The sequence below is a fragment of the Lissotriton helveticus genome, chromosome 10 (assembly GCF_964261635.1).
Source record: "Lissotriton helveticus chromosome 10, aLisHel1.1, whole genome shotgun sequence".
Classification (NCBI taxonomy): domain Eukaryota; kingdom Metazoa; phylum Chordata; class Amphibia; order Caudata; family Salamandridae; genus Lissotriton; species Lissotriton helveticus.
Genome location: NC_136071.1, coordinates 232,988,439 through 233,276,796, shown reverse-complemented (window position 1 = coordinate 233,276,796; position 288,358 = coordinate 232,988,439). Strand labels below are relative to the sequence as shown.

The window sequence follows — 288,358 nt, the reverse complement described above, 5'->3', positions numbered from 1 at the left end:
TGGTATATGAGGTAATCGAGTTACAGGACTACCATATAACTCCAGGTCAACATGTTTCAGCTCTTATTGGCCCAAAGGGTCTATAGAGCTTTCGTCAGGACAATATAAAAACAGGCTGTCAGAGGTGTCAGAGTCGCTTGTTACATGGCATACACCTCGTGTGCGCTGCAATTGCTGCTAGTGCTGACTCTTCCCCCCGGAAAAAAGGGGGAAGAGACACCTCTGATGAGGAGAGACTTCCTATAATTTAAGGAAACAGAGTGTGATACTTTCATACCTCCACACGAATAGTGTAAGTATTCAGCCTGTTTTTATATTGTCCTGACGAAAGCTCTATAGACCCTTTGGGCCAATAAGAGCTGAAACATGTTGACCTGGAGTTATATGGTAGTCCTGTAACTCGATTACCTCATATACCACTAATTTTTAACCACTATTTACACCACTTTTTTCAATAAATTGTGTGTTCGGGTGCTAAATAGTTTTTAGAATTTTTTGGCTCACTAGCACTACACTAAAATCCTCTGGACGAGTGCATTCTTTCATTTCTGGACACTTCTACTCTTTCCAGAGGTTGCCTCGGGTGAGGCAGGCATATAGCACGTCATTTGTCAACCCGATGAATATGCCTTGACGCAAGAGAAGGGGCGGACACAAGATATACCGCACTCACAACATCTCTACGTCTATGAGGGTTTTCAAAGGATAACCAAAGGTTATTGTAGATACAAGTGTCCATTCCTGCGCATGATGATTGAGGTACCTATTCAGGGGAACTGAATGGACGCATAATTCCTCTTCCCTCTTTTGATCATAAGTTGTTTTTTTTCCCCATAAAAGGTGTCTGTGGGCACACCAGTCTCCTTGGTAAGTGGCACCACTTGCTTCTTCTGCTCCTTCTTACTGGCAGTGGCAACTTTCTTTGTAGAGGAGCTACGCCCACCTTTCTTTGGGCCCATCTTCTGCAGAGGTCAGAACAGCAGGCCGCAGTTGCACGAGTTGCAGAGTTGTCTGTGGCCACAAAGGTTATTGTAGATACAAGTGTCCATTCCTGCGCATGATGATTGAAAAAAAACAACGCCTGCAGCAGCGGGGTCCGCCGGGGACCAAGCTGGGAGCATCACCTCCACTTCATTGGGCTCAGTGCCACCACACCAAGTTAGGTCCAAGGCCAAGAGTGCTGGAGAGGCAGCCACTTTAATTATTCAATCACCATCGACCAGTGATGTTGGCTCATCGCAAGAAAGTAGCATACAATCAACGCAGGGTGTAACTCAGCTGACGAGTGTTCATCAACCACAGCCGCAATGACAACCACAGGTGCAACTAGTACAAGCGCAAGTACATGGGCAATGAGAGGCGCAAGTACATGCGGAAAGGAGAGGCGCAAGGAGAGGCGCAAGGAGAGGCGCAAGGAGAGGTGCAAGGAGAGGAGCAAATAGAGGTGCCCACAATGCTTGTTCCTCCAGAAGTAGGGGCACATCAGGAAATCGAGATTCAAGCGGAGGTATCATCCGAGGAAGCCACTCCTCCTGAGGATGATCCATTGTCTTCCAGATCCCCAGCAAGAAAAAGGTCAAGGAGGGCTACTACAAGTTCTTCTTCAAGCCCCCTTCCTTCTGATGATCTTGATGTTGATTGGAACCCACCAATGCAGTCTAAGAGGGAGGCACGCCATGAGCCGACAAAGGTAGCTAAGCCTAAAAGGAAGGTTCCCGCAAGGCTTTCAGTTATGGGTGATGACGACGAACAAGAAGTGATGTATTCTGCTGCTGATGAACAGTCTGACGATGACCCAGTTATCACTGACGTCACTCCAGCCCTAGCGGGCATGCAGCAGACAGACCTTTTGACCCTATCCCGAATGGCTGCTGAGCGGGATGTGGGCGGCGTGGCACTGGTACCACTACCAACGCAGTTAACTACAACACCAACACGACCTGCAGCTTCCATATTTTCTCGTCAGAAGGGCCGGCAGTAACCTCCATCCAGCTCGACCTCCATTTCCTCAAGTAGTGGTGCTGTAAGTGAACAACAGAAACAAATTCAGTCACGCCCATCCTCCACTTCATCTGGCAATGAAACTGAAAGTAGCACCTCCACCACCAGCAGACATCTCCAGTCCCCAGTTTGGGACTTCTTTACTGTTAGCCAAAAGGCGGAAAACATGGTCATTTGTTTGATTTGTAGACAAGTAGTTAGTCGAGGTAAGCTTGGTACCAACTATGGCACCGGAGGCCAGAGAGGTTATCTCAAAAAACACCACATTATCAAGTGGGAGGCGCACCTAAGTAACATCCGGAAAGCCAAAAGTACAAATCCAAATGTAGACATTGATATTGCATCTGATGATGATGATGAGGGGCTTATCGTGCAGGGGGGGAAGTGAAGAAGCGACAGACATTTTTTTTGGTACACCCAGTACCCCTGGCAGCAGCACTGCAGTGGTAGTGCCCACACCCTCTACCCCTGCAACATGCATGAGGCACACTAAGAGTCTGGGAGAGACACCAATGCAAAAAAGTACATCAATGAGTCTAACTGGTTTGAAGAAGTCTGCATCATCAACATCACGTAAAACGGTCCAGACCACCATTACCAGAATGTTTTGGTCGGATGCGCCATTTGAGCGCAAGCACCCAATGGCCCGTCTGTATAACGCAATGCTGGCTAAAATGCTAGCGCTGGACCTTCTCCCTTTTTCTTTCGTGGAAGGGGTGGGTTTTCTAGAATTTGTGGCAACAGTCTGCTCTAAAGAAAAGGTTCCTAGCCGGTCCTATTTTGCCAGAGTTGCTGTTCCAGCACTACATCAAGATGTGCTGGAGGTGATTGGCGCATCTATTCAGAAGAGTGCTGTTCACACTATCCACCTGACAACAGACATGTGGACCAGTTGCCAAGCCCTTGATTACATGTGCATCACTGCACACTGGGTCTCTTTTGCAGGGTTAAAGACAAGTTAAAAGTAGGTGTTGACACGGACACAGTTTTTCAAGCTACTCGGAAACATGCAACAGTAGCCATGTTTGCCATGGAGAAAACTCATACTGCACCTAACCTTTTGGAGGGGTTTGATAGGAAGGTCTATGAATGGCTGCATCCAAGAAATCGCATGATTGGTTATGTTTCCACGGATAATGGCAGTAATATAGTTAACGCCATGCAACTAGGTGACTATTTCAGAGTGCCGTGTTTGGCGCACAGTATTAACATTGTTGTGCAAGATTTCTTGAAAAAAGAAACCACAGTCAACAAGTTACTGACCACCTGCCGAAGAATCTGCACACATTTCAGCAATTCTTTTAAGACCCGGAAGAAGCTAAGGAGCATGCAACATGAACATGGACTGCCAGTCAAAGGACTAATCCAGGAGGTGGCAACACATTGGAACTCAACCTTTGACATGCTTGAGCGTCTGTCTGAGCAGTGGGAGGTAATCAATGAGTATGTCTATAAACTGGGTTCTACTATGAAAGACATGAGGCTGGAGTTGGAGGATGGAAGCTAGTTGCAAGCCTGACATACATGCTTCGTCCTTTTGAGGTCTTCACGCGTGAATTCAGCAGGGAGGACTGTTCTTTGGGCAAAGCTATCCCATTGCTGCACATGCTAGAGCACCAACTGAAGGCGGTGTCTTCAACGTTCCGAGATGATGCTGAAAAGCAAGACGCAAATTAGTTGGCGGAGAGGTTATTAAGCCACCTAGTTGACAATGAAAGGCTTAAAAAAATACATACAGAACAACATTGCATTTGTGCCACTATTCTGGATCCACGGTAGAAAAAGGCCGTGGCCAGCAAAGCATTCATTCCTTTTGACGAAGCAGATGTTACAAAGTACAAACATTGGCTAGCTCTATCAGCCACTCGGTTAGAAAAAAGCAGCAGGAAATTGAATTAACAGGCAGAAGTACAACTGAATCAGCAGGCCATCCGGCGTTAAGTTCCACTTCTGAATCTGTGGCCGAAGGGAGTCACTTTCCCTCACAGCCGTTAACGACACCAGCAACCGTATCATCATCCTCACCTGGACCGGTCCCAGCCATAATATTGTCGGAAGCGGATTGGCTAACTCATCAAGGGTTTGCTCGTTCCAGTGATGCAAAGGCCACAGATGGTACGCAAAGTGGAGCAACCCTGGAGAACCTTGAGTCGATGGTGCAGGCCTATCTGGATGACACAACAGAGGTCTTTGTTAATCAGAACCCATTGCTGTATTGGTATAGGAAAAGGCCTCAATGGCCACTGGTCACCAACCTGCCTCTAAATTATTTGTCTTGCCCACTCGCAAGTGTGTCTTCTGAACGTGTGTTCAGTGCTGCTGGTGCCTTTTTAACTTCAAAAAGGACCCGCCTCTCGCCCAAAAATGTGGAGAGGTTAACATTAATCAAGATGAATCAGCACTTCATACCACCAGATTACAAAATACATGAATGCACGCAGGAAGAAGAGGACACCGACTTAGGTGACAGAAGTTCTTCTCTGTTACCTGACCTACTCCCGTCTCAATTCATAGAGTTTGAGGTTGAGCTATAATTCCCTGACACCGAGGCCTAAAAATGACTTCCTTTTTTTCCGTTCTTATTCACTTTTATTCCTGTGTGTCTTTCTTTGTTTTGCAACTTTTACCACAACAAAACTCTAATCACCTAATCACAACAAGTCCATCAGCAGCACTGTCTTCATCTTATTTGTTTATTGATTTGAAGGTGATTCAGTCTGCATTCCTGAGGTTCACAAGTTCACAACTCAATCATGCTCCTCTATCCTCCTACTTCAGACTCCCCCAATCCATTTCCCTAAAGGCAGATGGCTGGATTACGCAGAATAATGAAACTTTGTCTTCGTAGATGAGTCCCCTCAAGTGGGACTGCAATTACTGACTACATGCTTGCTGATTGCTGACAGTTACTTCTGAAATTGACAGGAGAGGCTGCCCTGTTGTCCCTCACTTCCAGAAGAAGATGCGCACAAAAAGTGGAATAGGTAATGAAGAATGAGAAGAAGATGGCATGCAGTGGACAGCAATGGCTGTCTGTCTCTGATGAAAGCAATTGCTGTTTGTTTGTTGCGCATGAAATGAATCATATGTCTTCTGTGTAGGAAGGTGGATACCTGACTATGGTTAGCCCAGATTTTTTGCCTAGTGTTTAGCTGGTTTTCGACTTAGTTGGCCTGGGATCCTGTTAATTAGGGCCCCAGGCTATCTGCTCTCTCTTAAAAATGGACTCCATGTACCCTAGGTGCATAACTAAATTGGATTGGATCACCTTATCAGCCCCTGTACAGTGTACTATAGGTACCCAGGGCATAGGTGCACCCAAGGCCTACCAGGGGCTGCAGCATATCTTTTGCCACCCCTGGCTGGCCATCCAAACAGACACAACTGGCTGATCACTCAGCTGGGGCAAGGTGGTGTAATCACCCCTTGCTTAGATATAGTATACCTATATCTAAACCTATCTGGACACATATATACCTATACGTCACTCCTATGGCAGGCCTTAACAATCCTGGAGGCAGAGTGCTTGGTTTTATGTGAGATGATGCTCTGGCATGAGCTGAGCCTGTCTGCAGCTTTCGAAACCATTTCCTTATAGCTGTTCCAGGATATTGCCATACCATATACTCTTAAGTGCATTATAATCCTTGCGGTTATTGCTAACTTTGGTTTGGCTTTATCAAAACATGTTGTGTAAGGTGTCATACACTTTGGAATACTACCCCCTCGCCAGTTCTGGCGACAGGGGTAGCATTCCACCCTTCTAGAGGGAGAAGACATGTTACTTTACTTAAAACGCGGTTAATCCTAACCAGAGCCTCAGCATCACAAAATGGATGCTGCTGCCCCGACACAAGTCTGACCTCCTGCTGCTGACCGAAACTTGGCTGGGGAGGCCTGGACAAAGGATTTCCTGTCACAGGGAGGTTCTACACCACCCCAGACAGGAGATAGTGGATTGGAGCAGGGAGGGCTGAATGAAAGTAGACACTGCCTGGGGCACACAAGGTGTCCCAGACTAATTCCAGTCAAACCAGTTCTTGGGCACTCCAGACCCAGTCCTGGCGCGAAACTGGGCAAAGGGAAAGGGGTGTAACCACCCCCTTCCTGGGTCCCACCCATAGGAGGGACCTAGCAGTTAATCCAGCCCCTTGATTTGGAATAAAGGTAGGAGCTGTGCTGATGCACCTCAGATTATCCTGACTGAAACTTTGATACATAACTCTGGACCCTTCGACATCCCACTCGATGTGGAAGACTGAAGAATCTCCCTTGTGGTCAAGGAGTGACCACCCTGTGCAAACAGGCACCATCCAGCGCATCACCATTGGCTTTGTTGCAGTTCCCGCCAGAACTCGAGCAACAAAGATCAACAAGACCCAGCGTTCCTGCTTTCCAACAGCTTGATCCACAGTCCCAGCGAATCTGAGACCCGTGGAGGGGACCTGAAGCGTGGGGCCGGCCATCTTGGAAAAACTAAAACGTGCTGACTGTGCAGCTCTCCAGGCTCCCTCGAAGCTGTGCATTGGGGTTTGAGAAGCCCAAGCCCTGAGCAGCTTTTGCACCGAAGCTCACCCCTCCACACTCATCGAGTGCTGCGTGGGGCCCTTTTGCATTTTCCTGCTCGACGTGTTGGTACGGTTGCTTGCCCGTTGGCTAGTGGCCCCAGTACCAACGAACCTTTGAATTTGCTCTGCTAGTCTGGTTGCTCCGGACTGGCCCTCGTTTCCCGGAAAAGGAGCACCCACTCTGACCTTACTGGTCCGAGTAAGAAGTGATCTTTGAATCCTGCAAGGGTTGCACTTGCTAAGGCCTGTTAACTCCGATCCGGAAGCCGACACCGCCTACAGTGAGAGCCTTTGTGGGACAGCTTGTGATCCACTCCTGGACATCCTCGATGCCCCAGAGTCCACATGGCAGCGGAGACAAGCTTCACAACAACCACCTGATTGCGCCCGACATTGCCTGGTTCCTTCCTGGTCACTACTGAGTGACCCAGACTCTGTCCCCTCTGCTTTCAGGTACTCTACATCTTCTATCCACCCTTGGATCCAACCGGACTCTTCTCTCCTGGCCGCCTGCAGCATCTTCATCTCCAGGCTTCATAGATCTACACGACAAAACCCGACACACTTTGGCACCTATGCACCCGCTTCCTGTGGTGGTTTACACCTCTAGTGTCTAAGTTTAAAGTGTGGTAATTCTATTCCAGTCGGAAGTCTCCTAAAACTGTAACTCGATAACTTTTACGCACCATTGACTTTGCATTGGTGCATGCGTGTGCTTTTAGCGCTGCACCCGAATCCCGCGGGCTACTCCCATCCAAACTGCTGTTAGTCCAGTGTAGTCCCAGCGATTCCCAAGGCCCCAGGCCTTACCACTGTTCGAAAGGTGATACTTTTTTTTTTTTAACTTTATTTATCAAGTTTTACAGGTTACATCTTCACACAGTAAATCCAACCAGGTACAATCTTACATTGTAAGTGTTCTTCGTCATAAGGAGAGAAAGAAAACTAAAGAAAGCAGGGAGACATCACAACAATATTATCAAGCAGTCAGTTGCATAATAGGTATGAGGGTAGTGTGGTCCCCAGCTGTCCCTGGTGTAGTCACCGTGTCGTTGCCTGTCGCATAGGCTGTATTGAATTCTAGTTAAACTCCCTGAACTCCCCCTCCCAACCCCTCGCCCAACCCCTCAACATCACCCCGTCCCCATACCCCCCTGCCAAGACTTAAAACCCTCCCCCTGCATTCCTTACTTTTGATTCAACAGGGATAATTAAAAACAGGTTTGTCCAAAAAAAAACCTGAACCTCGGGTTGCTGTAACTAGGTCTTCATCGTGGATCACCTGGTGTCGCAATGCCTTGAGGTCGAATCTCTTCGCAGCTCGAATCTACCAGTTCTGGGCTATTTTGCATCAGAGGGGTATCTAGTCCCACCAGCTCTTGGATCATGACCCCCCCAAGCTTGGAGAACCTCAGGCAGCTTCCCATCCCTCCTTGTGCGTCTTATATGGTCTTCCTCTGCTAGCGCCCATTCCCTCAAGTCAGTCTTCCACTTCTGCAGCATCGGACCCTGTGGGGACAACCAGTGTATTGCAATGCGGCGCCGGGCCGTAACCAGGCCCAAAACCAAAAACCGTCTGCTCACCTTCCGTTTGGGGTCTCGGGGGATTAAGCCCAGGAGGCAGGGGCGGGGGTCCAACTCTATCACCCATCCCGACACCCTCACCAAAACCTCCAGGACGGACACCCAGTATGTTTGGAGAACCGGACACACCCATACCATATGCACAAAGTCTGCCATTGGGCTGGGGCATCTCGGGCAGTGCGCATCCCTGGCGCTGTCTATGGCCTGGAGGCGCCTAGGAGAAAGGTAGGTCATGTGTACAATATTGTACTGGATTAATTTGAATCGGTTGCTAACTGACACCTTCCGCACACTTTCATGAATTTTTTCCCAATCACGGGAGGTGATCTCTTGTGAACACGCCTGCTGCCACCTATCCTCTATGGTCAGGGGCCACAATGTTTTATCCTCCCTTAAGGCCCTATAGAGGTGAGTTACCAACTTCCGACCCCCGGCCATCGCCAACATTGTGACCAGCACACGAGTGTGCGCCGGGGCCTCCGGGAATGTTGGCCAGAGGTGCCGCGCGGTCGCTGCTATTTTTGCGTATTGGAGGAATTGTCCCGGGCCAAGTGCAAAGGAGGTAACCGCCTCCTGATAGGTTATAAATTGGTTATTCGGATACAGGTCCGCCAGCATCAGGCACCCTCCCCCTGTCCATTTATCTATGGACATGACCCACGCAATCCGAGCAAAGGGTGGCAATAACCACAGATCTAAGTCCGGGCGAAGGGTTTGCTGTGAAGGAGGCGTCGAGTCACCCGATCCCAGATTGCAGCCATCAACCGCGCCAATGGGGGGGCATGATCCCACTGTCCCCCCAACCGCCAAAGCATCGTCCCCAGTTGCTCATTGCCATACGTCCCCTCCAGTAAGGAGCGTTCCCACGAGGGGTCCGCATCCAGCCATGCGATCGCGTGTTGTATTTGCGAGGCAAAATAGTACATCTCCAGGTCGGGAACTTCCAAACCACCAGCTCCCCATCTGTGTTTCAGGACCTCTAAACTCACCCTGCATCTCTTCCCATTCCATAATAGTAGGATGAGGAGAGAGTCCAGCTCTCAAAAACCCGATGCGGTATCTCATAAAAGGACCCCTGCATAGTGTAGAGACAACGTGGGAGGATCACCATTTTAATTAGGGCTATCTTTCCCATCAGGGAGAGCTTAAGGGTGTTCCAGAAGGCGATGCTTCCCTTTAGACCTCGGATTATCCGACCCATGTTATGGTGGAAAAAAGTGGCTGGGTTTCGGCCTATCCATATCCCCAGGTAGCGCAGTGTGCCGTCCACCCAGGGGAGTCCCATTTCTGGGCGTTGAACCCCCTCCAACTCTGCCTGCTCCCCAATCGCAAACAACTGGGATATTGCTTTGTTGACTGCTAAGCCAGAGGCAGCTGTAAACTGCGTTAGTGCAGCCATCAGGATCGGCAGTGAGTGTGTTGGCCGACGTAGGTAGATCAATGCGTCATCCACGTATAGGGACACCACGTGTTCCGTCGCCCCCACTCGTATGCCTCGGTCTCTAAGTACCGAGCGGAGGTGACATGCCAGCGGCTCCATTGCCAGGGCAAAGAGCAGGGGAGAGAGAGGGCACCCCTGACAAGTACCCCTGGATATGGGTATCTCATCTGAGACATATCTGCCCGTGCGGACTCTGGCCACCGGTCTGGTATATAACAGTTGGACCCACCGTACGAATCCTTCTCCCAAACCTAGTTTTAAAAGCACCTTCCATAAATAGGGCCAAAGAACCGAATCGAAGGCTTGTTCGATGTCCAGGAAAACTAGTGTATTCTGCCCAGCCTGACCCTCCAAGGTCTGCATAACATGGGCCAAGCGGCGGATGTTCCGCAAGGTGTTGTGGCCCGGAATGAACCCAGATTGGTCATCATTGACCAGGCGGCGAAGATATGGAAGGAGTCTAGAGGCGAGGACCTGACTGACAATTTTTAAATCCACATTTAACATGGATATTGGCCTATAGGATCCTGGGAGGAGGGGATCTTTCCCTGGTTTGGGTATCATAACTATCGTTGCCGCTCTCATGGAGTCAGGGAGCAAGCCCCGATCGTACGCCTCCGATGCCACCTCGAGGAGCTTCGGGACCAAAACGTCATTGAAATCTTTATAGAGCTCAGCCGCTAGGCCATCCAACCCTGGGGATTTAGCCGTCTGCTGATGGGCTATCGCTGCACGTATTTCCTCCACTCGGAGTGGCCCACCTAAGTCCTCTTGACTCTCAGCCTTGATACTTGGTAGTTGTAACCCCCCCAAATATGTTCCTATGTCCTCTATGCCCGCCAGGGGCTGCAAGTCTGAGTAAGTTCGAGATAGATGGGATCGGAACACCTCATTGATCGCGTGTTGAGTGTACACTAGCTGACCCCGGTCATCCCTCAATGCCAAGATCGGGTGAGGTTGAGTTTCTGCTCGGATCAGATGTGCCAACAACCTCCCAGCCTTATCGCCTTCTGTGTACCAACGCTTCCTACTGGCAGTCCTGTTAAATTTGCCAAGGGAGGCCCAAGTGTCTCCCAGGTGCTGTCGCGTGGCTGTCCATTCCGGCCTGTGCTCCTTATCCGCGGGGAAGTTCCTCTCTAGTTCTGCCAAACAATCCTCATCTCGCCTCAGCTCCTTTTCCAATACCTGCTTGACCCCTACTTCTGTGGAGAGGCAAATACCCCGGACAACCACCTTCATGGCGTCCCATTCAATCGCCCTGGTACTGGCCGACCCCCAGTTCACATCTAGATACGCCTCGGTCCCCTGCAAGATAGCCTCCCTGTATACAGGATCAGCTAAAGCCTCAACGTTAAGCCTCCAGAGCAGGACCTTGGGCCGGGGTCCACCCACCAGGTATGTAAGCAAAAGCGGAGAGTGGGCCGATAGGTAGCGTGCCAGATAGTGAACGTCCTCCACCCGCCCGGTGACTGTGCCGTGGAGGAAGAAATAGTCTAGTCTACTGTGGGTGTTGGCCGCAGGCGTGTAGCAAGAGTATACCCGACTAACCGGGTTACGATGCCTCCAAACATCCAACAGGTCATAGCTACGGATCATCTGGGTCATTGCTTCTCTCATTTTAGGCTTTGCGTCTAATTTGGGGGGGCACCTATCTAAATCACCATCCAGTGCACAATTAAAATCTCCAGCTATAAGGAGCTCCATGTCAGGGTCGATATCCAACTGTCCCAACACTGGACCTAGGAACTCACCATCATCCACATTCGGAGCGTACACATTCACCAGGCATACATCTCGGCCATCCAGAGTGCCCACCACTATAACAAATCTGCCCTCTGGATCCATCTGTGAGCGAACAGCTTTAAACGGGACCCCCGGAGCCACCCATATAAGGGCCCCCCTGGCAAACCCTGAGTAAGAAGTAGCAAAGAACTGGCCCCTCCACCTACGCTGGACATGTTTAAGGCAGTCCCCCCAGAGGTGTGTTTCCTGGAGGAAAGCAATACTGACACTATAACGGCGAAGATAGGTGGCCACCCTGATTCGCTTGACCGTGTTATTGAGCCCTCTGACATTCCACGTGATGAGCTTATATTTACAAGTGTCACCTGTCATGATAGCTGCGCGTTTGACAGAACGGCCCCCAGCGGGGGGCCGCTGCGGCCCCTACCTCAGTGCGACACAACACCATAGTAGTTGGACCTGTGAGGCATTCCAGAGCAGACGGTCCTTCGTTAAGTAAACATCCCTGACATTGGAACACAGGGTCAGAAGAAGTCTCGGCAGCATCCCTCCCTAACCCACAACATGAAACTTCAGCAGCACCCACCCTCAGGCGGTAGCATCGCATCTCCCAATCCGGAACTGGTCAGGAGACCTCGAACCCCGCACCAAAGCAAAACCCCCCCTCAGATCCCCCCCTTCAACTCGAAATTATTGAATTAAACAAGTTTGTGACAACAATTAAGTACTTAGTAGTCCGAAGTGTCCCTTCCCCTCACAGTTGAATCTTCAGCCGACTGCCTGGTACCACGCAGCCCTGCCCGGCCGAGGCCTAGCTGGTCATTGTGGCACACTACAGTTGGCCACGTAAGTGGAAGTTGGCACATTAGTAAAGCCATTGTACAGGAACAGGTTTATCACCCCGTCCCTCGCCTTCCCCTCCCATCATTTTGCAGGAGCGCCTCCTCGCCGTTCTGTCAAACTGCCGCGTCCCCTCCAGAATAAGATAGGAAAGTACTTACAGTGACCAAGACCCCTCGTCATACAGTTAGATCACCTGATGCATCAGTCAATCGTCCTGCGAATGTGCAACTGCTGGACTCGTTGCTCCCCCTGAGTCCGACTGGGTTTCCCGAACCAGGCATAATGGGGAAAATTGATTCTGGGTCGGGACCGCCGGTAGTTCCGTCTGAAGGGTGCCATCCGGTCCCACTGTGATGCGTCCACTTTCCACGATGGCTTGCTCCCTCGGGGGCAGATTGCTCTCACCGCGTCGCCGGTTCCGCCGCCGTGCACCTCGCCGCCGCTGCTCCTGCCACCCCTGTGTGTGGTCGTGGCCCGTCAGTCCCAGTGCGTCCATCCACCTCTCCCCGAGGGGTGGTCGAAGAAGTGCGTCCTATCGTCGTGTTGCACTCTGAGCCGGGCTGGGAACAGCAGACTGTATTTGACGTCGTGGGCTCGCATTCGCCTTTTGACCAGCAAGAAGTCATTTCGGAGGTCCTGTACCTTTCTAGTATAGTCTGGAAAGATGTGAATGTCCTGGTTTTCGAACCTAGGTGGGCCGGTCCTGCGGATGTGTTGGAGAATCAGATCGCGGTCCCTGAAATTAAAGAAGCGGGCTATTATGGCCCTAGGCGGAGAGCCCGGTTTCGGGGGCGGCCCCGGGGTTCTATGGGCCCTCTCAATCGCGAATAGCTTGGATAAGCGCAGGTTCGGAAAGACTTTGCCTATCCAGTCCTCAAGAAACAGGTCTGCCACCGGGTGTTCCGCCCGCTCCGGGAAACCCAGAAAACGGAGGTTGTTCCTTCGGGACCGCCCTTCTGCATCCTCCGCGCGTTCCTCCAACCGGGCCGTATGGTCCTGGAGGGCTGCGATCGTGACCTTCATCTGTTGGACCTCGGTTTGGAGTACCGTTAGGTCTCCCTCTGTGGTGGTGACCCTGTCCGCCACCTTTCTAAGGTCCAGGCGCAGGTGGTTGATGTCCATAGCCATTCCGTCCATCTTAGTCTCTAGCGCTACCCTGGAGTCGCGGATCGCCGCCAGGATATCTGCTTTGTCTTGTGCCGCCGCCGCTGTGTGGGCCTCCATCACTCGATCCATTCCAGGGCGTTCCGCCGCAGTGGGCCCCGGGACTGTATACTGGACTATCTTGTTGGCTTGCGCACCCCTCGTAGTCGGTCGGTCCTTCCCCATAATACTGCGTACTCGTAGGGTAGTCCGTCGGGCCTCTCCCTGGGGGGTGCCGCCCAGTCGATTCCACCACCGGAACGTGAGCAGCACTCCCAGACCCCCGATCAGGACAGGGGCGTGGGCGGAAAAATCAAGGTCTCCTCGAGGTGGCTCGACCTCAGCAGTCCCCTCCTCCGGCGGCCGGCTCCTCAGTGGCGCAGGGCCTCACCGTCGCAGCCACCCTTTCCTCGCGGTCCTTCGCCGGCGTCACTGTGCGGAGACCACCCTCCGTTTAGTCCGATTTTACTGGAGGTGCACCAACCAAGTTCATGGGCCTCAACCAGGATGTGGGGGGGGGCGGGGCTGGAAGCGCCCCCGGGGAGCCCAGACTCCACACACACCCAAATACGGCAGACAGCAGGGCCCTCCGGCTGGTATGGGGGGCCTCCTCGCCCCAGCCGCTCTTACTGGTAGGTCCCTCGCCGCACGTCCCCTGCTGCCCTTTTTGCTCGGCAGTCGTTGGTTCTTGCTTTGTGTGGTGTCCCTCTGGGGGGGTCCGGGAGATCGCGGCAGGCCACTCAGCACCCCTCCTGGTAGACCGGCTCACCTCCCCAGTGTCCCCGTCCAGATTCGGCGCCGGACCGGGCGGGGGGGGGAGAGGGGGGAAGAGAAACACCTCCAAGGATCTGTAGGGCCCTCCCCAGCCCCCTCCGATGTCACCTGGGGGCCGAGGAGTGCTCCGCACGCGAGGAACGATGCTGCTGGGTCCACGGCGGCACCACACACCGCCGCTCCACTGGCCTCTGGGGCGCTCCAGTGATCGTGCTGTCCACTGGGGCCACGCGCCCCACCACAAGCCCCAGCAAGGGGCGCCCCACCGCACCGGCAGATCACCACCGTCAGCGCCGGCAGGTCCGCGGCGGGCTGTCGGGTCTCCCGCCTTCTCCGGCGCAGCAAGCAGCCCCCGTTCGTATCGGCCTGGGCCAGGGGGGGAGGGGGATCCTCACCTCGGGATCACCGCGACGCCCCGACCACCTCAGGCTTCGTTTGGGCAACCTCACCGCACTACCAGCCGTCGCGGGGGATGCCGAGCTGCATCAGTACATCTCCCGGCTCCAATGACCCCAGGACGGGGCGGCCGCCATTTGTCGTCCGCTCAGGCAGGTCCGCGGCAGGCCGTCGGGTCTCCCGGCTCTCCCAGTGAAGCGGCGAGCCTCAAATTGCGGCGTTGCAGGTCCGGGGGGGCTCCTTACCTCGGGAGCACCGTGTTTGTCACTAGATGTGCCAGGATTGTTAAGGATGTATTCTGTTAGGGCAGGAGCTGGACCGAAATAAGTCTAGCCGGCCATTTTGGTTAAGCCACGCCCCTCGAAAGGTGATACTTATACCACTTTTTTGATATATGGTTTGAGTGGCCACCGGCCTCATCCATAATTGTGCAACTTTCATATGTTTAACTGTGCTTTTGTTTAAACGCTTGTGCTTCTATACTCATAAAGAGTACAGGGGATTATTCTGAGAATAAATACATATATTTTTATAATATATAACTTGTGTGGTGTCCTTTCATTTGATATTACAGGATTGCATATGGTAAAACAGCTGTCTTCACATGCCCTCTTCAGTTAAGCCTTTAGGCTGCTTAGTCCATGCTACCATTAGAAGAGCTTGTCTTTTTAAGGTTGACTTACAACCACCACCATAAGGGATTGTTTGGACTGATACAAGGTGCCCACAGAATTGTGGACATCATACATCAGGCCAACTTCTCACATTCTGTTAATATTTAATCTTTTACACACTAAATGTAACTCAAGTCTACTCTGCTTTTTTACCTTGTTTAATTCAAATTTTACTTCAACTGCAGGGGCCACTAGGCTGCATTTTCCAATATGCAAAATGTCCTTGGACTTACTGTTTGCCAATATAACATGATGATTGATTAAGTATTATATCTTTTTTCTTTACAGTCACTCACTGGGATGGATGGATCATCAGCGTCGGTTTACAGAAGAATTATGGCCAATTTGTGAGTGGCAAACAGGTAAACCAGTCTACAACAAGTACTACAGCAGAACTACATATCTGTCTAGTCGTGGTATGGAGTGGTCAGTGTAGTGTTGTTATGCCAGGCAGAGTACAGAGGACAGCAGTTCATGTAAAATTGGGGCTATGTGGCTTGCTGCATAGTAATTAGAAATGCTTTGTCTGTCTGTGTCAAAGAGCCTAGGTATGCTACATCAGGTTGCTTCACTCAGTGGTGCCTGCCTTGACCGTCTGCATGGGCAAGCATGGGCCAAAAATATGTACGCTCAAGAATTTGCGAATTTTTGCGAGATTCTCGGCTTGCGCATTTGCCGTCGAAAAACAGCAAATTTCGCAAGCGGAACGGAATTTTGCCCATGCTTGCAGCAGGGCCATGCAGACGGTCAAGGCAGGCACCATTGAGTGAAGCAACCTGGTGTAGCATACCTAGGCTCTTTGACACAGACAGAAAATCATATCTAGGGTTTAGGGTTCAGTGCTGTTTACTAGGGTTTTTGGGTTTAATTAATAATTTGATAGGGTTCCCGGAGTCTAGGGCTCAGGGCCCGATGCAGGCTCGTTCATAATGATGTTGGCAAGGGTTTAGGGGGGTTTGGCCTTTTTTTTTTCAGAATTGGCCGAATTGTGGCCTTTTTTGGTGTTTCGCGGGCACGTGTGTTTGGGTGAACTAGTCGTACACCTTCCAGTGGATCGATTTTGTTCTGCCTTGCTGAGGTTCTTGGGAATCACTGGAACAAGTGTCCTGGTACGTTTCAAGAGGATCGAAGTACTGGAAGTGCTGAACACAGCACTTTTTGGTCAAGGCGCGACCGATTTGCCATGTTTTGGGGATAGCAGTATTGCATGTTTTTCGGGGCTGCTTGGGGGTGTTCTAGATTTTTGGGGGTGGGTTGAGGGGTCAGGGAGCACTGCTGGGAAGGCCTAATTTTGATTGCAAGTGGTTTGAAGAAAATCCATGGTGGAAAAGTTAGGTTTTTTAGCAGTATCGCGTGTTTTTGGGAGGCTGCTTGGGGGGGTTCTAGGTGTTTGGGGGTGGGTTAAGGGGTCTGGGAACACTGCTGGGAAGGTTGTCTAATTTTGATTGCAAGTGGTTTGAAGAAAATCCATGATGGAAAAGGGTGGTTTGGGCCTAGTTGCAGACAGCGTTTTGGCACGATTTAAACTGAGGCCTAGCAGTATTGCATGTTTTTGGGGGGCTGCTTGGGGGTGCTCTAGATTTTTGGGGGTGGGTTGAGGGGTCTGGGGGCACTGCTGGGAAGGTCTAATTTTGATTGCAAGTGGTTTGAAGAAAATCCATGGTAAAAAAGGGTGGTTTGGGCCTAGTTGCAGACAGCGTTTTGGCACGATTTAAACTGAGGCCTAGCAGTATTGCATGATTTTGGGGGGCTGCTTGGGGGGGGGTTCTAGATCTTTGGGGGTGGGTTGAGGGGTCTGTCTGGGAGCACTCCTGGGAAGGTCTAATTTTGATTGCAAGTGGTTTGAAGAAAATCCATGGTGGGAAAGGGGGGTTTGGGCCTAGTTGCAGAGAGCATTTTTGCACGATCCGCAAAAATCGCCCATAGTTACTAGTAATTAATACTATCCGTGAAAAGGAGACTCAGAGTACGCACTTTCGAAATGATGATTATATGTAATACTGTCACCTCTGAAACTGAAAGTGTTACTTTTGCACTACACAGCGTACCTTATATTTTTTGCACTGTGGTGTTTTAATATCACTTCCTGTTTTTCCATCAACAATTACAGGGCGGCTTTTACCCTGTGCCATGGAACAAACGATTAACTCAGGCTTACCATTAGCGATCCGCAATTCCACATCAGGCAGGCAGTGGACACTGTGTCTGGTCACCAAGATTGATCGACGGAGCGTCAGATGGAATGGAGGAGTCCCGCGAATAAGAGAAAGGGCTGGATGCATGCAACTTCACAAATTCAACAGGACAAATACAACATACAGTTACAGTATCCAACTTCTCCTTATCTTTTAAATGTTATTGTTGTGAAATTGAACTTCTACGAGTGTGACTCTGTGCATTTGTTTGCTCTCTGCTTCAAATTCAACACTACAGCTATTTGATAAGTTTCTTTGCTATTTTCAAAACTAACTTAATGTACTAATAACTATAAGTGTTTATTCTCTGTGAGGGCAGAGAGGCAAGTGAAATTGCATAATTATAATTATTACTGCAGCCTTGTACTGTCAAATTGTTTCTTCATAGTTACTAGTAAGTTGTAGTAAGTACTACTTTTCAGTAACCTAACCATCCATTTAGCAAAAAACTTCATGCATGCAATAATGCACTTCCTTTTTGTCCCTTAAAAGATTTATGGATATCTTCGAATCCAAAGATTTTTTTTCTTCATTTGTTGTTTGTCCATGATGTGGTTTTCTTTCCTCTCTCCACAAAACTTTCCCAAAAACCCCATTCCCATCCAATTTTCAATCCCTACCCCTCTTCCCCCGGGCTGTGTGGTTTTTCATTGAGGTGTGACTAAATGACAACAATAAATTCCACACACTTGCTGGGGAGGATAAGGTCAAAGCAACAGAAAAATCAATCTAATCAGAATTTCATGTGCGCCATCGTGGATTGATCATCAACAACATCCTCCTCCTACACGTGACGAATCGAATGCTTAATGCTTACGTTGCTATGTACTTTGCCTTAATACTATTTCTTATAGTAGCCACACTCCACGCAACTAGTACTTAGTTATCTTTTGAATACTTTAGCACTGGTTAGGCTACATTTATGGCACTGTTCTCTACCGTACTATCTATCGTACTGTTTCTAATGCTACGCTCAGGCCACTCAATGTTTCATTTCCTTTTTTATCATATGCTGCTACTGCCAGTGTGTACCACTACTACTACCAGCACAACAATGATATTTCAACAATCCAGGATTCAAGTCAACACCCAACCTTAATCGCCATTTGCCATGCAGCCAACCCTGTGCCTAGCCCTATTCTCAAACACGAATCACAGGTAAGATAAGCATTTTGGGGAGGTAGAATAATGGGCTAGGACTCGGAGGAGAGGAGAGACTGACAGTGTCACAGTAGTACTAGTAAAGTACTAGTGGGGCAATTGAATTCACTAACCCTGTTAGTGGCACTTTTGTACATGTTTGGACGTTTAGATAATTCATGCTGGTAAGTTTGAAGAGAGGAAACGTACAGTAACCCCCTCCCACCACCACACAAAATAATATGAACGCGTATACTATGTTTAAGTATGTACAATAAATAAATATATATTTGCCCTAACAAAAATAAACTAACCCAACCCACCCCCCTACCTAACCCCAACCAAAGTCCAAATGTCCTTCAAGTCCCTTTCCCAAATGCCCAATTCCCACCCCCCAACAGTCTTTAAAAAAGGGGCAAGGGAAAGTCACTTCCTCCGGCGGTGACCTCTGAGTCCTGTGGGCAGGTCTCGCACCTCTTTGCGGAAGTCCCGGAGCTGGCGCTGTTGCTTCTCTGCCAATCGCTCCAGGTAGTCCACTCCCTTTCGGAGGCGGCGCAGACGTGCCATCCAGGCTCTGGGGGGGCAGCTGATGTTTTTGCTGCTGTGCAGCGGCGGCGGGAGGCTGTCGGGCCACGACGACGTTTAGCTGGAGGCTGCTGGCTGGTGGACCCGGGGGCATTGGAGGATGATGCAGTAGTTGTCGTCTCCTCCTGCTCCCGAGACCACAGCCGCCAATATGAAGCGCAAATGGCCTCCAGCTTACGTGGCCTGGCCCGGACAGTCCTCTCCTTGCGGGTGAGCTTTTTTGAAGCATCTATGAAGTAACACTGGTGGTGGGCAGTGCCGCATCCGATGTTGTACTGAACAGAACAAGTAGCAAGACAGATTTACTTTCAACACTTTGAATCACACCCAGCCTATCAGTTCTGGGGGATCAACTATTTTACTTTAGTATTTTTGTCTATTTTCTAAAAATATTTTTCATTTGATATATATATGTCATCAAAAGATACAGTCATCAAACAATAAAAAATACATACATACAGAAATGTGCAATAAATGTACAAGTGTTCAAAAATATACACCATCAATACAGTAAATTTGAGAAAAACCCCAACGACAATTTAGTCAGATGACTAACAATTATTTAACGCTAGGAACCAGTCCTTTATATTAGGTACAAGAAGCCAGGCGGACAACACAGTTCATAGGTACTGCCTGCCTGTCTTACTAAGCAACAGTTATTACTACAGGCTCCCACTCCTATCACTGTTTGGTTACAGAATTTGTACACTTGCAAGGCGAATCACTAACTGAAGTGACACATGAGTGACTCACAAGTGCCGAGTTCAGGTATCTAATTCATTTTTCACCACCTATTGAGTGCTCAGAGTCTGAGATTTTATCAATATGTTTATAAAACCACTTACACCAACTCCCATTATTATTATTTACAGTAATGGCTTCCTCCAGTCCGTGTCCTGAGGAGAACCCATAACTACATTGTGGTTCGAAACGCGTTGACCCCGTGCCGGGATAAAGAAGAAGGGCGCGACTAGGGTCATCAAAAAACGATTCCACTCTCCACCCCTAGTTTCGCAACCCTAGAATTTATCATCTAATCCTTGGCTTAGTAAGACAGGCAGGCAGTACCTATGAACTGTGTTGTCCGCCTGGCTTCTTGTACCTAATATGAAGGACTGGTTCCTAGCGGTAAATAACTGTTAGTCATCTGACTAAATTGTCGTTGGTGTTTTTCTCAAATTCACTGTATTGTTTGTGTATATTTTTGAACACTTGTACATTTATTGCACATTTCTGTATGTATGTATTCTTTATTGTTTGATGACTATCTTTTGATGACATATATATATCAAATGAAAAATCTTTTTAGAAAATAGACAAAAATACTAAATTAAAATAGTTGATCCCCCAGAACTGATAGGCTGGGTGTGATTCAAAGTGTTGAAAGTAAATCTGTCTGGCTACTTGTTCTGTTCAGTATATTTCAGTGGTCCAAGCCAGTTCAGAGATAGGACCCAAACCTTTTCCTTCGCCCTGCATCCGATGTTGTGACGCCTAGAAAAAAACGTCATAATTTTAGATGCCAAACACCGCTCCCTATTTCGTCTCGTAATGGAAGTGAAAATGTTAAGTTATAACACTTAAACAATTTTTAATTATTGGGACTGAAAAAAAGTCACGGTTTTGATAGGGTGTTAGCTTATATGCTTAGCCATAACATGCAACACTTTTTGGCACAACTGATGAATGCTTGCTTTTTAACGTGCAACATCTTTCTAATTACAGACAGAACCAACTACTCCTCATCACCACCAGGAGGACTTGAAGTTCCAACAAGGTGAGGGCTCCCGAGTCCCGCACAGTTACTTCTGACTGAGGTATGTGGAAAGTCGAACTGCACCTATCATCAACAATGTCCTATTTCTCTTGTTCATACTTCTGTATGTGCAGAATAGTCCCTGAAACAGTAGCGGTATGGTATGTGGTACTATCAAATCAAAAAGCAAACTACTAGGTTATTCTTGGTTGACATTGACATTTTGCTGTTGGAAATTGTCAAAGCACTAACATTAAGAAGACTGGAATACACAGCAAGGGCAACCCAGAGGACTGCACTCAGTGCCTCTAGAGCTATTGCTGGATCAGAGTTTTGTTTAACACCGTTTGCCGACTGGGCAAGCTTAGCTACCTACACAGACCGACTCATAATAATAGTAAATAGTAGTAGCACAGAGAGTGATGGTAGAGAGGCAGGATAAGAATGTAGAAACAGTCTACAAGAAGATCAAAGGCTATTTTGTAAAATATAGAATTAGGAAACAGTTTGGAAGGAATAGGAGCTGTAAAAGTTAGGGAAGTATAATTATATTAACAACAGAACAACTTACTGGGGCCAGCACAAGAGGCTGCAGAGGACCGTTCCTGCCCATTTTCTTCCGCTGGAGTCTGGGGTGTACTCTTCCTGCCCCTGGGAGGTGCTGAATGTGAACATGAAATAAACACAAACATGGAAGATTGTTTTTTTGAATTTTTTGATTTCTTTGACCACAATCTAAAATTATCTCGGGGAAACAAATTACTCACAATTGCACTACATGTATTGACCTATCTGATCTGGTCAACTAGGAGGATAGTACAGTATTGCTGGATTCGCAGACCGTCTACTTGGAAAGTTATGTAAATCACTAACTAAACCAACAACAAAAAGGTTCTACTACGACTGCCAGCACTCAGCAGCACGCGACGTGACAGACACAGTCCGTCATCATGATTGCAGACCACTAAAAATGTCCTACTACTAATAACAAGTCATAATATACTCAACCTATCAATCCACCACTATCTCTAATTCTTAGTGGCAGCAGGATTACAAAGGAAGGACTAGACTTGAGTCTCTAGTCCCTCTAGCATTACGCAGTTCTGTAAAGTACTACACTCATACATATTCAGGCCAAATGAGCACAAATTTGCAAACAAGTAAGCATAGTAGCAACGCCACTGAGGAGGCGAGCACCTGCAATCGCAGAAGCTATTTAAACATTATTTTACCTGCAATGTAATCGAATCGGCAGCATTCCTGCTCTTAGGGAAAAACATATATTAGCAATATAACACAGAGCAGAAGAAAACAAAGTAGTTATTAAATAGCTACTCATCAAGGCCAGGGATCTCCACGCCTAGCAGATCGAGCAGGTCCTGCTCCCGGTCGAGGAGGTCAGCCCACCGGTGTGTCGATTGGTCATAGGTGCGCCGGACCCCTGACTCCCTACGCATGGCCCGGCACACCTTATCCCACAGCTGGCGACGCTCATCGAGGCCATACCCTTGACCGGGCCTGCCCCCTCTGCCATGGTCTTCGGGAGGTGGCGTTGAACATAAAATATAAGTGCGGCCACCTCCACTGCGTTGAAAACCTCCCTGGCCACCACATCCTCCCCCCTCAATCGCCCGCAAGGGAGTGGGGTACGGAGTGTGGGACACTTCCCCTTGCTCTTCCCGACTCCCTTTGCCATGGTCCTGGACAGCTGAAAAAAAAGGAAAGAATAGGGAAAAAGTAAAGAAAAGAAAAGAGTTAAAAAAAGTAGCTTTAAAGTAACCAAAAGTAGAAAAAAAACATAAAATATAGATGTAGAAAAAGAGAGGAATAGATAATGAGTAAAAAAGATCCCAAAAAAGTTCAAAGAAACAAAGGATTGCAAAGATTAGGGGAGGATTGCAAAAGCATGCCCAAAACCATAGCAATGAATGAAAAACAAGATCGCCGCGCCCATTGAGGACCACATGAGTAAATTCGCGCGATATTTCCCTCACGAGCAAGCAAAAACGCACGCGAACACGTAATAGCGCCCCGCGCACAACGCGAGATTGCAAATAGCGCCTGGAAATGGAAATATGCAACGCGCACAAGATGGCCACGCCCATGTACGACCGCATGGGTAACTTCGCAATCGGTGCGCTGCAAGCGGCCCGCAAATACGCAAAAAACCCTGCGAACATGCAAACAAAAAGCCGCAAATTCGCGGATTATGCGTACGGCAAGTTCACTTTTGCGCGAATTTGCGTACCGCGAATTCACGCATTTCACCCATACTTAGTAGAAATGTGTGGAGCCGCTCAGATTCCAAAACTTTCCACCACAGAAACGTGGAGAAAATGTGGCTTTTTTTACATTTTTTTTGGTTTGCAAAGGATTCTGGGTAACAAAACATGGTGGCAGGCAGTCAAATCACCCCATCCTGGATTTCCTTGGGTGTCTATTTTTCAAAAATGTATGGGTTTGCTAGGTTTCCCTAGGTGCCGGCAGAGCTAGGGTTCAAAAACGACAGCTACACACTTCGCAAAAAAAGGGTAAATTTTCATTGTGAAAATGTGGTGTGTTCACGTTCGGTTTTGAGCCATTTCTGGTTGTCGACACTATGCCTACCCACACAAGTGAGGTACCATTTTGATCGGGAGACTTAGGGTAATTCAGATTTGTAAATCAACTGTTATTACCTATTGAGTTGTCATGCATTTCTGCCTTCCAAATGAAAGACATTGTGTAAAAAGAAGTCATTTTGCTAGTATGAGTATTCCCAATTTTGAAAATGTGCAAATATGTTCTGTTTCTAAATTCTATAATTTGTACCCATTTCAGAAAGACATAGGTGTCTTTCATACCGATTTTTCCATGTATACATTTTCCCAGAATAATTGCAAGTTGCTGCTCAGTTTTTGGCTCTGGGTTCATCGGGTTCTTGGTGAACCTACAAGTCCTATATATCCCCAAAACCAGGAAGGTCCAGCGGATGTAACAGTTTATTGCTTTCAAAGAGCTGTCATAATTACAAGAAGTTACAGGTGAAAACGTTGACACAAAAGGCTGGTTTTTTCAACTAATTTTCAATTTTTCCAATATTTAACTGTTAGTTTCTATAAAGAAACCTTGATGCATCTACACAAATGACCCCTTTCTAAATTCAGAATTTTGTCTACATTTCTAAAACGTATAGCTTTCCAGGATCTATTATTGCTTTCATACTAATTTTTAGCATTAACTGGAAGGAGGTTGAAAGCACTAAAAATAGCAAAAATAGGCTATGTCCCAGAAAATGGCAAAACTGTGTGAAAAATTTTGGTTCTCTGACAAAAGACTGTAATTCCTTAAAAGCTGGGAAAATGGTGATTTCAGCCCCACAAACCCATTTTTGATAAAATTTGCAGGAAAAACCCAGAGGCTTTCATTTGCAGCCCGTTTTTCCCATTTTTCTGAAAAACACAAACATTTTACTGTATTTTGCTTAATTTTTGGGACCCCTCCAAGGGAATCCACAAACCCTGGGTAATTTTACAATCCCCATGATGTTGGAAGAAAAGGACGCAAAATTGGCGTGGATACCTTATGTGGTCAAAAAGTTACAGGGGCCTAAGCGCGCACTACCCCAAATAGCCAAAAAAAGGCTTAGCACAGGAGGGGAAAAGGCCTAGCAGCGAAGGGGTTAAAGAACAGTAGATGTTTCAGCACATGCTAATGTGCTGCATAGCTAAATACATATAAGGTCCCAAAGGCCAGATTGATCGCTTTACAAATGCTTGTTTACGTAGCAAGTCATTTACATGTGGTCAGATTTACAACGCATTTTAAAAACATATATATTTTTTTTTTAGCCCTGGCCCTCTCGAAACAAGCTCCAAGCCAGCTTATAGTGAGTATATTGTAATTATTGCTAGGGCCTTGAAAGTGACACGTAAACTGTGGGCCACTGTGACAAATACGCCTTTTGGGTAACAAGACCGAAGTTGTAGGCAGCAAACTGAAGGAGGAATGGGCGATATAAACAAAGGGCAGGAAATTGGCCAATGGCAGAAAAGGATGGGGTGCGTCACTCTACCCTGAAAGCAAATTCGTATATCTCCCCGGTAGTTGGAGGCACTTACTGACCCAAAATGTTAGCAAGGCTCGGGAGGAGACATTCTTCAATTTTTAAGTGGGTTGATTTGGAGCATAAGCCATTAGGTCAGGGTTTAATAAATCTTATTTAAATATGCAAAAACGCATGTGCATTGTATGATAATATCGAATGCCTATACTGCCACCTCTTGTCCCTACAATAAAATGCCTTTCCAAACTTCTGACAGCCAGATTATTAAACAATGCTGCATTGTTACTGTAAGTGGGCCTTACTTTATATTGCATTAAAATGGATGTAACTGTTTGCATTGTAAAAAAAAAACGCACTGTCGTTGAACGCGTTGTTTGTTTTCATTGTAATGACTGATACCCATAAAAACCGCACATAAAAACATAGGACAGTCTTATCCATAACCAGCTCAGAACTTGGTATTTAATGAGTGTCGCGCCCCCCCTTGTACATACCACAGGAGCCGGGAGTTATCATTCAGATGTCTTTATTCTTGCGTCTCTTACCCCATACTAACTTCCCTTTCTCCTCCCACTTACTTCCTCCCCACGCCCCTTCCTGCTCTGCCTGTCCTGTCGCAGACAGGGGCCAGGCAGTTGCGATACGACATCTCCCCCTTTTGTACAAAGTCTTACTGCTTCTTATATCACTTCAATGAGGCGCACCGGCCGTCTGGTCTGTCGCCTGGGGCGGTCAGCTTGTTCTGGTGTCCTGGTTCGGCGGCGCACGCTGTCGTCTTGTCTTGCCGGGCTGAGATGACTTTGATCACTGCTTCTGCTTTCTGAGTCAGTGGTGGACTCCCAGTATTGATTTTCATGGCGTCCATGGGGATTGCGTTTCTTGAAATGTGAAATGTTTCGAGTGATCCGTTTGTGATCACCTTCTGCTGTGATCATGGTTCCTTTCCGGCGGCTAACCTTCAAGGGGTGATCGAGATAGCGGCTGTCCGCTTTGGTTTTTCGGTCACGTCGGACAATCACCCAGTCGCCTTCTTGGATGTCGGTGTCTTTTGCATGTCTGCGTTGATCGGCATATGTCTTCATTTGTAGTTTCTTATCATAATCTATTTTGACTAGTGTCTCGTGATCAATGTTTGTGACTTTTGGTCGTAGTGCATTGTCCAGGGTGGGCAGCCGAGTGCGTGGTACTCTTCCCAGCATCAAAGTGGCTGGACATCGGTTGGTTGTGTTATGAGGCGTGGTGCGGTATGCTCTTAACACTTCATTCAGATCTTTTTGGATGTCCCGGTGATTCAGTTCCGCTTGTTGCACAGCTTTCTTCAGTGTCCCCATGAAGCGTTCTACCATGCCATTGGCTTGGGGCCATAGGGGTGTGATCTTTTGATTTTTGAAGTTAAGGTGTTTTGCGAATTCTGCGAATTCGTGTCCATTGAATGGTGGTCCGTTGCCCGATTTGACTCGCAATGGTATGCCCCATGCTGCGAATGTTTCATCGAGAACTGGAATTACTGCAGTTGCTTTGGTAGATGATATCAGGTGCGCGAAGGGAAACCGGGAGTGTTCGTCCATGATGACGATAATGTATTGGCTAGATTTTAGAGGGCCGAAGAAGTCGACTGCGACCTGCTGCCATACTCCTTCTGGTAGTTCGGACATTTGTAGGGTGGCGGGTGGTTCCTCACGGCTTACTAGTAGGCATGAAACACAGTCTTTGAGCGTGGCTTCTACCATCTGGTCGAGTGTTGGAAACCAGACACGTTCTCGTAAAGCCTTTTTCGTGGCGCTTATCCCTCTGTGGCCCTCGTGAGCGAGGTTAATTACTCCTTGCCTTGGTCTTTGGGGAATGACAATCCTCCCCGCTCTCAAGATCAAACCGTCTTCACTGATGGAAAGTTCCTCATGAATGTGTTTGAATGCGGACAGTTCCTGGGCTTTGTGGCCAGAGTCCTGACACGTGTCTTTCACATGTCGCCATGAGTTGTTACGTATGCGATCTGTGACATCTTGAAGGATGGGATCCTGGGCGGATGCTTCCTGGATTGCCGCTAGGGGAACTGTGGGTGGACATGCCGTGTCAATAACGAAGTGGATATAGTCCTCAGCTAATGAGTGCTCCCCACTTGTGGTTGTCCCAGGGTGTCGGGACATGTAGTCCGCTGAGTTTTCCGACTTCCCCGGCTTGTGGACAATGGTGTATATGTAGTCTTGGAATCGCAATCCCCATCTTTCAATGCGCGGAGGCATCTTGGCTGTTGGATTACCAAAGATGGTGACGAGAGCTTGGTGATCGGTGATGATGGTAAAGTGTTTGCCGTAGACGAAAAGGTGGAAGTGTTCACAGGCCCATACCACCGCCAGACTCTCTTTCTCCGGTTGAGAGTATTGTTTCTCAGTGTTGGTGAGACTGCGACGGGCATAGGCAATGATGTGGCGTTGTTCTGAGTCCTGATACTGCGCCAGGATGGCGCCAAGGCCCACCGGGCTGGCGTCGACAGTGACTTCAGTTCGTTTCTTTGCATCAAAGTAAGCCAGGTTGATGGCGGAACCAACAGCATGTTTGATTTTGTGAAAGGAGTGGTCGCAAGCACCTGTCCATGTAAAAGGTTGACCCTGACGAGTGAGCTCCCTAAGGGGGTGGCTGATGGTGGCGAAGTCCTGAATATATCTCGCACAGTAGCTTGCCATTCCAAGGAAAGAACGGAGGTCACTGACATCACGCGGTGTTGGTGTATCCTCAAGGGCAGATACTTTGTCTGGATCCGGCTTCATGCCATCTTTAGAAAAGATATGTCCGTAGAATTTCAAAGTTGACCTGTGAAACTCGCATTTTGCTGCATTTAAAGTCAGGTTTGCCTTCAATAGTGCGTGGCATACTGTCTAGAGCTGTGTCGTGTTCGGTCTGGTCTTTTCCGAATACCAGCAGATCGTCACTGTAATTAAATGCATTGGGGATTCCTTGGATCACACGCCTGATAGCCTCTTGAAATATTTTGGCCGCTGACGAGATGCCAAAGTTCAGACGCTTGTAGCGGAAGAGCCCTTGATGTGTTGTAAAGGTGGTAATGTAGCGTGACTTGTCGTGCAGCTCTAGCTGATGATACCCCTTGTTGAGGTCGAGTTTAGAGAATACAGTGGCTCCGTTGAGGCAAGCGATCATATCGCTGATGTGTGGCCCAGGGTGGCGTTCTCTCTCAATGGCTACGTTGGGTGCCCGCATTTCTATGCACAGGCGCACTTTGTTATCCTGCCCCTTCTTCGGAACAACCACTACGGGTGACACCCATGGAGTTGGTCCCGAGGTGCGCTCAATGATGTCTGTCTGTAGCAGGTCCTGGAGTTCATCATCGACAGCCTGCTGTAGGTGGAATGGTACCTTCCTGTGGTGTTGCGCCACCGGAGTTACTCGCTCATCAATGTGTAGTTTCACCTTGAATTGATTTAGTTTTCCTAGCCCTTTAAAGAGATTTGGGAATTTTGCAACAATGTCCGGGGCATCTTCTGTCATGTAAAGAAGTTCCACGAGCCTCAATCTTTCAGCTGTCGGCAAGCTGAGCAGACAATCAGCTACATCTGGGCCTTCGACAACGTGGATATAAGCTGGGATCTGACGGTCCTTGTATGACAACGTCGTGTGGATACGGCCTAGGCACGGTAGTGGCTTCCTGGACATCCACGTGAGTATCCTGACAGCCGCAGGTTCTAGTTTGGGTCGTGGTTTCATGCTCTGATATTCCAGTGCGCAGATGTAGTTTAGTGAGGCTCCTAAGTCTAGAACAAACTTGGCTGGGTGTTCTCCTATCCGGATGTCTAGCTTCGGATATTTTTTTAATCGATCCGGGTCAGATACCATACAGATATATTCGTCACTGTCTTGCGACACAGGCGTGCGGGATGATTCACTGGATGTTGATCTCTGTGATCGGTGTGAGCTCACAGATCGGACACTCGATCGGGAGGAGCTGGAGGAATGTTCTTCCCTCCCTTTCACTGCACGTGCGTGATGCCGGGTGGTTGGTCGAGTTTTTGAGGATCTTCGCCTTGAGCGTTGGGTCTGACAGACATTTTCAAAATGATTTTCCCTGCCACAGCGGTGGCATCTTTGACCAATGGCTGGGCATTTTCCTGAATGAGGATAGTCCTGGCCACATCTGTAACACGCAGGAGCAGATCTGTTAGATTTGGTGTGTCGTGATTCTTGTCGTGACGACGGTCTCCGTGAAGACTTGAAATGTGTTGGCTTGTTGGTTTTGTGGCGGTCAGTCCGATGTTTCTTTTCCTGGTGTGCTTGCAATCTGAATGCTTGCTCTTTCCTATCTGTTTTATTCGTTTCCATCTTCTTTACGTGATCTTCCGCCTGGTCGTTGATTCGTGTCCCTCACCACCCCTTGTTGTAAATATGGTCGTTGATTCGTGTCATTTCTTCAATTTCTTCGAGATCATAGTGCTTCTTCAGTAATCGCGGACGTAGTGACTCAGAGTGGCAGCCTTCAATTATGCGGAGCCGCAATGCATCCTCGGTATTGAAGTTGTCGAAGTCGCAATGGCGAGCTAGCCGTCTGATGCGCACGATGAAGTCGCACATGCGCTCGTCTCTCTCTTGAGTGGCTAGGTTGAATGTGTAACGTTCGTAATCTAGATTGCGCTTGTGTAGGAATCTTCGGTCGAGGGCTCCTTTGACATCGTCATAAGAGGCGGTGGCGCGTTCGGCAGTTCTTTGATGATCTGTGCAATGTCCTTCCCCACCAAGTTTCGCACGGCTATTAACTTCTGCTTGGGGTTTTGTACCTGAGACCCTGTCATGTAGTCTTCAAAATCCTCGGCCCAGCTCTTCCACTTGGGTCCCATGCTGTTGCCGGACGTCAGTTCCAGGGGGTCCAAAGGCCGCAAGTATGGCACTCCCATGAATGCCTGAGGTGTTGGTGCAGGCAATGGTGGGTTACCCGGGGCTGGGTTGCCTGGGGCTGCCGGTGCTCCTCCTGTGGCACCTGTTGAGCTAACAACCGACATTTTGTTTGTAGGTTAATTCAATTAGCTGCTGTAGTTTGAATCTGTGTTTCAGATTCTCCAGTCCGCAGGGAAACTTATGCAAAGTTCTTATTCTTTGGCGATGCCTGACTTTAAAATGGCCGACACCAAAATTCTAATGGGTGTCTATGGACAGTGCCTGACTTCAAGATGGCCGCCGCTCGGGACACATGGCCTCATGCGATTTGCACATACAATGTCTCTGCATTCACTGTTTTTGTTTAGTACATCTTTCTAGCAGGTCCACAGCTCTTTGGGACTCACCATCTGTCTGTCGATCTTGGCGGGCTGCTCCCAGGCACTCTTGGGTCTGTGTGCTGGTTTCGCGCCGTTTCACGCCGTTTTTCGCTTCCGGCTGTGGCCTCTCGACTTGGGGTGCTTCACTTGGCCCTCTGGCCGTGCAGGCAGCTTCTTGTGCCTTTTCTGGGTGGTGGTGCAGCCAGCACTCGAACGCGGCATGCAGAGCGTTCCGTTTTCGCACTCCTCTGCGTTATGCTCACACGGGCTGCAGGCTCTCTGGGTTCGGGCCGTATATGTACGGCAGGGGTCTGGACAGTGTGGGCTTCGATAGTTATCTCATCCTCGTCGCCAGTGTCGCGCCCCCCCTTGTGCATACCACAGGAGCCGGGAGTTATCATTCAGACGTCTTTATTCTTGCGTCTCTTACCCCCTACTAACTTCCCTTTCTCCTCCCACTTACTTCCTCCCCACGCCCCTTCCTGCTCTGCCTGTCCTGTCGCAGACAGGGGTCAGGCAGTTGCGATACAACATTCATGTCATGCAGACTTCCGAACTGAAAGTAAACTTTGGCAATAGTGTGAAAAGCAACTGCAAGGTCTAGGACGCCTAGACACCACTCCAAACGAGGATGGAGAGAATGTCATAGAAAATGTACCCAATAGGGTCCCTGCTAAACCCCTAATGCAATAATCACAGCATACATTACTTCAAACATAAATGTCCCACAGAGAGAAGTATACATTCTTTTTCAAAATGTACATTTTTTTTAATCAGAAATGATGAACATATATTATATATTTTTTGTGTATTTTCTGATAGCGTTATACTGTACATCACATCTATTTTATTGCATTTCATACATACACTGTTTACCTTAAAATATTAGTCCCAGATTCTGGAGCCCCAAAAAAGGAATAGGGGGAGAGAAAGTCACTCAATTATGGTACATGTCTCCACATAAAACAGTCAATACACATAAAAGGAAAAAACATATATTCAAATCTCACAAAGACTTACAAAATTAACAATACATCACAACTTAGAACATTACTAACAACTCAGACAACAAAATTGCACCAACGCACGTTTCGGAAATCCCATGTACAGTCTTCATCAGGGCGCTGATGTAATCGAGTATTTCACAATGCAAAAGATAAAGTATCTGAAAATTCATACAAGAAAATCCTTTGTGTAAGTAGAGGCTCCGTATAAAATATACAACCAAATCTGTGGGAACAGATATAACAACGTTACTAGTTCATATTAATGATTTAATCATATCACTGTAGTTAAAATCACTTATGAGCAAAATCAGAATGCTAGAATCGTTAAAGTGAATGTTTTGATACTACAGTATGTGCAAAAGTCAGACTGACTGTCTGCTATAAGGTTTCCCGGTTGATGGGGGAAAATAAAAACTGATTGGAGACTATTTCACCCCTGTGCCTAGCCATGGTAAGTTTGAGGTGGGTTGTTTTGTTCAGTTTGTTTTCTTAGATTTGCCTGGGATATCAGTCATAGAGGTTTCTGGGCGTCCAAGGCCTTGCAGTTGCATTTAACTCAATCACAGATGACTAGTATCGGTACTGAAGCCTGCTTCGGCATTCCAGACCAAGTTCTGAGATGGTTTACATCCTTCCAATCAACTGTCACCAATTGGTCAAGTTCTAAACGCTTCCCCCTGACAGTGCTTTGTTGCCTTTCAGTGTGCTTCAAGGATCGACCATCATCACTTTATTCCAGGAGCTCTTCTCTTCTGTTTAAGCTCGAGGGGGATGATATCTCCATACATGAACATATTAGCATACAATTCTGCTTAAAAATGTATTTAGTCAGTGTCCCACTAATCCTACACTGATACGTGACAATAACAAACGTGAAAATCCTAGCTCTTGATACATGGAATCCTGAGTTCTTACTTAACACACCTCGATACAATAATAAAATTATTTGATTTTACTCCTGTCTCTGTCGCTCTTGGACCACACAATTCCAGTGCAGCCAAGGATGTCGACTATCACTGTTGTTAACCTAAAAGGTCCACATTCTTTGCTTCCCCTCAGAGGAGAACTACAGCAAACTCCTTTGCCACCTCCAGCCTTCCCGGCGGCAATGTCTTATTAGCAGCTGGACCTCTATGCTCTTGTCCCCCTGAGAGCAGCCCTACACTTCAAAGTTAGACTCTTAACAGTATCTCAAGAGTCCTGACGTTCAGATGGGCCCAAGCACAAAATAAAGCTTTCTATTGGAAAGCAGTGCCATTTTCAAACTCTACATACAGACATTGTAATTTAACTGCCTTTCCTTCAGATAGTAAATGCAAATCATTTTCCAAGTAATTCCTGATCTTGTCAGATCACCTAACTGAAGCGTGAACAGTTGTTACTTTTTCTGTTATCCCCTGCTGTCTTTCTTTCTTAGATGTTTGATATGTAACTGCATGTGCTTTGCTGTACTTGCTCAATCTGATGGAGACATCTAGCAGCAGATTCCTTACCTTTGAATTCCCAGGCCCTAGGTTTGATCTGGAAGATTTTAGTTAGCAGTTTCCATGCGCGCCGGTAGATGGTGTCGGCTGACTCCGCGTGACGTCATCGGTGTCATGTTCGTCATCAACATAACTGCCACTCTGGTGCACTGATGTCAGATGTCAATTCTTTTCATCTGCGCTGATTCGTTGGAGAGCTACTCCCCTCATTTTTTGACAGACTTTTTTTGAGTTCGTCAGTGTGTTAGGAAATCATGTCAAGGGGATCAAGCAGTGCGGCACCTGTCACCACGCCATGTCGGTCATGGACCCTCATTTGGTTCGTCTTTGATGCCTGTAGCGCGACCACAACTCCAATTTGTGCTCTGACTGCCGGGCCATGGCGACAAAGGCTTTGAGGGAGCGGTCCCTAAAGCTTCTCGTGGCCTGATGTCCACTGCGGAGGTCGCCTTGTCGGTCTTGATCCTAGGTTCAGATCTCGGTTGACAGGAAGGTCCGAGCACCACTCCAGAGAATCAAAATCAGGTAAGAGGCACCACAAGAAGTCGAAGCGTGTTTAGATTTCACCCCGCCCGTCTTGCAACCCCCGCCCAGTTGAAGGAATTTTATGACACCATGTGTACCATATTTGGCCAGACCGACCCTGCTAGCGCGCTTTTGGGCCCGTGGGCTCAGAGGATGGAGGGGGCCCCCTGGTTCCCATGCCAGTGGCTCTCGCCAAGGTCTCCGAGTGGACCCATTTCCAGGTCCGGACCGACGCTGGTTGTACTTTCACAGCAATCTTCTCTGGCGTTGCGTCCAGCGACTAGGTCCTCGGTGTCGCCACCGCCCACCGTTGGTGCCTTCCCAATCCTCATTCAGTCATGTCTTTTAGGATAGCCCCATCGATGAATAACCCATTTTTACATACATTGGCCCTTCCACACGCCAATAACTATTCTAAACAGGTGATCTTTTACCAAGTAGCTTGCTCCTGTCTTCTCAATACCAGGCTTTAAGTATTCTATCATTATTCTCGTACCTGACATACATAAACATGTCCCCAGGCACGGCAGATTTATTCTGTATAAGGGTCAACACTTTTTCTCATCCTTGACCAACAGCCAGTTGTACATGATCACACTTGTTTAGAAAAGCATCGGTGATTATTTTCAAAACAATTATGATTGTTTTTGAAACATCCATGGTGGTTTTTAAAAATATCAATTCTACAAAAACCCTGGAGTGACCACTTTAGTATAAAAGACCCTCACTCCCCCCTACAAATTAGAGGAGAATTCCTTCTAAGCTGAGACGGGGGTCCTGCATGCCGAATCTCCGACAAGCAGTGGTCTGACATCCCTTGCGGGTTGTCATCCTCAACGCAGAGACGGAGTCCTTCATTCTCAACCATCAGGTGAGGGGGCTGATTCTTCCCTAGGGGTTTATTGGCTACAGATACACATGTCCATACACACCTACACATCCAGGTTAGGCTAGGTACATTTTAGCAAAATTACTTACGGCGCGCACTTTAGGAATATGCAAGTGCTACTGTTGTTATCTGAACTGCTTCTGTTCATCTTATTAGCACTATGGTAGCAATGTTTCTACTGTTTACTATATTGGTACTAGCAATCTCTTTCATATGCTTCTGTCGCCTAACTGTTGAAGCACAAATGTTTTACACAAGATTGTGCCTTGACCAATAAATTCTCATTGAAACGTCCTAATTGCCATCAAAAGTACAACGGAGGGTCCCTGAAAACTTATACTTGGAGAGAGAGGCAGGGAAATAGGCAACAACAAGAACAAAAACCTCTCACTACACAAACACAAACACAAAATAGAGCTTAAATACCGGGAACCAGGGAGAGAATATCAACAGAGATAAACCCCTGATATTAATCACGGCAACAGCTCGGGAGGCCCATAGTCCATGCTAAACATGAATGTCAAACATATGTGTGGCACCGATACATCAGGTTAAATATGAACTCAACATCATAAGTACAGACCATAAAACATAATATTACAAATGGAGAGAGGCTGACATGGCTGTCAGAGATATATATCATTCTAAAAAACATTCAGGTAAATTAAATATGTCGCACCCACCACCAAATGCAGGGCATAAAGATGGTCCGATGAAGTAACAGAGAAATAGGAACAAGCCATTAGATTATAGCATTGATCCATGGGATACATTCATTCAATCCTGATACAGCTGTATATTATTCAATTCTATAAAACCCTATATTCATTAAATTCCAAACCTTTGATGGTACTAATTAGATGTCCTGTATCTTTAATATACGCTGGAAGGGCCTCCACCATAGGTCGTAAAAATTTGTCTACATACTTCGAAAGTGGTTCTGTGATAGAACCAATGGTGGAGACTATCGGCCTGTAGGGGAGTTGGACTACATTCTTGTGTGTTTTAGGTAGTCCATAGAGTATGGGAATGTCGGATTAAGGTAATCAAATTCTTGCTGGCATATCGTGCCCCTTTCGAGGGCATTATGAGTAAAACTTAGGATCTCATTTCTGATCCTTTTAACAGGGTAGGTGTTCACCCTTTGATAGTGCTCAGGTATATTAAGCATCTTCTCTATCTGCTGTACATAGTCAGCACTATCAAGTGCCACAACTCCTCCTCCTTTGTCACATGTTTTAAACATTATCTCTTTGTTATTAGATAGAGATTTCAGAGCCATATATTCATCATACTTCAGGTTATAGATCGGTTTAGGTACATATTTAGTAAGATTCTGTACTTTGGAAATCACCATTTTTTCAAAGATCCCAACCTCGGGGCCTCCCTCCTCAAGTGTAGGAGTAAAATTAGAGGGAGGGCGTAATCCAGAGCCATTATTATTTTGGGTGGGATCATGCTGGTCAAAAAACTTTCTAAGTCTAATTTTCCTGAAAAATGCTTGTAAGTCTTTATTAAGTTCAAACCTGTTGAGACCAATACTCGTGACAAAAGATAAACCTCTTGCTAAGAGACTATGAATGTTAGAATCTAAAGTAATTTTCAAAAGGTTGAAAATAGGAATAAGATCCATATGGCCCGAGTCACTCATTGTCTCCAATACTGTTGTCTTCTCGCTTGGGGTATTGTTGATAATTCTCTGGATATTGGTATTGGTCCTCTGTCTGCAGGCACTGCCCCCTTCCCTGTGCTCTGAATCTCACTCGCGGGGTAAGTTGTCGGTTCCCTAAAAAACGGTTCCCTCTGTAGTTCTGTTGAAAATTTGGTCTCCTATAGCAACCACCCCTAAAAGAGCTGGGTCCTGCTTCACCTTCTGAGTCAGAAGAATCAGAAAACGTGTGGATCTTTTTATTTGACCAATGTTGGTAATCTCCCTGATAACCTTGATCATTGGGAGTATTATAATATTGTGATCCAAGATAGGGATATATTTTCTCTTCAGAGAAATACAGGATGTCCTTTTTGAGTTTTTCTGTCTTTTTCTTAATCAAATAATCATTGAACGAGCCCAGTTCCACATTAACTTTGTTCAATTTTTTTATAGCCTCATCTACTGCATTGTTTTTTCTAAGGGTGTCCTCTAATTCAGCTATTTCTTTGAGGAGTGTCTCTACCACCTCGCGTGCTGTCTCTATAATAAGGATCATAAGGTCCCTCGAGCAGCGGTTAGCAATTGGGGACCACTTCTCCAAAGATTTCCTAATTTCTACGAAGAGCCCTGGTATAATCCTTATTCGGAGTCCATTGGGTATGACATCGGCCTTGAGATAGGCTAACATAAAGTCTGCATGCGACTCTGTTCTTCTGGCTTTCTATTTAAGGTTCAAAAGTCTGAACCAATCATCCTTATCCGTTTTATTCAGAGCAAACGATCTATCTGAGGGGGTACTTTGTCCTATAAGTTTACAAAAATCCTCATCGGTAAAGCCAAAAGTTTTAATTCTCTCCATACAGTCTACTACTATGCTCAAACAAGAGACAAGTGAGACAGAAATTTCCAGGAAACCACTTGGTAGTGAACAAAACAAAAACCTGCGTGGATTTATATCAAAGAAGATCTAAGATACAACCAAGCAAGAAAAACAGGAAGAAAGAAAAATACATAGAATGAATCAAAACAGATAACCCACAGCAACCTAGAACTGACTAGCAACCCTCACACCAACAGTGCTGGGGAAACATCAAAAGTACAACGGAGGGTCCCTGAAAATGTATACTTGAAGAGGGAGGCAGGGAAATAGGCAACAAGAACAAAAATCTCTCACTGGTACATACTTTAATATAGGTAATATATCCTTCTTAAATTCATATAATAACATTGTCCCAAAACAGAAATTATTGAAAAAACATTCTTTTTATTTACTCAGTTTTCTAATAGTTTAGAACATAAAAATAGCACCATATCATAGTCATGGTACAATTTCTTTACAAATATTTTATGTGCACATATTTATAATATATACAGTACCCCCAGAAGGAAAAAAAACGCACATAAAGGCCCAATTAACTCAAACACACAACTCAATCAAACACACAGTCTTACCAATCACACAGACTCAAAACAATAAATTAAGTAACAAGAAGAATAATTTCATATAATGAAAAGCTATAATATATATACAGTATAACAAGAACAGAGGAACAGTGCCGAAGCGCGTTTCGGAAAGGGATTATAGTCCTAGCTTCCTACGTCAGGGCGCATTAAATCATTATTCTCATATTAGCCAATCCTTTCCTTGATTCTATTTTCCACTGTCATCCATCCAACCATATAATCACAAGGGGGCAAATCAATGGACTCAGTATAAATATCTGACAGAATTATCTGTAGGGGACAATGAAAAATATTACATATCCATAGTCACATAATACATTGCTTCATAATGTTGCTGTGGGAATCAAAACCCAAGTACGAAAAGAAAAATCAAAGAGAATTACAGGAAATGCTCAGTCACCCATAAGTGCTCATCAGATAAGAATAAGTGCCAAATCCAGAGCGTGATAGAGTAGACCTCATGAACCTATATCACATGAAAAAAGCTGGATGAACAAGCCAATCCTAAGGGATGCTCAGAGGTATAGAAACCACAACCAACATGCAGAAAAGCAGAAAAGAAACATATCTCAATATCCACACCAAGTACACTATCGAAGAGACTTCAACCTACCCTAAGGTCTCTGTGAATACATAGAGCCCAGTACGGGGGGGAAAGAGATATATCCAGTCTGTAACTCGGCAGAATGTTTAAGGCGATCCCACATTAATCTCAGGATAAGGACCTATGCAAATAAAGATGTAAACCATGTGATTCCAGTGGGGAAATATCACGGGCGAGCTCTTCAATCTAAACAAACACAAGTACCTACGGGCGAAGAATACTGCTGTTAAGGGTAACCTTACCGCCCACTGTACCCAGTCGCTACAGGTCTATGTGAATACACTTACCTCAGGTACATTAGGGTTTTGTTGAAAAATGGACGCCAATCCCTATTTAATTTTCCTCCCGGGTGCACCGTCACAAAACCACTTTGGCCCACAGAATAGGGAGTCTATTTAGGGAGCTTCTCCAAATGATGACACTGACGTTAAAATCGTAGACCAGAAGTATCTACACTTCTCGCAGAAAGTGACCTCTCCACATCCCGCCACACTATGAGAAAGATAAAAAACGGCAGGACCATTAGTACGACCAGTTTCATACGGCCAGTGATCTAATAGTAGCCTATACAGAAAAAGGGCTAACTAATTACTAGCACAAGATCCGAGGAACCAGCCACTCGGTAAATGAGTATCAAATACACCCAAGAGTAGAGCGGTCCCAGTTCACTCATACCTGAAATAAATACGGCGGTCAGTCCGTAACTCGTCCGGGTAAAATCTGCCAGGACAACGGTAGATTGCTGGAGAAAAGGGGAGTTCTAATATACTGTCAGGCTACATGCAGAATTACACCTGATCACCCGGTTCGAGAGTCAACAAAGCAGAGATAGGATTTGAACTTCAAAGACACGTGCGCCTTATTAGAAAGGTAAGAGCTAACAAAAGTGCCATAGACGTATATACCACCCGGGGCCCGATACAGGAAATAAAAATAGCGGGGCCTGGGAGAAGAACGAGAGTGCCCATATTGGATGGAAGCAAAACACAAAATAGAGCTTAAAAACCAATGCACATGCGCGGCCGCCTGCGCATGCGCATTGGTTAGCAGGCGGCGGCGTGAACGAGCAGAGGGAGCCCCGGGACGCCGCGGACAAGGTAAGTGTCTTTTATTTATTTTTATGTGCCCATTTCATTAAATTAGGTATGTAGGGGAGGGGGGCATGCGGCGCGTAGTGGGGCTACACGAAGCACGCAGGTGGGCGTAGTTTCTCGCCCACTATGTGTAGCTTCGCGTAGCCCCACTACGCACACTACGCCCAGGGTTAGTCATCTCCCGGAATATGAATTTTCTCTTACCCCAAGTAAGTCCTGAGGAGGTGATTGCTGAATTACATGCATTGCAGTTGCCACATTTATGTGTTTCTGTAATGGGAGTGCCTCCTGTAATAGATCTTTGAACCAAACTTTCATTCGCTGTATACTTAGAATGTACCAAATAGTTGCGCAGATTCTTTTTTCTGCGGAAGGCAAATACAGGTCTAGGTAACACAGATTCACTGCTCCCCACATTAAGAATGTGCCAATTGGAGCAAATGATCCTGCGTAGTTCGTTATTCATATTGGAATGCCGAGTTACGCATACCAATTTTTTGAGTCACTGACTGTCTTGTTATTTTGTTAATAGCGCAGTCCTGTCATAGTATTTGGCCCTTTTGAAGGAATCCCGAATAAGCCTAGTCGGGTATCCACGTGTGAGCAATTTAGTTCTTAGTTGTTCAGCATGTATTTCAAAGTCTCTCATGTTCGTACAATTCCGTCGTAGACGTAAGAACTGGCTAAAGGGAATCCCGTCCTTTTGACTGCGCGGATGGAAACTTTGGTATTGGAGGAGTGTGTTGCGCGCCGTCGGTTTGGTATATAATGAGACCTCAATCCGGCCTTCATTTTCCTGAATCCAAATATCAAGGAATTCTGTTCGTTGTTTACTCATATTGGTGCTGAATTTAAGATGAGAATCACATAGATTAAGCCAAAGAATAAGCTCGGCGAGCTGTTCCTCGGGTTCCCTCCAAATAAAGAAAATATCATCGATGAATCGATGCCATATATAGATGTTTTCAAAAAAGGGGGCAATTTCATTAAAAATAAATCGGTCTTCAAACTCGCCCATATAAATATTTGCAACACTCATGGTGCAAGCCGCGCCCATACTTACACCAAGTATTTGCTTGAAAATCGAATTATTAAAATCAAAGTAATTCTCCTGAAGAATAGTACTCAAACACTCAAGGATGAATAGATTATCATCAAAGTTGTTATTACGTTCCAAAGCCCTCTTAATCGCTTCCAGTGCTCCTCGTTGGGGTATGTTTGTATACAATGCCTCTATATCCATAGAGACTAGGATATCTGTATATTCATTAAATTCCAAACCTTCGATGGTACTAATTAGATGTCCTGTATCTTTAATATACGCTGGAAGGGCCTCCACCGTAGGTCGTAAAAATGTGTCCACCTACTTCGAAAGTGGTTCTGTGATAGAACCAATGGTGGAGACTATTGACCTGTAGAGGGGTTGGACTACATTCTTGTCTGTTTTAGGTAGTCCATAGAGTATGGGAATGTTGGTGTATGTCGGATTAAGGTAATCAAATTCTTGCTGGCATATCGTGCCTCTTTCGAGGGCATTATGAGTAAAATTTAGGATCTCATTTCTGATTCTTTTTACAGGGTAGGTGTTCATCCTTTGATAGTGCTCAGGTATATTAAGCAACTTCTCTATCTGCTGTACATAGTCAGCACTATCAAGTGCCACAACTCCTCCTCCTTTGTCACATGGTGTAGGAGAGTAGGGTCTGCTATCCTATGGTCACCCCATTTTTTTTGCTTTTTGCTTCACTGGTTTTCGACTTAATGTGGCTGTGGGCCTGCTAATCAGACCCACAGCCCTGCTGTTCTCTCTCTAAATTCACAACCATGTACTTTAGGTACATCACCAATTGGGATTGGGTCACCTTATGAGCCCCTGTACAGTGTACTATAGGTACCCAGGGCATAGGTGCATCCAAGGCCTACCAGGGGCTGCAGCATATTTTTTGCCACCCCTGGCTGGCCGTCCAAACTGACACAACTGGCTGATCACTCAGCTGGGGCAAGGTCATGTAATCACCCCTTACTTAGATATAGTATACCTATATCTAACCTTATAATCTGGACACATATACACCTATAAGTCACTCCTATGGCAGGCCTTAACAATCCTGGAGGCAGAGTGCTTGGTTTTATGTGAAATGGTGCTCTAGCATGAGCTGAGCATGTCTGCAGCTTTCGGAACCATGTCCTTATAGCTGTTCCAGGATATTGCCATATCATATACTCTTAAATGCATTATAATCCTTATGGTTAGATGCTATCTTTGGTTTGGCTTTATCAAAACATGTCGTGTAAGGTGTCATACGCTTTGGAATACTACCCCCTCACCAGTTCTGGCGACGGGGGTAGCATTCCACCCTTCTAGAGGGAGAAGACATGTTGCTAACATTAAACCTGGTTAAAGTTAACCAGAGCCTCAGCAGCACAAAATGGATGCTGCTGCCACAGACACAAGTCTGGCCTCCTGCTGCTGGACGAAACTCTGGCAGGGGAAGCCTGTAAAATAGGTTTCCTGCCACAGGGAGGTGCTAGCACCACCCCAGACAGGAGATAGTGGATTGGGGCAGGGAGGGCTTAATGAAACTACACACGGCCTGGGGCACACAAGGTGTCCCATGCATAGCCCGGTTCAAACCGGTGCTGGGGCACTCCAGCCCCATCTCTGGTGCGAAAATGGACAAAGGGAAAGGGGTGTAACCACCCCCTTCCTGGGTCCCACCCATAGGAGGGACCTGGCAGGTAATCCAGCCCCTTGATTTGGAATGAAGGTAGGAGCTGTGTCCATAGACTTTAGATAATCCTGACTGAAACTCTGATACCAATCTCTGGACCCTTCGACATCCTACTTGACGTAGAAGCTTGAAGAATCTCCCTTGTGGTCAAGGAGTGACCACCCTGTGCAAGCAGGCACCATCAAGCGCTCAACGGTTTGCTTTGTTGTTGCTCCCGCTGGGGCTCGAACAACAGAGACCAACAAGAACCAGACTTCCAGACATCCAACAGCCCAATCCACAGCTACAGCAAAGCTGAGACCCGTGGAGGGGACGTGAGACGTGGGACCAGCCATCTTGGAAAACCAGCGATGTGCTTTCTGTGCAGCTCCTGAGGCACCCTCGAAGCTGTGCATTGGGGATTGAGAAGTCTTAGCCCAGAGCAGCTTTTGCACCAAAGATCACCTCTCCACACTCACTGAGTGCTGCGTGGGGCCCTTTAGCATTTTCCTGCTTGTCGCGTCTGTCCGGTCACTTGCCCGTTGGCTAGTTGCCTCTGTGACGACAAACCTTTGAATTTTCAACACTGTTCTGGTTGCTCCAGACTGGTCCTTGCTTCCCTGAAAGGGAGCAGACATCAGACCTTGCTGGTCTGATCCAGAAGCCATCTTTGATTCCTGTGTGGGTTGCATTAGCCAAGGCCTGTTGACTCCGAATCGAGAGCCGACACTGCCGACAGCGAGAGCCTTTGTAGAACAATCTGTGTCCAGCACCTGGTTGTCATTGACACCTCCTGGTCCACGTGGCAGTGGAGACAAGCTTCTCAACATCACCTGATCGCAACCCGACATCGCCTGGTTCCTTCCTGGTCACTGGCTAGGTCCAAAAACCGGTCCTCGGAAGCTTGTTTCCGGTCCAGGGAAGACATGGCTTGGCAGTTCGGGCTGGACTTTTCCCATGAGGCACAGGGTCAGACTGATTTGCATATAGCCATGTCTGAACTGGGGTGGCAGAGTGGGCTAAAGAACGGTGATGGATTAAACCCAGATCTTTTGACTGGGTGTGAGTGTTTGATTGATTCAGATGCTCCGTCCATCACCACCCCCTTTTGTACCGCTTTTGGCCGCCATAAGTGTGGCAGGGTATGCTCAGACGTGAGTCCCTTGCTCACTTTGCCACTGGATTCAAGCAAGCCGGGCTGAAGACGGCTGGAATGCCAGAAACCGGTTCCCGGAAGCTTGTTTCCGGTCCAGGGAAGATATGGCTTGGCAGTTCGGGCTGGACTGTTCCCATGAGGCACAGGGTCAGACTGATTTGCATATAGCCATGTCTGAACTAGGGTGGCAGAGTGGGCTAAAGAACGGTGATGGAGTAAACCCAGATCTTTTGACTGGGTGTGAGTGTTTGATTGATTCAGATGCTCCGTCCATCACCACCCCCTTTTGTACCGCTTTTGGCCGCCATAAGTGTGGCAGGGTATGCTCAGACGTGAGTCCCTTGCTCACTTTGCCACTGGATTCAAGCAAGCCGGGCTGAAGACGGCTGGAATGCCAGAAACCGGTCCTCGGAAGCTTTTTTCCGGTCCAGGGAAGACATGGCTTGGCAGTTCGGGCTGGACTGTTCCCATGAGGCACAGGGTCAGACTGATTTGCATATAGCCATGTCTGAACTGGGGTGGCAGAGTGGGCTAAAGAACGGTGATGGATTAAACCCAGATCTTTTGACTGGGTGTGAGTGTTTAATTGATTCAGATGCTCCGTCCATCACCACCCCCTTTTGTACCTCTTTTGGCCGCCATAAGTGTGGCAGGGTATGCTCAGACGTGAGTCCCTTGCTCACTTTGCCACTGGATTCAAGCAAGCCGGGCTGAAGACGGCTGGAATGCAAGAAACCGGTCCCCGGAAGCTTGTTTCCGGTCCAGGGAAGACATGGCTTGGCAGTTCGGGCTGGACGGTTCCCATGAGGCACAGGGTCAGACTGATTTGCATATAGCCATGTCTGAACTGGGGTGGCAGAGTGGGCTAAAGAACGGTGATGGATTAAACCCAGATCTTTTGACTGGGTGTGAGTGTTTGATTGATTCAGATGCTCCGTCCATCACCACCCCCTTTTGTACCGTCAACCAGGAGCTGGGCACAGACTGTCCCACGAAGGCTCTCGCTGATGGCGGTGTCGGTTCTCTATTCGGAATCAACAGGCCTTGGCAAATGCAACCCACGCAGGATCAAAGATGGGTTCTGGATCAGACCAGCAAGGTCTGATGAGCTGCTCCTTTTCAGGGGAGCAAGGGCCAGTCTGGAGCAATCAGACCAGCATTGGAAATTCAAAGATTTGTCGTCGCAGAGGTCACTAGCCAACGGGCAAGTGACTGGAACGACGCGTCGAGCAGGAAAATGCAGCAGGGCCCCATGCAGCACTCGGTGAGTGTGGAGAGGTGATCTTCGGTGCAATGGATGCTCGGGGCTGGGGCTTCTCAATACCCAATGCACAACTTCAATGGTGCCTCAGAAGCTGTACGGAAAGCGATTCTCTGGCTTTCCAAGATGTCCAAGATAGACGGTCCCACGTCTCTCGTCGCATCCACGGTCTCAGCTTTGCTGTGGCTGTGGATCGGGCTGTTGGATGTCTGGAAGTCTGATTCTTGTCAGGCTCTGTGTTAAAGCTCCGGCAGGAGCAACGACAAAGCAAACCGTTGAGTGCTTGATGGCGCCTGCTTGCACAGGGTGGTCACTCCTTGATCACAAGGGAGATTCTTCAGTCTTCTACGTCGAGTAGTATGTCCAAGGGTCCAGAGTTTCGTATCAGAGTTTCAGTCAGGATTATCTAAAGTCTTGGGACTCAGCTCCTACCTATATACCAAATCTAGGGGCTGGATTACCTGCTAGGTCCCTCCTATGGGTGGGACCCAGGAAAGGGGTGGTTACACCCCTTTCCCTTTGTCCAGGTTCGCGCCAGAGCTGGGGCTGGAGTGCCCCAGCACCGGTTTGAACTGGCCTATGCATGGGACACCTTGTGTGTCCCAGGCAGTGTCTCGTTTCATTTAGCCCTCACTGCCCCAATCCACTATCTCCTGTCTGGGCTGGTGCTAGCACCTCCCTGTGACAGGAAACCTATTGTCCAAGCCTCCCTCACTGGAAGGACTCCCAGCAGCAGCAGGTCATGCTTGTGTCTGTGGCAGCAGCATCCATTTTGTGATGCTGAGGCTCTGGTTAACTTTAACCGGGATTAATGGAAGTAACATGTCTTCTCCCTCTAGAAGGGTGGAATGCTACCCCCGTCACCAGAATTGGCGAGGGGGTAGTATTCCAAAGCATATGACATCTTACACAACATGTTTTGATAAAGCCAAACCAGAGTTAGCATCTGACCACGAGGTACATAATGCACTTAAGAGTATATGGTATGGCAATATCCTGGAACAGCTATAAGGACATGGTTCCGAAAGCTGTAGACAGGCTCAGCTCATGCTAGAGCACCATCTCACATAAAACCAAGCACTCTGCCTTCAGGATTGTTAAGGCCTGCCATGGGAGTGACTTATAGGTGTATATATGTCTAGATATAAGGTTAGACATAGGTATACTATATCTAAGCAAGGGGTGATTACATGACCTTGCCCCAGCTGAGTTATCAGCCAGTTGTGTCAGTTTGGATGACCAGCCAGGGGTGGCAAAAGATATGCGGCAGCCCCTGGTAGGCCTTGGATGCACCTATGCCCTGGGTACCTATAGTACACTGTACAGGGGCTCATAAGGTGACCCAATCCCAATTGGTGATGTACCTAAAGTACATGGTGTGAATTTAGAGAGAGAACAGCAGGGCTGTGGGTCTGATTAGCAGGCCCACAGCCACATTAAGTCGAAAACCAGTGAAGCAAAAAGCAAAAAATAGGGTGACCATAGGAAAGCAGACCCTACTCTCCTACACCCAGTACGGGGGGGGGAGAGATATATCCAGTCTGTAACTCAGCGGAATGTTAAATGTCCCCTACAGATAATTCTGTCAGATATTTATACTGACTCCATTGATTTGCGCTCTTGTGATTATATGGTTGGATGGACCTGCAAATATTTTCGGCAGCCCATGCAGCAACCCCGTGCACACGCCTAATCCCTGCTGATGAGCGTTAATGAACGCGAAACACGTGTCCAGGGATGGCAAGCACATCAGTGAACACCCTCAAGATTCAAGACTCAGGTAAAAGCGCACCCGCTGATACCTACTACATCGACCATCATGCTCCGGGGTCACACGCTGATGGGACGAGCAGTGTGCAACCTCATTTGGAAATACTATTTATACAGGCTCCCTTGAGCCGGTGGAGGTGACGACCTCGAGATTCCGCACCTGCGCGCCATAAGAGGTACCTGGACCTGCGAATATTTTCGGCAGCCTTGCAGCAACCCCGTGCACACGCCTAATCCCTGCTGACGAGCGTTAATGAACGCGAAACACGTGTCCAGGGATGGCAAGCACATCAGTGAACACCCTCAAGATTCAAGACTCAGGTAAAAGCGCACCCGCTGATACCTACTACATCGACCATCATGCTCCGGGGTCACACGCTGATGGGACGAGCAGTGTGCGACCTCATTTGGAAATACTATTTATACAGGCTCCCTTGAGCCGGTGGAGGTGACGACCTCGAGATTCCGCACCTGCGCGCCATAAGAGGTACCTGGACCTGCGAATATTTTCGGCAGCCCATGCAGCAACCCCGTGCACGCGCCTAATCCCTGCTGACGAGCGTTAATGAACGCGAAACACATGTCCAGGGATGGCAAGCACATCAGTGAGCACCCTCAAGATTCAAGACTCAGGTAAAAGCGCACCCGCTGATACCTACTACATCGACCATCATGCTCCGGGGTCACACGCTGATGGGACGAGCAGTGTGCGACCTCATTTGGAAATAAAAATGAATTTAGAGAGAGAACAGCAGGGCTGTGGGTCTGATTAGCAGGCCCACAGCCACATTAAGTCGAAAACCAGTGAAGCAAAAAGCAAAAAATGGGGTGACCATAGGAAAGCAGACCCTACTCTCCTACATAACCCCCCCCTCCAACGCAGGGACATTAGACAAACCTTGACCAGTTGTGTCTTCATGTTCAAAGTGGAAATACCTGGAGAGGCCATCTGCATTGTCATGGTCAGTCCCTGGTCTGTGCTCCACTGTAAAGTCCATCCCCTGTAGGGAAATGGACCACCTGAGCAGTTTGGGATTCCCACCCTTCATCTGATTTAGCCACAAGAGGGGCTTATGGTCTGTCTGAATTTTGAAGTGAGTGCCAAACAAGTATGGTCTCAACTTCTCCAGGGCCCAAACCACAGCAAAGGCCTCCCTCTCAATAGCTGACCAACATTTCTCTCTAGGGGTCAGCCTTCTGCTAATAAAAGCAATGGGCTGGTCTTGACCATCTACATTAAGTTGTGAAAGCACAGCTCCCACCCCCAACTCAGAAGCATCTGTTTGGACAATAAACTCTTTGGAGTAGTCAGGACTCTTTAAGATAGGTGCAGAGCACATGGCCTTCTTCAGGTCATCAAATGCCTTTTGACAGCTAACTGTCCACTGAACCTTTTTTGGCATCTTCTTAGAAGTCAAATCATTGAGTGGTGTCACAATGGACCCGTAAGTCTTGACAAATGTTCTGTAGTACCCAGACAGGCCCAAGAAAGCTCTGACCTGTGTCTGGGTGGATGGAGGAGCCCAGTCCTGTATGGTCTGGATCTTACTCTCCAGTGGTTTAACCTGACCCCCACCTACAAGATGGCCCAGGTACACAGCCTTACTCTGCCCTATCTGGCACTTTGTGGCCTTGATAGTTAGGCCTGCCTTTTGCAGGGCCTCTAAAACCTTCTTCAGGTGGATCAGGTGATCCTCCCAGGTGGAGCTGAAGACAGCAATATCATCAAGATAAGCTGCACAAAAGTCATCTAACCCAGTAAGGACTTGGTTCACCAACCTTTGGAAAGTGGCAGGTGCATTTTTCAAGCCAAAGGGCATTACCACAAATTGATAATGACCTCCTGGGGTTGAGAAAGCAGTTTTGGCTTTGGCATCCTCAGTTAACCTGATTTGCCAATAGCCAGCTGTCAAATCAAATGTGCTCAGAAACTTGGCAGAAGCCAATCTATCAATGAGCTCACCTGCTCTTGGAATTGGGTGAGCATCTGTCCTAGTGACAGCATTGAGACCTCTATAGTCCATACAGAACCTCATCTCTCTCTTACCATCTTGGGTGTGAGGCTTTGGTACAAGGACTACTGGGCTGGCCCAGGGGCTCTCTGGTGGCTCAATTACTCCCAACTCAAGCATTTTCTGCACCTCAGTCTTTATACAATCCCTTACATGGTCAGGTTACCTGTAGATCTTACTTTTCACATGCAGACTGTCACCAGAGTCCACCTCATGGGTGCACCAGTTAGTCTGACTAGGTGTTAAGGAAAACATATGTCTAAAGGCCTGCAGAACTTATCTGCAGTCCTGTTGCTGCTGGTCAGTGAGGCTGCCTGCCAAGGCCACTCCATCAACTGAACCATCATCAGGGTTCTGAGTCAACAGGTCTGGGAGAGGGTCACTCTCTTCCTCCTGTCCCTCATCTGTAGCCATGAGCAAGCCCATGTCTGCCCTGTCAACATATGCTTTGAGTCTGTTGACACTGAGGACCCTGTGGGGGCTCCTAGGGGTGCCAAGGTCCACCAAGTAGGTGACCTCTCCCTTTTTCTCAACAATGGTATGGGGTCCAGACCACTTGTCCTGGAGTGCTGCTGGGGCCACTGGCTCCAACACCAACACCTTCTGTCCTGGCTGGTACTCAGTCAGCACAGCCTTTTGGTCATGCCAAGCTTTTTGAAGTTCTTGGCTAGCCTCAAGGTTTTTAGAAGCCTTCTCCATGTATTCAGCCATCCTGGAGCGGAGACCAAGTACATAGTCCACGATGTCAAGTGTAGGCTTTTTGAGAGGTAACTCCCATCCTTCCTTCAGAAGACATAGGGGTCCTCTTACAGGATGCCCAAACAAAAGTTCAAAAGGGCTGCAGCCAACCCCCTTTTGTGGGACTTCTCTGTAAGCAAACAGAAGGCAGGGTAAAAGGATGTCCCATCTTCGCCTAAGCTTTTCAGGTAAACCTTTTATCATCCCTTTTAGGGTCTTGTTGAATCTTTCAACAAGCCCATTGCACTGTGGATGGAGGGTGTAGTGAATTTGTAATTAACACCACACTCCTTCCACATAGCAGTCAAATATCCTGACATGAAGTTTGCACTTCTGTCAGAGACAACCTCCTTTGGAAAGCCCACTCTGGAGAAAACTCCAAGTAGGGCCCTTGCCACAACAGGAGCTGTTGTGGTCCTCAGGGGAATAGCTTCTGGATACCTGGTGGCATGATCCACTACCACCAGTATAAATCTCTGCCCAGATGCTGTTTGGGGGTCCATTGGTCTAACAATGTCTATCCCCACTCTTTCTAAGGGTACCCCCACCACAGGTAGTGGTATGAGGGGGGCCTTTGTTGTGCCACCTGATTTGCCACTGGGTTGGCAGGTAACACAGGAGCGACAAAACTCCTTGGTATCTTCTGACGTATGGGGCCAGTGAAAGTGAGGGAAAAGCCTATCCCAAGTCTTGTTCTGGCCCAAGTGTCCTGCTAAGGGAATATCATGGGCCAAGTTAAGAAGGAAGCCCCTAAATTGCAGAGGTATAACCAACCTCCTGGAAGCACCAGGCTTGGGGTTTCTAGCCTCTGAATAAAGGAGCCCATCATCCCAATACACTTTATGGGTACCTTGAGCATTGTCAGCAGCCTCAGCAGCAGCCTGCTGTCTGAGGGGTTCAAGTGAGGAACAATCTAATTGAGCCTGCCTCAGATCTGCCCTGGAGGGTCCCCCTGTCCCAAGAAACGCAACCTGATCAGGCTCAAGCTCTTCTGGGACAGTTCCCTTTGGGATCACAGAATCATCCTCCTGAGAGGGCTGATCCTCAACCTGAGGCAGGGGGGAAGGCACTGCCTTAACCCTCTTGCTCTCTCTCTTGGGTTGTGTCTGGTCTATTGTTTCAAGATCCAGCACTGGTTCAGGTAAGCACTTTTTGGCCTGTGACCTGGTCACTGCAAGGACATGTGCTGAAATACCTAGCATCTCTGCATGAGTCCTATACTCCACTTCTGACCATACTGAGTTTTTTTTTTGTAGAGTTTTATATAGCGTGAACAAGACCCGAACCGAATCAGGTATCAGAGCGCTTTACATAGCACCAGTTACGTTACATGAGGACGGACACACATTCATTTTAGGCACGGGGAGATTAAGTGATTTGCCCAGATTCACAGGAGGTTTTTGGCGTCGTTACCGAGACTCGAAACCAGATCCCCAGGTCCGAGGTCGAGCGCCTTAGCCGTTAGGCCAACTCCTCTCCCCTCTTTCTAGATCATTGCCCAAAAGACATTCAACTGGGAGATCTGCACTTACCACAACTATTTTGAGGCCAGTTACCCTGATGGAGCAAGGATTTGCATGTTACGCGACTTGCTTAAATTCATGAACCTCGAATAACCTTAACAAAGTAACTCAATATGTTTCGTCTTACTAATTTCCTTTTATTTTAACATTGGGAATGCCTTAGAGACGCTTGCCTATGTGTTTACTAAAACAATAACGCTTGTCCCTAAAATGGCCGCTGCTTGGCGGGTTTTCTTCTGCGCATGCGTTAGTCACACTCACGTGACGTGACGTATTTGCAGTTCTGGGGGGAATTCTTGCGCTTGCGCAACTGCATTAAGATGGCCGCTTGATGTCCTCACATGATGAAGCTTGCGCTGATGTTTTCGTGTTGTAGTTATTTGCACTAAACCTTAATGCCAATAGTTTATATAAAATAAGGGGTATAGAGTAGCAATTCATGGTATACAGTGTAATCATTTATTTCTGTGTTTTAATTTGTTTTCGCTTACTTTTCATGTACCGCGTTCTTGAGGGTCTGAGAGACACTCGTGAATCCATCTTGAGCCAGCTTACTGCGCATGACAGTCTTCTGCCGGTGGCATTGAAACCCAGCCAACCAGAGGTCTCAGCCAAGATGTGCCTGGGAAGATGCACCCTCACCTAGCAGAAGAAGTTAAACTGTTCTGCAAATGCTACATTGTATTCGGTTTCATTGTATTCCGTAGAGTATGTCATGGGAACCCCAAAACCAATAGGCGGTCCCAGAATATGTTAATATAGGCTTGTAGAATTGAAATATGATTGGTGTGTTGACCTATCCTACTTGGGGACCAATCGAAATTGGAGATTCTTACACTTGCAACATTTGGGGGGTGGTACACTGACCCGAAAAATGTATAACTAGCCTAGGTTTAGCTAGAGAAATTGTCCGACTTGTCCGAATAGCTGACCTGTCACTGACCCAACGCACTCAATAGGTGACTCGATACAGAGGGCTGCGGAGCACTCTGTCTGAAATTTCCATAGACTCAAGGGTTTGTAGAGAACCCCTAAGTGCTGGCGAAGCACTTTGCTGGGGAAGTCGATAACCCAATCGGGGTTCTGACTGATAGCTGCAGAGAGGGTGGAGCGCAGGCGTTGCTTCCGAACTGCGGGTGCTGGTCGTGCCTTGGTGGTCCTGTCCTGATCCTAATCTGGGTTTCCTGTCCTGTCCTGGGGTGTCCATTCTGCACCTGCTGTCCTACTGATGACGGGTTTCCTTTGGGGTCCTTCCTGTTCTTAACTGACCTGTGGCCAGGGTTGGTCTTCACACCATTCTAGGTAAATATAGTGCTGAAAACTCTATACTGCACCTTTCTATTTTTCTGTCTTTTGCTTTAATAAAGACATACCTTTGCATATATTGATTTTCCATGCTTTTCGCAAAACTACTGAATGAAAGGCTCATACGTTATTGTTGTTATCTAGCATGTTTCCTATTTTTCCCCTTTTCCTTAAGTACATTTTTCTCGATACCATTTATGAAAATAGATGTGTTTGATCTTTACCTCTAAGCTGACTCATTGATGGTTCTGAAATTCTAGTATGCTCCACTTCTTCCCCTCCCATAGGTATATGTTCTTTTAGAGTCCTAGTAATTCAGAATCCAAAGTTTCCTCCATTCTATTTTTCCCAGGTATACGTTTTTTCACATATGACCTTATAATATGAACAAAATCTTTCCCGTATTTAGTATTCCCGGATAAAGACTAATTCTGAGATTTTCGATTAAGACTCATAAATGATTAGCTTGATCTATTTCCTTTATGGATGTGTACTCTTTATTATCTTGGTTATTGATTGTTTACTTGTAATAAATCTCATGCTTTCTGAATTTGAAATCTAGATAAAATCCTTAAAACTTTCCCAGAGTTTGTGTTTTTTTAATGAAATACAGAGGTATATAAAGTTGGTATTGTGTTGTTTGCCCTTTTCTTCACAGCTAGCTCCCTGATTCATCGTGGTCATTAGGTACCCGTAACGGTGGATTGGTAAGCCGGGTACAAGAGAAATATATAGGAAGAAACTGGGGTACTGGTAGTAGAGCGTAAGGTTACCTGATTAATGAATATGGTAAATTGAAATATATGGGCCCGATACGTATATGGTAAAATTTGTTGGTCGGGTGACCTGCGCGTTCTATCAGTATTTTCTTGTAGCCAGAGGATGGTTAGGGACTAGTTGAAGAAAATGGTTAAGGACTAGTTAAAGTTAGGTAGGATTAGTCAAGATAGGTAGGTAAGGTCGGATGCTGCTATAAAGATTTGCTGCTAAACTGTGAACATTTTATTACTGTTGAAATTGAAATCACGTGAAATGTTTTTGCTTTGAAAATTATGAAATGTTTTAAACTGGTTTTCTTGCTGCTATATTAATAAATGTACTAACCCACTCGTTAAGTAAAATTGTTATATGTTGTCTGGAATCCCCGGGGAATTGAATAGCGAGTGGTGAAGAGAATCCACTTCGCTTTTGAGGTCACTGGCTCAAGGAAAATTGGTGTGGTTAGGCAGAACTGGAAGCACTGATTAGGGTTTTCTGAATGTATGCTTGAATAAATGATAGCAAAGAGTTCGCTGGCAAAACTTCTATTGTGATATAACCTAGTAAGGGTCATACGGGAGGAGTAGCAGGTTCATCTAAGCTTGAGGGATAGCAAAAGAGTTCACTAGTGAAACTTTAGACTTAGTATATATCCCGGAAAAGCAGTGGATGAGTCAAAGAAGTAACAGGTTCTCAAATGCTTGAGTGAAGGGTAGGCAGAAGAGATCTGCTCGTAGTATTTTAAAAGTAGACAGAAGAGGTCTACTTGCAGTGAAACAAATCTTTCTTTCTAGACACTTGAGTACTGTGGCGAATGTTTCTACGTTGTTAAATAACTAAAGCACTTGCACTTTAGGAAAAGAAATACAAAGTTTCCGTTACCTTGTGAAGGAGGGAGTCAGTTGCGGAGCTGCGCTGACGTCACTCTGTGCCGCGCTGGGATTGGTAGAGACAGCGGGTGTGTAGCGGAGCTGAAATTGTAAAGGAGGGGTGAGTGCCGAAGTGTGAGAACCTGTCTCGCGAAAAGGCCGCGCACCCATTGGTCGAAATTATTTGAAATCGTGCAGTTCATTGGTTGCACGAAAATAAAAGACGCAGTTGGATTGGGGGTGATTTTGTAAACAAAGTCGCTTGCAGGAAATCGTATGTGGCATACGTATAGGCCAGTGACTAGACCTGATCCAAGATATTTAGGGTTTGAAAACGATCAGTGGAAAGGTCATAACACCAGCATAATGTACGGAAATAAGAGAAAACTGTCCCTTGTAAACAAGGTGAAAAACTATTTCAAAAAGGACAAACCTATCAAAACCAGAGAAGGTGTTGTCATACCGCCACCTAATACTCCCGCATCTTTCATGATGTTTGATAAGGGGTATCATTCATGTGTATGGTTGGAAAACTGGGTGGAGTACACAAAAGATGACGGAATTTTGGCTTTCCCACTGGAAGGTATATTTAATGGCAGAATCCTTTTTAATTTGAGAACGCGAATGAATGATTTACATCCCAGACCTAGATTGACACAATACGAAGCATTAGAGGAGTGGGAGATAGAGGCTTTTGAAAGAGATAAGCCCCGACTGGATAAAGGGTTAACCAAATGGTACCCGAAATTGAAGCAAGAGACCCGAGATAAAAAGATGAAACAGTGGAGGCAGAATATGATAGTAGAAGGACTGTATCCAATGATGGCAATGGGTGGCCCTGTGGGAGAGAAAAAGACAGAAAAGACCAAGCACTGGGTGTCCAGTGGGGATTCAGATGACGATTTATTGGATGACATGTTTATGAAAAATCCGCCTCCTTATAATGAAGGACCCAGATCTTCTAGTGTAGGGGATGCTTCCCAACGACCCCCATGTCAGGAAGGGAATAGATCTGTAAACGCAAGAGACAGCTGTCAAATACCTTCCTATAATGAGAGCCTAGGACCCATAGGTGCCAGGGACATATGTCTAAGACCACCATTTAGTGGAGAAACAAGATATTCAGGTGACAGAGACTTTTGTCCCAGACCTCCTTATGAGGAAGAACCGAGATCCTTAAACACAGGAAGCCTGTTCCCGAAACCTAATTATGGTGAAGGACCAACTGCCCCAACATTGACTCCGCAAATAGTACCCGAAACAAGCCTGAAAAAAATGCTGCAGGAAAAAGAGCGAGAGGCTCTAGCCAGACAAAGAACCGAAATAATTCAGAAAATCTCCCAGTTAAATACAAGCTCCGAAGCCTTGACAATACCAGTAACTATTGGACCAGTTGTTCCTTTGTATGGGGATAGACAAGGGAGTCCAAAGACTCCGATCATTACCCCAACTGTAGTGCAGCCAAGAAAAGAGCCCTTAATTGTAGATGATCAGACCAGCGAATGTGAATCTGAAGTTTCCTTAATGGATTTGCCGATTAGGGACCCAGGAAGGAGTTTGCAGAAGAGACATAATCCTTTCAATACGAGAGAGATTCAAATGGAATCGACTTCAGGTACCAAGAGTGTCACATTGGTGACTCCTGAGGAGATTGAGAGATGGAGTCGAGAACTAGAGAGACAAACTCCTCAAACAAAACCATTAGATATTTACAAATTGAGAATAGAAATGGAAGAACTGAGGGCTGGAAATGTGGGGTTAGACCGATTAAATACTTTTTCTGAAGAAGAGCTGCTGTTTATTGGTAAGAGTCTTACCCGTAATACCAGAGTGTTTCATGAGAAATTAACAGACACTGCGGCTAGTATGGGAATAGATATTTCGAAATCAAAGCCCTTGCAGAAACCCTATAGAGCAGATTTTTCAGACAAAGATCTGGAAAATATGAATGTGTCAGGAAAGAAGGTGCAGATCAAAGAATTGTTGACCGTGTTACAAAAATAGGGAGACTTGGAAAAGTGGAAAGCCAGGTGGGCAAAGAAAAAGGAGGAAGTTAGATCCAATCAGACGACTTCTGAGTTTGTTTTAAAGGAAGCAAACAAGCCAGAACAGTTATACCCCATGCGAGAAGTGCCAGGTGGGAAGTATGTGCACGTTCCATGGTCCAGACAGGATATTGTGTCCTTTACTAATGACTTTCCAAAATTAAGAGAGAAACCCGTGGAATGGTACAGACAGGTAGAAAGGTTTGTGAAAGTACAAAAATGCCTGTGGAAAGATCTGGATGGGTTTTTCGATATTGTAGTCCCCGTAGATCTGTGGACAGAATGTAAAATTGCGGTTGATTGGCCTAGTAAGGAATACCCGAGGGACCCTACCACAGGGGCTCCTTCTGATGATGTAATGAACAAATACCAGCAAGTAATGTTACACCTGAAAGGAAAGGTGCCTGCAAAAGAAACTGATTGGACCAGAATAGATAGAACTACACAGGAAAGAGATGAGACTGTGCATTCCTTTTATGAAAGACTGTTACAGGTGTTTAAAACATACAGCGGTATAGATAACATCGAAATGAAGGATATGACCCACTTCATTTACAGGTTTGTAAATGGTTTAAGACCTGAAATTTGCCAGTGGATCAAAGACAATAAAATCTGTTGGCATTCTAAAAAGATAGATGAAGTCTTGCGATACGCAAAGTATTGCGAAGACGAGATAGCTGATAAGAAAAAGGCTTTGAAAGAAAAGGTTATGTGGGCACAAGTCAAACTAGCTGAACAACAAGAAAAACAATTAAATAAAATGATTACTAATACCCAAAACCAAGGTTCTGGGGGTGGAGGGAAGCCAAAAGTGAAAATGAGTCGAGAAGAAGCCAAAAAGAAGTTCCCTTGTCACGGGTGCGGACAGATAGGGCACTGGAGAGACGAGTGTCCATATGCGCAGAATAATAACCCCCAAACCCCTGATTTAAATCCACAGACGCAGAATGAAAAACCAAGAAAAAACCAGCAACAGGTAAAAGCGAGTCAGTTGCCTCGTGCACCTAGACCGAATTTTAAGGGAAAGACACCGCAGGGTGAAGACATAGAAATTTGGGGAGGACAGGAGGATAGAAATGCAGCAACTTCGCAATTTCTGTTGAATGACACTTTCCTCTGTGATGAACCTTACTGACGGTGCCTGAGGGGGGAGGACAAGGAGTGCGTACTTGGCGCCTCCTTGCCGGTAGACCAGTCAGGGCCATACATTGAAGGAAAGGTTGAAGGTAATGATGTCACCTTTCTATTGGACACTGGTGCTACCCGGTCTACTGTAAGAACAGCAGACGTTCCAAACCTACCCCTCTCGGGAGAAGCAATCCAAGTAGTGGGCGTATCTAATCAATTGATTAGTACCCCAGTTACTGAGCCCATGGAGATTACAATAGGGGATTTCAAAGAAATGCACAGATTTGTAGTCTGTGATACCAGTCCTGTAAACTTGTTAGGACGTGATTTGTTGTGTAAAATGAACTGCACCATCTTTTGCACACCAAAGGGCGTCGAAATCCAAACCCCAGACGAAGATGGAATATACAAATTAATGTTAATAAGACCTGACTCAGAAATTAAACGACTGACTATACAAGACTTACCTGAACAACTCCAACAGACAGTGAAACCAGAAGTATGGGATTTTACTGGAAAGGATGTAGGACTAATGGCAAATGTAGACCCGATTAAAATAGCCATAAAAGAAGATGCAGTTTACCCCAATACTAAGCCATACAAAATGAGTGCAGAAGTGAGAGCAGGAGTGGCCATTGAAATAAAGAGATTGCTAGAGGCCAACATCATACAAGAAGTGATGAGTAGCCCATGTAACTCACCCATAATCGTAATCAAGAAACCTAGTGGCAAATACAGGGTAGTGCAGGACCTGAGAAAGGTAAACAAAATTGTTGTTCCTTGCTGTCCTATTGTCCCGAACCCTGCAGTGATTCTGTATCAAATTCCCTGGGATGCTGAATGGTTCACCGTGATTGACCTATGTCACGCATTCTTTTCGATCCCATTGCATCCAGACAGCAAATTTCTTTTCTCATTTGCATTCGACAGTCACGTGTTCGTTTGGAATCGCGTCCCCCAGTGGGAACACAGAAAGCCCCTCAATCTTTAATCAGATTCGGAAAAAGTGCCTTGAATCCCTAGTCTTACCTGGAAATTCAGTTTTGGTACAGTATATAGACGACCTCTTGGTGGCGTCTAAGAGTCAGAAAGACTGTGTTGTTGACACCATTGCCTTACTGAATCACCTAGGTGAAGGAGGACATAAAGTATCACCTACATTTCTGTACCAATTCAGTGAAATATCTGGGGCACCAGATAGAGAAAGGTATTAGGAAAGTTACTTCAGAAAGAATTAGGATAATTGGAAACATGCAGTTACCTAATACTCAGAAAGAAATCAGAATGTTCCTTGGAGTTGTAGGATACTGCAGGCAATGGATTGTGGGATTTGCAGTCCTAGCAAAATCATTGATAAAAATGACAAAGAAAGGAGCAAAAGACCCAGTGGAATGGGACGAGGAAAGCCTGACAGCATTTACTAAATTACGAGAATGTCTGTGTACAGCCCCCGCGTTAGGAATGCCTGATTATTCAAAGGATTTTTCACTGTTTTGTGACACACGGGTTAATTGTGCATTGTCAGTCCTAACTCAAGAGCATGGTTTGACTAGACGTCTAGTAGCATATTTCTCTGCTACTTTGGATCCAGTGGCTGCTGGATTACCTGGATGTCTGAAAGCTGTAGCTGCAACTTGCATGAGTCTTGAGCAGAGTGAATCCATCGTTATGGGACATCATGTAACTGTGTATGTTCCACATGCAGTTGTAATCCTACTGACCAGAACTAAGACCCAGTATCTCACACCTAGTCGGCTGACTAAGTATGAGAGGATTCTAGTAGGTGCTGCAAATGTAGTTATTACTCGGTGTAACATTTTGAATCCAGCAACATTGTTACCCGAGTCACTGATTGCAGAAGCAAAGGGAGAGGTCGAGCATGACTGCATTGACCTGACTGAGTTTAGTACCAAACCACGTCCGGATATCAAGGAAATGCCCCTGCCTGTAGAAGATTATGAGCTGTTTGTTGATGGCTCATGTCTGAGACATGAATTTGCAGGCCTAAGTGCTGCTTATGCTGTAGTCACGGTATCACGCACTATAGAAGCATCTTGTCTATTTGGAGTAAAGTCTGCACAAGTAGCCAAATTGGTTTCATTAACAAGAGCCTGTAAAATTGGGAAAAATAAAAGAGTAACAGTCTATACTGACAGTCAATATGGGTACGGGGTTGTGCTTGACTTCGGCCAATTGTGGCTACAAAGAGAGTTTCTGACTTCTTCAGGTACTCCTATCAGAAATGGAAAAGTGGTACAGGAATTACTGGACGCCATCCAGTTACCAAAAGAATTGGCAGTGGTCAAGTGTGCTGCTCACAAATCTGGCAATGACAATGTGACAGTAGGTAATAACTATGCTGACCAAGTAGCCCAACATTGTTCCAGACATCGAATGTCTGTCAATATCAAATTGGGGAGATATGGAAACAGCTGCCAACTTATGGTGTTTGAGGATGTGCCTACATGGGAAGAATTGAAAGATTTACAGAATGCAGTGACACCAAAGGAAAGGGAGCGATGGAGAAAATGTGGTTGTCGCCAGAGAGGCGAGGATGGTGTCATTGTTGGCCCTGATGGTATGCCTGTTTTGCCTGACAGCCTGCTTGCTTCTGTGGCCAGACTGATACATGGAAATACACACATTGGTAGGGATGCCATGGTTCGTGTTTTCCAACAGACATGGTACAGCTCGAAGTTCAGGAAAGTAGCAGAGTCGCTCTGCCAGAGGTGCTTAACATGTCATCAGTTCAACGCTGGGAAGAGAACAGAAGTTGAAATAGGGAAAATTGGAAAGTCAGGAGGTCCTTTTGTAAGATTACAAATTGACTTCATCCAGTTACCCATGTGCAAAGGAATGAGATACGTTCTTGTCATTGTCTGCCTATTTTCAAAATGGGTAGAAGCTTACCCAGCCAAAAAGAATGATGCCATCACTGTAGCAAAATTGTTACTACGAGAACTAATACCTAGGTACGGGGTTCCGGTCACAATTGAATCAGATAGAGGTGGGCATTTCCAGAATGAAATAATTGAGCAGCTCTGTAAAGCCTTCAAGATTACACAAAAACTGCACTGTGCATATCGTCCAGAGGCTTCTGGAGTGGTGGAACAAGTAAATGGCACTATCAAGCCGAGATTAGGGAAAATGTGTGAATCTACTGGCATGAACTGGATAGAGGCTTTACCTCTTGTTCTGATGGGAATCCGAAGTATTCCAGACCTAAATACAGGCCTGAGTCCCCATGAGATCCTAATGGGAAGAGTGATGAGACAAGCATGGGTACCAGGACACAAACTGATAAGCATTTCTGATGATTTGGTACTTGAGTACTGCAAGCAACTGGGTGACCAAGTGCGTTCTATCTCTCGCCAGATTGGGGAAGACGCCGTCGCCAGTCCAGCAACTCCAGTCCATAAATTGGTTCCAGGTGATTGGGTGGTACTCAAGAAACACACTCGTTCGAATTGCCTTGCATCGAAGTCGGGAAAGCCAAGACAGGTGATCCTGGTGACCACGACAGCGGTGAAGTGTGCAGGAGTACCAACGTGGATCCATGCCAGCCACACCAAGAGAGTGACAGAGGACGAAAAGAAGACTGACGCTGAAGGTTGCCCAGCTGAGGAGTCTCCAGACGTGGGTTCCGAAGTAGCTGATGAAGAACAACCGAGCACCAGTCAAGATGAGTGGATACCCATAATCGACCTGACTGATGATCCAATAAGAACCAGAAGCCAGACATATGCAGACAGAGAGTGGAATAGTGAGGAAGAGACAGGAATAGGAGAAGACGATCAGATTATCGAAATCCATGTAAAATCTGAAGACGAAGAAAATCAGATAGGGACAGAAAAAGTTATCGACACACCCCCAAGAACTCCTGAGATTGAAAAGGGACAGACAGAGACTAGGGCGAAAGTTCAAGCGGAAGAAAATCAAAGGTTCGAAGTGCTTGAACAGGATCAGATAGAAATAGACGAATGTGTTCAGGACTCTGAAGCTGAAATACAAAAAAGTCAAATTCAGTATTCTCCTGAACAAGGCCAGCTTAGCAACCAGGCAGAAGAAACTGAAATAAGACCTGGGACTAGTCAGACAGAAAAGGAAACAGGAGCAGAAGTGCCAAAACAGAACGAAAAATAAAAGAACATTAGACGAAAGCCCAACAACAGTGCCAGTTTAAAGACTCAAGAAGAAAAAGACAGAACCAAGGTACATTAAAAGACTGAGACTGAGACTGAAAACAGTGGAAGAGAAACTTGAGCAAAGGAAACAAGCTTCCAGTAAACCAGAGCTACCTGGAGAAAGCAGTAAGCGAAAAAGTGCCTGAATAAAAAGACAGAACGAAAAGTACCAAGATCCTGAATGGACGTACTTGGTGTTGGAGGAGTTTGAGGATCTTGATATAACTGACGAAAGTGACAAAGAACAGAATACTGACCAGTCTGCCGAAGAAGACGAGCCAACCTGAAGTTGCTCAGTGTAAGCTACCTGTGCAAAGTTACAAAGAGGGGTTGAAAGGCTTCTTTTAAGCAGAAATGTCTGATTCAAATGTGAATGGAAGACCTAGACGAAATTGTTGTAAAACATGCTGCCAAGTATGTTTATGTAGTGTAGCTATAGTATTGATCCTTTGGATAGGACTAACAATAACGCTTCCTTCTATGATAAGCAAGAACCCAAGTCTATACCCAAATAATAACTTACCTGACGACACTGTAGAATCACACACTAGAACGACACCACGGAGAGTAGACTCATTGGACAAACCACTTAGTTTGAAACGAAGACAATTAAACTTAGAAGCACCAGATGAGGAATAATTACACTTTAACAAAATTAAGAACAAGACGCATTTGAACGTGTTCGCAAACCTGTTATTGCATTATGTAGAAACTATGGAAATAGACGATTGTTATGTCTGTATGAAGCTACCTACTTCTGTAGCTGAAGGTGTGACTTATCATCACCTGCCCTTAACCTATGGAATTTCCTGTAGTATATTAGCTAGCTTATTTTATAAAAGAGGACCTTTACAGTATTACTATTCAAACTCTGACGTGACATTTTCTGAACTCCCTGTTCGACGAAACCTGAACCCTGTACAGACGACTAGAGATGTAGCTAAATACATGAGTGATTATTTTCTAACAGTAGGAAAAATTAATATAGATGATGCACATAAGAATAACTTGACCTGTTCTTTACATGAGAAAGAAAAGGAGTTTCTGGACATGGTAGAGAAAAGAAGAGAGAGTTTCCAAAAGAAAGCCAAAGACAGGAACCATAAAGTTCCTAAATGGGCGGAAAATATAGGGAGCACCTCAAATGGTGGAGCTACTGCTGCTATGCTCCTTGATTTCGAGAAGAAGGGGAAGCTCTGTCTAAAAAGGGAAATGACTAGTTATTATAACAATGTTTTCATTGGTTCCAGTGAATGCGAACATAATTACAAGGTAATTGGAGGCTGGGGATTCAAAGATGGGACAGAGCCAGTGTTTCCTGGAATTTATTTTATTTGTGGGAACAAGGCTTACTTCAAATTACCCGACCATTGGTACGGGAGTTGCTATTTTGGTATTGTGTTCCCGAAGATATACCATGTGGGAAAAATCACTGGAAGCAATGAAGGAACTAACAAAGTAGTACGCACTAGAAGAGAAACTGCTGGTGAGATTGTAGGAGATATTTTTAGTGCAATAATACCTGCAGTGGGAGTGGTTCTGAACTCAAACAAAATTTGCAAACTGTCAACAGTAGTAGACCGGTTATCTACCGACACTGCTGGAGGTTTCCTGATGGTCAATACCGAAATGGTTGCGATCAGATCCATGGTTTTACAAAACCGACTTGCCCTTGACACTCTATTGGCAAAGGAGGGCGGAGTCTGCCGAATGTTGAAAGCGCAACATTGTTGCACCTACATACCTGATAAAAGTGTGGGAATCCAAAGGTATGTAAGGAACATTACAAATTTGAGAAAGGAACTCAAACCACTGGAGGTTGACAGTGCATGGAAGAGACTTACTGATGGTCTATCTGCTGTAGGTCATTGGTTTGCACAATTAGGTAGAGGTTTATTGTTTAAGGTACTGATGCCAATTGCAGGAATAGGTTCTGTCCTATTTCTCATATTTGTCTGTTGCAAATGTCGCAAACACCAAAAGAAATATACTGTGAACAAAAGAGGCGTGAAACGGAGTGTGGATGTGGATGTGGACTCGTTGGACAAACCACTTAGTTTGAAACGAAGACAATTAAACTTAGAAGCACCAGATGAGGAATAATTACACTTTAACAAAATTAAGAACAAGACGCATTTGAACGTGTTCGCAAACCTGTTATTGCATTATGTAGAAACTATGGAAATAGACGATTGTTATGTCTGTATGAAGCTACCTACTTCTGTAGCTGAAGGTGTGACTTATCATCACCTGCCCTTAACCTATGGAATTTCCTGTAGTATATTAGCTAGCTTATTTTATAAAAGAGGACCTTTACAGTATTACTATTCAAACTCTGACGTGACATTTTCTGAACTCCCTGTTCGACGAAACCTGAACCCTGTACAGAAATAGAGGAAATGAACAATCAAATTTATAAAAGGGTGAAAAATTCTCACCCTAACAAAGAAACAAAAGAAAAGCTGAATAGAATGTTGGAAGAGATTGAATTGGGCAAGGTGTGAAAGTTGGCATCTGATTCCATTGATTTTGTGATGATAGTAAATATCATCAAAGAGGGGATTGATGGAGCAAGGATTCGCATGTTGCGCGACTTGCTTAAATTCATGAACCTCGAATAACCTTAACAAAGTAACTCAATATGTTTCGTCTTACTAATTTCCTTTTATTTTTACATTGGGAATGCCTTAGAGACGCTTGCCTATGTGTTTACTAAAACAATAACGCTTGTCCCTAAAATGGCCGCTGCTTGGCGGGTTTTCTTCTGCGCATGCGTTAGTCACACTCACGTGACGTGACGTATTTGCAGTTCTGGGGGGAATTCTTGCGCTTGCGCAACTGCATTAAGATGGCCGCTTGATGTCCTCACATGATGAAGCTTGCGCTGATGTTTTCGTGTTGTAGTTATTTGCACTAAACCTTAATGCCAATAGTTTATATAAAATAAGGGGTATAGAGTAGCAATTCATGGTATACAGTGTAATCATTTATTTCTGTGTTTTAATTTGTTTTCGCTTACTTTTCATGTACCGCGTTCTTGAGGGTCTGAGAGACACTCGTGAATCCATCTTGAGCCAGCTTACTGCGCATGACAGTCTTCTGCCGGTGGCATTGAAACCCAGCCAACCAGAGGTCTCAGCCAAGATGTGCCTGGGAAGATGCACCCTCACCTAGCAGAAGAAGTTAAACTGTTCTGCAAATGCTACATTGTATTCGGTTTCATTGTTTTCCGTAGAGTATGTCATGGGAACCCCAAAACCAATAGGCGGTCCCAGAATATGTTAATATAGGCTTGTAGAATTGAAATATGATTGGTGTGTTGACCTATCCTACTTGGGGACCAATCGAAATTGGGGATTCTTACACTTGCAACATTTGGGGGGTGGTACACTGACCCGAAAACAGTATAACTAGCCTAGGTTTAGCTAGAGAAATTGTCCGACTTGTCCGAATAGCTGACCTGTCACTGACCCAACGCACTCAATAGGTGACTCGATACAGAGGGCTGCGGAGCACTCTGTCCGAAATTTCCATCGACTCGAGGGTTTGTAGAGAAACCCTAAGTGCTGGCGAAGCACTTTGCTGGGGAAGTCGATAACCCAATCGGGGTTTTGACTGATAGCTGCAGAGAGGGTGGAGCGCAGGCGTTGCTTCCGAACTGCGGGCGCTGGTCGTGCCTTGGTGGTCCTGTCCTGATCCTAATCTGGGTTTCCTGTCCTGTCCTGGGGTGTCCATTCTGCACCTGCTGTCCTACTGATGACGGGTTTCCTTTGGGGTCCTTCCTGTTCTTAACTGACCTGTGGCCAGGGTTGGTCTTCACACCATTCTATGTAAATATAGTGCTGAAAACTCTATACTGCACCTTTCTATTTTTCTGTCTTTTGCTTTAATAAAGACATACCGTTGCATATATTGATTTTCCATGCTTTTCGCAAAACTACTGAATGAAAGGCTCATACGTGATTGTTGTTATCTAGCATGTTTCCTATTTTTCCCCTTTTCCTTAAGTACATTTTTCTCGATACCATTTATGAAAATAGATGTGTTTGATCTTCACCTCTAAACTGACTCATTAATGGTTCTGAAATTCTAGTATGCTCCACTTCTTCCCCTCCCATAGGTATATGTTATTTTAGAGTCCTAGTAATTCAGAATCCAAAGTTTCCTCCATTCTATTTTTCCCAGGTATACGTTTTTTCACATATGACCTTATAGTATGTTCAAAATCTTTCCCGTATTTAGTATTCCCGTATAAAGACTAATTCTGAGATTTTCGATTAAGACTCATAAATGATTAGCTTGATCTATTTCCTTTATGGATATGTACTCTTTATTATCTTGGTTATTGATTGTTTACTTGTAATAAATCTCATGCTTTCTGAATTTGAAATCTAGATAAAATCCTTAAAACTTCGACAGAGTTTGTGTTTTTTTTATGAAATACAGAGGAATATAAAGTTGGTATTATGTTGTTTGCCCTTTTCTTCACAGCTAGCTCCCTGATTCATCGTGGTCATTAGGTACCCGTAACGGTGGATTGGTAAGTCGGGTACAAGAGAAATATATAGGAAGAAACTGGGGTACTGGTAGTAGAGCGTAAGGTTACCTGATTAATGAATATGGTAAATTGAAATATATGGGCCCGATACGTATATGGTAAAATTTGTTGGTCGGGTGACCTGCGCGCTCTATCAACCCCTCCCCAGGAGAAATAAACAACTGCCACACTATGTGTAGTAGTGACATTGCTAACATTGGTCACCAGGTAATTATCACCCAGTACAATCTGTCCAGGGTCCACAAAGTTAGGTGTCGCCATAGTGACACTGGCACATGTGTCCCTGCAGGCCTGAGCCACTTTTTCATTAATCAAAGGTGTCTGTCTGTACTTGCCCAAAGTATTGGGACTCACAGTAGTGGACATAGCCATGTCCACATCACAGATCAGGACAGCCTGAGTTGAAATCCTGACTAGGCCAGGATCCACCTCAGTACCCATGGTTAACCCCACTATAGCTTTGGGCTGGGGACTACCACTACTGACTGTACTAGGGGGTGCAGTTGCCTTAGGGGCTGCAGTGGTAGTGGCTGTACCTTTCTTGGTGCACTCACTAAACCAGTGAGAGGCAGTTTTACAGTAATTACACCAAGGTTACTTTGGACTTCTTTCTTTTTCTTGGAATTTTGGGACCCCCCTCCTTAGAAGTATTTTGGGGGCCTGAAGAAGACTTCTGGTCTTTTTGTTTTTGATCTCCACCCTTTTGGTCTGCCTTATTCTGATCACCACCTTGGTTCTGGGGCTTCTGCTTAACCCTGGTTCTGACCCATTTGTCTGCCTTCTTTCCCAATTCTTGGGGAGAGGTCAGTTCTGAGTCAATCAGGTGTTGATGCAACAACTGGTTCTGACAATTATTAAGGATTTGTTCTCTCATGATCAACTTATACAATCCTGTATAGTCCTTAACTTTACTTCCCAGCAAGAGGCCCACGGGATGCGGGTGCAGTGTCTAAATGCACACGCGTGCACACATAGAAGTCAATGGGTGCGTAAAGATAGAAAGTTAGAGTTTTAGGAGTCTTCCGACTGGACTAGAAACTAACCACTTACTAGGACACTAGGAGTGTAAATCTCTACAGGAGCACCGTAGTACTCGCGTTACCTCACCCACAGGAAGCGGGTGCATAGGTGTCAAAGTGTGTCGGGTTTCGTCAAGGAGTTCTATGGAGCCTTGGAGAAAAGATGCTGCAGGCGACCAGGAGAGAAGAGTCCGGTTGGATCCAAGGGCGGATCGAGGATGAAGAGTACCTGAAAGCAGAGGGGACAGAGTCTGGGTCACTAGCCAGTGACCAGGATGGAACCAGAAAGGAACCAGGAGATGTCGGGATGCAATCAGGTGCTATCGTGAAGTTTGTCTCCACTGCCACGTGGACCAGGAGGTGTCGATGACAACCAGGAGCTGGGCAGGGACTGTCCCACGAAGGCTCACGCTGTTGGCGGCATCGGTTCTCGATTCAGAATCAATAGGCCTTGGCAAATGCAACCCACGCAGGAATCGAAGATGGCTTGTGGATCAGACCAGCAAGGTCTGATGGGCTGCTCCTTTTCAGGGGAGCAAGGGCCAGTCTGGAGCAACCAGACCAGCATTGGAAATTCAAAGATTCGTCGTCGCAGAGGCCACTAGCCAACGGGCAAATGACTGGAAAGACGTGTCAAGCAGGAAAATGCAGAAGGGCCCCACGCAGCACTGAGTGAGTGTGGAGAGATGATCTTCGGTGCAATGGATGCTCAGGGCTGGGGCTTCTCAATCCCCAATGCACAACTTCGAGGGTGCCTCGGAAGCTGTACGGAAAGTGATTCACTGGCTTTCCAAGATGGCCGGTCCCACGTCTCTCGTTGCCTCCACGGGTCTCAGCTTTGCTGTGGCTATGAATCAGGCTGTTGGATGTCTGGAAGTCTGGTTCTTGTCAGGCTCTGTGTTACAGCTCCGGTGGGAGCAACAACAAAGCAAACCATTGAGCGCTTGATGGTGCCTGCTTGCACAGGGTGGTCACTCCTTGACCACAAGGGAGATTCTTCAGTCTTCTACGTCGAGTAGGATGTCGAAGGGTCCAGAGTTTTGTATCAGAGTTTCAGTCAGGATTATCTAAAGTCTTGGGACTCAGCTCCTACCTATATACCAAATCTAGGGACTGGATTACCTGCTAGGTCCCTCCTATGGGTGGGACCCAGGAAGGGGGTGGTTACACCCCTTTCCCTTTGTCCAGTTTCGCGCCAGAGCTGGGGCTGGAGTGCCCCAGCACCGGTTTGAACTGGCCTATGCATGGGACGCCTTGTGTGCCCCAGGCAGTTTCTCGTTTCATTCTGCCCTCCCTGCCCCAATTCACTATCTCCTGTCTGGGGTGGTGCTAGCACCTCCCTGTGACAGGAAACCTATTGTCCAAGCCTCCCTCACTGGAAGGACTCCCAGCAGCAGGAGGTCAGACTTGTGTCTGTGGCAGCAGCATCCATTTTGTGATGCTGAGGCTCTGGTTAACTTTAACCGGGATTAATGGAAGTAACATGTCTTCTCCCTCTAGAAGGGTGGAATGCTACCCCCATCGCCAGAATTGGCGAGGGGGTAGTATTCCAAAGCGTATGACACCTTACACGACATGTTTTGATGAAGCCAAACCAGATTTAGCATCTGACCACGAGGTACATAATGCACTTAAGAGTATATGGTATGGCAATATCCTGGAACAGCTATAAGGACATGGTTCTGAAAGCTGTAGACAGGCTCAGCTCATGCTAGAGCACCATCTCACATAAAACCAAGCACTCTGCCTTCAGGATTGTTAAGGCCTGCCATAGGAGTGACTTATAGGTGTATATGTGTCCAGATATAAGGTTAGACATAGGTATACTATATCTAAGAAAGGGGTGATTACACAACCTTGCCCCAGCTGAGTGATCAGTCAGTTGTGTCAGTTTTGGATGGCCAGCCAGGGTGGCAAAATATATGCTGCAGCCCCTGGTAGGCCTTGGATGCACCAATGCCCTGGGTACCTATAGTACACTGTACAGGGGCTCATAAGGTGACCCAATCCCAATTGGTGATGTACCTAAAGTACATGATGTGAATTTAGAGAGAGAACAGCAGGGCTGTGGGTCTGATTAGCAGGCCCACAGCCACATTAAGTCGAAAACCAGTGAAGCAAAAAGCAAAAAATAGGGCGTGGCTACGAGCGCGGCAATGGCGGTCGCAGCTTCCTAGAGCTCCCGCTTGCCCGAGCCTTATCCGTCCATCTATCCTGTCCCCGAGCCTCTGCCACACTCCCTAAGCGAGGCGATTACTGCGGGGAGCTCTAGTCATCCTCCGGTGCGGTCCCTGGGGACGTCGGCGCCTTGACTGCTGCGGGGCGCTTGAAGACGGAGAGCGGCCTGGTGCGGCGCTGAAGCCGGGTCCTCAATTTTGGCGCCCCCCGCCCGGGAGACACCTGAGTGGCGCGGCGGCCTTGCCGCAGTCCTGGACTGCTGACGACCCTGCCAGACGAGCGGGGGCAGGTTCGTTCCCCCCCCGTGATCCGCCTGCGGCGCCACTGCCTTGAAGGGGCGAGGGTCGCCCACAGCCTACAAGGGGCCTAGCGGACCCGGCGGAGCCGGGGCCTCAATTTTCGTGAATCCAGCCCGGGGTTGGCTGGGTGCAGCTCCTGACCGGGGAGGACACCTGGCTGCTGCCTCTCTGCGTTGGAGGCTCACTTCACGGCGGGGTGTCGGTCGACGGACCCTGTGGCGGGCGGAGAGTTGTGGACGCCCCCCCCTGGACCCCCAGACACCGCTGGCAGTGACAACTGGCCCGGGTGGGCAGCAAGTGGACGGGCCCCATCGATCGCCCTGGGGCCACGAGTGGTGAGGGGGTGTTTCCCGGTGCCTGCTATACCTTGCCTGGACTAGGACGTGAAGGGGGACGCCGACTGCCCGCTCCTGGTGAAGGGTCGTGCCTGGTGGACGGAGTCCCTGCTGGAGTGGAAGAAGAGCGTGGGGATCCCCATTGCCACGGCTGTGTCGATTGTTGGTGGCCCGTGGACAGGCGGCGATCATGACCCGAGGTGGGGGCGGCAGCCAATCTAAACAACCGACCATCGACAAATACACGGGGCCAACTGGGGGACCGGGCCCGTCGGGGGGGGTCAGCATCCGCCGCCCCCCCCCCGGATAATGCCGCGCTCATGGCCGCCATCACCCAATCCCGGGACACGCTGGACGCTAAAATTGGCGCGGTGGGCGCAGATGTTACCCTGATCCGCCAAGACCTGCGGAATGCGGTGCCGCGGATTACTGAGGCGGAGTCCAGAATCTCTGTCGTGGAGGACGATGTTGGGTCCCTGAAGAAACGGCTGGCGGTGGTGGAATCGGTGCAGAAGAATCTGGCGCTGCGAGCTGAGGATGCTGAAGGTCGCGCCCGCCGCAACAACCTCCGATTTGTTGGTTTTCCGGAACGGTGCGAGACGGGGGACATGGCGCAATTCCTTACCCAGTGGCTGCTGAGCTGGATGCCTCCGGAGGGCCTGTCCTCGTGCTTCATCATTGAGCGCGCCCATCGCGCCTTGACCCAACGGCCGCCGGAGGGTGAGCGGCCCAGGGCAGTGATCGCTCGGATACTGAACTACCACGATCGCGACGCTATCCTGAGGGAGGCGAGGTCCAAAGATGCCATCCTCTATGAAAATCACAAGATCATGGTGTTCCCCGACTATACCAGAATCGTACAGCAGAAACGACAATCCTTCATGAATGCCAAGGCGAAGCTCCGCGGTCTGGGTCTCCAATACTCCCTGCTGTACCCGGCCCGTCTGAGAGTGATTTTCCAGTCCAAGACATTGTTTTTTGATACTCCGGAGGAGCTGTTTCGTTGGACGGATGAAACTGTGGCGCTGCGGCCGCATGACCAGCCGGGATTGAATCCTGGGTCCTCGAGGGGTTCCTCACCGGAACGCAGAGATCACCCTTCCAGGGGCAAGAGAAACCGGAGATCTAGATCGCGGAAGCGTTCGGCCTCTGCCGCTGGTGCGCAGGGAGGCCACGGACCCGAGGACTCTGACGTATCCGGGAAGTGACACTGCTGCCTTCAGGTACTCTGTGCTCCTGGCTGGGTAGCGTGGCTACTGAGACTAAGTGGAATGGGGGCAGTGGACCGGCGCCTTGGACGCTTTCCTGATGCCTCGATGTCTTCTTGTTCCTAAGTTCGTGAGATTGAGTGGGGTGGTGGGTACTGGCTCGGGTACAGCCGATTGGGGGCTGTCCCACTCCTACCTTGTAGGAGTTTGTTTTTGGGGGGGGGTAGTGTAGATGGGCCTGAGGGAGTTGGGATCCATTGGCATGGTGGGTCCTGTGCCCTCTGTTTTGGGCTCGGGATCGCCCATGCCGCGACAGATGCTTCATGGTTCTGTGAGGTGTAGGGGAGGGGGGTTGGGGGTGTGGGGAGTTGGGAGGGGACTGGCTTTAGCAGCCCCTACAGTTTTTGGGTGTTTGGGTGGCAAGGGGGGGATGCACATGCTTTTTATGAATATGCGACTGCTGTTGAGTGGTGGGTGGTGTGGACACGAGGGGCCCTCCTGGCGGACTCCATCAGACTATGGTTGATACAATGCACAGACTCCCTGTGGAGTCCCTAAGAGTTGTCACGTGGAATGTCAGGGGATTGTTAGACAAGGTGAAACGGGGGGCGGTCTTGCGCTGGGGGAAGAGGGCCTCTGCCGATGTGCTTCTGCTTCAAGAGACTCATATGATGGGGTCGAAGGCACTCAGTTTGCAGCGATTGGGCTATCACCAGGTGTACCATGCCGGCTTTACCCGGGGGTCCAGAGGGGTGGCTGTGCTGATCCACCGCAGGGTGCACTTCGTACATGTGAAGACGTGGGCGGACCCGCAGGGTCGCTATTTGTTTGTCAGGGGCACGGTGGGTACAGAGCCCGTAATTCTTGGGAGTGTATATGCCCCCCCCCCCCTGCAATGGGCCCTGGCTGAGAGGATTTTCCAAGTATGGGGGGATATCCAAGAGTCCCTGGCGGTGGTTGGGGGTGACTGGAACGAGGTGATGGATGCTTGCATGGACCGCAGGGGTCGCCGAGGACCGGGGGGGCTAGACCCCCCTCTTCCCGTCTCCCCTCCCTCTATGAAGCTGCGAGCGATGTGTGATGCCCTGGGCTGGATGGATGCTTGGCGACATATGCACCCTACTGCACGTGAATATACGTTTGTGTCAGCAGTGCATGGTTCCTTTTCTCGCCTAGATTACTTGTTTGTTCCTCGAGTGTGCATGAGCAGAGTGCGGACGGTGGAGATCTTGCCTAGGGGGCTGTCTGATCATTCCCCGGTTTCGCTCGACGTAGAACTTTTCAAGCCACGACAGCCCTTTCGATGGAGGATGTCCTCTTGGCATCTCCAGCAACCTAGCTATGTTAAGCACCTCCGGGAAGCTATTGATCACTACTGGCGGGAGAACCTGGTTGATGATATCGACGCGGTCATAGTGTGGGAGGCCTTGAAGCCCACGATGAGGGGGGTTGATATCGCTTGGGCCTCGGCGGCTCGTCGGGATCGCCGCGAGGCGATCGTGGCAGCTGCGGCACAAGTGGAGTCCTTGGAACGGCGGAGTCGTGGGGGGGGTGACGATACCGGGGTGCGACTGCTACTCCAAGCGCAACAATCCTACGCGTCAGTCCTGCTGGACGAGGCCAGACAGGCGTGGCTGGCCACACGGAGCAGGATTTGCCAGTGGGGTGACAAGTCGAGTTCTATGCTTTATAGACTCTGCCAATATAACGTCAACCCTGTCACCCTGCCCGGTCTTCTGGCGGAAGATGGCACAGCCATTACTGACCCTGTCCGCCTGGCGGCGAGCTTTGCCGCCTACTTCGGAGCACAGTATGCCCCATGTGATAAGTTGACGGGTGAGGATGTTGCCAAGTTCATCGATGACCTACCTCCTAAAATGGTGTCGGATGATGTCAGGGAATCTCTGGATGCTCCTCTCACGGCGGAGGAACTTGGGGAGGCCCTGGGACAGCTCAATGCGGGTAAAGCCCCCGGGCCGAGCGGTTATCCCTGTGAATTTTATAAGAAATTCTACACGCAATTGGGACCCCATTTTCGGTGTGCCCTGGAAGCGGCGCGTACTCGAGGCAGGCTACCGCCTGATTGGCGCCATGCTGAAATCGTGGTTTTTCCGAAGCCAGGTGAGCCCCCTGATAGTCACGACTCGTATCGCCCCATCTCGCTGCTCAATATAGAAGCCAAGATACTGGCTAAAGCCCTAGCGAATCGGCTGCTTCCTTACATAGTGGACCTGGTACACCCCGACCAATCGGGCTTCATGCCCGGCAGGGCTACACGCCATAATATTCGGCGAGCGTGGGCTGCGATCGGGGCCATGGGAGCCATGGGTGAGCAGGCTGCTCTGTTGCTTGCAGACATTAATAAGGCGTTCGACTCGGTGAGCTGGACTTACCTGTTTGCGCTCCTACCCCGTCTCAACCTCGGCCCTGTTTTTCTATCCTATATTAAACTACTGTACACAGACATCACGGCCACTGTGCGTGTTGCAGGGGCCGTCTCGGAGACATTCCGTATTGGCCGGGGTACCCGCCAGGGATGCCCTCTCTCCCCCTATCTTTTCGCCCTGGCTATGGAGCCGTTGGCCGCCTGGGTGCGTATAGATGCGCAACTCCGAGGATTTGTGTGGCCCCAGGGCCTCTCCGATAGGATCGCGTTGTACGCGGATGACGTCCTTTTCTTCCTGACCGACCTGCGTCGCTCTGGGCCGCGGGTATTGGAAATAATGCGGGTTTTTGGTGACGTATCCGGCTTATACCTCAACCTCAGCAAATCCACCTTGTGGGTCCTGGGTGGTGGTGCAGTATCGGACCCCTGGACGCTGGACCTGCAAGTGGCCACTGGAGGCCTGCAGTACCTAGGGGTGTTCCTGTCTGAATCCGCGACCCTCGCGTGGGAACGCTCGGTGCTGCCGGTATGGGAGCGGGTGCAGACCGACGTTAAAACATGGTCCCGGATGCCTCTTAACATCTTTGGCCGGTCCGCCATCTTTAAGATGGTGGCGCTTCCACGCCTTTTATACCAACTGCAAAATTATCCCCACTCGGTGCCGGCTTCCTGGTTTCGGCGAGTGAACTCGGTCCTGGGGCAATTCCTGTGGGCCGGGGGTTCGGCCAGGGTGGCGTTACGCACGTGCTTCCTTTCTACATACTGTGGGGGACTCGCCACCTCGGACCTTCTGTCCTACTACCAGGCAGCTCATCTCCTCGTCCTTAATGACTGGTGGTATGGTGATAGAGGCGACCCGGCATATGCATTAGAGCGTGCGCTTATGGGCGATAATACCCTCCATATGCTTCTCTACTCCGCCCGGCTGCGTCGGGGCTTGCCTAGTGTTACGAAGACAGTCTTCCTTGTTTGGCGTCAGGCATTGCGACGCATGGGCTGGTGGGGTAGGCTGACGGCGGAAACGCCGCTGTGGCGTAATGGCAGGTTGCCTGCCCTGGCCTCCTTGCCGGGTTTTGGTGGCTGGGATGCAATCGGGATATCGTCGCTGGGTGATGTGCTGTCTGGTGCTGCCCTTAAGTCGTTCCAGGTCCTAAGTGAGGAGTTCCACTTGCCGCGGACTCAGTTCTTCCGTTACCTACAGCTGCGGCATGCACTCACACCGTACATTGCCGACCTGGAGTCGCTCCCCGACTTTAGCCCCATTGAAGCGAAGCTGTTCATGGGGGAGCTTGGGGAAAAAAAGGTGTCCCGCATTTACCAGACTATGGTCACCCACTGCGCCTCCGACCTTCTTCCCCTGCGGACGGCATGGGAAGCTGATGTCGGGTCACTAGACGAAGATGACTGGCGAGAGGCCCTGGAATCCCCGCGTGGGACGGCGATCGCGATGAGGCTCAGGTTCATCCAATTTAAGGTCCTCCACAGGGCCTATTTTACGCGTGAACGCCTCTGGAAGGCTGGACTGATTGCATCGCCGGAATGCTTGCGATGTGGTGCGGAGGTTGGCTCGCTGCTTCATACCCTGTGGCTGTGTCCTAGGCTTGCTGGCTTTTGGAGAGGTGTGTGGAGCTGTTTGTCTGAAGTGTTAGGATGGGACTTGCCCCGAACGCATCGCTTAGGTTTGCTTCATATTCTCGAGGGGGTGGGAGGGAATCGCTATAAGCGCCACCTACTGCTGTTGGGGTTGGTACTGGCCAAGAGAGACCTAGCGCGGGCGTGGAAGGATGAACGGGCTCCCCCCCTGTGTGTTTGGAGGGCGGGTCTGGACTTTTGCATGGGCCTGGAGCGCCCTATCTTTGAAGCGCGTGGGTGCCCCCGCAAACACTTTCGGATTTGGAAAAGATGGGCTGAGTATAGAGACTTGCCGCTTGACCCCCCCGTTGACCCTGAGGAAGAACTCTGAGCTTCCCCCTTAATGTAGGCCTGTGTCTGGTGCCAGACCGACCACTCCGTACGTCTTTATAGCTGTTTCTTCTTCGCATGTGCATGGGGTTAGGGAGGGATTGTGGGGTGGGATTGGTTGAGGGTGGTTGGGTGTTGGGGATGGGAATGGGTGGGAGTGGGTTGCTTCAAAGCGATGGAAATATGTTTGACTCAGATTCCAATCCTGTGTTATGTGATGTCTTCATCTGCGTGGTGGTTTCTCCTGACTGTGGGGTACCACATTCATTGCCTTGCCTGATTATTCAATAAAATCTGTTGTGAAAAAAAAAAGCAAAAAATAGGGTGACCATAGGAAAGCAGACCCTACTCTCCTACACCCAGTACGGGGGGGGGGGGGTGGGAAGAGATATATCCAGTCTGTAACTCAGCAGAATGTTAAATGTCCCCTACAGATAATTCTGTCAGATATTTATACTGACTCCATTGATTTGCGCCCTTGTGATTATATGGTTGGATGGATAACAGTGGAAAATAGAATCAAGGAAAGGATTGGCTAATATGGTAATAATTATTTAATGCACCCTGACGAAGGAAGCTAGGACTATAATCCCTTTCCGAAACGCGCGTCAGCGCTGTTCCTCTGTTCTTGTTATACTGTATATATATTATAACTTTTCATTATATGAAATTGTTCTTCTTGTTTTGAGTCTGTGTGATTGGTAAGACTGTGTTTGATTGAGTTGTGTGTTTGAGTTGATTGGGCCTTTATTTGCGTTTTTTTTCCTTCTGGGGGTACTGTATATATTATATATATGTGTACATGAAATATGTGTAAAAAAATGGTACCATGACTATGATATGGTGCTATTGTTATGTTCTAAATTATTAGAAAACTGAGTAAATAAAAAGAATATGTTTTTTCAATAATTTCTGTTTTGGTACAATGTTATTATTTGAATTTATGTAGGATATATTACCTATATTAAAGTATAAACTAGTGAGAGGTTTACGTCCTAATTGCCATCCTATGTGTTTTCTGAGAGAAAGCAAGCATGCATGTGAGCAAAATGTACTGACTGTTTTCCATAATCCCTTAGGAATCAGGGTTGTCATGTTCAGTCGTTGCCAGAGACTACATACACCGCTATAGAATACAGGGAGGAGGGGGGGTTGGGTATATGGTAGTGGCACTGGCACTGTGAAGCTAGCCGGTCTAACAGCTGACATCCTGTGGGGGTATCGAGAAGCAGTTGGGACACCAAGCCCTCTGTTTAAGTCATCCAAAACACGCAGGTCCTGGGGGACTCCTAGGAAATGGACTCCTAAAACCGGCGCCAACTGAACCGTACGGCTACAGGCCGTTTACCCTGCCCTATTCTGAAGGGTCAGAGCTGGAGGAAGAGGATTGGGAAGGGGAGCAGGATCCCTTAGAAATCCTGCACCACCAAGACCTGGACTGGTACGAGAAACTTGGAGACGCCAGTGGCCTGGACACCTCCCCAGGTTCTGGCATGCTGTCTCCACCAAACCTGGTTACGGAGGAGGGGGCATCATTTTCTATGGTGGTGCGTAGGGCTACAGAGGTCCTCGACCTGCAGCTTCCTACAATGGTGGACCAAACTAAGGTCCTGCAGCCTGGGGTCTCTAGTTTGGAACCTCTACTGCCCTTCAATGAGGCCTTAACTGACGTTCTTCTGGGGACCTGGTCCAAACCCAGCACAGGGACTCCTGTGAATATGACGATCACCCACCAGCATCGCCCTGCACTGGGCGGCCCACTTTTCCTCACCACCCACCCCACCCCTCAAAGCTTGGTGGTCGAAGCTTCCACTTCCTGTGGTGCATTCCCTTCCGCACCCCCAGACAGGGAATCCAAAAGACTGGAGAACTTTGGCAAGAAAATGTTTTGTTTTATCAGTCTAGCATTGCGGTTGGTGAACACTGCATGCCTTTTGGGCCGTTATTCCCATTCCATATGGGATATGATAGCGCAGTCACGGAGGAGGACGGGCTCTACTCTCCCAAGCTATCTTAGAGGGGTGGGACACAGCTATGTTAGCCATCAGATGTGGCTTGGACTCGCTAGGTAGAGCGATTTCTACGACGGTGGCCGTTCATCGCCACGCCTGGTTGGGTTGAGAACATCTGGTTTTTCAGGGGATGTCCATTCTAACCTATTGGACATGCCCTTTGATGGCTCCTGTCTCTTTGGAGACAAGGTAGATGCTCCCCTTAAGCACTTTAAAGACTTGCGGGCCACGGCCAAGTCTTTGGGCCTCACCACCGTCCCCAGGGCTTCATCCACTTTTCACTCCTTTTGTGGCTATCAGCTGCGGCAACCCTATTCCGGCCAGAGGGCTGCAAATGCAGCAACCTCAGCGGGGCCGTGAACGTGGTTCACCCTGGCCTCGTGGGTCAGGAAACCAGAAGGTGAACCAAGCCACCATCCCCTCCTCCACCGCAAAACCGTCCTAGTCCAATTCCCCCAGAATCACTCTCGGCCAGTTGGTGGCAGAATACGCCATCATCACCACCACTGGTAAATCATTACATCAGAAAGGTGGTTGTTTCAAATGGTTCAAAGGGGCTGCTCCCTCCGCTTTGATACTGCCCTTCCATCTATGCCTCCAGTGTACAATCAGCTGGCAGAGGATCACCTTACTCTGCTCTGCGAAGAAGTCTCAACTCTCTTTGCCAAGGGAGCTATAGAGAGGGTTCCCGGGCCCGAACAAGGAAGTTGTTGCTATTCCCAAAACTTTCTGGTCCCAAAGAAGGAAGCAGGCCTTCGTCCTATCCTAGACCTCGAAGCCCTCAACTGCTTCCTCAAAAAGGAGAAATTAATGATGCTCACCCTTGCTCAGCTCATGTCTGCCTTGGATCCAGGCAACTGGATGGTAGTACTGGACTTGCAGGATGGCTATTTTCATATTCCCATCATGCCTGCCCATCGTCGCTACCTGTGGTTCATGAGCACTTTAAATTTGCGGTGCTCCCCTTTGGGCTCACCAGCGCCTCTCGGGTGTTTACAAAGGTGATGGTGGTGGTCGCAGCCCATCTGCGGAAATCAGGGGTTCCAGTCCTCCGCTATCTTGATGACTGTTGTCTACAGGCTACAGCGAACCTACTGCAATTGCTGGGGTTCACTATCAACGTGCAGAAGTCACACCTGATTACCTCTCAGACGCTCCTTTTCATTGGGGTGGTTCTGGATATAGTGCAATTTCGGGCCTATCCTCCCGAACGGCGAGTCCAAGATATTCAGGCTATGATACCGATGTTTCCGCCTGTATCTCGAATTATGGTCAGAATGACTCTGAAGCTGTTGGACCTCATGGCCTCCTGCATCGTACTAGTGACCCATACACAGTGACGCATGCAGACACTACAGTGGGACCTGAAGTTCCAATGGGCACAGCATCAAGGAAATCTCACTGACCTGGTTCAGATTTCAGAGGGCACTATGAATGACCTGCAGTGGTGGCTAACGGACTGCGATTGGTTCAAGGGCAGACCCTTCTCCCTTCCCCATCCGGATATCACAGTAGTTACGGATGAATCCCTTTTGGGATGTGGTGGCCATCTGGGGGAGGTGGCGATTAGAGGACTCTGGTCTCCAGCAGAAGCCAAGCTCCTTATCAATCTGTTGGAGCTTCGGGCAATCCGTCTGGCACTGAAAGCATTTTTACCGTCAATAAAGGGAAGGCTCATACAGGTTTTCATGGACAACACTACCGCAATGTGGTACTGCAACAAACAGGGCGGAGTGAGGTCGTAGACTCTTTGTCAAGAAGCCCTGCATGGACTTGGCTGGAACATAAGGGCATTTCCCTGGTGGTATGACACCTGGCCGGTTCTCTGAACGCCAGAGCGGACGGGCTCAACCGATGGTGCCTTACTGATCACGAATGGCGTCTCCATCCGGAGGTAGCACAAGGTCTCTTTTAGTGGTGGGGAGAGCCTTGGTTAGAACTGTTCACCTCCAAAGAGAACGTGCAATGTCAGCTGTGCTGTGGCTTTTGCTCGGCAATGCTTTTTGTAGCGAGTGGAGCTCAGGCCTCCTATACGCCTTTCCACCCATACCACTCCTGCCCAGAGGGCTTAAGAAGATCAGAAGCGACAGGGCACAAGTAATTCTTGTGGCCCCGGACTGGGCACTGAGAGTTTGGTATCCCAAGCTTCTAAACATGAGCATTGATCCTCCGGTCAGGCTGCCTCTTTGGGAGGATCTTCTGTCGCAGCAGCAGGGGGGGGTTCTCCACCCGAACCTGTCCACTCCTGCCTCTTTGCGTTAAGATTGAGCAGCGGCAGTGGACAGCTTTTGGCCTCCCTCCTGAAGTCTGTGAGGTTATCTTGGCAGCCCTCTACAAAATCAGTATATGCCTGCCAATGGAACAATTTTAAAATATTTTACAGACCGGTCTATCGACCCCCTCCCCCCCCCCCACCTGCTCACTTATCTGAAGTCCTCTTGTTCATACTTTCTTTGGCCCAGCAAGGCTCTGCTCTGGGCACATTGAAGGGCTACCTTCCGGCCCGTCCTTCTTTTCTTTGGCTACCTGATCAGCCCTCTTCGTTCAAGTCTCCTCTGGTGCAGAGATTTGTGAAGGGGTTAACCCATTTGTTTCCTCCTTCACTTTTCATCCTGCCACAGTGGGACGTTAATTTGGTTCACACTTTTCTGATTTGTGCACCATTTAAGCCACTGCATAATTGTCCTCTGCGGTTGCTCACCATCAAGACAGCTTTTTTGGTGACAATATAGTGAACTGCAGGCACTATCTTCACAGCCTCCTTACCGGATGATCTTTCTGTACAAAGTAGTACTCCGGACTAGGGCATCCTTTTTGTCTAAGGTGGTAACACCCTTCAATCTGGGATCATCCGTTACCCTGCCCACCTCCTATGCACACCCACATCCTTCCAAGGAAGAGGAGTGTCTCCATTGTCTGGCCCAAAAAGAGCATTGTCATTCTACCTTGATCTAACCAAAGAGTTCCGAGAGGATCACCAACTCTTTATTGGATACTGGGGTGCAAAGAAAGGGATTGCTGTCCAGAAGAGCACTGTATCCTGATGGGTCATCCTCTGTATTAAAATTTGTTACACCCTAGCGAAGAAGGATCCCCCTGAAGGGCTTAGGGCCCGTTCTAGCAGGGCAAAAGCAGTCACCACCGCTTTCCAGTGTGGTGTTCCCGTCTCGGATATCTGCCTAGCTGCCACGTGGGCATCTCTGCACATGTTCGCCAGACACTACTGCCTGGATTCTAAGGTTCGCAGAGAAGGCTTGTTTGATCACTCTGTCTTATAGGATTTTCTGCAGTCCCTCCTCCGGGGATGGTATTGCTTGGGTATTCGTTCAAAGGTAAGGAATCTGTGGCTAATTGTCTCTATCAAATGGACAAGTTACTTACCTTCGGTAACGCCTTATCTGGTAGAGACCTAATCTAGCCGCAGATTCCTTACTGACCCACCCATCCTCCCCGCACTGTGGAATTGGTTTTAAGTGTCAGGGATGTTCCCCTTCAGGGCCTTGCTGTTCCTTTTTTCACACACCATGGTCAGTCACTTCATGGCTTTGTGCTTCTAGCGTGGAAAGTCATGAAATGTACTGACGTCAGCACGCCAGTTCGGTGGTTATATTGCAGACACGTACGTCACGATGATAACTAACACAACGCTGACAACGTCACAAGGAGTCGAGTGACGCCATATACTGGTGTGCAGGAGTACTGCTAAAAAACAATCTTCCAGATACAGCCTGACACCAGGAAGTTCAAAGGTAAGGAATCTGAGGCTAGATCATGTCTCTACCAGATAAGGCGTTACCGAAGGTAAGTAACTTATCCTTAATGCACTTATCTCATACTGTATATAGCCATCTAGCGTAGTGCAGCTTCACTCCAGTCCAATAGGGGTGCAAAAATACAACCAGGTGCACCTAGAGCTGGTTTGAGGTACTGTATAGCTCCTCTCCTTCCTGTTCACACTTCTAGCCTGCTAGAAGAGGCAGTTGTTCTAGGATCAGGATTCAAGGCAGTCAGGACCATTATACCCGTCTCCTCATCCGTGACCTTACAAGTCTAGAGAGAAATGCAGTCTAGTCCATGAAACTAGCTTGGTGAACAGTTCGAGATTATTAGGGCAATCTGCGGGGCACTCCCGTCCGGTTTTGTAACGCAGCGCTCAGTAACTCTTATCTCTTCACCTCTGGGAAAGAGTGGAATGGCAGGTATCCGCCTGTTGTCTGTATAGAAGGCTCCCTATCTTCGACGCAGGCTGTCTCTGCCCTACACCATTGCTCTGTTTGTGTCACCTGTGCATTATCATCTGTCCACTCAATTTCCTCTGCCGAGGATTGAACACCAGATATGGCTGCCATTTGCTTAGTCAGTGCAAAGATTTTGCTTTGATTTGTGAATTTATAAAGCGAGCGATTGCCCATGGATGTCTTGGCGCTGGGTAGATGAAGAAAGACCAGGATTCTGCTGAGACTCCTGAATGAAAGCAGAGATGGGCTATTTTTTAATGCAATAGGGAGAAGATTCCAAGTCTTAGCTGCAAGCAGCAGAAAGCTTCTCCCCCCCACCTGACTTGCTTGTATTTTGGCACCTGAATCAGTTTTGCTTGGCTAGATCTCAGATTCCTAGATGGCTCATAAAGTTTCAAATGTGTTTTTAAAAACTGAGATCCCATCCCATGGAGGGCTTTATAGGCCAGACACACAGACTTAAATGTTATTCTTTTTTCCGTTGGAAGCCAGTGGGGGGTTCTTAATCTGTGTGCAATAAACTCAAATCTGGGAATGTCCAGCACCAGCCTAGCCGCTGCGTTTTGCAAATGCTGCCGTTTTGCTAGGTGCTGGATCTGTAGCCCAGCATATAAAGCATTCCCATAATCTAGCCTGGATAAGGCCAGAGATGTTACTATCGTTTTTTACGAGGCATCAGCGCGCTTTTTTCGCGTGTAGCATGCTACCCCAGAACCCATAAAGGATTAGTGTGGAATTAGTATAGTGAAATATGAAAGTAATTTTATGGTGGATAGGTTAGTCAGTTATTTGGATTGAGAATAAAGCGGAAGGATAGAAGAGGGAAAAAGGGTTGCATTTATATAGTGCTTGCTACCCCTGATGGGGTGTTGAAGTGCTTTTTTGGGGTAGTACATTCCGCTGCTGCTCTGGTTCCCTGTGGTCTCTGAGAGCAGCAGTGTTATACAAGAGAGCTGGCTCCTGACACAGGCTTCTGTCTCCTCCAGCAGGTCAACTACAAAGGTGCTGTCCACCCAGCTTGAGGGAAATGGCTCATTTACAAATTCCCGAGCACGAACCTTTGAGTCTCCTATAATTTCGAGCAAAATATCAATGCAGAATTGCTTTCTCTTCCTGTTTCTTGCAGGTAGAAGTCAGATTGTACAGTATTCAGTTAAATGGAGGGTTTAGTGTATGTTTCTGAATGTAACTGTAATTCATTATGGATATTACTGTTGCTGTATTGATCAGAAGTTTACAACAGGCTTCCAAGTTTTGATTTGGCATGTAATGATAGACATGTTCTTTTGTATGTGTGTTTACTGTCTAAAAGGAATGGGTTAGTGCCATGTATCTACTGATTTGTTTTTAAGTTGTGATTGCAATGATTTTTGTTCTGGAAACATCGGTTACATCGTGGTGTTTACACTGCAATACCTTTACAACGTGGGTATTACAACGAAAGTCATTACAATGACTTGCGCTGGATGGCGCTCTAACTTAAGGAACAGTATGATTTACTATTTCAACACCTTCCCTACTGTATGTAGACTGGAGTTGGAATAGTAAATCATACTATTCCTAAGTCCAGCGCTCTCCAGCGCAAGTCGTTGTAACGACTTGCGTTGTAATGCCTGCGTTGTAAATGTATTGCGGTGTAAACAATGCGATGTAACATCGTATATTCTTTTTGTTCATCAAGCAATAAAGAATCAAGTCAGTCATTTTAAATGTCCTATTTTACATTTATTTATTACAATTTACTCTGCTAGGCTGGTTTGTTTTACAGGGAGCAGAACGAGTTGAAGCCTAACTGAAAGGCATAGGCTTTCTTGATGGTGTCGTTGCTGCTACACGGGGCTCAAAACCAGCGTCTGGCCGCCGAGAGCTGCAGTGCCCGTCATCGCAAAGTTTCCAGAGTCCGGATCACATAGCGGGTGGTCATTCGATAGGCCAGTGAGTGACTGGTCAGTTGGAAGCTGTTGATAAGATGTGCAAGCAGGGTGGGACTGGGACACAAAATATGCCTAGGGACCAAAATAAACAAGCATTTGCAATTCAATAGGTCTTGCATTTGCGACTGTTTAAGCATTTGGCATTTTAAATGACAATGCCTTTTAATTAGGTATTTTGAAAACTAGCACATGTTATGTTATGTTATTATATGACTTTTATAGCGCGCGGCTACTCAAAAGAGTGTCCCGGCGTTTTATTGACATCCTAAAGAACAAACACAACACAGTAAAAAGAAGCAGGGTTCGGGGAACATAAAATCTAAGAGGCAAAGAGCCAAGTTTTCAGGCCCTTCCTAAAAGACAGCAGGTTTGAGTTGCTGCGTAACGTGAGGGGCAAAGAATTCCAAAGCTGAGGGGCCCGGAGCATAAAAGAGCGACCTCCCATGCGGGCCCTCCTCACACGAGGGACAATAGCAAGAAACTTCGCCTCTGATCTCAGAGATCGAGAAGGACGGTAAGGCATAAGCCTCTTCTGCAGGTATTTGGCCCCTGTGGAATAGAAGGCCTTATGCGCAAGGGTCAAAGCTTTGAAAGCTATCCGCTGTCGGATAGGCAGCCAATGAAGCTACTGCAACAGGCCGGAAACATTGACTCGCCTGTGCAGACCAAAAATGGCGCGTGCCGCCGCATTCTGGACCACCTGAATCCGTTGCAGGAGATATTCGGGTAGGCCAAGATATAGGATGTTAGAATAGTCCAGTCTTGAACCGATCAGGGCCTGCACCGTAATCCTCCTGTGATCCTCGGAAAGCAAAGGAAAAAACTTCCGAAGCATACGGAGAAGACCAAAGCAGGTGCCAGTGAGGGCAAGGATCTGAGATCTTAGAGTCAGACCATTGTCAATTTTCACCCCCAAATTCTTAGCTGACTGAGACGACTGCCTCGGAGGGGACATATCCGCAGGCCACCACACCTGCCAGTCCGGATCGGATTGACAGCCGAAGAAGAGTACCTCCGATTTATCTGAGTTGCACTTGAGGCTGTTCAGTTGGAGCCATTTAAAAACAGTCCCAAGGCACTCGCGGATACTCTCTCCGTCAAAATCCTCTCCTTCCCGGCAGGTGAAGAGCAACTGGGTGTCATCCGCATAGGATACGATTTGGGCCCCGAAAGACTCAGCCAGAGCCGCCACAGGGGTCATAAAGATGTTGAAAAGAGTCGGGCTCAATACAGAGCCCTGCGGGACTCCGACTCCCAATGGCGGCATCTCAGCAGAGGTCGATGAGGCCCAGACCGTCTGACGGCGACCAGCTAAGAAAGATGTAAACCAGCTGAACACCGTCCCCCTCAGACCGATCTCATGAAGTCTGGTGAGCAAGCCCTCATGGGGGACGGTGTCGAAGGCCGCCGACAGATCGAGCATGATCAACATGGCTCTCCCACCCAAGTCTAGCATCTCCTTGATGGCCTCAGACACCTCCAGCAACGCCGTCTCCGTGCTAAGATTGGGGCGGAAGCCCGATTGAGTGGAATGAAGCAGAGAGTTGGATTCCAGAAAATTGGAGAGCACGTTGTGAACGTGCTTCTCCAAGGTCTTAACCAAGACCTCGGGGGCCAGACTAGGCTTCTTAATAAGAGGAATGACCATGGCTTGCTTCCACGCCAAAGGGACCTCACCTTGGCTCAAAGAAAGATTCAGGAGAGGGTTGACCAGCGGGTTTACCACCTCCGCCATCTTCACCAGAAATTTGGCCGGGCATGGATCGAGCGGCGATCCAGATTTAAGATTGGCCAAAAGTGTCAAAGACGAAGCAGTTGAGATGGGCGGAAAGTCTGACAGGACTGGCCCTGGGGGGACCGATGGAACAGGACCAGCCTCGAAGCCAAGCAGGGCAGCCGCCGGCCGCGGTGAAAAAGAATCCTGTATCAGCTTAATCTTAGCAGTGAAGAAGCATGCCAGATCCGAAGCCCACTTCTGAGTGGGAACAGACTGGGCCGCATTCGACCGCGGGGCAATATATTCCCTAACGATCGTGAAGATCTCTTTACAGGAGTTCGATGCATCCTCTATCCTCCTGGCAAAATAGCTTTTCTTCTCAAGGAGAATAGCTCGATGGTAGGCTTTGACCCTGGTTCTGTATTCGAGTCTGGCAGCTGGGTCGTACTGGGCTCGCCAGGTCCTCTCCGCCACCTTGCACTGCCTGCAGGAAGCAAGCAGCGCACCAGTAAACCACGGAGCCGAAACCCGTTTAGGTAATGATCGAGGAGGCCTCAAAGGGGCCAGATCATTTAACCTATCCCCAAACCAAGCCTGCAAGGACTCCAGGTCCCTATCCAACACCCCCGTGAGAGGGCAGGGATGTTCACACAGTGCTTGTGACAGCAATTCTGGAGTCACCCGGTGCAGTGCCCTTGACGCTGATCCAGACTGCCTAGGGGCACTACTCCGGGGTTTCTCAATGCCCAGTATATAAAACTGAACCAGGCAATGGTCAGTCCAAAGAACCGGCATAAGTGCCATCACCTCGATGGGGGAGGTGGAGAAGACCTGATCCAAAGTATGGCCTTTGTCATGCGTTGGTTCAAAAAGAAAGGGGGCTAGACCCCAGGGAACCGTGATATCGGATAGTTTAATCACGTCTGGGTCCAACGCGTCGTTCATGTGAAAGTTGAAGTCACCGGCCAGAATGCAATGGTCAGCTCTCATGGCCAGCACTGACATAACAGACTGTAGTTCTTCAAAAAAAGTGCCTGCTGGACCCGGAGGTCTATACACTAACAGTCCTTTCACTGACTGATGCGGCGCCAAAGATAAAGAAAAGGCAAGGGACTCAGACCCTTTAATAGCCTCAGTGTGAATAATAGAACATACAACAGAGTTCTTCACCACGAGAGCTACACCGCCACCCCTTCCTTCCGGTCTATCCTGCCTATACATGCTATATTCTGGCGGGATCGCAGAAGCGATATCCGGGTTGGAAGAAACTCCCAACCAGGTCTCTGTAAGCATCAGACACACCGGTTTTTCCATAGTCAAGAGGTCAAAGAGCTCCTGAGCGTGACTGCGCACTGACCTGGTGTTTAATAGCATACAAAGATGCTTCACCGGGACCACCTCCCGGTAAGGGGGTGGCCGTAAAACAGCGCCTTTCGACCAGCCACAGCCAGGGCATGTGCTCTTGCCCCTATAGCGACCAGGGAAAACCTTGAAGCAGCCACACGATACCCTTTGTAGGGACCGAAGTTGCGCAGATGTGTAACAGACCATGGTAGCTCCAAATGGGCACGGTCGGCCCGAGCCCGGGTCTCCCGCCACTCCGCCCGCCTCCGGGACGCTGACGGGCGCAGACGGGCAGGACTCTGGCACGACTCCGGCCACGCGAAGGCACGCCCGCTGCGCGATACCGCTGCGCTAGGCAGCGAGCATTAAGTAGGCGTCCCACAATAGCGTCTGCGCACTAAAGCGCTGCTAATGATGGCGCCTGGAAGAATCACCCCACTCCAAGATGGCGACTAAAGGCTGAACCCACCCCAAGAACCGGACCCGCTCAAGCAGCGGTGCGCTCCGATTACAGTGCAGGTGAGGGGGTAGTTAAAAAACAAAACCAGCAAAGAAAGCGAAGCTTAAACAAATTAATATTTAAAACAATTAGGCAGAATGGGCGCGAAGCGCTAGGCAGCAGTAGGATGTCTTGTCTTGTCAGGACGATCCCTGAAGCAACTCGCCTTAAGTAGGCGTCCCACAATAGCGTCTGCGCACTAAAGCGCTGCTAATGATGGCGCCTGCAAGAATCACCCCACTCCAAGATGGCGACTAAAGGCTGAACCCACCCCAAGAACCGGACCCGCTCAAGCAGCGGTGCGCTCCGATTACAGTGCAGGTGAGGGGGTAGTTAAAAAACAAAACCAGCAAAGAAAGCGAAGCTTAAACAAATTAATATTTAAAACAATTAGGCAGAATGGGCGCGAAGCGCTAAGCAGCAGTAGGATGTCTTGTCTTGTCAGGACGATCCCTGAAGCAACTCGCCTTAAGTAGGCGTCCCACAATAGCGTCTGCGCACTAAAGCGCTGCTAATGATGGCGCCTGGAAGAATCACCCCACTCCAAGATGGCGACTAAAGGCTGAACCCACCCCAAGAACCGGACCCGCTCAAACAGCGGTGCGCTCCGATTACAGTGCAGGTGAGGGGGTAGTTAAAAACCAAAACCAGCAAAGAAAGCGAAGCTTAAACAAATTAATATTTAAAACAATTAGGCAGAATGGGCGCGAAGCGCTAAGCAGCAGTAGGATGTCTTGTCTTGTCAGGACGATCCCTGAAGCAACTCGCCTTAAGTAGGCGTCCCACAATAGCGTCTGCGCACTAAAGCGCTGCTAATGATGGCGCCTGGAAGAATCACCCCACTCCAAGATGGCGACTAAAGGCTGAACCCACCCCAAGAACCGGACCCGCTCAAGCAGCGGTGCGCTCCGATTACAGTGCAGGTGAGGGGGTAGTTAAAAACCAAAACCAGCAAAGAAAGCGAAGCTTAAACAAATTAATATTTAAAACAATTAGGCAGAATGGGCGCGAAGCGCTAAGCAGCAGTAGGATGTCTTGTCTTGTCAGGACGATCCCTGAAGCAACTCGCCTTAAGTAGGCGTCCCACAATAGCGTCTGCGCACTAAAGCGCTGCTAATGATGGCGCCTGGAAGAATCACCCCACTCCAAGATGGCGACTAAAGGCTGAACCCACCCCAAGAACCGGACCCGCTCAAGCAGCGGTGCGCTCCGATTACAGTGCAGGTGAGGGGGTAGTTAAAAACCAAAACCAGCAAAGAAAGCGAAGCTTAAACAAATTAATATTTAAAACAATTAGGCAGAATGGGCGCGAAGCGCTAAGCAGCAGTAGGATGTCTTGTCTTGTCAGGACGATCCCTGAAGCAACTCGCCTTAAGTAGGCGTCCCACAATAGCGTCTGCGCACTAAAGCGCTGCTAATGATGGCGCCTGGAAGAATCACCCCACTCCAAGATGGCGACTAAAGGCTGAACCCACCCCAAGAACCGGACCCGCTCAAGCAGCGGTGCGCTCCGATTACAGTGCAGGTGAGGGGGTAGTTAAAAACCAAAACCAGCAAAGAAAGCGAAGCTTAAACAAATTAATATTTAAAACAATTAGGCAGAATGGGCGAGAAGCGCTAAGCAGCAGTAGGATGTCTTGTCTTGTCAGACATAAATAAAAGGCATTGTCATTTATAATCGTAATAGTTGAAACTCACGCAAATGTGAGACCTCACATGAAGCACATTGAAAGGGAGCGGCTGAAGAGGGAAATGCTGCAGTTGGGGAGGCAGTGGGTCAAAGAGTGATGCTCAGCTCTGCAAGCTGTGCCGAAAAGTGAATACGACAAGCAGCGTGTAAAGAAAGGGGTGCGGTCGCCATGAAAATGAAAGCGCGGCATAGGTCGCTTTTACAAAAAAAAACATTTGTTTGTGAAGTTCACAAACAGATTTTTTTTATGTAAAAGCGTCCCATGCTGTGCTTTTACTTTAATGGCTCCAGCACAGTAATGGTGAGATATCCAAATTCTTTAATCTACTCCTTATAAAGGCAGGACTAAAGGCTTTCCCAAGGTATAAAGTAGAAGAGCACATTTCTAGAATTCATGATAGTGTATTGTAAGGGTTTAAAATATTTTCCAGCTGTCTTCCTGATGAATAGCAGGTGAGAGGGAATTCATGAGGAATTTCTGGAAGTTGAACTGGAAACTTGTGACTAATGCGGTGTACTAGGAATACAGCGGCATATTAGCAGAGGAATAGCGATATTTATCGCTAAACGTGGTTAGCGAATTTTTTTTATCGCTGCCTATCGCTGGATATTTTAGCAGAGAAAACATGCTATTAGCAACATTTTTCTCCATTGTGCTAAAATATCCAGCGATAGCGGCGAAATGCGAGAATATCACTGGAAATCCAGCGAGATTCTCGCATTAACGCCAATGGGGGCTTAATCTGATAATCCACCCCACATTGACTATACAGGTAAGTCAACTTTTTAGCAGGCGTTAGATTGTAGCGATAATCACGCTTAGCGTGATTTTTTGTATCGCTTCGCCTATCTTGCTAATAGGCAACAGCTGTGTTGGTGACTGTTTTCAGTCGCTAACAGTTTGGGTACGCCCACTTTGCATGTCCTTAGCGATAAATATCGCTGACATGCAAAGCGGGCCCCAAACCTGTAGCTATCGCCTAAAAGCTGTCGCTAACTGCTGTTAGCGACAGCTTGCTGATAGGGTGATCAAAATATCGCCGCTTTTGCGGCAAAAAGTGCCGCTAAAGCGGCGATATGGCCCTTGCTAATATGCCCCACATAGTTTAGTGAATAATCAAAAGTAGTAAATCACCACCCAGGTGAAGGTAAAAGTCTGCCTTTGCAGATTTAGGAATTGTTTTTAATAATTTAGCACTAGCAATTTGATGGTGCTGCTCAATGTGTTACTTCACCTGCTGCATAGATGTGCCCTAATTACCAGGTCACAGGTGAAAATTCCACCAAGGCGATCTGCATGTTAATGTTGCAGCATCAAAATAATCAAATGGGCAGAAGCAACTTTTCTTCCTTCATAAACCAACAACAAACATCAGTGCAAATAAGTTGAGAAAGAATGTGAGAGAGTAAAAAAGTGTTATGGTAGTATGAATGTTAAATTACAAACAATGTATAAAGCGTGTTAACATCCTGGGGTTTCTTGGCGCTCGTACATAGGTATTGTATGGATGTTTATGTAGCAAGAGCATAAAATGAGGTGCTATAGAGGGCCTTGTACCGAGTGAGTTGAGAAACAAATTTAGACTAGGGGCCGGGGGGGCTTATTTACAAGCACTTTGCGCCACACTTATGTCATTTTTCCCAAGTTAAAATGACGCAAAAGTGGCACAAGGGGCTTGTAAATATGCCCCCGTATATTCAGTTGAGTGCCCATCAGAAACTTGTATTTCCTGGGTGGGGCTGGAAAAACATTTTCTGTGTTAGATTAGGTGAGGCCTGAAAATGGATGTAGACAACTAGATTTGAATCTCGGAGTCGGCTCAACATCCTTTGAAACTTCACCACGTGAACATGACATAAATTTCTACTGCCATGTCTGTGTGAAAGTTTTGAGAACTGCAACAAACTGTGGGGTGGACAATGTATGGGTTTGGGCATGCAGGCAACCCTTGACTGCTTTCTTTCTGCTTTCTACATCAGCAATGTAGAAGGCAGCCCTACACAACGTTTGCTAACGTTCTTCACGCCAGAAAAACACAGAGCCTGCATAGTCAGGCGCATAACTGCAGTGCATAGGCAGCCAATCTACCTTGCCCACGTGACTGCTCCCACGTCTACGGTGGGGTAAGAGAGTCACTTACCTAATGTTAGGTCAGACATTTGCCCACCCACTCCGCCTAGGCCACATTTATAATAATAAATATATATAATAATAACAGGCGGAGAGGAGGATGGGATAAGAGGAGCAAAAGAAGGCGAGGAGGAAAAGCAAGAGGCACTTAAGAAAGTTTCAGTAAGTAATTGATTCAGCGCATGTGTTGGCTCCTATAAAATTGTTACTGAAATTGACTCATGGGTTTTCGGATTAAGTTTGTTTTACTCACATACAAGCACAATGCCTTTGAATCTTTGCAGCAGGAGCAAGAGTCCCCTGAGCTAGCCTGTTGTTTACCGACTCTTACCATGGCCGGGTTGTGGTTTTAAGTGGGTATTTGTACACACCAACATAGTACTAAAGGGCAGGACATAAGTCCTAAGAAAACAAGCTGCTTGGCACTCGCCTTCATGCGCAGGTAGGAAATCCTACAACAAAGGCTTCTAAACACAACACAGCACTCCCACCACGGAGCACCAACTGCAGTATAATTCACTGCTAGTCCAAGCAACACATGCATTGACAATTATCAAGACGGAAGCCAAAGGAAAATAAACAAGACCAGCCCGGCTTCAAAAGTGGTGTGCGCGCGAGAGAAAGTGAAAGCAGCGCGACGCGGTTTGGGAGGGGCAGAGGAGCGTTGAGAAAGCAATCAAGTGAAAGGAAAGCCAGATGGCGCCTGATCGGGCGTTGAAAGCTGGCGGTTGCGCGTGTGCCCACGAGCGCTAGGCCAGCCAAAGCTTGTGGAAGCACTTATTAAAGCCCCTTCTAAATGTCTCGCTGAGCAGCGCATGCGCTAGCTCAGGCGAGATCTAAAAACTAGCTAATTAAAATGAATGCTTCCGGAGCACGTCCGCTTTAGTTAAAGTAGACCGTGCTGGCAAATAGAAGAAAGAAAGGAGCGTGGCCGCTATAGATAAAGCAGACCATGCTAACCAAAAAAAAGCAAAAGAAAGTACCATGGCCGCTATAGTTAAACCGGACCGCACTGACAACAAAAAAAATGTTGATGAAAAAGTGCAAGTTGGGTGAGCTGTGCAATTTGTAAATATGATGCTGCCACCATTACTAATAAGAATAGCATAGCGGGCAGCATGCTGCAGTAGGAAAGTATGTTGTGTGTGGAATAGGAAAAATCATTCAAGAAAACAATGCTCACAGACTAAATAAAACCTACGGAGTGGCAACACAAGTAAAAGGGCCAGTCCTCATGAGAGGTTACTAATGCACACAAGATGGTAATAAGGAGGGACTACTAAGACTATTCATGAATCAAAAGCAAACATTTAGAAAGGACAGTAACAGGAGCCAATTGAAAAGATGGGTGGAAAGTGGGTGGAGCTTCAAGTCCATACGTGAATATAGCATGCTTCGAATGGCAGCGCATGCGCTGCCGAGGTTCGACCTAAAAACTACCCGTTCCCTGGCCTGCCAGATCAGCCCTTTTGGGCCTTGCCTTATTGACCTGTAGGCCTGTCCGATCCTGGGTGCAAGAACCTCTTGCACTTAGCCATGGATTTGTTCTCTGATGCCAAGGTGGGTGAGAGATTTTTGTTCAAAGACACTGAGGACTAAAGCTGAATCTGATGCTGTGTATCAGCAACATATTATGAGTTCTCAGGGACAAACTTAAAACTCTTGGGTTGGGGAGGTGTGGGGTCCTCCAGGAAAAAACCTCCAGTGTAAGGTAATGATCATAAAGTATCCAAGACCAGATGAAGAGTTCTAAAGTAAGAAGTTCAGAGGAAGACCAGTCTAGAGGGAGCAAGCGGAGTACCATTAGCTAGTAGGCAGAGCGGGAGAGTATCCACTAAATTTGAGAGCAGGTTCACAAAAAGGGACACAAGTGAGAACAAGTGACCGAAGAACACCCAAAAAACTATCAGTGTTGTGACATAGCTAGTTCATAATCTGACGGCCTTGTATCTGAACAAGCAGGAAGTACAATAAGTCACATAAAAGGTGCACCCATCTTGGACTGGTGATTTTCAGTAAGCTACTGGAGATACATGGTTATCTTGGAATGGCGTCAATATTAGGCAGAGTTTCATGGAATGTAATACAGCGGATGATGGAGCATGGAGATGGACCAATGTCTGCTGCACCTGCTGACTGTGACTCCCTAGCTGGCCACCACAATGGGGTACTGCCCTGCACTGCCTGCGTTCTTCTGGGGTGGGAGGCACACAAGAAACTGCACCCACCACCTGACCTGAGAGATACATGGCCTAAAACAGAGGGCATCACTATAAGAGCAAAGTAGCTTTTGAATGTGCAAGGATTGCTCCCCTTGTTCCCAGCAGTTAACTGAGAAAGGTAGGGAACCTTTGACAGCGAGTGGGCGTAATCTTTGGTTAACTTGGTCAAATGTATCCCATGTCTTACGGTACTCTGCATTTATACACAAGGCAGAGAGTTAGTAGGTAGGATATTAAAAGGAAAATAGTTGTTTGCTAAGGGCAATGTGAGGAAGAGGAGGCATCCAACCAGACTTTCTGAATGTGGGTTGTCTACGTAAACGGGGCTTTGTGCGTTCTGTAGTGCATAAAATGCCACTCTTTGGGAATTTTTTTAATTAACCCAAATATGTAGGAAATACAGAGACTTGGTTTAGTAAATGGAATGGTGCTTGTTGATAGGATCTGCCCCCATCCATAGATCCTTCAGGGCCAATAGGGATAACAAATGGGGAATGATTGGGTGGAAGTTCTCCTTTGTGTAGACACCACTATTGTACAATCGTAACTACGGGGGAGAAGCATATCTCAAGCAAGAGTATGGTGTCACTGAGGTCCTTAGGGCTGCAGCTATCCATCATTGAGTTAACTTATAGACATGCAATATTCATGTTCTCATGAAGGTCGATGATTTCTAGGAAACACTCATACTTCTCCCTGGAAAAGGGATTGTGCCTGGTTCTTTGAATGCACATGGAGGCTTCATCTCAGATCACCCTGGTTAGTAGCATTCATGATCTCAATTTGACTGAAAACCTCAAGGCATCATGTGTCATGTGTATCGCCAGCTGGACTTGTTCCAAGCAGGCTCTATATCCCGTTCTGCTTAGTTGTTTGTCTTAGAGGCTGGGAGTTCACTTTATTGCCTGGTCTGGGTAGGTCAATTTTCAATCAATTCAAATATTTATAAAAATTTGGAACTCATATGAGGTCCACATAAAAGTGCATACAGATTGATACAAGAAGGAATTAAACATAACAAACTCATTCCACAAACAGCAAACGGGATAAAGTTGCAAGGCGTATCCTAAGAGGTACAAAACTGTACGAGGAGTAGTAAGTAGCAACAAGTTTAAGTACAGAATAAAATCCCGAATTCATCTTCAGCAGAATGTTCGGTTTTAGCAGCAAAAAAAGGAATTACAAAGCATATCCTAATCTGGGCCAAAAACAATTCGATAGCAACAGTACATGTGCAAAAACGCAATCCAGAGTCTCACTTTGGCTGAGTTTTTAACTTCGCAGCAGAACAAAAAAATGGGAAGTGAACACAGCATCTCCCTCTTGTGCAAACAGCAGCAAAAAACAGCAATTAAAATAAATACATAAACTCCTTAAAATAATTTAAAAGTTTTATACACACTGCTTCATTATTTGGACAAAATAGAAAATCGCTAGCTGAAGCTACATTTTTAACACTATTTAGTAAGAACATTGGCCGAAGCCAACGACGGCGGCTTGAGGCCAATGCTGGACATGCAAATAGGACATGATCCATGGTCTGAGCACTCAGGTTGCAAGTTTTTCCATTTCTCAAATTTGGGGACTAGTTTGCTGTTAGATCGTTTAAAGGTAGAAGATTCATGCGACAAAGTGCGAGAAGTCGTCTGGGTTCATGCTGTAAATTCCAGTATACATATTTTTGTAAAGTTTTTGGTGTGTTTGCCCTTGCGATTAACTCTAGTCTCTTTTTGGAATTACAGAATTCAATGTCTCTATTAAAGCTAATCTTACCACTAGAGGTTTTTAAGAAAGATTAAAATACTGATGGTAGAAGAGTAATCACTAAATCTTCTTGTACGGAGAATTTTTTTAGTGCAAATAAAAATATCGTGTTAGAAGGAATAATTATTTGCCTGAACACCGAAAATTTCTTGACACATGATCCCTCTTAATGAGTCTTGCTCGCTATTTTTCAGCTGGTATCCCCAGCGTAAACCCCTAGCTAGACCTTGAATGTAGGAACTTATTAAGCCACATTCCAGCCTAATAGCAGCCTTTGGAACTAACGTATTAAAATTACTCAATTTACGTAATATCCGACCTTCAATGCTATCTAAAACATTCCAATCCCTGACAGGGATGGATTCAATGGCATAGAGCAGCGTTGGTGGAATTTTTACTTTAAAAACCATTAATACATGTAAAAAATGCCTTCTACCCATAGCATAATGAAAGATATACAAACAATTGGAGTGAGATACTACTTTACATGAGCTGTGTTAAATATGGAGTTTGTTCTTTGTACTACCTGCCATTAGTTTCCATAAATAAAGATATGAATCTACCACCTCCAGTTTTTACGAACCTATGTGAAAGGTTGATGGAATTTTTACTTTAAAAACCATTAATACATGTAAAAAATGCCTTCTACCCATAGCATTATAAAAGATATACAAACGATCGGCGTGAGATACTACTTTACATGAGCTGTGTTCAATATGGGGTTTGTTCTTTTTACCACCTGCCATTAGTTTCCATAAATAAAGATATGACTCTACCACCTCCAGTTTTTCAGAACCTATGTGCCAATTGAAATTACATAATTTTCTATTTTTCCTACATTTCATCACTAAAATTTGACTTTTAGAAACATTTATTTTCAAGAAATGATCGACTGTATAGTTCTGCAAGGATATCAATTTTCTATTCAACCCAATAGGGGTTAGGTCCATTACTACTATATCAGCTGCATATAGGAGACATGCAAAAGGCTGGTTACTTATCTTTGTGGCGTCTCCCTCAGCATGATCAAAACAATCGGGTAGATCAGCTTTATATAAAGAAAACAGCAACGGTGCTAACAAGCAACCTTGTTTCAAGCCAATTTCAGTAGGGATAGCTTCTGATAAGCCTTGATTTCCACCCATTAGTACCTTGCACCAAGCTTGTGAATGTAGTGCGATAATTATTGATAGCAGTGGAGAGGGCAGGCCCATTTTTTGCAATTTTCTCCATAATAAAGGTCGATCTATCTTATCAAATGCCGTTGAGAAATCTATAAACGCCATGTATACATTTGAACAAATAGTTGTATATTTCTCTTCTATTAGTTTCAGCATGGAGATGTTATCTAAGGTGGAGTGATTTTTCTTGAAACCTGCTTGTTCTAAAGGAAGAACCTTCTTCTCTACCACCCATTCCTTAAGATGATCAAGGATACTACGGGCAAAAGATTTTCCCGCAGCATCCAATAGGGCTATTTGCTGAAAGTTACCAGGATGTGTTGTAGGACCCTTTTTATATAAGGGAATTAGAATACTTCCGGACCAAGATGGAGGAGTCTTCCCCTGAGAGTAGCACAAATTAAACAGAGGAGCTAGGTAAGTAGCCCACAGAAGTGACAACTTTTAAATTACTGTCATGGGAATTACATCAGAACCCATTGCTCCAGATGATCTCATTTTTTTTTATTGCTCCAACTACATCATTAATTCAGTGTACATGATTAGATTCAGGAGTTTTAAGCTGGTCGGTTGTCACAATAATTGAACTGATGGAATAAAAATTCGCCGAATACAGTTCTAGTAAATGAAGTTTCCAATCCTCTTCTTTAATGGGAATAGGGAGAGAATTCACTCTTGTGCCACAGCAGTCGGCAATTATTTCCCAATATCTTTTGGAATTACTTTTAGCTGCACCCATACTCCATCTTCCTTTATTCGTCTTAAGGAGCGATTTTTCCTATGTCTTTTCCTCTTTAGCAAATGTATTAAATTTCTTCGTTTCTGAGAAAAATTCAAGAACTGGGCCCTCACTAGTTTATTTCCCTGTTTAACATTAATAATGGATTAAAATATGTTCTTCATTTAACTGAAACTTGCAGAGATTTACTAGATTTGGCCACGGAACCTCTATTGTGGGATTAGGCTTCAAATAAATCCAATTGAAAAGAATCACACTCGCCCATCATTAATAGCTGCCGGTCACTTATTAGAACCCTTAAGTCTGCTTTTAATGTAGTGGTCGCTTGAGTGTTCCAGTGAATTCTACCATTAGACGTATTTAACCCTACTGTACTACCTTTGAAGTTCCAGGGATCTACCTTAGCGCAACTAAATTCAAATTTAAAACAAATCAACATATGATCACTAAAAACATTTCCCATGACCTCCATATTTCTAAATTGACAGAAAAAGTAAACTTAAGTAATTAGATAATCTATAACAGATCTCCCAGTTGGCACCTTATGAGTATAATTTGCTGGAATATCCTTTTCTAGCCTCCCATTAACAATTATGAGATCTAAACTTCTCAAACCTTCTTCCTCTTTTGTCCGTCCTACTCTGGTTTGGAAATTGAGCCTTGAGGACATTTAGGGCCTAATTTCTTTTCAGAATTAGCGAATACCTTTATACTATAAGATGAGACTCTAGCATTCAAATCTCCCACTAATATTAAGAACCTACAGTCTTCACTTTCCAAAGTAGAGGAGATAAAAACAAATAAACCATTCAGTAGATAAGAGTAAGATACATCAGGCGGCAAATATGCATTTACGATCAGCAGGGGATCCAAATTGTCTTGGTCTTCTTTGTGGTTTAGCTTATTCGCCTGAATTAAGTTGGAGACATGAAGAATTTTTTTTATATGACCAACTAAGGCTTGTACCTAACAGAATAGCAATAACTCCTTTAGCGTGACCTCTGTTCACTGGGACCGCAGGCCGGCTTAGCACAATATAGTCTTAGGTGGACCAGTTTTTGTGATCCAAGTCTCTTGAAGGCATATAATATCGGCCTTCTGCTCCTTTAACCCCTCCCATGCTCATGACGAGCTGAGCTCGTCATGAGCCACGGCGCTCTGGTGCTCATGACGAGCTCAGCTTGTTATGGCCCGTGGAACGCTCAGGTGCGGGGAGAATTTCCCTACTGTGCTGAGCGTTCCACGGGAGCCAGTGCACCTGTGACGAGCTCAGCTCGTCATGAGCACAGGAGCACCGTGCCTCATAACGAGCTGAGCTCGTTATGAGCATGCGGGCGCTGTGCGGGCCCCCACCCCCCCAGTACAGCGGGGGAATTACCCCCGCAGCGAAGGGGTTAAAAACAAGAGTTTGTTTTTATTAGTGCTTAAGCCGGCAGCGTTCCAAGATAACACACTAATGTCCTTGCTAGGAAGAATTCCTACCTTTAAGGCCTAGGGATCTATTTGTGTTAAGTGCACCTGCAAGCCAGCTCCATTTCTTATCTTTCTCCTCTATGGGGGGCATATGCTGAATATTTTCCTCTATGTGTAGAGAGACTCTGCTACCTTCTTTACCAAGAAAGACCTGTAATGTACTTTCTCTCTCTAACAAAGGTTTGACCTGCGTGGAGGTTTCTAAATCGAAATTAGACAGCTTATCTTGGGCCACTTTTATTTAAAGCTTGCTCCACATCTGGAATTAAAATATCAATGCCACAGCAACGTAATTTATCACTATGTACCATAATCAAGTGTGAAACAGCTTTGGATATGAATGTTACTCTTGCACCCCTGAAATTATTATATTTTTTAACCTCAACCGAGGCGATGTCATTGCTTTCAATCAATTGAAGGCCTGGAATTTCGGCAAAGCAGCCCAACAGAAAGGACCTATTCATATACGATTCAAGGTCAAAAATAAATGAAAAATCCAGAATGTTGGGGGGTAGCTGTGAAGTATCAACAAAACTAGTCACCTCGGAAATATTTTCATGCGGGTTATAAATAACATTATTACCACAGGAAGAGACAAATAGGGAAGGATCAGGATTCAAAGTATTCTGGACAGTAGGGGAAACATTTAAGTCTGTTATCACTGCTTCTTGTGGGGGTTCATTTGGTACCCTTAAGATTGAAAGAGAGGAACAGTGGCCCGATAGATTGCCTTCTAATTGTCCATCTTCCTTCTTCTAAACATTTGAATCCAGTTTTGTGGGCTTTTTGTAATAGAGTTGGGGTCAAAGCGTAACTGTTTTGTCCTTTTTTTGCTAATCCTTTGGCATTTTCTCCTTTTTTCCTTCTTTTTCTTACAGACGGTATTACTTGTATTCATAATGGCCTTTTCTCGAACAGAAGAACATCCAACTTTCAAATCTTACTCTGTAGGTTGCTTGGAAGATTTTATGTCTGTTTTGAGAAAAATGAGGAACACCTTTCGAGATATATGAAAAAGAAAAAAGGTCAGGAAAGCACAATCCTACGATACGACCGTATGTACAACTGATATAGTATACAGTTAGAGTAGCATATAACTTCCAATAATATCAATAGCTTCTCCTCTGTTATAGGACAAAAGAATAAATAATGTTCATATTTCGTGTCATCATTTTCTTTATTTATTCTTGAAATAGCTTCCGATTCATAGAACAACAGCCGACACGTGTTTCGTCTGTACTATGGATAAGTACAAAGACTTTTTCAAGGCTGTAGAGACACAGTAAAAAAACATCAGGTGTGGCAATGGGGGCAAAATTCTCTCCATCATTTGCAAACCTGTATATGGTTTTTTTTTAACAACAGCACATCTGGAAAGACGGCCCCCATCATTTAACAAATAACATCATTTATTGGGGGCGCTTTATAGATGACGTTCTATTGATTTGGAGTGGAGACACAGACTCTCTTGTCCAATTTGTAGAACATCTCACTAATAACAACTATAATCTAACATTCACTTTCTGCCATGATAAGGAGAAAAATGACTTCCTTGACGTAACATTATATGTTGCAGATGGTATCTTACAAACGAAACTGTTTCGTAAAACAACGGCGTGCAATTCTGTTCTGCACGCCAGCAGTGCTCACCCTTCAAGCCAGATTAATGCGATCCCCTTTGGCGAGATGACTCGTATTAAAAGAAATTGCAGTGTTGATAATGACTTTAACATTGAATTGGACCAACTGACTAGGCGCTTCGAACAAAGGGGTTATGGTCCTGACATTCTGAAGAAAGCTACTAACAGAATCAAACGATGTAAACGTAGCGATCTGTTGAAAAACAAAAGAAAAAATTGTACTAAAAATCAGGGTCGAGTGGCTTTTATCACTCAATATCATTGCCACAGTAACGAAATATTTAAAATATTACGTAAACATTGGCACTTACTTAAACTGGACCATGATATGGATCAGTTTATCAAAAATAAACCAACTATGACATACAGAAGGGGAAAAACCTTACGCAATCTGTTGGGATCAACAGATTGTAATACCAAAACTTTGACCTAAAGAAATTGGCTCCCTTCCAAACAGAGGGGGTTTTACAGCTGCACTATGTGCAATGTATGTCAATTTGCATGCAACAAAACAGTGGCGTTCTGTTATAACACGAATAGAACCCACCAAATTCATGAGTTCATTAACTGTAATTCAAAATTTGTTGTATATTGTATCATATGCCAGTGTAAACAGATTTATGTAGGGAGTACCATCCGTCCTCTCAAGGAACGAATACAGGAACATATCAGGGCCATTCGTAACAACACTTCCAACTACCCAGTGGCAGTACATTATAATTCAGAACACAGATCATCTGAATTGATCAACATAAAATTCCATGGAATTGCCATCCTCAAACCAGATCCCCGTGGGGGTGACAGGGTAGCTGCCCTTAGGAAATTGGAAACTCAATGGCTCATCAGATTGAGAGCGGTAGATCAGGGACTAAATGTAGATAGGGAAATGCATGTCTTTATCTAGATTTCTGAATTATAGACCTATCCAAGTTATGATGTTATGATAACTGTTTTGACCTTTATGTTATCTATTGTTAACTCAGCATGATTTGTGTTACATCTTATAAATGCGTCATGTAAATGAATTTCACCAAATGATTAGGGGGCATACACATAGTTATAAGTGCCGCCTTAATATACAACGCATTTATTAATGTTGTCACTAATAATTGACACATTCCGCTTTAAGTTCTGGTGTTGTCAATAATAATGTATGACGCGGCAATTATATCTAGGACTAAGGTAGGGCTGCAGAGAGCAGTAACTGCATTCTCGTCTTATATGGGGAAACGAAATCTGAAAGTGAACATCTCCAAAACCTTCTCCATGGCATGCACCCAAAAATACAAAAGGCCACAATGTTCGATATATCTTGACGAGCAGAGAATTGAGTGCACAGACACCTTTTGTTATCTAGGTGTCGTTTTTGAAAGGAAAGGAGGTTGGAAACACGCAGTATCCGCGAGGAAACTTGCCTTTAGTCGCGCCATTGGGGCCCTGCGAACTTTCGCAGCAAATATAGGGGGCAAACCGACTGCAGAGATGTTACAGATCTATCAAGCTAAGTGTATAGCGACAGTCACTTATGGAGCAGGCTTATGGGGCTTCGAAACCGTGTCCTCACTACAAACTTGTGAAAACCTTTTTATTCGCTACTTATTAGGTGTGAGCAAATCCACTTCGACTTTTACCACCCACATTGAGACTGGCCTCAAATACCTTAGCGACACCATAAAGTTATCACCGTGTTTGCTGTGGCACAAAATCTGGACAACTTTGGAATGCCAATTTAATAGAGAACTCATCATGGACTGTAAAAATTTGGATGGCGCATCCAAAATCAAGTGGTTACGATACGTCCAGATGATGTTCGCTGAAATTGGACACTCCGAATTTTATGATACGCCAGAGTCCTTAGAAAACTTGTCCAGGCCAGCTCTCAAAAAACTTTTAATGACACAACTGGAATGTGCCAGATGGAACACTGAGAAACATAAGAGTTCTACCCTGTGTTATCAAGAAATTACTCCTATGGAGGGTTTACAAATGTATCTCAGGATTGAAACTGTACCATATCCCCGTATGCTTCTTACTAGGCTGCGTTTAGGTACCTTCTTCCGAATGGTCACTTTTCCCAAACACAATGATTGGACCTCGGCGAATATACTTTGCCCATGTGACGACCATTCTTCGCAAAGTAACATTCATATTATGTTCTTTTGTAACTTTTACTCTGCCCCGAGGAAATTATTCCTCTTATCCCTTCTTAAATCCTGGGGCATAAGAACATGTAAAACTGCTTATTTGAAGTTACTTCTGCTAGATGAGGTGCATGTAATTTTTGTTGTTTCTCGCTTTTTAATGTCAGTGGTAAAATACAGAAACTCGATGGTGTAAGTCTAACATGTTTAAATCCGCCAGAATTACTAAACTAGAGACTTTTTCGATTACATGTTTATTGCTGACTTCTTATACATGCAAAATGTTTTACAGATTCTTTACAAATTTTTTCAAATTTTTTAACGTGGAAATCTTTTAAAAATGTATGATATAAACTGTTCCTGTATGCTTTTATGATTTCTTATGTAAATCGAATAAAGCCAATTTTGATTTGATTTGATTTGTATATATTCACACTCTCTGCTTCATGAAGAATTATTTAATACCATTGAATTATTTAATATCATTGGTGTACAATTTTACAAAGAATCATCATCTAAACGATAACATGTATTGACATAATGGAATATGATGATTATGTTTTTGTTATTCTTTGTGATTGACTTATATATTTTTTTGTTCATAATATACAAGAGGATCGAATATGGGTATAATATCTTACCACTTACTCGATTCTTTTTGGGAACTTGGCCAATTTTACACTTAATTTTATTACTTATCTATTCCTCTTGATTCCTTTTTTCCTGAGTTGTTTCTCTTATGTACAATATTCTTTTGCTTGGACGTCAAACTATAGAATTGCATCACTATTCTTGCTTATTTATGCCGGGCAACGCGATGCACCCACATGTCTCCAACGGTAGTTTGATTTTGCACACCTAATATGTTAGGGTGCTTTGTCATTTTATGTCTTAACTCAGCTTAATTGAATGTTTTGTACACATTTTATTCATATTATTGGATAACGCTGATAGAACTATATCCAATTTGTACACTCCAAAATGGCAGACACATTTCTCCAAATGACTTGTGTGTTTCCTTTTCGATGTGTAAGTGCGCTTAGTCCTACCCCCATTTCCATTACTCCGTGTAAGAACGCCAGTTGCCACGATGGCGTCCCACTTAGGTTTGGTATATATTTGGGTGTTTGGTGCGACTCATTCGCTTATAGAACGCCATTACCAAGTGGTCCCCGACTATTCAATACGGTAAGCGGAGCCCTGGATTTATATGACTAGCTCAGGGGTTTTATCAGACATTTTGTACTGAGATACTGTTTTTTTGAATACAGTATTTACACGGTTTTTCTTTTCTTCTTTTCTGTTTATTTTTACAGTGTATGGCAACTCACAAGTGACCGTATAGGTAAGGTAGTGGTGCACATTGTTAGTACACACTACTTATGTTTGGAACATTATGTTCACCCTCAAACGATATTTTTTCTGTTTCACCCTAGCACGCCGGTGATTCAAAAACACCGCTGGGACACACTATTACCCCGGTGTTTGGTGCAACTTCCTTCAGCTCGGTTTGTTGCTCTTCGCAGCATTTGTGCGGTATGCAGACTCTACTTGTTGTTTCCCGATAAGACCGCATATATTGTAAATCGCTGATTGTGCAATAACTGAGAGATTTTAATACACTGTTTATGTAGACTGGCCCCTCGACAGGAAGCATGTTATTGGTCAACTTACTAGGCTTATTCATTGACAGTTTTTAGTAGTTTTTTTGTGAGTTTTATGTAGAGTGCACAATATTAGTTTATTTGAGACCATCTTCTATTTGGATTCTGCTTCTCTTGTGATTATGATTCTTTTTTCTACACAGGCAAATTTCCATTGACTTGTATATCATTATATCGACCATCTGCGATATATAATTTGACGTAGTACTGGCGAGTGTGTCTGCTTTAGATGACTCCTCGTAATTTAGATTTTTACATTAGGTTCTCATTCCCAATATTGCTCTGCATAGTCATTTGTATGCTTTGTTACAGATTTTATTATTCTGGATTCATTCTTTTAACTATGGTGATATTGTAGAGGCTGACCTCATATGGATAAACTCATGGTTTACATGCCCTAGGTAAGGCTCGTTGACCACATTCAGGTTCCTGACTGGAACGTACGTTTATGACTTAGGCCATATGGAATCATAGATTTGTGCAGATTATTGTGCAAATCACATATTATATGAATTTCCATACTCTTTGTTTTTTTGCTACAGATGCCCACGGTGACCATATCCTCACTGTTATCCATTTGCCGTACAACCTACATTCCTCCCAAACCGAACGTCTCATTTGGGGTTTTTGATCACTGCTGGTGAGAATTTCAAATAGTACAGCTTTTCTCGGTTCCTTGGTCTACTTGTATGAGGTCAACAGAACCCTTGAGACTTTTGGATTAATTTATAATCTATATACAGGAATCTGAGGATTTATGTTATTGGTATCACTATGGTGAATTACCTTTTGTTACCTCAACTTAGAATTTATCAAATTTTGACTAATGACCAAATTCCCAATCCTCAGATCACCTAGTCATACAATTTGTTTTTTCCCCTTAGGAGGTTTCAATCTACTACACATTACAGATGAATTTACATCATATGTGTTTGAGTACTTTCGTTATCGAGGTTAGTCCCTCTTCAGTCATATTATCTAACTTGGTTGGTATGGCTTTTCTATACACTCACACTTTGATCTTTTTACTTTGGGTGTTTGACATGGTAATATATATTTTTTCATTTTTTTCATTTTTTTCCTTTCCAGCTATACATTCAAGCTCTTTTCTCTCTTTTTCCCCCCTTTTTTTGAGTCACGTATAGATGTGGGTGTCTCTTTTTTCCTTTTCCTTTGTAATATATTATACTTTGATATTTGTTCCAAATCATAATGTTTTTTCTTTCTGGTTCCTCGTGTGTTTTGTACATTTAAGTTTTGGCATACCATTACATACTTGATATGTAATGATTGTTTACTCATGTTTGTTTAGGCCCTCTTTTCAATTTTGTCGCCGCTATATATCGAACTAATTTTAAGTCGTGTAAATTTATGTATGTTTTTTTACTGTGTCTCTACAGCCTTGAAAAAGTCTTTGTACTTATCCATAGTACAGACGAAACACGTGTCGGCTGTTGTTCTATGAATCGGAAGCTATTTCAAGAATAAATAAAGAAAATGATGACACGAAATATGAACTTTATTTATTCTTTTGTCCTATAACAGAGGAGAAGCTATTGATATTATTGGAAGTTATATGCTACTCTAACTGTATACTATATCAGTTGTACATACGGTCGTATCGTAGGATTGTGCTTTCCTGACCTTTTTTCTTTTTCATGTATATACTCGGGAATCCTTGATTCAACGGGTATTGTTCCTCTTGGTAGTGGGGGACATTGGTCAATGTAGCACTCTGTCTCTAACGTATGTAGAGACTCTATTTTACTGTCCAGTACTGAATCTATCTTACTAATAATAGTGCATGTGCGGTCTTTTCTAAAATTTGTTTTGGAAACACCACTACTGTTTTTGTATATACCTTTCGAGATATACTTGTATTTATTTTTCTTCGACTTAACTTAACTTAACTTCGACTTTAAGATGGGATGGTATTAAAACTCTTCAGAATATTTATTTGCAATGAATTGTTCCTTAGAAAATTAGCTTTGTTTTTTTACATGCCCTAGTATACACCAATCTACCAGAGCACAATTTTTTTGCCATCATAACTTATTTCTTGTAGTAGTAGACCCTTGGCCAAGCCGACCAGCTAGAGAGGAACAATTCCAATGTGCCAGTCCACCGATGCGCCGGTCATGCAACACCAAGGACCGGATGCGGGAATTCCACTCTCCAACTCACAGGTACACTTGGTGGGAAGGCACTACTCCAATAGACAGAACTCTTGTCTCCAATAAACATAGATCAAAACAGGCACTTATGACAGATACCACCAACAACCTCCGACAAGGATTTTCTTCCAAAATAAATGCAGCCCCCCTCCGCCTCTCCTCCCCACCACTTCGCTTCTGCTCGATCTCCACATCCCTCATCACAAGGTATGTATAAAGTTCCGCTGTCACGACTGCTCCGATCGGGCCAGTTGATTTATAGTTGATTTATAGTAATCAGAGTGACGACTTTTCTGGCCACACGACACCGCTCTGGGCTGTGAGGGCTGGGACACTGTTGGGAGCTGAAAGGCGCTGAAAGGAGTGGGACTGCCTCTCTGCCTCCCCTCATGCAGGTACCGTCTCCACACTCACTCTCCCGCTCCACTCCGCTCTGAACTCTGTGTCCTCAGTACCCCAAACTGTGCCCACTCTCCTGTATCTGCGGAGACAAGGAAGAGGCACAGGCACCGCTAGGTGGAGAGAAACGTTGCTACACGGGTGGGCAGTGAAGGTAGATTGGAAAATTAGAAGCCGTGGGGGCACGACAGTAGCAGCCTCTCTGGAGACAGCCATTACCACGCGATTTTTACACCGCGGTACCATTACAACTCGTCAATCACAACGCAAGTCGTTACAACAACTTGCGCTGGATGGTGCTATGTACTAAGTAATTGCAAGATTTACAAATCCAACACCTTCCCTACTGTAACGTGGGCTGGAGTTGGAATAGTAAATCATACTATTCCAAAATCCAGCGCCTCCAGCGCAAGTCGTTGTAACGACTTGTGTTGTGATTGACGCGTTGTAATGGTACTGCGGTGTAGAAACCGCGTTGTAATATCATACATCCAAGCTCATGGGCTGACCCGGAAATCCATCTGGCTGGACACTGGAAAACACAGGCTACTGGAAAACGGAGTTATTCACCACCCCAGTACCAGCCCCCAAACCAGTGCACTGTATTCCTCCTCGCCTGCAGGTTTTTATTGATCCGGTAGGCTCGGGTACAGCCTGCCTGCTGCGGTCCTTGGACCCTGTCAAGCACAAGGTTTTCTTACAGGGAGGATCAAGAGGGCTGGAGCGGGAACCACCGGCAACACAGAGGCACAACCAGGGCACAAGTCCTAAAAAAAGAAGTGGGGGGACACTGACGTCATGACAGGAAGTGAAGTCATGAAAGGTGGCTTGCCCCATCAGACTCATTGCCTCCCCTCGTTCACTCTTAGATGCGATTGCATCAGAGAAGCCAGCTCGTGAGTAGCGTTCTGAATGAGCTCCGATCTCGCCGCAGAGAGGCCAAAGAGTGAATGTGTGGCTCTATTTGTTCCAGTTATCGAGCTCCCGGTAAAATAAGTGGGGGGACGCTGTCCACCCAAGTGGTACCCCGACTCGAGCCCTGGGTGCCCAACAGCGATCTTGGCGGCCTCAGCAACTCCGCTCTGCTCTGCCCTTACGCACTACTCCGCTCTACTCCGCTCCCACACTCCTCAAACAGCGGGGGGACTAGAACGGGCGCCACCGAGGGCACCCGCAACTCTCACACTCCACAATCCACACACGCGGCTCGCGGAGAACACGGAATGGATCTGCTCCCGTTAGGCTGGGGGGGGGGCAGCTCTCCTCCTGTATACGTCTGCACAGACTCTCTACCTCAGATCACACAAATTCCCTCAACGTTACTTCTCACCTGTCGGGTGGTAACTCCCCGTGCTGCACTGGACGGCATGGGGTTAATAAGTAAGATGACTGGGGGCAAGGTGTGATGCGGGCACTGTCAGTATGAGGCGGGGGCACCGGCAGAGTGAGGCTAAGTGGTCAAACTGGAAGCTGCCCACACCACAGCGACCCGCAATCTGCACCAGTCTGATGCCGTCTCCGCGGCCGTCTCCGCAGGGTCAAGGTGGTGACGCGGCTGTAGTCTCTGGCACACTAGTCCGCCACTGCCGCGTCTCACCGTCACCCAGGCTGGTGATAGTGCGGTCAGGGCCGGACTGGCCATAGCGGCACCAGGAAATACCCCAGTGTGCCGCAAGGGTAGGGGCCAGTGGTGGGCCCCTGGGGGCCGTTTTTTGTTACAGGGCCGTTTTTGCAGCTTAGCTGCAATATCGTCCCTCTACCAAAATCGGCCGAAAACCGGCCCTGGTAAAAATCTTTTGACTGGGGTGAATGTGTGACATTGATCCACATTCTGTCCATCATTGTTGTGTTTGCAGTTACCGCTCTAAGTGTACTGGGGATGCTCAGACGTGAGTCCCAGACACTCCACACCACTGGAATCAAGCTAGCCGGGCTGATGAGAGGTGTTACCTCGAAACCGGGCCGGTCCTCGGATGCTTGTTTCCGTTCTGGGAAGGACATGGTTTTTGTAGTTCGGACTGGACTGTTCCCATGGGGCAACAGGCTCAGCGCTGATTTGCATATCGCCATTGTCTAACCCAGGGTGGTGTGGAGTGGAAAAACGATGGATTTGGGCCCAGATCTTTTGACTGGGGTGAATGTGTGACATTGATCCACATTCTGTCCATCATTGTTGTGTTTGCAGTTACCGCTCTAAGTGTACTTGGGATGCTCAGACGTGAGTCCCAGACACTCCACACCACTGGAATCAAGCTAGCCGGGCTGATGAGAGGTGTTACCTCGAAACCGGGCCGGTCCTCGGATGCTTGTTTCCGTTCTGGGAAGGACATGGTTTTTGTAGTTCGGACTGGACTGTTCCCATGGGGCAACAGGGCCAGCGCTGATTTGCATATCGCCATTGTCTAACCCAGGGTGGTGTGGAGTGGAAAAACGATGGAATTGGGCCCAGATCTTTTGACTGGGGTGAATGTGTGACATTGATCCACATTCTGTCCATCATTGTTGTGTTTGCAGTTACCGCTCTAAGTGTACTGGGGATGCTCAGACGTGAGTCCCAGACACTCCACACCACTGGAATCAAGCTAGCCGGGCTGATGAGAGGTGTTACCTCGAAACCGGGCCGGTCCTCGGATGCTTGTTTCCGTTCTGGGAAGGACATGGTTTTTGTAGTTCGGACTGGACTGTTCCCATGGGGCAACAGGGTCAGCGCTGATTTGCATATCGCCATTGTCTAACCCAGGGTGGTGTGGAGTGGAAAAACGATGGATTTGGGCCCAGATCTTTTGACTGGGGTGAATGTGTGACATTGATCCACATTCTGTCCATCATTGTTGTGTTTGCAGTTACCGCTCTAAGTGTACTGGGGATGCTCAGACGTGAGTCCCAGACACTCCACACCACTGGAATCAAGCTAGCCGGGCTGATGAGAGGTGTTACCTCGAAACCGGGTCGGTCCTCGGATGCTTGTTTCCGTTCTGGGAAGGACATGGTTTTTGTAGTTCGGACTGGACTGTTCCCATGGGGCAACAGGGTCAGCGCTGATTTGCATATCGCCATTGTCTAACCCAGGGTGGTGTGGAGTGGAAAAACGATGGATTTGGGCCCAGATCTTTTGACTGGGGTGAATGTGTGACATTGATCCACATTCTGTCCATCATTGTTGTGTTTGCTGGTAAAAATCTAGGCGGCACCTCCAACCACCCCCCCCCCCCCCCCCCAAGTGGGGAGGGGGGGGAGGAAGGGGCTGGCCAAGCACTTTGCCAGGGCCGTTTGTGGTCCCTAGTCTGGCCCTGAGTGCGGTAGATGCAGGGCGGAATCCCTGCACTCGCACTCTGTGGCAGCAGCCGCGGCTGTGGTTACGGCTTGCAGTTTTCGACTTCGGCAATTGGGGTAGGCCTTTCCATTAAGACAGAAACCTATTTGGTTATGACTTTCAATACGATCTAAAAATCACCCAAGTTGTGCGATTTCTCCTGAAGAGATCGCAAATTACCACCAACTTCAAGTTGGTGGTAATTTGCAATTTCTTTGCAAAAATTCACTTTTTTGCATTTTTCACACTGCCATGTGGCGTGCGCCACATGTGCACACATACATATTTCAGGGGTGAAACAGGGTGTCCTTTTGGCACCCTGCCACCCTTGAAAATGCATTCCAATCGCAAATTGAGAATGTCTTCCCATTCATTCCTATGGGCCTCCATCCCATAGGAATGAATGGGAAGGAATTCTTTATTTGCGAATCTCAATTTGCGAATCGCAAATAAGGAATATGTAGGATTCGCTAAATTTTTTGCAAATCCTACATACATTGCATTTTGCGATTCTCAAATAGCGATTCTCTAAAAATCGCTATTTGAGAATCGCAAATACAGTATTTGATACATATGCCCCATAGATTCCTCGGACGTCTTCGACTCCCATCAATCTGGGACCAACTACGCTCTTAGGATTAAGTCAGCTCACAAATGCTAAGAAAGACATTCTTTGGGCATTAAGCACATGGCTGCTGGTTGTTCTGATCTCATGGAACCTGTCTGCTTGAGACCATAACCTGTTAATGGAATTGCAGGCTTGACTAAGAAGTGGGTACTGGCGACTCCTTCTTAGTAGTGCATTTGGAAAAGATCACAGCAAGGCTTCAGTGACATCTCTCCTCTATTTAGAGCTGGTTATGCTGGAGCTGACTCGCACTGAAAGAGTAAACTGTAGATGTTACTCATGGGGATTGCTCTGATAGTCTGACTCTCTGGGCACTGTTCTGTAACCTCCTAAACCATAATAAATCGATTTGTGGCTGGGCGAGGATTTACCAATGGATAGGCAAAAGGAAGGGTTCCCCCATCTTGGATTTTAAGAGTAAGGTCCACTGTGGGGTTGTTTCTTCTAAGGCAAACAGGAACTACTTAACAAATGGTTAGCATAACCCCTGGAAACGCTTGCCCCATTGGTTAGGGAAGGGCATGGAGTCACCCCATCAATGTGGCACCTCCAGGAACTCTGCTCCGAAAACCTACTGGACCTGTGAAAGATCGATCAGATAACTGGAACCTGCAGTGGCTCAAAAGTTCCCAGGCTTGCCCGACTGGAGGATTATGAGCTCCATAAAAAGACTAAACCAGAATGTAAAATCTTTTATTAGTGTATCCTACCCACACTCTGTCCTAGTCAACCTTAAGTCTCGCTGAGTTACAGGTCTACCTTTGACTAACATTAGCACTTGGTGCTATTTTCACTTTTAAGTTTTGAAAATGCATATCTCTGGTTCCCATTACTGGTTATATGTAATTTTGATATTTCAATTTTTATTAAAATTTACTCTGTTTTTCTAATTTGGTTTGAGATTTTGAATGTTTCATGTTTTGACTTCATTGCTGCTTTGGCACTACATAAATACTTTATGCATTGCCCTCAGTTAAGCCCGTCTGCTCTGTGCAAGCTACCTGTTTAGTGAATTGTGGGGTTCACCTTCATAATTTTGTGTTATTATTCCTTCAGGGGGTGACCCCTACCCAAATAACCAACTTTGAAAGAAGCCCCATTTGTTTTTAAGGGGGAATCCCTGCTTTCAAGATGGCTGAGATGTCAACAAAAGGCATTCCAGTTATCTGAAGTAAGGCGAATGCCATCACAATCTATGTTTGCCAGGTGGACTGAGAGAATTCCTGGGCCCCTGTACGTCATCTGCTCCCTCTTCCATGTTTCCTGTTTCTGTTAAACCTATAAACACTTTTCAGAATTTGCCTTTTCGTTTGAAATAATTGTTCACAATCATGCTTCATTCATGTTTGCACAAGAAAACATATTTCTTTGATTGTATAGGTTTCAAAGTCTAGTGTAATAAGGATTTTTGTCTGGAGCATTTTTTGTGTCCGGAATGAAACCTTTCACTCTCCTGGCTTGAGAGAAATAGACTTTTTAGAAATAACACTCATTTAACACCTTCAATGCTACAGCAATTCTCCCTGGATGCTGAACTCCCTTGAATCCCTTTATTCATGACGAGCTCAGCTCGTCATGAACACACAAGCAGTGTACTGCATGACGAGCTGAGCTCGTCATGAGCATGGAAGGGGTTAAACATCAAATACTCCTCTTTGCATTCCACTTTTTATATTACAGATCTCATTGAAAATCAATGCAGCTGTGCTATTCTGTGGTGCCCGGATAATTTGTCTTATTTGGACTGATGGTGACTGTTGTCCACCGCCATCTCAGTATATATTCATGAATCCTTTATTTCAGCCCTATGTGTGCCTATTTGTAGGGTTTACCTATTGGCTTTGGCATGATTCTCTGCCTTCTTTGCCTCTTTTCGGGCCTGGAGGCCTAAACTAGAGAGAAGCCATCTTTGTTCTTTGCCTCAGCTTCCTGCGATGCTTGTAGGGTAAAGGTAATGTTTAGAGTTCAGCCTGTTATGTGCTAGAGAGGAACCAGTGAAGACTGGTTCTTATCGAAGGAATGTGTTTGTCTCTTGGGCCTAGACGCAATACGCAAGTGGCCACTGCGGTTACGCAGAGAGCCTTGGAGCTGGCACAGGAATTTGGTGGGAGGCAGCTTTCTGTTGGAAATTTCCATGAGTAGAGAGCATTCTATATTACTGAAGTGCAGAGAAGTCAGTTTGTCAGTTGGTCTTCGAAGTTGGAGCAGTCAGTTGGTCTTCGGAGTTGAAGCAGTCAGAGATGATCTTTGGAGTTGGAACTGTCAGTTGGAGCTGCCAGTTTGTCAGAATGTGTTGAAGCAGTTGCCAGTCAGATGGAAGAGTTGGAGCTGCCAGTGGGAGCTTTTGGAGCAGTTGAACCAGTGGAGTGAAGTTAGCATGTTGGTGATGGTGCAGGAGAGAGAGAGTCCTGATTCCACCAGAGAGAGAGGAACAGACAGTTGGACCCTTCTTAACAGGGTGAGGTATTCTTAGTTAGTTTGCAACATATAATTAATCATTCACCCCCCTTTTTACTTTCTAGGTGAAGTCTGTCCTGCTATTATAGTGCACACATACATTAACTCTTTTCTTTACTTTCCAAGCTATGTTTGGGTTGCTAGGTGTTCATATGATTTCATAATGCAATGTTTTCTTTGTCTTGTCATTCTATCATTGTGTCATAAAGAGCATTAGTTGTTTAGTTTCTTGTCATTTTATCATTGTTTAATAAAAAGACCCCTTTTGCATCTGAGTATTGTTTCCATGATGGAGCTAACCTTCCTTTTTAGCCAGATACTGTCGTATGGAAGGATGGGCTATTCCCTTCCTACAGGTAACTGATGACGGAGAGTAATGTAAGTTCCACACCAGGAAAGAATTCTTGGATGTGATGATTTGGATAATAACAACAATTCATATGAGATAGATACTTCCAGTAGATATTAGGTACTTAGGAGATTCCCCAAGAGAGAGAGAGAGGTATCAATAGGACAGTGTAAAGATGTATATTAGAGCTGCTCCCCGAAAAGCGAGGGGGTAGAGTAGTCCAGGCAGGATAGTAGTGGGGCTACAAGTGGGAACACTATAAATAGTGCAGCTCCCCGAGAAGCGAGGGGGTAGAGTAGTCCAGGCAGGATAGTCGTGGGGCTACAAGTGGGAACACTATAAATAGTGCTGCTCCCCGAGAAGCGAGGGGGTAGAGTAGTCCAGGCAGGATAGTCGTGGGGCTACAAGTGGGAACACTATAAATAGTGCTGCTCCCCGAGAAGCGAGGGGGTAGAGTAGTCCAGGCAGGATAGTCGTGGGGCTACAAGTGGGAACACTATGAATAGTGCTGCTCCCCGACACGAGAGAGAGTAGAGTAGCCGGAGCCAGATTGCTGTGGGGTTACAAGGTGAGATAATAGAATGTAGGATGGAATTCCGTAGTTTCTCTAGGATTTAGTAGTATATTAGCTGTATTGGCTTGTATATATTGTGGGTTCCCCATTCCCAGGTAAGTACCCCAGGTACTGTTGTAAATAGGGACTGGGAAGGGATGAAGTTACGTGATGCTGGGTTTGTGGTGTTTGGGTGAGCTGATAACTTGGTCAGAAAATCCGGTCATTACATATTCTCATCTGATTCCTATAATTGTACCTACCTGCAATTTAGAAAGAGTAGCAGGTAGATTCATCAAGCATTTTTGCGAGCGCAAATGGTGCGAATCGCAAAATTCGGCATTTGGAATTCATCAATGGTTCATGAACTCGCAATTTGAAAAATCGCAAATAATTGCGAATTCTCAAATTGCGATTGCATTTAAGGTATCTCAATTAGAGATTGCTTAAATGCTATTCATGAACCTTGTAAAAATTGCGAATTCGCATTTTTGGGCCGCTATTTACCGCGAAGTCAAACCTCGTGGTAAATAGCGGAAACTTAGAAAAATGCACTTAAGTGCATTTTTCTAAGTTGTATGTTACACACACATGTCCTTGGGACATGTGTGTGCGTAACACCAGCATCCAGTATCATTTCAGGGGTGCATCATGGTGTCCTTTGGACACCCCTGCACCCTTGAAATCGCAAACTCAATATGCGAATCGCTAATAGCGATTCGCACATTGATATGTCTTCCAATTCATTCCTATGGGCCTTTAGGCCCATAGGAATGAATGGGGAGTTATTCCTTATTTGCGATTAGCAATTAGCTAATCGCAAATAAGGAAGCTGTAGGAATCGCAATAAATATTGCGATTTTTACATGAATCCCGTTTTGCGAGTCTGTAATAGCGATTCCTTAATAATCGCTATTACAGACTCGCAAAACATGCCGATGATGAATCTACCTGTAGGATCTCAGTGTTTGTACCTGTGACCAGATCATACGTGTTCTATAAAATGGTCAGAATGCATATGTAAGCACCTTCTGGTGGATACATCTAACTACTGATTCTTCATTTTAGAACATCCTCAGGTGTCAGACTGGATCTGTTTTTTTTTCCATGGCATTGCTCCAGTGCGCACTGAGCTGGTGCTGTGTGGCTCTGCGTTTCTCTATACTGCCCGGAAAGTGATGGAGTCAAAGATCTTCCTGCCATCCATCAAGAGAAGGCTGGTGTAGGTTCTCACGGATAACAATACAGCCAAATGGTACTGCAATAAGCAGGGTTTGGTAGGGGGCCCCGGGTGGTGATGAGAACTCGAACAGCCTTCTTACCTAACGTCGTGACTCCCATCCATGTTGGGCAACTATCACTCTACCTGCAGTCATTGCTTCCCCTCACCCCTCGAAAGAGCAGGAGAAGCTCCATCGGTTGGACTTCAAACGGGCTCTCAGGCTTTACATAGGTCATACTGCGGGTCATCGAGTGGACGATAAGCTTTGTGAGATTCTCCAGAGTAAAGAATGGGAAGGCCGTGGAGAAGATCCTGTGGATGTGGGAAGTACTCTGCATTAAGAACGGCTACGCACTGGCCAAGAAGCTGCCCCAGAAGATCTGAAAACCCATTCCACAAGGGTAAAGGCTGTTACCACAGCATTGTGTGAGCAGTACCAGTCCTTGATATCTGCTAGGGTGCAACATGAGTGTCTGCACACATACATTCACAACGCTCTACTGCCTTGACAGTCAGGTCTGGTGAGAAGGACACTTTGCCTCCTTGCCTCCTCTTTTGATCTAAGTCCACTCCACAGACCTGCCCCCTTTGGGAGGTACTGCTTTGAAATGTAAACTATGAAGTTGAATCAGCAGTTAGAAGTATTCATTAGAAGAACAAGTTACTTACCTTTGGTTATGCTTTTTCTGATGGATACTCTGTCTAGATGCCGATTCTCACTGTCCTCCCATGTCCCTGTTCTGTGGAGTGTCCTCTTTGTAATATCTAAGAAGTTCCCAAGTTATTACTAAGCAACAATAGTTCACACTCTGTGTCTGATGGAGTGGAAAGGTGAGAGATAATTAATGGATGTCATAGCACAGGGGTGGCTCTTTTATGCACTGCGCGGGATCACTGGTATCAAAAATCTACAGATCCAGTCTGGCCTCTGGGAGATATTCTAAGGTGTTGAATCAGTGGTTAGGAGTATCCATCAAAAACACCATTACGAAAAGTATGTAACATTTTTAGAGTCCAGAGTAAAAATTGGGGGTGAACCTAAACACAATAAGAGGTAAACTAAGTCAAAGCCCATGTAGTTATTACAAAATGACTAATAGGACAGCTCAGGCAATAAAAGTTAATGGCCTCATCATAATACATTAATAGGTGGTATTGCCACATATTAATGTATTTGTTTAATAGAGGGCATAATATAAGTTTTTGGTTGTTTCTTCGGGCTTTGACTCTTTGGTGCAGCTAATTATCAAAGGCTAAACTAGCCCTGCAGGTATTTGAGCATTATATCTGCTGGTCACTATGAAATTACATCCTGAAGTAGTCTTATCAATTTAATCAAACTCATTTCATCCACATTGAAATGATGAAAGTCTGACGTGCTCCTTACGCTATGAAGTTTCAGTCTTTAACCTGCAGACTACACATTGATCTCTATAACATTGACAGTTACATTAGCTAACATTAGAACTGTACCCACGACTTCCCTCTCTTTAACTATGAACATTAAATAACAGGCTTATTACGGATTTTGCAAAAAACCTTTGCATTATGTCAAGATACGTCTGTTTTTCAACAGCTAAACTCTTATGTGTATTGTCTTCCCCTTCCCCAGCCCAGAGCATGCAGATGAATCACGCCACACAGGAGCTGTAGTTAAGCATTACTTTATTCTTCAGCATACCTTCACGCACTGGGCATTACATCATACTTCTCAATTAACCACACCCTAACTCCTACCCGCATACTACAAATTTCCTCTTCAGTCTGCCCAGAACCTCGAGGGTTCAAGTGAATGTAACATCAATGTGCTACATTATGCATCAGTCGTGAAAAGTCTCAAAGGCCATAGATGATCTGCATGTTCCACTAGTATCAGCATAGAACTTGTAACTTGCTAAGCAATTTTGCTGTGTATGCCAAAACGTGCATGCACAGCAATATGTGTTGTGTGCAAGTAGCTTAGGTGCAAGGATAGATTGGCTCCCCCCAGATCTTCTTGGGGGGGAGAACCCACCCTTTTGTAGTCATCAGACTCGCTTGCTGCACTCGCTCTGCACCGTAGGGTGGCTGGTCTGATAAAATTTGCCAGGGCTACTTTGGGTTCCCTGTCTTGCCATGCCTAGGTACTATTCAGAATCCAACAGTTTGGGTGTGCACAATGCAGCTTAATTGGAATCCTCCCAGACCAGCCCATGTGTTAGTAAAGTTTTCCAGCTCTTGTGTCTGATGCTAGAAGCCTGTAGATTGATTCTGTAGCACAGACATGGGACATACTTTTAACGTCACAACAAATAAAAAATTAGTGTTGATATGCACTATGTTCTGCAATGGGTCCTAACCCTTGATTTTTGGATGGGCCTCCAGAAAATGGGCAGCTTTGAGAGCATCAGGCAGTACTTGAATACTAACATGCACCACGATGGCCGTACTGGGAACGCAAACGCGCACTGGTAATTGTGTCAGACGGGCAAGGCGATCGGGGGTGATGTATGGAAAACACTGCAGCTGCTTTAGTTACAGGGGGCTGATATTAAAAACGCCCCCCGGTAACAAAAAAAACGTCCCCCCCCCAGGGGTCCAAAAACAGCCCCCACCCTGGCAGCCCACAGGGGAAACGCCTGGTGCCCGATATGGCCAGTCCGGCCCTGCATACCACAAACACACCATACACACATAAGCTATAAGGTAAACCAGGACTGTTTATTTGGTTTTGAAACGAACTACACAAGACTCCAAAGAGCTGTATCTTGAAAGAATTCTGTTGTAGTTGTTTTCAGCACGTTTGATGGTCTAAGTGACTGCAAGTCACAAGTAGCTCCAAGTGAAAGCTACAACCCTAGCTAGAGATTTAAAATGAAAACTTGTAAACCAGTCTTAACCAACCACGTATTCTGAGATGCATATGCTGGTGGTCCAGATAGCACACCAGCAATCTTTGTGGTTAGTAAAGTAGAATCCAAGAGTAAAGTGCTTTTATTTGAAGATGCAACCGTGACCTCAACTGGAAAGAGCCCAAAAGCCACAGATCCAGATGAATTGTACAATATGTTGAACTCCGTATTTAGAAAACAAAAAATGACTTCAGAACTTTAAATTTTATTGGGTCGGGCATTAACAAGCCATCTAACCCAGGATTTATCTTTGCATTTTGGGGCTTTTAGTCTCGTTTATTCCATTATGCATTTAGGACTTCTACTACAAGAATGCAAAGTATATATTGGACCGGAATAACTATTGGGCTTTGAAAACTTGTGGGATCTCTTATTTTTTATTTTAAGAATGTTAACCAAAGAGGGTGTCCGCAAGAAGTCACCTTTTTCCATATCTTGTGGGAATGCCCGAGGATAGCTAGTTACTGACGGGAGGTTACAGAGGTCCTGTCCAACGTCTCAGGTGTGCTGGTCCCTATGGATGCAAAATTGCTCCTCCTGATGATTAAATGTGACTTTGATTGGCCCCGGTACACAGGAATTTGGCTGGCCCTAGCAGCTGGAATAGCCAAAAGGAACATTGCAAGGAAGTGGGGGTCGCCCTTGCCACCAACACTGGGAGAGTGGGAACAAGATCTGGATTGGTGCCAAAGGGCAGAGAGACGGTCTATAAAGGATGAGGATGCGCTAAAAAGTTGGAGGGAATATGGTCATTTTGGGGACAGTATAGACTGGGCTTCGGAGATGAGGACCATCACCCATAAAGACATGGAAGTGCAGCTCTGTTCTTGTCGAATGGGTGACCTTGCCAATTGTATGTATATACTAGTAGGTGTTGTACCTCTTGAAATGTATACTATCGATGTTTTAATGTCCACCCGGAAGCATATGGTGGTAAGACTGAATGGTCATCTTGGTACGAATTACTATAACTACTATCATTTATGGTCAATTGAGCAAACAGTTAATAAAAAGATGTTCAAAAAAGAATGTTAACCAAGCTTTCAAATGGTTTGAAGAGATCATGTGGGATTTTAGAAACTAGTCCCATCTAATGAAGTAGCACAAACCAAAAGTAAACAAGGAACGCACCCTGCATTCAGACAACTCACTCCTCATTCTCTATATCCCTAGATCACGTCTCCTATCTCCCCAGTCACCCCACACAATCGCCTATTCTAGTTACCTAATGCTCTCCCCACTTCACCACCGGGCTGTTCATCCCTGCCTGGAACATTGATGTATGACACAATGTTGTTCCTAACAAAGATTCTATTTTCTTTTTAAGTTTTTTAGTTTCGAGTGAATTTACATTGAATGTATTACTACTTTTTTTCTACTGATCCTCATGCTGGAACTCTGTAAAGCGCTCTGATACCCGTAAGGGTCATGTTCGCACTATAAAAAACGTAATAAAAATAAAAAAGGAACCCTAAATGTGCAGCCCAGTAAGTGGGTACTTGGGTTGGACAAGTCTCCTCCCGTCAAGCATGGCTGGCATTGGCTCTGAATCTAATGATTCTCCAGTCCCTTCATGCGGCCCAAGTTTCGGCTCCACACTTCCTTCAGAGGAGAGCCAGGCACATTCTGTCTGCTTCTGTAAATGATGCCAGAACAAGGCAAGATATCAATCTACAAAACTCCTTCTTGGTCCTGAGTCCTTTCCTAATCCTGCGAATCAGACGGTTAAGGCAATCAAGCATTACTACTGACAGCTGTTGAACTCTATAGGTGAACATTTCAAATCCTAGCACTGTCAATATACTCAGTCATCCTTCAGAAATCAAGAAATTGACTGGCATCAAATTAGGTAATATTATCTCCTGAGGATCTCCCTGAAGTGGACAGAGATAATCTATATTTTAAAAACTTTAAGTAACAGTGGATGTTAAAAAAAAATGCATTCAGCGAACGCAGTGATGTAGGTCAACTGTGCCTCTGAGGATTCGATCCATGCATTCGTAGCCAGTGGCAGAAAGCCCCAAAGGATGCATGCCTCGTAAATATTAATGAAGCAGGCCTTTTTGTGAGTGCGTGAGTTGGCTTTTTGCATTGCGGCGAATAAGTACACCATTCTCGGCTATTGTTGTAAATCATCTCCTCCCATATCCACCTTTCATATTTCTTCCTTTCCAGGTTTTATTAGTATCAGATATTGTATCTAGTGGTATCTGGATTATGTTTCATGTGTTTTGAAAATCTGAGAAGATAACATTTCATAATAATTTATTGTATGGCCATAATTTGATTTATTGTTTAATTCTCTTTTTCGATGTATTGTTTATATAGTGACATGTACTTCTCTAAAAAATATACAAAAAACACCTGGAATCTGTTGTAACCTGCATCTGATTGACTCTGATCTGTGTTCCATCTTAACCATGATCCATCTCTATATGGGTACCATTGTGACCATGGAATGGAAAGGACATTGCTCACCGCTGAGGAGGTTGCTGTGGTGACTGGCTGAGAAAGGCTGTGGTTAATCCTTTGGTGGAATACATATGCTTGAAAATCACATCTGTCTTGACTTGACTGGAGTCCACATTGTTGACGAGCTACCTGTCAAGGGGCAGGTCATCCACCAACATCCCTCAAGAACCCAACCTATCTGTAATGACTCGAAAGACCTTTTTGAAAAAACTTTATTGCATCTGCTGTCAGTTTATATTCAACATACACATCATCATCGAATGTGAAGGATTCTGCCTCACGACTGCAGAGTCCTGGAGGATCTCCAAGGTGTCAAGCGTGAAGGATTAAGCCACTTGACTATTGCATACTGGCAGCACGGATGTTGTAGCAGCGGTCTGTGAGGTCACGCTCCATGTCTCAAGGTCATGTGATCCACCTTGTTCCTCAGCAAATAGACCACAACTGCGCGTTGTGATCACCTTTGTCTCTAGCCCTACATGGCCACGTTGGTCGTGGAGTTGCTACGTGACGCTTTGTAGTCTCCCATAAATAAGAAGCCACTTGAAGTGGTGTCTGTGTGCATTATAAGGATTGCCTAGATTCACCCTGTTTCAAGGTTTCTACTTATGATTTTGATACCATTGTTAAGAATTTCTCTGGCAGAGGATGGTTTTCAATGATGTCAGCTGCTTTTAGGATCCTTAAGCACAGCTGATTTGCATTTGAGCACTAACTTTCAGGTAGTTAGATATTATTCCAGGTCAACCAAAATTTTAAGCCAGTATTTCAGATCTGTTGTTTTACTGGTTTTTATTCATTTTGTTTCTTATTTTAGCTCATTTCATGAGTCAAGTCAAAACCACTTTATTCGATTAATTAAAATCATAAAAGTACACATACAAATCACACATCATAAAATACATTTAGGGTGATAGAAATTTTTTAAAAATACACAAAAAAATCCTGGTATAAAACAATTTCATATCCCTTAAAAAGACAAAATAAAACAGAGGAAATTCATGATTCAACCATTACTGGGCATCTTAATTTTCTCATCCGAACAGCAGCTACAAAATAATTTACGATGTTAAAAATATTCCAGGGGTTATCCAGTAATTGCAGATATAATAGGGCGGGTTTAGCCTGTAGAAACCCCTTGCCTCTTAAAAGTGGAATTATAAACCTATTACTAATATCAAAATAATAATCATAAAAAAACATAAAGTGCATAGTATCTTGAATTGAACTGCTGTCACAATTACAGAGTGCTGCCTCCTCTGGTTTGCTCCATCTTTGAAAATTTCCCAATGTCATGAGTCAATTTCTTTAGTTTGTTGTTTTAGATCTATTATTCCAAGTACACAGAAGAATGGCTGCTGCCAGTATGTTGAAACCCCCACAGTTTTTGTTTGAATCAGGTGAACACTTATAGTCTTAGAAAAAGTGGAAACGCCTCTTTGATTTGTTCTATGTTGCAATTGGTGTTAAGAAACTCTCTTTGGCAAGGAGTGTCCATCCAGAATTTAGGCATAGAGGGGAGCAATATTTATGAAAGTTTTGACAGAATTTCTATTGGCAGCAGTGATGGTGAGCCTACATGTTTATATGGGATGGCAGTTTTAATGTTAGACAAACATTTTGGTCCATGCATAAATGATGTTATGGAAAGACATATATTTTTCCCTAGAACCCAAAACAAGGTGAAAAAAGTAGAAAACTATGTAGCCTCGATAAAAAGCTTGGCCTGAACTGGTGTATTTGGGGATTTAACTGATTCTCTCATCCGGAACCAGTTGGTCTGATGCATTAATAATACCAAAGTGCAAGAAGAGCTATTAGCTTAAAATCCCACTCTGAAGAAAGCAGTGGGTATAGTAGAACGTATGGAACACAGGGTGGGTCACAGAAATGCTTGGCAATGTGACATACTCTGTAGAAAGAGTATGGAAAAGGACATAAGTGATGGCAACAAGGGATTCGTCCAAAAATGATGTGTGATGGGGTGGCTAAAATTAATCCAAATTCTAAGTTCAAATGTTTTAAATGTGGCAGTCCTACTCATTTGATTAACAACCCAAGTAGTAATGCTCGTAATTCTATCTGTTGTAATTGTGGCAAAAGATGAAAGTTGTGGCCTCCCTCTCCCAATGCCAATTCTGATGTTTATGCCTGCGGTTCGCAGGACCTGGATATTAGCTTCTGTGAACGCTACAACACATGCTTGGCACCACCTCCTGAAGCTGCAAGCGGGTCCCATACTGTACTCACCGCTCACACCGCTTGATTGGTGTCACTGGCTGCCCCCTTGCAGGGAAAGGGGAGTTACGCGAGCGCTTAAGTCAATAGGGGTGCGAACAATCGGGAACTTGTTCAAGGGAGGCACGGCAAACAGCTGGGAGGAGCTGGAGACCGATGATACAGAAGCAACCCCCCTTACTAAATTTCTGTTCCATAGAACACTGCAAGCATTTTTGCATATCCTGGGTGATGATTTGGCGGAGCCGCCGGAGCTGTCCTCCTTATCCTGTTATCAAAACAGAAACATCGGCCCGGATAGTGACTAAGATATACAGGCTGTCCATGGCCTACAGGGAAAACCACTACACTCAAGCTCGCCTGGCATGGCAGAGAGATCTGGGCAGGGATATAGATGACGCAATGTGGGCATATTGCTGTGACAGCACAAAGCGAATCTCTTTAAATGGCAGAAACAGACTGATTCACTTTAAATATTTAAATAGGGTATACTACACCCTGGAAAGATTAAGTAGATATGGCTTAAGGGATGGGCGGATTGTGAACGCTCCAATGAAATGATGGCAGATTTTCTGCCAAGTATTCAGACTTAGGGGGTCACTAGCCGCCCACCATCCTATCGGGTATTGGGACCGCCGGCCATGAGGGCGGGGGTCCCATGGGGAATATTAGGATGCAACCGCCACTGTGGCGGGTGCATCCTGCATTGTTAGCATTCTAGCGGGCGATGCTCTCAGCACCGCCCGCCACAATGCTAACAATGCACAAATGCATTTGCATTAACAAAGCGGCAGGCACTGCGCGGTGCCTGCTGCTTTGTTAATGCAAATGCAGGGGGTACCACAGGCACCCCCCATGTGCACCCCCCACCTCTCCTTCTCCCTGGGCCCCCGGCCCCCAGAGTGAAGACCGCATCCCTTTCCGTGGCGGCATTGCCACCACGGAAAGGCATCTAACTAAGCCCATGGTAATATGGCTCGACCATATTAAACCTTTTCCGCCCCGGCCGCAAGGTGACCGGGGCAGAAGAGCGGCGGACGGTCTTTCCGTCCGCCGCGGTTTCCCCCAGCATACTAATATGGCGGGGGTCATTTATGTGAGGATGGCGGGCGGATTGCCCCCGTCATCCTAATGGGCCCCTTAGTTTTTAAGGAACTGGGACAGGTGGTGGAGCTGGCCTTCTCTCCGAAGCCGGCACTGGCACTGTTGGGTTACTCCAAAATTATGCCATAAGGAGCCCGTAGGCTGGTTGATTTGGGGCTGCTGCTAGCTAAGCGTAGGGTAGCGATGTGTTGGATGCGAGGCCCGACCCCTACGATAGCACAATGGTCGATTGACATGTTGTATTGGAGCACGCAAGCGGAGAATTTCAGTGACCTCCTCCCGCCACGCCGTAGGTCAAATAATTTTTGGGCGATGTATAAAACATATATATAGCCACCATGGAGGATTACTACAACTACAGACGCTGAAAACCAGGAGTTGAATGTGAACACTCATGTAGAATAGTGGCGCAGGGTTCATGTCGTTCTCACAAACTGTCAGGAGTGCTCCATGCTGATGGTCTGGTTGTTTGGCGTCTCTAGGAAATACTTACAAGGGAGTGCAGAGCCGGGAGGTTTGAAATGTGGTGCTGGGGGGTGCGATCTGATAACAGAATGATTCCAGATATAACCTGACTGTAACGTTCGGAATAGTACTGTATGCTATTTGATCAATATGTATCACTGTAATTGCCATACTAAAGTACTTGGTCTCATGTTTGTTCTAAACAAAAACTAATAAAAATAAAATAAAAAATTGTGGCAAAAAAGGGCGTTTTTCTGGCATGTGTAAGAATGTCAAGATACATGGTTTGACTGAAATGCCACAATTGAGTCATAAACCCATTTTATATGTTGTAACCTCATCTGTGAGTTTCAAACAGATGGATGGAGTAACTGATAGCGACATATCAATATGCCTTAATGTAAAATTGAGATTGGTGGGAAAAATATCATGGTTTGTCTGATTCAGGTTTCCCTTTTACCCTAGTGGGAATAAGAATTGGGAAAAGACGTATGGGTGTGAGAATATTACATTGTTACCGCCGGATATAAATCTAGAGTAATAAACATTAATTTCAGGGGTAGAGAGGTTGTGAAAAAGATTTATGTTGCCAAACGTGGTGATAATCTTCTGGAGTGGAGTCACCGGAGAGAATTAGGGAATACCCTCAATCCCAATTCCACCTACCAAGTCCTTTTGACTGCAAACATTGGAGAAGATGTTGACATGGTAAAAGAATTTCATGATGTATTTAGAGGTTGACTGGGCCTTCTGAAGGACTTCAAACACAGAGTTATTGTACAGAAGACCCTGAAGCTTATAGTTCATATGGTGAGGAGGGTTCTAGAGGAGGCAGAACTAGATAATTTGCTACAAATAGGAGTTATTGAGGGGATTGAATACCCAGAGCTGTTGGCTCCTTTAGTTTTGGCTTCTAAGGACAATGGTACAAAAGCTGAGAACGTGTGTCAGTTTCAGGGACCTAAACCAGCACATTTGGGTTGATCGTCAGCCTTTACCCAATATGACGGAGGCTTTGGGTATGCTTAAAGATACTTATGTTTTCAGTGTGAATGATCTTTCAGCTGCTTCCAAACAAGTTCGGTCTCATGAATAGTCAAGTTCTGTCAGATCGTTTGTCACTCCCCTGTGTGCTTTCAGATTTATGAGGCTGCCATTAAGCTTGCTTTGGCAATTGCTTGTTTCCAGAGACTCATGAAGGATGTGTTGAAGGGGATCAATTGATTGATGTTTTTTTAGGATGTTACCTTAGTGTATGGGAAGGACAAGCAGAGTCATAATGCTACACTGAGGCAAGTTTTGACCAGACTTAGGGATAAAGGTCTTTTGCTCAAAAAGGAAAAATGCAAGCTTGGGGGTTGGCTAGTTTCATATTTAGAGCATACAAAATCAGGTGATGGAATAAGTCCCAAGGTCGATTTGGAGGTCTCCATAATTGAAGCACCTTCCCCTTCTGACAAAGAAGAGGATAGGTAATTCTTGGGTCTGGCGGAGTATTGCTTCAAATTTCTTCCAAATGTTGCCAATGTGGTACAACCTATCAGACTCCAGAATGCAGCACACTTAGAAAGAGTTAGCAACAAGGAGAAATAAAGATATTTCACCTTGTTGCACCTCTGGTGTGAAAGTGTATAATTCTAATGCAATCCTAGTTCTACTAGTGTCGGTAAATCTGGGAATGCTTCAGAATACATGGGTGGATGCATGGGAATGCCCACACTCCACCCAAGCTTCACCCATGTAACACCGCCACCACTTAGCGTAACGCAAGGCAGCAACTTGTGTTGCCTTGCATTATTCCAGATTTACCAACCAGGTAGGGTCAGGCAAGGTGACCGTGTATGGCTTGGTAAATCTCATCTAGGTTTTGCATCGCCCTTGCGTTACCTTACGTGGCTCAAGGGTGACCCAAAACTTTGATAAAACTGGCAGTGAGTTTGGAATGCTCATTACTAAAGTCTCATTGGTGCTAAAGGCCACTTCCTTCTCTATCTTCTAATTTCATAATTCGTGTATGGGCATTTCGTCAACAACTATATTCATAAAATGTTATGACATTAGGAGTACTGCTGTCTGAGGAATGAGCATGTAATATTAGTATAATCTGTCATCTAAACTGTGAGGTTACTGTAAACTAAGTAGTCTCTCCAGTGGCAGCTGCTACCAAACGGGAGTGGTGGGGTGGGGGAGAGGGGAGGAATGAAAAAGAAAAAAAAAGCACTTACCTGGGTACGACCGGACACTGCCTCTCCACTGTCTTCTTTCCTTCTGGCTCCCGGCAGCAGGAAGCATCTGGGATCCCAGACTTCTCTAGCCAATCACGACGCTGCTGTTACTATCATGACAGAAGTGTAGTGATTGGTCTGAGCACCCTAGCTTGGAGCTCAGACAGGGACAGGGAGCCTGTGCATGTTCTCCACCCAGGCTATATACAGCCTGGGTGGAGAACATGCTAACTGTGCATGACTGTTAGGCCGGCTCAAGATGGCTGGCCAAACTGTCATGCACACTTAGAGAGTACCCACCACTTCCCCCCCTGCTCTGGCAGCACAGCCCGCCCCACATTTAACAAACCAACTGAGTCACTGCCGTATGGAAAAATAAAATGATATTAACTGTGTTATTATCATTTTCTTTTTCCTTTTTAACACCTTAGGAGCTTCGTAAATAAACCTCCCCAGTGCTGCGCTGTCCATTATCCAGTGCTGAACTGGACGTCCAGCGGTCGCACGCAGCACTGGGGAGGTAGTGCCCGTGACGACCGTTGGCCGACGGCAGCACTTAAAGGGTTAAACTGCACCGAGAGCAGTGGGGCGGCGCTCCTCCACCTTAGCGAAGGAGCTGCTGTTGGGTACCTCTGTAGAATGAACATTTAAATTCTGCCTTACTTTGCTGTCAATGGCTTCCGATTGTGAATTCTGTGTAATAGTTTATTTTTCCACCATGGCCTTTCCAAGTAGAGCCTGTTGTAAAAACTCCAGACTTAAATTCTACTCTTGGCAGAGGTAAGCGGAATAGATGAAAGGAAAATGGTCTGTAGAAGTAAAGAAAAAAGCTACATACATTTTTTAATATTACGCCATGTGAAATTGCACACACAGATTTTTTAACTACATCAAATAGCTTTTTAGCACATATAGGGAAAAAGCGTTGAACAATTCTTCACTTTTTGCAATGAATGTTTTTTGAAGTTGTGTTGGAGAAGGAAGACCTGAAACATCCCTGGGAGAGGGAGGCTTCTTCGCCACACCATGAAAGGATTGCAGTATTTCAAGAGTACCACATCAAAACCTATGTCATTGGAGCCATTTTAATTCAAAAGAAGGCTCGTAAATACACTAATTTGCTTCATTTTTATTAAGTTTTCTTAAAGAAGAGCGGCCACAAACCGCCTTACAGGAACTCTAGCTTGTTGTCTTGCTTAATGTAATTCAGGGCACTATTTACACCGAACACCTTTCCAGTTTCATCGACAGCCACTTCTGTCCCACCACATTGAATGCTCAATAGTTATCACTAACTATGGTGTCCACTTTTAAGCCAGTCGCCCTCCTTCGCACCTATGCCTGCTGCTGCCTCTTGTGATATATATCAGTACAACAGTGATTGAAGACTTCGCTAAGAGATATATCCCAGCACCCCCGCCTTCACTTTTATTAATTGTTACTATGTACTCGCAAGTATGGAACCCCTTATGGTCTACAGTCAGCAAATGACTTAAAAAGCATCCTATTTTTACCTAATGACATGAAAAAGGAGAAGGGGGTCTCTTTATCTGTTACCTCAGGTCAAGTTGACCTAAACTATTGGAACCCATATGTTAACCAATAGAGGAAAGCAGGGAACATACATTTCAATAATGAACTTATATTTTATAAAATGGTTCTTCCACGTTGACTATACCTGGAAGCCTTTTATTCTATAAAAACGGCAAATTACACATAGATTCGGAGCATTATCCTGCACTTTAATAAAACACTGCCCAGAACTGGAGTGGGTGTAAAGCATTATTTAACTCATAAACAGACGACTGCATAATTTAGAAAGAGAGATACTGCCTAACCTCATGTTTTTTATCTTCCTAGAAGTATAATGGATTCATGTTTAGCACTATTGGGGTTTATGAATCATTGAAAAGTTATTGAGCTCCAGGTAAAAAATAAAAGTTTGAGTATGTTTAAAAAAGGACACCATCTTGGAATGCAATTCCCTTGTAGTGCAGTGTAAAAATCCTATTGTCACGTACAGTATTTTATTTAATAAATCATGGTGACATTCTCTCATTCCAATATTTCATTGGGTCAAATTCATTCTGAGGTGCAGTGAATACTATCCTTGGACTGGACCTCATACATGGCAGTACATTTTCTGTGGATACTGTGCACCTTTACTGATCTCTGTAAAAGGAAATACACTTCTCTCTGTTCCACCACCCTCCCACTCGTTCAGTTACTCTTCTCTTTCTCTATCCTCCCATCGGCCACATCAAGCAAACAAAGCAGGAAACTAATTTGCTTTTGTTCTGCCATTAAATGGATCCTGAGTAAGTCCACTCCTCAAACTGCAGCACCGAAACTGTGGAAGAGAGGGCGGCGACTGAAACACTGTTTATGGTCTCGTCTCAGGTGCGATTCTAAGGGTAATCCTGGGACAGGTCCCTGGTAGTGCTCTACCTAAGAGCTGCCCTGCTCGGTCTCTACGGGGGAGTCCTCAAGGTCGTCATCTAAACAAACTCAGCTCCTGCCTTTCACTCCTTCTCTCTCCAACTCCTAACTCCAGACTGACAAAGATTTCTCCCTTAGTTCTGCACAGCTCCACATTCCACAGGGCAGGAGGCTTCAGCTCTGCTGGCGGTGGAGCAGAACAGAAAACTCACCTACACATCATGCAGATAAAACAAGCACAGAAACTGGTGAAATGTGCTCACACTCAGAAAAAAAACAGACAAGCATCACTTTGAGCTCTGTTCAGGCTAACACACACTACCATCAGATCTGCTAAATGAGTCCAATGAAAGTGTGTTTATTATTAACTTCATGTAACCACTGCACCTTCCTGAAGCAAAGTGATTTGTCTCAGATCACGAAAGGTCAGTTAGGAAGAGGAAGATGAGGATCTCAGTGTGTGTATGTTTTTGGGTTTCATTGGAGTTTCAGTAATAAGAAGAGATGGCAAGGTCATTTGGGCACATGTACAATGAAGCCATCTTTAACGGACCGTTAGGAGTTCAGGTCAATTAATAGATACAGTTTTCATTTGTCAGAGTTAAGTTTATTTATCAGACTGTTCACAATTATATACCATGGAAGACAATGCTTATTGCCTTATATGTAAGAACCAATATTTTAGCTATATTTTATTGAGTGAAAAACTATTCACTTTTTACCAACAAGAAACTCTTTCTTGTTGAGATCCGATCGTAGTAAAATAATATAGCACTTGGGAATAAATATACACCCCAACAGCCCTGCGGTGGAGGTCAGGATGGCAAAGACCTCCACGGCCACCATGTATTTGCCCTTGGTGCTCAAGTAGGCTGGGATGAAGGCCACCCACACACTGCAGAAGACCATCATACTGAAGGTAATGAGCTGAGCCTCGTTAAAGGAGTCCGGCAACCTCCTGGCGAAGAACGCCAAAAGAAAACTTAAGAGAGCCAAAACTCCAATGTAGCCAATAACAAGGTATAGTGCAATAGCAGAGCCATCGTTGCATTGCAGGATCATCTTCCCCATTTGAGAGGTGTCCACATCTGGGAAAGGTGGGGCGAGGGTGATCCACGCGATACATATGATAACTTCTCCCAAAGATAAGACGATGACTAAAGAGCTTCCAAGTCTTGGTCCAACCCACTTCCTAAGCTGGCTGCCGGGCTTTGTGGCATTGAAGGCCATCACCACTGTGATGGTTTTTGCTAGAACCGAAGAAACGGCGACGGTAAAAACAATGGAAAAGCTTGTTTGTCGCAGTAGGCATGTTACTTTCACCGGTCGACCAATGAATAATAAACAACAGAGGAAAGAAAGTATTAGAGAAATAAGGAGGATGTAGCTCAGGTCTCGGTTGTTGGCTCTTACAAGAGCTGTGTGATGGTTTTTTATAAAGATCCATAGAACACCAGCTCCTACTACTGAAAGCAGGACCGAGGAACAGGCTAATGAGACGCCCAGTGGATCCTCATAGGATAAAAGCTCCACGGTCCTTGGAATACAGGTGTCCTTCCTCTCATTGGGCCACTGTTCTTTGGGGCACCTTATGCAGTTTTCCATGTCTAGGAGGAATAGAAAAAGAATGAAAGAGAGAATGTTATGCACAGTCCACAAAAAACAGAGAAAGCTGAAAAACACCTGGGGGCTTAAGATTGATATGGCTTTCTTCAAACCATATTTTCCAAAATCTTAAGTTTTATGCTGAAACAAAAAAGTATTGAAAAAAGAATCACGTTAGGTCTACAGTATTTGTTGGCTCCCTTCCCACTTTCTGCCCCTGGTCAAGCTCTAACTCACATGTCCACCCTGGATCTTATCCACCATGACTTTGGCTGTACCTCCCCTTCTCCATCACACAACTCCTTTAACGACACTCTTCAGTCAGCCTTTGACTCCCACTTTTTCCATTTGCTCTTTCACTCCTGCTGCACCACATACCCACAATTCAGTCCAAAAATACAATCAGAAAGTTATGTTTAATTTGGCGGTGCTCAAGAGATTCCAGAGATAAGCCTGAACAGGCGCCCCCACCCCGCGCCTAGGGGAGGGGCGCCCTTAGTAGCGCCACAGGCCTGAACCTCCTCCTGGGCCAAGAAGGGGGTGGAACTGAGGGGTCAGGTGACGTCATCGGGTGTGCAGTAGGAACCTGGTCGGACATTTAAGGCTGCGCCCAAGGGTTTCCAGCCGCTTTGTTCCCTTGGACCTCAGGCAAGCTGCAGGGGCGTGTCTTCGCCATTTTGAATATCTAAATGCACCATGCGTTACACAATTCATTCACAGGCATGGCTCACACACTGTGGAACTCTTTACAGGGTGATTAAGGATGTGGAAAAGAGTTGGACCCTTCTGAAAAAAATTTTAGAACATTTCTCTTTAAACAATATTTAAATGTGTAGCTCGATTACCTGACCAATATTGTGACCTTAACTTGATTCCTCCGTCCGCCCTGCTCTAATTTCCCTCCCTGTTCCGACACATTTACCAATTACTCTTGATTCTTTTTTTTTTTACTAGCTTTTTTAAATAGGGGATCATTTACCCCCACACCATCTTATCTTGCAGATATGCTCACCATCTTCGGAGCCGCAGCCAGGACTCCTTCAGACTGCAGAGTAAAAAGTGTAAAAAAAGAAAAAAAGCACAGTGCATGGTGTTTTTTATGCTCCCAGGATCTGAAAGAGCATCCCAATATCCATCAGGACTGGCGAATGAGGCTCCAAATTAGGAAAGATTTAAAGACTGACTCTTTAAAGAACATTACTTCACATTGCATTAATAGTGTGACCAACTGCCTCTCCGATCACTTATGGACTTTATACTTGTCCTTGACCCAATACAGCGCTCCTCGGCCTTTTGACTAGGTTTGAGCTATAGAAATACCATATACATACATACAAACTAATGTTTCGGAAAATATAATGCTCTTTATAGGAAAAATTACTTACCAAATGTGTTAAACTGAACACCTGTTAGCTCAATCAAAATTTCACCTACACTGTAAAGCGCTTTTGCACCCGATACGGGCAGCGCAGCACTATAGTAGAACCATAAATAAATACAAATAAAATGATTGGGGTAAAATCAAGTCAGTTGGGGAACACTAAACTAAGATGTCTAGTCAGTTTAAAGAGTATGCACCAATTCCTGAAATGGTAAATACCGCAGACACGCAGTCCTTTTTTGATGATGCATAGTGTCTTGGTCTGTACCCTATCTTTCACCAGGCATCCGTTTCTGGATTCCAAGGTTCGTGTGATGTGGTCTTTTTGTTGTAATCCTAGGATGGAATGGGCTGCGTTGTTCTTTGTTCCTTGCAATGTATGGACTCTTTGTACTCTCAGGGCCTGGCACCAGTCACACTGGTCAGCTCTGGGTGTGGTTATCCATTTGTATGCAGCTCCCTTCTACAGCTGGAGGAAGTGATTTTGCAGAAGTTGACTTTGCAAGTCTGAGTTCTTATAAATACTAGGATCATGTTCTTTTACACTATATGTTACTCTTCCTTTAGAGGGCAGCTGAAATGGGAGAAATGTGCAATATCTGGGAGCACATTCTACTGATTTTGGGTAATTTTATAACACTGCATAGGTAATGTTGCAATACCCTAAGGCAATTCAGGCATTATCTCTTCAATCCGAAAGATATAACAAAAACAAGTTAGCTTGAGTGAAAAAGATTCCTTTTATTGGTGGTTTTCCACTGAGTTTCCTCCATTTTCACTCATTTATCAGATATTTACTATAGAAGTTTTTAGAGGCAGAAAAACAGAACAGCCGACACGTGTTTCGCCCTGTGTGGCGAGTAGAGCCAGGGTTTTCTCAAGTGAAAATGGAGGAAACTCAGTGGAAAACCACCAATAAAAGGAATCTTGTTCACTCAAGCTAACTTCTTTTTGCTGTAACTTTTGGAATCAAATATAATTCACCCATTGATGGGAGCAAATTGAAACATTGGCAAAGGAGAAATACATGCTTGCAAACCTTTTTATCACTACTGTTCTCTAGAGGCTGGGGAGGTCCAAAGCCTAGAGGAAACTTTTCCTCCACGAAGTATTTGGGATATACGTCCAGTCCCAGGATTCCTGGATCTTACTCTCTTTTTTCGATAATTATCTCTTCAATGCACAGCCCAGACTTCCATCTGCCCAGTCTCACTCAGTCCACGTGTTTAGCCCTGTATACTGCCTCTCCACTAACATCACAAGACTAGGCCCAACTTGCTGTTTTCAGGGAGAGCCTCTTTCATCTTAATGTCACAGTCAGACTTTAATCTCGATCACTGTCCTCTCATTATCATTTATGCAGTCATGTCACATGTACACATATATTTAACTTCCTGTAACTGTTCAGTCACTACATATTGTCATTGTGTATGTTGTCTTTTGTCTCGCCCACCACCTCTAAATACCTTACGTTTTGAAATAGGCATCACCGCCTTGTTTTTTTGGGAGGCCTTAGACAAATGGCACCTAATGGAAGACCAACGTACCCCTTCAGCACTTGGGGCAGATCTACAAGAAAGTGCTGCAGCACCGCAAGCCCTTTGGCTGCGCCACGCTGCAGCACTTTCAGGGCACAGGAATGCGACATATCTACAATGATATGTCACATTCCTGTGCTCGCCCCTGCGCTGGCGCAGAAACAGCTGCCATGCGCCGGTGCAGGCACCCTTGCACCATGGCGCAAGGATGCCTGCTCCATGGGGAGATTGCTTTTGCGAAGGAAGGTGCCCCTTCCTGCACAAAAGCAATCACTGCAGGCATTTTCCTCTTTCAATGTATGCTGTAGAATGCAGCACGCATTGAAAGAGGAAATAACGAGGAGAAACGAAACTATTTCTCCTCGTTTCGCTTGGCTACGCCACCCCTATGGTGGCGCAGGAAACTGACGCATTTCCAGGTTTATGATTTTTCGTAAATCTGGAAATGCCTCAGTGGACATGGGTGTTGTGTGGGAACACCCACAGCAATGCCCATGTCCCTCCCCAACACGCAAAGTGTTTTGTGAACAGGGGCAATATTTGCAAGCACAGGTAAAGTCACGCAGGGTGACTTAACCTGTTCTTGTAAATATCCCTTAGCAGGCTGCGCCACCGGTGCGTCACGCAACGTGATGCACTGGCTGCGCATGGGGCTTGTAAATCTGCCCCTTGACTCTCAAGGTAGTGAGGGCACGGCAGTCCAAGGCTCCTTCAGGGAGATGATGTAGGTTGGAAACTCAGAACTCAGTAACACACTAAAAAACACTCAGGTAGATCAGGTGCAGTGAGTGTTATTACTGCTAAATCATTTTCTAAGTGTATAGATTGCTCTCTTAGGCCTAGATTTACTAAGGCTTAGCCTCGCTTGAACAACACAAAGGCTTGTTTGGAATTTACCAAGCCATGCATGGCCTGATTTATGTAGCCTTGTGTGGCTTTGTAAAGGAATGTAACACATTGCAGCCGTTTGCGCTGAGTTTTTTTTTTTTTATCTTTATTTTTCAGTTTTATACATACATGGCAGAAAGCTATGGTTTGCGCTGAGTTATGTTACATTTTCACTTTGTAGGCGTACCATGGGTGGAACGAGGACGTTCCCATGCATCTATCCATTGATTATTTATTGCACAGTCTCAGATTTACTAAAGCTGGTAAATCTAAAAATGCGTTGAAAAGCGGAAATGCTTCATATTTTTGTAAATATGGTGCATTTCTGCTCTCACCCTCTCATGCAAAGCAGTGTGGCAACTTTGCTTGCTGCCCTGGGTTGTGTGAAAGATTAGTAAATATGCCCCTCTGTTTGTGTGACTATTTGCATACCTGTTTGGTTTGAAATTTCCCCATCTGGACATGGGCTGCATGAGTAACAGCATACTTGTTTCTCTCTTTCAGGGACTTTTCTGTATCCGGGCAAACAGCTTGGATTGCAAACTGAGATAGGAGTCTGTAGAGTAAAGTGTGAAACATTTAAAGAAAAGTCAAAATTAAGGTGGTTTCATGACACGTCCTAGTGTCTCATATTTTCTCAGAGTAAAGAACAGTCTGATTTCTTTATTTATTTCCTTTATTGTCAAATTGCAAACAAACAACAAATAAAAGAGGTACACACCAAGTCAGGTAAAATACACTCATCATGAAAAACTAAAACTATATCAATGTCAAGCAAAGGAATAACGAAGCTCATTGATCTGTGACAGCCAATAAAATGGAATATAAAAACAAGAAAGAATGAGATGAAAAAAACGAGCCAAAAAGCATATTGTACTTAAAATGACAGTTTGTTTGGAGAACATAGTTCTGAAAAGTCCTCCCAAATATTGTCACACTATCTTTGGACTGGTGTAAAAAAGATTCCTCCAAAGACATAAGATGTCAATCTGCTGGGTTGAACAGAGGGTATTCAATTTAGTCTTTCTTTCCCAGCTTCACTACACTAATGCTCTCCCAAACTGTCAAAGCTTGCACAACTCAAAGCTTCTAATCTAGCAGTAGTTCCTTATCATGAGTGATATATTTAAAAACAATTGCTTTGTGAAAGAGTTAATGATGACTACAAAAAACAAGGATAATACTGACAAAAACTTCCTCCGTGAACAGTTTCAGGACTCCAAAAGAAGCTAATAAATGAAGAGGGGCTCTCTGGTCTTCTTCACACCTATGAATCCCTAAGCAGGAAATTCATTTTTAGCCAAGTTCTTCATATTTTCTGTTTTGTGGACTGTGTGTAAGTAGTATTTCAATCTCTGGTAAGTTGGGGCCTGCTCTAGCCAAGATCACATCCTACTTTCACAACATAACTAATGTCATCCATACCCCCCTTTCTCTTCCAAACCAAACTTCACAAAAACAGGGGTCCTTCAAGGTTCTATCATCTCACCAATGGTTTTTGAAATCTACATGAAGTTATTACAGGCACTGATCCATCAATTTCACTTCACATGCTATAAACTATGCATATGACACACTTATACTCCTTCAACTGGAACACCCCAAAGACATTGGAAACTCAGCAATTTTCAGTTGTCTCAGAGCCGTGGATCAATGGATGACATGGAGCCATCTCAAATTGAATGCTTCCAAAACAGAAATAATCATGTGCCTCTTTTGGAAAAAGTATGACCCACTCACCGACTAATGATCTGGGAACAACGTGTAAAGTATCAAAGAAAGTAAGAAACCTCTGAATTACCTTGGACTTCAAGCTATCAATGACTGCTCAAGTGGACAAACTAGCAAGATCAAGCTTTGTTACTATAAAAACTCTGCAACATAACTTCCTCCATCTGGGATTTCCACACAAGTTGCAGGCTACCACCATCTCTCTTGTTCTGTCCAAACTGAATTCCGCCAATAGCCTTTACCACTGATCACCTTTGAAAAAACCTTGAAAAAAATACAACGGATTCAGAACTCTGCTGCCAGACTACTCTAACATATAAAGCAACAAGCCCACATCTCCCCTGCCTTGAAAGACTTGCATTGGTTACCAGAAGATCCACAATCAAGCTGCTTTGTATCACACACAGACTGATATATGGAACAGGACCCCTCTTCATCAGGAATACAATCAAGAAATACATTCAGCTTCTCAGAAAAATTGGGCAACTTAGGCGGCACCAAGGGGTTCCGCAGCTGGGACCTAATAGGGATCTCATACATCAAGGATCTATGGGGTTCAGACGGGGTAGTGCCTTTTGCTTCGCTCCAACGTACATACGACCTGGCGAAGACGGAATACTTTCGCTACCTCCAGGTTAGGCGCTCTCTCCAGACTAGCATCCCCTCAGGAACTCAGCCCCCAGAATCCTCCTCCCTGGAGGATAGATTGCTAGATGGCCACCTCCCAGAGCGCTCATTTCCCTCACATATAAAATGCGTATCCATCGCTCCCTAGATCCATTGGCTCTCTCAAAGGGAAGTGGGAGGCAGATGGGCTCGAGATAGACGAGGAGGAGTGGAGGGAGGCGCTGGCATCCCCCAGAGAGGTAGCTATATTGGCCAGACTACGACTGATCCAAATGAAAATTCTTCACCGGGTTTATGTTTCTGGCACTAGATTGATGCGGATGGGCAGCAGTGTGGATGGTCTCTGTAAGAGGCGATGCGGGAACTTTTTTCCATATACAGTGGGAGTGCCCGGTACTTCAGCCCTATTGGAAACAAGTGCTTGATTGCATGCATGAGGTCTGGGGGTGGAGTTGCGGCAAGAGGCGAAGAGATGTATTTTAAATATCTGGGAGCCTACGGACCTGTCACCGAAGGGGAGGCTTTGGGTTACGTTGGGACTGACAATCGCAAAGAGAAATGTGGCAAGGCTGTGGGGGGCAGCAGCGCCTCTGACACTAAGCGCCTGGAAAAAAGACATGGACTGGTGCATGCTGGAAGAAAAGACAGTATATGTGGCAAGGGGCTGTCCAGTGTGGTCTAACTGGAATGACTATCGAGGATCCATATGTGAGCCCCCCCCGAATTATACCCATTGACAGTCTGGCTACACTGTGAATTTAACTTGTGATTGTTTTACTATGTAATACTTTGTATTGAAAAGGCAATGGGCAAACTGCATTCTTTATGGTACAGATGTGACTAATGTGTATCCTGATTGCGCTGACCTCCACTCTTCATTTGTTGTGAATAAAAAGAGTTTAAAAAAAAAAGAAATACATTCAACTAAGAAAACTCCGCTCTAGAGTGGAATCTTGCCTCAAAATCCCACTGTATAAGACAAAAAATATTGGTTACCATTTGCCAGAAGATCTACACTCAAGCTGCTTTGTATCACACACAAAGCGATACATGGAACAGGACCGCTCGTCATCAGGAACAAAATCACCAAAAACGACACTCTAGAGTGGCACCTCGCCTCAAAATCCCACCGTACAAGACAAAAACCATGGGTGGCACATCCTTCTCTTTTCACACAGGCAAACTATAGAACTCTTTACCCCCAAACATAAGATCCACACATAACCATCTTATCTTCAGAACACTGCTCAGGAATTGGCCCTTCCCTGCATAACCACCATAAGAAAACAAATATACAGCACATCCCTCTATATATAAGCATTTCTTTGAACTATAGAAATGTACTTGCATATGTATATTGCTTTGTATAAATGTGAATAATAGTTATGTTTTAAAAAATATAGATATTCATTAGTTATGCCTAAATAAATTTACATATTTCTTATAGTTACATTATTCTATGCTTTAAAATATATATAAGTGACTACATAAATAAGTAAATCTTTTATTATTACTATTTATCTACAATTGCTTCACTATTGAATTACAAAGCATAAAAAAAAAATTAAAAAATTTGAAGTAAAATAACACTTGAAAGCCGGGGTTTATTAACTTTGTTCTACATATATTGCCTTCCTTATGCATATATATATATATATTGGACGTCGGGGACCGGAGGTAACCCCAACACACAAGTAAGGACTGCACCTGCCACTACATGGCCCCCCCTCACAAGGCACCTCAAGCGCGCATTTGAAGCGCAAAAACTTACCCTGTTACGGTGTTCCATTCTGCTGCATTCTGGTAGCTGTGGTCCCACATTGAATCACAGCTGCTACAGGTTAACAGGGTCAGCTGTTCCGTTACTTATGGGAGGGCCAACTAACGTTTGAGGAGGGAGACGGCGCATTCTGGTGGTGTACAGCGTCTGAGGAAGGTTTTTAGAGCCGAAATGCATTACGCAGCGCCACAACGTGAATAAAATGTGTCTGATGGAATCCCCGCTGTGTCCTTGGTCTACTTCTAGTAAAGTGGTCCTCTTCTCCTTCATATTTACGTGCCTGCCAGGAGCACGCTTCAAGGACCCGTCCAGTGAAGAGTCCGGGATTTTAGCTGGCAACCAACTCTGTGTAATCAAGTTATTGATACTCCCGAGACCGCCACGAGAACAGGCCACGCAAGCGGCTGCTGCAAGGAGGCAGCCTGTGACTTCACGGGGGAGTGCTCACTGCAGTTGCTCTCCACGGCCCGGCCTGAACTGTAATTGTGGCTTGGACGTCGGGGACCGGAGGTAACCCCAACACACAAGTAAGGACTACACCTGCCACTACATGGCCCCCCCTCACAAGGCACCTCAAGCGCGCATTTGAAGCGCAAAAACGTACCCTGTTACGGTGTTCCATTCTGCTGAATTTTTGTAGCTGTGGTCCCACATTGAATCACAGCTGCTACAGGTTAACAGGGTCAGCTGTTCCGTTACTTATGGGAGGGCCAACTAACGTTTGAGGAGGGAGACGGCGCATTCTGGTGGTGTACAGCGTCTGAGGAAGGCTTTTAGAGCCGAAATGCATTACGCAGCGCCACAACGTGAATAAAAGGTGTCTGATGGAATCCCCGCTGTGTCCTTGGTCTACTTCTAGTAAAGTGGTCTTCTCCTTTATATATATATATATATATATATATATATATATATATATATATATATATTTATTCCTTGAATCCTCTCGCCTCTTTGTATCCTCTTGGCTGAAATCATGGCACAGCAAACAGGTAAGTTCTTTTTTCAAATTGTTTTATTTCAACACACCATGTGCAGAGTAAGTGCAAAAATCGGACGGCCTGCGCGTTTCGGCTACTCCTAGCCTTCCACTGGACCATAGAGTCCGTGTTGTCTAGACCATTTTTAAAGTGCATAGTGCAGATACCATTTTCTATTTCTACTACTCCTCTAGACTGTCAACCTTGTTTTCAGTTTATGGCCAAAAGAGGGTCGCCATTGTTTCAAAATAATTTGACTTGAATTAAATTAAACTTAATCTTAATTAAACATCACAGTAAAGTACAAGTGAATGTTAAATAATTCAGGTAGTTACAGTTCATTCCACGCAGCATAACATTATCTCTGTAAAGGTTTGTTCCAATCACAGTAAAGTACTAGCAATCAACAAAGTCGAAATTATCATATTTTATTTTTCCTCATATTTCTTTCAGAATGGATTGGTGTACTAGAGAGTCTCAATTTTTTACAACTATATACATTATATACAGTTTTATCTTGAAACAGAAGTCCATGTTTGACGCATTTGCTTTTTCATTATCACATTCTTTATGTATTGTGAAGTATTCTATTTCTATTTCAGGTTGACTGTTATGCGTCAATGCACGCCTATGTGAGATCAGTTCATTTTCATATCCAATTTATATAGCCTCACAATTGTTATTGCTCATATTTTCTTCGGAGAAATTATGCCGCTTGCCCATTTTCTCATTTCATTCAAGTCTAAAGGGCGGCCCTACCACTACTTATCATGATATTTACACCTATATACAAAAAAGCTAATCGAAAATGGAGTTCAGAATCTCGCCCGGATTTGTTCTTTTCATCGTCTATTTACAGATGTACAAATAGTTCAGCATCTTGATTATGTCCATACGAATACTCAGTCCCCATCCCCAAAATCATTCTAGACTCTAGTCTCCCTAATTGCATTGTGCGACCCCCCCCTCCTCTCTTTGAGGGTTTGCTGATCTTAATCCCTGAGTATTTCAGTTGGGGTTACTGTGATGAAATTCCTCAGTGTTTCGCCATGGGGTTATTGGGATCCTTGTTCTTGATCGCACGTAGATGTTGGAGTATCCTCAATTTTAGTTTGTTTATGGTGCTCCCTATGTAGGATTTCCCACACGGGCACAAAAGTCTATAGACCACATATTTTGATCCGCATGTTATGTGGTCCCTGATTTTTTCAGATCGCCCATTCAGCAACTTGTATTCTGTGATATTTACACCATGTTCACAGGCCTTACACTTGGAACACTTCCAAAAGCCAGGTGTGGTTAACCATGAGATCTAAATCAGTTGCCTGATTTGCAGATGACTCTGAGTGAGGATGTCCCGTAAGGAAGATGTCTTTCAATAGGTGACACTTGGAGATGGTGTTAGATTTTCCTTCAGGGTTTCATCTAACAGTAGGATGTTCCAATTTCTCTTTAGCACCCCTTTGAGATCATCACTCTGATTGTTAAAATCCATGATTAAGCGAGTTACGCTATTTGTTTTTCCTGGTACAACTTTCATCTCATTTGTTTTACCAGTTACTGGTACTAGGAGGTCCGTTCTCTTTTTCACATTCATTCTGGATATTGCTGTTTCGATCACTTCTATCGGGTAGCCCCTTTCCCGGAATCGATCGATCATTCTTTCAACTTCCTGTTCTAGGTCCTCTGGTTCAGAGCAGTTTCTTTTCGCTCTTAACATCTGACCATAAGGTGTACTCCACTTTAACTTCGCTTGGTGCCCGCTGTTCGCATGAAGTATGCTGTTACACGAGGTAGGTTTTCTATGTATCTTGGTACATAGGCGGCTGTTCTTCACAAAAACTTCTACGTCCAGGAAGACGAGGCTGGTTTCACTTATAGCTGATGTAAAGTGGAAATTGTAGTTGTTGTCTTCCGGTGAATCAATAAAAATTTGGAGTTCTCTTTTACTCCTGTCCCATATGACAAACAAGTCATCTATGAAACGACACCAGGTTACAATTTTTGAGTGTTTTTTCTTCTCTTGTTCAGCGACCCCATTCTCCCAGATATATATATAGATAATATTAATAATATATATTCCTTCCATGTACTTATGTATCAATGTATTTATTACTTTGCTTTTAATTCAGCATATCTAATGCACTACCCTATTTCTCACCATATATCGCTCTCAATATATCCTCCACCTCAACTCTCTGACTCAAGTCAAACTTCATTCTAGTACTCTTTCTAATGCACTAACCTATTTCTCACGCTATACAGCTACCAATAGATCATCTACTTCCACTACCTCATTCATCCCAAACCCCATACCACTTCTATGATCCCCAAAATAACCCTTTCCAGACTCTTTCCTCCTCTACCCCTTCTTGCATCATCTCATACCTCTTTTACTAATCATATCGCCCACACCAGCCTTTCTAAACCCTTCCTTCTGACTCCTCCACCTCCCCTTTATTCATCCCAAACCCCCTCCTACTGCTATGAACTCCCAATTTATAAACAAAAAATTTCAAGACCCTTCATTCTTCTAACCCTCCACTCTGTTTGGGTTCCAGAGTAGGGTGCTACTCAACAAAAAGCACTTCAACACCTCATCAGGGGTAGCAAGCGCTATATGCAAGCGTTTTCCCTCTTCTATCCCTCCACTATCCTTCTCAATCCAAACAACAGACTAACATATCCACCGCTCAAATGACTTTCATATTTCACTATACTAATTCAGCACTAATCCTTTATGGGTTCCAGAGTAGAGTGGTACTCGCCAAAAAAGCACTTCAACGCCTCCTGAGTGGTAGCAAGCGCTATATAAATGCAAACTTTCTCCCTCCTCTAGACCTCCACTATCCTTCTCAATCCAAATAACAGACTAATATTCCCCCACTCAAATCACTTTCATATTTCACTATACTAATTCACCACTAATCCTTCGGATCCTTCCGGAGTAGCGTGCTAGTGAGTAGTGGTAGTAAGCGCTATATAAATGCAATTGCTGTACAATACAATAAACAACTTACGACTGCATGAGCACTTCTACAAAAAATACAAAATTGCCATATTTGACCCTTTAGTTAGTAAATCGTAAATTGTGCACAACACAAAAGTCACATTCAGTAACAAAGACTGCAGGAAACGTTTCCTTAACTTACACTTGAACCAGAACTACATCATGGCCATACAAACGGCCATGGGCAGCCAAGGTAGAACTACTAGATAAACAAAAAGGCAAGCTCATTTTCCTATAAAAGGACCAGATTTAACACTTCTGTAAGTGTGCATTCAAATGTTAACCACAGCTTAGTCTCTGAATCTGAAAAGTAAAACTTTTTCCATGATTCGGGCTTGGATGAGATCTCTAAATGATATGGCCGACTTTCCCAATTCACCGTCTATTCCCACAAAAGTGCAGGATAATAATAACTTTGGGGCATATTACCAACCAATAGAGATAATTTTTGTCTCTAACTTGTTTAGAGACAAAAATTATCGCCGCACATCGGCGATTTTTATCGCAGATAAACCTTTCTATTAGCAAGGTTTATCGCAAATGCGATAAAAAACGGCCGCAATGCATGAATATCGCTGAAAAGTCAGCGATATTCATGCATTATCGAGCAAATGCTCTTAGCCATGTTATCCACCTCCCATTGGATAACATGGCTAAGAACTGCTCCTGGGCAGGTGTTAGCTTTTGGAGATATTCGCACTTAGCGCGAATATCTCCAAAAGTTGGTAATAGGAGATAGCGATGTTAGCGACTGTTTCCAGTCGCTAACATCTTGGCACGCCCACTTTGCATGTCATTAGTGATAAATATCACTGACATGCAAAGCGGGGCCCAAGATGGTCACTATCTCCTATTAGCTGTCGCTAACTGGTGTTAGCGACAGCTTGGTAATAGGGAGATAATTTTATCTCCGCTTTCTTGGCTTTTAAAGCCAAAAAAGCGGAGATAAAGCCCTTGATAATATGCCCCTTTGTTGGGAACTTAAGGAAAAATAAGTAAGAGGACAAGACAGTGGTTCTGAATGATGCCAACAACAGGTAGTGCTCGTCTCAGAAACACTACTCGGTAACCTTGATAGAACACAGAAACAAAAAATAATTATTAGAATCTTGCGAACAAACAAGTATTAACATGCATAACAAGAAACAGCAACCATAAGCTCACATCTCACCTGGTTGGAAGGTGCTAGGACTAGCTCCAGTCCTACCAGGTTACAGGCTCAGAGCCGAAGACTCAGAGAAGAATGAGTATTGCTAAGATGGAAAAGGCAGCATGCTGACAACAATTCCTTGAGAGCAATGTGGGATGCAGATATGGGTCAATACATCTGATCAGCACTGAGCAACAGTGGTGGCAAATGTGATCTCTGAAAGTGGTGAAGCGTTATTCTTACCAGTAATTCTACTATGCGAGCAAACAAAGCCAGCCTGGCTTTATCCACGAGGATTACAGGGGACTCTTCCTAAATAATATTTTGTTTAAAAAAAAGCGGGACAAATAGTGCATTTTAAACCAAAATTTTAACATAAATTTGATAAAAAGCCATTTGCTGTAAAAGGGCACTTATCACTGGTGGCTTGTCACCAGGGGTATTTGGTCAACACCTTGTCACTTGTGAGCCACTATCTAATTCCCCTAAATGATTATCCACTGCTTTTTATTTCATTTTCCAGTGTTCATTGAAACATAACATTTGTGCTTCCATGTACACTGACTGTGTGCAGCCTTTCCGGGATCCTAATGACAAGTAGAGGACGCTTACAATAGACTCTCTCCATTTTTCTCAAATTTTGCCTTGAGCGCCGCAATATGTTAAACATTACCTCCAGTGTGCCAATGCTAGCATTTTATCATGGGTACCCCCTTATGCGAGGAGTTAAATACACTATTCCAGTACCATAATTTTGCCATTGATACTGCCCTTACACCATGGATGACCCCGCATGTAAGAAATTACTTCGACTATTTCAGAGCCATAATTTTCCCATGGTTTGTTTCCCACAAATCTACCCCATCCCAAAGTGCAATAGTTGCCAAGAATTACCTGCAATATGCCAGCCACAGCATGTTACCTTGGGTGCCCCATAAGGCAAGAATTATCTTGAGTATGCCAAGGTCAGCAGCAGTCTCTCAAGCACAACATATGCTAACAAACATGGTCTTACTCTCTCACTCATCTCATTCCTGGGAGCAGTTTCAGGTTCATAATCCTCATCAGCCAGGCTATCTTGAATCCAGTGGCAAAGTGAGCAAGGGACCCACGTCTGGGCATACACTGCCAACTTAGGGCGAACAAAGCAAAACCAAAGAGGAGGACATGATGAGCAAAAAAATTATGGATTTAGGCCCAGATCTCTGTACTGGGGTGAATTTATGACATTGTTCTGCATTCTGTCCATCAACTGTTGTTTTTGCATTTGTCACCCCGAGTGGGTCGAATATGCCCAGACGTGGGACCCGTGCTCTCCATGCCACTGGAACCAAGCTATCCTGGCTAATGAGGGCTGAAAGCCTGAAACCGGTCCCAGGATGCTTGTTTCCAGTCCAGGGAAAACTGGCTTCGTAGTTAGGGCTGGACTGTTCCCATGAGGCACAGGGTAAAGACTGATTTGCATATGGCTGGGTTCAACTGGAATTAAATGGTGAGAAAAACAATGATGATTTAGGCCCAGATCTCTGTACTGGGGTGAATGTATGACATTAATCTGCATTCTGTCCATCAACTGTTGTTTTTGCAACTCCATGAAAGCAGGAGAAGGGCAGGAATCCAGCACTGGCTATTGGAACCAGCAAGGCATGATTCTCAACGAGGAGCCAGAAAGAGCAACAGGACCAGGATTAAGGTGGAGACCCACCACAAACCATCTACCAGTTTCTTGATAGAACTGAAAGTACAACCCCACAAGCTGGGACAGTGCTTTGGATCCTGCTACTGCTGCTCTGCTTCAATCCTCATTGGCCTCAGGGATGCACTGATAATGGCTCTGACAGCCCAGATTTAGCAGATATGCTGTTCTGCCTGAGGAATGTGCAGTATGTCTGCTACGTAAAATGGATTGTGCTTGAGTGAAGGCACTGTAGCTCAGTTGCACCCCTTAGTCTTGCGCAATCAAGGCATCCACCTACAGAGTGCCATGTTTTAAGAATCACTCTGTAGATGTATTGTGCCGCCGCCTCCAATCCCCTTTTTCCTCCACCTTCTATTATCAGGAGACAAGAGAGCTAGAGAGGGCTGACTTTTGGACTGAGAGTGTTCATGCAGGCACAAAAGTAGTGTTTTTATGAGCGCTGCTAAATTTAATAATTAGCACTGTGAGCACAGGCAAGGGGCATTATGTGGTGACTGTCAGGTGGCAGGACTGTGTCCTGATGCTCCTGTTGATGAGCCGCCACTGGCTACTGAGAAGCGAGGCAAGAGAGCTAAGGGAAGAAAGGACAGGCATGCCAGCGAACAATGTGAACCTAAAGGGGAAATACAAGGAGACGCAGGGACAAATGATGAACTAGCCATACACAAAGTAAGAAGAAACAACTGGGATCTGTTGCCAGGCACCTTCACAGAACCTATGTGAGACTTCTAGTGCAGTTCTACCCTATCAACTCACACATCTTGCCCCTATCTCTGAAGCTAGGGCAACTCAGACATCCTGTCCCTACCCCTTATGCGAGGACAACTCAGACATCCTGCCCCTACTCACTGACACAGACTCACTGACACTGACTCACTGACACAGACTCACTGACACAGACTCACTGACACTGACTCACTGACACTGACTCAGAATCACTGACACTGACACTGACTCAGACTCACCGACATTGACTCACTGACACTGACTCATTGACACTGACTCAGACTCACTGACACAGACTCACTGACACTGAATCACTGACACTGACTCAGACTCACTGACTCAGACTCACTGACACATACTCACTGACACAGACTCATTGACACAGACTCACTGACACAGACTCACTGACTCACAGACTCACTGACTCACAGACTCAGACTCACTGACACCGACTCACTGACACTGACTCACTGACTCAGACTCACTGACTCAGACTCACTGACACAGACTCACTGACACTGACTCAGACTCACTGACTCAGACTCACTGACACAGACTCACTGACACTGACTCACTGACACTGACTCATTGACATTGACTCAGACTCACTGACTCAGACCCACTGACACTGACTCACTAACACTGACTCACTGACACTGACTCAGACTCACTGACACAGACTCAGACTCACTGACACTGACTCACTGACACTGACTCAGACTCACTGACTCAGACTAACTGACACAGACTCAGACTCACTGACACTGGCTCACTGATATTGAGTCCCTGACACTGACTCACTGACACTGACTCAGACTTACTGACACAGACTCACTGACACTGACAGTACATACTACAGACTCCTGCTCTTACTTCCTATTCCTGTCAGATGTTTTCTTATTTTCATCCAAAAAGTTACCATAGGCTTAGTATCTGCATTATGTCTATGTTACTTTTAACGTAACAGATTTAAGTAAAACATCTATTCATTGATTTGATTGATTTTCATTTTGCAACAACAATACTTTCTCTTACATTACATATCAATATGCAATGCTTGTGCTTCATCCAGTAACTCCAGGGAGGAGTGCTGTGCAGTAGATCGGCAAAGTTCATGCTCGGCAATTGGTCTTCTCATGATGTTCGGGCTCCCCACCCCAACAGGGGTGCATCTCATCTCAGTGTCTCCGAGGGGCCAATCACCTCCCATTTAGATCCCCTCCTTGGAGCATGGTTTATTGCATGTGATATAGAAGGTGTACAATACACTGGGTGCAACTAGAACTCGTAAACTTTCCAGTCTAAGTCAGGCACATACTTACTGTGAGACATACTCAGTCGCCTTCACTGTCTGGTTCAGTGCTTAGTTTGTAAAATAATAAGTGCCAGGGCCCTAGTCAGGAGGACACTGCAGCGTGCACCATCCATTGCCCCTGCCAGCTCTGCCAGTGGCAGTACCAACACAACAACTAACCTTCACATTCTTACAAGTGTGACAGTTCATAATATTCCGGGCCCCCAAAGTTATAACAATGGCTTGGGTGACAGGTGGCAGTCATTGATAGTGTATATTGAATTAATAAACAGCTGTTGTTGTGCTCTTACCTACATTAGAAAGAGAGTGCCACCAAGTGGCAGACTGTCATAAGCACCAGTGCTGACAATTATGTGCCGGTGCTGACAATTAAGTGCGGGTGCCAAGCACCAGTAACGACCTGCTCAAATTAAGCACTGGTCTGACTAAAGGGCAAGACGATGCCTCACTAATGCCACGGGGAGCTCCGGGAGGTCTCAGGAAGTGTCTTGGTGTTAGTTGCCAGAGTCTGTGTGAATGTCAGGGTGGCATCTGCTTACTTGTACACTAAGTCTACAAAAATGGACAGCACCGCCCATTGTTCTGCTAGTGAAGGTTTAAGAACCCTCCTCAACTCCTCATCCCAAAGGGCCACCCCTTCTACTCTCGCCCAGGTCTCAATCACAGTCCTCCACCTACTATGGAGAGGGCCAGTCAGGGACTTTCAGTGGCTTGCAATGTCTCTGTGAGCAACGCCTAGGGCGAGGTCCATGAACCTATTGCCCGCCTTCTTCTCCGACTGTCTGTCGTACAGGCCCAGGAGGCATGTCTCTGCCCTAGGTGCTTGTTGGCGATAGAGTGACTAACTGGCATAGGTGCAAATTCAGGACAGTGAATGTAAAAATTCAGGACAAAGGGTCAAAATTCAGGACAAAAATTCAGGACATAAGGTCAAAATTCAGGACAAATGTTCGGGACAAAAGGTACGTGTTACAGACACATCTGAGGAGGTCGCGCAATAGTACATAAGTAGGTAAATAGACAACCAAAATAAGTAGCCATCAAAATAAGTTTGTATTAGGTTGAGACAATCGTGCACTTCACTTTCTGTCCCTGCTTTAAGCTACTTTGGGACCTTTTAGCCCCCTCCCCACAGCTGCATCACGGTGAATATTCTGCTGTGTTTATTTGTTATTCTGCCTTATGCTGAGATGAGAGCCACAGATCAAAGTCTGAGAGGGCCAAGGCACACTTTTATCTGACCCCATGACAGCCTCACTTAAGCAGATATAGCGGGTGTTTCACTACGCCTTTGGACCTTTGTCATTCTTTATGTGATAATCGTCCATACTCAGAATGACAATGGGCCTGATCGCAGACTGGGTGAGGTCAGGGAGGGGCTGCTGTGTGGTAATTTAACAGTAATTGGGTTAAGCATTAGCAGAAGACATGTCGTATTTAGAGACTATCTTGCCGTGTTACGGAATCCATTTTGTATTTCTATCGGCCATTTTGTATGCTATGTGCTCTGTCCTACCTTCCTGTCAACTGCTCTTGAAATCTGCCTAGAGACAAGATATGTTTAGTCTCCTCTACTTTGCACAAGCTCAGAAGAGCATACAGCTGTCCCTAGCATGTAACTGTCAGGATGTGTTTACTCCAACTAGCTAACTGTTAGCTCCTCCCACTTGTCGACTGTGCATTTTCTGTATGACCTTGTATGTGCCTAAGAACAGTAGCTTGTACTTGTACCGCCTTCTTTTGACCCCCTGTGTGGGTATAAAAGGACCCAGCTCCTTCCAGTCAGTGTGCTACCTCATACTATACCGAAGGGTGTTGTGAGAATGTAGTTCCACCTCATGAGGTTTAATAAACTCTGTCTTTTCTATTCCAGTTTCTGTGCCAATTTCTTACTATTAGTCTAAGGACTCTGAGCAAAGAAGGGCGAATCCCTTGCACTAGTAGGCCTGGCTGGGGCTTGCTACGACAAATTGGCACGTCCAACGTGGGGCTAATCAGCAAATCGGATGCCCGAAGGACTGGTCGAGACGAAGGATTGGAATCTCGCTTTGGACGTGATCACTGCCGGAAGAAACCCGAGTCTTGGCATCCACGGCGTTTTCCCTTTCTTTCTGATCTGATCGTCCAGGTGGTGCCGGTCCTCGACTGAGATCTCTTCTGTTGATCCGCTGTGTAGTGACGTTTGGTCAATTTGAGAACTTGGCAGGAGGAACATGGACACTATTTCACTGGTAAGAGCCGTTTTACGGCACTTGCTGTAAGTAGGACACCTTGTAATTAGTAAGATAGCTTAGATACGCTTACTACGGCATTTTTGTATGTATTGGCCAAAAGTTTGAAATGATTCTATGTAAAGTTGATATATGTCTTGCAACACATATAGGCAGGTAATGAGGAGATTTTTCTCTACTCCTATGAAATACGAACGGTGCAACGTACAAAGAGTACTTTAAGCGCTACTTTTTTATAATACTGCATAATTTGCACTATTTTCAGCATGCCTGTTTTTAGCACACTTCGTAAGTTGTGTTGCTTTTGTAGTGGTACCAATTTGAAACTTGATGAAGCACAACCGCCCCCCCCCGGAGGGGACGCCTAATAGGGATTTGTATATTAAATATGGTCCATGATGTACAGAACATTGTGGAATAAATACACCTGCAAGGATCCTGAGTTGCGTTGGCCTATGCATGGGTCATTTGATTTATGAAAAATTCAGTATGTGGAGCAATAAATGTTCAAGCGAAAGGCTAGGCAATATATGTTTGACTGTGTGCGAAAGTGGGAAAAAGAAGTGCGTGAGCGAATAAAGCGTGAAAAGGCCTTGATTGAAAAAGAACAGAGTAAAAGTGTGCATGTGAAAGCCTTAGAAATGAAAAATAAAAAGATGAGAGAAACTAAAGACAGGGAAGATAGGGAGCGTCAGTTACAGGTAAATGGCCAATATGCTATTCGTAGGCCTCTCTATCCTATTCTTAATAAACCCCAAGATGATTCTCTCTTATTAGATCGTTCTCCACCTCCGTATATTTTCCCTTGTGCTCCAAATGAGTCAAATGAGGACTCTCCTACAGATCAGCATAAAGCCCGAGACACTCGCTCAATGTTAACTACAGAACGTTCCTCTGAGATTAGATCTGCGGTGCGAAAAGCCGTTTGTGATACTCTCACTGCTTCTGAACATCTTGATAATATTAAGAATTGGTCAGAAAAGGAACAGAAATATTTTACTGAGATATTGGCTACAGACGTTGTTGAGCGATTTAGGAAACATTGAGTGGAAGTAGAGCCAGATGATATAGCAGCTGATTGTAAGCAATTACATAAAGGTTCTTTTGTCTTCTCCCAGGTGGGTGATACGATCAGACGCTTGGTTAAACTATGTGATGAAGCAGTCCGTTTGCGGGAGGAGAAAAAGGCAGCAGACGCAGCTGCACAAACATCTCGAATCAACATGGCACGAGCTCCGACGCCCGACACAGATAAGAATGTTGTAAATGTGAAACCCATGCGGGAAACAGCGCCTTTATATGTTCCTCCTAAAGGAACAGGTACAAGTGATGATAAGACGTCTAATGACGCGAAAGGGTATTTTATTTATATTTGGGTTTACACTCCTTGGAACAGAGCAGATGTCATGGCTCTTAAAAATGCATTTCCTAATCCGCGAAAGAATCCGACAGCTTTTTATGAAGAAATTCAGGGTGCCATTAGTTCTTGCACTAACACTTTGTCTGACATTGATTTGTTTTTTGGATTAATATTACCACCTGATATGTAGAGAACTGTGCGTAAAGTTGACAAATCGTGCGGTATTTGGAGCATTGTGGTCAGATATAGAACAATCAGATAAAGATAGAGAGCCTGCACAAAAACCATGTCGACTAATTTTAGATCTTCGAGCAGCTATATTGGTTAAATTAAAAACGATTATTCCCCCTAAAAAGATAGATTGGACTATGTTATTGTCTTGCAAGCAAAAAATAGATGAATCAGTTTCAGATTTTTTCACACGCTTTGAAGAAGCATTTCAAGATTTTAGTGGCCAGTCATTGACAGATGACACGGGTAGGCATCTGTTTGTCGATAAATATGTCACAAACCTGTTGCCAGAAATAGCTAGTCGCCTAAAGGCCAGTGAAAGTTCATAGACTACCTCCTCTCCAGTTTCTCTTCTAACTATGGCACAGTATTATGAACGGCAAGAATTAGAAGCGAAAAGTAAGGAGGATAAAACATCTAAAGAGTTCAAAACGAAGGTTATGATGGTTCAAGCTTATGGCTTGCCTTATAGAGGTGATAATAGAGGAGAACGTGGATCTTATGGTTCGTCTTTTCCTCACTCTATTCATGGAGATTTGTCTATTAATCAGTGTGCGTATTGCAGACAATTTGGCCATTGGATTTCTAATTGTCCGTTGCTACGTGCCCAGCACGGTTCACGTGGTCGGGGACAACTGAGAAATCGTTCAGGATATTCAGGGCCTAGAGTAAATACAAATGATCGTGCTCGGTTTGATGCTAATGCACTTGGACAAGAAGGGGCTAATACTTTTGACAGACGGAATCAATATCAAATGTCCGACTATGAGCCATCTGATTTGCAAGGTTCTGCTTATGCATAGGATTGCCTAGGATGGGGTAAGGAATCAGTTAAAGTTCCAGTAGATCAGAAGGGTCCCTATGTTACAGCACATGTTTTGGGTTTTACTGATCAGTTTCTGGTTGATACAGGAGCTACTCGTAGCGCCTTGTCTAAACACGTGATTCCTAGGGCTTTTCTGTCTGGCTTAACTATTACATCGATAGGTTTCGATGGAACATCCACCCTTAGCCCATTGTCACAACCACTTGCATTCCATGTTGTTAAGTTTACTGCTCCATGTCCACTTTTGCTTTCTCCAAATACACCAGACAATATTGTGGGTCTTGACATGCTCAAATATTTCAGGGCCACAATACGATGTTCTCTGGAAGGAGTACGGGTTATTTTAAATGACAACCACCCCATGATTGAGAGATCCTGTATTGTTAAAGAGGACATTGCCCTAGCTTCACTCCCTAGTACTTTGTGGGCTACTTCAGATACCGATGTAGGACAAATGGTTATTCCACCAGTGCATATTAGTGTCAAGGAGGGTGCTATACTGCCAAGATTGCCTCAGTATAAATGTTCTCGAGAAGGAGAGGAAGCACTTACACGCATTGTGCATAACTTAATTAAAGTGGGGGTTTTGGAAGAAGTTCCTTACAATGTTTGCAATAGTCCGATTCTTCCTATTTTGAGAAAAGATACGGACACTAAGATTTATAGATTTATCATTGATTTGAGGGAGGTCAATAAGATTGTAGTACCACATTATCCTGTAGTATCTGATATTACTATAGAATGTGATTCCAGAGTGGCTCTGGGACCATCCCCTTGGGAACACCTTATTTTCCTCTTGAAACAGAGGATTCCACAATGTTGTATACGTAAAGTTTCCTTTTTATTCGTCAAAGTTCATCAGATAATTGGTTCAAGATATATTCATTTTAAACAATGATTACACTCATTAATATGCATGAGTGACACGTTAAATCACGAGACATCATTATGGTTCAGTGTGTCCAATGCATTTCGGGCTATTAATGGATGTGGTAACCATTATACAGGAGGACCAAACTAAAAAACACCAGGGCAAATTTACAGTTTTATCAAGATTCACAAGTAACATGAGAATTCGCTTCTTTCATTCAAACCAAATGGCGTATGAGTGCACAATTTAAAAATCCAATAATTCTCCCTTTGGAGAATGTATTTGGTATTGTCTCTTCCTTCTGTTTTTTCGATGGTCTCTAGGATCATGAACTTCAGCTGGGCAATGCTGTGCTTGGCTTCCATGAAGTGCGTTGCAACAGTTGATTTCGTGTTTTTTAGCCGTACATTAGATTTATGCTCAGTGAGTCTTGTTTTCATTTTTCGTTCGGTCTTCCCGATATACAATTTGCCACACGGGCATTTGAGGGCATATATGATGTTGGACGAGTCACAGGTAGCATTGACTCTCAATTTAATTTCTTGACCTTTCATTGGATGATTAATTTTGTTACCTTTTATCACATTATTGCAGTGTCCGCAATTGTAACATGGTCTGGTTCCATGGTAGATTTCAGAGATTGGGGTTCTGGGTTGAATCATTTCACCTAGATTTTTTGATCTTGTGAACGCAAATAAAGGAGGTTCTTTAAAACTCTGATTGAAGTCGGGTTCTAATGTGAGCATTTGCCAATGTTTGAGAATGGTCTTTTTGTATTTGTAGCTCGTGGTTGAAAATTTAGAAATGGCAACTATCCTTGTTTGTTCTTTCTTTTGGCTCGGTTGTAGGAGTGCATTTCTATCTTTTTGGTCAATTTTGCGTTTAGATTCATCCAAGATGTGTTGTGGATAACCTCTTTGTTTGAATTTGTCTTCCATCTCTTTTAATCTTTTTTGTGATGTATTAGGTTCTGATGTTATTCTTTTAATTCTAGCCATCTGTGAGAAAGGTAAAAATTTCTTCAAATTGTGCTCATGAAAACTGCTGTAATGGAGCATATTGTTGCGATCTGTGCTCTTGATGAATAGATCAGTTTCAAGACCCTTATCTGTGCGACTGATTTGCACGTCTAAAAATGAGATGGTGGTATCTGATATTTCCCAAGTCAACTGTATTCTCTCATCGATCTGATTGAATTGTGTAAGAGCCTCTTGTAGTTCATCTTTCGTGCTAGACCATAATATAAAGATGTCATCTATGTATCGGATGAAGGTTTTTAGATTTTTGATCCACTGTTCGTTGCATAATATATACTTTTCTTCGTAAAACTTCATGAAAAGATTTGCATAGACCGGCGCGGCCGAATTGCCCATCGCTGTCCCAACCAATTGTAGGTACCATTGGTCATTATATTTAAAGTAGCTTTGATAGAGAGAAAACAACATCAGTTCCATCAGAAATGTTTGAAAATTCACGTCAAGATCTGTGTTCATTAGTGCATTTTCTATTGCCTCTATGCCCATTGAGTGTGGTATGCTGGTGTATAGTGACTTTACATCTGCTGTGCATAAGATTATGCTTTCTCCAGGATCCAATTTGATAGTTTCAAGTTTTGTTAAGAACTCTGTGGTATCCTTTACATATGTTGCCATGGATTTAACCACGGGCTGTAGATATTTGTCCAGTAGTTGACCCACTGGTTCATGCATGCTGTTACGAGTAGACACAATTGGTCTTAGTGGAGGGTCTAGTAAATTTTTATGAATTTTTGGAATCATGTTTAAGGAAGGACTCTTAGGGTTCTCTTTCAACAAGAATTTTTTTGTTCTGTCGTTTATTGTTCCCATTTCATATGCTCTTTCCACAATTTCTTTCAGGTTTTGTGCAAATTCCATGGTTGGGTTTTGATCAAGTCTCATATAGGTGTTTGTATCTTTTACATGTTCCATGACTTTGGATTCATAGTGTGCTCGATCCATTATCACGATTGCGCCTCCTTTATCAGCTTTGGTGCAAATTATTCTATCATTGTGTGATAGTTTTTTCAGGGTATCCAAATCCTTCTGAGTGATATTCCTGTTTGTGTGACGTTGATATTTTAATTTGTTGAGATCCTGTTTCACCATTTTCTCAAACATGTCAATCGTCTTGTGGCTGATGGGAGCTTGAAATGAACTACCTGGTCTTAGTCCTAGTAGTTGATCCTTCTCTTGCATGGTCGGTTTGGGAAAAACATTATCAAAAAAATGGCGCAGCCGAAGTTTACGCATTAGTTTGTAAAAGCTCACCTCTACTTCCAATTGATCAGTTGTATAGGTGGGTACAAAAGATGTACCTCTCTGTAACAGTTGTTTTTCATGCTGGTTTAATTGATACTGGCTGATATTAATCACTAGTTGGTCTTTTGATTTTTCTTCAGATCCTTTTTGGTGCTCGTGGTGCTCCTTGTTGCTGGTGCTTCCTTCTCTTTCTCTCTTTCTAGCTCTTTTGTTCTGGCCTCTCCTGGGTCTCCTTTTTGAGATTGACCCTGGTCTAAAAAATGACTCTGTTGTGTTCGAACCTGGGTTGTCGGTTGAGTGTTGGGTCCAGAATCAGTGGCTTGTTGTGTAACATCACTGGTTGATGGCTCAGATGTTTTGGTGGTTGTTCGATGTTGTCTCGCTCTCTGAGTTGAATCACTGTCTGAAGAGGATGTTTCAGTTTGTGATGTATAGGATTTGTTTGCTCTCTTCCTTGAATAGATTTCGGCCCATGTGTAGACTTCCCCTAAGCGATAGTCCAGTGTATCCCTTTTGTACTTTCTAATTTTTCTCTCATTCAGATCTTTGGTGTGTTTCTCCATTTGAGTGTGTATGTCATCCAGTATCGTAGTGAGTTCCTCTTCAGTTAGTAGTGTGGCTAATTCATTTTGTGTTTCAACAATTTCTTTGGTCAGTTCCTCCAAAATTTCTGATAATTCCTCGATAATCAACAGGATAAGATCAAGCGAACATTTGTTTAGAATTTCGTACCATCTGTTTTGGAATTTTTTTGAGTTCTTACATAGAGACGGTTTGAGGGCAATCCTGAGACCGCGGGGTATGCGTTGATTCTTATGGTATTTTACCAATGTACTAGCATGCATTTGCTGGTTAATCTTGCGTTTGAATAAGTATATTAACTGTCTTATGTTTTGCTCCTTGGTGCGTGTGTTGGACTCCTGTGAGAGTTCCTCCCTAATGAGACCATATATTCTGTCTGCCTCCTCTGGTTTAAAAGCAAAAGTAGAAGCCCTGGCCTCAGTGCTCCGAGAGATTTCCTCATAGTTGCTCATTATTATCTGAAGTTGGAGAGTTAATTGAATGTTTCGTGCGTGCTATCCTTCCAGGTGAGGTTTGAAAATTGTAAACAGAAACGAGTGGTAGGATGGATGCACAGCGTTTAAATGTAGATTCGTCCAATTGGGTTCACCTAGGGTGGCGTAGATACCCCTAAAAACGCCAGTGCTAAGAATATAGAATGTGATTCCAGAGTGGCTCTGGGACCATCCCCTTGGGAACACCTTATTTTCCTCTTGAAACAGAGGATTCCACAATGTTGTATACGTAAAGTTTCCTTTTTATTCGTCAAAGTTCATCAGATAATTGGTTCAAGATATATTCATTTTAAACAATGATTACACTCATTAATATGCATGAGTGACACGTTAAATCACGAGACATCATTATGGTTCAGTGTGTCCAATGCATTTCGGGCTATTAATGGATGTGGTAACCATTATACAGGAGGACCAAACTAAAAAACACCAGGGCAAATTTACAGTTTTATCAAGATTCACAAGTAACATGAGAATTCGCTTCTTTCATTCAAACCAAATGGCGTATGAGTGCACAATTTAAAAATCCAATAATTCTCCCTTTGGAGAATGTATTTGGTATTGTCTCTTCCTTCTGTTTTTTCGATGGTCTCTAGGATCATGAACTTCAGCTGGGCAATGCTGTGCTTGGCTTCCATGAAGTGCGTTGCAACAGTTGATTTCGTGTTTTTTAGCCGTACATTAGATTTATGCTCAGTGAGTCTTGTTTTCATTTTTCGTTCGGTCTTCCCGATATACAATTTGCCACACGGGCATTTGAGGGCATATATGATGTTGGACGAGTCACAGGTAGCATTGACTCTCAATTTAATTTCTTGACCTTTCATTGGATGATTAATTTTGTTACCTTTTATCACATTATTGCAGTGTCCGCAATTGTAACATGGTCTGGTTCCATGGTAGATTTCAGAGATTGGGGTTCTGGGTTGAATCATTTCACCTAGATTTTTTGATCTTGTGAACGCAAATAAAGGAGGTTCTTTAAAACTCTGATTGAAGTCGGGTTCTAATGTGAGCATTTGCCAATGTTTGAGAATGGTCTTTTTGTATTTGTAGCTCGTGGTTGAAAATTTAGAAATGGCAACTATCCTTGTTTGTTCTTTCTTTTGGCTCGGTTGTAGGTGAACCCAATTGGACGAATCTACATTTAAACGCTGTGCATCCATCCTACCACTCGTATCTGATATTACGACATTGCTTACCCTGGTACCTCCAACAGCAACTACATTTTCAGTAGTGGACTTGAAGAACGCTTTCTTCTCGATTCCTATTCATCCTGATAGCCGATATTTGTTCGGTTTCACTTTGAATAATAGATCATATCGATTTTGTAGAGTTCCTCAAGGGTACACTGAGAGTCCGTTACTCGTGCGTTGCCTGGATGTTTTCGTTTGGTTGCAGCAACAGCTGTGTCCATACGTCAGAGTGAAGGGATAGTTTTGTCACACAAACTGTTGGTGCTAGTACCCCATGCAGTAGATGCCCTTTCGAATCAGACTAAAACGCAACATTTAACTAGTGCTCGCTTGACAGGATACGAATTGACACTATTAGCACCTCATATTACATTGAAGAGGTGTGCTACACTAAACCCAGCCACTTTTGTTGTCATATCCTGCGACTCAGTCTCAGTCAAAGGAACCTCATGATTGTATATTCCTTACTGAGGAACAGACAAAGGGTTGCATCGATTTGCAAGATACGCCCCTTTCAGATATAGCTGGGGAAATATGGGTTGATGGGTCCTGTTTGAAGTTACCAGATGGCACAACCTCAGCTGCATATGCAATCACCACATTTGAAACTGTAGTGGAAACAGCTCGCATACCTCAGAAGTCGGCTCAAGCAGCTGAACTAATAGCTTTGACACAAGCGTGTGAGCTTAGTACTGACTTATGTGTGAACATTTACACGGATAGCCGCTATGCTTTTGGAGTGGTTCATGATTTTGGCTTACTCTGAAAGGAAAGAGGCTTTCTTACATCCCACGGGATGCAGATAATGCACGGAGAATTAGTACATAATCTCTTGACTGCACTCACATATATGAAGAAAGTTGCCATTATGAAGTGTAGCGCACGCAAGAAGATCACTGATAAAATAGGACAAGGAAATGCCTTCGCAGATCGAGTAGCTCGTGAAACTGCAATGCAGCGAAGCACTACATCTATGTACGTAGTGAAATCTCAAGCTGAGCGTTGGCATGATGCTAGAGAGGAAGTATTGGATATACAGAGATCTGCCTCTGTGGAAGAACTTGAGCAGTGGTCCAAAGAAGGAATGTTAGACGATGAGGGTTGTTGGCGTAACAAAGAAATGAGTAGATGGAAATTGCCTGCAGCCTATTTACAACCTATGGCACATGGGGTGGCACATGTTGAAGCTCTAGCAATAACTAAGTTGCTTACACAAGTCTCGGAGCATCCTGAGGTTGCCAGCACGGCTAAGAGTGGTACAGTCCTGTTTGATCTGTTGGCAGTACAATCCTCGAAAAGGGACACGAACTCCTACAGGAGGGTTTGCTACACCAACCGCACCTTTTGAAGTTTTGCAGATGGATTACATCCAGCTTGAACGCTGTAATAATCTGAAATATGTCCTAGTGGTGGTATGTGCCTTCAGTAAATGGGTAGAGGCGTACCCTACAAAGGATAATACTGCTCTTACTACAGCAAAGTTGCTTCTGAAGGATTTTTTCCCTAGGTATAGTGTTTGCAAAATTTTATGGAGCGACAACGGACCTCATTTTATTGGGCAAGTTGTTGATTATGTCATGAAAGGATTAGGAATCAAACAGAAATTCCATGCAGTCCTCCACCCACAATCCGCAGGATTGGTGGAACGGTATAATGCTACCTTAAAATTGAAGCTGGCGAAAATAATGGCTTTTACGTCCCTAAAGTGGCCGGATGCATTGCCTTTGGCACTGTTGTCCATAAGATCAGTACCACACTCACGATGAGGTCTCACACCACATGAGGTAGTATTTGGAAGACCGATGAACATTTGGGGAGTTACTAAACCACGCCCCATACATGATGTACCTTGTGTTCTGTTGAGCGATTATTTGGCACAGTTAACTGCTAGTTTGACTTCTATTCATCAACAGGTTCGAAAAGCTCTTCCTGATATATCTACAGGTGAGGCCCACGATCTCCGTCCTGGTGACCATGTAATGGTCCAGGCATTTGACAGATCGAACAGCTTGGAGCAGAGGTGGCGAGGTCCGGAGCAGGTGCTTTTGGCTACAAGGAGAGCGGTTCGAGTGACGAACAGAAAGAACTGGCCCCACACCACACATTGCAAGCGTGTATCGCCCGCCTTGGTGGAACCTGCTGTGCTGATCGACCATCGAGAGATTCTGGAAACGGAGAAAGGTCAAGCTATCTCATCTGACGAGTCTACGGAAGTCTTCCCGGACCACACGATTCCTGGAACATCGCGATACAATTTGAGACCGAGGAAAGAATCTGCAGTTTTGAACGAGACTGGTTGAGCTACCGCCCTGGGTTTGCAAAACGGAGAGCCAGTGAGGCAAGGGGGGGATCAGCCCTGCATTAGTGTAGTGACACCCGCCTTGGCCCGTGGTGAAGATATCAGCGGCTATCCACGGGATAAGAGCTCCAACGATTATTTTAACAGGTTCTTAGAAAGATCGAGCATCGTTGTCAATTGAAATGAATGAGAAAATAATTTGTGCTGTAGGGTTTGATGTTGCCCTGGTGGTTATGGCAATAACCACTTGGTTCATTGAGAAAGCAGTTCCTGCTCGACAGCTTTTTGTTGCAACCACTCCAGCTCCACTGGAGCATCACTACTACACTCTTCCTTATCATGAGCAGAAACATTGACAGTCCTATCTGAATAACACATTCATTCAGATGTTGCATCATACCCATAATGCTACAAATACTACCAATTGTTGGGTGTGTTGAATGATACCTGCACACCAGAAGAAAGGAGGAACACCTTTTATTCCTCTACCGTTTTTTCATAATGGTTCATGTCAAGCTTGGTATGCCCTTTTGTTTGCTTATGGAAAGCCTTCAGTAGGTGGAATCATTTTTCAATTAAATCAAGAATGTTACCAAGACAAAAATGGGTATCCTCAAGCTAAAGGGACTAAATGGGAATGGGATGAATACCAACTGGACAATATTTCGACACCATATGTCTTCACAAATGTGAGGAATATGAAGAACATTGGACCCTTTGTGATTTCTGTAACCAGAGCAAAAACAGATTTATGTATTGGCAGTGTTGGGAAAATTCCCGTAGGATGAAGCGAATGTACTACTGTATTAAACATTGAGGGTGTTAACAATAGCAGCTTTGTAGCGTCACATAACACCTATTTTGTGTGTGGTAATAAAGGATATTACCAATAACCTGTTGGATGGTCAGGGGTATGTTACATATCATTTTTGTTACCCCCTGAGTTTTTAGCATCTGCACCATATCATCTTGACCTGAAACTGTATAATGATATTTCAAGGAATAGATATAAACGGACAACAAGTACTGATGAGATTGACCAGACAGACACCGCCCTGCAACAATATGTTGATTTCAATTTGGGTTTGTTTTTCTTCGTGGGTGCTGCATTAAATAGTAGAAAGATCAGACGATTGACTCGTGTAGTGGAAGCTGTTACCAATCAGACAGCTATGGCACTTGGGAACATTTCAGAAGAACTGCAAATTGCAAGAATTATAGCACTCCAAAATCGGATGGTGCTCGGTGTGATCTTGGCTGATCGTGGCGGTGCATGCAGCATCATCGGAAGCAGCTGCTGTGTCTATATAGCTGACCATTCGCCTTCAGTTTATGACGCAATTTCTAAACTGCATAAGATTGCTGCAGACATTCACTCAGAGACTGGTACATGGACATTTTCAAACTGGATATGGACACTCTTTGTTACTTGGGGCTGGAAACTACTGACCTATGTATACTACTGGTGATACTATTTACATGCTGTACTTGTATACAATGTGGTCCCATGATTTGCTCTATGTGCATTACTGCTTGTACACCTGCCAAGAGAAGTGTTACAAAAGAACAGCAAATGTTAAGCAATGACATTTCTAATATGATGAATATCAATATATAGGATGTAGATCCAGATTACCCTAGACAGACGAATGTCTTCAGCAAATGCTGAAAGGGTCATCTGTGGTAATTTAACAGTAATTGGGTTAAGCATTAGCAGAAGACATGTCGTATTTAGAGACTATCTTGCCCGTTTTACGGAATCCATTTTGTATTTCTATCGGCCATTTTGTATGCTATGTGCTCTGTCCTACCTTCCTGTCAACTGCTCTTGAAATCTGCCTAGAGACAAGGGGGCAGATTTATGTTAACTGGCGCATCCCCAGGGATGCGCCAGTTAATGTGCGCCACAGTGCACCACAGCTCCGCCACCCATGGTGCGCCGCATTTACAATGCGGCGCACCATGGGGCAAAAACGGCACAGATGCGTGACGCATCTGTGCCGTAAAGGCGGCGCATTGCTGGAGTTGCGTCGCAAGCGCGACGCAGCTCCAGCAAGGCTCGGGGGGTGCCCTATCTGACCAGTGCTGCATCAAGACCTACGCCTGCTTCAAGCAGGCGCAGGCTTTTGACGCAGCATTGGCCTGAAAGTGACTCATTGTCACTGAAAGTGACTGATTTCACTCAGCCACTTTTGCGAGGCGCACCTGCCCCGGAACGCCCACCCTGCGCCGGAACGCCCACAAGCGACGCAGGGCTTAACAACGTGACGCATCTGCCTAGATGCGTCACGTTGTAAATCGTTCGTAGGGATGCGCCACGTTTACGCCGCCTTGCGTGACGCAACAGCGGCGTAAACGTGGCACAAGGGCCTCATAAATCTGCCCCAAGATATGTTTAGTCTCCTCTACTTTGCACATGCTCAGAAGAGCATACAGCTGTCCCTAGCATGTAACTGTCAGGATGTGTTTACTCCAACTAGCTAACTGTTAGCTCCTCCCACTTGTCGACTGTGCATGTTCTCTATGACCTTGTATGTGCCTAAGAACAGCAGCTTGTACTTGTACCGCCTTTTTTTGAGCCCCTGTGTGGGTATAAAAGGACCCATCTCCTTCCAGTCAGTGTGCAACCTCATACTATACCAAAGGGTGTTGTATGAATGTAGTTCCACCTCATGAGGTTTAATAAACTCTGTCTTTTCTATTCCAGTTTCTGTGCCAACTTCTTACTATTGGTTTAAGGACTCTGAGCAAAGAAGGGTGAATCCCTTGCACTAGTAGGCCTGGCTGGGGCTTGCTACGACAGCTGCAGCCTCTAAAGTTCAAAGAGAAGTGCGAGCTGCCTGTGATTGTGGCAGGTGTACAGCGCAGCTTGTTGCCATCCCCAAAATTACGGACAAAAGGCATCCGTGAAAGAACTCCTTACGGACAATGCAGAAGAGGCCCAAATAACGGGCAGTCCGTGAAATTTACGGATGGTTGGTCACCCTAGTTGTCTATCTAGGGTGTGCTCCATGTCATTCATCATCTGGGTCCAGAAATGCATGATTGCTGGTCACTCCCACACCATGTGGATGACGTCAGCACCAACTAGAGGGCAACGGGGGCAACAGGCATTCATATGGTGTAGCATCATGTTCGTCTTGTAGGGTATAATATAGGTGCAGTGCAAGTGGTTGAACTGTGTGTATTTCAAACTTGTATTGTGGGCTGATGTGTATGCAAATGCTAGAGCATTAGCCCAGTCTTTCCCCACGAATTTCCTTCCAATATAAGTCTCTCATCAGCCACGAAGGGTCAGTAAAGCCTGCATTCCCCACGTCATTCTGTAGAGCCACCAGATCAAATGGCTACCCTGCCCAAACTTTTCCAGCATCTGCAGGAGGTCATGCATGGGTGGCTTTGAGTCTGGGGTCCCGTACAGCCCCACAGTGCCTGCACCACCGCCCCGTACACAAAGAACTGGCCTTCTCCAAAGCTGTCTCCCGCTATCAGTTTCTCCAGTGTACACAGGGTTCCCTCCTTGAGCGCCTTGAGACCCTCACGGGTAAGTAGTGCGCTCTACAAATGCTTTGATTGATTGATTGACTGATAGCAGTCGCCCAATTTAGGCAAGTTAGTTTTCGTCCAGGTTTCCATTAGTCGTGCTGTTGCGCAGCCATAACTTGTCATCGGGAGTCCAACAAGCGGCAGTGCTGGGGTATACGGGGCGACGGACCTATGCTGTCAAGTGCTCCTCTCCAGCAGCGGAGTGCCAGGCGAAGAAGTCTGGCCCCTTGGTATGTTTGCAAAATAGTACAGTACTCTAGGCAGCATGACCATTTTGGTCATAGCTATCCTGGCTATAATAGGGAACCAGAGCATGTGCCAAAATGCCCCACTGCCTCTCAATCCGCGTATTGCCACACCTTGGTTGCCCTGAATGATGTCCCAGTCCGCATGGTATATTTTAATGGCAAGGTTTTTAAAGACCCTTGGCGCCCTTTGGATCCCCAGCAATCATACTGGGAACAGGTGGTCACCGTAGTCAGGATATTCCGGAAAAGTGAAGGTCTTCAACCAGTTAGTGCAAAGCCCAGAGACCCTCCCAAAAACCTCTTACTGATTCATGCACCACGGTACACCGGTCTGAACGTCTCGCAGATAGAAGAGGAGCATGTCTGGGTACTGCAAAATTACAGTCTCTCTGTCAGACAATGTCACTCCTCTATTGCGCCCCTCGATGCGCAGTATGCTCACAAAAGGTTCAAAGGCCAAAGCAAATAACAGGGGTGAGAGCGACCAGCCCTGTCTAGTGTCCCAGAACACCCCAAAAGGGGCCAAGATGCAGCGCCCGATATGGCCCCGTGCATCCTCATATAACACTATAACCCATTTCTCCCAGTGCCCTCCCTGGGACAGTATGACCATGACAGCGTGCATGTACTACCAGCATAGTGTGCCGAAGGCCTTTTGGATGTCTAAGGAGAGAACCATTGTCTCGACCTAAAAGGCTGTGGGAGTCTCGAACACTATGCAGGACAGGTGGCAGAGATTATGTGAGATGCTTCATTTAGGGATGAAGCACTTTTGGTCCTCATGTACTAGGACAGGAAGATGAGGCAGGAGGTGGTTGGACAGAACTTTACTCAGAATCTTGTAGTCAAGACTGAGTATTGAGAGGGGGCAGTAAGCAGACACATCAGTGGGTTCTCCCGACATCTTGGACATGGATACACTAGGGCATCCTTAGTGATCTCAGGTAGCGTTCCAATGTCTGTGCATACATCTCTGCCTGCCACAGGAGCAATTGCACTGCATAGGTCTGATAAAACTTGGCCAGTAGGCCGTCAGTCACGGGGTCTTTCCTCGGGCTAGGGCCTTAATGGCAGCTTAATCTCGAGTTCCGTGATTGGGGTCCCCCAATGTCTTACCGTTTCCGCAGACAGTTGGGATAGTTGTGCCATGGCTCAGAATGCATCAACTGCAATTTCCTGGACCTGCTCAGACATCTCGTTGAGCGCATGTAGTGGCCGGTAAACACTGTGTGGATCTCTTCCTCAATGTATACTGGGTTTCCTCCAGGCCCATAATCTGAGTAATGTGGTGCCCTTTATCCTCGGGACAGACCAACCACTTCAGCATTCTACCCACCTGCCTACCCTCTGCAGGCACTGTGGTCCAGTATTTGCACCACTTCAGGGCCCCAGGTTTCTCCATCAGTGCGGTGTGCCTTGTTATTTCTTCCCGCAGTACCAAATTAACAGCGGGGTGGTCCAGGAGCATTGTCTCAAGCCTGTGTATGTCACCCTGTAGAGTAGTCAGCTCATTCCGAATCGCACGTTCCACCACCACCGATTGACTAAGACAGTAGCCGTGGACAGCTGTTTGAAAGCATCCCACTCAACATTAGCATGGGAGTCAGTGTGTGTTTTCATTCTAAAGTAAAATTGGAAAATGGCAAAGCTTTTCTGCGCACTAGATACTTCACGTACTCCCCAAATCAAATACAGATAATAATCTCAGTGTGCTTCCAAGGACAGGGACAGACACTTGTATCCCCAGATATGGACCAGAAAATCAGTCCAAAATAGATAAATGTAAACAATGTCCTGAGCACAACTTCACATATAGTATAAAGAAGACCAGTCAATCTTCTTTTCTTATGGCAATTTTATTCTTGAAGTTTGATAAAGTCCTCATTGAGGACTTTATCAGACTTCAATAATAAAATCGCCATAAGAAAAGAAGATTGACTGGACTTCTTCATACTATATGTTAAGTTGTGCTCAGGACATTGTTTACATTCATTCTAAAGTAATCTGAGATTTGCTCCCCCAAGCAGTCGGAGTAAGTGGGCTAATGTAGGTAACCAAGGTAGAGGTGCCAGGTGTGATAGAGTTGCGTACCGCCTCCATTACAGCATGGCCAATAGGGGGTTAAAATCTGATATTGTGCGGCATGTGAAGATCCCAGGAGCACAATATTTTCTCCAAACGCACATACAAGTCATGCCCCGGAGTTTAAAAGGAATACTCCAACGCCCCTCATTCTGGGACCTCCACAAGTTGAGTAATTGTCAGCGTTCCATCCAATCCCTAACATTCTGTGCAGCCCACATCGTCGGCCACTCTTAAAGCAGAGGGAAGGATCTGTACATGTTGAAGTCCGCTACACAATTGTAATCACCTCCCAGTGGCACACCACTAGTCATAAGAAAGGTCATGGGTGAGAGCAACAAAGTATGGGGCCAGTCCACACTTAGGGCATAGACATTACCTAGCACGATCCAGTAACAATGAGTCTTCCAAGCAGGAGGGCGTAATGACCTTCCTGGTCGATGAGTGTCCACTTGACCTCAAGGGAGACCCTAGCTCACACCCAGAGTAGCACCCCCCAGAAAAATGCAGAATATCCGGTGCCATAGCTGCCCCATCTCCATCGCTTTTTCAGTTTAGGTATCTTAGCTCCAGTTCAAAATGTTGTCGTGGAGGTTCACCACACCCACCCCTCTGCATTGGAAGAAGGACAGTACTCTTCGTCTTTTAGCAATGGATCCCATACTTCTGACATTCCAGGAAATAAATGTGCATGGTGTCGCTAGTCCCAGCATTCCACATAGGTAACACAGTCTTCAAACTTTATCACCCCCCTGCCCGACAGCCAGTGATCCCTTATCCTGCCCACCCAAAAAGCACCCAAATGTTTGATACTTAATATGATGTGTCTGAACCAAGACTGGGTATGATCACAGCAAAATTCCCCAACTCTCTCTCTCTCCCGGTCAGAGATACAATATCCTCTAGCCAAAAACAAGAAACAAACAAGAATTGCTTATACCAAACCCCTGATATCATCGTGGCGGGACAGGGGTTCTGGGTTGGGCTGTCCAATTGTGACATCTGTTCAAGAGGCCAATCCCACCTCCTACTGTGTCCGATCATATCAACAAAGGATTCTGACAGTGGCATCCAGGTGGCAAGCTCGCAAATAAGCAGACCAGGTGCCCAATTCCAGCAAGAGGCATGGTAGGCATGCCCCCATCGACATGCATGGTCCAGTGGAGTCCCACACAGAGGCTGCAAGGCCATCAGAGGTCATGTGCTAGCTTGTGACATTGGGTCCGCACAGGAGACCCTCTGGGGTTTCATCAAGTCAATGCTCTCCAAAGATGCACTTGTTAGTCCATGCAAGGTTTGCAGTGAGGCCGCCCATCAATCGTGACAGATTGTTCATGTTCAGATTGGTCTCTGGTCATGCGTTTGTACTTGGTGTCCACTTGCCACCATTTCTGGCTTTGTTTTAGCCGCGTGGGCCAGTTCTCCTCCTGCTATCCGTTTCCGCCTTGTATTTCTCAAGCCAGTCCCAGGTATCAGAAGGATCGCTGAAAAACAGGGCTCGGTCTCCCACCTGGACCTTGAGCCACACAGGCAAGAGCAAGATATAACGGAGAACAACACCTTGTAGCTCCCTCTTCACTGCTGTGAAATAAACTCTTTGACTTCGGGCTGCCAAGGTGTAGTCTCGGAAGATTAAGATAGAGGTATCATCCAGACTGGAGCGTCCAACCTTTCGTGCTCGCCACAGGATACAATCTTTGTCTATATAATGGAGTAGACATGTCACCACAAGGCGGGGAGGCATACCGGGGGCAGAGGTCTTTTAGCTATTCTATGCGCCTATTCCAGGATAAAGAAGAGCGAGAGCTCCGCAGGGCCATGTCCCTGGTCACCAAGTCCTCCAAGAAAATGACCTTCTCTGAACCCTCCTTATTCTCTGGGAATCCAACAATCCTGATGTTGTTACAATACCTGTGCGCTTCTTCATTCTCCACCCATCGTTCTAAGGAGCCCGATGTCCACATCAGATCGGAAATTCTGGCCAGCAGCTCCTGCAGATTGGGAAGTAGATCCTCCAATTATGTCTCATTGTTCTTCACCTCATCTGCTAACTTGCGGTGATCATCATGAAGCTGATGAAAAGCAGCGAGACACCCAAGACTTTCGATGCCGCTTGGTGCAAACCACCTCTAATTCACCTTAAGATTTAGCGATCAAATAACGAGGCAGGCGCTGTCAATTGGAAGGCGAAGAACAGGTTTATTTCTCTAGAGGAGAACACATCGCTTCGGACACCGGGGCTATCGTCAGGAGGTGCTCTAACAACTTCTCCGCTGCTCAGTCTTTTATACACATTTCAGTTAGTTTATTGGTGGTCAAACATCCTTGGAATTCCTGCCTCCAGGAGGTTCCCACACAGACCCAGCAGCTGTCGTCCCCCCTCCCAAATCTAACAGATAATTGCTATCTTGCAGCTGGACATTCCGACAGGATCTAAAAGTGTGTGGGAACGGTCAGATCTGAGGGTTTGTGCTATTGATTAAATCAGACTTCTTTGTTAGTGCTACAAGTCTTTCCGTGTGCGGGCAATAAACGATGTCTGCAGGGGTAGGTTAGTGCCTGAGACCGGATTGAGCAGCCAGGTGTGGTCAGAGAGGTTATCAGGAGGCTTTGCTCATGTGCAGAGGATGAAAGGACAAATGGGTTTAGGGCGGGAAGTGGCTCCGGGGCTTTGTCACAAGGACAAGGTTTTATAACCCCAGTATGTTTGGTCATGCTTAGTCAGGGTGCTGGGGATGATTGCGAGGTCAGGGTGAATCATAGGTGACTAGCAGTGAATGAAATGGCTCCGATATCTAAAATGGTTGCTGCTTACGCGCTCGCAGAGGCCTTCGCTAAGCAAGATGGCGCCGGCAATGTTCATATTTGTCGTTTTATATTTTACAGTCGCCCCTTTGAACATATCCTAGCCAGCTTGCCAGTTCACGTCAATGTCCATAATGTCCTGTACCTCTCTGTCATACATTGCTTTCATGTTTTCGAATCGAGTGTCCAAAGTCTTAGGGTGCAAAGAGTTGAAACAAAGAGAGCACAAGGGTGGTATACAGTGTATCCCCAAACAGCAGCCACATATTACTAAGATCGGAACCAAGAGGACCATCAATAACTTCCAACCCCATTCCTTTAATGTGCCCCAAAACCAGGTTCCAGTCTCTGGTTCTTGGTGGATCTCGGATGCCAGCCTGTGGAGATGTTCAATTGCTTTGTAGACTGAAGGCGAGCTGTCAGGGACGAAAGAGCAGCAGCTGGCACCGATGATGCGGCATGCTCCTTCGCGGTTTGCCAGTACCACGTCTCGAACAAGACGGTTCTGCAAAGCTACCAAGCGGACCGCCTGAAGCTCAGCTGTGTTGTTGGTGAGGATGCCAGCTGTGACGTTCAAGGCTGTTTCTACTGCCAGTGATAGGTGTCGGATGGCTCGGCTGTTTGCCATCGGGCCCCAGAGCGGGACTAGTCCTTTTGCTGCATCAAGGAACTGTGATGCGGCGGAGTCTGCTTGTTCTGTATCTTTGGACCACCTTTCTCTGTGATGGATTGCAGATGCTGTGTAGGTTGGCGGCAGAACAAAGGCAATGTAGCAAGTGCCCCCCCCAGCCTTTTGGGAGCCAGGTGTAGGCTTTGGTACCATAGATAAAGTACATGTTGGGAGATGCAACAAATGAAGGGCGGTCGGCAGTGTTCAGAGTCTTCGTTATCTGGCAAGAGCTGTGACCTACGATCTTAGTCCTGTGGCCTTCGATGCAGACAAGGCCTGAGACGTTCACCACAGATAGGGCCACTGTCAGTGTTGTGGCAGTTTGTTTCTTCAGATAGGAAAAGGTCGGTCTGTCTGGGTTGTGGTACACCTGCATTTCAATTCTTTCTTTGGCGGGAATGTTCATAGGAAAGGTTGCATTCGAAGTCAGAGGGCAGAAGGGAGCGGAGGTTCTCCCCATTTTATTCAACCAGAACTCATTGTAAAACTGTTTGATGGTCCCATCGGACTTGGCATTGTCTTTGTAGCTCTCTTGCAGGAGCATTAACCAGGCAAGGCAGGATCCATGAACAGAGAAGGGTGAAGGGATGAAAGGAATGGAATGTTTAGTGGCATGAGGTAGCAACCCACAGATCCAACAGTTCGTGGCAATTGCGGCAAGATTGTGCTGGTGCAATAATTGTACAAAGGAATTGTTCCAGAATTCTTTACGCCGTTCTCGGAGGCGCGGCGACAGTGACACCAGGTAGTGTTCTTTCTTGGTGGTGGGTTGCATGGTGGGTGACATTGTCCTGTAAGCGGGAGCATTTACTTCAAGGTACCAGATGGCAACAATCAGCAAGAGGCAGGTGAGTGGTGCTGCCACAAGAGTTATTGTCTATGCACTGTGCAGTTTGGCAAGTTTGGAGTCGTCACGGTGGTTCTTCGGTCGTCCAGGATCTTCCATCACCTTCAAGAGACTCGACGACTGGCAGGACCACATACTTTCATCTAGCGTATCTCCCGGTAGTCTTGTAGTGTTAGCTACCGATCTGAGACTTTTTGACTCAGTTAGTGGTCTGCTTGTCGGAGCACTCTCCTTTCATCGACCTCAAATTGTACCCCTCCTTGGATGGTACCGTGGGGTCGGGAGACTCTGCCAATTCAAGTGTCTCTGTTTGTGGATAGCAACTCAGGGCTGGTCGGTCTTTGGTCAGGAGGTCTTCTTTGCTGTTCACTTCTCCGGGGCCGTCAGTGTTGGAGGTATCTTCTTGCAGTTCTTCTTTCCTTCCACTCGAAGGGCAGTTCGGGTGGTAATTAGGATTTGCCAGGGGCCCGTCCACCTGGGTTCTAGACTCTTCGACCTCTGGAAGTTTTGAATCAGCACAAAGTCCCCAGGTTGGATATCATGTCCTGGGCCCCTGGATACGTCTGGAATGGCATGCAGCACCTGTTGGTGGATAAGAGTTAGTTTGCTCGTTAACTTGTACAGGTAATCAGACATAAGTATGTCCAGGACATCGTGGATGGAAGTTGGCTTTGGTGCCACCCAAATGTTCATGGGTCTGCCAAAGACCACTTCATAGGGGGTCAGTCGGTGTTTTGTTGAGGTGGAGTGCATTGATAGCAATGCCAGTGGGAGAGCGTCTGGCCATTTCAACCCAGTTGTGGCGACTATTTTTGCTAGCTTCAGTTTGAGTGTAGCGTTGTATCTCTCTACCAGGCCCGCTGATTGGGTGTGGAAAACGGCGTGGAACTTTTGCTTCACCCCCAACCCCTTCAATATATTTTATATAATTCCTGCTACGAAGTGGGGGCCATTGTCGCTCCATAAAATTCTACAAAGGCCATATCGAGGGAAGAATTCTTTTAGTAACACCTTCGCTGTGGCTAAGGCGGTGTAGTCGCTCGTGGGGTAAGCCACCATCCATTTACTAAAAGCGCACACGATAACCAGTACGTATTTAAGACCGTGGCACCTTTCTAGCTGGATGTTGTCCATTTGGAGAATTCAAAGGGATGGTCGGGGACTCGAAACCCTCCCCGTGGCACTACGGTCCCTTTCCCTGGGTTGTGTTGCGGGCATACTATGCATTGCTGTACTAGTCGTTTTGCTGATTCTGCTATCTTACTGTTATGCCATACTCTGGTGATCAGTTCAGTCATGGGGGCAGATCCTATGTGTGCAGGTAAATGTGCCATGGTCAATATAGGGATCAGATAGGCATTTGGTAGCAGCCATTTGTCCCAGTCTTTTGTCCTCCAGCAGCCTTCCTCGTCTTTTAGTCCCACCCAAGCCCATTCAGTCAGTTCGTCCAGTGTGCTTGTCGTTTGTATGTCCCTTACAGTCGTTCTAGCATCAGTCCATTGTTCTGCTTGTGACCTGGTCACGTACATCCGTGTCGTGGTTCTGTCCTGGGCTGTGGTTCGGGCAGTAATGTCAGCTAGTGCGTTTCCCTGGCCAATGAGATCGGTCACTCTCTTGTGAGCCTGGCACTTAATTACTGTCAACTGCTTGGGGAGGAGGACTGCTTCTGTTAATCCTGAGACTAGATCTCCAAGTAGGATGGGTGTACCGTGTGAGGTCAGGAACCCTCTTTCCCTCCAAAGGAACCCAAAATGATGAACCACCCCAACGGCATACTGGCTATCAGTGTATATGTTGACTGTGGTGCCAGCCGCTAAAATACACGCTCGTATAAGGACAATGAGCTCTGCTGCTTGTGAGGACCGTTGAGCAATGCGGGCTGTCTCTCGGATGGTTCGGGCTGTGGTTACGGCATATGCTGCTGAGGTTGTGCCATCGGGAAGTTTTAGGCACGAACCGTCTACCCATAGTTCCCCATCTGGCTCTGGAAAGGCAGTGTCTCGGAGATCTACTCTACTCTTTGTCTGTTCGTCAGTGAGGGTCACGCAATCGTGCAGTGGAGTCACACCAGGGTCATTTTCGGGTAGAGGTAACAATGTGGCTGGATTGAGAGTGGTACATCGCTTCAGGGTGATGTGTGGTGCTAGCAGGGTCAACTCGTAACCTGTCAGTTGTGCACCAGTCAGATGTTGAGTCTTGGTCTGGTTCAGTAGTGTGTCAACTGCATGGGGTACTAACACGGTGATTGGGTTGGAGAGCACTATTCCTTCGCTCTGGCGTATGGATACTGCTGCAGCTGCCACAGCGCGCAAGCACGTTGGCAACGCTCTAGCTACCGGGTCGAGGGTGGCAGAGAAGTATGCACAAGGGCGATGTTGGTGACCAATTCATTGCGCTAAGACAGACAATGCACATTCCTCCCTTTCATGTGTGTAGAGGAAGAATGGTTTGGAGTAGTCTGGGGTTCCTAGAACAGGTGCTGAACAAAGGGCATCTCTCAATTCTTTGAATGCTGACTGGCATTCGGGTGTCCAGGGGAAAGGTGAGGGGGTTTCTTTGGCTTGGAGGGAGAGAAGGGGTTTGACAATGAGGCTAAAGTTCGGTTACCACTGTCGGAAGAAGGAGGTGAGGCCTATCAGAGAGCGGACTTGCTTCTGATTCTTGGGAACGGGAGTGTCTAGAATTGCTTGGAACCTGTCGGGGTTGAGCTTCCTCCCTTCCTCCCTTCCTTCGATAAGAGGTGACCTAAATATGTTACCTGTGGTTTGCAGAACTGCAATTTCTTTCGAGAAACTTTGTTGCCATTCTCTGCAAGGAAGCGTAGGAGTTGGATGGTGGCTGTGACGGCTAGCGGAGTGGTGTCTGCTGCTAGGAGGATATCGTCTACAAACTGTATCAACGCCACTCCGTCTGGTAATTGAACGGCATCTAACAGTCTCTTGAGCGCCTGGCTACAGATGCTCGGGCTCTCTGTGTACCCCTGGGGTGCTCGACAAAATCTATATGAGCGGGATCTTAGAGTGAATCCGAAAAGATAGCGACTGTCTGGGTGAATGGGTATGGAGAAGAAGGCATTTTTTAGATCAATAACGGTGAAAGTGGTAGCGGTTGATGGAAGTAGGGTCAGGATGGTGGTGATGTCAGAAACTACTGGGTACTGTGGAACAACTATTTTGTTAATCTCCCGCAGGTTGATGATGAAGCGGTAGGCTTTTCCATCTCCCTCTCCCCGTCTCTTTATGATCGGTAAAATAGGACTATTACAAACATTGCTCACTACCTCTTCTACCACTCCTGCCTCTACTAGTGACTGTATGATTTCGGTCAAGGCTCTCTCGCCCTCTGGCGATATCTTATACTAGGGTATTTTCGGTAAGGTTGCGTCTGGTTGTATTGTCACATGTACTGGGTCAATCATCATTCGTCCTACGTCAGAATCAGCCCTAGCCCACAGATGCGAGGGCAAAGTGTCTAGTAGGGATATGTCTGTCTCAGAAATGGGATACATGTTTTGGGATGGATTATCTCTCGAGTGTTGGTGATTGTCATATAAGATGACTCGTACTCCGTCTGGCGAACATCTGATAGTCGCACGGAAATGCTTCAGTAGATCGAGACCCATAATGGCGTCTGGAGTGTTGGAGGAGAGAAGGAAAGTCGTGACGATAACATAGTTCTCAAGTTTGAAGGGGATCGGTCTGGACAAAGGGTCGGTAGAGGGCATACCGTCAAATCCTATTGAGGTGATGTGTGAGCCAGACAAGGGTGACCTTGGAATCAGTCGTTTGGATAGCGCACTACGTGTTGTTCCTGTGTCTACCAAAAATAGCGACTCTGTGCCCAGGACCTTTGCGGTGACATAAGGGCCTTGCTGGTCAACATAGAGCTCGACTGGATCCCTCCCTTGACCCTGGCTATCCTATGCAAAGTCATACATATTTCCGTAATCTGTCTGTTGGCACTGGTTCTGTCTAGGGCGGTCAAACACGTTTTCTATTCCTGGCCTTCCTTCGCTAGCTTTGTACCGCAGGTCACTCGAGAGAGGTCCGTTCGGAACCGGTGAAGTTCAGTCGATCGGCAGCCAGACGAGGGTCTCTTTCAGGCAGGTGCACTCCAATCGTTTAGATGTTTACTCCGTCGTTAGGACCTCTCTCACTGGACCCACGTGCCGCTGATGGGCCCCACATTGGGCGCCAATTGATGAAAAGCAGCGAAACACCCAAGACTTTCGATGCCGCTTGGTGCACACCACCTCTAATTCACCTTAAGATTTAGCGATCAAATAACGAGGCAGGCGCTGTCAATTGGAAGGCGAAGAACAGGTTTATTTCTCTAGAGGAGAACACATCGCTTCGGACACCGGGGCTATCGTCAGGAGGTGTTCTAACAACTTCTCCGCTGCTCCGTCTTTTATACACATTTCAGTTAGTTTATTGGTGGTCAAACATCCTTGGAATTCCTGCCTCCAGGAGGTTCCCACACAGACCCAGCAGCTGTCGTCGTCCCCTTCCAAATCTAACAGATGATTGCTATCTTGCAGCTGGACATTCCGACAGGATCTAAAAGTGTGTGGGAATGGTCAGATCTGAGTGTTTGTGCTATTGATTAAATCAGACTTCTTTGTTAGTGCTACAAGTCCTGCTGTGTGGGGGCAATAAACTATGTCTGCAGGGATCGGTTAGTGCCTGAGACCGGATTGAGCAGCCAGGTGCGGTCAGGGAGGTTATCAGGAGGCTTTGCTCATGTGCAGAGGATGAAAGGACAAATGGGTTTAGGGCGGGAAGTGGCTCCGGGGCTTTGTCACGAGGACAAGGTTTTATAACCCCAGTATGTTTGGTCATGCTTAGTCAGGGTGCTGGGGATGATTGTGAGGTCAGGGTGAATCATAGGTGACTAGCAGTGAATGGAATGGCTGCGATATCTAAAATGGTTGCTGCTTACGCGCTCGCAGAGGCCTTCGCCTGAGCAAGATGGCGCCGGCAATGTTCATATTTGTCGTTTTATATTTTACAGAGCAGTCCCAGGTCCATTGAGGCCCTGTCTATTTTTCCCTCCAACACCTCCCTGGAGGAGTTGACTGTGGCAAGAATCAAGTCTCATTCATCTGAGGGGGTTTGGGGCTTTGAGCAGTGCATCTGCGGGCAGGATCCTGAGAGACCCCAAACTCCAATGCTTGCCGGGCAGTGCAATGCGTTCCCCATTTCTCCCCACCAGATCCTGCACTGCCTTCTCACGTCCCATGCTTTCCACACCATGTAGGTGTCTGGGGGAGTCCAATATAGGACAATGTTCACAGCATCACAGTCCAGCATCCTTGCCCCCCCTCATGGTTGTCTCCAGGAGTTCCTACTCCCTCCACAGAGCGTTCCAACTGCCTGCTCCTACTCAGGGGCAGTGGTCAGGCGGCAACCAAATACCCGCACCACTGACAGGGTCTCACCTGTGTCCAAGCTGCTCCTTCAATGTGCACCGGAACCAGTTGCACACAGCTGACCCCTCCTCTAGGCTTGTTAGTCCCCACAGAGGCTGCCGCTTCGCCTGGCTTCCTGGATGCAGCGGGCTGGAGGCTGCTTGTTGTTGCTAATTTATCGGGGTCAGTGGTGACGATATTTCCGCAAGTGCGCCCAGGCCTCAGTGCCACTGCGCCCAGGCCCCTGTGCCACTGCCCTTCCAGGATACGGTCTGCATGCAAGTGGAGGAGTGTGGCTCACTGATTAGAGCGGCAGACCCTGAGGCAGAGGTCTGGCCCGGGACCAGGGTTCAATTCCCGACGCGGCAGGGTCCTGAGCCCAAAATGTCCACGGACTCAATAATTCTCGCCTCGGTGCCTGTTCTAATCATGGGGTCCCACGCTGCAACTCTGGGCAATTGTTGCTTAATCTCCACTACGGTGGCCCACCCGCTGCGGGATGCTTGGCTTTCACCCTGGGGATTACCAGTAGGGGTTATCTCACAGGGAAAAACCAGGACGGGTTCCCAAGGCAAGCGCCTTGATGCCTTCGGGTGATATGTGCGCTATATAAGTCGCAATACATTTACATTTACATGTACATTTACATCCAGAACCACAGGTGTTCATACTCCACTGCGGCACCAAGGCCCAACCCGCTACCACCAACCCAGGGGCCTCCAGGCTTTGCCATTTCGCATATTTCAGAGGTCAAGCTGGGAGTGGTTCTAGTATGCGGCTATATTGGCGTGCAGCTTGCCACACCATGCCAGGACCACCAATATTACCACCACTAGTTCTGCTTCTACCATCAGCACAACCACTAATGCAATACATGCATCAAACTTAGGGCCACCAATACCACACCATCGTTACCACTAGCAATCACAACCAAAACCAATGGCTTTAATGGCTATTGCATGGATTAATAATTTCTGCATGCATGTTTTTCACAGTAAACCAAGAACTTCTAGCTTTTCCAGTCCTTGTTTTAAGGTCTCGTTTGAGCCAGCGCATGCGTTGGCCTGGCGAGACATTTAGTGAGTGGGCTTTAGAAATCCGACCGCAAGCTTCTGCTTGTGGCCTGAAGCTTGCGGTTACATGCACACGCACAGGTGCCATCTGGCTTTCCTCGCGGCACCCTTACAGCGCGCAATCAGGCGCCATCTGGCTTTCCTCTCTCTTGCTCTCCCAAGCGCCTTGCTCCACCCCTCCCCCACCACAGAGCGCGTCTCGCTGCCGCGCGTCTTGTTACCTTTAAACTATTTTTAGTTCTCCTACTTCTTCAATGCCCACTCTTCATTGTCTTCATTTCACTCCTGGCTTCGCCCCCTGTTGTGTTCACAACTTGCACCCGTTTCCGACCCGCCCCCTTCTCGATATCGCGCTTAACTTTCTCTTCGTTCCGCTTTGCCATCAGAATTTTCTTTGCAATACTGCATCGCAATGTACTGCCTTCCAAATCCCCACCATAAGGTCTTCCCTTGGTGACGGCTACATTGTGATTCTGCTTATTTGTTGCTGCCCGTCATAACCTGCACCCATTTCCAACCATGGATTTAATTAGCCCGCTGTTTACTTCAACACACTCTGTGACTAACTGTCACTTCTCTATACCACCCAATACATTTCTTTCTCTGTCGCACCTTTCTGTTCCATGTCTCATTCCTTTACCTAAACGCTCCCTTTTTACCTGTCTATTTATACATGGCTACATACCTAACACACTATTGCTCTACCTTTAAACTTTCTCTGTACGTCACACCTCTCTTTCAATAAACCTCAGTGCCCAACAGCACTTACCGCTCATGACATCAACTTGTCACCTCTCTCCGATCCTACCTCTAGATCTCTAGCTCTGGTTGAGCTCTCTACCCCTCTCTTCTCCTCAAGTGCCTCTCTCTCTCTCGCTCTACTTTCTCTTCTTACTGCATCTTGCTGCTCTGTTTGCATCTCTTCCCCATTCATTTCTCTTCCATTTACCTAACTTCCCTCTTAATTTCATCTCTCTTGTTTACCATTTCTATCATTTTTGCCATCTATATCTTATCTTTCTCTACCTCTCGCATGCCTCTTTCTACCTCAACATTCTCTTTCATTTCTCTCTCTTCCCCACCTCTCATACACTATCTAGCCTCTCAATTTACCTCACTTATTGGCCTTCTATGTCTCTCTTTTTATTGATATCCTCTTTCCCTCACCTTTCCCATTATTTTATTTCTTTCTCTCTACAATGCTCTCTCTACCTCTTCCACTCCATCTATCACTCCCTTTGCTTTCATCTCTCTTTCTATCTCCTTCACTGTTCCGTTCACTCTCTCTGCTTCCAATGTCTCACTAGTTTAACACATCTGTCTTAACTCTGTCTCTCTCTCCCTATTTCACCATTCTCTACTTCTCCATCGCCCTTCCTCTGTATTATCTCTCTACCTCATCTGCACCTCTTTTCTCTCTACTTCTCATATCTTTCTATTTTTCATCCCACTGGCTCTACCTGCCTCTCTGCCTTGCTACTTTGTTTACCTGACCTGTCATTCTGTGCTTCACCTTTCTATTTGTACTATCTCATTATAACTCACCTCTCTTCCTATCTTATTTCTATCTTGCCCCTTGGGTTGGCAACTTTCTTACCAGCCTACATTTAAAACGGAATGCCAAGCCTCTAAAAAAAAAAAGCACTGGCCTAGCCAATAGGTCTCCCCTTTGGGACCTTTGTAAGTTTTTAGCCAAGCAACAGTTGCTGTTATTGCAACAAGGATATTGTGCTGCATAACTAAATACTTATAAGGTCCCAAAAGCGAGACCAATTGGCTACGCCAATGCTTGTTAACATATGCTTCTGATGCGGTCAGTAGGCAGAAATGTGCCAAAATAATTCAGAAATTTTAGAAATGTAAAAAATATAATTTGAGCGAAGAATTTTAGTTGGAGTTACACTGGACAAATAAAATCACGTTGCAATCATATTATTGAAGTCTCTAAAGGTACCTGCGTGAAGTGAGGGTTCCAGGAGATTCCGCTTTCGTTCAGGAAGATCTCTTGAAACCCATTGGCCGAGAAAGAATATCCAACTTTATTATAACTGAATGTTTCATTTTCTGTTCCAACAAAGTTCAAAATATCAAACTGGCTTGGAAGGCAACCGGTTTCATCAAAGTAAATGTCATCTCCGCCAGTAGAGTTGAAGCGAACGGTTTGCATATATTTGTTCAGCTGAAGAAAAATGCACATACTCAACATAAAAGTGGTATTTTTAATGTGGATTATTTTAGCCAACAAAATAGTACATTTATCTATGAAAATTATCTCTTTATTTGTTTCAGTAAAGTCACAAAATAAATCAAATGAGAACGAGAATTAGTTAACTCATTGGACATGGAAATTGTCTTCACGAGCTCTTACCAATACATTGAACACTATCACATTTTACTTCAGTGCTAGGTATGTTTGGCATTGGTGAAAAACATTATGCCTATTGAGAACCAGACTCATCATAGATTATCTAGTGCTTTACAAATGGTTCAGTGTAAACACTTTACAGGCTAAAAGTAACAAATAAAAATAAAATTGCTTAACAATGTAAAATACCCATCTGAGAAAGTCAGTTGCCAGACAGTGGAAGAGGCATGATAAAATTGAGGTTAATTTGTACTAGCAAATTTGCTTGTGAACCAAAAAAATGTCATCTGGTGAAAAAAATGTGTTTGCATGAATCTCGATATATTAAAAAAAACATGGACCATATGAATTGGTACATGCTTGTGCTACCACTCTCTTGTCTTTATCGATTATTGCATGTCATGGAAATTGGACATAATTACAATACGTTATTCATGGATTCTCTTGTTTTTAAAAACGCAAATAAAGCTTTGGACACAAAAAATATGGGAATGTAAAACAACAACAAATGAAATAGTGGAAAGACTCTCTGACAGTACATTGGGCACCTTTGATCCAATCAAAGATTCGACAAGCACTAGTGTCTTAAAGTGGTGTAATATGTAACATTTGGGTTAGGAAGTCTTTTTCCTTGTCCAGTGAAAGTCCACCAGACAAAATGGCCTCTTTCCTCTGAGGCACTGCTGGGCTCAGATGTGGGGATAAACATGTTTCTGTCCTGTCACCTCCCGTGTTGTACTTTTGCGTGGCCCATCTCATAAAATCACATCAATGACAGTTTTAAATAAAAAATCGTGACTCTCAAACCCATCTCAGAAAGGCGTGATGGGGTTGAAAGTCCTAAGGGCTCTTTAAAGTTTGATACACTTGATAAGGGAGAGTTTCCCATGCCTTGTTGGTGTAAAAATAGAGATGCTAGATAAGTTTCGGAGTGAGCAGGAAAGCAGTTACCATTTTTCGTCCACCTCATCCTTTTGGCTGACTAAGAGGCACAAGGGAATCCACATTTAATACAACAATGTAAAGTTCATGCAGCCCATTTGGCAACACAATAACTACCAGGAATCAGTAACAAAAGTTAAGTGGGTTTATTACAAGTTAATAATAATTCCAGTAAGTACACAAATCAAGAATATGTTATGAAAGTAAATAATTATAACAAGCAAATTAAGGTATCCTTCTCTAAACTCAGACCGTTGTGTGGAAAGTAGCCACAGTAGAGTCTTCTCTGTTGGTTTCCACCTATGCAAATAGCAAAACAAAGTTCATTAATCTGCAATGAAACTATTTACGAGGTCTTCGTGAGTCTTCCTTAATCCTACTCATTGCTCTTCTAAAGACCACCCTTCCACTCCTTCAGTAGCCTCAGGCCCCATTACTCTTCTTGATACTTTCAACAAAGTCTATTTAAATGTCTTTAGTAAAGGTACAGTTCGCAGTTTAGTGAAATCAGGTCAATTATACTGCGAGCCGGTCTACTCAGTGACAAAGTAAGTTCAAAACGTGGTTCAACCACTGTATTTAGTTCAATGATGCTCAGTCGGCCCTGTTATCCTCAAAATTCCAAAGCTCTCTCTCTCTGTCATCAGTGGCAAGGTATGTCCAATCAGGGGACGAGTACCTTCGACAGGGTACTCGAGCTCCTTTTGTTCTCTTGAGTGCAAGCCCTTCCCTGTCATTCAGGCCAGAATCCTCAGTATTCTCTGAAATGGTGTGGGGCACACATCCACCCGGCAGACTTGGTCTCGCTTTCTCTTGCCTTCTTGGCCACCGTTCTCTAGCTCCCACTTGCATTACCACAGCACTAGGCCCTTTGTCAGGGTCTGAATCTGACTCAGTCAACACCACAGCATGAGACTCTCCTGCCTCAGCTTCAACTGTTGACTCATTAAGACCCTCATCACATTCTCAGGTTGCTTGCTCGCTGTGCCACTAGATTCAAGCTAGCCTGGTCGAATAAGGGTGATACCCCAAAACTGGCCTAAGGATGATTTTTTTCTGTTCCAGGAAGGGCCTGGCCTGGCAATTCAGGCTGTACTGTTCCCATGAGGAGCAGGGCCAACACGTATTTGCATATGGCTGGGTCTAAACTGGAATTCTAAAGAATGGTGAATTACACCCAGACCTCTCGACTGGGGGTGAGTGGTTGAAAAGTTTCAGCACTCCGCCCATCATTTTGTTGCGTTTGCTAAGTTCGCCCTAAGTGCCCAGGGGTATGCCCAGATGTGGGTCCCTTGCTCGCTGTGCCACTGGATTGAAGTTAGCCTGGCTGATGAGGGGTGATACCCTGAAAGCGGTCCAGGATGCTTGTTTCTGGTCCAGAGAGGTCCTGACCTGGCAGTTTGGACTGGACTGTTCCCATGAGGTGCAGGGTCAAGACTGATTTGGATATGGCTGTGTCCAAACTGTTGTGGCATAGTGAGCAAAAGAATGATGGATTAAACTCAGACCTCTTGACTGGGGGTGAGTGGTTGAGAAGTTTCAGTACTCTGTCCATCATCTTGTCGTGTTTGCTGTGAACTAATATAGCCACCCCACAGGAGAATGAGCTTTAAGAAACAAAGGGGCTTATTTACAAGCCCCTTGCTCAACCGATACATCACTTTTTCCCATATTAAAAGTGATGCACCGGCGTCGCAAAGGGCTTGTAAAAAAGCCCCAAAGTATTTGAACTGCCCCGACTTATCTGCAAATGTGTGTGCCCTGTTAGTGTCTACGTGTGTTTCCTTAATGAAGGCGACTGTTATCTAAAATCTTCCAAGGCTGGCTGTGACTAAACCCTTCATGTTAGGGCTGTTTAGACAATATAAAAGACTAAAATACTAGGTAGTCGTTTTTGATATACCTATTTTAGAGCGAAAAAGTAATTCATTGAGAAGGCATTGCTGTGAACTGAGATGTGTACGCCTTCAGTATAGAGTTAGTATTGTACAGTTGATAGGTATTGCTAATTAGCTAGGGCTGACGGAAACCCACTTTAAAACCCTGAACCCACTCTGAAATCCCTAACATTTAGTGAGTAGATCTCAAATACATCCTGGAGTTCAACAATAACAGTAGAATTCAACACTTCTTACACTATGATGTGTTCCAGTACTACCCACCATCAACCTCTGATAAAAAAAAACTTGAATTACTTGTTTATCTTATTATGAGTTAAATGATTACATCAGGGGATGTTGAGAAGAAGAGGCAACAAAACGTTACCAAGTAGGGACAATGACATTAGGGCTAATTGCTGAGCCATATTTATCCAATGTCTAAGAAATGTTGTTGCTAATGATTGTCACTCAGCTGTCCAGTGGTCTCTGTCTCTACATCACCCGGAGAGCAGAGGGCATTTTGATGATTGTTATTCTGTCTTTTTAGTTTGGTCTCCTTGGGGCAGATTAAAAACACTGTGCATCTATTGTAGTACAGCCTAGGTTCAGTCAGGTAAAGCATGGAGTACCTGACAATGAATATCTCAATGTGTTTTCCACCTCAGTGAAGGCCAGCTGGCCTTACAGGACAGCTAAAGTAAAGTCAGAACTGAGTGAGATGTGGGATCTTTTACACTCTATTGACCCTTTCTCTCTGGTGAACTTTAGGGCTGCATCACGGTAGTAAGTGAGTAATGATTGGCCTAGGGGTGCTGGAAGAAGGCCTGGACCAAGTGCATGATGCACAACTACCACAAAATCTTGACACAGTCCAAATGTCTCAAAACAGAACTTTGGTTCTGCTCATTAATTGATGACTTATGCAGTAGTGGCCGCACCCTATCTAGGGTGGAGAGGTGGACTGGGGGGTGGGGGAGGAGGCTTGGGGTTGGGTAATAATATACAAATAAAAGAAGAATTATTTGCCGCTCCGCTCCTGCTGATGCTTCCAGCCGCCTCGTTGCTCCTCTCATCTGTCCCGGATGTGGATGGGCCCCAGGGCACAGGCTCCCTTCCCAATCCAAATGCTGCTGTCATAGAATGAGAACAGCACCAGGATTGGTCTGAGCTGCCTCATTTGCCACTCAGACAGTGCTGTGGAGCCTGTGGCTTTTCTCCAACCCAGCCGTGCAACACAGCTGTGTTGGAGAAACATAAGTGTGCATGTCTGTTTGAATGGCCCAAGCAGGCCGGCCAAACAGACAAGCACTGCATGGTAAGGTGCACATAAAACGAGCCACATGGGCTGTATGAGAGAACCTGGAGAGCATTCATCAACACTCCATTTGCTCCTTTTTAGGTCGAGCCTAGGTTGCGCGCATGCGCTGTCTGCAAGACCTTCTGTTTTCAATAACATAACTTTGATCCCGCCTGTTCTTACCATAGGTTTACTCCACTATCGCTCTTCTTTACTGCCACCTACTGGTTTGTGCAGCCGAAATTTAATTCCCGTTCAAGACTGAGGAGCACCAGCCAAGTACAGTTTTCTTACCCTTGCAGTGTTTATCCATTGTTTGGAGGAACTCCTATTTTATGGGTATTCTCCCTCTTCCATATCGATATCATGTCCAAGTCGTTTTCCACTTAGCAATGTAATCATTTGCTACACCATAGAAATGCGCATGTTTGGATCTGCGATGTAAAATACGTGTTTTCTTTTGGACATTGCTGCAATATATAGGCCAATAGATGGGCAATGAGAACATGTTATTCGTATTCTCTTTCTGTGAGCCTACATCTCGGAATCTGTTTTGCAGTGAAGGACGATTACTAGGGACAAGTTAGCTAATGCTAGGGAGATCGCGTGGGCATGCTGCATGTTTGTATTTAATGTATTTATTGTCTCATTCCATGAGCCTGCATCGCGTGACTTGTCTAACGTAGTATCTTAACCATGCGCATGCGTACTGGTATTCCTATAACCATGTCAAACACAGGTAAGTAGTGCTTATGGGTTTGTTTTTTAAAAACCTCCGAGAGATACAAACAGCAACTATGGGTTAGGTGTTATCTCTCTGTCTAGGGTGTTTTCTAATTTTTTCTCCAGTGCATTTGTATGTTGTCGCTATCTTCTTCGCCCCCCATCTACATAAATAAAGTGCGGGATGTTTTTGTTTATCGTACATTTGTACATTATTCTTCTTCTGTCCCCTGGTTCAAAAATAGGTATGGGTTAAAAGAAAACGGTGTTTAGTGGTTGTGTTTATGCATGGCTAATAAGTGTCTCATTTGTCCTTTTTAAAAACAAAAAAATATAAATTAGAGGGTCATACTGACACTCAGTTGTATATCTTTTTCCGATTATGGTGCAGAAACCAGGTGCACATGTTATGTAGGAATGCATTGTAAAACGTATCTTTTAAACATTTCCATCTAGCATAATTATTCTACTCATTTATAAACTGATCGACTGTTGTTTCCTCATTGACATTGTGACTTCAGCCAAGGGTGAGGAAAAAGCTTGCTGACGTGTTAATTCACTAGCAATGTCATTTTGAACAGGGTATTTCGGCCATATTACTTAATGCATGGTAAAATGTCAACATTTAGCATATCTTCTTTTTTTTATTAACACCCAAAGACTCACCTCTGGAGCTTACAGGCACATGCATCAAAGCTTTTTGCGATCGCAAGCGGTGCGATTCGCAAAAATCGTCCGCTTGCTATCGCAAAATTATCTTTTGCGATGCATCAAGGGTCAAGGCCCTCGCAATTTGAGAATTCGCAATTAATTGTGAGTTCTCAAATTGCGATTGCATTTAAGGAATCGCATTTTGCGAATCCATGAATGCAATGCATGAAAGTAAAATAGCGATTTCACTATTTGGGGTAGCAAATTACCATGAAGTTGAACTTCATGGTAATTTGCAAAAACTTTGAAAAATGCACTTTTTTACATTTTTCAAAGTTTCATGTTGCGCACACGCGCAACATATGTGCATGGATCAATTTTAGGGGTGCAATAGGGTGTCTTTTTGACACCCTGGCACCCTTGAAATTGCATTCTCAATTTGCTATTCTCTGATTGAGATTCGCAAATCGAGAATGTCTAAGGCCCATAGGAATGAATGGGGAGGTATTCCTTAAATGCGACTCGCAAATTGCGAGTCGCAATTAAGGAATGTTTAGAAATCGCAATTTTTTAAGCGAATTCTACATGCATAGGGTTTTGCGATTCCTTAATTGCGATTCATTAAAAATTGCAATTAAGGAATTGCAAAAGCCAACAATGATGCGTGTGCATGTTAGTTCCTACCTATTTGGCATTTTTTTGACACAGAAAAGGCGAAGCTTTCTACACAGTTCCACTGCACACAATTCAACTCCACACATTCCAAGCTACACCATATAATTCAACACAAAACCACATAATTCAGAAACACAATTACACAGCACACCAGATACATCCAATCCTCACAACATGCCACAACCTTCAACAGCACACCACATAATTAAAACCCACTACATACCCCTCCTCAAAATACCATTTCACATAATTACACTCCATCCAACACCACATAATTGATGTTCAATCAATACCACATATTTATTATCCACATAATTCAACTGCGCACCATGCCACATAATTCCACTACACAAATCCACTCCACACAATACCACAGCTAGCAATTCCAATTCAACCCACATAATTCCACTAAACACCACATACATACACTCCATAACTCACGGGTAAAAGACATTGCCATTTACAAGGCCAATAGCTCTAACACACTCGAATACGAGACCTATTGCATTTTCAATGCTTGTTCCTTGTGTCGTTCGACAGCCTCGGGCCAACATTTCCTTTAGCCCCCTTATGGGTAGCATCTTCAACATCTAGGTCATAACAAGCTCTACATTGCTCAAGATTTTCCCAAATTTTAAGGACATCCTCTACTTTTTGCGACAACTTTCCCTGCCTCCGTGCACATATCAATACCTGCCATGAACTCCAGTTTTATGGGTGATTTCCCAATTAGCTAGCAGTATAACTTTTCGTTATCATAAGCTACTGTGAATAAACAAACAAGCTTACATTTGTACAGGCCAATATTATTAGGATTCTCAGAATCACAAATTTGAGCGTGAGGGGTAAATCGAATTTTGCTATTAACTATCGTAAAGAAGGTCAGCAGTCACAATTTTTTGGGAAGACTTTATATTCTCATATCAGGTGCAGGAAAGAACCAGCTTCAGATTTACAATATATGCATGCCACCATTTGGTCAAACCTATTCTATACTTCCTACTCCTATTGAAATAATCTCTGTGTAATATCTTCAGTTGGACAGGGCACAACCTTGCTTTTATAGCTATATTCCTTGGGTGTATCAGGGCTGACAGAGTGCTGCCTATGTCTTTCAGGTGGAGGTGTTCCTTTTCCCAAGCCAATTTTAATTTACCTACCCAGTCCGGCAAATTATTTGCTAGGGTTTTGTATGTGGATGAGGCTGCCCCTATATTAAATTCTCTCAAGGGCGATCACAGGTCCCATAAACGCTGTGCCACCCGAAACAAGCTATACCCGACTGATGAGCCCTAAGAAGGGCAAAACCGGTCTTGGGTTGCTTGTGTTCCTCTTCAGGGAGGTCCTGGCATAGCAGTTTGTACTGAACTGCTCTTAGTGGAGCACTGTCAAAACTGGGGTGCCTATGGCTGGATCCAACTGACACAGCATGTTGTACAAAATAACAATGGTCTAGGACACGGCGCAAGCAAATACCAGTGGCGGAGATTTATTCAACTATTCCATTCACCACTTTTTTGGTATACTTCTGTTTTCCAATGAGGTCATGTCTGGTACCACATACCAGGGTACAGAGCATGTTATAAGTGCACAGCAGAGTTGTATTTAAAATTTTAGACTGCATCAGTTTGTATTCGTCTTGTAGTTGTGTTACTGTTTTAGTTCCACCATGTCTATTATGTCTCATCCGTTGAATATTCCAAGTAGGTCCCGTTTACGAAAGATCCTCAGTCTAGTTACTTTGTTCAGAAGGATTCCCTCCCATAATGGAGTTTTGCTGTGTGTCAGTGTTCAACCAAACAACTCAGTGCTTATCTCATGGGAACAGACAGTTTGGACTGGTCAGCATGTGTGATTGATGAAGCAACACCATTTCAAAGAATGGAAGAATATTGTCTGACATAAATACTGAGAACTAAATATTGTCTTCAGAAATATTACGACTTTGGAATTAATAGAAAATCTACACCCAGTGTGACAATATTTTTAAGCTAAAATTAGGACACAGTATTTATGTTAAATGACATTTCTGTATACAGCATTCTGGGCAACCAATATCACTTGAAGAAAAGCAAAGGGCTGAATGCGCATCCCTACCTCCTGGAGTCAGCTCTTTCAGAGGAGAAGACAACAAAAGTTTATGATTGTCTGGAGAATTTTCAGACAGATATAAACATTCCCAAAGGTATTATGAGATGCCTTCTATACTCTTCCAATCAGAGACACAGAATAATCTGGGATGCTACTGGTCATGGGACTGAAGTGCACATGAAGCAAGATAAACTAAACTCAATTGAAACCCACAAGAATCAAACACTGCAACTGCTCTTAAGAGGCTGGATGGTCTGACCCCAACTCCTTCTGTTTGTGAACGTGTACTTCAGTTCAGAGACCACCTTAGTGGAGGTTACTGACACCATCAAGTTGGTGGTGGACCAAGCGAAACAAGCTGCACTGACACTCCTGGATTTATTCACAGCCTTTGATACAGTGTCCCACTCCATCCTCTTGCACCGTCTGGAAAACATAGGCGTGGGTGGATCCACGCTGGCTTGGATTAGCTCTTTTTTGTCTGATGGAAGCCAGTCGGTTTGGATGGCTCCATTCGCTTCTTATCCCAAGCCACTAAAGTTTGGTGTCCCCCAAGGCTCTGCCCTAAGTCCAATGCTGTTTGACATATAAACGACTCCCTTGGCCACATTGGTGGAGTCTTTTGTCGTCGAGATTGTGTCTTATGTGGGTGACACCCTGTTCCGTGTTACTCTTGACAGGAACACGCCCAATGCCTTCAGCAGTTTTAAGACCAGTCTGACTGCCGTTTTCCATTAGATGCAGCTCAGTAACCTACAGTGCAATACCAATAAAACAAGAGATCCTTTTATTTAGCTCCCCCCCAGGGATGGTGAACACTGGCCCAGCCATGTCCCGCCCCAGCTAACCCAGGCTACTACAGTGCACAATTTGGGGGTAAAGTTTGATAATCATGCTGCCTTTGGCCTCCAGGTGGCGGGTGTGGTGGACTTTTGCTTTGGACTTTTAAAATCTAGAAACGAATTCCATTATCTACTTCCGCTTGAGACCAAGAAGTTGGTAATTCATGCCCTCATTACCTCCTGGCTAGACTATGTCATCTCTCTTTACTGGGGTCTTCAGGCATTTCAAAACAATAGAGGAAGTGTAGAGGTATTGACAGAATCACCCTCCAATTCGATATGCATAAACAAAGAGATTCTATCAATGTGTGGTGATTTAAATTTTTTATTTATTTTTGTGGGCGATGAAAAAGATAAACTCTCTCTTCGGGTGGTAAAGATGAGAGCACAATGTGCTTGTTAAAATACCCCTCACACACTAAAAAAATCCTTTAGTGTCATGCTTCATCATTGGGGTCTTCCCGTCCCTCTACGGGGCGGGGCGTGCTACGACCTGACTAACTACGCGGGAGCACTTGTAAGGTGTGGGAATTAAAAAGCTAAAAATGTTTAGCTTTTTAATTCCCACACATTAATAGGTCCCTACACTTCACTGACACCACTCACCTTGCACTGTCACATAGCCTTTGTCACCTTACAAGTGCTCCCGCGTAGTTCGTCAGGTCGTAGCACGCCCCGCCCCGTAGAGGGACGGGAAGACCCCAATGATGAAGCATGACACTAAAGGATTTTTTTAGTGTGTGAGGGGTATTTTAACAAGCACATTGTGCTCTCATCTTTACCACCCGAAGAGAGAGTTTATCTTTTTCATCACCCACAAAAATAAATAAAAAATTTAAATCACCACACATTGATAGAATCTCTTTGTTTATGCGCGTCTTCAGGCATACCCAGCTGAAGAGACTTCAGCTGGTACAGTGCTGCTGTACGGCTTTTATTGAAAGTCCTCATTGGTGAACATATTCGCTATCACCTTAAGGAGCTTCACTGGCTGCCGATCAAACAGAGGATACAGTTTAAAGGCCTCACTTTGACCCATAGAGCCTTTCATCAGAGTGGCCTTTTGTTTTTGATCAAAAGGCTCACTCTGTATCATCCTGCTTGACCCCTTTGCTCGTCTGGCACTGAACTTGCTGTGTTTCCACGACTCAAGAGGAAAAGATGGGTTGTACTTCTTTCTCCTACCTTGCTGCCATTTGCTTGCAATGCCCTTCCCTCGAACCTATGGTCTATGAAAGAAGAGCACTGTTTTAAACGCAATCTGAAATCTTAGTTGTTTCACTGAGCATATCAGTAGGCTGGTCTTTGCTGTGATGGTTCATTTAGTCTGCTCAGCACCGGACACTCTTTGGGAAGCCATGGGCTCTAGAAATCATTATTATTATTAATATTTACTGACTTTGTCAGCCAGGTAAAAGTTCATATTTTGACTTGACTGAGGTTGGTACACCCCTAAAGGGGAAAGAATAAGACTAGAGGGAAGAAGGCATTCAGTAACCACAATGGACATGAGGTAGGAAAGTGTCCTGTTGTTTAAATCTGAGGAAAGGAAGGTACACAGGCTGTGGAGCTCAAAACCTACCTGCACTCCTTCAAAGAACTGCTTGACTGAGTTGTTGTTAAGTATTTCTGGCTAGAGAGAGTGTCCTCCTCAAGACTGAGAGCAAATAGCGCTGCCCAGTGTGACAGTGACATCCACCTTGTAATGTGGATCATCTTTGCCTTGCTCTCTACAAGATTTCTTGTGAGAGAGAGAGAGGAACTCCACCCCTTACCCTGCCCACATTGTCATTTGCATAGTGAGAAAAAAAGGGAGCTGAAAAAGTCTGTGGGACCCGTAGGTAAATATTGGACGATCTACAGGTGGAGGTTTTTTTTTCTCTGTGATCACAACTCCATACAGTTGTCACAAGTGTAGCCTATGGCACTGAAGACATCCTGACCAAGATTTACTTGTACTTTTAAGTCCGCGTTGTCACCTTTTTGACACAGCCCCAATGCAAAATATAAATCGGGATTTACTCAGCCACGCAAAGCCCGATTTGCATTGCTTTGTAGAAACAACGAGGGGTTCCGTGGGTTAAACAGAGGCATTCCCGGGCATCCACACATGGATTTTGATGCAAACCCAGATTTACTTAGAGTCTGTAAACTGCGGTGTGAGCCAAAATGGTGTGCCTACCTACTCATGGAGTAACAAGGAGAAATAGCTTTGTTTCTCTTTGTTACTCCCTCTTAGCATGTGTGCAGCATTCTGCTCACAGACACAGCAAGCATATGCAATGCTATAGGTCTCGCATTTGCGAAAGTTTGAGCTGTTGGCATTGTAAATGACAATGCCTTTTATTTACATGTTGGTTTTTAAAACAAAAATAAAAGGCATTGCCATTTACAATGCCAATAGCTTAAACTCTCGCCAATGCGAGACCTATTGCATTGCAAATGCTTTTTTTGAGGGGGGGAGACCCCCCAATCCCCCTTTTTCTAATTTTAGCCTTTACCACACATGCCTTTACTATGTATCTCGTAATAAAGGTATGTGTGGTAAAGGCTTTTGTGGTAACCAGGCATGCATTGAAATGCATGCGTGGTAAAAGGTTTGCGTGGAAACGGCCTACATCTCACCATCTGATAAACCGTCACCCATGGTAATATCTCACTTTTTACGAAAGCGAGTACATCTCCCCGCAATGGGAACGTAAAGTGTTGAAACACCCAAAGTGGCAATGCCAGAGGACCTTTATAAGAAACAGATTTCAAAACCCCCTTACAAGAGGTCTCGTGCTGTGCGAGCATTGCTGCGCACTGCAACGCTAGGCGCAAGACCTAAAAAGGAATACATGCACTAGCTCAATGCATAAGTGCACCATAGCTCTGCAAATATGGTACATTTCTGCTCTCTCCCTTTTCATACAACACAGTGAGCTAAGTTCCCTTGCTTCGTTGCACTGCATGAAAGTTTAGCAAATCTGGGATCCTGTGCTCTTCACCTTAGTGGCAGCCAGTAGCGGCTGGCACTAAACGAAAGTGGAGAGGCAGGTGGAAGTCGCGCTGGGTGGTGGCAACATTACAAGATAAACAAAAATGTACTTACATTCTCACCGAGTCCGCAGCCGCTTCTCCTCCATTGTGTCGTCCCTCCAGAACCAGGAAGCTCCCAGGCTCCCTCCCCTGTCCAATCACAACACTGCAATGCAGTGTTGTGATTGATCTGAGTGCCGTAGTTCGGCGCTCAGACTGGACCTGGGAAGGTTTGCATGTTTCTCACCAGGCTGTGTAATGCAGCCTGGTGAGGAACGTGCAAAGTGTGCATGACTGCTTGGGGCGGTCCGAGGGGGGCATCCAAGCAGTCATGAGCAATTTGGAGTGCGCAGCAGCCACTCCTCCTCCCGGACATCACGGGAGCCCAGCCCCACCCAACCTGGGAGTAAATAAAATGATAACCGAAAAAAAATCTGTTATTATAATATTATTTTTTTACACTACTCCGTGAGCAGTGGGGCGATGCTCCTCCGCCTTACCATAGGAGCCGCCCCTGCACTGGAAGCCTGGTAGTCGGTAATCCTGAAGGATCAACAGTCAAATCTAATCTTAGACTTTTAGCTTTCTTGTTACTAATAAAAAGACTATATGACCAAGTGAATTGCTAATCAACTTTGACAAAATATAATGGGCCTTATTTATGAGGCCATGAAAGAGTTTTGCGCTTCCGTTGCGTCACTTTTTGTGATGCATCGGAGGCGTAAAACATGCCTTCTGTTGCGCCCTATTTACAAAGTGACGTATCTAAGATGCGTCACTTTGTAAACCCCTGCGCTACATTATACCTGCATTAGGTATAATGTATGCTGGGTTGGCGTTCTCACGTAAGTAAGTCTCGTAGAAGTGATGCAGTGAAATCTACCATATTTCACTGTGCCACTTCTAGGATGCAAATGCGTCAGTATCTTACGCCTGCCTCACAGCAGGCGCAATACTGACGCAAGCCCTTTCACATGGGGCTTGCCCCATGTGAAAGGACACATTGCTGGAGTTGCGTCACTTTTGTGACACACTCCAGCAATGCGTCACTTTTGCGCCATACAGATACGTCAGAAATACTGACGTATCTGTAACTCCTTGCGGCATGATGCGTCATACAGTAAATATGACGCATCAATCATGTCGCAAGGAGGGCTCACTGAGAAGTGACGCATCGCTGCTTTCACGCAGCGATGCGTCACTTCTCATAAATGAGGCCCAATATTTGTACTGGAGGCTAGAGCTTATCAACGTGTGTGCCGATGAACGGCACCTCACACAAAAGTGGCGGTGGTCTAAGCAATGTGCGAGAGAAAAGAACGTTCCACTTCAAAACTGATTCTGGATGGTAAAACCTTCTCGAATTTTACCTGCCACGGTGCAAATGTTTTCTTGAGATTGTTTGGAGATTTTCCTGGTTCCAAGTCAGAGAAGTAGAGATTGTGCAAAGCTTGTGCCACAGCATGCACCGCGGCATACACACTGAAGGTAAGCCGGAAGTTGTCCACGTCATAGATTGCGGACCCCACCGTCCTCATGCTTATGTCGTCTTCACAAATGTTACGAATTGATTTTTTGGTGCCATTTGGGTAGCATGAAAATGTTAAATACCAGAGGAGATTAAGAAAAGGATTGTTTGGTGTATTTACGGGACTGGCATTAGAAAGGTATTCCTTTAAACCTGGTATCTCCCTTCTTGGTACAGATACAATCAGCGAGCCATTTAAATGTTTTAGGTATGGTTCAGCTAGGCCTTCTGCAATAAAGGCTAGTGAAGCAGGTATGATGAGAACTTTGTCAGGAACAGAAGTCATTTCCAAGGCAATTAGTATATAATAGAATAACTCGGTGTTGGAGTAGGTGATAATCACATTTGCAGTGGAGTTCCTCACAATTTGCATTGGCGTTTCTAAGTCCATTTTGTGAATTAATCTTATCGAGAAGGCAACACATATGCCATTGCTTGCCATCTTGGTCCTCAGCTGCTCACTCGCTCCTTGACTGATCTCATCATCACTTACAATCATCCCGACCCAGGTCCAGCCAAAGTGCTTCAGTAGCTTGATGATCACCTCATGTTGCATGAGCTCACTTGGGACAGTCCGGTAAAATGCAGGGAACAACACGCGGTTGTTGAACATGGTGTCCATTGCGCCATAGCTAACCTGTGGAGAAACACAAGACAGGTGAGCACATCCGTTCATGCATGTCTCTCGGGTACGGCAAAGGCAAAGGCGTACGTTTGGAAGTCGCACTCAATTCTAATAGACACAGTTCAGACTAGAGGGACCATAAGAAGGGGAAAGTTTAAAGCTTGTCTATACAATGCTTCTTTAGAGGCTAGGGCCTCATTTTTGAGGCTGTGCGTCACTTTTACGCCGCCGGTGTGTCACTTTTTGTGACGTACAAGTGGCGTAAAAAGTGCGCCTTGTTGCGCCATATTTACAAAGTGACGCATCTAGGTAGATGCGTCACTTTGTAAACCCCTGCGCCACATTATACCTGCGCCAGGTATAATGTATGCAAGGGGGGCATTTTGACGCAAGAAAGGGTCATGGAAGTGACGCAGTGAAATCTATAAGATTTCACTGCGCCATTTCTTGGCCGCTAATGCGTCAAAATCTTACGCCTGCTTCATGGCAGGCGTAAGACTGACGTAGGCACTAACAACATGGGACTTGCCCATGTGAAAGTACACATTGCTGGAGAGGCGTCGCTTTTGTGACACACTCCAGCAATGCTCACTTTTGCGCCTACAGATACGTCAGAACTACTGACGTATCTGTAACTCCTTGCGACATGATGCGTCATATTATAAATATGACGCATCAATCATGTCGCAAGGAGTGCGCACTGAGAAGTGACGCATCACTGCTTTCACGCAGAGATGCGTCATTTCTCATAAATGAGGCCCTATGTTTTTTGCTTAAGCTGTCACCCAAATTTTCAAGTTGCTCCTATAGAAACATGATTACAAACTTCTGAACTACACTACTACTGTTGTGCATGTCTGTGTGTGCATTTATGCAGGTATGTGGAGCAAGGTTGTGCTATTTATTACCATTGTCAAGGAGGGGGAGGAGCCTGGACTCACAACCATTAACCAGTGTCATCTATTTTTTTTTTTAAACGTGTTTGTATTGCTTTAACTTATATAAAAAAACAAGACTGTAGCATTGCGATCAGCAGCAATACAATGATAATGGATCGCAGTGTCAAGACTTGACTGGAGAGCCATGTCTTCACCCTCCCCACGCCCCTCGAAGCAATGATTACATACATGAAAGTCATGGTCATGGTACTTGGTGTCAGCAGGGGGCTCCTCAGAATCTCATCTCACATCACCACTGACCATATCGCCCCTTCTGTGCGCCTGACCTCTCCGTTTCACTCCCCCCACACCCCTTCTCCACATGCATCCAGCATGTTCACCTCCCTCATCTGTCCCCTCCCGGTCAGTACCAGTGTGCCCATTTCTGCTTCCTGAACTCTTTCCAGTTACGCCACCAAGACCAGCAAATCCTTTTCCAATCTGTTGCCCATCCAAATATGAGTCTTCTACGCCAGGGCCCATTCTACAACACCCCAGCCCCACGGGGACGCTTACGGAATGTGCTGCGTCAACCATCCCATTGCCACACGCCACTTAGCAATGACGGATGCCTGCAGCAAAAATGTCCATTGTATTGCACCCCCCATGAGGTACCTTAATCCTACCCGGAAGACACTGTCCAGGAGCCTCCTCCAACGGGATCGCAGTTACCCTGCTCATTCTTGCAGTTACCAGTGCCTAGTATGTGTGGGACACATCCAGGTAATGTACAAGAAGGAGGCACCCGCCGCTTCGCTTCTTGGACAGTCCGCTGACCTATTAGCATACGGATGTATGTCATCATAACGCATGCTTTTACTACGCATGCCTTTACAACACAGGTTTTACAACGCAAGTCGTTACAACGACTTGCGTTGGGGGGGGCGCTGGATAGTGGAATAGTTTAATTTACTATTCCAACTCCAGTCCCCGTGGATAGTAGGGAATGTTTTGGATAGTAAATTAAACTATTCCCTATCCTACAGCGACCCCAGCGCAATTCGTTGTAATAACTTTCGTTGTAAAACCTGCATTGTAAAGGTACTGCGTATTGAAAGTTGCGTCGTAAAGGATGTTTCCCTTAGCATACATTCTACTCGGTTTAATTGGTGTCAGATAGGTGCAGTGTACATAATTAAAATGGATCAATTTACAGGACACCCGACGCACAAGCGAATATGTCTCAGCCCACACTGTGTCCGTGACAGGTTCCTCCAAGTTATCCACCCAAAAGTGCCTAGCCTTGCAAATCCCCTTAGCCCTGCCTCTATTAAGCATGCCATAAACAACAGCCAACTTGCATCTCCCACTGTCAGCAACAGTTGCAGCATTTCTGATTGGCGGGGGTCCTCCGGAAAACCAGATCTCCCTGGTAATAATGGCAATTTTAGCATGTTGTAAAAAGTGCGCCGCTACTATCGCAAACTCAACTTGCACAGCTTCAAACCTTACAAACAGCTCTTCCGTATATAAGTCACCCAGCATCTCACAGACCTCTTCTCGAAAGCGAGCTATGGACCTATTCTCATTAATATATTTAAAGGGCGTCAATGACAATACACTTAACTCAGTCACAAATGGTGGCCTCTTCAGGACCCTGTCAATTACTCTCTCCCATATTGCTGCAGTTCGCCGCACCAAGGGGGTCATTACGATGGCGGTGAAAACACCATCTCGAAGCACTTACCCGCCCACCATATTACAATGTGGGCGGTGTGCTGGCGGACGCAAAGTCCGTCCACCACGGGTCTGCCACAGGCAATCATTCTGATTGCTTGGCGTACCCACCAAGCATCTCTAAAATGGTGACTTGCCTAGCAGGCAATGTCCGCCTGTGAGAAGTTGGCCTGGTATATGCTGCCCACTAGTTATAGTGTTGTAAAATTTACAGGTGTGTAACCCATATACCAATTCAGGACTGGGTAGGTAAGGTGCAACAAAGAAACAATGGCCTGAGAGGTAAGGATATGTAGACAATTAAAACATGTATGCATACAGCATTACTTGTAAAGAAAGAAGGAGAATACTTGTTTGTATGAGAAAAGATAGTTAATCATCTTTATATTCATAACATTAGTTTCATGGTCGGACGTTATACAGTTAGGAACAGCACTGCATGAATTGAATTGATGACAACCATATAAAACCTACCTACTGTGATATCACGGTGTCACATGTGTTTTCTGAGCCACTCACTGTAAATTATCTGCACCTTATTCACAGTGCGCAGTCCACGCTGTTCACTTTCACTTGCGTCGCCACCTTCACTTTGTACAATTTTTTGCACCAAGTTTTATATGGTTGTCATCAATTCAATTCATGCAGTGCTGTTCCTAACTCTATAACGTCCGACCATGAAACTAATGTTATGAATATAAAGATGATTAACTATCTTTTCTCATACAAACGAGTATTCTCCTTCTTTCTTTACAAGTAATGCTGTATGCATACATGTTTTAATTGTCTACATATCCTTACCTCTCAGGACATTGTTTCTTTGTTGCACTAGTTATAGAGGGGACCTTGCACCAGTCCAAACAACCCATTTTGATGATAGGTTTAAGACAAGCTTTATTGAAAGCTATCCTAGTGGTAGCTGTGGAGAGCAGCCTTCAGGCTACGTCTTGAAGGAGTGTAAAGCAGCTTGGTTTACCAGATTATCACCTCTTGAATGTCTAAATGAAAGGAGAACCACACAAGGTATATATAAAATATATGTATTTATTACTAAACACTCTCTACTAACCTCTTTATGGGATTAGAGAGCAAGATATACAATATAAACACAACAGAACGTAAGTAAATAGCACAATATACAATGGGCCCCAGAGGAAGACCAAACCATATATTACGAAAGTGGTATAAGAACCACGCCTTGACTAGACACAGTGTCTAGAGCACGTAGAATCGCTGGGACCCCAAGGAATCACCCAAGTTAGTGACACAGGGGACCCAAGGGGGACGCGTGCAGTGTGAGAACACAGCTGCGAGCTCCGTACAATCCTATGGGAAGGTCGCAGTTGGAATATTAAAGATTAAGGACACTTCGGAGAGGACTTGGAGAAAACCCTTTTAAACTTAGAAGGTTCTAAGGTCAGCACCCACGTGAGCACTAGAGGACTTGTGTTACCTCACCCAGGGAAGCCGGGTGCATAGGTTTCAAATGGTGTCGGGAATCATCGCTGTTTTCAATTGGGAGTTGCTGCAAAGTTCTGCTGCCATGGAAAGGAAAAGTGTCTGATGTGATCCAAGCCTGTATCAGAGCTGTGAAGAACCTGAAAGCAGAGTGGACAGAGTCTGAGCCACTTCAGGGTGACCAGGGGCGCAGTAGACCAATGCCCACCAATGTCGGGTGTTTCACGTGCAAAGAGGTGAAGCTTGACTCCGCTGCCACGGGGACCAGGAGACGTCGATGATGACCAGAGTCCACAGGCGAGCTGTCCCATGAAGGATGTCGAGTGCTGGGGAAGTCGGTCTCCGGATCATAGACCAACAAGCCTTGGCAACAGCAACCCACTTAGTGAGAGTAAAAAGGCTTTGAGACGGACCAGCAAGGTCCTGGTGACTCCCCAAGCGATGGAGAGTCAGGACACATCTGGAGCAACCAGGTAAGCCCGTTCAAAGTTACAGTAACCTTCTCAGGGACCCACAAGTTGACAGACAAGGGATTGCGAAGGGACCTAGAGAGGAATCACTAAATACCAGCCCACGGGTCACTCTTGGAGTGTAGGCCAGTAATCTTAAGTGGAATCACTGCTCAGGGTCTGGAATACAAGTAGCCCAAAGCACAGCCTCAGCATATGCTGCTGCAAATATGCACAGTGTCCAGGGTATCGAGTTGCACGGTCCCCACCAGATCTTGGATCTCAGGTTTGCTGAGAGCATGGATCGGCCTTGGGAAAGCTTGAAACCCCACCTCTGTGTTGCAAAGTCTTCAGAGTCCTTCGGGAGCTGCGTAGTTGTAAACCGGACAGATGCGTCTTTTTTGCCTGACTTGCAGGGGAGAAACTCCTTCACTCCAAGGGAGATGCTTCGGTCATACAACGAAGTGTAGATAGTTGAAGTTCTCTGATTCTGTAGCAGAGTTTTGTTCAGGTAAATCTAAAGTCCTGTAGTCAGGGGTTCCTACTTCATACCCAAGGAAGGGGTGGGACAAACTCTGCGGACCCACCTATGGGAGGGTCAGGACAGAGGAATGGTTTCTCCCATATCCTTTGTCCAGTTTCGCATTAGAGCAGGGGCTGAGTGCCCCTGCAACCTGTTTGAGCTGGAATATGCACAGGGACACCAAACGTGCCCCCAGTGCACACATCAAAGCACTCTTGGAGTGCACCCACCAAGCCCCAATACATTAAAGCCTGTCCGGGGGGTGGTCACACCTCCCTGTGACAGGAAACCTATTATCAAGCCTTCCCCTGCTGGAGTTTCGTCCAGTAGCAGGAGGGCAGACTTGTGTCTGTGGCTGCAGCATCCATTTTGTGATGCCAGGGTCGAGGAAAGCTGGTACCTGGAAGCCCAGTGCCCCACACTGGTGATTCTACCATGGAGGAATCATACCTCCCACACCAGTTACTGGTGTTGAGGTATGATTCCAAGGTGTTTGACACCAAACACAACATAGTTCTGTGCAGCCATATTAAAGTTAGCATTTACAGCAAGGTTATAATTTACTTAACCGCATGTGTGCAGCCGCGATTTTCGCGCTGTGCGGCTTTTTTACAAAAACCGCGTTACATGACGAGCTGAGTTCGTCATGAGCATGCGAGCGGCGCAACTCATGACGAGCTCAGCTCGTCATGAGCATGGAAGGGGTTAAAAGTATATGGTCGAGGCTGCATCACTAACAACCCCGGAGGATTGATTCCGAAGGCTGAAGAGGGGCTCTGCTGATGCATGTGCATCCTCTCACAAAAAAACCAGCACCCTGCCTTCAGGATTGATAAGGCCTGCCATAGGGGTGACTGATAGGTTTATATGAGTAATTATAAGGTAAATATAGGGTACCTTTATCTGAGTAACGGGTGCATACACCACCTTACACAGGCTGCTGTAGCAGACCTGTTATGTCATTTTGCATGGTCTCTCAGGGGTGGCATAATACATGCTGCAGCCCATGAGACACCTCTGGTGTGCCCTGGGTATATAGGATACCATATACTAGGGACTTATAAGGGTACCCTAGAATCCAATCTGTGGTGTACCTAAAGTACATGCAATCATTTTAAGAGAGGAAGCAGTAGGCTGGGGTCCTCGATAGCAGGGCCCCAGACAGACTAAAGTCGATAAACAGTGAAACATCAGCAAAAAGTGGGGGTAACTATAAGAAGCAGATCCTACTCTCCTACACAACCCCCCCAAACATAAGGACATTAAACTAACCTTGCCCACTTGAGTCGTCCTGTTCTAGTGATAATTTCTGGAGAGTCCATGTGCATTAGCATGGTTACTCCCAGGTCTATGATCCACTGTATAGTCTATACCCTGTAGGGAAATGGACCACCTCAAAAGTTTGGGGTTTACACCCTTCATCTGTTTTAGCCATAAGAGGGGCTTATGGTCTGTCTGAACAATGTAGTGAGGGCCAAACAAGTATGGCCTCAGCTTCTTCAGAGCCCAAATCACAGCAAATGCCTCCCGCTCAATGGCTGACCAATAATTCTCTCTGGGGGTTAGCATTCTGCTAATAAAAGCTACTGGCTGATCCTGACCTCTATCATTCAAATGTGATAACACAACCCCTACCCCCAAACTCAGGTGCATCTGTTTGGACAATGAATTATTTTGGGTAGTTAAGACTTTGCAGAATGGGAGCAGTGCACATGGCTTCAGGTCCTCAAATGCCTTTTGATAGCGAACTGTCCACTGAACTTTCTTTGGCATTCTCTTAGAAGTTAAGTCATTCAAAGGGGTCACTATGGATCCATAACCTTTGACAAATCTTCTATAGTATCCAGTCAGACCCAAGAAAGCTCTGACCTGAGTCTGGGTGGTTGGAGCAACCCAGTACATGGTGGTCTGGATTTTGCTTTGCAATGGTTGAACCTGGCCTCCACCCACAAGATGGCCCAGGTACACAACCTGACTCTGCCCTATCTGGCACTTGGTGGCCTTGATAGTGAGGCCTGCTTTCTGCAGGGCCTCCAAACCATTTCTCAGGTGGACCAGGTGATCCTCCCAGGTGGAGCTAAAGACAGCAATATCATCTAGATATGCTGCACTATAGGCTTCCAGGCCTGTAAGGACTTTGTTTACCAAACTTTGAAAAGTGGCAGGTGCATTTTTTAGGTTTAAAGTATTTTATTTTTGAAGACAATACAAACAAATGAAACAGTTGTCCCGAAGAGTTAGTGCCATGGTACCGCTATGTAGGAGCGCAGCCAGCGTGCAAGGCTCTGTTATCATGATGTCCATCAGAGCATGGTGCTGGGTGCGTATGCGGCAACAACAACTTCAAAGACAAACAACCCCATCCCGAACTCCCCCCCCCTTTCCCCCCCGGATCCCCTCCTGCCATCCCCCCGTACCGTGCCAAAGTCGCCCTCCCATGGCACTCCCCTCAGTGCGCCCTCCCCTCTCATTCGTCCACCATCCCAAACTCAATGGTCAGTTGGAGCCGCCGATGACGTTAATCTCAACAATCGGAGATACCGGGGGCACGTAAGTTCTCTAAATTCCGTCACTAGTAAGGAGTGGAACGGCTGCCACAGGTCATTAAACTTTTCCATCTCTCCTGCCACCATAAGGGACAACTTCTCCATCCCCAGGACATGCCACAACCTGTGCAACCAACCGGTAGTGGAAGGGAGCGTGGTGGTGCGCCAGTGAACGAGTATGTTCTGGACAGCAGAGCCCAATGCAATCTCTATCTGCCTACCCCTGCGGGATTTCAAAGGGTACATCAGCCCGTTGGGCAAGCCCAGCAGGACATATGCGGGGAAGCGAGGCAGTTCAATGTCAAAGCGCAAGTCAATCTCGTCCAAGACCTCTTTCCAATAGGGGCATAGTAGGGGGCAGTCCCATAGAACATGTGTAAGTGTGCCTACCTGCCCACATTCCCTCCAACAAGTGTACACAATGTTATGGTTCATTTCATGCAGTCTCTCCGGTGTATAATACCAGTATGTGGATACCTTAGTTAACGTTTCGGTGAGTCCGGTATGGTACGCGGAATGTCGTGCCCGGTAGGAAATGTGGTCCCATTCTGTGTGACTCAGAGCTCTCCCCAGTTCTCGTTCCCAGCGTTCCCGTCCCGGATTATAAATGTGAAAAGAAGAAGGCTGCAGAAGCTTATATAGGTCCGAGATGAGTTTTGAGTCCGAGGTGCGTGTCACGAGCCACTTCTCATAAGGTTTGAGGTTTCTGTCTGCCGATTCGCGCACCTGCGGCTGAAGCGCCCAATTACGCACTTGCATATACCGCATCCGTTCGGTCTCGGGCAGATGGTATTCTCGCCTGAGATCTGGAAACGAGAGGACGCCGTCTGGGCCGTATACATGGAACAGCGCACTGCATCTTGCAGCCCGCCAGTGTGCGAAAGCCCCGGGCTCCATCCCGGGATGAAAATCTGGGTTCCCAATCAATGGCGTGAACGGCAAGGGGAAGGTGGTGAGGTCATGTGTAGCGTTAGTGGCATCCCACACTCGCATCGGAACCCGCGTGACGAAGGACGCATACAGGTTGGGGGGACGGTGAGCCCTGCGCAGGAAGGGCACCTCTTGCAAGGTCCGGTCCGCAACCGCCTGGTCCTGAAAAAGCCAGTGCTTATCTGACTCCCACCTTCTCCACTCCACGAGATATCGTAGTTGTGCCGCTTGGAAATACCTGTGGAGATCCGGTATGCCCAGTCCCCCTGCCTCAGGGGCCAGTGTGGATAAGGCTCTCTTGAGTATGGGTTTGCGGCCCTGCCAGACGAAGCGCGCCAGGTCTGCTTGAGTCTGCCGGATCCATCCTTTCGGGGGCTGAAGCGGCAGAGCTCGGAATAGATATAGCACCTGCGGCAGGAGAGTCATCTTCACTGCGGCTATTCTGCCCAGCCAAGACAGGGTTCCCTTGTTCCATCGGGCTAACTCCTCTTTAATTTTCTTACCTAAGGCCGCGTAGTTGGCGATCACCATAGTAGGTAGGGAGGGTGCCGATAGAATGCCTAAGTATGGCACTAGATCTCTAGACCAGTGCATGGGGAAGAGGCCCTGCAGTTCGGTTCTTGTGGCGGCAGTCAGCGAGATGTCAAGGGCCGCAGATTTCCCCATATTCATCCTAAAGCCTGCAACAGCAGCAAAGTCCTCCAGCTCAGTGATACAAGCAGGTAGTGCCCTCCTTGGGTCAGTTAGCGTTAGTATAATATCGTCTGCATAGAGGCTGATGGTGTGCGTATACCTCCCCATCCGTATGCCAGTCGCATTCGGATTTTGGCGTATCCTTTGGAGAAAGGGCTCCATATAGAGAGCAAAGAGCAGTGGTGATAATGGGCACCCTTGTCTGGTGCCCCGCTCTATCGAAAACTTCTGAGAACTACAGCCATTCACCCGTACCACCGCAGATGGAAATCTGTAGCAGTTGAATACCAGGGTGCGAAATTTCTCCCCTATGCCCACCTTCGACAGAACCTTCTCCAAGTAGGGCCAATGTACCCGGTCGAAGGCCTTCACCGCGTAGATCGCTAGCAGCATCCTCTCCCCAGGGATTCGGGAGGCCTTCTCCAGTATGTGGACCACTCTCTTGGTATTGTCCACTGTCTGCCTCCCGGGGATAAACCCTGCCTGATCTGGGTCCACCAGTCCCGGCAGATGAGGTGCCAGGCGGGCCGCCAGGATCCCAGTGTACAGTTTGAGGTCAACGTTCAAAAGGGAAATCGGCCTATAGGAGCCGCACTGAGTCCGGTCCTTTCCAGGCTTGGGGATGACCGACACCGATGCCTGAAGTAGATCCGGGGGATAGCTCCAGGCGCGGAGAATGAGTTAAAGAGGCGCGTAAGGAGAGGCGCTAACTACGGGCAAAACGTTTTATAAAAAAGAGACGTGTAACCGTCAGGGCCCGGAGCCTTCACGTGTTTGAGCCTGGAGATGGCTGTAATCACCTCCTCAGCCCGAATGTCTCGTTCTAGATGTTCCGCCTGTTCCGAGGTGAGGGAGGGGAGGTCAACCGAGTCCAGATACTCTGCCTCCGCCTGTGCCGAAGGGGGCTCACCCGCATACAGTTCGGCGTAGAATCGACGGAAGCCTTCTGCTATCTGGGTATCCTCCGAGGCCGTCACCCCGGCAGAGACCGATAGCTCCTTCAAGTGTTTTTGATGCGATACTCGGAGCTTATTCGCCAGGAGCCGGCCACACCTATCGCCGCCCGTGTAGTATGCATGTTTCAAGCGTAACTCAGCGTATTCTGCCCTGTCCATGTCTAACGCTGACAGGAGTTTCTTTGCGGCTTTAAGTTGCTTCCAGACTCTTGGAGCCCCGGTTCTCTGATGCACCTGTTCCAGCTCACGCACTTTACTGGTGAGTTCGTCCGTCTTTTGTTTCCGTTCTCTATTCTCCGCCGAGGAGACGGCAATGAATTCACCTCTAAGCACCGCCTTCAGTGCAGCCCACTGTATCGCCCTGGTGGTGTCAGCATTATCATTGTGCGTCTGGTATTCGCGAATTGCGTCCTGTATGTGTTCCACCACCGCCTTCTTATGCAGAAGAGTATCCCTAAGGCGCCACACCCCACGTGAGGGAGATATCGGTGGTAGCCGGAAACTGCCTACGACAGGGGCATGGACCGACAGCGAGAGAACCCCTATTTCCGAAGCTATGGCCAGGTCACAGACCGGTCCTGTGACCAGAAGGTGGTCCAGTCTCGCGTAGGTCTTATGTGCGTGTGAGTAATAGGAGTAGTCCCGGGCGGTAGGATGGAGGCGGCGCCAAAGATCGTGCAGATCTAGGTCGTCCAATTGGGACTTGCCCGTCTGCGAGATCTCCCCCGTCTGTGGGTATCGCTGCGCCGATCTATCCAAGGACGAATCGAAGACCATATTTAGGTCCCCTCCTATGATTATGTGCCTATCTGGGGTGGTCGCGATATCCACCAAGGCCGAGTGAAGGAACCATTCCTGATGTTCGTTGGGACTATATATCGAGCCAATGGTAAACACCAGACCCCCCAGCTTCACCCTGTAAGCTAGGAGCCTCCCTTTCTGTTCTACCACTTTGTGTAGGACCTCCCCTCTAAACTTTCTGGACACTAGGATCGCATCCCCTGCCGTCTTGGTGGTGTTGGAGGAGAAAAACTGCGTTGGAAATTTCGGGGACCTCATCCTTTGGCAATCTCTGGCCAGAAGGTGTGTCTCCTGCAAAAGACAAAGATCAGCCTGTGTGTTTTCTAGCAGGGACAGCACCGCCCTCCTTTTGACCGGGTTATTCAGCCCTTTTACATTAAGAGTAACGACCTTAAGGGCTGTCATCGATGCGGGTAAGAGTAGAGCCCAATCAGCGAGTCACGGCCCGGGAGGGGCGGTGCCAGTGCAAGTAGTGTGTAGAACTATTGTGGGGTTAGAACAAATGCAGCAGCAATACAGTACGGTCCCCGTCCCTCCCCCTCCAACTCCCCTGAAACTTCCCTCCCGCAGCCCGTCCCTTCCCACCCCCGTCCCCGCATACCTCTTCCCCCCAACAGGCCCCCCATGCAAACAACCAACCCCTCTGTCCCTCCACCCTCTCCTCCCTCCCTCCGTCCTCCTCCCTCAACCCCTCTTCGCACCTCTCCAACCCCGGAACTTCCCCAACTTCCCCCCTCCCCCCTCCCCCCTTCCCCTCAACCCACTGCCCCAAGAACACCATTGTCCCAGTCCGGTCCCTAGTGGACAAGTCCGTGGAAAGTTATTCAGGTGGACGTCCAGCCACAACCCACCCTCCCGCCGCCCCCACCCCTGGAACCCTCGAACCTGCAAAAATGATGAAGCCATATCGATCTCCCCCCGGAGTTCGCTCAGGCCGTGACGGCCACATCACCAGACGTTGTGTCTCTGGTCACCTCACGTACTGCACTGTCCATTTCGGCTCGGATAGTGGGCGAATCTGGCCGCATGGGCGTAGGTGGGGACCGCCGCCCTGGAAGCGTCTGCCAACCGTCTCTAGTGATGCCCCGACGGCGGGGTGTAGGTGCGTCCTCATCTGTTGCAGTGATTCCCAGCACTCCACAGGTGTCCTGTAGAGACCGGAGTTGGTGCAAAGTTCCGTTCCAGCGGAAGATGAGCCGAAAGGGGTGGCCCCAGGAGTACTGCGTGTCGTGTTCCTGCAGGAAATCCGTGGCTATTTTAAACGCTTTGCGTTTTTGCAGCGTGATGGCCGACAAGTCCTGAAAAAGGGCCGCTTGATGGCCTCGAAAACGCAGGGATTGCTGTCGCCGTGCTTCACGAAGAATCCGTTCCTTCAAGGGGAAGTCCGGTAGGAAGGCCAAGATGTCAGGAGGCGGCGCCGAGGCCCGGCGCGGCAGGCCCACTCTGTGTGCCCTGTCAATTCTAACAGGGAAGTCTGCAGGTTCGCCCAGTATTTCTCTGAACAGGTCCCTCAGGTAAGCAGCGACGTCGTCTCCTTCCTCTTTTGATGGGATTCCCCGTACTCGGATGTTATTGCGCCTGGACCTGTTCTCGAGATCTTCAGCGTGGGCTTGGAGGTCAAGCTGCTGATCCCCGAGTCTCAGTACCTCTTGCTGTAGGTGCACAATCTCCTCGTCTCGGGAGTGGCCGGCGTCTTCCACAGTAGCCACTCGTTCGCCAAGGGAGTCGACCTCCCTTCGCACCTCCCGAACCTCTCCGGCCAACCTCCTGCTTTAGCGTTTGGAAATCCTCTCTGAGGGAGCTGAACAGCGACTCCAAGAAAGACCTGGTCACTGGAGGCTCCCCTCCTTCCGCTCCTCGGGAGTTGTTCGAGGGGCTCGGGCCGGTTGACTTCTATCCTGTCTCGGGGCACCCCTGCCCAGCATGTCCGGCAGAGTGCGGTCTCCCTTCTTGCCCCCTCTGTTATTGGACATCTTGAGAGTGGGGAGGCGCGCCGAGGGGCACGGCACCCGGGCGGAGCTGTGTGATTAGTTACCGCTCCAGGAGGCGAATCTCCCTGCGAGGCCTGGGCCCAATGTCACTCCAACGGGTAGCGCTCCTGTCCGTGGGCTCCCAGGACACCAAGAGCGCCGGCTCGAGGGGAGCGATCGCGGACCACTTCCAGCGTAGGCCGCAGCGACGATGTCTCAAGTCGAAAGGAGAGGCCACGTGGCGTCGGCGGCAAGACGATCCGCACCACCGGGGTGAGTCGACCAAAGCACGGTCAGTCCACTAGAGGCTCCCTCAGGCCGGCCGCACAGGTCCCCCACACCTCGGCAGCGCCGCGCCGATGGGAGACGGGGTCCTGTCCCGTCCCTCCCGGGCCATGGCCCCCCGGCCCAGAAGCGAGCTGCGCCACAGGCCGGCCCCTCTCTAAGTCGCCGTAGTCCTCCACGTTCGCTGTGCTTTGTGGTGTGAGGCCCAGGACTGTTTCGTGGTCCCAAAGGGGTCGCTAGGGCCGTCCCCGCCCCAGGAGCCGAGTACCGGAGCTGAGGGAGAAGCGCAAGCAGCCAAAGGCCCACTTCCGGCCGCGACCACGGGCTCGCGTAGCGACCCTACGCCGAACTGTAGCGCGGCTCCCCAGCCCCGTGCACACAACCACTATGGGCCGGGTCCGGGGTGATGGCTGGTAGTTATGTCCCTGTGGGCGGCGCTACGGGCAGGTATACCTGGTAGGACGCTCTCCTCCCGCATGGGGCCTCGTAAGGGGGGGCGGAGGATGGCGAGCGGTCTCAGGCCCAACGGCCGGCCCGGGCCTTGGCCTGGCGTTGCGACCCCTCACCGGTTCCTCCCTCGATGCACTCAGCCCGGTGCTCCACGCCTCCCCCGCCGCCGGATTTCACTGGGGGCTCGTGCGTGGGCCGTCCGCCTCCTCTAGGCCGTCCGTGTGGCGGCGAGTCCGCCCCCTCACAGCCCCGGCAGGCAGCTATCCCGGCTCCTCCAGCGCCCGGTCGGCTCCTCGGCCGCTTCTCGCTCCGGGCTCACTCCGGCGCACCGCGTCCGGAACTGCAAGGCTGCACGGAGCTCTGAGCGGCGCCGCTGCGTGCTCCTCCGCTTCAGGCTCCGAACTCCGCTCGATCGGGGGGAGATCAGCGATGTTCAGCGGTTCAAGGGCCCAGGACTACGGGAGCTCACGGACAGTGAGTCCTCTCAGCCCGCCATCTTGGCCACGCCCCCCAGGTGCATTTTTTAAACCAAAGGGGATTGCCACTAATTGGTAGTCCCCACTAGGGCTGGAAAATGCTGCTTTTGGCTTTGCATCATCAGCTAATCTGATCTGCCAGTAGCCAGCTGTCAGGTCAAATGTTTTCAGAAACTTGGCTGAGGCCAAATATCTATAAGCTCATCTGCCCTTGGAATTGGATGAGCATCTGTCCTAGTGGCTGCATTGAGCCCTCTGTAGTCAACACAAAACCTAATCTTTTCTCTTGCCATCTTTGGTGTGAGATTTGGGGGCTAAGACTACTGGATGAGCCCAAGGGCTATCAGAGGGTTCAATAACTCCCAATTCCAACATCTTATGGACTTCAGTCCTGATACAGTCCCTGACATGGTCAAGTTGCCTGTAAATCTTATTTTTAACAGGAGGACTGTCCCCAGTGTCCACTTCACGAGTGCACCAGGTAGTCTGACTTGGAGTCAGTGAGAACATATGTCTGAACTGTTGTAGAACTTTTCTGCAATCAGTTTGTTGCTGGTCAGTGAGGCTGCCTGCCAAGGCTACACCATCTACCGAACCATCATCAGGGTTCTGTGAGAGCAGGTCAGGGAGCGGATCACTCTCTTCCTCCTGCCCTGCATCAGTAGCCAAGAGCGAGCCCATGTCTGCCCTGTCAACATATGGTTTGAGCCTGTTGACATGGAGCACCCTGTGGGGGCTCCTGGGAGTTCCAAGGTCTACCTGATAGGTAACCTTTCCCTACTGCTGAATTATTGTATGAGGGCCACTCCACTTGTCTTGGAGGGCTGTTGGGGCCACTGGCTTCAACACCCATACTTTCTGACCTGGCTGGTAAAGAGTCAGCACAGCCTTTTGTTCATGCCAGGCCTTCTGTAATTCCTGGCTAGCCTCAAGGTTTTTAGTTGCATTCTTCATGTACTCAGCCATCCTGGAGCGGAGACCAAGTACATACTCCATAATATCCTGTTTAGGGGGTTTGAGAGATAACTCCCATCCCTCCTACACTAGACACAGTGGACCCCTAACTGGATGTTCAAACAGAAGTTCAAATGGGCTGTAACCAACCCTCTTCTGAGGAACCTCTCTGCCCGCAAAGAGAAGGCAGGGCAAAAGTATGTCCCATTTGTGCCTAAGCTTTTCTGGGAGACCTTTAATCATGCCCTGAGGGTTTTGTTGAATCTCTCAACTAAATCATTGCATTGGGGGTGATATGGGGTGGTAAGGTTATAATTTACTCCACACTCCTTCCACGTAGCTGTCAAGTAACTAGACATGAAGTTTGCACCCCTGTCTGATACTACCTCCTTAGGGAAACCCTCTATGGAAAATATTCCCAGGAGGGCCCTTGCCACCACAGGTGCTGTTGTGGTCCTAAGGGGAATTGCTTCTGGGTACTTAGTGGCATGGTCCACCAACCAGTATAAGCCTGTGCCCAGATGCTGTCCGAGGATCCATGGGACCAACTATATCAATCCCAACCCTCTCAAAGGGAACCCCCACCACAGGTAGTGGTATCAGGGGGGCCTTTGTTGTACCACCTGCCTTACCACTGGCTTGACAGGTGACACAGGAGCGACAAAACTCCTTGGTGTCTTCAGACATGTGAGGCTAATGAAAGTGAGGAACGATTCTGTCCCAAGTCTTGTTTTGGCCTAGGTGACCTGCTAAAGGAATATCATGTGCTAGTGTCAATAGGAAGCCCCTAAACTTCAGAGGTTTAAGCAACCTCCTGGCTGCACCAGGCTTGGGGTCTCTACTCTCTGAGTAAAGGAGTACATCATCCCAATAGATCATATGGGACCCACTAGCACTCCAGCAGCCTCAGCAACATCTTGTTGTCTGAGGGGTTCAAGACAAGGGCAGCTCAGCTGCTCCTGGCTCAGATCTGCCCTGGAAGGGGCCCCCGTCCCCAAGAACTCAACCTGATCAGGCTCAAGCTCCTCTGGGACAGTTCCTTCTTCAGGACTGGGATCATCTCCCTCAAGAGACTGATCTATACTCTGAGTCAGGGGGAAGACACTGCCTTTCCCCTACTGCTCCTTTTCTTGGAAGGCACCTGGTCGATTCTTCCAGGATCCAGGGCCTGTTCAGTGGATGACATCTTTGCCTGTGACCTAGTCATAGCAAACACATCTGCAGGGATGCCCAACATTTCTCCATGTGTCCAGAGCTCCACTTCAGCCCAAGCTGAAGTTTCTGAATCATTGCCCAACAATCATTCAACAGGGAGGTCTGCACTTACCACAACCTTCTTTGGGCCAGTTACCCCTCCCCAGGTGAAAATAACAACTGCTAGGGAATGGTCTGTCCTGCTATTGCTAGCATTGGTCACTTGGTACAAATCCCCAAGTATGATTTGCTCAGGAGCCACAAGATCTTTTGTCTCCATTGTGACACTTGCTCCTGTGTCCCTCAATGCCAATGCCTCTTTTCCATTCTTCAAAGGCTGCTGTCTGTATTTGCACAAGTTACTGGGACGTACAAATAAGGAGGCCATATCCATGCCTCCATCACAGATCAGTACAGCCTGAGCAGGAACTCTGACTAGGCCAGAGTCCATCTCAGATCCCATGGTTAACACTACTACACCCTTATTCTGATAACTACCACTTGGAGCTGAACTAGGGGGAACAGTTGCATTAGGGGCAGTGGTAGTGGAAGGTGAGTCCTTGCACTTGTTACAGTTAAGTATGGGCGAAATTTGCGAATTTGCGGTACGCGAATTCGTGCAAAATTGCAGTACGCGAGTTCGCGAATTTTCCCATGAACTCGCAGATTTTTGTGCCAGTTTCACAAATATGTGACCACGTGTGCCTGTAACTTTGTCAGTGCGCCAAAAGGCGCCTAGGTCCCTTGAGTGAGCTGGCCATTATAGTGGGGACGGGCGGGAAGACGTTTCATACCGCTAGTGTGTGGTGGATGGGGCCAAATGGGCGGGGTTTCTATGCGAGTTCACATGCATCTTGTTTATAAAGGGTCAGAAACCGAGCAGAGCAGCAGATGAGGAGAAAGCAGCCTGCTGGTCACAGGAGCTACACGGGGATAGCGCTCGGGAAACTCATGGATGCAAAAATACGTTTGGCACAGGACCCCAGAATCCTTCAGATGTCCAAGATAGCTCTGCTGCGCGTGTTGGTACAAAGCCATTCTGATCCTGCTCAGTGGGTTCAGGCGCATGCAGCTGCTGGACAATGTCTTATCTCATACTAAACTGCCCCGTACAGGCATATGCTGGCGCTGGGCATCAGGGTGCAGTGGCATGCGGGTGCTCCACGCCTGGTACATGCGCATACCGGTGCCAGGGGGGACACGTGTTTATTGGTGCTGTGTAGCAAGCTATGACTTTACATTTTGACTGCACCAGACGGTGGTACCACCTACACGGATCAGAAGCATCCAGGCACCAGACTTCATGGTGCAAGAGCATAATGGTGCTGTGCGGTACGGGTATATATGTACTGGGGGCAGGGGGACACTTAGCACAATGTGTGCTCACACCCAGAGGGTTCCCAGGCAATTGAGCACAAATGATTTTCACACTGAGAGGGCTCCGGGGCAGTTCAGCAGCACGGGGGCTCACACTCACTGGGCTCCGGGGCAGTTCAGTAGCGCGTGGGCTCACAACCCCTGGGCAGCTCAGCAGCGCAGGGGCTCAAACCCACAGGGCTCCCAGGCAGTTTAGCAGCACAACCCTCTGGTTCATCACTGCCACCCTCTGGTTCATCACTGCCACCCTCTGGTTCACCACTGCCACCCTCTGGTTCACCACTGCCACCCTCTGGTTTATCACTGCCACCCTCTGGTTCATCACTGCCACCCTCTGGTTCACCACTGCCACCCTCTGGTTCACCACTGCCACCCTCTGGTTCACCACTGTCACCCTCTGGTTCATCACTGTCACCCTCTGGTACATCACTGCCACCCTCTGGTTCATCACAGCACCCTCTGGTTCACCACTTCCACCCTCTGGTTCACCACTTCCACCCTCTGGTTCATCACTGTCACCCTCTGGTTCATCACTGCTACCCTCTGGTTCATCACAGCACCCTCTGGTTCACCACTGCCACCCTCTGGTTCATCACTGCCACCCTCTGGTTCATCACTGTCACCCTCTGGTTCATAACTGCCACCCTCTGGTTCACCACTGCCACCCTTTGGTTCATCACTGCCACCCTCTGGTTCACCACTGCCACCCTCTAGTTCATCACTGTCACCCTCTGGTTCATCACTGCCACCCTCTGGTTCACCACTGCCACCCTCTGGTTCATCACTGTCACCCTCTGGTTCATCACAACACCCTCTGGCTCATCACAACACCCTCTGGTTCACCACTGGCACCCTCTGGTTCATCACTGTCACCTTCTGGTTCATCACTGTCACCTTCTGGTTCATCACTGCCACCCTCTGGTTCATTACTTTCCCCTCTGGATCATCACTGTCACCCTCTGGTTCATCACAGCACCCTCTGGTAAACCAGTGCCACCCTCTGGATCATCACTGCCACCCTCTGGTTCATCACTGCCACCCTCTGGTTCACGACTGCCACCCTCTGGTTGATCACTGCCATCCTCTGGTTCATCACAGCACCCTCTGGTTCACCACTGCCACCCTCTGTTTCATCACTGCCACCCTCTGTTTCATCACAGCTCCCTCTGGTTCACCACTGAAACCTTCTGGTTCATCACTGCCACCCTCTGGTTCATCACAGCACCCTCTGGTTCACCACTGCCACCCTCTGGTTCACCACTGCCACCCTCTGGTTCACCACTGCCACCCTCTAGTTAATCACTGCCACCCTCTGGTTCACCACTGCCACCCTGTGGATCATCACTGTCACCCTCTGGTTCATCACTGCCACCATCTTGTTCACCACTGCCAGCCTCTGCTTCATCACTGCCACCCTCTGGTTCATCACAGCACCCTCTGGTTCACCCCTGCCACACCCTGGTTCATCACTGCCACCCTCTGGTTCACCACTGTGACCCTCTGGTTCACAACTGTCACCCTCTGGTTCATCACTGCCACCCTCTGGTTCATCACTGCCACCCTCTGGTTCACCACTGCCACCCTCTGGTTCATCACTGCCACCCTCTGGTTCACCACTGCCACCATTTGGTTCATCACTGCCACCCTCTGGTTCACCACTGCCACCCTCTGGTTCATCACTGCCACCCTCTGGTTCACCACTGCCACCCTCTGGTTTATCACTGCCACCCTCTGGTTCACCACTGCCACCCTCTGGTTCATCACTGCCACCCTCTGGTTCATCACTGCCACCCTCTGATTCATCATTGCCACCCTCTTGTTCACCACTGCCACCCTTTGGTTCATCACTGCCACCCTCTGGTTCACCACTGCCACCCTCTAGTTCATCACTGTCACCCTATGGTTCATCACTGCCACCCTCTGGTTCACCACTGCCACCCTCTGGTTCATCACTGTCACCCTCTGGTTCATCAGAACACCCTCTGGTTCATCACAACACCCTCTGGTTCACCACTGCCACCCTCTGGTTCCTCACAACACCCTTTGGTTCGTCACTGCCACCCTCTGGATCATTACTGCCACCCTCTGGTTCATCACTGTCACCCTCTGGTTCATCACTGCCACCCTCTAGTTCATCACTGCCACCCTCTGGTTCACCACTGCCACCCTTTGGTTCATCACAGCACCCTCTGGTTCACCACTGCCACCCTCTGGTTCATCACTGCCACCCTCTGGTTCATCACTGTCACCCTCTGGTTCATCACTGCCACCCTCTGGTTCACCACTGCCACCCTTTGGTTCATGACTGCCACCCTCTGGTTCACCACTGCCACCCTCTAGTTCATCACTGTCACCCTCTGGTTCATCACTGCCACCCTCTGGTTTACAACTGCCACCCTCTGGTTCACCACTGCCACCCTCTGGTTCATCACAACACCCTCTGGTTCATCACAACACCCTCTGGTTCATCACAACACCCTCTGGTTCACCACTGGCACCCTCTGGTTCATCACTGTCACCTTCTGGTTCATCACTGCCACCCTCTGGTTCATTACTGCCCCCCTCTGGATCATCACTGTCACCCTCTGGTTCATCACAGCACCCTCTGGTAAACCAGTGCCACCCTCTGGTTCATCACTGCCACCCTCTGGTTCACGGCTGCCACCCTCTGGTTCACCACTGCCACCCTCTGGTTCATCACAGCTCCCTCTGGTTCACCACTGCCACCTTCTGGTTCATCACTGCCACCCTCTGGTTCATCACAGCACCCTCTGGTTCACCACTGCCACCCTCTGGTTCACCACTGCCACCCTCTAGTTCATCACTGCCACCCTCTAGTTCATCACTGCCACCCTCTGGTTCACCACTGCCACCCTGTGGATCATCACTGTCACCCTTCGGTTCATCACTGCCACCATCTTGTTCACCGCTGCCACCCTCTGCTTCATCACTGCCACCCTCTGGTTCATCACTGCCACCCTCTGGTTCATCACAGCACCCTCTGGTTCACCACTGCCACCCTCTGGTTCACCACTGCCACCCTCTGGTTCATCACTGCCACCCTCTGGTTCATCACTGTCACCCTCTTATACATCACTGCCACCCTCTGGTTCACCCCTGCCACCCCCTGGTTCATCACTGCCACCCTCTGGTTCACCACTGTGACCCTCTGGTTCACAACTGTCACCCTCTGGTTCATCACTGCCACCCTCTGGTTCACCACTGCCACCCTCTGGCTCACCCCTGCCACGCTCTGGTTCATCACTGCCACCCTCTGGTTCATCACTGCCACCCTCTGGTTCATCATTGCCATCCTCTGGTTCATCACTGCAACCCTCCGGTTCACCACTGCCACCCTCTGGTTCACCACTGCCACCCTCTGGTTCACCCCTGCCACCCTCCGGTTCATCACTGCCACCCTCTGGTTCATCCCTGCCACCCTCTGGTTCACCACTGCCACCCTCTGGTTAATCACTGTCACCCTCTGGTTCACCACTGCCACCCTCTGGTTCATCACTGCCACCCTCTGGTTCATCACTGTCACCCTCTGGTTCACCACTGCCACCCTCTGGTTCATCACTGCCACCCTCTGGTTCATCACTGTCACCCTCTGGTTCATCACTGTCACCCTCTGGTTCATCACAGCACCCTCTGGTTCACCTCTGGTTTACCACTGACATCCTCTGGTTCACCACTGCCACTCTCCGGTTCATCACTGCCACCCTCTGGATCACCACTGCCACCCTCTGGTTCATCACTGCCACCCTCTGGTTCATCACTGCCACCCTCTGGTTCATCACTGCCACCCTCTGGTTCACCACTGCCACCCTCTGGTTCATCACAGCACCCTCTGGTTCACAACTGCACCTTCTGGTTCATTACAGCACCCTCTGGTTCACCACTGTAGATTATGGGGAGAAAGCACACCTGCCCAGCCTCAACCGGGGGCTGGTTAATGTGTTACTGAATTTGAGCTTCAAGTCCGGCACCTGCTTCCTTATCTGTAAGTGCTTCCTGTTGTGGTTTAATTTTTGTGACAGCCTGGAGCATTGTGCCATACTTGTAACTATTCTCTGACCTGCTTCGAGGGTCAGAGCAGGGTCAGAGAATAGTTGCAAGTAGGCAACAACTCTGGAGGCGCCGCTCAGGAAGCACTTACAGGGTTACAGCAAGTGCCAAAGTTGAAGTTAATTTCTTTGTAACCATTTTGTAATTGGTTACAAAGAAATTAGCTTCAACTTGGGCACCTGCTGTAACCCTGTATGTGCTTCATGTACTTCAGTTTTTGAAAATCTGTCCCGAACGCGATTTCGCGGATTTTTCTGCAATTTCGCGAGATTCGCAGACCGCGAAATTGCAGAAAATCCGCAAATTCCGCGAACGGAACGGATTTTACGCCCATGCTTAGTTACAGTCACTTGTCCAATGGGTTTTCTGATTACAGATTTTACACCATGGTTTCTTCTTGCCTTTTCCCTTGTATTGATTGTGACTCCCCTTCAGATGCAGATTTTTGGGGCCCTTGAGAAGACTTCTGTTCTTTACCCTTGTCCCCACCCTTATCAGAGTTCTTAGAGTCCTACTTCTTGGAGTCAACACCTAGGTTCTGAACCTTCTGCCTCACTCTGGTTCTGACCCATTTGTCTGCCTTCTGGCCCAACTCTTGGGGAGAGGTCAGATCAGAATCCACCAGGTACTGATGCAATAGCTGAGTTTGACAATTATTAAGGATCTACTCCCTCATAATTAAATTGTACAATCCTTTAAAATCACACTTTACTGCCAAGTAACCAGCCTTCCAGATCCTTAGTAGCACAATCTACAAAGTCAACCCAGTCTTCAGTCTGTGCCTTTTGGGTGTCTCTTAATTTAATCCTGTATTGTTATTGGAAAGGAAACGTGTCTGATGTGATCCAAGCCTGGATCAGAGCTGTGAAGAACCTGAAAGCAGAAGGTACAGAGTGTGAGTCACTTCAGGGTGACCAAGGGCACAGTAGACCAATGCCCACCAATGTCAGGTGTTTCAGGTGCAAAGAGGTGAAGCTTGACTCCGCTGCCACGGGGACCAGGAGACATCAACGATGACCGAGTCCACAGGCGAGCTGTCCCATGAAGGATATCGAGTGCTGGGGTGGTCGGTGTCCGGAGCAGAGACCAACAAGCCTTGGCAACAGCAACCCACTCAGTGAGAGTAAAAAGGCTTTGGATGGACCAGCAAGGTCCTGGTGACTACCCAAGCGATGGAGAGTCAGGACACATCTGGAGCAACCAGGTAAGCCCGTTCAAAGTTACAGTACCCTTCTCAGGAACCCACAAGTCGACGGACAAGGGATTGCGAAGGGACCTCAAGAGGAATGACTAAATACCAGTCCACAGGTCACAGTGTTGGCCAGTAATCTTACGTGGAATCACTGCTTGGGGTCTGGACTGTAAGTAGCCCAAAGCACAGCCTAGGGATCCCCAAGAAGCATATGCTGCTGCATATGTGCACGGTGTCCAGGGGTTCGGGTTGCAGGGTCATCACAATAGCTTTGGATCTCAGGTTTGCCGAGAGCCCGGTTTGGCACCATGGAATTTTGGAAACCCACCTCCTGTGTTGCAAAGTCTTCGGTGTACTTCGGGAGCTGCGTAGTTGCAAAACTGGACGTCTTTTTAAACAAAATTTTTATTATTGAGATGTTTTGATAAATTGAGGTTTACAACAGTAATCAGCAAATATATAATAGCATTACCCGATCAGAATAAATACATTAACAACAATAAATATGGAATACAAAATAGCAATTTGATCAGTCAATAAATAGATAAATAAAGGAAAACAGGCATGAGGGCATCCCATCGTACTATACATTTCACTTATGTTTTTAACGTCTAGATTCCCTCCATTTCTTAACAGGGGCCCATATGTTTTTACCCATTTCACGAGTTTTCTTTCCTTTAACATCATACAGGCATTCCTCTATATTATGCATTCCTAGGAGCCTAGTTATCCACTGCTGGAATGTAGGTGCTGTGGTGTCTTTCCATCCAGCGGAGATTAGTATACGAAGTACAGCTACAGATATAAAAACAAGTGCCTCAGCCCTACCTTCTGCCCTCAGTTTTCCGTCAGTTCCTACTAAAACCACGGTAGGGGATAGAACGATGTTTTGTTCTAGCAGCCCCTCCAAGAAAGTCTGTATCTCCCTAATTATCGGGGTCAGATTCGGGCAATTATAGAACATGTGGAGTAGATCTGCTGGGCTCGTATTACACCTAGGGCAGCTGTCGTTGTCTCTTACGCCCCAAGCAAACAGTTTGGAGGGAGTGAAATATAGGTTAAAAAGAGTCTTATAATGCTGAGCCCTCAGATTTGTGGACCGGAAGATCTTTTTATTCAGAACTAGGGCTAAGTCTAGATCCACATCTGGATCACCAATTTTCTGAGCCAGATTTGTCTCCATTTTTTCCATATCATCCTCCAGTTCTTGTTGAAGGCAATTATATCCTATTTTAATTTTACAACCCCCCTTTCTCAGATAGTCAACTATTAAATTGTTTGATGGGAGAGAGATCCTAGGCCTAATTGCACTAAGTGTTTGAACGATTTGCCCATATAGCAGCCACTGGCTTGCTGGGATACCACATTTTTGCTGCAATATGGTAAAAGCGAGGATCTCATTTCCTACCATAACATCTCCCAGACACCTGACACCTAGCTCCCTCCAGAGTCGACTATTTCTGTTTTGACCTAAATGGGCAAAGATGTTAGAGTTCCAGAGGTCGATGTTAACATAGATTTTTGGGATACTCAAAAATTTCCTTACAGCGTTCCAGGTCCCCCATGCCCCCATCAAGATCTTAAATCTAGCTCTCTTATAGAATCTGCGGTCAACCTCACGCAATAGTAACCCCACAGCTTTCTTTCCTGTTAAGAGCTCGAAAATGGAGGGGAGAATATGATTGCCTGGCTAGGGTTCTGTCCCCCCCCGGATCATATTGAAACAGAATATTCATTTGTACCAAACGACATGTCCAATGGTACAGCCCAAGATTTGGCATCGCCAGGCCACCCCTCTCAAGTGGTAGGGACATACGAGCAATCGACCTTCTAATTTTCCCGTACTGCCAGATAAAACGAATAAATACTGCTTCTATTTTCCTGATCGTCCCCTCTTCCAATAATAAAGGAATAGCACGGAACAGGTAGGGAATCTTGGGAAACAAACATTTTTAGAACATTTACCCTACCAATCAGTGATAGATGTAGTACATCTATCCTTTTAAGCTCCTTTTCGATTGAATCTATCAGAGGTAAATAATTTTCTGCAATGATCTTATTTACATCTGCATTCACCCTTACGCCCAAATACACAGCTGACTCCACGTATCTTTGATCCAGCTTGGTTATATTACTCGTACAGATGATCTGTGTTTTTTCCTCGTTCAGGCGATAGCCTGACCGTCCACCAAAATCCTTAGCCAATTGACATAACTCGACCATAGCATGTTGGGGGTCCGTTGTTATAATTGCCAGGTCATCGGCATATGCCAGAAGTTTGGTGGTATGGCCGTTGAGTATTACTGGGGGGGATCAGCTCAGAAGCCAGGATTTTCTGTATTAGAGGGTCAATGTATAATGAAAACAAAATCGAGGAGCAAGGGCATCCCTGCCGAGTACCTCTTCTAATTATTATTTCATCCGATGTTTGACCCATGACCATAACCCTCACAACCGGGTCGCTATACATCGCCCTGATAGCCCTCATACACTTATTCCCAAAGCCTCTTCCAGCCAGAGTGTCCCACAGACATTCCCAGACCACGCGGTCAAATGCTTTCTCAGCATCAAGGAGGATCATGGCCATATCCCTACCCGAGGCAGCATGGGCATCAAATAGTGCTATAGCACGTCTTGTATGGTCCGTTGTGCCTCGACCTGGCACAAACCCATGCTGCCACGGGGATACAAGACGGCCTATGATCCCCCCCAATCTCTTAGCCCAGACCTTTGAGTATAATTTCGTATCCGCGTTAATAAGAGAAATTGGACGGTATGAGCCTGGATTAGTTTTAGGTTTCCCTTTTTTATAGAATATGACTATATTCATCTCCTTCCAGGATTCAGGAAGTAGGCCAGTACATACTATGCCATTGAATAAGTCCAAAATGATTGGGGCAATTTCCTCCTCTAAGCATTTATATACATCGAGGGGAATCCGTTCAGAACCCGCGGCCTTACCGGCTGCTAATTCCCGCAATGCCTCCTTTATCTCTATCAGAGTCAGATCACGCTCTAGCGCCTCCCTACTACATTCATCTAATACTGAACCAATATCTTCATGTTCTGGGTTTTGTGCAATTCTCCCACCCTCTTTGTCATATAATTTTTGATAGAAAGTCTGGAAAACTCTCAGTATCTCCTTTGGCTCTGTATATTCGATATCATCTTCTTGTATGATGGGGATCGTGTTTTTAGATCTCTCCTGCCTAATCTGAAGAGCTAATGCCCTTCCTGCCTGTTCTCCTGTCTCATAACGCTTTGCTCTAGTTGATTGATACTCTCTAGTCTCCTTCTGTATCACTATCCCCTGGAGATCAGCTTTTATGGTAGCCATTCTGTTTTGAGTTACCTGACCATCGGCCCCTGCCCTATCTCCTTGATATGTTGTTCTTCTGCTGATCCTAACTCCCCAATCAGAGTCTCAACCTTACTCTTATTCTCCTTCCTCAGTCTCGCTGAGCAGCTTATTGTCTCACCCCTCAGAGAAGCCTTAAAAGTTTCCCAGACTATATTACGGGAGGCGCTATAACGGTTTATCTCATAAAACTCTTTAGCCATTGTCTGAGATGTCCCACAAACCTGTCATCCGAGAGAAGCTTTCTGTCAAATGACCAGTTTGTTTGTCTCCCCTCAATTTTTTCCACCTCACGTCAATATCAGAGGGTTATGATCAAAAATAGATTTGGGTAGCTTTGTGATATTGGCTTTGCAAAGCTTATCTAAAGAGAGTAAGAAATAGTCCAACTTGGAGTATTTCTGATGTGGAAACGAAAAATATGTAAAGCCTGGGTCTGTAGGTTCTTTCACATTCCAAACGTCCTTCAGCCCATGTGATCTCATAAGTGAGATCAAGGCCCGAAACACTTTTGGTTTGGACCCTGAGTAGCTACCTGACCTATTCCAGTTAACCGAGATATTCAGGTCACTACACATTATAATCGGTGTTGGCCAATCTGCCAGTTCCTCCTCTAAGATATCGAACACTTCTGGATCATCATAATTTGACCCATACACTGTACACAACGTATATCCGAGGGTCAGCTCGACTATTACCCACCTCCCTGAGCTATCAGCCTTCACTCTCTTACCCCCGCCTAGGTTTTGTTTGGCGAGAATAGCCACCCCCCTAACCATTGAGGTTTGCGAAGAGCAGGCCAGTAGCTCATAACCCCTTATGTTTAATAGATTTCTCCTAGCCCTTGGGAGGTGGGTCTCTTGCAGACACAGAATATCCAGATTATTATATCTGGCAAAATGACCCAATCTTTGGCGCTTTCTCCAATCATTTAACCAACCAATGTTGATAGAGCAAATTTTAATGTGTGGCATAATCCTGTATAAAAATGTCCTGATAATAATACGCAGACATCCAAAATTTATCAACTGTTGTCAATATCATCCATTGAATTAGACCGGAAACCTTGTTATACCAAAACATCTAATTTTTTACTTTCCCCCCCTTCCCTCCCCACCCCTTTCCAACCAACCCCCCATCCCTCCATCCCCATGCAACCCCACCACCCCCACCCCCACTCAAGTAAGGCGCTCAGACCTAGTCTGTACACGTGATGAGAGGCAGTTAAAGCAGTGGAAATAGGACTAAACAAAACCGTGCATAAGATCAAAAACCTGCATATGAATACCTTGCCAATGAATATCTAACTGTCGAGAGTGCAACCACATACCATGCAGCCATAATTAAAATGTTGAAAAGAAATTAGAGTTTAGAGTTTGCCCGTTAGCAAACTTATCAGTATACCATTAAACAACTGGTTAAAGAGAGATTTATTTAAACAGAATCAAACCCCGTGAGAGTCTAAATATTCTTTACCTTTGATTTCAGAAGTGAAATACAAAGTTCTTCCAGCCTTGATTATTTTCAACTGTGCTGGGTTGATCAAGTAGGCCTGCATCTTTTTTTCTTGAAATGGTCTTATCAACTGTCTCAACCTCCATCGCCTCTCCACTATTATATGACAGAAGTCGGGTCTGACAAAAAAAGAAATTCCTTCCACCACCTTTCTTGAGTCTGGTCTTGCTTTTTCCGATATTGCTTGTCTCAGCACAAAGTTACCTAAGAATATCAGTATAGCTCTTGGCTTATCCCCTTCTTTTGGATTCCTGCTAAGCTTGAACGGGGTGCGATGAGCCCTCTGAATTTCTTCTGTCCAGTTCCAACCTGGCAAATCTGCAAATGCTTGCTCGAAAAGTTTAATGACAAAAGCTCTCACATCTGACCCTTCGGCCCCCTCCTGTAACCCCAAAATCCGAAGGTTGTTCCGTCTCTGACGGTTTTCCAAATCCTCCAATTTCAATTGGATGTCTGTTATTTGGACATTTTGGGCATCCACTTTACTGGAGGCAGCCGCCGACTCTGTCTCAGTTGAGACTACTCTCTCCTCGAGGTTGGATACTCGGTCCCCCAAATTGACACATACCTTAGACAGTTTCCTCACAACGCCCTGTATCTTTCTGACAGCGGCCTGTGCCTTACGACTGTCCTGTCGAGTTTCCTCCCTATGTGCGAGGATTTCCTTGTGTATTACCTCTAGGAGGGACATCTGTGCAGCTTCTCCATGTGGACTCCCAAGTAATGGGGTAGCTGACGAGTGATCCCAACTGAGTTCCTGAGCTTTAATCCCGACAGGGGGTTTTGCCGCAGATATAAGTGTCTCCAAATCATGCTCGGACAGATGCGTCTTTGTTGCCTGTCTTGCAGGGAAGTAACTCCTTTACTCCAAGGGAGATTTTTCGGTCATCCAACAAAGTGTAGATAGTTGAAGTTCGGGATTCTGTAGCAGAGTTTTGTTCAGGTAAATCTAAAGTCCTGTAGTCAGGGGTTCCTACTTCATGCCCAAGGAAGGGGTGGGACAAACTCTGAGGACCCACCTGTGGGAGGGTCAGGATAGAGGCGTGGTTACACCCATATCCTTTGTCTAGTTTTACTCCAGAGCAGGGGCTGAGTGTCCCTGCAACCGGTTTGAGCTGGACTATGCACAGGGACATCAAATTTGCCCCCAGTGCAGACGTCAAAGCACTGTTGGAGTGCACCCACTCAGCCCCAATTCACTAAAGCCTGTCTGGGAGGTGGTCACACCTCCCTGTGACAGGAAACCTATTGTCAAGCCGTCCCCTTCCGGAGTTTGGTCCAGCAGCAGAAGGGAAACTTTGTGTCCGGGCCTGCAGCATCCATTTTGTAATGCCAGGGTTGAGGAAAGCTGGTACTGGGAAGCCCGGTTCCTCACACTAGTGGTTCTACCATCGAGGAATCATACTTCCCACACCATTTACTGGTGCGGAGGTATGATTCCAAGGTGTTTGACATCAAACACAACATGGTTCTGTGCAGCCATATTAAAGTTAGCATTTACAGCGAGGTTATAATGCACTTAACTGTATATGGTCTAGGCTGCATCACTAACAACCCCGGAGAATTGATTCCGAAGGCTGCAGAGGGGCTCTGCTCATGCATGGGTACCCTCTCACACAAAACCCAGAAACCTGCCTTCTGGATTGAAAAGGCATGCCTTAGGGGTGACTGATAGTTTTATATGTGTAGTGATAAGGCAGATAAAGGGAACCTATATCGGAGTAAGGGATGCATACACCACCTTACACAGGCTACTGTAGCAGACCTGTTGTGTCATTTTGCATGGTCTCCCAGGGGTGGCATAATACATGCTGCAGCCCCTGAGAGGCCTCCGGGGTGCCCTGGGTATGTAGGATACCATATACTAGGGACATATAAGGGCACCCCAGAATCTAATCTCTGGTGCACCTAAAGTACATGCAATCATTTTAGAGAGGAAGCAGCCACGCTGGGGTCCTGGATAGTAGGGCCCCAGACAGACTAAAGTCGAAAAACAGTGAAACATCAGCAAAAAGTGGGGGTAACTATAAGAAGCAGATCCTGTTCTCCTACAACCCCCCAAACGTAAGGACATTAAAATAACCTTGACCAGTTGAGTCTTCAAGTGAAAGTAACTGGAGAGTCCATCTGCATTGGCATGGTTACTCCCAGGTCGATGTTCCACTGTATAGTCCATCCCCTGTAAGGAAATGGACCACCTCAAAAGTTTGGGGTTTTCACCCTTTATCTGTTTTAGCCATAAGAGGGGCTTATGGTCTGTCTGAACAATGAAGTGAGTGCCAAACAAGTATGGCCTCAGCTTCTTCAGAACCCAAACCACAGCAAAAGCCTCCCTCTCAATGGCTGACCAACGTTATTCTATGGGGGTCAGCCTTCTGCTAACAAAAGCAATTGGCTGATCCTGACCATCATTCAATTGTGATAACACAGCCCCTACCTCCAACTCAGATGCATCTGTTTGGGCAATGAACTATTTGGAGTAGTTAGGACTTTGCAGAATTGGAACAGTGCACATGGTCTGCTTCAGGTCAACAAATGCATTTTGACAGCTAAGTGTCCACTGAACTTTCTTTGGCATTCTCTTAGAAGTTACGTCATTCAAAGGGGTCTCTATGGATCCATAACCTTTGACAAATCTTCTATAGTACCCAGTCAGACCCAAGAAAGCTCTGACCTGAGTCTGGGTGGTTGGAGCAACCCAGTACATGATGGTCTGGATTTTGCTCTGCAATGGTTGAACCTGGCCTCCACCCACAAGATGGCCCAAGTACACAACCTGACTCTGCCCTATCTGGCACTTGGTGGCCTTGATAGTGAGGCCTGCTTTCTGCAGGGCCTCCAAAACATTTCTCAGGTGGCCCAGGTGATCCTCCCAGGTGGAGCTAAAGACAGCAATATCATCTAGATATGCGGCACTGTAGGCCTCCAGGCCTGTAAGGACTTTGTTTACCAACCTTTGAAAAGTGGCAGGTGCATTTTTTAAACCAAAGGGCATCGCTACAAATTGGTAGTCCCCACTAGGGCTGGAAAATGCTGCTTTTGGCTTTGCATCATCAGCTAATCTGATCTGCCAGTAGACAGCTGTCAGGTCAAATGTGTTCAGAAACTTGGCTGAGGCCAAATATCTATAAGCTCATCTGCCCTTGGAATTGGATGAGCATCTGTCCTAGTGACTGCATTGAGCCCTCTGTAGTCAACCCAAAACCTAATGTTTTCTCTTGCCATCTTGGGTGTGAGATTTGGGGACTAATACTACTGGATGAGCCCAAGGGCTATCTGAGGGTTCAATAACTCCCAATTCCAACATCTTCTGGACTTCAGTCCTGATACAGTCCCTGAAATGCTCAAGTTGCCTGTAAATCTTATTTTTAACAGGAGGACTGTCCCCAGTGCCCACTTCATGAGTGCACCAGGTAGTCTGACTTGGAGTCAGTGAGAACATATGTCTGAACTGTTGTAGAACTTTTCTGCAATCAGTTTGTTGCTGGTCAGTGAGGCTGCCTGCCAAGGCTACACCATCTACTGAACCATTATCAGGGTTCTGTGAGATCAGGTTAGGGAGTGGATCACTCCCGTCCTGCTGCCCCTCATCAGTAGCCATGAGCAAGCCCATCTGGTGTCTGTCACTGGTCACCTAGTGCTTGTGGGCATTGACCCCGCTTCACAACAGGGTATAAATTGGTCTCAATGATCTAGAGACTCTTTACCTCTGTAGGATGACCAGATGATATAATTGATCATACAATGGTTTGATGGGTATCCTCTAAGTGGGTTCTTTTTCACAACCACCAACACTTCCTTCTATTTTAGGTTATTTTCTATCCTACTTCTAATATCTGTCTCCATTAAGCTTGCGCTATGGACTGAGGGTTTCATATACCCCTTTATCTTAGACCCCTAGGTTCTCTTGTGTTTAAAACATATGATTTGAGCCTGTTGACTTGAAGCACCCTATGGGGGCTCCTAGGAATTCCAAGGTCCACCAGATAGGTAACCTCTCCCTTCTGCTAAATTATGGTATGAGGGCCACTCCACTTGTCCTAGAGCCACTGGCTCCAACACCCATACTTTCTGCCTTGGCTGGTAAACAGTCAGCACAGCCTTTTGGTCATGCCAGGCCTTCTGTAATTCCTGGCTAGCCTCAAGGTTTGTAGTTGCCTTCTTCATGTACTCAGCCATCCTGGAGCGGAGACCAAGTACATAGTCCATGATATCCTGTTTAGGGGGTTTGAGAGGTAACTCCCATCCCTCCTACACTAGACACAATGGACCCTAACTGGATGTCTGAACAGAAGTTCAAATAGGCTGTAACCACCCCCCTTCTGAGGAACCCCTCTGGAGGCAAAGCGAAGGCAGGGCAAAAGGCAAAGAGAAGGCAGGGCAAAAGTATGTCCCATCTGCACCTAAGCTTTTCTGGGAGACCTTTAATCATGCCCTTGAGGGTTTTGTTGAATCTCTCAACTAAACCATTGTATTGTGGGTGATAAGGGGTGGTAACTTTATAATTTACTCCACTCTCCTTTCACATAGCTGTCAAGTAACTAGACATGAAGTTTGCATCCCTGTCTGATACTACCTCCTTAGGGAAACCCACTCTGGAAAATATTCACAGGAGGGCCCTTGTCACCACAGGTGCTGTTGCGGTCCTAATGGGAATTGCTTCTGGGTACCTAGTGGCATGGTCCACCATCACCAGTATAGCCTGTGCCCATATGCTGTCTGAGGATCCATGGGAAGAACAATATCAATCCCAACCCTCTCAAAGGGAACCCCCACGACAGGTTGTGGTATCAGGGGGGCCTTTGTTGTACCACCTGCCTTACCACTGGCTTGACAGGTGACACAGGAGCAACAAAACTCCTTGATGTCTTCAGACATGTAAGTCCAATGAAAGTGAGGAACAATTCAGTCCCACGTCTTGTTTTGGCCTAGGTGACCTGCTAAAGGAATATCATGTGCTAGTGTCAATAGGAAGCCCCTAAACTTCAGAGGTTTAAGCAACCTCCTGGCTGCACCAGGCTTGGGGTCTCTACTCTCTGAGTAAAGGAGTCTATCATCCCAAATGATCCTAAGGGACCCACTAACACTCCCAGCAGCCTCAGCAACAGCTTGTTGTCTTAGGGGTTCAAGAGAAGGGCAGCTCAGCTGCTCCTGGCTCAGATCTGCCCTAGAAGGGGCCCCTGTCCACAAGAACTCGACCTACCTGATCAGGCTCAAGCTCCTCTGGGACAGTTCCTTCTTCAGGACTGGGATAATCTCCCTCAAGAGACTGATCTGTACTCTGAGTCAGGGGGGACGACACTGCCTTCCCCCTACTGCTCCTTTTCTTGGAAGGCGCCTGGTTCATTCTTCCAGGATCCAGGGCCTGTTCAGTGGATGACATCTTAGCCTGTGACATAGCAATAACATCTGCAAGGAGGGGATGCCCAACATTTCTGCAAGTGTCCTGAGCTCCACTTCAGCCCAAGCTGAAGTTTCTAAATCATTGACCAACAAGCATTCAACAGGGAGGTCTACACTTACCACAACCTTCTTAAGGCCAGTTACCCCTCCCCAGGTGAAATTAACTGCCAAGGAATGGTCTGTCCTGACATTGCCTGCATTGGTCACTTGGTACATCTCCTCAAGTATGATTTGCTCAGGAGCCCTGTGTCCCTGAATGCCAAGGCCTCTTTTCCATTTATCAAAAGCTGCTGTCTGTATTTGCCCAAGTTACTGGGACTTACAAATAAGGAGGTCATATTCATGCCTCAATCACAGATCAATACAGCCTGAGTAGGAACTCGGACTAGGCTCAGATCCCAGGGTTAACCCTACTACTTTCTTATTCTGAGAACTACCACTTGGAATTGAACTAGGGGAAACAGTTGCATTAGGGGCAGTGGTAGTGGAAGGTGAGTCCTTGGACTTGTTACAGTCACTTGTCCAATGGGTTTTCTGTTTACAGATTTTACACCATGGTTTCTTCTTGCATTTTCCCTTGTTTGACTGTGACTCCCCTTCAGATGTAGATTTTTGGGGCCCTTGAGAAGACTTCTGGCCTTTACCCTTTTCTCCACACTTATCCGAGTTCTTTGAATCCTGCTTCTTGGATTCACCACCTAGGTTCTGAACCTTTTGCCTCACCCTGGTTCTGACCCATTTGTCTGCCTTCTGGCCCAATTCTTGGGGAGAGGTCAGATCAGAGTCCACCAGGTACTGATGCAACAGCTGATTTTCACAATTATCAAGGATCTGCTCACTCATAATTAAGTTGTACAATTCTTTAAAATCACACACTTTACTGCCAAGTAACCAGCCTCCCAGAGCCTTAGTAGCACAATCTACAAAGTCAACCCAGTCTTGAGTCTGTGCCTTTTGGGTGTCTCTGAACTTAATTCTGTATTGTTCAGTGGTTAAGCCAAACCCATCAATCAGAGCACTTTTTAAGACATCGTAATTATCAGCACCCTCTTTTCTTACAGTAAAGAGCTTGTCTCTGCCTTTGTCGGCAAAGGAGATCCACAAGATTGGTACCCACTGCTCCTGAGGGACCCTCTGTACTTTACCGGCCCTCTCAAGTGCAGTTATTCGTTTGTGGATGTCATCTCCACTCTGGTACGGAGGACAATCTTGTTCAGGTTCCTATGGGCATGAGTATGGTCTCTACCTCTAGGGACACTGTTGCTGCCACTATGGGGCTCTAGCCCGAACTTTTGAGAAGCTCTCTGGAGCTCAAGGATTCCCTTCGAAGGCCAACTGCTCTCTCTTGACCCTAAGCTTAGCTTTTGAAACTCAAGCAGTCTGCACTTTTGTATCATAGGAGGACTCTCTCCTGTGAGAAGCTGAGGTCCTATGAGAAACAGATGTCCCTACAGATGAGCTAGAATGATGAGATTCCTGAGAAGGAGGTCTAGATCTTCTAGACACACTGTTAACTCCTCCTGGTGGAGTGAAGAGAGGACCATTGGGGTTCTCATATTCATCCACAGGGAGAGTTGGATTGTCCAGGTTAGAATCATTATGATCCTCCTGGTCAGCTTCAGAGTCTAGGTCTTGGACGTTTTCACCTCCTAGCCTTTCCTCTTCTGCTGCCCCACCCAACCTGCCTGCCTCATCAGACCCTAGGGTCTTTCAGAGGTCATCTATAAACAATACCTCTATGAGGCGTTGAGTCCTAGGGTTTTTCCCAGTCTTCAATTTCCTAGATGCACACAGGTTTCTCAGTTCTTGAAATGGGACATGATCCTACTTAGTTAATGTGGAGCCACTGGCTTCAGCCTTTGAAGACATACTGGTGTGGTGTCTGCACCTACCTACTCTAGTGGGACTACTAAATACTCTCTTGAGTTGGAGAAAGGGTGTGCTAGACCCTTGACTTACCTAACTCTAAGTTCAGTAGAACTTACTTTATTCTAGACTTGTTTTATAAGGTACCTATAGTGGTTTTCAGTTAGTCACTCGATGAGATTATCTGGTAAAGTAATAGCAAGCTTGAATCAAACCACTGCACACCAATGTGAGAAGTTGGCCTGGTATATGCTGTCCACTAGTTATAGTGGGTCCCTTGCACCAGTCCAAACAAAAAACCCTTATTGATGATCGGTTTAAGACAACCTTTATTGAAAGCTATCCTAGTGGTAGCTATGGAGAGCAGCCTTCAGGCTAAGTCTTGAAGGAGTGTAAAGCAGCTTGCGTTACCACAATATCACCTCTTGAATGTCTAAATGAAAGTAGAACCACACAAGGTAAACGTAAAATATATGGGCCTTATTTACAAGCCCCTTGCGCCACCCGTACGTCACTTTTCCCATGTTAAAAATGACACAAAATTGGCGCAAGTGGCTTGTAAATAAGCCCCTATGTATTTAATACTAAACACTCTCTACTAACATCTTTATGAGATTAGAGAGCAAGATACACAATATCAACACAATAGAGCATAAGTAAATAGCACAATATACAATGGGCCCCAGGGGAGAGACCAACTCTATATTAAGAAAGTGGTATAAGAACCACGACTTGACTAGACACAGTGCCTAGAGCACGTAGAATTGCTGGGACCCCAAGGAACCACCCATGGTAGTGACACAGGGGACCCACGGGGGACGCGTGCAATGTGAGAACACAGCAGCGAGCTCCATACAATCCTATGGGAAAGTCGCCGTTGGAATACTAAAGATTAAGGACACTTCGGAGAGGAGTTGGAGCAAACCCTTTTAGACTTAGAAGGCTCTAAGGTCAGCACGCACGTGAGCACCGGAGGAATCGTGTTACCTCACCCAGGGAAGCCGGGTGCATAGGTGCCAAATGGTGTCGGGAATCGTCGCTGTTTTCAATGGTGAGTTGTTGCAAAGTGCTGTTGCCGTGGAAAGGAAAACTGTCCGGTGTGATCCAAGCCTGGATCAGAGCTGTGAAGAACCTGAAAGCAGAGGGGACAGAGTCTGAGTCACTTCACGGTGACCAGGGGCATGGTAGACCAATGCCCACCAATGTCTGGTGTTTCAGGTGCGAAGAGGTGCGAAGAGGTGAAGCTTGACTCCGCTGCCACGGGGACCAGGAGATGTCAACAATGCTCAGAGTCCACAGGTGAGCTGTCCCACAAAGGATGTTGAGTGCTGGGGTCGGTGTCCGGATCAGAGACCAACAAGCCTTGGCAACAGCAACCCACTTGGTGAGAGTAAAAAGGCTATGGGACGGACCAGTAAGGTCCTGGTGACTTCCCAAGCGATGAAGAGTCGGGGCACATCTGGAGCAACCAGGTAAGCCCATTCAAAGTTACAGTACCCTTCTCAGGGACCCACAAGTCGACGGACAAGGGATTGCAAAGGGACCTCGAGAGGAATCACTAAATACCAGCCCACAGGTCACTCGTGGAGTGTAGGCCACTAAACATCAGTGGAATCACTGCTCGGGGTCTGGACTACAAGTAGACCAAAGCACAGCCTCGGGGATTGCCAAGAAGCATATGCTGCTGCAAATGTGCACGGTGTGCAGGGGTTCGGGTTGCACGGTCCCCACGAGGGCTTTGGATCTCAAGTTTGCTGAGAGCAGCTATTGTTCTTAAGGAAGCTTGGCAACCCACCTCCTGTGTTTCAAAGTCTTCGGAGTCCTTCAGGAGCTGCGTAGTTGCCAACTGGACAGATGCGTCTTTGGTGCCTGCCTTGCAGGGGAGTAACTCCTTTACTCCAAGGGAGATTCTTCAGTCATCCAACGAAGTGTAGATAGTTGAAGTTCTGGGATTCTGTAGCAGAGTTTTGTCCAGGTAAATATTAAATCCTGTAGTCAGGGGTTCTTACTTTATACCCAAGGAAGGGGTGGGACAAAGTCTGGGGACACACCTATGGGAGCGTCAGGACAGAATGGTGGTTACACCCATATCCTTTGTCCAGTTTCATGCCAGAGCAGGGGCCGAGTGCCCCTGCAAACGGTTTGAGCTGGACTATGCACAGGGACACCAAATGTGCCCCAGTGCAGACATCAAAGCACTTTTGGAGTGCACCCACCCAGACCCAATACACTAAAGCCTGTCTGGGAGGTGGTCACACCACCCTGTGACAGGAAACCTATTATCAAGCCTTCCCCTGCCGGAGATTTGTCCAGCAGAAGGAGGGCAGACTCGTGTCTGTGGCTGCAGCATCCATTTTGTGATGCCAGGGTTGAGGAAACTGGTATCGGGAAGCCCGGTACCCCACACTAGTGGTTCTACCATGGAGGAATCGTACCTCGCACACCAGTTATTGGTGTGGAGGTATGATTCCAAGGTGTTTGACACCAAACACAACATGGTTCTGTGCAGCCATATTAAGGTTAGCATTTACAGCCAAGCTATAGTTCACTTAAAAGTATATGGTCTAGGCTGCATCACTAACAACCCCGGAGGATTGATTCCGAAGGCTGCAGAGGGGCTCTGCTCATGCATGGGCACCCTCTCACACAAAACTCAGCACCCTACTTTCAGGATTAATAAGGCCTGCCATAGGGGTGACTGATAGGTTTATATGTGTAGTGATAAGGTAGCTATAGGGAACCTAAATCTGAGTAAGGGGTGCATACACCACCTTACACAGGCTGCTGTAGCAGACCTTTTGTGTCATTTTGTATGGTCTCTCAGGGGTGGCATAATACATGCTGCAACCCCTGAGACGCCTCTGATGTGCCCTGGGTATATAGGAACCATATTCTAGGGACTTATAAGGGTACCCCAGAATCCAATCTGTGGTGTACCAAAAGTACATGCAATCATTTTAGAGTGGAAGCAGCTAGGCTGGGGTCCTGGATAGCAGGGCCAAAGCCAGACTAAAGTCGAAAAACTGAAACATCAGCAAAAAGTGGGGGTAACTATAAGAAGCAGATCCTACTCTCCTATACCGCCAAATTATGATGCTGCATTCTGCCAGCCTTTGAATGGCGGTTCCTCCGCCAATTAAAGGTTGGTGGAGATTGACTTTGGAGGCCCCTTGTGTCAGGGGACTTATTTTGCACTGGGAGGGCACCTATGGTACCCCTCTAAATTTCCCTGCACCCGGTGGCATGCACCGCATGGTGCCTGCCACGTAGTGCAGGGAAATGCAAACAGTGCATTTCGAACATTGCGGCGGGTGCTGAAGCCAGCAGCACCCACTACAATGTTAGAGATATATGATGCGACCGCCACAGTGGCGGTCGTATCGTAATCTCATGTGCGGGACTGCCGCCTGCCCAAGCCCCGCAATGATGGTGCATGGATAAAAGTCTGACTGCTATCGTAATGAGCCCCCAAGTGTGGAAATCCTGTGACACTCTGGTCCCCATCAACAACTCCAGCTGGGGCGCAGTTCCCCATAGCAGCCGTTTCTCCCAATTGTTCACCTCTGTCACCCACAGCGCAGCGTGCTGCAGCTGGGACGCATAATAATACACCTTTAGGTCAGGTAGGCCCATGCCTGGTTCAGGTTAACTATCATCAGTGCCACCCTGCTTCTCTTTCCCGCCCACACTAGCGAGATCAACAAGTTGAGTGCCTTGAACAAACAATAGGCAATGGTATGAAGAGAGTTCTGTATAATTTGCAGGCACCAAGGGCAAAAGACCCTTTTTGTGACAGCAATCCGACTCACCACCGATAACGGCAATGTGTTCCAAAGGGCGACTGACTATGTCAGTCCCCCCAGCATCCTGTCCATGTTGTGTCACCTCTGTTCTTCCACAACATGTGCCACTATAATCCCCAGGTATCAGAAGGCCTTTGTCTCCCATTTTAACCCCAACAAAGGTACTTCAGGTCCCGGTCTATTGAATAACGCCCCCAGCTGGAACAGGAGTGTCTTATTCCTATTAGCCTTGAGCACAGCTACAGCTCCTAATTCATCTAAGTGGTTCCGAAAAAGTGGCTCTGAGTCCCTCGGCCTCTGTAAATAAAATAATTCATCATAATTCATCACCTGTGTATACTGATATCAGATGTACGCTTTCACCTATCTTTATACCATATTCTTGCAGGTCACTACAGAGCCCCACCATAAATGGTTCCATTATAAGCGCAAATAGCAGTGGGGAAAGAGGACATCCCTGTTGCATACCCTTCTCCACCGCCGAGGCACTGTAGAGGTGCTTCACCATCCCACAAAAACCCAGAGCAAACCCCATGCGTCCCAACACTTGCGGCAGATGATCCCAACCAAGCACTTTCGCAATGTCCCTGATACCAGCACCAATTCCCCACTGCTATCCTCAACCGAATGCAACACACAAGCCTGCCTCTGCAAGTTCATGGCCATGCTCCATCCTGGGATGAGGCCACACTGATTCTCATGCACCTGGCATCCTCAGTACCCCTTGCAGCCATCCGTAAGCCTTTTACACAGCACCTTCATGAATAAGTTCAAAATTGTCAGGGGCCTATACACAGCCAGATCAGTAGCATCCCTTCCTGATTTGGGTACCATACAAACCACTCCCTCTCTTAGTGACAGAGGCAACACCGCCTCCATCAGTGCCTCCCTTCAACCCTCAGGGAGAGAAAGCAAAAGACACACAATTGATGGACAGAATCCAGAACAAATCAAAACATTCACCCCAGTCAGGAGATCTGAGTTAAATCCAACATTCATTTGCTCACCATGCCATCCCAGTTTAGACCTGGCCATATGCAAATCAATCAATCAATCAGAGGGTTTAAAGCGCGCTACTCACCTGTGAGGGTCTCAAGGTGCTGGGGGGAGGGGTGCAGCTCCGGTTCAGCTGCAGATCCAGGTCTTCAGGCTCTTCCTGAAGGTGTGCAGAGTAGGGGAGCGTCTGATGTTGACTGGAAGCTCGTTCCAGGCTTGGGCCGCGAGGTAGGAGAAGGCTCTTCCTCCCGCTCTGGTTCTACAGATGCGCGGGGTTTCTGTCAGGGTGAGGTCGGCGGGGCAGAGGTTCCTTTTGGGTACGTGGAAGGAGAATCTTTCGTTGAGGTATTTGGGTCCAATGTTGGGGAGGGATTTGTAGGCGTGGGTGAGTAGCTTGACGGTTACTCTCTTCTTGATGGGGAGTCAGTGGAGGTCTCGCAGGTGTTGGGTGATGTGCTCATGTCATGGGATGCCAAGGACAAGTCTGGCTGCGGTGTTCTGGATGGTCTATAGTTTGTGTAGCAGGGATTTGTGGATTCCAGTGTAGAGGGCGTTTCCGTAGTCCAGTCTGCTTGTTATGAGTGCATGGGTGATGGTCTTTCTGGCCTCAGGGGGGATCCACTTGAAGGTCTTGCGGAGGTTGCAGAGGGTGTTAAAGCAGGTGGAGGTTACGGCGTTGATCTGTTGAGTCATGGTGAGGGCACAGGGTCAAATCAGTCTTGACCCTGTGCTTCATGGGAACAGTCCAGTTCAAACTGCCAAGCCAGGTCCTCCCTTGACTGGAAACAAGAATCCTAGGACCGGTTTCGAGGTTTCACCCCTCATCAGCCAGGATAGCTTGAATTCAGAGGCACAGTGAGCCCAGGACCCACGTCTGGGCATGCCCGGCGTACTTAGGGTGAGAAAGCAAAAGACACACAACTGATGGACGGAATGCAGAACAAATCAAAACAATCACCCTAGTCAAGAGATCTGGGTTACATCCATCATTCTTTTGCTCACCATGCCACCCCAGTTTAGACCTGGCCATATGCAGATGAGTCTCTCGCGATCCTGCGACTCATGGGAACATTTCAGCTCGAACTGCCAAACCAGGTTCTCCCTGGACCAGAAACAAGCATCCTAGAACCGGTTTCTGGGTTTCACTCATCAGCCAGGATAGCTTGAATCCAGTGGCACAGTGAGCCCGCGACCCATGTCTGGGCATACCCGGTGCACTTAGGGTGAGAAAGCAAAAGACAGACAATTGATGGACAGAATGCAGAACAAATCAAAACATTCACCCCTAGTCAAGAGATCTGGGTTAAATCCATCATTCTTTGACTCACCCGGTCACCCCAGTTTAGACCTGGCCATATGCAATCCGTCTTGAACCTGTGCCTCATGGGAACAGTCAGGCCTGAACTGCCAAGCCATGTCCTTTGTGTGTCTTTTGCTCCCTTTAAACCTCCAGCAGGGGTTCCGCCAACTGCGCTACAAAAGTCTGGTAAAATTACACGGAGAAACCATCTCCACCCGACGACTCCCCCCACCATGTTTCCCAAATACCCTAGCAAATTCCTCCAATGTCAGGTCCACCTCTAGCCCCTGGCTGGGATCCTGGGAGACCACTTAAGAACCACCTGTATCAGGTAAATGGTCACCACCACTACCCCCATGTGTTGTCCCTCCTTATACAGCCCCTCCAGGTGCACCCACACTTAACACTCACCTGGGTCAATGCCAAAGTCCCACCCTGCCTCCTCAGAGCCAAAATGGGGAGTTTATTATGCTCTTGCTCTAACAACCTCGCTAACAGCCTGCTTGGCCTGTCGCCCTCTCTATGCATGCTCTGGCACATTCATTACTTGTAAACCGGTTCCACTGGTCCCACGTTACCCTTGTGCACTCTTAATGTTCATCATCTCAACTCCCACCGCAGGATCCAGTGTCACACGGCTCTGCAGTTCTGCCAGCTCCACTTCCAATGCCCCAACCTCTCTTATCAGCTGTCGCCTAATACCGTAAACTTTACTCAAGCACTCCCCCTGCATCACTGCTTTCTTTCGTTCCCACTCATTGTCTGACTAGTCGTGGAACCGCACTTCCCACTAAAATACTCTGTCAGCCTTTCCCCCAGTGACTCCCTACACAACTGTTCCTGTAAGGCATCAGGGGACAGCCTCCAGTGGACAGGGCCACACATTGACCCACGCCCCTCTAACTCATGGAGCAAGGGAGAGTGATCCGATAAATATCAACCCATACATTTCTCTGATAACACGGAAGGCGTAGCAGCAGTCCCCAGTAACCTGCCAGTATACTGTAAGTGCCATGTGTCAGAGAGAGGCACAGATATTCCCATGCAGTTAGGTAGAGATTTACCTCCAGATTTCCACACACTCTACATTCTGCATCACTTGTCCTAATTACTCTACTATGGCCAGCTGTAAGGATCCAAGTGCTGTTTCCGCAGGAGTGCCAGGAACCGAAGACAAGCCCAACCCGTCCCCCCTACACCTATTGCGTCTATCAAACTCTAGAACACAATGGTGACATGGAGGGAAAGGAGGGAACAAAACAAGGAAAGGAAGAGGGAAGAGATTCCTTGGACAGGACAATCCAGCAGGTAGGACACAGGTGCTAAAAGAAAGGATTTTGGTCAGTAAGCAACAAAAAGAGAGACACAACAATATAAGGTTTATTCTCTATATATGTTTACCTAAGGAATTCTTGAAGTCTCCTAGAACCCTGGTAACTACAACTTGCTCACAGGAGTATTCAAGGGACTGGACCTCAAACAACAATGACTCTAGGCAGCCTAAATGGGTAAAGAAAAAGATGTATGAATAGTGTGCCTAATCAATGCTTATTTAGACTAGCACTACAGTACAGGTCTTACCCTATCTTGATCTGCTCTGTCAGAGGAGGTAATATGATCCTAGAATTGCTCCGCAAGCCAGCGTGTTCTGAAAACATATTAAACAGACTAAGCTTACAGAAATCTGAATATAGAGGTATATATAAAATAGCGCAAAGCGCTTTTACCAGTTCTTCAAGCTTTTCTGACTGCCATTGGTGCCAGGATCCAAAACCTCATGGATGTCCCAGAAAAGGTGTAATATTTGGATAAGGGGAAGGAAAAAAGGCTTGATGCGGACCACAACTACCACAATGCCTTAGGAGCAGTCGACCTACCTGCCTAACCCAAGTCCGGCCGACCGACGGAACGAGTAGTCCGGCCGGCGGGCGGAACCGGGAGAAACAGCCTGGTCAACCCCCGTGGGCAGTGGAGAGGATAGCCGGCACCGAGTAATGGCAAATGGGAGGGAATCTCTGAGTCCGCCCCAGAAACTAAGTGCGGAGGATAGTAAGGGAGTGTTGAAGCGCAGCACAGCGCAACGGATATCGGGGGAGACAAGGTGCTCAAGAGAGGGGACGCAAAACAAGGAGGAAGATCTGACCAGGAACAATGAAGGTATTCTGTATCGCAAACAGGACAGAGGTACACGAACATGGAGTGAACGCGGCGAGGCGGAAGTGACGCGACACAAGGCCAAAACACTAGAGCGCAAAGCACCGCACTAAGGGGAAGTCAGGCCTTTTGACTGTTGCCTGACCTCCTCGCACATGCGCAATGCGAAGCGGCCATTTTTGTTGGTAAACGCGACTTGGCAGGCGTGACACCAGCTTCCTGGAGTACTCTGGGGGCAGCCTATCCAGGTCAACACACAGCAAACAGTTGAAGTCCCCAACCTGTAGGACCCTGGTCAGAGGGATATTAATAAAAAATGCTTGTATATTAAGCCAGAAATCTTAGTCTGCAAAATGTGTACACCCCTAAGAATGCTGGCAGAGTGCCATGCCATCAAGCATTCCCTGGCCCAGGACATATCTACCACCAGGATCCGCCTCAGAGTACTGTACTTTAAACAACACTATAGGAACCACCCACAAGGACACCCCACAGGCATAAGATGAATGTCGATGAGTACAGCTGTTCCCTCCATTTCTTCTTTAATTTACAACCCTTCTCATCTACCAAATGTGTTTCCTAAGGCATGCTATGTGTATCTCCTGATGGAGCAAGGACTCGTATAAAAGAGACTTGCTCTGAAGCAATCCTCTCATATAAACCCATAACGAAGTATTAATAATATTTCATCATATTAATATACACAACAGTCCATATATTTCTAGATAGAGAAAGCTTGCCTATGTGTTTTACTAACGAGTAACCCAAGTGTGATTAAAGATGGCTGCTAAAGCGGGAAATTGTAGTGCTCATGCGTCAGCTGCATGATGTCTTAATGATTAGAGGGAGAAATTCTGCTCCTGCGCAATAGCATGTACTATGACCACTTGAAAGCTCATGTGCTAAGCATCTGCCTTACTGAAACTAAAAAGAGTTAAATACTAAATGTTAACACAAAAATAGTCTTTATAAGTAAATGGGATTAGAGTAGAGATAGATGGTATACAGTGTAATCATTTTATTTCGAAATGAATATTTGTTCTGTTTACCTCTCTATTAGTTCGTATTTGGGCCTCTGAATGATGCGAACGTCTGCCACCCACATGGGTTTGCCCACATGCGCAGAAGGGACAATGCCGAAACAGTGACCTCAAGTCTTGAACTCCATCCAAGGACGTTCTCTGTGTATGACCTGGGAACCAGCTGAACATCCTGAAGACTCAATGGAAGACTGTGAAATTGTATACGTTGTTGTTGATACATTTGTGAATATGGGTGGGAAATAAAGCTTGGGAGAAATACAATTATTGGGCGGGAACTTAAGACAATGAACTTAAGAAAAGTATTAAAACTTAGCATGGTGTGATGATCATCCCTCAGCTTGTCCAATCAGAATTAGGAGTTTCATGAAGTTGAAACATTTAGAGGTGGTACATGCCCTTAGGAAAGTATAACTGGGATAGTTAGTTAGATTAGTTAGTGCTGTTGCAGAAAGAACGCTGAGAGACCAAGATGCTGTCCGAATGCTGATTGAAATACCAGAGAAGCAGACTTAGAATTTTAAAGCTAGATAAATTAGAAGATGATCACGGAAGACTCAAAGATGTGATAGAATTAGAAGAAGATCGCGGAAGAATCGAGGAGGTAATAGTATTAGAAGAAGATCGCGGAAGACTCGAGGAGGAAGTTAGTGTCTGAGAGGGGTGAGACGCAGGCGGCGAATCCAGAAGAGGTCATCTATCCTGACCTGAACCTGTCCTGAATTCCTTTGTCACCTCAACTTTTCCAAGGGACCCATTAACTCTTGGCCAGATGGGTCTGATTTCCAGACCATCCTAGGTACATATATCTCTGTGTGTCATGTCAATGCGCTTTTTTCTCTAGCCTCTTTTTTCCTGAGGTACTCATGGTCATTTAAATAGAATACTAAAATTAGGTAAATTGATCTTGCTTCCTTGGAAAGACAGAGTTAACACTGTGATTTGTTTTGTTCACATGATATAACTAGATAAAACATTAAAAACCTTCCAGAGTCTGTGATCATTTAATAAGATAAAGGGTAAATGAACCTATGTCATAATCATCAAATCCTATTCAACTAAAATAGATCCATTCATTATAAACAAAAAAGGGCTTCGGATCAGTAATAGAGTAGAGAATTGATAATCAAATAAATCTACTATGTATTTTAGCCCTATAAAATTGATGCACCAGCCTATATTGTGTGAGTATGTTTAGGGGCCCAGATGAGTACTTGGTAATAGATGTCCGCAGGTTGGTAGCCCGCTGGATGAGTTTGCTGGTAGCAGAGGGATGTTTTTTATTGATTAGGTTGGTGAATATTAGTTATTGATTTATGTATTAACAAATCAGTTTTGTATATTGTTTTATGTTGTCTGGAAATTCCCGGGAAAGGTATGGCGGTGGTAAATAGAAGCCACAGTGCAGTGAGGTTACTCGTTTGGTTTCGAAATTAAGTATTGTGAATAAGTGAGAGTGATTGTTAGCAAGAAGTTCACTGGTGAAACTTTGGTGTTCTATCACCTAGAAAGGGTAACATAAGAGGAGTAGCAGGTTCATCTCAGCTTGAGTGAAGAGTAAGCGGAAAGGTTTTACATGCAGTGTATGAAGAGTAAGCAGAAGGTCTTACTTGTAGTAAAAGGAATAGATAATTTTTTTGTTTAAAGGAAACGGACAGCGTAGCGAATGTTTTTATGTTATTAATGAAGATTTTGGTAAAAGGTTAATAAATATTAAGTTTACGTATTACCTTGTGAAGGGAGGGCCAGCTGCTGGACTTACGCTGACGTCACAGTGCCCCGCGCTGGGGCTGCTTGAGACAGTAGGTGTGTGATTTACGGAGAATTGGAAAGGAGGGGTCAGTAGTGAGGAGTGATACTGACGTCACAATAGAGCTGCACTAGTATTGGCTAAGTGAATTTGTGAAATTGAGCTTCATTGGATCAAAAGTATAAAAGCTGCAAAAGGATTGGAGAAACTTGATTGTAAACAAAAAGACTAATTGGTTGTCAAAATAGAAGCCGTAATAGTAATAGACAGTGGAGTTTGTATGTGGAAATACAAACCAACACTAATAGGGAATCACCCAGACAGAAGATATTTAGGTTTTGCAAGACAAGAATATATAAGAGGACCTGCTCATAATATGTACGGAGAGAAAAGAAAAATGTCACTTATGCAGAGAATCAAAAATTATTTCAAGGAAGATAAACCCATTAAGACTAGAGAAGGAATTCTTATTCCACCACCTAAAACTCCTGCCTCATTTCTGATGATGGAAAGAGGCTATCACACCTGTGTGTGGTTAAAAAATTGCATATAATATACTGAAGGTGACAGAATATTAGCTTTCCCAGAAAATGGTACGTTTAATGGCAGAATTCTTCAGAACTTAAGGACACGAATGAATGAACTAGAACTCAGACCCAGGCTAACACAGGATGAAGCTTTAGAAGAATGGGAAATGGAGGCATTTGATCGAGGCAGATCTAGAATTACTAGGAGTTATAGAAGATTTTATCCTAAGAGAATGCGTGAATCATGAGAAGATCAAATGAAAAAATGGAGACAGGCAATGGTCACATAAGGACTGTATCCTGTATTAATATTAGAGGAACAGTCAGGAGGTAAGTGTACAAGAAAAACAAAACACATGACAGGTTGTGGGGAATCAGAAGATGAATTTATGGAAGATATTTTAACAAAGAATCCTCCACCATATCAGGAAGGACCTAGTAGAATTATTCCAAGTGGCCGAGCCTTAGAAACACCATTAGTTCCTCAGGGATTGAAGGACTCATTACAGGAAAGGATACTTAAGGAAAAGGAAAGAGAAGCAATATACAAAAATAGAGAAGAATTAATACAGACAATAACCCAACTGAGTGTACACCCTGAAGCATTGACTCTACCAGTGACTATAGGTCCTTTTGTCCAATTGTATGGGAATAAATGAAATTGTCCAAAAACACCAGTCATGGCCACTCCTATAATAGAACCTAAAAGAGATAACATAATAATTGAAGATAAAGCTAGTGAGTGTGAATCGGTAATATCTCTAATGGATTTGCCAATAAGAGAACAGATAAATGAAACATCAAGAAGAACTACACCTAGTTGTTCAAAAGAAATACGATTAGAAACCTCCACAGGAACTAAAAGTGCCATGATAGTATCATCAGAAGAATTAGAAAGGTGGACACAGGAAATAGACAAACCGAGTCAACAGTCAAAGATTTTGGACATTTATAAATTAAAAGTTGAATTGGAAGAAATGATAGCTGGAAATGTGGGAATAGACAGGCTAATTACGTACATAGAAGAAGAATTGTTGTTCATATGTAGAAGCATAACTAGAAATGCAAAATGGTTTTATGAAAAATTAACGGAGCTTGCCTCTGAAATGGGAATTGAAATAGGGAAATCAAAAGCATTACAGAAACCACACAGAGCAGATTTCCCTGATAAAGATTTAGAAAATATGAATAAGTCTGGAAGAAAACTACAAATTAAGGAATTGATGACAATATTACAGAAATGGTGAGATTTAGACAGTTGGAAAACAAGGTGGACAAAGAAAAAGGAGGAAGCACAGGCAAATAGGACCACATCAGAATATTTAATAAGAGAATCTAAAAAGACAGAAAGATTATACCCAATGAGAGAGGTACGAGGAGGTGGATATGTACGTGTTCCATGGACCCGACAAGATATTTCATCATTTACTACGATTTTCCTAAATTACGAGAGAAGTGAGTCGAGTGGTATAGACAGGTTGAAAGGTTTGTGAAAGTTTCTAAAGTTTTGTTAAATGATTTGGATGGTCTATTTGACATAGTTGTGCCTGCAGATTTATGTACTGAATGTAACATCACAGTTGATTGGCCTAGTAATGAGTACCCAAGAGATGAGAAAACAGGAGCACCCTCAGAAGAGGTAATGAAGAAATATCACCCGGTGATCCCTTTCCTGAAAGGGAAAATTCCCCCAAAAGAAACAGATTGGATAAAAATAGATAGAACAACACAAGAAATAAATGACTGTGCATGCTTATTATGAACGACTATTACAGCTGCTCAAGCAGTATAGTGGATTTGAGGATAGTGGAGATAAAGGTTTGGGACATTTTATTTATTGGTTTGTATTGGGACTGAGACCTGAGATTTGTCAGATGATTCAAGATCATATGTTGTGTTGGCAAGGAAAACCAATAGCTGAAGTGTTAAAATATGCGAAATACTGCAGAGATGAGATTGAAAATAGATGCAAAAAATTTGAAGAAAAGGTAATGTGGGCACAAGTAAAATTGGCAGAACAGTAAAAGCTTAAGCTAAATAATCAGAATAATGATCACTAGAGGACCTGGACAGAATGAGAATAGTGGGTGAAAACCAAAAGGAAAAATGAGCAGAGAGGAAGCAAAGAAGACATTTCCTTGTCATGGGTGCGGAAAATTGGGACATTGGAAAAACAAGTGTTAAAATATTAAAAATAATAATGGCCCAAATCAAAATTTAAATCCACAGATGCAGAATTAGGTGATAATGAGTCAACCGCAACAGGGTATAAACCAACAGAGTCTGTTACCACCTGCCCCTATGCCAACATTTGTGAACAGAGCAAAGTACAGTGTGGACGACAGATTTCCAGGAGAAAGTGGTAAGATAAATTCCATAACTTCACAATTTCTTTTGCAGAACAGTTGTTCTTCTGAAGATGAGCAATGACGGTGCCTGAGGGGGGAGGAAGAGGAGTGCATACATGGCGCATACTTACCGGTAGATCAATCAGGTCGCAGCCAAATACCAAGACACAGATTATAGTTAGGCATAGTATTGCGACATGATCGGTATTGTTTGTCAACCCCTTAGGTTGCTGGAGGGGGACGGCATCTTATAGTCCCACACTGTAAAATAATCAAAGACAGAAACACCAGCAAGTTTCATAGGTGCGTTACAGGTCAAACTGAGAAGAAAGCTGTCAAGTAGAGCTTATCGTATAGCTACTCATATCACTAAAGGATCGTGCCCTTGAAACTACCTAGTTCACATCTCCAGCCCCTGAATGGTAAGCATACTACAGGGAAACCGCGTCTTATCAGGTGGTTGGGTGCTTCCACATCACGTGACCACGTCCATGGTGTGATGTCATATTTGGCACCAACACTACCTTTTTGTGATCCATTCAGGCTAGTTTTTAAAGGTAAAGTATTTTTTAGAAAGAATCGTGGGTTCCAGCATAAAATCTTGTTTTTATTTTAATTGGATATTAATGCCAATAGAAAAGTGTTAAGAAAAAACTTAATCTGATCTGCCTATGTTTCTATCTGAATACAAATTCCTTGTATATTTTTGAAGTAAGAGTAAAAGATAAAGTCAGTAAAACGTGTTAAGAAAAAAAAATCTGATCTATTTGTCAGTCCGAATAAGAACAAAAAAGTGGTGTGTACCATAAAAATCCTTTCATTGGTAATTGTAGAAATGGCCCCAAGGGATATGATCATTCAACCCAGAAGTATCTGTTGCTAGTGTGTAAACCCACTGCTGTTCTATATCTTACAGAATGTGTTAGAACATTTTTGGTCAGGTTGTCTATTTTCTCCAGAACAACTCAGCGAAAGTCATTCACACTATGTCCGATTGTGATGTAATGATTTGACATTTGGGTTGTGGTCTTCCCGCATCTCACATTACTACTATGCTCACATATGCATGTTTTTTCTTTTCTGCAGGTCATTCTGATGTATCTCAGCCCACAGGGGCAGGTTATCATGTATATAACTTGAGTGAATGTTGATTTCTTTGATAATAAAAGAAGCCTATATTTTGAGCTTATGTTAACTCTGGGCTGTACTTACACTGTCCACCATCTTGCTGAAACGTCACGGAGTACCATGTGATGACTGTTGTTGATTCCGGTTCTAAATTAGACTTCTTCCGTTTCATTTGAGTCAGCAGAAAGTGTTCTCAGAAAAAGTTTCCCGAATGTACTGAATCAAGGATGGATCTTACTGTCGCCGAGTTATGGTAAACCTTGTAACAGCTTAATTGTTCAGGCAAGACTGTGAGAATGGTTGAACCCTAATGTACTAATGGAGAGAAAATCATCTAATGTTTCCTATTAGTTTAAACTCCATTAATCATGTATTCCCACCTTAAGTATGAACCCCTTTGTATAAAGCCCTATAAAAGATTGTGGATTTTGCTAACATGGAGAAGCCCTTTACTCTATCTTAGAAGGCGAATCAATGCCGGATTTCATTTGTAACTGTACTGAGTTCTTTATACTTATGATTTATATGCTTTGCTGCTAAATTGCATATGGCACTTTATCTGCATTTTGATAATTAATACTTATATAAAGCATTCAAAAGAGATCTTTTGTCTGTCATTCTTATGAGAATGTTAGAGTATTGTTATATGGGCCCTTCAAATTAAAGTGTCGGGGAGCACCAAAGTCCATATCTGGACTACACCACTACGAATAGTAGAAAGTGGAGTGCAACATGTAGTAAATTTGTATACCGGTTTTTGGCTCCTACACTTGTGATGAGTTTCAATTAGTGTGTTTGCGTAAGGTCCATGGTTTTCTAGGCCTTGGTACAAACTTTTTGTTTGCTCTGTGAGTGGGCAAATACTGCAATTGACAAGAAATTCAAACACGATGTGTTTTAAGACCAAGGTGCACTGTTCATATTTGCCCTATAAGGTGCTTTTCTGTATCTAACATTTTTTAATACTTTTCGATCAGTTTACGCCAGAATATTTGTCAAACATTATTTGTGAAACATTAAATAAACTATGACATACAAGTACATCACATATAGTAAACAGAAAACAGATTCCAAAATTACCCACAAATTCATCATTTGTAAGTAGATGTGATAGTGCTTATTGTCCGTATCTCTGAACAATGCCCAACAAAAATAAAATAATCAAACTATTTTGATTTGAATATGCGAACTTTATCAAAAAAGTAGAAAGAAACGTGTTCTTCATAGAATTTTCAATGTCCCAAGTAGTTCTTTAGGGTTTCATAGATGTATCCACAAAAATTCCCAATGCATTTCGGTGTGAAACACCCTCGTCAGGGAACGCTGCGGTAGTATGTTGCGTAACATAAAAGGTAAACCAGCTGTGTGCGTCATGAATATGTGTTGGGAAGCCAAACTTTTTTGTGGTTGGATACCCGTCTTTAGTAATAGCTCCGTAACCCTTAAAGGGGAACTAATTCTTTGTAAAAAAGATCTGTACTCCGCGGTAGTGTACCAACAAGTTTTGTGCAGGTTAGCATCACTTTGCAAATACTGCAATTACCACAAGGAAGTGGTCCCCTCAGGAGGCCCCATAAATCGGTCACTGTTCTCAATATTTGTTCAGTCTTACTAGGTCTTTTGTGGACCAAAATGTCTTTTATACGTGTGCCTCTTTTGTGGGATAGCATACGTTTTTCTAAATTAAAGTATCCTGTATTTAGTATTCTGCAAATACAAAGACTGTTCCCCGTATGGAGTTAGTTGCCCAAGACCAGGGGAGACGGGTCAAGTGGAGTAAAATTATCCCAGAGGATTTTTTCTCTAAACTTACTGAGAAGGTGGGAGATGAAATTAACACCTGTATGGACCCTCTTAGGTTTGGAGGCGACATTATTACTTCCCTCGAAATCATCTGCCATCAAGTAGCTTTGAATTTAACATCTAAGACGAAACCCAAGGAGCAAAAACTGCATGGGTGGTTCGATGCAAAGTGCTCTAAGGCCCATAGAGATTTATTGGCAGAATTAAAAAAGTCACTCCGGGACAAACAAGTAGTGGCCAGACTAAGGAAAAACTATAAAACTATAGTTGAGACCCGTAAGAAGGAGATCAAGGAAAACGCTTGGGACTCACTTTATGATAGGGCTACTCTGAGGGATAGCTCCAAATTTTGGGAAATTGTAAATACACCTTTGTTCAGTGATAAAGAAAATTCCCCGCTGGAATTGAATATACCTGAAAAGGAATGGCTGAACCACTTTGAAAAGATATATGGTAGCAGCCTCCCGATAGACCCATTTGTACCAATAGTAAGTGAACAATCAGGGTTACCTTTGAGATTCACTATTAAAGAAGTCCAAAAGGCTATAGAGGACACAACTGCTCATAAGGCCCCGGGCCCAGATGGGGTACCAGGAGACATGTATAAATCCAACTCCTCCATATGGTCAATTGTCCTCACAAATATCTTCAATATAGCCAGCATTGATAAAAGCAGATTGCCTATAACCTGGTCACGGTCTATTATAGTCCCAATTTTTAAGAAGGGCCAGAGGGGGGGACGCAAGATGTTATAGGCCGATATCATTGTTGGATTCGTCCTTTAAAATACTAGGGAAGGTTATCTTAGCTAAGATCTCAACATGGGCAATTAACAATGATATCTTGTGTGATGCACAGTATGGTTTCAGATCTGGCAGAGGCACTGAGGATCAGTGCCTCAACTTACATCTAATAGTCAGTAAATATACTGTGGCCTCAGGGGGGTCAATCTATTTGGCGTTTATGGACTTGTCCACAGCTTTTGACCTAGTCAATAGGTCAAAGCTGTGGACCATGCTATTGGATATGGGGTTAGATCAGGCATTGGTGTACTTCCTGGCTGAATTGCATAGAGACTTGACAGCGGCCATACGCATGACACAAGAGGGGAAGTGTACGGCTGATTTTAAGTCTGGGAGGGGAGTACGCCAGGGTTGTATTCTGGCCCCAATGTTATTTTCTCTATATATTAATTCATTGGGTGCAAATCTGACGGCAGCGTCTGTAGATGTCCCGTGCATGGGGGGTACCCCATTGCCAGTTTTATTATATGCTGACGATACAGTGCTGCTGTCGAGGACATCTATAGGTTTACAACGTCTTTTAAACTCCTTTGGGAATTTTATGCGAAACTTGGACCTTGTAATAAATGTAGAGAAATCGCATGTGATGTTCGTTGGGAAAGGCAGGAATAACACCAAGACCCTCTCTTGTAATGGCTCAGTAATATCAAAAGTAAAAATCTTCACATACCTTGGTGTAGTGTTTGATGATCTGGGTAGCTGGGCCCCCCAAGTTGCCAATAAAAGAGTGGCAGTGAAAAGGTCATCGGCTGCAATACTAGGCTTTGCGAAAAGATTGGGTGGGAAACCTCCTGAGGCAATTTTGGCGATTTACAGAGCCAAAACTATAGCCATAGCCAGGTATGGGGCAGCAATTTGGGGCTATAAAGATCTATCTCTGATACAAAGAGAGGAAAATAAATGTTTGCGATCCCTCCTGGGCCTCCCCCAATCCACATCATCTTTTGCGGTCCATGCAGAGTTGGGAATGGGATATATAGCGGACATGTTAAACATGGCGCCGCTCTTACTATGGATTAGAACTTGGCTTAACCCCAAACTTACATTGAACCATAAGATTATTAATGATTGTTTGGGGCGGGATAGAGTGGCTGATATCAAATGGTTGGCATATATTAAAACAACCGCAGTACTTCTTGGTCGACCAGAACTATATTTAAACCCGGAAAATTTGAATAAAGAAGATATCAACTGGGTAAAACTTAATTTTATTAAGATCCGAGAAATGGAAAGAGAGTCGATTGAAATCTCTAAACCTACAGTAAGGTCACATTTTATGCTGATTACTTCAATGTCAGTGCAACCATATCTGACTATTGTTACACGTCCATATCACCGCTGGTTGCTAACCAAATTTAGATTTAATCAGGCACATTTTCTGCTGGGTATTTATGAGAAATGGTGTACCCCAATGGAAAATGTACCATGTGAATGTGATAATTTCTCTGATCAGGATTTGATACATTTTGTATTTTTCTGTCCCTTCTTTGTGGAAGGCAGGGCAAAATATATTAAGCCCCTCCTAAGGGAAATGGGGTTTTTACAGTTGAAACCTGCACTGTTGTTTCTTCAATTAATGGAAAATCATCGGGTGATGTTCTGTGTAGCCAATTTTTTGATTGCATCAATCCGTGCTAGACGGAAGAGACTCCAGACGAGTTTAGTTGGGGTTAATGTAAATGTTTGCCCTATACCTGACAGTACGAACTAATTCCCAGGTTCTGGTTCATTTTACATATATTTTTATAATGAAATATGAAATATTACTGATAATTGTGTAAATTCTGTGTGCTAGGTTAATCCATATGTATTTGCCAATGAATTTTAAATGTACAGTAATTAACAGCTCTGTATGATGCTTTTATGTATTTGTATAGTATACTTTTATGATTTTTATTTAATCGAATAAAGTGCTTTTGACTTGACTTGACTATTCTCCAGTTTTTATTTATTATTTTCTTAATGTTAGTAGAGGCTATATTGTATCTGGGCACACATATTATTCTATCATCTGTTTTTGCTCTTAACATGTCCTCCAGGAGGGCTTCCCTACTATAGCCTTATAGCCCGCCGTAGCGGGCTATACCGGCTATTAAAGTCCTGCTGCAGCGGTACAGGCCCGAGCCGAAGGCGAGGGACTTTAAAAAGGCAGCAGGACTTTAATAGCTGGTATAGCTCTGCTACAAAAGGCTATAAGGCTATTAGAACATTCTGCCACTAGATGGCACAATGTTCTAACAAATTAAACAAAGGTTTCAGGGAGGGCGAGGGATTGAAATCCCCTCAGGCTCCCTGAAGCCTTACCAGCCATTATAGGCCCAGAGCTACTCCATTGTTTTCAACTGAGCTTCCAATGTTCCAATGTTCTAATATTGTTTCTAGCAGGGGCGTAACAGAGCCCCCGCTGCCCCTGCGGTGCGGGGGGCCTGTAGCTCAAAGGGGCCCCCTCGGCACTGAACTCTGGCCGAAGAGCTCCTGATTGAGCCTGGAGGGGGCCCCTCTAAGTACCGTGCAGGGAGGCCCCCTCACTTTCCGTTACGCCAGTGGTTTCTAGCACTGTTCATTGCCTTTGTTACAATTCCCTTGGGATATTTCCTGCTTCTCAACTTCTGTGCTAGTCAATGTTTGGTCTTTAAAGTCATGCAAGTTGTTTTTTTAATTTGTATTTATTGAGTTTGTTAGAGGCAAAAAAATACACATTACAAACAAAGCAAGAAAGGCAAAACCAAACCACAAAAACAGTGAACTTTACAATACTGTAAATGAAGTTAGGAGAAACACATAAGAAATAAACAAAGCAGTGACATGCAAGCAATGATTAGAACAACAAACAAGCATTTACAATGCAATAGGTCTCGCATTAGGAAAGTTTGAGCTATTGGTATTGTGAATGGCAATGTTTTTATTTATGTGTTGGTTTTGAAAATAGCGAAATTAATAGCTTTGGCATTTACAATGGCAATAGTTTTAACTTTTGCAAATGTGACACCTATAGCATTTGTAATGCAATATGTGTTGTATTTACGTGACTTGGATGTATTGATATTACAAATAACAATGGCTTTTACTTTTTTTTAATAATTAATACTTAAATAAAAGTTATTGTAATTTGTAATGGCAATAGCTTAAACTTTTGTAAACAACTTTTGTGATTATGTTCAGTGTATTTTATTGTGACGAAAATACAAGAACAGAAGTGAAATATTAACATCTTTTTTGTGACATTTGTAATAAAGCTTGAAACATTGAAGAACTTATTTTAACCATTTGATAGATAGAGTGAGGGCGATAGATAGAGTAAGGGCGATAGATAGATAGAGTAAGGGCGATAGATAGATAGAGTGAGGGCGATACATAGATAGAGTGAGGGCGATACATAGATAGAGTGAGGGCGATACATAGATAGAGTGAGGGCGATACATAGATAGAGTGAGGGCGATACATAGATAGAGTGAGGGCGATACATAGATAGAGTGAGGGCGATAGATAGAGTGAGGGCGATAGATAGAGTGAGGGCGATAGATAGAGTGAGGGCTATAGATAGAGTGAGGGCTATAGATAGAGTGAGGGCTATAGATAGAGTGAGAGCTATAGATAGAGTGAGGGCGATAGATGGATAGGATGAGTAAATGGATGGATGGGATGATGGATAGATGGAGTGGCCAGAGAGCAGACAGAGTGGATGTATATTGCTTATTGGCTATGCGGATGGTTTTTGTAGTTTGAACAAAGGGTACCAGATGTGGTGGGTTTGTTGGTGCAGCTTATTGACATCTAGATGGATACTGTAGAAAGAGCAGACAAACTGTCTGGAAGGATACTACATACTGGATGAACAGATAGATGGCTGGATGGATGGAAAGACGGACGGACGAATACATGGATGGATGAATGGACTGACAGGAAGACGGACGGATGGATGGATGGACGGATGTACTGATGGCTGGATGGATGGACGGACGGACGGATGTAGTTGCAGGCTACAGCATATACCATTTGACCCTCACTCTATATATTACTGCCAGGTGCTTGCTCCGACCACTCAACATGTGTTGAGGATACCCACCCACCCTTGCCCCATCAGAAGCGTGGCCAATGGGTCCCAGAGTGCAAAGTGCTGGCAGTTAAGATTAAGCCATGACCAGGAGTAAGAGTTACACACAACCTGGACCATTTGCCAATTATGACTCGACGCTCAATCTGTTGAACTATTTAGCAAGTTTATCGTCTGTATAGAAACTCATATACTTTTTGATCTGATTGGCTGACAAAAGCTCAGTGACTCATCCTAAAGCTATCCCTGGAATTCTAGTGCCACCGGCTTTCTTTCTCAGGGGTGTATATCTTGATAATAATAGCGTGAAATATCTCAACTGAATTCCCGCAGCTGGTTCACGCCCTGATATTTGGGGGCTTCTCATCAATGTTCCTTTAAAACCTTTGGTACTTGAAATCGGACACTGGATATCCTATCTCTGGCCCAGATGCTCAACATCTGTGGCAAACCCCGCCTCTGCTCATTCACTGCCAAATTAGTGGGTTTACAATGTACTTGATTTTTTTTCTCAGTTTGAAAAAATACATTTCTGTCTTTGGTACTGCGGGGTCACATTTTAGATTATTCCATAGAGTGTATAGAACATATTCTGCTGTTCTTTCCTGTTTCCTGGCAGGTCCTTCCAATACCCGATGGGTGACATGTTAATTTTGTCTTCCCACGTGCCCTTCTTAATAATGCTCAACGTATTTATTTAAGGGGGATAAAGTGAGAGTCATTTAAGAGTTGGGACCTTACCAATGCCGTGCCAGTAGGGAACTGCCCTTAACCGGCCATGGCTTTTTATTCACATCATTTGACCAGTCTCGAGAACTACATAATCTCTAGTGCTCGTTAATTAAAGACTTTAAACCTCTAAGCGCGTGCTTCTTTCTCTAAACGCTTCCTCGAGTAGTGCTAATACCCTGTCTTTTTCTGTGTCACCCTGTAATCATTCTTTCGGGAATGTGTCACTAACAGCTCACAAGCCCGAGGTATTGTAAGCTTTCGTCCTATTAAGCGCTGGTTTCACGGATGAGGACAAAACTACGTGCCATAAAACATCAGCGCCCTATAAGAGCCGACCCTACCCCCTCTGAGGGCACAGGGGACCGCGGCATCTATTGGCAGGACTCTCTCAGCGTTCTGACAATGCCCTCTTCCGGCCGTGCCCTCCCCGCCGGTAACAACTGGAGAATACCCAGGACTCAGAGTGCTGCAAGGAACTCACACCAGACGCATTAAAGCACCGCACATCCGTTCCCTATTGTGCTAACTGCGTTTTCGGTTCGCTACCTGTGGGGGAGCAAGGGCGCCCCCAAAAGTACATCTCACCACAAACAGACAGTGAAAGGAACCGATGTTTCACAAAGTAAGCAAAAATAAGACATTTTCCAGCCAGCAAACTTTTCCATCACAAAGGCACCACAGTCAATCAGGGCACATTGTCTGGGCAAATACAATTCTTCGCTCTGCGGAAACTGCTTTTGTTTCTTAGACCACACGGTGCCCGCTGCCCACCCGCCACTGGCAGTGACTGACCTTTTATCCTTCAACGTCGAGCGGATGCAGGGATGAAACAAGCCGCCTGGATCAGGGAGTTTTACACGCAGGGCATGCTTCGCTCTTCAAGGCATGCTTATCCCTCCATGAAGCACAGAGTCCAGGCTCGGCAGAGTGGTTCTGTTATTTTTTTCTCGCGTGTGTTTTCTCGCTCTGAACTTTTCTCCTCCCGCAGTATTTCCCTTCACCGCCTCTCGCTCCCTCTCCCGCCCCCTTTAGTTTAGTGCAGACCAAACATCCTCTCCTTGTCCCAGACGCGGTAACGTACAGTCCGCATCTCAGGTTTCATTATAAAGACGGGGCTTATTAATGACTTTTTCAGATATGATGCAGGCTGGTCAGCCACTCACGGACAGCCTTTTCAGACGCAGTGGATTTATGAAACGTCACATGGTTTATGTTGTGTGGGTAACATATGGCTCCCTCCCTCCAGCGCGCGAATGGTTTACTCGCAGCCTATCCCGCCCTCTGAAATTACCCATTCTTAAAAGTGTGTTTGGATTGAGTCGGGGGCCCCACAGTCTGGTAAAGTAATTGGTTAACCAGCATTAACTGGAGGGATAACAAAGGGGAGCATTGTTGCGCTAGTGATTTTCTTGCACAGTTTCAGTGTGAGTTATTTTTCGAGTCACAGCACATGGTGTCCAGCTCGCGAGGAAAATGTGTCACGATAGTCAGCCCTTTCCCAGTCCCCGGCCTCAAAGTAGACTTGAGGCACAAAAAAAAAAAGTTATATTGGCAAACAACTCTAATGCAGGTTGTGTCCCCAAATAAATTATCACCGCCGACGGGCCCGGGATTCCAGAGGAAACGCTGTGCCCGCCTCCCTGCTCGGGGTCGCGCTGCCATTGGCGGACCCCTGAGGCAGGAAGCCAGGCAACGGGAGAGAAGACGTGGGCCAGGCCAGAAGAAAGAAGGAAGTCCCGCCTGCTGCTGGGCTATGATTGGCTGCCCGCCGGGATGGAGCAAAGAAGCCGAGTCCTCCCGTGGCCCGGGGCTCCCGTGAGCTAGGGAGAGCCCCGGGGCCGCCCCAGAAGAGAAATCCTGCGTAGCCGGTGAGTGGTGTCCGGTGCTGGTGTGTGTGTGTGTGTGTGTGTGTGTGTGTGTTTATGTGTGCGATGGCGGCGGGGGGAGGGGGGTCTTTGTATGTGTGCGTGCATGTGTGTAGGTGCGCTGGTGTGTGTGTGGGGGGTCTCTGTGTGTGCGTGTAGGTGCGCTAGTGTGTGTGTGTAGGTGCGGGGGGGGTGTGCCTGTGTATGCGTGTGGCTGTGTATGCGTGTGGCTGTGATGTGCGCATGCGTGAGTGTGGGTGCGCGTGCACGCAGTGAAATCCAGGACAAGAGAAGCGCGTGGCACCCTCTTGTCCTTCCTTCCCCCGAGACAGGCAACATTAGGTCTCCAGCTGGACGCATCCTTTGGATGCTAACTCCAGCTCGACCTAAAAAGGGGTCAGAGGCGATAAGAGCAGTGCAATAGGCATAGTCACTGGGGATAGCAGGCTTGGAGAAGAGACATCAGAAGCCGTCTGGCAGCCAGGTATATTCAGAAAAGGCTCCAAAGTCCTTAGGGTGAGATCTGTCGGGCATTATCGTTCAGTAGGTTCATGGGGACATGGCAATAAGCGGCATCAGTAAGCCAATCAGAGAGCTTTGGGCTGCCCGTATGACCCCAGTGAACCGTGATTCTTCTCTCGGTGAGGAGGAACAGCATTACAGTCAGTTGGCGGATACCTGCTGGGACATGTTTGACAAACCCCAGTAGGGCAACGCCAACGAGTGGAGTATGTGGTACGAAGTCTGCTATTACTTAATCACCATAGTCTAGTATGGCTGACAACAGCTGCCAATTGCAGGACAGGACCAAGCTAGGTGTAGAAAGTCAGCGTCAGCAGCCCTGCAACACACACAGTACATTTGCCTCAAAGCTGCTAGGGTACAATACATAAGAAAATTACAATTTGTCCCCATGGGAATCACTTAAAAACTTTTCATAAGTTCTTCATTAATCACAACAGTGATCTATCATTCAAAAAATGCAAGGATAATACAGTTTTTACTGTTATTTATTCTTTATAGATTATTTTCTTTATCAAAAGCATATAAAATGGCAACATAAATACTACATGGTATACTGATTTCGTTTCTAGTAGTATGTAACGCCTTTTGTTTTTAAACACGGAACAACAAAATACCATGTAGAGAGGAATATATCTCAATCATTATAACAACACAAAAAAGTGGTATGAATGACAACAAAAAGGTGTTAAGCGTCGACGTTTCGGTCCCTCGTTGGTTTATAAATTCCATAGGACCATCGTCAGGACAAGTTGCACAAATATATCTACAAATAAATACAAAAATCAATAATGCACTCCTTGCATCAATGGTATCGTCTAGTCACCCAAAGGGGAACAAAGGGAAAACAAGCCAACGACATGCACCCTACATGTGACTAAAAGTGTACAAACAACACCACACCAAAACATGACAACCAGTGCACTGTGTGGTTCTTACTACCTATACTAAATATTAAAAAGATTTTTCGTACCGGAGACCTCCAGCCGGAGGTTCTCAGCACTAAAAGGACAGTAGTGTCCAAATATCTACAAAATAGGAATGAATACCAGCATAAGGCTTGTGTCAAAACATAAATAAATCTGTGCCTGAAATGAAATAAAACCCTTCAACACTATACTCACAATAACAACTTCAGTCAGTCAATCGTGTTATTCCATACAAATATGTATATTAGACCTGTATCAAAAAACACATTTAATATCAATTACCCTCTTCATTCCGAATATTTTACACCAAAAGATGTTTTACACCAAAAAATGTGCCCAGCAACCCTCGAGTATGAAGGTGGAATACTCACAGCCAGAACAAATCAGGGGTAAATAATACCTGCAATCAAGAAAGCCAGTTAGCGATTTAAAGCCCATCGAGCCGAGTTCCCTAACTCAAGCACTGTACTACCGGTGATGTGAATTACACCCAACCGCGTAGCTCATTTACCCAATGAAATGTTATGGTTTGTTATTGATGTGATTAAATGTACAAAACGTTATCACAATGTTGATCGTCTCCTCACTCTAAGGGAGAATAAATGGATCTGGAAATGCGACACGGTTGACAAGGGGTTAACTCCTTAATCGAATGGCATACAGTGGCTACATTATAGCTCATCTTTGGCCTCTAAGTATAGAACTTGATTTGTATTGCCATTGGTGGGTCTGATTCACCTTATAATGTGACATGACTGTGGCCGTTGTCTGGGTATGAGTGATGGTTGGCTATGAGTTGGAATATTAGATCTGCCATGCACTTTAGTTCGTATATAATGGACCCTACTATAATTTGGCTATGGGTTAGAATATTAGATCTGCCCTATTATAAAATGGCAGCCGGAGTTTTGCTATAAGTTGATGCCCGAGACCAGTGGGCTTCTATCAAAGTTAAATCTGGTTATTTGATCTATAAGTATGGCGCTGCTTTGATAAACACAAATGGTTTTAAAGCCCATTGAGGATATGAGTGATGGTTAGTTATACATCTGCCCTATACTGTATTTTGTACACAATAGGACCCCGTTCCAAGATGGCCGCCGGAGTTGTGCAGTAAGCCCGACATATGATGCTTGAGATTTGCGGGATTTCAATGCAGTTAAATTTGGGTATTTGAGCAATAGAGATGTTGTTTCTTGTACCATGTAGTCTTTTATGGCGAATACATTGTATTTAGACCGACCCGCAGCACACCGATACTGAGCATGCGTCTGACGTCATGACGCTGCTAAGGGCAAATGTCTATGTATATTGAGTGCCGGGCTCGGCCTTCTTGCACTAACGAATTGAGAGGAAGTTAGACGCAGCACAGTGTAAATCAAAGTAAGTGTGAGCTACGCGTCTTGGTGTAATTCAAATTAGCGCTTGTACAGTGTAACACTAAGTAAGTGTGAGCTACGCGGTTGGGTGTAATTCACATCACCGGTAGTACAGTGCTTGAGTTAGGGAACTCGGCTCGATGGGCTTTAAATCGCTAACTGGCTTTCTTGATTGCAGGTATTATTTGCCCCTGATTTGTTCTGGCTGTGAGTATTCCACCTTCATACTCGAGGGTTGCTGGGCACATTTTTTGGTGTAAAACATCTTTTGGTGTAAAATATTCGTAATGAAGAGGGTAATTGATATTAAATGTGTTTTTTGATACAGGGCTAATATACATATTTGTATGGAATAACAGGATTGACTGACTGAAGCTGCTATTGTGAGTATAGTGTTGAAGGGTTTTATTTCATTTCAGGCACAGATTTATTTATGTTTTGACACAAGCCTTATGCTGGTATTCATTCCTATTTTGTAGATCTTTGGACACTACTGTCCTTTTAGTGCTGAGAACCTCCGGCTGGAGGTCTCCGGTAAGAAAAATCTTTTTAATATTTAGTATAGGTAGTAAGAACCACACAGTGCACTGGTTGTCATGTTTTGGTGTGGTGTTGTTTGTACACTTTAAGTCACATGTAGGGTGCATGTCGTTGGCTTGTTTTCCCTTTGTTCCCCTTTGGGTGACTAGACGATACCATTGATGCAAGGAGTGCATTATTGATTTTTGTATTTATTTGTAGATATATTTGTGCAACTTGTCCTGACGATGGTCCTATGGAATTTATAAACTGACGAGGGACCGAAACGTCGACGCTTAACACCTTTTTGTTGTCATTCATACCACTTTTTTGTGTTGTTATAGTGAATGAAATTGATTGAGATATATTCCTCTCTACATGGTATTTTGTTGTTCCGTATTTAAAAACAAAAGGTGTTACATACTACTAGAAAGGAAATCAGTATACAGAGTAGTATTTATGTTGCCATTTTATATGCTTTTGATAAAGAAAATAATCTATAAAGAATAAATAACAGTAAAAACTGTATTTTCCTTGCATTTTTTGAATGATAGATCACTGTTGTGACCAATGAAGAACTTATGAAAAGTTTTTAATTGATTCCCATGGGGACAAATGGTAATTTTCTTAAGTATTATACCCAGTCCTCTCGGGATTATTGGGTGGCTCTGTTTTGTCTAATACAGGGTACAATACAGGCAGTAAAGGAGTTTCACATGGATAAGTCTCAATCTAAAATTTGGCAACACAGCCTAGTTAAGGAGCAGCAGCACCTCCAGTTATCCTCTGTCAGGTCTTCTCCCAGATCCCTGCCACTTTAACAAAGCCATTGGCTTAAGCACAGGAGCCTTGTCTTGCCTAGAAGAATACAAACAGGTAAAAAACCTGCAGGGGGAGAGCACATAATCCATGGCATGCAGAGCAGCAGGCTTAATGGGACAGGAGGTGTGCTGAGCTAGGCAAGCGCTGCACAAGCGAAAATATAGCAATATGTCAAGCGGTCTGGTATATTTGATATCGGTACCCTGATATAGGTCGAGGGAACATCGTACACTTTCCCTACATCATCTCCCCGTCATTTCATAAGAACGAGCCTTATAAGGACAACTCCAAATAAGGACAGACTGCCTTGTATGGACATTACGCCTTATAAGGACTGTAGTCTTTTATGGACTAAACCTTTCACCTAGTTCCATGGCAAGGGTGGGTTTTTCCTAATCAATATTGCTAAGACGTCATCCTTAGCGCATATGAATAATTTATGAGTACACTCTCCAGGAGGTCCACTTCACCACTCCCATCGACGCACAAGGCTTAATCCCCAACGTCATCCTCATACTGAACAATGGGGGACATACACACATAGACTGTATAAAAACAGCACCTCTTGCTATCAGTAGGCAGGAGGGAACCGAGACTTCAAGGACGACAAACTGACCAGAGACGCTGTGGCTCCGGCATGCCATCGCTCCAGCGGACAGTGGTCTGACGATCCCTTGGGGAGTGTCCAGCTCAAGTCCAGGACGAAGTCCCACACTCACTATTCAGGTATGGGGGTTCGACTAAAGCCTAGTGGGATTCTTGGCTCTTAGACATAGGCTGTTAGACTTAGGCTCTTTTGCACCTACTCACATGCTAGGTACACTTAGGTACATTTAGACAGGCATCTTAGGAGTATGCACTTTATTTTATAAATGCATTTCATATTCATGTATGTGTTCAGGACTAGCTGCACTGGCAAACCACTGGGAGTTGGGCCTTCAAAAAGGGATGCCAGTGAACCTTCAGGTTCTTGAAATGTAAATAAGGCAGCTGTAAGACTTGTGCATTTATAATAACCTTTTTATATTCTAGTTTTTTTGTTTTATTTCTTTTAAAATAAATGTTTTACATTACGCAAAAATGTGTTCAGGACTATTGTAAAATGGTAGAACAATACTATTCCTTTTTATTCACTGTAATGCGGGTTCTATATCTCTGCTACTGTGTTACAGTTGTAGCAGCGCACTTATTTTACATTTTCATTCATTAGCAGTAATAACAGATGTATTAAGACAAATACAAAATGACTATGGAGCAGAACCTGCCCTAAACTTAGGGATGAAGTTATTAAATAACTACGACCAGGTGTCAGCCATAATACTAGCTAATACCAAAGGGGAAGCAGCATCAGTGGCAATCCGCCAAACGCCTAAGGGAGGTCGGCTCGTTAACTCAGGAGGCTGAACTACCCAAAATAATTGAAACTGCATATGCAGAATTAGGCATAGATAGTTTGGGGAATAACTTTAAAACCTCAACTACAGGGCAGTCCTTAAAAGGACACTTCTAAGCAGACACCTACTTCTTCTAAAAAGAAGTGGGATAATAAAAAAGAAAACTCTAAAGACAAGAGATCTCAATCCCGAGGTAGGTCACCTCCATAGGAACCCTCTGAAAAGAGGTATAACTTTAGGAATAGGGATAACATTAGGAAACCTGACAGGATACTTTATCAGGATACTGATACACGTTCCTCTTGTTCCTTTCAGGGCTCGAAGAAAAGCTCCGAAAGAGAAGGATGGTTAGAAAATAGAGAGGAGCGCACACAGTCCATAGACAAACAACGTGCTTAAGACTTTACTTCTAAGAAAGAAGATAAGCAAAACCAAACCCTCAATTTAAGAAAAAGAAATTTGCTGGTCTGAAAATCAGACATGCCCAGAATTCTGAGGCCCATCTTCTGAACGGGGAATGGGCTTTGACGATGCTAAACAGTGCGGCTGAAGTAACAATAGCTCGCCTGAACCTGAATGAATTTCTGGTGACAGCAGAGTTGAATGATTACATCATGGTGGAAATCACAGAGTGGGATGAGAACTCAACCTACCACGTGATCCTGTTAAATGTTTCACCTAATGCTCAGAGGCAATATCCAATTAAGCAAGGAGCTAAAAAACAGGTCAGGGAGATCTTATATCAACTTTAATATCAGGGGGTTATTGAAAAATGTACCTCTCCAATGAACAATCATTTGTTTCCTGTTGCTAAACCCGACAATACATATCGTCTAGTTTTAGATTACAGACATTTAAACTCATACACAAGGACATTTGCTGTCCAATACACATAGTGCCGCATTAATGAATAACATTGTGCGCAAAAAATACAAAACCACACTTGATATCTCGAATGGGGTTTTCTGTCAAATTATAGCGCCTGACAACAGGTATCTGACCGCATTCAGTGCCTTACGGTCCCAACGACAATTCTGTTGTCTAGCACAAGGGTATAAAAACGGCCCAGGTGTATTTTCAGCAAGAGTAACAGAATTACTTCAAAAATTTGATGAGTAAGTGTTGTCCTATGTGGATAATATTTATCTGACAGGCGACGACTTAGAGAGGCACTTGACCAGGGTAAGCACCATTACTATGGGATTTGCCGCAGAGGGCTAAAAATTAAACTTTAAAAAAAAAATCAAAAATGCCCACCTCAATGTCCTATTTTTGGGATTTGAGCTGTCAAGTGAAAGCAAAAGTCTGGCAGCTAACCTTTTAGGAAAGTGTGTGCTGCTCCAGCCTCCAAAATCTTTAAAAAATGTACAATCAATACTAGAATTCCTGAACTTCGGCAGATATACATTTTAAATTACGCACAAAGGGTAAAACCTTTCTATGACTTAATAAAACCTGACTTTTCAGCCAGAGATTGGACACAAGAGCATACTAATATTCTTCGTTCACTCCAGGAAGACATGATTGCTTCCAAACACTTACAAACACGTGTAAACGTATGCCACTTAGTGATCCGAATAATCGCGGGTCAATGCGGGTACACTTATTTAACTTTTAATGAAGGGGAAACTGTACCAATCGCTTATAAATCACACCTGCACACAAATGAAGAAATGAGTTTCACTTCAACAGAAAAAAAGCCTGACAGCAGTTCAGACTGCTGCAGCAAGAGAAAGAGCATTGTCTCAGGGGAAACACATTATTGTCATAACTCTGGTACCAGCTTTAGAAGCTGATACAAAAGCCAGCAATCCAAAAAGCGAAAGCATTACATCTAAGATGGATACAATGGGCTAATTCTCTTACTGCAACAGACGTTGAATACAGATTTGATCCAAGTTTAAAAACACAAGCATCCTGCAATATGAACAAGAATATCCTCTACCAAATGAAATCTTGCCTCTAGATCAGTATGAATATATTATTCATGCTTACGGATCTGCGAAACCGGCTATAGGAAGTAAACAGCAATATTTTTCGGCATGTGCTATCATTAAAGGTCGCATGTGTGATGGCAAGTTGCATCCTAGTTCCACAAAAACGCAATCTCTAGGAGACTGCACGGCTCAGTTGGCAGAATTCAAAGCACTTATACTGGCACTTGTAAATACGGATCGAGAATTCCCCACATTAATCGTGTGTGATTCCTTTTACTTACCAGACGTACAATGAATACTTACAGCATTGGGAACAAAACAGGTTAAAAGACGCAAAAGGTGGCACAATTAAGCACAAAATGCTATGGGAACAGGTAGCGGACTAGAAATCTGAGCTACCGAGGACTCACATGATCCATACACTGAGTCATCAATGTGTTGGCATTCACGTTGAAGGGAATTCATTGGCTGATGAAGCCGCAAGGAGGCTCCGTATCTGCGCTGACGCATTCAAAAACGAGAATAGACGGAGATATAATGATAGCTGTCATCGCATCACGCAAAGGCAGCACAGCAGAACCTAAAAAATGTCCACTCAAATACTCCTACAAGTTAAATGCGCAAAACATTCCATACGCTCAGATTCCTGGAGTGGGGGATAGAGTAATACCAAATATGGATGTAGGCAAGGTTTAATATTAGCTGCACACGAGGGTTTGGGCACTGCGCAGACAGGCGTTACAGTGACTATTTCTTTACTGAAACAGCGCTATTGGTGGCCAGGGTTAACTAAGCAAACTAAAGACTATGTCTTGAAATGCTACATCTGTCAGCAGATGAAAGGCACCACCATTTTATGCTCAGCATAGACACCATTACTAGAGTCAAACAAACCTCTCACATGTGTGTACTTGGACCACTGCGGCCCCCTACAAACAGACGGGGCTTACAGGTATATCATGGTGGCAGTGGATTCATGCTCAAGATTCCTATGGTAATGACCTCAGTGTTCGGCTGATGTTCGAACTGTTATAAAAGATTTGCGAGTCTTTATCAGTACATACTCAGCTAGCACGTTACACTCTGACTGCGGCCCTGCGTTTAGCTCTCAGGCTTACAAAGAGGCCATGGAAGGAATGGGCGTAGCATTGCGGTTCTCATCTCTGTACCATCCAGAGGGAAATTTGGTTGTAGAGAGAAAAAAACTGGGCTTAAAGCAATCTTTAACAGCTAGGGTATTAGGCAAGGGCGGTAGTTGGGTCACACACCTATATGGGATACAGCGGGCATAAAACAACCAGCCAAGAAGCTCTCTATGGGGTGTCACTCCATATGAGGTCCTCTTTGGGACACAAATGTGGGTACCTGATCTTGATTGTGAAGGTGCAGGTGCGGATGAAAGACCATTTGATATCCCTGATCGTTTGGCTGTTTTACAGGATCTAAATGAATCCAGGACAAAACAAAGCAATGTCCATTTAAAGCAGACCACCACTGAGGAAGTCAAGGTAGTCACGGCAAGAACTGTCTGGATTCCAAAAGTTGAGGATCTGGTCAGAGAGAAATTGTAGACAAAAAGGAATTTGGACCCACTTACAGAAAACCTTTACTAGTCCCCGCAGTACCCAAACAAGAACCATATTGCTCCTGCCTCTTGCCGGAAAAAAGGAGAAAAGATTTGTCTCAATTGACTTAATCAAACCACACTATGTGGACTCCGCTGTAGCAAACGCCCTCCTCTAGCTACATTCTAAGAAGTTCAAACAGAAAGACTCATCACGTTTGAAGAGCCACCTGTAAGGAATGAATGACTAAGCAACAATGCTATGGAACTTGTTCCACTTGAACCTGACATTCAAATTCAACATGAAAATCTGAATAATTCACAAGTTTCAATGAGACCAAGTACAGACGTCTACATCAACATGCCTCGTCAAGAGGAAAATAACATTTCAACTAATCTCGATGCAATTCCTACAATTGATCAAACAGCTTCTGGCTATTTCATTAACTTTGATACGTTTTCTCTGGATCCAAGCGAGCCGGAAAAGACGCCAGCCAAAACACCATTCAAGCAAGAATGAAAGAACTTTCTTCACTTTCTTCAAAAGACATACCTGGTAGCACCTTGGATTGAACTCTGGGTAATTTCTGGGATATTGTTTTTTCTTTTCTGGTTAGGCTTAGTACTGACTTTTAGTATGCTTATCAATGAACACTTTCTTCAACAAGGTTCCACAGCTCAAAAGGTCAACATCCTACTGAAACCACATCCATCATCACATCATGAACAAAGAGACTTGTCATCAGTTAACATTACAGTTGTTCCTATACCCAATGATATAGTATGGCACTAGGTTGATTTCAACATATTCGGACCGACCGAACTTTTAAAAATTAATCATGTATTCATGAAGTGATTTCATTACCTCCAGTACATTTTCTAATTATTGGGACACTGAAACAGTAAATAACTTGTTGTCTGATTTAGAGAAAACTGCTGCATTTTCTAATAATGAAATGTTAGAGGGTTCATCAGACTATGACAAATTATACTGTTATCAACATTTTGGTTACCATTTCCTACACAAATCCATTTCACCTAGGAGTGTTTTTGAGTACCATCAGTGGGAACATTGCCCTACACCACCAAAAAGTAGTTCACAAATGTTTGCACACAAATGTGCATACTTTTCAGGGTTTAACACCACAGACCTTTAACACCTCATTTTATTATAGGGGTGCACCAAAATCAGCACCGAAAATTATGTTGACAAACACAAAACAAATTTACTCTGCTTCCTTTTTTGGCCCAATTGTCTGAACAGGGTTTCAACCTATGGAAAGACGAAATTGACTCAAAATCGATTTGGGGTTTAAGGAACTGGCAAGTCCAGGGTACAGAGGCACTACTAAGAGCATGCCTCTTTTCAAATGATCCTGTCTTGGAATAGCCAAGATAAAGGACCTAAAAAAACGAATTTTTCTACATCATCACAGGGGTGGCAGGTTTCTTCGTCAAAGGAAGGGGCAACAGTGGATTACGTACTAAAGGACAATAGATCAGACTCAAATTGGAAGGAGTGGGTGGTTTGGCCCTTAGACACAAACACATGTCATAAACGGTTCCTGCACATCACCAAGGGCCTCAGTATGCATAGGCCAGATCCATGATATGTATTTATTTATTTATTTTACAACATTTATAGAGCGCGAACGAAGGCCCTTGGGCATCTCGGCGCTAGGATATCTGCCGTATTCAGCCATAGAGGGGGAGGAGGAGATCACTGATTAAAAAGCCAGGTCTTGAGCTGTTTACGAAAAGACCAAAGAGAAGGGCTAATTTTGATGGCATGTGGCAAAGTGTTTCAGATGTACAGAGAGAACATCCAGGGGTAGTAACATCCTAAAGTGTTGGGAAGTTGTGCCTAGAATGGCTAGAAACCTCAACACTTGCAGAAGTGAAACAACACTTATCTTTACTCTCACAAGACATGGATCTTAGGGACTTTTTACTAGGACCTAGGAAACAACGTCAAAAGTGTTTAATTTATGCAGGCATTTATGCTGCCTATAATTAAATCTGGAAGATTTCCCAACAAGAAGCCGCAGAGAGAATACGGGAAATAGACCGTATAAACTTCGAAAAAGCATTAGCTGTGGTGGATAATGGGTTAACAACTTTGACCTACAGAGTACATTCATTGGGCAACATTGTATCTTCTGCTATAGACATACTGGAACAGGATTTGGCAATATTACAACACGGCCAATCTCAGATACGTTCTATTATGTTATTGAGCTGGATGCTACAATCTTTTCAAGCAGGCTTTGTGCCTTGGCGTTTTATAAACAGTATGTCTCTGTTTTCAGAATACAATCTAACTGATACACAGATCGAAATGGCACAAATGGGAGCTAAATATACAATGCTGCAAATTGAACAAGCACTGGCGTTGCCAATAGGTTTCGCATTTGGAAAGTTGGAGCTATTGGTTTTGTAAATGACATTTTATATTTATATATTGTTATTGACAATGCCAATAGCGATATATAAATATAAAATGTCATTTACAAAACCAATAGCTCCAACTTTCCAAAAGCGAAACCTATCGGCAACGGCAGTGCTACAGAAAGTAGCAAGACAAATACAGGCAGCAGCAGGGTGCACACAGACAGCAGCAGAGGAAAAGACCTTCCGCTGGATCCCCCTCGAGACAATAAAGACTGTCACCCATGCACTGGTCACGAGTCGACTGGATTATGGCAACACACTTTACGCTGGAATTTCAACAAAATTACAGAAAAAACTCCAGCGCATCCAAAACGCGTCTGCGAGACTCATATTAGACATCCCGCGCCAAGAGCACATCACCGGACACCTAAAAAACCTCCACTGGCTTCCCGTCAACAAAAGAATTACTTTCCGCCTTCTTACCCACGCACACAAGGCCCTTTATAATCTAGGACCCGATTGCCTCAACACCCGACTGTCCTTCTACAATCCCACCCGCCAACTAAGATCATCCAATCAAGCCCTCGCCGCAGTCCCGCGCATCCGAAAATCCACCATGGGTGGCAGATCCTTCTCCTTCCTGGCTGCAAAGACCTGGAACTCACTCCCCACCCACCTTCGCCTTACTCAGAACCACATCTCCTTCAGAAAAGAACTGAAAACCTGGCTATTCCACAAATAACAAACCCCTCCCTCTAGCGCCTTGAGACCCTCTGGGTGAGTAGTGCGCTATATAAATGCCCGAACTTGAACTTGAGGACATAAAGACAGTAACACAACAAAAGAAAGGTAGCAGCAGGACTCACAGAGACAGCAACACAACAACTACATTCAGCAGGGCACATAAAGTCAGCAACAGCGAACATAGAAACAAAAAATATAGACAGCTGCAGGGCACAAACAGAGTAGCACAGCAAAAATATGTGGCAGCAAGGCAAATGCAGACAACATTAGGGCACATACAGAGAGCACCACAACAGATTCAGATAGCAGCTAGACACATACAGACAGGTGTCATGCACACACAAAGAACAACATAACAAATACAGGCAACAGCAGGGCACATGCAGACACCAGCAGGACACATACAGATAGCAACACAACAAATACAGATAGCAGCAGGTCACTCACAGAGAGCAACACAACAAATACATTTATCAGCACGTCGCACGCAGAGAGCAACACAGCAAATACAGACAGCAGCAAGGCACATACAGACAGCTGCAGGGCACACACAGAGAGCAACACAACAAATAGCGGCAGTAGGGCACAAACAGACAGCTGCACAGCTAAGGCCTAGGAGTCCCGGTATCCGAATGACCGAGGTATGTACTGTTAGAAAACAAATGATATGGACTGCAACACAACATCAGCAGCGCGGTGCACCCCATAGTAGGTGGCAGAATTCTTACCTTTTTACAATCACACTCAGTTACGGTGACATACACCACAGAGCTTATAACAGTGCTGCTACCTAGTTACAGCCAACACCACGACCTGATACTACGGGCTGCCCCCTAAAACTGGTGCGGTCCCCTGAGCCGCCTCTGGAAGCGGCGCTGGTGCATCCTGCAGAGGAGTGTGCGCCTCATGCAGTGATTGGTGCGAGCACCTATGCTGGTCCTGTGCCTCCCGCTGTGGTAGCGCGTACATGCCCCCGGAAGAGTGATGCTCAAGTGCGTGTGCTTGTATGTCTGTGTCTGGTCTTCTATCACAGTGATGCGTTTTGTGAGTCTTCTGCTGAGGAGTGTGTGTGTGTGTGTGAGATGAGAGTGGGTGGTGTTATTTGTATGTGGTCTCTGCAGAGACAGCAATACAGGTGAGGGACAGTCACACAGGAAAGACGACATTGTGCAGCAACGAGTGCACAGAAGCACATGGTATAGGAGTGATGGAGAGCCTGAGGGTGTGGTGGTTAAGAGAAGCATACAATGGCCTACCCCGATCATTTTGTCTGGAGGGAAAGCGGCCGCAGCCCTGCAATTTACACGCTCGTAGAGGGAAACTGTGGCGAGCAGACTATGACGTCTCACAGACAGAGGCAGCCTGGGGCTTTTGCAACCGAAGTGCTTGTCAGCATGTGTATCCTTATGGCAAACGTGGAAGAGCCGAGTGTGTGTCAGAGGCTGGTTGTGGCAAGCGAGAATAATTAAAACAAGAAGCGGTAAACGTGGAAGAGCCGAGTGTGTGTCAGAGGCTGGTTGTGGCATGCGAGAATAATTAAAACAAGAAGCGGCGAGGGGACTGCTCACACCGCGAAGCGGGGACGGGTTAGGGAAACAAAACACAACAAGCTGCGGGCGGGGGAGAGCTCCTGGCAAATGGCCTCGCAATGCTGGCAAATGGCCGGAGGGAAGCCGGATGGGGGCGGGAGAGCCTGGTGGGGGGGCGGGAATGCAAGCAAGGGGAGGCAGGCGGATTAGGGAGAGATGCGCGTGCTTGTGTGGTCACGTGACCTGCTTTTGTGGTCAATCAATCACATGCACTGTGGAAAAACCGCAGTGGTTTCACGAGTCGATTGAGCCCTTGAATTTTCGCCTATTACATTCGCAAGCGAATGATAATAGGCGAAACCTAAAAACTGGACAGGCTTTCATTCACAGTGGCTGAATTACCAACCACAGAGTGGCTAATCCACGGCCAAATCACTGTCCCAGTCACGACCTTTTAGTTTCAATATTACCTTGAACAAAGACAGGCAGGCAAATATGAAAAATTGGGTAAAGAATACATTAAGAAATACTGGCAGTTACCATATAGTTTTCGATGCCGGAGTGGGGATCAAGCAGTGCTTCTTAGTGCAATAAAATCTCTCGTCCCGCGTAAGGCGGCTGGTCCTGATGGTCTTCCGGGTGACCTGCTCCGTGTTGACCTAGATGATTGGAGTACGCTGATTTCATCTGTATTGAACGCTGCCATGGCGGGTGCCCCTCTGCCTGCTTCTTGGATGGCCGCCGAAGTGGTCCCCCTGTACAAAAAAGGTTCAAGAGAAGACCCAGGGAATTACAGGCCAATTAGCCTGATAGACTGCTCACAAAAAGTAGCTGGCAAGGTCCTTTTAACTAGAATACAGCAATGGGCAGATGTGAACAGGGTACTTTCGGATCTTCAGGCAGGGTTCCGTGCTGGCACAGGAACAATTGAACAATCGTTAAGGCTATTTATGATTCACTGGAAGGTCGTCACGATCGGGAAGGGCTCATTATATCTTGCTTTTATCGACCTCCGAACGGCCTTTGATTTGGTCCCCAGAAATAACTTATGGAAGGTTCTTAATGACCTTGGCCTGCCACCCTACCTGCTTCATCTGATCATGAAGTTTCATGAAAACAACTATGCCCAAATCCGCTGGGGTCCCAATGGTCAAAAGACCCGAAGAATAGATGTGAATAGAGGAGTGCGGCAAGGGTGTGTTCTTGCCCCAACACTCTTTTCGCTCTATGTTAATGGGGTGGTGGACTACCTGTTAAGGATACCAGCAGATGCCCCTCGCCTGGCTGGTCGTTCTATTCCCACCCTGCTTTTTGCGGACGATACTTTGCTTTTGTCAAAATCGCCAATGGGCCTGCAACAGCTTCTTTCGGGCTTTGACGATTTTTGTAAACAAAGAGGACTCTGCATAAACACAGACAAAACAAAAACAAAGTATCTTATTTTGAACCCTCCGCAAAAACTTGGCCCTCCGCCAACATTGGGCTCCGTGGCATTGGACAGGACTAAGACCTTCGATTATCTGGGTGTCAGGCTAATGGATACTATGAAATGGGACCAGCATTTGACTAAAATGCTGTTAAACCTAAAAAGAGTAACCGGGACCCTGCTGAAAGAGCAGAGAGCAGCCTCAACTAAACCTATAGCTGCAGTTTTGGACATCTATTTTGCGAGAGGAGTAAGTGCCGCTTTGTACGGGGCGGAACTATGGGGAATGTCGAACTTGAAAGACCTCACTCGAGCTGAGAACTTCTTCTTGAGAAGCTTGATGTCCCTTGGCCCTTCTGTCCCCATTTTGCCACTGCAATTGGATATGGGCTGTCGGGCGATTGAAGATCTAGCAAAGTTACGCCCTTTGCTTCTGTGGGCCCGCATCTGGAGAGTCCCTGAACTCTCAAGTTATGCGGATGGACTGCGGGAGATATTAAGATCGACAGGTTGGGCGAAAATAAAGTGGCTAACGGACATCAAAGCACTACTCACCAACCTGGGGCTGGAAGAAGCATGGTTCCAACAGACAGCCCCACCTAAATCAACATTAAAACAACTTTATTGGAACTGGGTGACAAATACAAGGAATTCTTCCACCTTGATTTGCAAGTCGACTAGAAATTTCATGGAGTCCAAAGATACTCCTTTCAAAGAACTGTATTTGGACATAATCTCAGCCCCTTGGGAAAGGTCCCTGTATTTTAAATTTAGAATTGGCCTCCTTCCCGTAATGGAATTTACTAGTCATTGGAAAATCCCATACCAGACTGCACCGTGGTGTCCTTTCTGCCCACAGCGCCAAGAATCCGTTCCTCACCTTTTATTCGAGTGTCCTGCATACAAAATCCCACGGTCAAAATGGCTAAAACCCATGTGTCGCACATTAGGTACTAGGCATTGTAACGTGGCCTTAAGGATTCTTCTTTCAGACACTCGTACCTTTTACGCATGTGCCACCTCGAAGTACCTTGGGTGGGCATGGCGAATTCGGTCAAAAAGACTCAGACAAATTGTTTAATTATGTTTTTTATCAGGGTCTATTTTAATCTGTGGTTTTTATCTCTAAATGCACTGAAGTGAATTTTATTGTATGTACGCTTTTTAAGATATTTTTATATGTCGAAATAAAGCCTTTTTGACTGACTGACTCTTAGTGGTACTAATTGCAAGAGCGCTTTAAGCGGTTCTCTCATGTGCCAAGATATTGTTTTGCACGGGGCCTGTAGTGGGTCAGTTTTGAATCTGTATTGCCACATGAAAGGAACTCCAGCTGCTGTGATCGCGCCAGTGTTTGAGTTACTTTTGAATGGAAGTTACTTGATGCTGAATGATCAAGGTTGTTGTGGGATGCTCCCAGGCATTGCCTATCTGGTCACAGTGAACACCAGGGTTACTAGCTGTATGTAAGTATTGTTTCCTCCGACAAATACAGTCAGGGATAGCCAGTACGGCGTTCACTGAATGTTTCTTTTATACAGTTTGATGCTTTGAGCAGAATGAAAGCCATGCTTTTACAACAAACCATGCCATTGACCTCTGCACGAGAAACCTTTGAACTTCAAGTTGCGAGGACCTCGACAGAGCTACAGGCGCTAATCCGTACAAACTGCCCCCGACATTTCTGAGAAATAATGGGTTGTACCGTAAATATGTCAGATACGAACGGTGTTGTACACCTATTTAAAACCATAGGGTCAGGATTCCTTAACACCTTCCAGACCATCCTCGGAGTTGTTCCTAACATTATACACTCCGTTCGGGTGTATTTTCAGGGGTCTACCTCTGACCCTTCTTGCTATTGCTGCAATCCGGATTGTTGTTTACTTGCTTCACAATGGACGTACAATCCGCCAGTGAGATTGCAAAAGCTCTCCTGGAAAGATATTACCGTGAGCGCATGGTACAACATCTGGGTATGCCTCACCTTTGAGAACCAAGTGCTTCTTGGTTCCTGTCATTCAGACCAGTCTTTAAAGACTGCATCGTACCTGTTTTCTGATGCCTGTTTTGCGGAGGAGAATGCAAGCTAGACATCTGTCTGACACCTCTAACGGAGACGCCAGTGGACTTAGACTCCAGGCTGGAACCACTGCGGTCCCATGCTCGACTCTGTCCTAGCGTATTTCCATCTTAACGCATGCATTTCTCGAGGATCCGCAGGTGCCCTTGGCCGAATTGGATTTTAGCTCCACCCTTGATACCGAGGTATCGAATACAGCAATGGCTGCCTCACCAACACCTGATGGCGGCACTGACGAGTTTCATCTATGCACACTTGATGTGCTTTGAGAGGTACTACAATGTTTGTCCCCTACGACAGTGGGCGACGACAATGTTATGTCTCCAAACCAGGACATATATTCTGAATCTGGCTCACCGTGTGCTGGGAACGAATTCAGTTTTCTCTTTTCCCTTCTTTTTACTCTAAAGAACTGTTTCAATTGACACTTTCTATACCAAAGCATGACCTTCTAAGTACGCTTGCAGTAGTTCAACTTGTGTGATCGAACTCATTTAGAACGGTGATGTGCGGAACTTTACTACAAATGTCGTACTTTCACAAAGAACATTTTCCCTCATTTTTTTAAACTGTGTTTAAATGAAATTTTAAAGTTTTTAGAAACATTTAAAATGACTGCTTGATAATTGTATGCACTGACACTGTTATAAAGGTGTATCTCAAGTATGTATTATCATTGTTATGTATAAGGTGGAGTGGGTGCTATATTTCATATTGGAACCCGGATATAGGTCCAGGGAACATCGTACACTTTCCCTACATCATCTCCCCGCCATTTCCTATGAACGAGCCTTATAAGGACATAACTCCAAATAAGGACAGACTGCCTTGTATTGACTTAACGCCTTATAAGGACTGTAGCCTTTTATGGACTAAACATTTCACCTAGTTCCATTCCGGGGGTGAGTTTTTCCTAATCGATATTGCTAAGACGCCATCCTTAGCGCATATGAATAATTTATAAGTACACTCTCCAGGGGGTCCACTTCACCTCTCCCTTCGACGCACAAGGTTTAATCCCCGTCATCCTCATACTGAACAATGGGGAACATATGCACATAGACTGTATAAATACAGCACCTCTTACTATCAGAAGGCAGGAGGGAACCGAAACTTCAAGGCAGACGCACTGACCAGAGACGCTGCAGCTCTGGCATGCCATCACTCCAGCTGACAGTGGTCTGATGATCCCTTGCGGGGTGTCCAGCTCAAGTCCAGGACGAAGTCCCACACTCTCACTATTCAGGTATGGGGGTTCAACTAAAGCCTAGTGGGATTCTTGGCTCTTAGACTTAGGCTCTTTCGCACCTACTTACATGCTACGTACACTTAGGTACATCTAGACAGGCATCTTAGGAGTACGCTCTTTATTTTATAAATGCATTTCATATTCACATGTATGTGTTCAGGACTATTGTAAAATGGAACAACAATACTATTCCTTTTTATTCACTGTACTGCTGGTTCTATATCTTTGCTACTGTGCTACAGTTGTAGCAGCGCACTTATTTTACATGAGAAGAACAGCGGTACAATAAATTCTTATTGTAAACACGCTTGACTGTTTCTTCTTTGTATCTCTCTGAGAGCAAAAAAAGCAAGCCCGAGTGACTGGGTAAAAAGTAGTAGATTGTTTCCATGCGTCTGAGGTTTTTATGTTCTGAGGTTGCCAAAAACTAATCTCTCTGATAACAGGAGATTCTAGTGGCACAGCGAGCTAGCTAATGCGAAAACATAGGCTGACATATTCGGTGGGGGTGCACAGACTCAGTTTGCCACAAAGCCCACAGTATATGTTATCCATAAACAGCGTAGGTCCTGCATGAAAGGGTACTATCGGAACTACACTACAGGTCAACTCGCAGCACAAGCCTGCGCATTCTGTAATGGTAGGAACTGGAGGGATAAAGGTCACCCATCTTCTCAAGGCCCAGCCTGTGCAGCTAACGCTTAGTAGATTCCTCACCTGCAGGAGGCAAGCTCAGGTTATCAGCAAGGGGGAGATTAGTGGAATAGTGGCAGTCCAGCCTTGCCGTGCAACACAGGTTCTGCCAGGCACAGATTGAGCATTGAATGGTATTGATGTTCCTTCGCAGACATCCAGGAGAGGTACAAACCACTGTGCAGATGGGGCACCCCTCGATTACATCAGCCTTTATCGCAGTGTGCGGAAGGTGTTGGACGAGGTGTATCCAGTAATGGGTGAAGTGTGCTTGTGTTCATTAGTAGGATAGCTCAATGTCAGTGCCACACACATCCCCCCCACTCAAAAGGAAGAATTAGCATCTCCCAAGTCAGCCACGTCTGTCCACACTAATTGGATTAAGCGGGAACAGATGTGATGAAGGAAAGCTGCTGTAAGAGGGAGCAGGATATTTACAAAAAGAGCAATTTCGGAAGAAGCACAATTTTGGCACTGACATAATGTCCAGTAAGAAGCAGTGTAGACCACACTGGTAGCTGTTCTGACACCCACTCCACCACTCGGCTGTAGTCTGGTTGGCCATTTAGAAGGCTTTTTGGTGGGAAAACGTTCAGTAAGGTCATTAAATGGAAATGACGTTTGTTTTGACCAACTGATCGCTATTCACATAAGAGCCGCATAAAGGATGAACTGGCACAGTAGGTGTGTAAGATTTATGATAGGGTTCCTCACATAGAGGAGGCATCAGCCACATCGAGGGGTAAGCTAGTATACAAGCTTTCAATATGTAAGCCCACAACTATCTGTTTCTCCGGGTCTAACTCCAAATCTTGGAGGAGATGTAGATATTCTTCAGTGTCTCTTAAATAATTTGATGTCCCCTGAACTATCAGGAGAAGAAATGGGTCATATAAGTGGGAGAAACGTTCTAAAATAGAGCCTATGCTGATACAATCAGGCAACTTGGAAGGTGAAATGTATTTTCAGGAATTTGTGGGATAGTATAGAAATATGTGGTAACTGGGTCTTTGTTTATTAAAATTTCAGCCTCTTTCTATGAGACACAATGGCACGCTAGTGCTTCTTCCACCATCAAGCTATCTCCCTCTTCAATGACGGTGTGGCGTCCTATTCTAGAATCTAGTAATTCCTGTCATTTGCTAGTAGTCGTTGGCATTCGTTTCTGTATGCTGCTGTTGTTTGTATCATTATACTCCCACCTGTATCTGCAGGCTTTAAAGTTAGTTCCTTTTCTGATTTCAGATCATTTAACACACTCCTTTCTGCTCGTGATATATTTTGGAAGGGAGTGAACTTGGTTAAATCACGATAATCGATCTCCTTAATGAGTGCATTTTCAAAAGCTTGCATTTCAACTACAACTGAGGTGATAGGGGGTTTGAAAGTGGATTTTTTTTCTAAATCCCATATTATCCGCCATGTAATCTTGAATACCCTTATCTTTGAAAAAAGCTGCAAAATTCTGCTAATACACATTGGACCTTAAATCTATCGAAAGGGGTTAGAACAAAACCTAGTCCTTTTTCAAAGGAGCTCATCTCTAGGTCCGTGAATATGTCTTAGTCTTAAGGCTGACCACTAGGGTTGTGCTCTGCTTGGTCCCGGTGTTGTCTACCTGGTCATGCTCCGTGTATGTACTCGTTTTTGGTTGCTGTTGTCCTCCCATTGGACATGTGACTTTTTCTGTTGCTTCCCCCTGGATGTTCCTTTGCCACACCCTAAAAAGGGGTTTTGAAGATCATGGTATGTCTGGATATCTAATACAGGTTGGCCAGATGTGGCCAGGCAAAATATATTAACATTGGATGTTCAGGTGGTGGTGGAGGTAGATGTGGAAAAGGGTAAGTCGGAGGTAAAAGATTAAAACTGCCCCGCGGGCATCCGCTACGTTTACCCCTACAACTCGTGGGTCTTTTGTTACTTGTTGATTTTTCCTCACTGCTTTTACGCAATATTGACCAGTACTCAGTCAGATACATGACCAGACCGGACAGAGGTGAAGAACTGAAGCACTGGGGAATGTAGCTGTTAAATAAAAGTAGTTGTCAACACAATGTTGGAGCTGAGAGCAAAATGATATTTCTGAATGCTTTTAAATTGGAGAAAATGAAAATGAAGAGTTACCTTAATGATTAAGTTAACTCTTCATTTTAATGTTCTTCCATGTCAAAATGTCAAACAGAGGCCTCTTGATCCCAGTGACCAGAAGACATTTTGCCATATTTTTCACTGAGAAATACAGTCAATGATTTAAATGAGAGAAATTTAAAGTGAAAAAATATATTTTTTTATTGAACATTTTCGTAATGTCTTTCTCCACTTTCAATTAAGCCAGTTACGTCTTAATCTTAAATGAAGCATGCTTTTCCAGTTTAAATTCCTCCAATTTAAACAAATGGTTGAATTTTTTCTGTTAGAAATATGGCACAGTGATACAGACCACTGGAAGCAAAATGCCTGGTGTTTGTAAACGTAACACTTGGAAATGGGAGAATATTTAAATGATGAGTTTTATGGAATCTATAAAAACATAAAGTAAACCCTTCACAATTCAATTAGTTTATTTGTTACGGAACTCCAATGGAGGTCCACAAAAATACACCAATACAATAAAAAAAGACATACTTTATAGCAAATACAATTCTAATAAATATCCAGGAATATTTTAAAAAATTGAAATATTCTATAACAAGTTATTTCATTTGGAGGGGACAACACAAAATATCATGCCTCCTGAGCAGAACGAATATTACATTTAATAAATAAGGGTCTCAAAAAACATTTGCCTTGCCCTTAGAAGTTCTGGGCACACAAATAACACATGATTAAGATCCTGTATTTGGGAACAACAAAGTTCACAGATTCTCTCCTCTCTAGGAGTATTTTCCCAAATGCCCGTTACTTCTCTCAGGGGCAGCAAGTTAGTTCTTAAAAGTAGTATTATCCTTCTAATTCGATGTGGGATATTCCATGAGAGATAGGGCTGGGGTCTGCTCCCCATCGCACTCGCACAGATCACCCCATTACGGGCTTTAGGGTGACATAAAGCCATATCTCTTGCCGTACTAATCGTGCTTATTGAATTCTTTAGAAATGACTTCAATACAGGCTTTGGCATGGGTAAATCATAGTTTAAATTAAGCCCAAATAAATGGTTTGCATTGGCAAATGATCTAAAAGAAGCTGATTTATCTTTTAATTTTGCAAAAATTTCCAAATTCCACGTGGCCCTTAGGGTGCCCTCAACCCCCCAAAAAAGGGAGTTCCCCCACCTCAGAACCGCTGCCAAGGACAAAATATAAGAAGAAACTAAATGGAATTCCAGACGAAGAACTTGTGGGACAGCCAAGGAATTTAAATTACAAATTTGACGGAAAAACCGGCCTTCAGCCTTATCGAAAGAGTAATTCCTATCCAAAACTTCTGCAGCATAAGTTAATGTCGGGGGGATTTTAACCTTAAATACTGACAGTTTACTTTTCTCCCATTTCAAAATGTTGCCTGTACACACAGCAGGCATATTGCTTCCAGTGGCTGGTAGACATGGTGCCATATTTATAACTGGAAAATACAGCCATTATTTAAAGTGAGAGAAATTTAAAGTCCAGTAAACATACTCCATATTATGAACATTTTAGCAGAACATTTCTCGTCACTTTAAGTTTCTCCCATTTAAAAAATGGTTGTACGTTTGCGTTATACATGTAACGATGCCACATATGGTGAAAGGTATGTCCTGTGCCACAAGTAAATACGATACAGGCTCCCAGTCATCCATACACATATATCTCATTCATACGCACATACGTTCGTACATCCCCAAAGACCAAACTCTCATTGACACAAATGGCAGCCCTGTCATAGTGCCCCTAATCAAAGTAGCTACCAGTAGCTCATAGACACATTCAGAGTAGCTCACAGCCTCCAGTTCATTTTTAAATAAGCGCAGTCACATTTTTCTTGTAAATTTAAGGGAAGGCTTTGTTTATTTTAGGTTATTAGCACCAGGCTGTAGATAGCCGGGCCTGTGAATGAGCATTGCTCAGTCTGATTTATGACAAGACTTGATGCGCACCCGTTCTACCCCAGGCATGCAGTGTCTTGTGTGATGCGCGCGCACACTTTCCCTGCACATCATGCGAGAGGAGAGACTGTTTCGCGCCACTGCTTTATAAAATGTGAGCGGCGAGAAAACCAGTCATTATCTTGAATTCCTCTTCCACTGCAGTCTGTGGGGTCAAAGAGGGTCACATATCCTGTACTTTTCAAGCAACAATAAAAGTGTTGAGATAACTCTGGTGCTTAATGTACCTGCTGGAGAGAGAACGGAGTTTTGTTAAGTGACAGTTTTGATTCATTTAAGGTAGAGTTGCATGTTGGAATCACTTATACTTTCAGCTTACAAGGTTGATAAAGTTAATACCATTTAGATGGGTAGTAATACAACCTCTTGTCAGTGCCTCAAGAAAGTTTAAATCATAAAGCGCAGCTATAATTACTACTGATTGGCAGGGAAAGTTGTCTTGAAAACTGTGCACAGATGGTGCAACTTCAGAGCCCTAAGCTAGTGAAACACTTGGGAGTTTCATGAGCACAACTGTACCAAAAGCAAATTTCTGAATGCACCCCCTCGTGAGACCATACTTTAAGAATACCTATACAAGAGACACTTCAAAAATACTGAATGTCTCATAACACCGGAAAAAGTTTTGCTTATGCTTAGATACCTCAAATGTGAAATTTGCCACCTTGGAGCCCTTGTGGGGACATTCGCCACAGAAAGAAGGGACAATAGCTGGAACGCAAAATGTGCATATAAGTACTTGTATACCTGTCCATAAGTTGTGTGTTTGTGTGTCTGTGGGCACTTTAATGTTTATTTGTATATATGTGACGTGTGTGTGTTTGTGTGCTTGAGCATATACGTTTGACTACACATGTGTGTGTGGTTTGTCTGCATGTAAGCACATGTATTTTTGCGTTTGTCTACATTTCAGATTATGGGGGAGATTTCCCAAAAAATGTTGCAACACAGCACAGCTCCCCCTGCGAGGCTGTGCTGCATTGCGCGACAGAGAGAGAGCAGGAGAGCGCTATATCTTCAGAGATATGGCTCTCTCCTTTCCCTTGCGCCGGCACTGATTTTAGCTGCCATGCGCCATATACACACATCTTAGTACTCAGAGCTAGGGTGTGTGCATTAGTCTAGAACAGGTTCTGTACAGGAAGGGTACCCTTCCTGTACAAAACACTATGCAAGACACGATGCATAGCTTTTCCCACTTTGCAAATGTGCTGCAGAGTGCAGCACGCTTGGAAAGTCGGAAAAGTACGGAAAATGAAAGTATTTCTCCTGCTAGCTGTGAGAAGTTGGCCTGAAATGTGATGTCCACTATTCTAGTCGGCACCCTGTATCAGTCCAAACAACCCTTATGGTGATGGTTGTAAAGTCAACCTTATAGACCAGCTATCCTAGTGGTAGCATGGACAAAGCAGTCTTAGGCTAAACTCAAGAGGGCATGTGAAGCCAGCTGTTTTACCATATGTAACCCCTTTAATACCAAATGAAAGGACACCATACAGGTTATATATATTAAATATATGTATTTATTACTAAATTAATCCTTGAACTCTTTATGAGGTCAGAGGCACAAGCACATAACAAGATACTTAATCAACATACAATAAGTTGCACAAAATACAGTAATGCCCTAGGGGCACTTCGAACCATATACTAAAATAGTGGTATAAGAACCACGTCACGGACCAAGGATAGGCCTAGGGCCTGGAGAATCGCTGGGGCTACGCTGTACTACCAAAGGATAGGGAGCAGGAGGCCCACGGGATACGCGTGCAGTGTCTTTACACACACGCGAGTTACTATAGAGTTAGAATTGGAACGAAAGAAATGGAAACTAGTTCTTTTAGGCCACTTCCGGATGGACAAGGAGAAAGCTACTTGAAAGTTAGACACTAGGATAGTAAATACCCACAGGAGCACCGAAGTACTCGCGTTACCTCACCCACAGGTGTCAAAGTGTGTCTGTGAATCCTATGGAGCCTTGAGGAAAGATGCTGCAGGCGACCAGGAGGGAAGTGTCCGGTTGGATCCAAGGGCGGATCGAGGGTGAAGAGTACCTGAAAGCAGAGGTGACAGAGTCTGGGTCACTAGCCAGTGACCAGGAAGGAACCAGGTGATGTCGCGTAGCAATCAGGTGATGTTGTGAAGCTTGTCTCTGCAGCCACGTGGACCAGGAGGTGTCGACGACAACCAGGAGCTGGATACGGACTGTCCCACAAAGGCTCTCGCTGACGGCGGTCTCGGCTTCCGGATTGGAGTCAACAAGCCTTGTCAAAGGCACCCCAAGTAGGAATCAAAGATGGCTTACGGATCAGACCGGCAAGGTCTGATGGGCTTCTCCTTTTCAGGGAAGCAGGGGCCAGTCAGGAGCAAACAAACCAGTGGTGTAAATCAAAGGGTTCGTCGTCACAGAGGCCACTAGCCAACGGGCAAGTGACCAGACAGACGCGTTGAGCAGGAAAATGCTGTAGGCCCCACGCAGAACTTGTGGAGTGTGGAGGGCTGATCTTCGGTGCAGTTAGTGCTCGGGGCTGGGGCTTCTCAATCCCCAATGCACAACTTCGAGGGTGCCTCAGAAGTTGCACGGAAAGCAATTCGCTGGCTTTCCAAGATGGCCGGTCCCACGTCTCTCGTCGCCTCCATGGGTCTCAGCTCTGCTGTGACTGTGGATCGGGCTGTTGGAAGTCTGGAAGTCTGGGTCTCGTCAGGCTCTGTGCTTGGGCTCCGGCGGGAGCGTCGACAAAGCAAACCGTTGATCGCTTGATGGTGCCTGCTTGCACAGGGTGGTCACTCCTTGACCACAAGGGAGATTCTTCAGTCTTTTATCTTCAAGTAGAATGTTGAAGGTCCAGAGTTTCGTTTCAAGTTTCAGTCAGGATAAATCTAAAGTCTTGGGACTCAGCTCCTACCTATATACCAAATTTAGGGGCTACATTACCTGCTAGGTCCCTCCTATAGGTGGGACCAGGGAAGGGGGTGGTTACACCCCTTTCCCTTTGTCGAGTTTCGCGCCAGAGCTGGAGCTGGAGTGCCCCAGCACCGGTTTGAACCGGACTATGCATGGGACACCTTGTGTGCCCCAGGCAGTGTCTCATTTCATTCAACCCTCCCTGCCCCAATACACTATGGCCTGTCTGGGGTGGTGTTAGCACCTCCCAAGACAGGAAACCTATTGTCCAAGCCTCCCTCGCTGGAAGGACTCCCAGCAGCAGGAGGTCAGACTTGTGTCTGTGGCAGCAGCATCCATTTTGTGATCCTGAGGCTCTGGTTAACTTTATCCGGGATTAGTAGGAACAACATGTCTTCTCCCTCTAGAAGGGTGGAATGCTACCCCCGTCGCCAGAATTGGCGAGGGGGTAGTATTCTAAAGCGTATGACACCTTACACGACATGTTTTGATAAAGTCAAAGCAAAGTTAGCATTTAACCGCAAGGTTCATAATGCACTTAAGAGTATATGGTATGGCTATATCCTAGAACAGCTATAAGGACATGGTTCCGAAAGCTGCAGACAGGCTCAGCTCACGCTAGAGCCTCATCTCACATAAAACAAAGCACTCTGCCTCCAGGATTGTTAAGGCCTGCCACAGGAGTGACTTATAGGTGTATATGTGTCTAGATATAAGGTTAGATATAGGAATACTATATCTAAGCAAGGGGTGATTACACAACCTTGCCCCAGCTGAGTGATAAGCCAGTTGTGTCAGTTTGGATGGCCAACCAGGGGTGGCAAAATATATGCTGCAGCCCCTGGTAGGCCTTGGGTGCACCTATGCCCTGGGTACCTATGGTACACTGTACAGGGACTCATAAGAGTGACCCAATTCCCAATTGGTGATGTACCTAAAGTACATGGTGTGAAATTAGAGAGAGAACAGCAGGGCTGTGGGTCTGATTAGCAGGCCCACAGCCACATTAAAGTCGAAAACCAGTGAAGCAAAAAGCAAAAAGTGGGGTGACCATAGGAAAGCAGACCATACTCTCCTACATAACCTCCCCCCCCCCCCCCCCCAACGCAGGGACATTAGACTAACCTTGACCAGTTGTGTCTTCTTCATGTTCTAAGTGGAAGTACCTGGAGAGACCATCTGCATTGCCATGGTCAGTCCCTGGTCTGAGCTCCACTGTAAAGTCCATCCCCTGTAGGGAAATGGACCACCTGAGCAGTTTGGGATTCTCACCCTTCATCTGATTTAGCCACAAGAGGGGCTTATGGTCGGTCTGAATTTTGAAGTGAGTGCCAAACAAGTATGGTCTCAACTTCTCCAGGGCCCAAACCACAGCAAAGGCCTCCCTCTCAATAGCTGACCAACATTTCTCTCTAGGGGTCAGCCTTCTGCTAATAAAAGCAATGGGCTGGTCTTGACCATCTACATTAAGTTGTGAAAGCACAGCTCCCACCCCCAACTCAGAAGCATCTGTTTGGACAATAAACTCTTTGGAGTAGTCAGGACTCTTTAAGATAGGTGCAGAGCACATGGCCTTCTTCAGGTCATCAAATGCCTTTTGACAGCTAACTGTCCACTGAACCTTTTTTGGCATCTTCTTAGAAGTCAAATCATTGAGTGGTGTCACAATGGACCCATAATTCTTAACACACTTTCTGTAATAACCAGACAGGCCCAAGAAAGCTCTGACCTGTGTCTGGGTGGTTGGAGGAGCCCAGTCCTTGATGGTCTGGACCTTACTCTCCAATGGTTGAACCTGACCACCACCTACAAGGTGGCCCAGGTACACAACCTTACTCTGCCCTATCTGGCACTTTGTGGCCTTGATAGTTAGGGCTGCCTTCAGTGGGGCCTCTAAAACCTTCTTCAGGTGGATCAGGTGATCCTCCCAGGTGGAGCTGAAGACAGCAATATCATCAAGATAAGCTGCACAAAAGTCATCCAACCCAGTGAGAATTTGGTTCACCAACCTTTGGAAAGTGGCAGGTGCATTCTTCAAGCCAAAGGCCATCACCACAAATTGATAATGACCTCCTGGGGTTGAGAAAGCAGTTTTGGCCTTGGCATCCTCAGCTAACCTGATTTGCCAATAGCCAGCTGTCAAATCAAATGTGCGCAGAAACTTGGCAGAAGCCAATCTATCAATGAGCTCATCTGCTCTTGGAATTGGGTGAGCATCTGTCCTAGTGACAACATTGAGACCTCTATAGTCCACACAGAACCTCATCTCTCTCTTACCATCATGGGTGTGAGGTTTTGGTACAAGGACTACTGGGCTGGCCCAGGAGCTCTCTGATGGCTCAATTACTCCCAGCTCCAACATTTTCTGTACCTCAGTCTTTATACAGTCCCTGACATGGTCAGGTTGCCTGGAGATCTTACTCTTCACAGGCAGACTGTTACCAGTGTCCACCTCATGGGTGCGCCAGTCAGTCTTACTAGGTGTCAAGGAAAACATATGTCTGAAGGTCTGTAGAACTTGTCTGCAGTTCTGTTGCTGCTGGCCAGTGAGGCTTCCAGCTAAGGCCACACATCAACTGAACCATCATCAGGGTTCTGAGTCAACAGGTCTGGGAGAGGGTCACTCTCTTCCTCCTGTCCCTCATCTGTAGCCATGAGCAAGCCCATGTCTGCCCTGTCAACATATGCTTTGAGTCTGTTGACATGGAGCACCCTGTGGGGGCTCCTGGGAGTTCCAAGGTCCACCAAGTAGGTGACCTCTCCCTTTTTCTCAACAATTGTGTGGGGTCCAGACCATTTGTCTTGGAGTGCTGCTGGGGCTACTGGCTCCAACACCCATACCTTCTGTCCTGGCTGATACTCAGTCAGCACAGCCTTTTGGTCATGCCAAGCTTTCTGAAGTTCTTGGCTAGCCTCAAGGTTTTTAGAAGCCTTCTTCATATACTCAATCATCCTGGAGCGGAGACCAAGTACATAGTCCACTATGTCTTGTTTAGGCTTTTTGAGAGGTAACTCCCATCCTTCCTTCACCAGACATAGGGGTACCCTTACAGGATGCCCAAACAAAAGTTCAAAAGGGCTGTAGCCAACCCCCTTTTGTGGGACCTCTCTGTAAGCAAACAGAAGGCAGGGTAGAAGGATGTCCCATCTTCGCCTAAGCTTTTCAGGTAAACCCGTGATCATACCCTTGAGGGTCTTGTTAAATCTTTCAACAAGCCCATTGCACTGTGGATGGTAGGGTGTAGTGAATTTATAATTTACACCACACTCCTTCCACATTGCAGTCAAGTACCCAGACATGAAGTTTGCACCTCTATCTGAGACAACCTCCTTTAGAAAGCCCACTCTTGAGAAAACTCCCAGGAGGGCTCTTGCCACAACAGGTGCTGTTGTGGTCCTTAGGGAATAGCTTCTGGATACCTGGTGGCATTATCCACTATCACCAGTATAAATCTGTGCCTAGAGGCTGTTTGTGGATCCATTGGTCCAACAATGTCAATCCCTACTCTTTCAAAGGGTACCCCCACCACAGGTAGTGGTATAAGGGGGGCCTTTGTTGTGCCACCTGATTTGCCACTGGCTTGGCAGGTCACACAGGAGCGACAAAACTCCTTGGTATCTTCAGACATATGGGGCCAGTGAAAGTGAGGGACAAGCCTGTCCCAAGTCTTGTTCTGGCCTAGATGTCCTGCTAAGGGAAGCTCATGGGCTAAGGTAAGAAGGAAACCCCTAAAGGCCTGAGGTATGACCAACCTCCTGGAACCACCAGACTTGGGGTCTCTACCCTCAGAATAAAGGAGTCCTTCATCCCAATAAACTCTATGGGTACCTGTAGCATTCCCAGCAGCCTCAGAAGCAGCTTGCTGTCTGAGGGGTTCAAGAGAGGGGCAGTCTAACTGTGCCTGCCTCAGTCTGCCCTTGAAGGCCCCCCCTGTCCCAAGAAACTCAACCTGGTCAGGTTCAAGTTCTTCTAGGACAGTTCCTTCAGGGATCTCAGAATCAGCTTCCTGAGAAGGCTGATCCTCACTTATAGGAAGGAGGGAAGGCACTGCCTTAACCCTACTGCTCTTTTTCTTGGATGGCACTTGGTCCATAGTTTCAGGATCCAAGGCCTGTTCAGTTTGGCACTTTTTGACCTCTGACCTGGTCACAGCAAGGACATGAGCTGATATGCCTATCATCTCTGCATGAGTCCTATACTCCACTTCTGACCATACTGAGGATTCAAGATCATTGCCCAACAGACATTCAACTTGGAGGTCTGCACTTACCACAACTCTTTTGAGGCCAGTTACCACTCCCCAGGAGAAGTTAACAACTGCCACACTGTGTGTAGTAGTGACGTTGCTTGCATTGGTCACCAGGTAATTATCACCCAGTACAATCTGTCCAGGGTCCACAGAGTTAGGTGTCACCATGGTGACTGGTAAATGTGTCCCTATAGGCCTGAGCCACTTTGTCATTAATCAAATGTGTTTGCCTGTACTTGCCCAGGGTTCTGGGACTCACAGTAGTGGACATAGCCATGTCCACATTACAGACAAGAACAGCCTGGGTTGGTATCCTGACTAAGCGAGAATCCACCTCAGTACCCATGGTTAACCCCACTATAGCCTTGGGTTAGGAACTACCACTATTAACTGTACTAGGGGGTGCAGATGCCTTAGGGGCTACAGTGGTAGGGGCTGTACCTTTCTTGATGCACTCACTAAACCAGTGAGAGGCATTTTACAATAATTACACCAAGGTTTCTTTGGACCTACTTTCTTCTTCTTCTTGGAAGTTTTGGACCCCCTTCATTAGAATTGTGGGGGCCTGATGAAGACTTGGTTTTTATGCTTAACCCTGGTTCTGACTCATTTGTCTACCTTCTTTCCCAATTCTTGGGGAGAGGTCAGATCTGAGTCCATCAGGTGTTGGTGCAACAACTGTTTCTGACAATTGTTAAGTATTTGTTCTCTCATGATCAAATTATACAATCCTGTATAGTCCTTAACTTTACTTCCCAGCAACCAGCCTTCCAGAGCCTTAGTGGCACAATCAACAAAACCAGTCCAGTCCTGAGTCTGTGTCTTCTGGGTATCTCTGAATATCAACCTATACTGTTTAGTGATTAGGCCAAACCCATCAATCAGAGCACTCTTCAGGACAGTGTAATTGTTAGCATCATCATCACTAACTGTAAGGAGCTTGTCTCTTCCTTTTTCTGAAAAGGAGAGCCACAAGATTGCTGCCCACTGACTTTGGGGTACCTGCTGACCTTTGCATGCCCTCTCCAAAGCAGTTATCTATTTGTGGATATCATCCCCAACTTTGTAGGGGGGCACAATCTTACCCAGGTGTCTATTGTCATAGGACCTGTCTTTATCCTTAGGGATATTGCTGCCACCAGTGGAATCTAATCCACTTAACTTTTGCTCCCTTGCCAAAGCAAGTTTTGCTTGGGCTAGGGCAAGTTCTTCCGTCTCTATTCTGATTTGGACTTCCCTCATCCTAGCCTGGTGTTCGCTCCTTTGAGGGGAAGTCATTCCCCTCTGAGAACCTCTTGAGGCATTGGAGTGGAGAGATTCACCTGAGTGAGATCTTTCCCTCCTGTACCTCTGGTTAAGTCTACTTACAGGCCTGAATGGGGCTGTCCCTTTCTCAGCCTCAAATACGCTTAGGTTAGCCTGGCTAAGTCTCCTAACTTGGACCTGGCTGTCTACCTCTTCCCCAGAATCTTCCTCCTCCTCCACTACCTCATCATCATCTATGACAGTAGGGTCAGGGGCATCATCCTCTGTGGAGGGCATGCCTTCTGCATTACCTGTAGGACCTGTGCCTGAGGCCTTGAGAACCTTAGATTCTTCTAAGAGTTCTATCAGGTGCTGAAGGGTAGGGTTAGAACCCTGTTTCAACTTCCTTGTGGTACACAAGTGTCTCAGCTCTCTGAAGTTGAGTATGTCAAACTTGGAGGGTGCCCTTGGAGTTTCACCTCCCACAGGTAGAGCTACACTAGGTTCACCTGTGGCTGACATTGTCTAGTGAGGTGTGGTGTCTGCACCTACCTACACTAAGTGTTTCCTACTAAACCTCTGTAGGAGTTGTAGTCAGGGTGTGCTAGGCCCTTTGGTCTACAACAACTTAGTCCAGCAGAACTTAAGTATTCTAAGTCTTGTTATATGTACCTATGGTACCTATGTGATCTTTCAAATGATATCTCAAAGATTACAATTGGTAAAACAATAGCAAACTCAAATCCCAACCACTGCACAACAATGTGAGAAGTTGGCCTGATATGTGATGTCCACTATTCTAGTGGGCACCCTGTATCAGTCCAAACAACCCTTATGGTGATGGTTGTAAAGTCAACCTTATAGACCAGCTATCCTAGTGGTAGCATGGACAAAGCAGTCTTAGGCTAAACTCAAGAGGGCATGTGAAGCCAGCTGTTTTACCATATGTAACCCCTTTAATACCAAATGAAAGGACACCACACAGGTTATATATATAAAATATATGTATTATTACTAAATTAATCCTCTGAACTCTTTATGAGGTCAGAGGCACAAGCACATAACAAGATACTTAATCAACATACAATAAGTTGCACAAAATACAGTAATGCCCTAGGGGAACTTCGAATCATATACTAAAATATTGGTATAAGAACCACGCCACGAAAAAGGATAGGCCTAGGGCCTGGAGAATCGCTGGGGCTACACTGTACTACCAAAGGATAGGGAGCAGGAGGCCCACGGGATGCGTGTGCAGTGTCTTTACACACACACACGAGTTAGAATTGGAACGAAAGAAATGGAAACTAGTTCTTTTAGGTCACTTCCGGATGGACAAGGAGAAAGCTGCTTGAAAGTTAGACACTAGGACAGTAAATACCCACAGGAGCACCGAAGTACTCGCGTTACCTCACCCACAGGAAGCGGGTGCATAGGTGTCAAAGTGTGTCGGGTTTCGTCGCGGAATCCTATGGAGCCTTGAGGAAAGATGCTGCAGGTGACCAGGAGGGAAATGTCCGGTTGGATCCAAGGGCGGATCGAGGATGAAGAGTACCTGAAAGCAGAGGAGACAGAGTCTGGGTCACTAGCCAGTGACCAGGAAGGAACCAGGCGATGTCGCGAAGCAATCTGGTGATGTCGTGAAGCTTGTCTCTGCAGCCACGTGGACCAGGAGGTGTCGACGACAACCAGGAGCTGGATACGGACTGTCCCACAAAGGCTCTCGCTGTCGGCTTCCGGATTGGATTCAACAAGCCTTGGCAAAGGCAACCCATGCAGGAATCGAAGATGGCTTACGGATCAGACCGGCAAGGTCTGATGGGCTTCTCCTTTTCAGGGAAGCAGGGGCCAGTCTGGAGCAACCAGACCCGCAGTGTAAATCAAAAGGTTCTTTGTCACAGAGGCCACTAGCCAACGAGCAAGTGACAGGACAGATGCGTCAAGCAGGAAAACGCAGAAGGGCCCTACGCAGAATTCGTGGAGTGTGGAGGGCTGATCTTCGGTGCAGTTGGTGGTCGGAGCTGGGGCTTCTCAATCCCCAATGCACAACTTCGAGGGTGCCTCAGAAGTGTCACGGAAAGCAATTCGCTGGCTTTCCAAGATGGCCGGTCCCACGTCTCTCGTCGCCTCCACGGGTCTCAGCTCTGCTGTGACTGTGGATCGGGCTGTTGGAAGTCTGGAAGTCTGGGTCTTGTCAGGCTCTGTGCTCGGGCTCCGGCGGGAGCGTCGACAAAGCAAACCGTTGATCGCTTGATGGTGCCTGCTTGCACAGGGTGGTCACTCCTTGACCACAAGGGAGATTCTTCAGTCTTCTATCTTCAAGTAGAACGTCGAAGGTCCAGAGTTTCATTTCAAGTTTCAGTCAGGATAAATCTAAAGTCTTGAGACTCAGCTCCTACCTATATACCAAATTTAGGGGCTGGATTACCTGCTAGGTCCCTCCTATGAGTGGGACCAGGGAAGGGGGTGGTTACAACCCTTTCCCTTTGTCCAGTTTCGCACCGGACTATGCATGGGACACCTTGTGTGCCCCAGGCAGTGTCTCATTTCATTCAACCCTCCCAGCCCTAATACACTATGGCTTGTCTGGGGTGGTGTTAGCACCTCTCAAGACCGGAAACCTATTGTCCAAGCCTCCCTCGCTGGAAGGACTCTCAGCAGCAGGAGGTCAGACTTGTGTCTGTGGCAGCAGCATCCATTTTGTGATGCTGAGGCTCTGGTTAACTTTAACCGGGATTAGTAGGAACAACATGTCTTCTCCCTCTAGAATGGTGGAATGCTACCCCCGTCGCCAGAATTGGCGAGGGGGTAGTATTCCAAAGCGTATGACACCTTACACGACATGTGTTGATAAAGCCAAACCAAAGTTAGCATTTAACCGTGAGGTTCATAATGCACTTAAGAGTATATGGTATGGCTATATCCTAGAACAGCTATAAGGACATGGTTCCGAAGGCTGCAGACAGGCTCAGCTCATGCTAGAGCCTCATCTCACATAAAACCAAGCACTCTGCCTCCAGGATTGTTAAGGCTGCCTTATAGGTGTATATGTGTCTAGATATAAGGTTAGATATAGGAATACTATATCTAAGCAAGGGGTGATTACACGACCTTGCCCCAGCTGAGGTATCAGCCAGTTGTGTCAGTATGGATGGCCAGCCAGGGGTGGCAAAAGATATGCTGCAGCTGGTTAGCGTCACTTTTGTGACACTAAACCAGCGCAAACGTTTTGAAAATATGCCTGTACGTGTGCATCTGCATGTGTGTGTGTTTTGTATTTATATAGCGCACTACTACCCAGAGGTCTCGTAGCGCTGTATTCATACCGCCGTGGAACCCATCCTGGCTTTCCTGTGAAATGTCAACTCCTAGGCACACCCAAGGTGAAGCCAGGCATCCAAGCCCTGCTGGGGCCGTTGTGGAGATTAAGCAAGCTATTGCCCAGAGTCACAGAGTGGGACCCATGATTAGACTAGGCACCGAGGCGAGAATTATCAGGTTCGGAGAAATTGAGACCAAGAGCCGCCGGGCCAGGAATGAACCCTGGTCCCGGGCCAGACCTCTGCATCAGGGTCTGCCGCTCTAACCATTGAGCCCGCTACTCCACCATGTATGTTTGCCTGTGTGTGTATAAACAGGTTATAAAACTTCCTTGGGAGCAGTAGCAGTGGGTGGAGGAGGCGGAGGAGACCACTGTGGAAAAGGAGAACATTAATGCAAGGTAAACAGTCCTCTTTCACAGCAGTCTGTGGTGTTAGAGAGGGTGACAAGATGAACAGCAAGTGGCTCCTGCACTGGTCACTTACTGCATTCCATTAAAAAGTAGGAGCGTGGCTGCAGGGCATATAAAGAAGAATGTGTAACTTTTTAAATTTATAATCATTTGTTACTGGGGGCTGATTTTGTAGCAGTGCAGCAGTTTTGAAAGCACCTGTTGCAAAGTCTATCCTGTAGTTTTCAGGCAACAATAACAGTGTCAAGATAACTCTGTTGATTAATGTATCGGCTGGAGACACATCAGAGTTTTGTCTAGTGACAGTTTTACCTCATCTAAGGTAGTTCTAAGGGTTAATATGTCTGCTGCAAAGTATGTGTAAAATGCAGACCACAGAACAGTATTACATGTGCATAGCTTAGTGGACTACTGGTTTTGCCACAGAGACCCTTTTGCTACTGTGCAGTTCACAAGTTACGTGTCATCAAAAAGTTGCATGCAAACTACATAATTCAGGTTAGAAAGTTATGTTTTATTCTCAGTCTTTCATTATGCTCATGTTGCAAAAAGGTTTTTTTTGGGTAAAAATAAATTCTTATTAGTAAAGCCAACACTAACTATGATATTACGTTCTGAATTTTGAGTTTGTGCTTCTCCATACCAAGCACTATTAAAAAATGCATACCAGTATGGATGACATGTGAATCCTATACCTTGTTGTCCCCTTTGTCTTAAGTAACGCTTCCTATAGACTGATTTATACACGTATGAAACATTGCCTCTGTAATTGTGTGTACTGTAAAGTGCTCTGACACCCTACAATGGTATGATAGGTGCTATAAAACAAACGAAATACATGTGAGAGAGGGGCTATGTAGAGATGTGGGGCACTGTTAGAAGGAGATTGTTGCATGTGCACATCATTGCTTACATCATTGCTTTGTGTATTTGATGACTATGTGCATTCTAGAATTGTTATGACTTGATGTGCAGGTAGTGGGAGGTTGGTGGAATGTAAGTCATTAACTGTTTGAGCTGAACTTGAGAAGATGGATTAAACTTACCTGCTGATTACAAGCTTGTTGTCCTGATTTTTGGATTGGATTACTATCCCTGTTACTCCCCTACACTGGCGACGAGGGGGCACTGGACTTTAGCCCATTTCATTATTTAAGGAGTATTTCATTTCCCGCTATTTTTGCACGGAATCCTCTTAAACCACAAACATTATACCATCTTCGTTTTGAAAGAGTTTCTCTTTGGATTGTGCGATCTTTCTAGGTAATTAAGCGAAGGATTTATTTGTTGAAATCAAGGGAAGTTTAGTCGACTGCTATATCGAGCAGAGGCGTTCTGGGTCATTTTATTTCGACTGCTATATCGAGCAGTGGCGATCTTAGTGATTTATTTTGACAGCTTTTTCGAGCTGTGGCGTGTTCTCGTGCTTTATTTGAAGACTTTTGGCATTTAAAACTTTATGAGGTTATCTTTAACTAAGTGCATTTTTTAAAACATTCGGGAAGTTTACCAGCCTCAGGCTTCTTCACAGCGTTCTTCCTCGGATCGGTTTGGATCAGCGCGTCACACTTCTTCACAGCGTTCTTCCTCGGATTGGTTCGGATCAGCTCCATGTATCTCCCTTACGTTGCTGTAGAATCTCTACACTGTGTGCTGTGACGTCGACACGTTGCGTCTTCTGCGTAATACCACCATTTTGTTTGGCGTTTGGTGGTAACTTAGCAACTGGAATACACGGAGAAATACGACAGGAGCAGCGAGATCAAGCCGTGATCACTCATCACGCTTCTATTCGTGCAAGTGCTTCATAGTGACCGAATGAGCAGAATTGAACAGGAGTTTTGATATTATACTTCTATTCAACGTA

General features: G+C 45.8%; 1 protein-coding gene across 1 annotated transcript; it reads right to left on the bottom strand.

Moving 5' to 3' along the window:
* Positions 1-128,302: 128,302 nt before the first annotated feature.
* Positions 128,303-288,141, bottom strand: LOC144783988 (vomeronasal type-2 receptor 26-like). The gene is made up of 5 exons (XM_078662703.1): positions 288,002-288,141; positions 190,926-191,720; positions 177,023-177,247; positions 133,436-133,559; positions 128,303-129,198 (listed from the first exon to the last, which is right to left on the bottom strand). The coding sequence occupies exons 2-5, from the start codon at positions 191,703-191,705 to the stop codon at positions 128,303-128,305; spliced, it is 2,025 nt and encodes a 674-aa protein (XP_078518829.1). The 5' UTR covers positions 191,706-191,720; positions 288,002-288,141.
* Between the last annotated feature and the right edge of the window lie 217 nt (positions 288,142-288,358).

Bases quoted from the DNA above. Each gene is read 5' to 3' on its own strand.
- LOC144783988 (XM_078662703.1), bottom strand. From the start codon at position 191,705: ATGGACACCATGTTCAACAACCGCGTGTTGTTCCCTGCATTTTACCGG. The intron at 177,248-190,925 runs GTAAAATTCGAG...ATTTTTCTTCAG, and splicing joins AAACATTTGCACCGTGGCAG to CTGAACAAATATATGCAAAC. The intron at 133,560-177,022 runs GTACCTTTAGAG...TTTACTCTACAG, and splicing joins GGAACCCTCACTTCACGCAG to ACTCCTATCTCAGTTTGCAA.